This window comes from Rhea pennata, chromosome 24 (assembly GCF_028389875.1).
Source record: "Rhea pennata isolate bPtePen1 chromosome 24, bPtePen1.pri, whole genome shotgun sequence".
Taxonomy (NCBI): domain Eukaryota; kingdom Metazoa; phylum Chordata; class Aves; order Rheiformes; family Rheidae; genus Rhea; species Rhea pennata.
The window spans coordinates 6165754-6406037 of record NC_084686.1 but is presented as its reverse complement, the minus strand read 5'-3'; the positions used below and the strand labels follow the sequence as shown (position 1 = coordinate 6406037).

Genomic DNA, 240284 nt, shown 5'->3' with positions numbered 1-240284 from the left:
AGATACAAACAACAGCTACAAACCCTCTCCTCCAAAAAATTGCCACTAGATGTCAGTGCCGCTTTACGTCAAGCTGTGCAAATCAATAAATGGGTCCCTGTGGGTTAGCTCCAGTAGAGCAGGTATTGCTCCAGCAAGAGTGGTGGTGGTGGTGGAGACATTCACGAGTTTCAAACCAAGCACTCTGGATGCCTCTGGGGATCGATTTCCTACTTCTGCTGCAAAAAGTGTCGTCCTGGTGGTTTCCACGAACAAGCTGGTGAGAGCTCGCTGTGCCTGTGGTGTGAGCAGGCCGCCCGGTGTGAATCCTGCCTCCAGGCACTTCCCTCAAGCCATCAGAAGTTGCTGCTGTTCAAGTTGTCCCTTCATTTGCAACCACTGTTAGCAGCAAAATTCATGAGCGAAATCCCTCCTTACCTGGCACCGGAGGAGCCAGGCTCTGCTTGTCCCTGGTGGTGTAAACCCAAAGGAAGTAATATATAATCCCTCTGCTTCAGTGGGGCAGAATCACAGAAGCATAGAGCAGAAGTTGGCACAGCATATATGAGTGTTTCTTTTTGTGGTTGAAATAAGCAATTTGACTAGTTTTCATTTTAAAATATACCTAGCAGGCTGCAACAGATCTCTCTCAGAAAAGCAGCTGGGCTTTACATCGGGGCATTGGGCTTGTGGCCTGCCAGATTATCTCCTAAGACGTTCGGTGAAAATGTCTTAGCTGCAAAGGTTGGAAACATAGATTCAGGTAAATGTTTGCAGCTTGGTGTTGCATTTAACTTGCTGCAAGTTTGCACGAGAAAAAATGCTCTGGGCTTAATCTGGAGTGAGGTTCAGGGCTGCCTTAGCAAATGGGTGAGCGAATCGAGTAGTGAGATGTGTCGTCCTCATATAAACTCCTAACTGCGTTATTGAAAACCCAGCTGTGTGAACTCAGCCACGAGAGGGCTCCCGTGACTTGTAAGAGCTGATCGGTCAGCATTTAAGAGCTCAAAACCTGCCATACAGTGTGAAAAGCTGCTTTCCCTTCCCCTTAGTGGGGTATCTGACACCCCCTTTGCAGTAACCCTTCCCCGGGGACCATGCACGGATGGTGCGAGAAGGGTTGTTAGGTTCAGTGGCTGTGAGAGCTGCACCAAGGAGAACCATAATTTCTACCCGGCATCTCAGTATGCAAAGGCCAAAGTTAAATATTCAGATGACAACTATAAGGCCTGCCAAGCTGGGTCTCCATCTATCAGCTGGTAGCAGCTCCTGAAGCTCACGGTGCTCTAGGCACATGGGGCGAAATGGGCCACGGCTGTAATGCAGCAGATATCTGGGAAAGGATAATCAGCCTCAGATTTCAAAACCAACCTACAGCACCTACATTTGTATTCTCTGTTTTCATTGTGTTTTTATGTTTTGTGAACAGTTGCATTTTTATTTCTTGTGCACAGTTGCACTGATTTCCAGAAAAAAAATAGAACGTGTCACCAGAGGGCAGCCTTGCTACAGCGTGCTTCTGAGCCGTCTGCTGCATGCAAGTGTGGCCCGTGTGCTATACGGGAAAGAGGTTTATGGCTTCCCTAAACCGAGGGCCAGATCATATCTGCAGCACTCCAGCCTCATGCCGGGCCTGGCACTCCTTGCCGAGCTGACACCCCGCATCCTGGCTTGCAAAGTGCCCAGAGATCAAGGCATCCACAGGAAGAGTCCTGGTCCTTCCCCTGGTCTTGCAAAGCTGCTTTTGACAGGTGTCTATCTGACCTGAGGTTAAACCCCCCAAATCTCACAGCCTTCTGGAGCACCATAGTCCTTATGGGTGATGGGTGAAGGAGTCCAGCAGCTACAGTGACCTCCAAGCCTGCCTCAGTGCTGCTCTTGCTACAAACCAGCCCATCACGGCTGGCCGTGAGAGTGGGAGTAGGGCAGTGATGGACAAGAGAGTGGAATAACCGATGTGCAGCAGAGAGAAAAGGTGGTGAAGGTCCCAGAGGAGACCTTGTTTTCATTCCTGACTCCGTGCAGCAGTCACAGCTGCTCAAAATTGCATTTCTGTTCCCCAGCTTTAAAATGGAGAAACATATCCGATCTTCTCCCATGCTTTAACCAGACGAAAGAAGCCTAGCTTTCATGCTAAATAAATGTGGCAAGTTATAATGAAAAGACTCTTCTCCAGAAAAAAAAAGCCAGTGAATCCCTTCTCCTCCCTATTCCACTCCTGCATGGTTTATGAGCTGATGAAAATGAACGAACTTCATAATCGTTTGCCTGAATGATGAGCATCCTCAGCAGCTGGATTGTGCATCACCATCACCCCAGCCTTATTCCAGATGTGCAAAATTTAGACAGCCCTTCCGGCTTACCCAGATCTGTAGCTTGGCAATTTTACGAGCCTAGTGTGTTTATGTATGTATAGTGTGAACATCACTCTGCATGTCTATCTGCAAGAGGCAGCCTTGCATATGGCCAGTTAATTGAGAATTTATCCCATGTCAGGCAGGTGTAAACCATATCAGGCCACATAGTCCTGGGGCATGAATCCTCAGGCCAGGCTGTGGAGTCTGTCAGGTGTGTGTATGAATGATGATAAACATGAGATACTGGTTTTGGGGGGCCACGTGGGAACGGCTTTGAGGAACTATGTCTAAGGAGCAAGAAAACTCCGGACGGAGAAAGCCGAGTCCATTAGCAATAAGGCTTCGGTTTGCCCAGGAGTGGATTCCAGCTCTGCTGGTATTGTTAGGAGTTCAAAAGTGAAATACAGTTAGAAAACCTCTGAACTGTACCATCTTCTACCATCTCCTCTAAATTTCCCCTTGCTATTTTATAGCAGCCTGGAAAATCTTGCTTCTTCCACGGTCAGTGAAAGCATCTATCTCCCTTTGAACAGGAGCGAGCCTTGAGTCCCAGGCGGTGGGAATCCCGAGGGGAAGCTGGGATGCTTATCTGATAAATGAACTATCAGCAACCCCTGCACCTGCAATACTGGCTGGAAATCAGGCAGAAACAAGCTTGCTGATTTTTTTACCATACCTCAGTATTTCTGCATCCAGCCCCTGTCAGATGCCAGAGGTGACATGTATGTGCCTGGTCTGCGTGAGAAGTTGGTAGGAATGAGTCTCCCTGCTCCAGGAATATGGCACAAGGAGACAGGGAAAAAGTGATCCTGCTCCAGCACCAGGCTCTGCATGGGGCAGAGCAGGTATTTACTGATCCTGTGGCAAACCACGAATCACAAGCATGTGCCCCGGTGTGTCTGCTGGGCCAAGGTGGGAGTGGGTTTGTCTTTGTGTTAAAGGCTCCACGCGTATGTGCTGTAAAGGACTCTCTCCTCCAAAGAACCATGGAAGAAAACAGGAGATTGAGGGTGAAGGAGACGAGAGGTAGGAAAAACTCACCGCTGGCATCAGAAGAAATGGGGGCAGCACATGGAGTGCTTCAGTGCGGCTGAGAGGCTGTGCATGGCAGTCGTAAAGGGGATGAATGTGCCTTCCTAAAAGGTTACGCTTGTGAGAGAAAATGGAATGGAGGACCCAGTTCTGATCACCCATCCACTCTTATTTAAATAGTGACATTCTGCCAGCTCCTGCCCAGCTCACAGTTTTGTGGAGGGGAAAGAGACTGGTGCCAGGCCTGCAAAGTTCACGCGTACCTCCCCATTTCGGTCTGTGTGCGCTGAACTGCTCTCCAAACCCATCTCTATATCTACCTGTGGTCTTGCCCCCACCAGCAAAGCTTGTGGTGAGCAATGCTAGTGTGCTTGAAGAGGTTTAAAGCATTGATTCTCTCCTCTGCCATCACAGGTGTTGCGCTGCCATCATCCCTGTTTTGTAGAAGAACTGAAAGGGCTGCATGGGAAACCCACGCAAACCATCCTGCCCCTCCTGAGTCATCATTATCTGGGCCAGAATAAATCTAGTTAAATTCAGTATCCCCTGCAATGGGGATGGAGCTGGGTTTTGGTTACAAAGATCTCCACGTGCTCAGGTTTCTCGAGTATCTCTCCCTCAATGACCCTATCTAGACACAGCCAGATTTTCTCCAAGTCTTTCTTTCCTGGAAAGCCGCCTAACAACTCGCTTTGACTCATCTTCAGTCCCTGGAGAGGATCCTCCTTCCTGCTCATGTGGTGGGGAGTTGGGAGAGCACAGCCTGAACTTTTGGGTGAGAGCCCAGGCCTCAGATCTGCCAACCTTTCAACTGAAGACAAGTGAACTGCTAGCAAAGCCAGCTTTTCCCTGGCTAAAACCTCTCCACTCTATCTTTGTCTTGGAGCTCTCTGATGGTCTATTTTAAACCATTTCTTTTGTGAACTGGAACATTCAGGAGATACGTGAGGTTTTAGCTCTTCTTTTTGTTTCAAACTTTGCAAACTTGGCTTTGGGAAGATGATGAAAAACAACAACAACAGCAACAAACTTGTTATTGCTTCCTTAAGGCACTTGAGAGGAAGTGAGAGGAAGGTGGAGAAGGAGGCAACCCTGGCTCCAGACCGCAAACCAGCTCCCACTGACATTTCCAGACTAGGGTGGGCTATGGATTAGGCCTGGCTGAGATGGGATTTGCATTTAAGTGGGTTCTAGGGAAAACCCAGAGTCAGAGCCGGATGTCAGTTAAACGATGCCGTGTATCAGTAGCTCTTCTTGAGGCAGTGTGGGGTCAAAAGGCATCTTCTGCTTTTGTTCCTTAATTACCAGGAGCTCTCCCTTAGGCCAGCTATTTCCATTAAATCCAGACAAGCTACAAGAGATGAAAAGCAACCAGATAATGCCTGGAAAGTCACATGGAGTGGAATCAAACTGTTATCTTGTGCCAATTGCTTCACAGAAGGCCATGGTGTACTTGCAACTGTGAGGAGGTCCTGTGCTATGGATGGAAAGAAGGGACCTGCCCATGCTCCCTCAGCCTTGGCCCTGTCCTTTCTGGGCTGATTTCTGTAATCTAGCCTTATGGGTTGGGAGGAGACATAACAGAGATATTTCCCATCCAACCACTGTGGGTTAGAGAGGAGTGTGCCCTGCAGGGGCACCTTGAGCACGCTCTGCTACCCAGCAGCACTGCACAAGGGTTTTATCTGGGTTGCTTCTAGGGTGAGAGAGAATTACATTATGTCCTTCAACTAGAAAAAAATAAGACTCAATAATGCCTCCCGTCTTGTCTCGAGTGCTCTGAGATGTGCCAGTAGCCCCTGGAGCTGTGTGTGAAGGACGAGCACTGAGATCTAGAGGCAATATATGCTCTGTATGCTCCATACACTCAACAGCTTTCCAGCTCACTGCAGGCAGGAGACAGAAGGAGGCAGCAAGCACTTTGGCTTGCAAAGCAAGCTCTTGCTTTGGGTAGGTGGCTCTCCCACATCAGAGAAGGAGTGAGGACAGGAGAGGCTGTGAGAGAGCAAAGAACTGATCTGCTTTGCTCAACTTCAACCCCAAAGAGGCAGTTGCACAGTAAACCTCATGGGATAGAGCAAGCCCAGCGTCTCGTGGGACGGAGCTGGTCTCAGCGCAGGCAGATCTGAAACACGCGGCTTGTCTGCATGTCTTTCCCCATCAGGATGCAATCAGATGTTCTCCAAGCTGGAGATAAAGGGCTGCCAGTTTGGTCTGACTCACTCTCTGTGGCTGGAGAAGATCTATCAGGCAGAGGGTGCAGCAATGATCAACTATGGCAGTGCAGCAATGTTTAAGCCTGGCTTGATGACTGCTGGGCCACGGTACCTGGAGAGAAGGTGCATCTAGGAATGGTTTTTGTTCTCTTTCCCATCTGTGGGAAAGATACTCCCCCCCCCCATGAGATCCCTGCAGGTTATGGTGTGTGCCAGGTTGTGGGGCCATGCTGTGACTTTCCCCTGTGCTGCACACCAGGCGCTGCCTGGCCCCCAGCAAGCAGTCGTGAAACCACTGCTGCCTGTGTGTCACGTGTCACAGCAAAGACATTTTGTTGTCTTTAAACACACGGCTGCAAAGAACAAACAGAGCAGAGGCAGAGAGAAGAGGAAGCAAAACAGCCTCCTTGTCTCCACACAGGAACAACCCCCCCCCAAAAAAAAAAAAAAAAAAAGAAAAAGAAAAAGAAAGCTTTGCTCCGCATGGGATCAAGGTGCTTAGGCAGAGCTTTCTGCCTGCAGGATCACCAGCACGTTGGTCTTTGGCTGGAAAAGTGGATTTGGGAGCTAGCCAGGGCCATGCAATGAGAAGGCAGAGCAGAGGGACAAGGCCAAGCTGATGAAAAGGCTGTGTGTGGACTACTGTCTCCTACGATCCCTTCCTCCGGGCCCTGAGTGCTGGGCAAGCCACTGGCATCCAGGGCTAAAGGAAGGCAATGCAGCGAGAAGGGCTCAGCCTGGCTCCTTCCACTGCGTCCATCGTCCACCTGAGGTGCCCCGGAGGGCAGCATGCACCCCTGGGTCCTCAGGGCTTTGGGAGCTGGATTGCTGGGCCAAGGACTGGTCCCTTCTGGTAGCTGGAGCTGCTCAAGCCCACATCTAGTCCCTTGTGAATCCGTTCGTTGCTGCTGCCCTTTTTACCTTTGTAATCTTATCAGTGGGACTCACAGGGCCCCGGAGACATTGCATTTTGGCCAGCAGACAACCCACCCTGACTCACTGAGCCCAACGAAGTCAAGTGGTTTTGGGGTCACAAGTTCAGCTTCAAGGCACAGCATCAAGCAGCCTGGTGGCAAGCCACTGAGCACTGGCACTGACACAGGCCAGGCTGCAGGCTGTGGGCTCGGTGCCTTAAGCAGCACTTTTGGTTTATGTTCCATATATGCACAAACTCATATGCTGCACTTGCAGTCTTTGTCAAGGCCTGAAATTGCATCAGAATCAGCATGTCTACAAGAAGGCCTTAATTTACCATTAAACCAAGACAGGCTGTTGGAAAGGAGAGCAAGCGGCAGCTCCTTGGGCAGGGAGCACCCCTTCGTAGTGCCCTGCACTGTCTGCCTGCGGAGCCGCTGCCACGTGCACCGTGAATCTCCCAAGGGCTAGCCTGTTCCTCCTGCACAACTGCTTGGGATGTCTGTGTGCTTATCACAGGCAATAAATCTATTCCTTAGTCACAGACAGTTGCTGAGGCCTCTTCGTTTTTCTCCTTTTAGCTGTCCTGCCCATGATGCAGTCTTCTACCTCCCATCAACTCTTCCTGGCCCCAAATACTGCCCTGACGATCACAGTGTGTTTGGTGGGCACAGGACTGGAGGGGACGACCCCCTCTGCCCATGCACTCCTCAGCATGTCCTAGGGTCCCAGGGGTGAGGACAAGATGGGTCTCTGCACTGGGCATATAGAGCGCTTCCTTTGGTGGCTGTGGGGGTGTGGGAGGCTGAGCCATCCCTGAGGAGTGGAAGTCTCCCCTTTGCTCTCTGGTTAGAGCATCTGGACGGGCCTGGGGAAGGGTAGCGAGGGATGTGATACAGCCAGAAGTTGGTCCCCTGGGGAGAGGAGAGCAGGGAGGCACAAAACCCAGGGCAGGGCAGGGTTTCGCCCAGCTGGCAGGCAGATCTGAAGGCACGTCTCTGCCAGGTCGTGGGACACGGTCCAGACCTTGGTGCTAGGCTCACCTGGGCTGTGTAGATCAGACTAGCATCTTCCTGGACAAGTGCAAGAGCACAATCTTCAGACAGCACATAGCATGCAGGCTCCCACCCTGCTGAACAGGACCCTGCCCGAATACCAGCACAGAGCAGAGGACCCTTTCTTCCCCCGTGCCACTGCACACCCCTGCCTCAGCCAGAGCCACATGCACCACCAGCAGCTTTGTGGGAAAGACCGGATTCACCAGGCAGCCTCGCCCTTGCCCCTGAGTTTAGAGCAGGATCAAGCAGGGGGACACCAGGGCGAGGAGCTCGGGACACTGGAGTATCCCCGGGGGGCTGCAGGGTCGTGCTCCTGGGGCACCGGGGGGAAGCTGAGGAACCCCAGCTCTGCTGCCAGGCAGAGGTTTTTAGGAGGGCAGAAGGTTTTTCTTTTCGGGGGAGCCCTCCGAGGTGCTGCCCTGCTGCATCCCCCGCGGGGTGGCCCCGCAGCGCCGGGCGGAGCGGACAGCACCGCGGGGCCGGCCCCGCTCCCGCAGCTCCCGGCCCCGCTCCCGCAGCTCCCGACGTTGCTGCCGGCCCCGCTCCCGGCGCTCCCGGCCCCGCTCCCGCAGCTCCCGCAGCTCCGGCGCTGCTCCGGCCCCGCCGCCGGCGCTGCCGCGGCCGCGCTCCGGGAGCTCCCGGCGCTCCCGGCCCCCCGCACCGGAGTGGCTGCGGCGGGGCCAAGCCGCGCCCCGCTCCCCCCCGGCCCCGCGGTATATAAACCCGATGCGCCCCACAAGGCAGGTAGCGGCGGGGCAGGCGGCTCGCACCGCGCTCGCACCGCTCCTTTTCGGCCTCTCGCTTAGTTTCTGGCAGGGAGGGAGCGCGGGCCGGGGCGGGCGGTGGAGGGGGCGAGCCTTTTCCTTCTGCTTTCTCCCCATGCCCGCGCCCGCCTGCCCGTCGGTCTGAGCCTGCCGGGGCCATGCCGCCGCCGCTGCTGCTGCTGCCGCTGCTGCTGCTGCCGCCGCCGCCGCCGCTGCTGCTGCTGCTGCTGCTGCCGGGCACGGCGCGGAGCCTGCCCTCGCCGGGGTCCCCCGCGGAGACGGCGGTGGTGACCCCGCGGCGCCTGGACCCCGACATCAACGGGCGGCCGTACTTCAGGGGCGGCCCCGACGAGCCGCGCCGCGGCCCGGCGGTGGTTTTCCAGCTCTCGGCTTTCGGCGAGGATTTCTACCTGCACCTCGCCCCGGACGCGCACTTCATCGCGCCCGCCTTCGCCGCGCACTACCTGGGCGCCGCGCCCGCCGCCGCCCGCCTGCGCCGCCCCGGCCTCCGCCGCTGCTTCTACTCCGGCGCCGTCAACGGCGACCGCGACTCCTTCGCCGCCCTCAGCCTCTGCGGGGGGCTCCGCGGCGCTTTCGGCTACCGCGGCGCCGAGTACGTTATCAGCCCGCTGGCGAGCGGCGGCCCCGACGGCGCCCACCGCCTGCAACGCCGCCGCGCCGGAGCCGCCGCGTCGCGCTGCGCCGTGGGCTCCGGCCTCAACCCCGGCATCCTCCAGGCGCTGGACAAGTACCGGGCCCGCGAGCCGTCGGAGGAGGCCAGGCCCCCCGGGAAGGGCGGGCGGGCCAAGCGCTTTGTCTCTGTCCCCCGCTACGTGGAGACCTTGGTGGTGGCCGACGAGTCCATGGTGAAGTTCCACGGCGACGACCTCCAGCACTACCTGCTCACCCTCATGGCCACGGCTGCCCGGCTCTACAAGCACCCCAGCATCCGCAACCCCATCAACATTGTTGTTGTCAAGTTCCTCATCATCGGGCAAGATGACAAAGGGCCCAAAGTCACCAGCAACGCTGCCCTCACCCTGCGCAACTTCTGCGCCTGGCAGAAGAAGTGGAACAAAGTCAGCGACAAGCACCCTGAGTACTGGGACACTGCCATCCTCTTCACCAAGCAGGTGGGTGCAGACCCTGGGGTGGGGGGATGAGCCAGCAGAGCTGCTCCAAGAGCCCAACATTACACTGTACCTCCTGGCCATCCCTGCTCCTGCTGGCTGCAGCCCCTCACATCCCACCTCCAATGCATGTTGTGGCTGGAGGAGATTCCACTATGTGCATCTCTGCTGGCCTGATCCCAATTTGCCAAGGAATAGCAAGCCCTCCACCCATGCTGTCCGGGTCAGACTTCCTCAAGGGCTTGGATGCAGGTTGCAGGAGGGAGTGAAGGTGTGGACCAAGCTGCTGAGCTAGCCTGGTGCTGTTCTCTGGGCATGCTTTGACCAGCAGTCCAGTGAAAGCCCTGGTGGAGGGGCTTAGTGAGGCCAGGAGGTGGGCAAAGCCAGGTTGTCACCATACTCAGAAATTAGCCCATCCTTCCCCAAGGAGCAGGGAGACACCCCCCACCCTGCTGGCTGCAGCCTTGGCAGCCAGCACCCAGCAGCTCTGGCACAAAGCAGCAGCCACCCAGAAATGTGGGGTATGAGCCCAGAAGAGGAGGAGTGGGGCCAGCTGAGCATGGCCCCACTTCCCCCTTGCCTAGGACAAGCTCGCCCAGCACAGCTTGCTATGTCACCTGCCAAGAGAGCCTCTCCCCACTTCCTCTGACTGAGGTGCGGGGTCCTCCTGGGGAGCTGGAGCTCTCCAATCCGCACTGATGGCTTAGCATGGACCAAAGTCAGTGCTGGAGGAAAAGCGCTAGAGGTTGGGGAGGCATATCCAGCCCTCGCAGTCCTGGGGAACAGTGTCCCCCACTGCTAGGAGCAGGCTGCATCCATGCGGGGGTGCAGACATCAGCGCCAAGTGGGAAAATGAGGCTTTCCTGAGCCGCTCAGTCTCTTCGAGATGGTGCTGATCAGAGGTGGCTGGGCTGGTGGAGATATTACTCATTTCCACGGGTTTCCTCTTAGGGATATACATGGCCCTGGGGAGCAATTTCTGCTCAGCACTCACCCAGGCTCCTCATGGATGGATGAGAAATCCATAGAGAACTTGTGTTTCCCCATTCCCTATTTCTTGCTAGAAATACTGTACCTGGCAGGTTCAGTACCGGAAGCCTGTGTCAGCCAGCAGGCATCACTTGGGGTCTTTGCATTTGCTTTTGCCTTTTTTTGCTCCTGGCTAGTGCTTTTGCAAGGGCTCTGGAGCCTTCTCCAGCTTACATCTGGCACAGTGTGATTACTACCACAGGATGAGGATAATTGGGAAATGCCAAAGCACAGCAGCTTGGATTGTGTTTTTGCTATTCCCCTTAATATCTACTTGGGTCAGATGAAGTATTTTTCCTCTTCAGATCAGGAGGGTTTTCTCTGGGAAAGGAGAACTGGTTCTGTCTCAGTACTGACATCTACGTGGTGCTGAGCTGGGATATTTCAGCCTTGGATCCCCAAATTGCTAATGGGAGGGAAGGAAGAGCCCAGTTTGAAGGGGACAGGTCACGCTTCATCATGGAAATCGGTGATGGGAGCAGAGAAGAAAGTACAGCAGGTTTTGCCAGCAATGACAACTTGCATCCTCTCTTTCCACTGTCACTGCCCAGATATCCTTCCTTGTGGACTAGGGACAGGTCAGGAACTCCCCTTTTGAAAGCAGTGAGGTCATTCCCAAAACTTCTTTCCAAGCCAAGTGCTCACAGGAGGGAAAGATCGATTCCAGCTCTGTTCAACCATCGCTAGCATGTGGTCCCGGAGCAGTAATGATGCTGTGTAAGACGTGTGAGAGCTCAGTCCTGCCGTTCTCTCTGTCCCACTGCAAGCAGGGGCTGTGTCCTCTGGCTGGGTATAAATCTTGCAGGAGCACAGGCAGGGATTCAATTCTGGCCTGCTGGAGCAGGTCCGATCTGGGTTGGGTGTTTGCAAAAAAGAGGAAGTCTGACACTGCCGCTGGGATGAGCCAGCTACATCTCTGGTGGAAACCTGGTGAGGTCACTGGAGTTACACGTGGGACAAATCTGTTCCCAGGGATGTGAAAGCTGCTCTATCCTGAAGTGCAAATCACGGCTAGGCTACATTTTTTGCACATTGCTAAACCGTCCATTCCTGAAATCCCAAGGCAAGCTCAGTGCAGAGGCATACACTCAAGGAGACATCTGCCTTTCTTGAATGCATCCATCTGTGGTCTCCTGATACCCCAGAGTTTATCTCCCTGCCAAAGAGCTGTTACATAAGCCTCAACTTTAATTTCACTTCAAGTCCAATTGATAGGCAGTTTCCAGTTGTGTCAACAGCTTGCTGATGAATGGGGCTGTCCTCTCGCTCTGGCACTGGGTGCTCCTGCTCCTGGTGATGTCAGTTTTGCTGGACTGTGGATTTCTCTTCAGGGAGCTCAGTCTTGCTAAGCTGGTCAGTATGGATCTGTCAGCAACCATGGACAAGGGACCTTCACCTTCCTACCTTAGCTGGCTCTTGTTGGAGGAGCACAGAGCCCTTTGCCTCTTGTGCAGCACCTGCGCAGCGTGGAAATAGCTTCCCAGACTGAGGCTAACGTCTTGGCTGTGCTTCCCACCCGTCCTGAACCTGATGCTCCGTTGCTTTGTCTGGCTCGTTGTCTGCTAGCTATGAACACAAAGGTTTGCTGAATGCCTTTGGGCTGCTGTAAGACTGAAGGAACATTGCACCAAGGAGCATATTGCTCTGGCCTCCGATGCTGCAGACATCAGGAGGGAGTTTGGAAACCCACACTCTGTAATTCAAGGCTGGGGAACTTAGATTTTGGGGGCTGCTTTGGACACGTGGCTGCTAGTGGAAAGTCTCAACAGGTGTGAGAGTGTTTGTGGAGAAGAGATGACCTGTCCTCTGACTATGCAAACTAATGTAAGGTTCCCCACAGCTGACAGAAACGTCTGCAAGGCAATGAAGAAAAACATTTGGAAAATGCCCAAAAATGAAGCTAAGCCTGGCAGGAAAAATCTCCTGCTTGCAGGAGAAATCTCCAATGCAGGAAATCTCCAATACTACTAGGGAAAGAGCAGAGTGTCATAGGGATGACGGAGCCTGTTGGCAAAGGGAACACCTCTGCTGTTGCCTTGCGAGTTGTGTCTCTGTGTTTTATTCTGGTTTAATTTTTGGCCATCTCCTTGCAGAGGATGGGTTAGCTGTTAGTGCCTGGATACCTGAGTTCCCAGCCCTGCTCATTCATGGAGTCGGCTTCTCTGCTCCCTTCGCTTCTCTGTGCTTCAGAGGTCCTGTCTGAGAAATGGCTGGAGTCCAAACACTGGACGTTCATGAATGATGATAGACTCTTCGTGGTCTCTCTTGAAGCAGCACTCTCCTGGGCTTCACACTGTGCTTTGCATCCAGGCCCTAGGCTTGAGCATCCCTGGTCCTGAGTGCTGGGGAGTTTGGAGAAGGGCTCAAAGCCTTTATTCCCTTTATTGTGCCGGCAGCCGTGGACATCTGCGATGGTGAACAGAGCACAGAGAGTGCTGGCCCCTTGCAGATCAGTGCCTGCCTTTGCCCACCTCAGTCCTCTTGCATTTCTCTCTCCTTCCCTCTACAGCTCCAGTCCCTCTCCTCGCTCCTGGGCATCGTTCCTCGGTGAGCTCCTGCCTAGCCTCTCCTCTGGTTTCTCTGGCTCCTCTCTGCAGCGCCTCGCGTAGTTGCCTTGCTCTGCTGACCTCCCTGAGCAGCCTGGACCGCCGGCAAGGCTGAAAGAGCCATTCTGGGGGGGTCAGGACCCCCTTGTTAGAGCAGAGACTGCTGCCTGGCCGCTCAAAGCGGGCTGCCCCTCGGAGGCTGCGGTTGGGATTTGAAGCCAGTCCCGGGGGTCAGCGAGGGCCCGTTAGGAGCTGCTTGTTAATCCATCCCTGCAGTCAGCAGACAAGGTTCAGAGCAAGAAGTGGGTCAGTGTGTCAGTGCAGGTGTTAGGCTGCGAGCCAAGAGCTCGCGGCGCCAGCTAGGAAACAGGAACTCTTAAAAGAGCAATGAGCAGGGAGAAGCGAGCGGCCTGCCTCTTGCCTCCATCCCAGCGGTGCTCTTCCCCCCCCAGCCCGTCACCCCAGCCTCTGCAGCGGCAAGGGGGGCTCAGGTGGATGCCCCCTGAGAGCAGGACCAGGGCACGAGGGGTATGGGCTTAGCCTCCGCTTAGCTCAGGGTTGCTGTGTGCTGCTAGCAAAGGCTCTTGCTGGTGTTTTGGAGCAGGGCCCTCATCGCTTGGAGGGTCCTGCCCCACCTGGCGATGGCAGCGCGGGCAGGGATGTGGGGCTGCAGTGCGCTTGCTCCCAGGCAGCACAGCTGGGCTCCCAAACGTGGCCCAGCCCACGTTTCCTCGGGGCTCGCTCTTGGCCCCTTGTGCTTTAACATTGGAGGTCCTGCCACCCGCCTTGTGCGGCGGGTCGGGCTGTCGCACACCGTGATGGGGTTCAAGAGCGAGGACGCAGTGGCGTGGAAGGGCAGGCCCTGCTTTTAAGGGAAACCCGTTGCACAAAGGAGAATTGAATCCAGTTACGTGCAGGGTTTCCCAGCAGGGCAGTCACCACCGCAAGTGGATGTGGTGTCTTGGCTCATGGCACCATCTAATCCAGGCTTTTTGAAACCTCTCCAGAGCTTGCTGCATGGTTGGCCCTCCTCAGAGGGCAGAGGGTTCAAACGTTGCTTTCCCAAGCAACCAGCTCCTTGCAGGTGTGCACAGAGATGGGCAAGCTCTCTGGGGCTTGATGGCTTAGCCCAGGGCTGCCTGGAGCTGGGGAGAGAAACGCCAGCCCCCAACCCAAAGCACAAGGCTTGGAGAGCAAGGGAATCGCGCTGGGGCAGCCTGCGAGGCCATGGGGTCTAGAGAGCAGCCAGGGCTGGTCCCAGCCCAGAGCCGGGCATTTCTTTGCTCTGCCTCTCCATAGAATAAAGTCTCAGCTTTGTCTCCTGACTCTGTAGCCACAGGTCTCCTGCTAAAGCCATCTCAGCCCTGGCCAGGGCTCTCCGAGATTGTCGGGATTGTTATTTACTGATAGCTGAACCTGACTGCTTGGGAATGTCTTCAGCCTGGAAACCTCTTTGGAAATGTTGGCAGAGCCACTCATGTGAGGTTTCTAGCAACCCAGGCGCTTTGGCTGGACCAGACTTGAGCATGAATCACTCTTATTTATAGTAGGGGAGCACCCCGGCGAGTCCCTTACGTTTCTTTTCATGTGGAAAGCCACAGCAGCCCCCTGCCCCATGGATGGCCCCCCGTGCAACTCGCGGTCTGGTTGGAAGTGGTGGTGAGGGACAGGGACCAACGCTCTTGCCAACACAGAAGACCAGTGGGAAAATTGCAGGAAGCTCTTCATCTCGCCACACTCGCATGGGGCCTGGGGGAGGTCTGCAAGGGAGCTGATTGCAAAGGGAGAAGCAAGTGCAGCACTGCTTGCTTAGAAGAAAAGCACGCAGGAGGCCGAGGGCAGGCTTTGAACGAGCCCTGCGCAGGGAGGGCTGCCAGCAGAGCTGGCGTGCTGTCCTCAGGAGAGTGGAGCAGAGGAAAGGGGGCATCTGAGGACAAGGCTACTGCTCCTAGGCCACCACAGCAGCGTATCTTCAAGCAGTGATTTTCCTCTGCCCTTATCCTTTGCACTAGCACCTCTGGGTCTGGAGAGAAGAGCTTACGCACACATACATATATGCCAGAAAGCCCCTGCTTTGATAGGCTCCCGGTCAAGAGGGACGGGACAGGCAAGAGAGGAGAGAAAGAAAAGACCAGCTCTATCCTAAGGATAAGAAACGGTGTCAGGCTACAGAGAGCTGCCGAAAACCATGCAGAGAGCTGGTGCTAACCTAGGAACTGATCCCAGATGTCCAAAGACTGTTAATCCTTGGGAGTTTTAGAGACTTTCCTTTTCCTTCTTAAAGTGCTGGGAAACCTCCCATGGGTTCTGGTGGGGTTGCTCTACTGGACAGGGTATACGAGTGTCCTCTGGTCTTGGCTGATGTAGCTCTGTACAGAAGCATCTCTCCTGACCTGTGACGGAGACCTTCTCTGTGACTTGGGCATTGGTCCTATTCCTGTTTTCATGGTAGTTGTTTAGTCCCAGAGGAACAGGGGGGAAAGACAGGACCAGAAACCTGCCCAGGTTCGTGCCTCCAGGCAGGCAGCAAGAGGGGAAGAAGCTCGGATGAAGAGCAATTAGTTACCCCCAGAACAAAGTCTCCTGTGAGGTGTCAACAGGGCACCTAAGGAGGGTCATGCGCACACAATTTCCACATTGGCTTTCCACAGAAACCTGAGGGTCTTTCAGCTGCACTTCATCAAGCCAGAAGATGTCCTTGGGGCAGGCTGGTTTGGCTTTAGATAGACCACCGTATCGCTGTCCCCAGAGCTGGGAATAAACCTGCTCCTGCTCACTTGCTCAGTCATTCCTGTGGTCTCTTCATCTCAGCAGCTTCACTGTACATGGGTGCCAGGCTCAAACGTGTGTCCCGAGCAAAGAGCCTACCTGCAGCTCTGTAGTCACCCCAGTGCCATGTTCCCAACCTCTCTTGCCCTCTCTGCTCTGGGTCTTGCAGTCCCAAGGTCTTCAGCCTCCCTGGATGTATACCAAAACCCTTCATGCCCGGTCAAGACTCTTCTGGTCCTTGCTCTTCATACACAGCACGTCTACCTCTCATGCTGGGTTTGCCTTGGAGGTAACCGTCTCAGAGGCTTGTGACCGTGACTGTTCTTGCTTTGGTTTTGGAAGTGAACCACTGCAAACCTCGAGCTCTGCTTCAGATAGTCTACATTTTCCTTGGGCAGAATTCCAGCACTCTGGGGCTTCTCCCAGGGGTTTTGGCAGCCTGCGGTCATCTGATACTTCCTGCTGCCTCTGAAGCTCAGATGGTGCAGGAGGGGAGGCAGAAGTCTTCTGATGTCTTCTCCAAGCCCTAGAAAAGTTGGACTCTGCTGAGTTTGGAATAAAAGGCTAGGCTAGTGCCTAGTTAACTCAGCTGGGCTTGCAAAGCGTGTTGGAGACACAGAAGCCTTTCCCTTGACCTTGGTAACCTGTGGACCTGGTCCAGGGGCTTCTTATTCCGAGGAAGGAGTTGCGATATGGATCAGCTGTGAGCCACGGCCAGATGTCTTTCCATTGCATTTGGAGAGCTCTAGGTCCGGCCCTTGAGTTTGCTGAAGACCGGGGCCAGGCTGACTCCTCCGTGCTCAAACCGGGCTCCACCCTGGCCAGAGGAGCCTTCAGGGGGAAGTTACTGTCACGGAGGCTGCTGAAGGATGCTATATATAAAAAGCAGCCCCAGTGCCAGGGTTAAAGGCAACCATGCCATTTCAGCCGGGGCCGGGCTAGGGTGAGGTTTCCTGCCAACGCAGCCTGGCAGCGGGGCCGTGCGCTCCCCATCCCTCTGCCTCCTCCAGCTTTTTTTTCTTTCTTCCCTCCCCCTCCCCCCCCCCCCCGAGGTCAGTCTCCATCCTGGCTCTGGCAGGCTGATGTCCCAGGGGAACGGGGCCAAGAGATGACGGAGGCTGGGACATCTGGCCTTGACGCTAAGTTCTTGCCTCTCTGCCTTGCAGGACCTGTGCGGTGCCACCACGTGTGACACGCTGGGCATGGCCGACGTGGGCACCATGTGTGACCCCAAGCGCAGCTGCTCCGTCATCGAGGACGACGGGCTGCCATCTGCCTTCACCACGGCTCATGAGCTGGGTAAGGCACTGGGGGAGGCTGGGGCTCCCTTGGACCCTGTCGCTGTCCCTAGTTCCTACAGGCAGCCCTGCATTGGCTGGGCACCTCTGGGCTCAAAGCACAAAAAGGGGAAACTGAGGCACGGGTTCATTAACATGACATAGCCACGATGTATCACATCAGAGCAAGCCAGCCTCATCCTAGCTCCCTCTTTGGAGGAAAACTGCATCTTGGTCTGCAAGATGAATCCCTGAAAGAGACTCCCCCATTCCATGCCTCAGTCTCCCCTTTGCAAACCAAGGGGACCTGCCCTGCTCACCCTGCTGCCAGGTCCACATTGCTCATGCTGTTGCCCTCCCCTAGGCCACGTCTTCAACATGCCCCACGACAATGTGAAGGCCTGCGAGGAGGTCTTTGGCCAGCTGAAGACCAACCACATGATGTCGCCCACCCTCATCCAGATTGACCGTGCCAACCCCTGGTCATCCTGCAGTGCTGCCATCATCACCGACTTCCTCGACAGTGGCCATGGTGAGGCCATGGTGACACTTAGCAAGGAATATGCAGAAGTCCTGCAAGCCCCACACAGGTGCCACTGGAGCAGAGGGGGAGATGAAGGAGATGCGGGGGAGTGTTTCCCAGCAAGGAAGAAGGTGGTGAGAGAGGCTGGAGAGCCTCTGCTGGGGGACAGCCTGTCCCACTTTTGCCTTCGTCCCCCTCCTTTCTTGGCCCCATGGCTCAGAGTGCAGGGCAGGGAGAGCAAGATCTGCTCCCAAATGTGGCAAAATGCTGGGGCTGTTGGTGGAGGACAGCTGTTATGATCATGGGCTGTAGGGCAACTTTTCTTCCCTCTCTCCAAACGAAACTTGAAGGAAATAGTGAGTTTGGAAGAGTTTCATCTTCAGCCAGGCTTGCTTGGTGCTGGGGTGTCACTAGCAGCGACGTCTACTCCGTGACTGCCAGCCTGGTTTTACCTAGCACGACCGAGAGAAGGAGTCATTTGGGGATCTCTTTTTTCTTGTTTTTGCACAAATTCTGTATCCATAACATGCAGGCTGGCTGGGATGTAGGAGTAGATCCTGGTGGCAGGGTAAGAGGGCAGAGCGCTGGGCTGGCTTGTCCCGAATCTCCGTCAACCCGTGGGTACGGGCACCCAAGGGGAGGTGAGCTCCTGTTTCCCCACGGCGACCGTCTCCCTCGTGCACGGCCCCCTTCCTTAGCTCTCCCTCTTCCCGCAGGAGACTGCTTGCTGGACCAGCCCACCAAGCCCATCTCGCTGCCTGAAGACCTGCCGGGAGCCAGCTACAGCCTGAACCAGCAGTGCGAGCTGGCCTTCGGCGCCGGCTCCAAGCCCTGCCCCTACATGCAGTACTGCGCCAAGCTCTGGTGCACGGGCAAGGCCCGGGGCCAGATCGTCTGCCAGACCCGCCACTTCCCCTGGGCGGACGGCACCAGCTGCGGCGAGGGGAGGTTCTGCCTGAAGGGCACCTGCGTTGAGAGGCATAACATCAGTAAGTACAGGGTGAGTACCCGCGTGCCGCGCGCTGGGGAAGACAGCGCTGCTGGGAAGCCTGGAACCACCCCCCCTGCATCGCCTTGAGCTCGTGGTGGCTTTTGCCCGGACGCCAGCTGAGCAGTGCCTGGCCTCCTCCTATTAGTGACCTCCAAGTCACGTCCCCAAGGGGGGGAAACGGCAAGCTCTGTGCAAAAGCAAATAGAGGGGGAAGAAACAAATGGAAAAATGTCTCTAGTGGGACAGAGCCGAGGGAGATGCTGCTTCTCACTGTGCCGTCTCCCGCCAGGTGGACGGCAGCTGGGGGAAGTGGGCGCCCTACGGCCAATGCTCGCGGACTTGTGGTGGTGGGGTCCAGCTGGCCAAGCGGGAGTGCAACGACCCGGTGCCTGCCAGCGGAGGGAAGTACTGTGAGGGTGTCCGTGTCAAGTACCGCTCCTGCAACCTGGACCCCTGTTCTGCTGCAGGTAAGGGGTGGGATCAGCTATCTAAAGCCACTGAGTTGAGAGAGGATTGTCAAAACCTGGCTTGTTGTGTGGGTTGGTGGTAGGCAGATGCCCCCCCCTGAGCTGAGCAGTGGCGAGCTCATCATAGCAGCAGGGAATTCTCTGCTCTACTCACTTGGGAGCAGAAGCACTGCTCACATCTCCAGAGTGAGCAGCTGAATTTCACCCCCCACCCCACAGCAGACCTGAGCTTGCAGCAAGTCAAAAAATGCAACGGCCTCTTTGGGTGGGCTAGGAGGAAAGCCATTCTCAAAATGTCAAATTCTTTGACTGTTTCAGAGTGCTCTGGTAGAAACATGCCCCAAAATATCCCCCAAAATGTCAAAGGTGACCCTGCCACTTGCACTACACTACCGTTGCGCTCTGCATCCATGGGTAGTCACACTGCACAGCGAGGCATAAAAAGCCCCAGACTTACTGACCTCACTGTGCTGAGACTGCACACACTGACTCTTGCAGAGGGGATAGCATTGCTGCTGCAGTGTGTGCTACCTTGTAATAACCCAATATATCCATGCTGGAGAACCAGGCTGTCCCCTGGTGCCGTTGTGCGTGGCAGCATGCACTAGCTCAAAGCATCTGCCCTGGTCCTGATCCTTCGTGTGCCTCATTTCTTCCAGTGCCAGGGAAGAGCTTCCGAGAAGAGCAATGTGAGGCTTTCAACGGCTACAGCCACAGCACCAACCGCCTCACCGCATCCATCTCCTGGGTCCCCAAGTACTCCGGAGTCTCACCTCGAGACAAATGCAAGCTCATCTGCCGGGCCAACGGCACGGGCTACTTCTACGTGCTGGCACCCAAGGTTTGTGAGAGTGGAAGACCATGACCATAGCCAGGGTCAGCGTCAGAGCCATAAGAGAACTCCAGTGTACCGATGTGTGGTGGGCTGTTGGTATTTTGGTTTTTCTGTCTGGGAAGCTGTGAGTGTTGCACCTGGAAAATGCTGGCCGTTGCTTGGGTTTTTGGAGTGGGAAGCACACAGGAGGATTGGGGAGGATCCGTCAAGCATATCCTGGGCTGGTATAAATCAACGTGTTTGTATTGGCTTATTTACTAGAGGGATGGATTTGCTCTTACTCTGGGTTGTTAAGCAGTGTCTAGGATATGCCCCCTGATGAGAAGCTGGAAGAAAGGATGATAATTAGGCAGCGCACTAGAGGAAGTGACGCTCGCGTGCCAGCCTGGGCAGGCAGCCAGACGCAGGACTGAGTGGACTAGCATTAGCTGTCTTTCCAAGGCAGCTAGTTTCTCAAGGCCAGTTCCCTAGGTTCCCTCTACACATAAGATAATATAGGTGTAGCAGATAAGGGATTTAGTACCGTACAGACCTTTTCAGAGGCCCCAAAAGGCCTGACTGCAAGGCAGAGCACGAGGAAATGTGCTACAGAGCCTGCTAATGCCCCCTCAAGACCAGTGTGCTGGAAGTGGGAAGACTCAGCTTGAGCTATGGATGGTCAAGTGCTGGGGCACCAGTGAGGTGAGCACAGGGGAATGTGATGCCTTGGTTTGCTCCCTCTCACCCTCTCATCCTGGGGTACATCATGCAGGTTGTGGATGGCACCCCTTGTTCCCCAGACTCCACCTCAGTGTGCGTCCAGGGCAAATGCATCAAAGCGGGGTGCGACGGGAAGCTGGGCTCCAAGAAGAAATTTGACAAATGCAGCGTGTGTGGAGGAGACAACAAGAGCTGCAAGAAGGTCTCAGGCTTATTCACCAAACCCATGTAAGTGTGAGGCAACCTCCTGGGCTTTGCTGTTTCCTAGCTCTGCCTTTTGGGATGGACACAAGGAAGGTTGTGGAGCTGGCAATAAGGCTAAGCCCATCCTGAGCAAATTATCCAGGCTCCAGTTTCAGTCACTGTGTAGAGGCCTGAGCTAGCTCCAGAGGAGCAGCAGGATACATTTAATGTGCTAATGGGGTTGTACTGCTTCTGCTGCGTGAATTATCTCAGATACGTTTATATTACTGAGCCAGAAGAGTTGAAGCCTCTTCTCCTATCTAGGTGATCTCAGTTGTCACTTTAGTCTAGATGAAACTCATCATAGAGAAGAGATTTAAATTGATCTTCTGGCACCTCTAACTGGAAAAAAGACAGCTTTAGGATGGGAAAAATCTCAGGGCTGTAGCTACATAGCTTCAGGCTGAGACGAAGTTGTAGGGTAAGAGCTGGGGTATCAGTTGTGCAAGGAAGTGCTTTGCAAAACAGCATAGGCTGGCACGGGGTTGCAATGGGCAGAAGTGTGGGGGGAGAAGTGCAGCATGTGCCTCCGCTGCAGGCAACAAGCTCTGCTCCACAAGCACTAGTGGTCCAGGCTTGCAAGACCCATTCCCAGTGGGATGGGGCATCCCACCAGCTCCCTGCCTGACAGCTTGCCCGCTCTTCTCTTCCAGGCATGGCTATAACTTTGTGGTGGTCATCCCAGCGGGAGCCTCCAACATCGACATCAGGCAGCGAGGCTACAAGGGGCTCATCAGCGATGATAACTACCTGGCGCTGAAGAACGGGCAAGGCAAGTACCTGCTCAATGGGCACTTCATTGTCTCAGCCGTGGAGAGGGACCTGATGGTGAAAGGCAGCGTGCTGCGGTACAGTGGCACCGGCACTGCTGTCGAGAGTCTCCAGGCCTTTAAGCCCATCCAAGAGCCCCTGACTTTGGAGGTGCTGTCTGTGGGGAAGATGACTCCTCCTCGGGTGCGTTACTCTTTCTACCTGCCCAAGGAAAGCAAGGAGGACAAGTCCTCGTACAAGAAAGAGGGGAAGAGCTCTCCGGACCTCAACAACAGCGTCCTGAGCCTGTCCAACCGCTTGGATGTGGGCAGGCCGAATTACAAGCGTCCCTCCTACAAGTGGGCAGCGGGAGGCTGGGAGGCTTGCTCCGTCACCTGTGGCAACGGGCTGCAGAAGCGTGCAGTGGCCTGCCGTGACTCCTATGGCCAGCTGGCCTCCGAGTGTGATGTGGCCCAGCGGCCCGCCGACGTCAGGATATGCGGAGACCCCTGCCCCACGTGGGAAGCGGGTCCCTGGGCTCCCTGCTCCAAGACATGTGGCCGGGGCTTCAAGAGGCGCATGCTGAAATGCATGACCCCAGCTGGGCAGCTCCTGCCCCGGGATAGTTGCAATTTTAGGAGGAAGCCTCAGGAGCTGGACTTCTGCACCTTGCGGCCGTGTTGAGCGGGCTGGGAGCATTGCCGAAGAAGGCATGGTGTCTCTCTGGCTGGAGATGCATGGCTGAAGGTGGAACAGAAGCCAGGGGTTGGGAGAGGGGGAGATGTCCGAGGACGAGGGGTCTGTTACATAGCACATATCAACTGGACAAAGGACCTGTGCATGGGAAGAGCATGCGCCCGCTCTTCCCAGTGCGCCCAGGCGAGAGGGCCTCGGTGCGGTTTTTATAGACCAGGTTGCTCGGAGACAGAGCAGGAATAAACATCTACCTCGAAGCTGCTGAACTACGCGGAAACCTGCCGCCGACCAGGCGACGCTGAGAGTCGGGGGGACAGAGGGAAACGTGGGCCAGAGCGGTCTCTGGAGATCGCTGCCTGGGATCGATCCAAGGACACGCAGAGGATGTCCCTGTATTGCACAGATCGCTGGTCTTCCCAGGGCTAAGGCTACCGCCCTCCTCCCCCTTCCCTGACCTCCCCGAACACTCGCACTAAACGGGACCAAAAGGAATTACCAATGCAATGATGGCAAACTATACTGTCAAACCAGCCGTGCAGCGAGGCGCTGGGGCTCGCGGGAACTGACGCCTTCAGGGCTCGCTGGCAGCGACTTCGCAGCCTGGACACACCGTCGCTGCTATCCAGAGAGCCTCAGCTGCACCTCGGTACCGGGCTGCAGGGTGGTGGCTTTATTTTTGTTTTCTCCTCATGTTTATCATCTGAACCATGTAGATTTTATGGTGCTTAACTCTGTATTTTTGACCTCCTCCCTCTTCCTGGATGTAAACCTTGTGCAGTGGGGACAGTGTTATTCCCAGTGGGCCCTCTCATAAGGCCAGGGTTCTCCTACGGTGCTTTGGGAAGAGGGTGTAGGGAGGCTGGGGGCTGGCAATGTGTCTTGGCTAACTGGGCAAGCAGTTCGCAGATGGATGCTCATTTACACCTTGGTCCAGGGCAGGGTGTAAACTGCATACCTAAGGCCCTTTGGGGCTTAAGGAAATCGTTATGGAAGTGCGACTTGGGCTTTAATTCCAGATGGCAACAAGCAACTGTACTGTAGTATCACAGCATGGTGCTCCAGCATATTGGACCAGAAATAGCCTGACAAGTTGCTGCTATTTGACTTTGCTCTGGAAGTGGTGCTTGCTGCCCAAAAGGACCAAGAGGCTGTGCCCAGACACCCTACTGCCCTTTTCCCTCCAAACTTTGGGTCAGGGTTTTGGGTTTTTGTCCCCCACCCCTGCATTAAACCCCTAGAGATATTCTGAGCTGAAATCTAACAGAGGTGGGTGCAAATTCTCCCACTACTTCCCTGCCCTGAGCTGTGGCAACTTTCATGGCATTGTTTTTGAATGGCGAGAGCGGAAGAGGAATTGAGGTCCTTGGCCTCTTCTGAGGGAGGAAACAGGACCAGAAGTGTTTAGGTGCACGGGGAAAGGGGGACAGGGCGAACCTGTTGCTGCTGCAGAGCATCTGTGACCAGCCATTCCCTCTCAGGTTCCCATCCAGGTGCTTTTAGGTGAGGGTTTATTATGGACTTCTATCAGTTACGTAGCATCATGCCTGTTCTGCTCAGAGGCTGTATCTTACCTCATGCAACATCCTCCTCACAGTGACTCCTTAATGGTTCTTTTTTCCCCAGTCTCTGGCTCAGATCGTATCATCAGGGATCCTTTCACTCTTCGGTCTTCCAGTGCATAAAGGTGAAGGTCACTGGAAACTCCTTGTGCCCTTTAACCAGCCCCAAAGGTCTCTCAATTGGCATGTTGCCTGGGCATCACAGCCCAGCGGTGGCTACACTGGACTACGTAGCACCACATCAAGTTCATCCTCTTTCCCTCCTTCAGCATCCCTGTTATTGCTTGGCGGGGGGGCGCATGTATGGGGGAAAGGGTCCTGGCAGGGTCTGGAGCAGCTTTCCAATGCAAATAGCAACAACAAACAACATTCCTAGTTTTAAGATAATAACAGAGTAACTATCAGGCTGGCTCAGTCTAAAGGTTTATCAAGCACCCTATCCTGTCTCTGGCAGCGGTCAGCAGTGAGTACGGTGGGAAAGATTTCAGGAAACCGGACAGCTGAAGCACAACCCTTTTCTTGATAGACCTTTCCACTAGCTTAGTGAATTCCTTATGATAATGTCTGTGGACCTATCCTCCATGAATTTATGCAATGCCTTGTTGAGCACAGTAATGCTTTCAGTCTCCACAACGCTTGATATGGCCAGGAGCAGATGTTGTGGTTGCTTTGCACAGCAGGGGACTGAATTTTGTGTTCTAGGAAACCCCTTCCAGGTCTACATTCCCATGAATGTATCATCCATTTTCTGCCGAGCCTACAGGGCTTTCGTTTGGGAACAGAGTTCTGAGGAGCTGCCCGTTTTGTGTCTTTCCACCAAACAGATGGTTTCCAAGCCACTGAGAAACTGTCATCCTCGTTCAAGGGGGAAAGGACGGGTTGGGAGGGATTTCTGGTGTGTGGTTCTTTTGCAAAGTGTAGCGCAGAAGGACGGAAATGCCGATCGTACTGGCTGCTTTGTGTATACCATGTATACTAAACATCGATCTCTGCTGTTTGTGCATCAATAGCAAACCTGAAATAAAATTGTATTTAAAGTTCCACCTGGTTGCCCGTGCCATATGTGCTTGTGCCTATGCGGTCGGGTTGGTGGCCTCAGAGCACGGCCCACCGTTTCTCAGAGACTGTGTTCGGAGCACCTTTGAAGCCTTAGCTCATTAACTGATCAAGGAAAAAAAAAAACCTGTGCAGGCCTAAGAGCTTTATTCTGAATAAGACAACCATTTGCCTCACTTCTGCTCTAAGATTTGTTACTGGCAAAGATGGTGCGATGGAGATAGTTTATGCACGCCCGAGGGCTTGCCTGCACCTGCGGGTTAACGGCACCGACGCTGCCGCACGAGGCTTGCTTGCTTCCACGTGGGAGCCGGTCGCCGTTCTGTCGGAGCAGCAGCCACCCCTGCTCGTAGAGAGTTAAACGGATTAATGTACGCTGGAACGGTGCTCTCACGTCCTGGAACAACCGTGTCCGCACATACCATCGCTCGGGACGCTCCGCGGCTGAGCCGCTCTGCCGGAGCCATTCATTCCATATGCGGACAAGCCCTAAGTTAACGGCGCTTTACACATCACCTTCAGATGGTCCAGGAAAAGTGACTTGAGATTTACAGTGGTTTTAGCGTGAGCCGATCTGGCGCGTTTGCCATGTTGCTAGGTGCTGCGAAAACAGTATGTGTTCATCGCGCTGCTTGCAGGAAGATTCCCAGCACACCCTTCATGAGTCAGAGCCCGCTCCTGCAGCCGCTTCGGGGCCAACTGTGAGATAAGGCCCTTCCTTTTAATGGGACGTGTCGGTCCGGAGGTGCCTGATGTCACCGCCTCCCGTTCGCAACGGGGACGGGCCGCCCGCTCTTTTCTTTCCACCCGCAAACGCGATTTTCTCGATCATTATGCTGTAATGAGTTGGCAAATTTAAGGCCGGCCGGAGCGTTTGGAGGGAGCCGAGCCTGTTTTGCATAAGGCAGAGCACGTTTCTCGTTACCATAACGGAACGAGCAGAACAGACCCCACCGCCTTCCCCCTCGCCAGCTCCTGCAGGAGAATGATTGATCGCTTGGTCCTATCCCCCCCAAGAAAGTCGAGTTTCAGCACAAATACATGGCGTGCTGCAACGCTCCAGCTGCACACAGCTTTATTAAGAACAGACAGCGAGGTCTGCACCCGGTGCGAGCAAGTGTAGCTTTCTGGGCAGTGAGGAACTGGTGTTCACAGGAGCTGGAGGTCCATCAAGGGCTGTTTTCACAGGCTACGTGCCTCGTGCTCTCCGAGAAACACCCAGGGAAAAGCGGAGACGCTTATTTGCAGAGCTGGAGGAGCTGAGGGCTCCTCACCACGCTCCTTCGATCACTATGATAGCACCGGCAAAAAATGCGCGCCCGCGTAATCGCTCGGGCGGCGTGCGGCCGGCGAAGCCCTGCGAGGGCGGCTCCCGGCCCCGCCAGCGCTGCAGCCCGGCGGGATTGCCCGCTGCGTCGGGGGACGCCGCGGAGCACGTGCCCCGCGTGCTTCTGCCCCGCGGTCCGTCGGGCACCCTTGAAAGCCAGAGCGTGAGACACAAGCTCGGGTAAAATAAATCATGCTCCGAGCGCAAGAGTGGGACCCCAGCAAAAGGGAACCGACGCCGGGGAGCGATGATGCGCCCAGGCAGGGGACGGAGCAGCTTTTCCCAGCAGAACCCCGTGCTCACCCAGGTCCCCAAAAGCCGCGGGCTGGGAGTAGCCGTGATGCCCTCGGGGATGGCGGTGACAACGGCCCTCGCACGGCCGCCGCAGCCCTGGCGCCCACGTGCCGGCCCTGGTGTGGAGTCTCTGATGTCTGCTAAAGGGCTGTGCTGGCTACCTTTCCCTTCAGGGGCCATGAATACATCCTCATCTTCCTCATCCAGCTCCGCTAACGGTGAGGGAAATACGTAATGCTGAAACCTTGGCCTCGCTGCCAAGTTTGGTCAAAACTGGCCAGAGATTCAAAGGTTACCGGTAGGGAGGAGAAGCAGACGGGCTGACAGATTGACAGGCCTAAGACTCATTTCCGTAGGGAAGGAGGCTAAAAATTGCGCTGGGTGCGGCTGCAGCCTCCGCGGTGGCCGCGGCCGTCCTGGTGGCGCGTGCAGGCTCCGGCTCCGGCGAGCAAAGCCGCCCCACGCCGCGGCCGGCCGGGGAAGGGATCCCCGGGGAGCCGCGGGCAGCCGTACCAGCGGCGTCGGGAGCGGGTCGCAGGAGCGCAGCGGGGGCCCGCTCCGCCAGGGATACTCAGCGCCTGCTGCCGTTTCTGTGGCTCCGGACATTGTTCTCCGCTTCCTCCTCGCTGGCCGGAGGGATTCCCACCTTCCTCTCTAGCAAGGTTGTTAATCTCTCTGGATGAAAAATGTGTTCAAATAGATATATAAAAAAAAAAAAAAAAAAAAAAAAAGCCCACTGCATTGTGCCTTGCCAAGGTTGGGGCAACCTTGCAGCTTCGTTTCGCCAGGAAGCAGCTGCGTGGCCCAGCCTAATGCTTCCTTGCTGGCTCTGCATTGAATAAACTCTGCCCGGCACGGCTGAGAGCGCAGCGGCTGCTTGCTCTCTAAGGCAGCCGGTTGCCCAGAGCCCACTCGGCTCCGGGAAGACGCCCAGCAGGAATCGCTTGCTGCATTTGCAGCGCTAGAAGGGGACCTTCCTTCCCGAGAGCCTAGGAAGGCTGGCAGCGGCGAGCGGCAAGCGAGCGCCTCGGCCCCGCACGGCCCCGGGTCTGTGTTGCTGGGTTGCTTTCCAGCAGGGCAGCCCAGGAACTCCCTTCCAGTTCTCACCGTCTGGGCAAAGCCGGGAGTCGTTTCCACTGCAGATGCCGTACTTGCACCTCGGCGGCATTCGGCACGGCCGCCAGCGGAGGGAGAGCAGCCCTCTCCCCGGGGTACGGCCCAGGCTGGGCAGCCCACGCCGGCAGGCGTCGAGCACGGGCTTGCCGGGCCAGCTTTGGACACGGAGAGTATTTCTGAAACGTTCGTCTGTTAGTGTTTTATTTTCTGTTCTCCGGCTTTGGCACATGGAGAATATTGTGGGATTTGAGTGGAAAAACAAAGGATGACAGACAAACCGAAACCCAACAAGCCCATTCGGTGAGGACGGTGACGTCTGAAGACGCACCCGAGCCTTTAGCTGTGCGAGTGCCTTGCAGCTCCCCCGGTTATTTTAGGCTCCCATCCACTCTCTTCGCACCGCACGTTTGCCCTGGTCTTAACTGCTTCCTTTGGCATCTGCGTTTGGCCGCTCCTGGGGAAAGCCGGATCAGCCGGCCGGCCGAGCTGACCCAGCACAGCCGTTCCGCTGCTCTCGGGAGCGCAAATGGCACGGAAATGGAAGCAACCTCCGCGGCGCGGCAGCTCGAGGCACCGCTGCTGTGCGTGGCTGACACACGGAGACCTTCAGCCTCTTGGGCTCTTACAGTAACACATATAACAAGCGCTAAACTCTCTAAATGATTTAATACACAGAGGGATTTGCTGAGAATCAGGGTCCTCTGGTGCTTACCAGCCAAACCACTGAGTGTTTTGCTCCAAATATATCCCTGGTGTATCCCTAGCTGAGTCCAAGGATCGAAGATGGCTTGGTCAGTGCATACTAAATGCCGTTTTGAAATTAAAATCTGATCCCGCATCTGGGACTGCCTGGAATTCTGCTTGTTTTAATTTGTTCTAAGCTGAAACTCGAGAAGCTTGAAAAAAAAGAGGTTACCTGAAGTGTAACGTCAGGGAGGAAAAAACCCTCCCCGGCAAGGTCGGGAATCGCGCCCCGTGTTACTTTTTGGTCAAGGGTTTCTCGTTCTGCCCAAGACGTGGCTGCAGCTCAGCTCTCCGAGGTTGGGATCCTGCTTTTTTATTATTATTATTATTACTATTATTATTATTATTATTTTTGCCAGGAGACAAAAGCAAAACCAGACGTAGGCTGAACAAATGGACCTAATTGGTAACACATGTCATGCAGAACACGGCTCCCGGGGGGAAACGAACTGCGAAGGGCAAGGCAGAGCTCTGGCCCTGCCTGGCGTCCCGAAAGCAAGCACGGACGCTCACGCGAGGTCGGCGCCGTCAGACGGAGCGGGGGGACGTGGAGCAGGGCCGCGGAGGGCAGGCAAAACCGCCGGCCGGGGCTCTGCCTGGTTCCCCGGGGCGCGTGGGGTCCCCACCACGCCGCGCCGTGTCACTAGGTGGCTCCAGAGCCGTGCTCAGCTCCGGAGGCGCCGGGGGCTCGTCCGACGCCGGCGGGCGTCGGGGCACCCGGCGTCGCCCGCTAGCGCGGGAAATGGCTGCAAACCCCCGGGAAGAGGCAGCTCGTGCCCGGCGGGGAAGGAAGGGCCGCCCCGAGCTCGGGCTCCGGCCAAGGGTGCCGGGGGGGACGGAGGCGATTTCAGCACCGGCCCCTCGCGCCCTTCGGGTGCTCGCCTCTCTGCGCCAGGCTGGGCTTCCCCAGCGGCCCCGGTGCTCGGGACCTGCCCGCTGGGCTGTGAAATCCCTGTTCTCCAAGGCGAAAAGGCCTCTCGCCCATCAAGGCAGCTCTGGGTGAGCCTGAGTCCTGCGTTTGCAGGAAACTCGGCGCTCGGGAGCCCACCGACACGGGCAGTGGGTCCGCTGCGGAGTAACGCGGCCGAAACCTCCTCGGGGATCCACCATCCGCCCCAGCCAGCGAACTGACACGTTCCTACAAGCTGCCTTTTCCTTGCTCTTTTCTCTCTCTCTCTCTCTCTCTTTTTTTTTTTTTATAAGACCAGTGCCAAAACTGTCCGGCCAACTCCAATCTGGCAAGCAGGGCTCCACAGCTTTACGGCAAGCGGCCCCTCATCCCCCCCCGGCTCACTGCTCCTCCAGAGCAGCTCGAGCTCTCCGGCTCACACTGTTGCTCCTACAAAGGCCAAGAAGCGATGGCAGAAGCAGAGGGACCGTGCTCCTGGGCCGAGGACCGCGTCAGCATCTCCGGTGAAGGTGAGGGAAGGAGCCGAGCGAACCCGGCAGCTGTTAAAGATTATAACCCTCCATTAGGTAAAGCCCTTGGAAGCTGCAGCCATGGGGGGAACGGCGAGAGCTTTCCAGTGGACTCCTGGGGTAGGTGCTGCTTTTGGATTTAGCATAATTAATATCAAGTCCAGCCAAGCGAGTCTGGGAGGCTGATGGTCTCCCAAATGGTTATTTAATGTGGCTTGATTATTTATTTTTTCAAACTTTTTTTTTTCTCCTTGTAAATGAATTTAGTGCTGGTGAAAGGTGTTGGACTGACAGCTCTGGAAATATAAGCCCTCAAGGAAAACTGTTTTGGAGTCCTGTAGGTAACAACAATATATGTAATCCATGCATAAAGGCAATTATTAGGAGCACCGAAGCCCCAGTAACAGTAACAACTGCTTTTTGCTCTAAACTAAAAAAAAAAAAAAAAAAAAAAAAAAAAAAAAAAGATACTGCTTAGAGACTGCAGGGTTTTGACCGAGCATTTTGCACCCTTTCAGGTGGCTGTGAGCATCAAGTCCAGGGTGCACCGTTTAGAAACAGGTGTGCTTGTCTGTAAATGGGAGTTTAAGGCAGGTCATGTTCCCCTTCTGGTTGTGCCTTTGGACATGAGCAATATTGCCTGGGCTTCTCCTTCGGCGAGGAACGGTAGCATCTCTTTCCTGCAAAGGAGAGGGATGAGAATAAATTGCATTGGGATTACAAAGGGATAATAAAGTAATCGAGGTGGCAGCGCACCCCTAACCCGCCCGGAGCAAAGCGGCCCTGCACGCCAGACTGAGCAGAAGCAGCGTCGTAGCAGAAGGTGCAAAAGTCAACGCTAGCCTGGGCGGCACTGGCTGGACACGAAGCTCTGATCTTCAGCACAGCTGTTTAATCCCAAATTTCACCCACCGATACATTCCGTCCCTTTGCCACTGCACCACTTAGCGATATGTTTTGGTGCTTAATTGCTATTAATTTTTAAATGCCGCACATTTTTTCCTCGTCCTTAAGCATGTTCTTAATTTCGAGCAGGCACTTCAGCACCTCCTAGTTCAGTACAGCCTTTAAGCAAAGCAACTTAACGCACATGCTTGAAGTTTGCATTGAGTCTGAATCAAAGCCTTTGTGGTGTACAGAGCTCGGGGAATGTACTAAATATATCCCTCCCCACGTCACCAAGTAGACCCCTTTTCTTGTTAATATACTGCTTCAGTCTTTTAGTCAACTATGTATCATTTGCAATATTTTCAAAGTGCAACATGCAGGATCTGAATAGCAGAAACACATGTTAACAAAATTATAGTCACTACAGGGACCACATCATCATGACAGAGATAATTAAGCCTCTCTATGTTCTTGATGACATATGTTGTCCAGAGACAGCCCCATATGCTTTATATACACAGGCATGAGAGGTACGGGAAGGACATCTGGACCAAGGATGGAGGGAAAGGTGGAGCGCGATGATGAGAAAAGGGCAGACAGAAAGGAGTCTACTTAAGCTACCCCCATGGCCTTGTCTGTCAGAGCATTTGGGCATCTTGTGGCATCCTGGGGAGTTTGGGAAGCGCTGAAATCCCCATGCTATATGTTAACTGAGTTTAGAGAAACTAAAGGCCGTATCTTCTTCCCTCCTTAGCTAACTTAAGGGGAAACAAGAGCTGGGTCTTGCTCAGGGTCACGCAGGATGGCTATGGCAAGGGATGGACCTGATCACAGTTTTCCCAAGTTTCCCATTAGCCCCCTGGCTCCAGCATTTCCTTACCTCGAGGTGAGGTTATGTCAGGCAGAAAAACAAACATGAAGGAAAATGGGCACTGAAAGACAGAGAGAACCTGGGCTGTGTTTTCTATCACAAAGGCAGGAAAAGGGGAGTGCAGGGAGGGAAAAGGAAACACGGCGAAAGAGTGAAAACAAGGGAAACCTCGAGAGGGAGACGCACTCGTGGACTCCCGCTGCCTAGCGCTGCTAATGTAAAGCAGCTGTTATCCCACCTGAATCCCAATTTTTGGCTTCTCCGCGTCTCCAGGGCATCACAGAGCAGCCAGAGACCCTCCGTGGTTGTGATCTGCTGTGTTACACGGTCCCCAGGGGCGCAGGCAAAACACGCCTGCATGAGAGCTTGTCAAAAAGTGACAGGGGAGGCATGGAAAAACACTTTTATGTTGCTTGCAACATAGCTTTCTTTTTTCTAGTTGTCTGAAACTGCTTGAAATGTGTGTCTTTTTGAAAAGGGAATCTTGGGCTCTTTCCCTTTGACCTTACTTTTGTGCTTGTGAGGAGGAAAAAGGGAAGAGGTAAGAGAAGGGATGAATTCTCATCTTGGCTCTTAACACTACTGCTAGCTCCTCAAGAGCAAGGATCTGAAATCTTGATGAAGACGTGAAGAACAAAATCTTAAGGTGTTTTTGTCTAAAGCCCTTATATATATATATAAGACAACCTCCAATATAAATAATACTGCATCGTTCCATGCATCCTTCCTCCCTCCTATTTCCAGTGCCAAGACAATTATAAAGGCTTTATGGATTTTTTAAGTGTCTCCTGCGTATTCCTCATTTTATCGGGCTCAATGGATATTGCTTCACTGGTTTCACTCGCTTTTTTGCTACTGATGGCCTTGCAGGTAGCAGGTCTAGCTGTCCCTATAGCATGGCAGGAGAGGTTTGCTTTGCTGCTCGGGGCGGAGATCGGCACCGGGATGCCGACCCCAAATCCCCCGGCAGCAGGGCTTGCCGAGCGAGACGGGGTAACACCATGCCAGAGCCAGCTACTTCTCACTAGGCAGACCACTGTATTGCCAGCCCAAAATACTTAAAACCATAAGCCAAGTGCCAAAAACGATGAGGTTGGCCTTAAAAATAACAAGCTTTCTTTACAAATGGTGTATGTGGGCTTCTTTTTATTTTCCTCTTGGGCTCAGAGCACCAGGTTGCATCCTGGTCATGTTTTCAGGCATTTTTGGAAGCTGGGGCAAGAAAACCTTTTCTGTGGCAAGAGCTGAGCCGCCCTCCTAGTCGCAGATCTCCAGCTCTGGAGCATGAGGTGACAGAGAAAAAAAAAATGCAAGGCTTAGAAGAAACGGTGCAAGTTGGTGCTGCTGAGCGGGGGAGAAGGAGCTGAGAAAGAAGGGCTTCTCTGCGTAACGGTGAGATTGCAGGGGAAAGGCAGGTTTTCCCAGCCGGCAAGGCAGCTGCCAGTCCTGCTGGCCCGGAGCTACGAGCTGCCTCTTGCTGCACAGCCGGGCAGGAGCAGAACTGCTTCCCTGAGAGCTTCTCCAAGCCCAGGGCCATTTGAGGGTTTTGGGGCGGACCTGGCATGGAGACCGAGCATTACCTGAGTCCATGCGTCAGCCTGAAGGGGCAGGGGACACCCGCGCGGCAGCAAAGGCCCCTGCCGCTAGCAGGGCGGGCTGGTGCTTCAAGTGGAGCCGGGCATCTGGGGCTCCTGGGGGCTTTGGGGATGGGGCATTTACGCCGACGTTTTCAAAGCCAAAAGGCAAAGGGGATTTGGAAGTAATTGGTGATCTGGGGCTTTCGAAGTTCACCCCAGCGCGCTTCGGGAAACCTCGGCTCTGGGACACAGCGAACCTCAGTGATCCGCATCAGGCATCTGGGAAAGGAAAAGCATAGGAGGATGTTTGCTAGCCTGGCCTTTTTTTTTTCACTTGGAGCTTTCCATGGGGAGACGGCAGAGGAAAAGCTGCTGGAAGATGGCAGTGTGCAGCCGAAGTGGCTTTCCACGGCGGGGGTCTCGGCAGGAGAGCTGCGGGCTGCTGCCGCTGGCGGTTCCTATTTGGATCCCCCAAAAGCAATATCTGCTCTGATTAGCGCACGTCGCGTGCGTGTGCTGGGGGTGAGTCAGGGGCTTTGTTTCCTTTTAGCAAAAAAAAAAAAAAAAAAAAAGAAGAAAAAAGAAAGAAAAAGGCACAAAATTAGCTCTGCTGCAAAGCCAACGAGTTGTCGCAGGACGAAGGGAATTCAGGAGTTTTGTTCGGCACACGCAAAGGCAACGTGAGAGGGCTCTGGGGCCCCCGGCGCACGCATCCTGCCACGCGCTCCCGCCGCCGGCTTGAAGACGCAGCTCCGGCAAGGGTTAACTATTCCAGCAGCCTTTCCACATTTCTTCTTTTTAATACTGTCTCTGAAGAAACAAACAGAGGCGAATCCCACCCTTTCCCCAGAGACACTTTCTCGGCTTGTTCCAGAGAACATCCAAATAATAATTATTTGTACTTTTTTTTTTTCAGTGCCTCATTTCAGCAGCCTTGGGGACCGAGTAAACCAAACGACAAAACGAACATGGAAAGCAATAAACCCAAATAAATAAATAACTGATAAACCTGGAGCGGAAAGGAGATAAAAACCCGACAACATTCCCCTTGCGGCGGAGAACGTAGAGGCTGAAAACGCTGATAAACCAAACAACACGACGGGGGAGGCAGACGGGTCTGGGGGGCTTCGCTGACGGGTGCCAGGCTGCGCTGCTGGCTGGGGGGGACGCAAGCACACCAGCTGTCCGGGAAAGGCCTGAAATCCTGCCCATTTGGGACAGCAAGCTGAACCCCTCTGGGATAAATCTTTAAGAGGGTGACGATGAGACATTTTGGGGCCTGGGACACAGCTCTTCCCCTCTGTTCCCCCTACCCTGCTGCTTCCGTCCTGCCGGTTCCTCTGGGCCTAACCCCAACCCTAACCCTAACCCCAGTCCCAACCTTAACCCTAACTCTAAACCTATCCCCAACCCCAGCGTAACCCTAACTCTAACCTTAACCCTAATCCTAACCCTAATCCTAATCCTAACCCTAACACAAGCTCTTGGCTCCTTTCAGAGTCCGTGGAGCGTGAAGGAGCTCTGAGGCCACCATCCATCCGTCCCCTTGGAAGCAAGTAACTTAGGAAGATCTTTTCAAAAAGTGTTTAAGTTCCCACTCTGGAGGGAGCTGAGGGGTGGCAAGCCTGGGAGGCTATGTCTCCATCTGCTCGCTTTGAGATTAAACTACTCCTTTGAGCCTGGACCCCCCCCCCCTTTTTTTTAAATTCTGTTTGTGTGCAGCATGCAGTCTGAGCAGGATTTGGGGCCATGCTTTGGCGGCCCTGGCTGCTTTTGCAATGGAAGTGCTGGGAGAAATGGGGGAGCTTCTTTAAAGTGGCCATGGCTTCTTTTCCATTGGAAAAAACGTTCGCTCGACTTGCAGCAACGTTATCACAGGCCGTGCAGCCAGGGGGCAAATGCCCTCAGTGCACATATCTGTATGATGGAGAGAAACTACCTTGCCTTGCAAAACAGCCTTGCTCTGGGGGCCTATTCAGTGATTTACCAGCCCTCATAAAGGACATAGCTTCCTACATGCTGCTATTTCGATTCCTCCACGCTTTTATGCCAGGCATCTTTTTGTCTCTTCTGGATGGCTCTTTTATTTCTGTGTATGCTGCTCTTTGAAAGCGGTTCGCCTACACGTATGCCTTTTCTTCTCTTGCGTGTGGCGTAGCGTGGTGCCAGATGACCTCTGAGGCTAGAGGCAATGGACAGCTCTTGCTCAAATCCAGGCTGCGGAGGCGGCAACCAGGACAAAATTCAACCAGATTCCCGCACGGGAGCCTTCAGTGCCCCGGCCGGAGGACTAACAGGAGGCAGCAGCAGGCCTGATGCCAAACCCGGCTGAGCGGTTTTAGGGCTCTGGTTTGGACAGCGAGCCAAGAGCTAGCAAGAGATATGCAAGGCATTTTGCACTATAGAAATGAGCACTCTTGAGTCTCGGTACAAGCCAAGCATGCGAGGGGAAGAAATCATCCTGCTTTGCTGGATCAGCATCTAGCCAAGAGTGACTGTAAACGGCAGGGAGCACAAGCACCTCTTGTGTTCGCTGCTTTAGTCCTCCAGCCTGCTGCTCTGCCTCTTTTCCCCTGACCGACTGCAATTTCTGTGGGTGCCTTAAAAAGAAAAAAGAAGAAAAAGAAGATCCCAGAGCACAAAAAAGTTAGGAAAAATAACATGGCACACAAGAGAACAAGTTGCATAGGTGGCTGCACCCCAAGATGCACAACTCAAAATCTCTGGCAGTCCGACTTTTGTAATATCCTTATATTGTATCTTCTCTACTTTCTCTGGCCTGGTTGCACACCCCTGTTGTTTCACCCTCCCTGAGATAGGCACAGACACAAGCTGGACCAGTGCCTTTTGTACGGGCAGTCACACGCCCTGGAAATCACAGTCACGAAGCGGACTGTGGGACAGTGTCTGGTCGGGGAGGAGGCCGGGGGCTCCCGGCCACCTGCGGCGCGTGAGGGGAGGTGAAACAACATGACATGTCATTTTTGTATCCTGTGAGCCAGTGCTCTGCCTCTCTAAATAGAAATATTTGGGGTTTGATCAAAATATTGTGAAAAACAAGGCAAAGAATGTAGCAGAATGAGGAGATGAAGAGACTCCGTGTTGTCACAGGTGGGCAGCTCCTCCTTTCTCCATTTTGCAGTAATGCAAATGTAGAATTATATTCCCCGTTATACTGTGCATTATATTTTGCTAGCTAGATGAATGCTGATGGCTGCTCACAGCCCCAGTCCGTTCACCTGCTGATGCCAGCTCGCACGGTCGGGGCAGGAGCGGCTGCCTGGCGATAGCTGAGCTCACATCTGAGTGCACAGAGTATTTCCAGAGCAGCTGCACATGTTACTGGAGAGAGATCCCATATTTTTCTTTCCTGAGGAAGTGGATTTGTGGGCCTTTCCCACTAATCTCTCATCTGTGAGCTTCTCAAAGCTGATAATGAAGAGCTTTCCGCCGCTTTGCGAACTGTTGCTTTTCTAGATTAAGCAATGCTCCTCGAGGAATCCGGCAACCATAACAAAACAATTTGCTAAGATAACATTATTTCAGGATGGCAGCTCCTTCCCTACGTGGGCTCCGGCTCGCAGGCAGCATGTGCACGGCTCTTTGAGGGTCCGGACCTGCAAACCCTGCTGAGCTGCCGGAAGGCGCCTGGCAAAGGGATGCACATCCCTACAGACGACGTGGATGCCTCAACCAGTGCTTGTCCCTTGGATGTCTTAATGCAAGGGATCTTGCATTAAGATCCCTTAATTAACCCAGCCAGGGCAGTTAGAGGAGGCGGCCTCTGATTTTAGCACTGCAGGAGGAAAGGCAGAGGGACGGGAGCTCCCCAGGAGGAAGGAGAATAGGACCCTCAAAGTAGGGATAAATTCCTCTGTGTTTTTTGCTTTGTTAAGAAATAAAAATATCCCAAACAGCCTGAGAACAAGGCTGTTCGGCAGATGGTATTTTGGCCCCTTTGGGAAGCTTTCTAGCTTCCAGAGCTGGGAATCCAACATGGGAATCTGATCCCAGGAGACTCCGCAAAGCTCACGAACCAGGGGGCTTGGGTAGCTTGGGAAATTCAGCCGGAGTCATGCCTTGCCCTGAACTTTGGATGCGTGCCCAGCTCCGGTCTCCTGCGCAGACCAGGCCTGCAGCTCTAGATCTCCCTCGGGTGACTCCTGCAAGGGACAGGAGGATGCTCAGCAAGCCCTGAGACCCGCTGCCTCGGCCAGACGGAGAAAGCTGCTTTCTGCCCGGGCCCTTAGTCCCTTAGTTCTTCCAAGGGCTGTTGCATTCAAACGAATGCTGTATCTGCACTCATCAAAGCCTTTCCCAACTTCCTTCCCTGGTGCTGGCAGCTTTCTCCAGCCACTGCTGGATGTCTCTTGGCTGGTGATGTCTTGCACTGGTCAGCCCGGATACAGGAGGGAGGCACCAAGGCTTCGTCGGGTTACATGCCACCCCTCCCACTAATCGCTAGCAAGCTGGGTTCAGCCCTGAGACCTCACATCCCCCGGACTGCATTTCTTGCTTCACTACTCAGTTGTCTGGATAATCTTTGTGGGCAAGTTATTTATCTTCTTTGTGGTCCGTTGTGTAATTTGTATAAAAACATTGCCCTAGCCTCCAACAAAGAACAGAGAAATGCTGCAGCTGCTCAGGCTTCCCCGAATGTCAATATTTTGACTAGGAAAGAAAAAGAAGTGAAAAAAGAAGGATGAACTTTTCCACGAATTTGGGAAAAATTCGTTGAAGACTCCAGTTATGTTGTGTGATCAAAGCAGGGCTTACACAGTGGAGAAACGTTACTTTGTTCAAGATAACTGTCTGAGCAGGCAAGGCACCCGGTAAAGCACCCCGGGCAGCGTGGCGTTGCCTGCGCCGAAGCCAAAGTCACCGCTCGGCTTGGCTCTCGAGTCCCGGGCGGGCTGGGCACCGAAGCAGCCAGCGTTTTGCCGAGCCTGCTTAGACCTCGGTTCAAGTTGCAGGAGCAATTCCTTTGCCTTGTTTTTGATGCTCTGCTCTGCTCGCACTTGAGCCTGGGCTCACGCGGGCGCCGAGACTGCAGTCCTGCAGGCCCGGGAGGTCCCGGAGGTCCCGGAGGCTCGGGGCTTCCTCCGGCATGGAAACACCTCCATCAAGGAGCCACGGTGGGCTGAAGCACAGGAGATCTCAGCCGTTCCCAGGTCCTCTTCCACCCCATGGCCCTTTACGGGTCTCAAACCCAGATTTTGATACTTTCAGTCCCTGGCATGCAGATGTCGGTTTTGGACACTGCTCAGGTTGAAATCCTGCTTCGACGGGGCCCTCCATTTCCAGCTGCTGGTTGCTGAGCCAGCGAGGCCCGGGGCCTCCGCTCAGCCGAGGTTTTTAACCAGGCCGGCCCGCAGCTCCGTCCGCCCGTCCAGCCGGATCGTGCCGTGGCGAGCGAGCGGCACGGGCTGCCTCCCCCTTGATGCACAGCGCCGGTTTTCACTCTCAAGTGCTTAATAGCTTGTGTTTACGAGAGCTAAAAATATTTACTCGGGGAGGAAGGGCCAGGGAGAGGGGACAGAAGGTCTGTTCGCTTTGTTATCGCTCGAACATTTTATAGGTCCCATCCTGGAAAGAGGCTTATATAAAAATAACATGGTATTAAAGATTTTTAAGAAAAACCACCCTGCCAAAACCCCCACGAGGCCAACGCGAAGGCCGCGCTGCTCAGAGCGCAGGCAGCTGGGAAGAGCAAAGTCTCTCCGGGACCCCGGGGGCGGCGCTGGACGACGGAGAGCCCGAGAGGAGCCGGGCCCCCGGAGCCTGGGCCGTTTGCCCGGGGCCGCGGCCGCCCAAGCCGGACGGGCAGCCCGCACGTGTTGGCCGGGCGGCTCCTGCTCCGGGCTTTCATGTTAGAAATACGAGGTGCGACTTCCCTCCCTGCCGGGGGCCCGCGCCAGCGCGAGGCTGGGGTTATCGGCGGGCGCGGGCGGGGGAACGCGCCTTCGCCGAATCAAAGCGTTTTCTTCTCATCGACACCCTCCCCAAAGGCGGTTCGGGGGCAGGACGGCCGAGACGGACGCTTTGGCCCGCTGGATCCTGCAACCCTGGGGTCACCCCGGAGCGTCTGCTTCTCTGGTACCAGCGCAGGGGACGCAAAGCAAATCCCACCACGGGCCAACGGCAGCGTCCTTGGACAGACCCTGCCTGCAGAGCGGGGACCTGCCAGCCGTGCTCCGCGTTTGCATCAGGGCAGCGGGTGGACTAGCAAAGCCTCGCAAGACCTAATCCAGTAGCCAAGCCTACGGAGTACACGTTGCATTTCCCCCCCCAAAAAAACACAAATCTGATCCGAATTTTGTCACTTTGCCCTTGTTTCTGCCATGAGCTGAACCCAAACCCTGGAGCGAACCAGCCCCGGAGGTAGAAGAGCTTTGAAACCTGGGCTGGTATTCAAGCTTGACGTTTATAGCTCACACCCAGCTCTTAAAAGTCTCTTGCAGAATTGCTATTGCTGGTGGTGAAAAAGGACGCAAGAGCCCAGCTCTGCTGCCAGCTCTCGGGCTGAACCTGCCCGCGTGGGAGGTTAGCAAATAACCTCTCCACTTGTAAACGCAGCGAGTTTTCATCTGGGGCAAGCGATACACATGGATGCCATTTTTATCGCCAGCTTTTTGGAGTCAAACCACAGGCAGGACCAGAAGGAGAAAGCACTGCTGAAGTCCGCTCCCCCTACCCCCCGCCGCGAAATCAAATCTCAGCTGGGGGAAAGCGTATCTCAGCGAGCTACACCTTGTCTCTGCAAAGTGGGTTTGATCATGGAAACGCCAGTGTGAGCCTTCGCTAGCTGTCCGGGCTGTGGCAGCCCCGGCGCCGAGCACTGGCACGCAGTAAATGTCAGTATTCATGCACGGAGAACACTAGCTGTTGTTGTTGCGTGCTCGCACACAAGTAGACGTAGAGGAGGGGGAGCCTGGTGTGCGCAGCCAAGGGGCTGAAACCCACCTCGGGGCCTGAAAAGCCAGGGACAGCTCTGCTTGTGTTGCTTTTTAATGGAGTATCCTCAAGATTTGGGGCAAAACTGGCAGCTCTGGTCAGCACAAAAAGAGGATGAGAAGATCGAGGTCCTTGCAAGGGGACCTGGGCCAGCAGCCCCAGACTGTTGGCCAGGCAGACCTGGGAGCAGGACTGTGGAACAGCAGCACACAGGAGGTGGGAAATGTGAGCCCAGGACAGCGGCTGTGACCACAGGTTCACGCTGTGTCCCAGGGAAGTCCTCCATTGCCCTTTGGGTCTCACCAGCATCCCTGTCCTCCCATTTTCCTGTCCGCAGCCTCCTGCCTCAAAACACATCCCAGCCCTGGTGGTGCAAACACGGTGACGCCCTCGCTGTTATTTATGAGTCTCATGCTGCTCCATTGCAGGGTAGCTGGTGACAGCATTTGTTGAATCTTTGGCCATTTTGCCAAGTTCTTCTGCTCTGCGAGGTGGCGAGGTGCCAGGGTGCAGTGTGACAGTTTGGAGCTGAAGAGCCGGACATAGTGAGCGAGCGCAGGTACGAGCGGGGATGTGATTTGCTAGAAGTCCCAGGTCCCAGAGGAGCCAGGGCTGTGGTCTTCTCTGAGTCGGACCCAGAGCACAATGAAATCGATGGAAAACCTCCCATGAACTCCAGCAGGGCTGGAATTGGGACTAGGAGGAATCTGCCAGGAGGACATCTCCACGGACATCTCAACATGAAGCTGACCTCCTCCCTGCTAATTAGCCACTGCTCTGATCCTGTATGCTGTGAGGGACAAACTAGCCCAAATGTTCTTGGGGGCTATCTGCATCCAGGAGGAAATTCTCTATGAAAAATCAAAGTTTTCTCCGAGACTCTGAGTAAAATACTGCTTTTTTGCTTATCTTACAGTGCATCCATGCTCTACAGACAAAATCTCCCTGCATGCCCAGCACAGATAATTTTTTTGTCTCAGCCCCACCAAATGGCCCTGAAACACCGCCATAAACAATGAGTCAGCTAATCCAAACCAAACGGCTATAAAACACAGGAGGTCAACCCAGTGCAAGACCGTGATCTTGAAAAGCAAAACGCCTCTCAAACAAAAGCAGGAATAATCCCCGTGCCCATCAGGCCCCAGCAGAGAAGCATCTCCCATTTGCGCAGTGGTGGAGCTGGGGCCACGAGAGAGTGCCCGATCTCATGGGGGACATGGTGCCAGGACAGCAGAGCTGGTGGCACAAGGTGCCTGGTCCCCAGGGAGGCTTTGGTTCCTCCCAGCACCTCCACCATGAGGCCCCTCCTGGCTGCCCCGCTTGGTGGATGCTTCCCATTTTGCAATCTCCTCGTCCAGGTCTCCCCTCTCTTCTCACCCCCACCTTCCTGCTTGAGGTGCCACAAGCTTTTGCACCTGCAAGTAGGTCCGGGAGACCAGGGGACCTGTGTGCCATCAGTGAGAGCTTGGCGCTGTGGGACTTTGGTGCTGGTGGTGAAACATGCTGAGGGACATTGGCGGCTTTGAGACCTTGAATCAGAGCAAATTTCAAGACCTAGCTCTATTTTCTAATCCAGGAGAGTTGGTAGATGAGCTTTCCGCGGACAGAGGGCATTGATATTTCCACCCCCATTTCGCTGGGCTCCCCTTCTTTTCTTTTCCCTCTTCCTCACCTTTCTCTCTTCCAAGGGCCTGGCTTGGATATTCTTGCACAGAGAAAAAAATACATCCAGCCAGCTGCCAGCTCTGCCTTTGGACTATTGCTCCAGTTTCATGTTTGACTGTAATCCCACAATTTATACAGCTGAGCCCGGGGCCAAACCTAACGTCTCAAGAATCTGCCAGAAACCTCAGCTTTTCCTAAGCCCTATAAAGAGCTTCCTGCCTCCATCCCTGCACCTGCTCGCCGCGGCCGCGCCGAGCGCCGCGGGCCGGCCGCGAGAGCGGGGGACGCCGCTGAGCCCGCGGGGAGACGGGAAGCCCCGAGGGGGCTGCGCCGAGCAGGGGGCGCCCCCACGCCGCCCGGCCCCCGCAGCGCGCGCGGCCGGGGGCTGCTTGGCAGCTGCCGCTCTGCACACTTCATTTGCACCGAAACTGGCTGCTTCTCGCGCCCGCTGGGACATGAGCTAATTACACGAAACGCGGCTTTTCCCCGGGGACAATGTCGTTTTTCCTGGCAGGCTGGGCACCAGTCCTGGCCAAAAACGCATTCCTGCCTCGAGCTGTTTGCACAGTTTTTTTATCTCGTGGTTCCTTGCCAGGCTGGAGCGTCTTTTGAGGGCTGGGCGCTCGCATGCCCAGTCCCCGGGCGCTGTGCCCCTTCCCGCATGCCCCTCATGCAGAGCCCAAATGCTCTGCCACAGCGTTGTCCCACTGCTGGGAGACCTTCTCCACCACTTTGAGTCACCCTGCCATCAAACTCATTTCCATGTGGAGGAGAAAAGGGTCTTTTTGCCTTTGCACAAACCTCTGTCTGCCCACTAACTTCAGGGATCTCTGATTTTCAGTTCAGGTTATGTTGGTGTCCTCTTAAAAGCCATGGACAGCCACCACTGGAGGTGGTAGGGCAGCTCCAAGGGACACCCGAGATGGGTTACAGGGCATGCGACCAGGGTCTGTGCAGAGATTTAAGCCCAGGGCAGGCCTTGCAGGTGGGGGATCTGAACCAAGCATGTGAACTTGTGATATTTTTCAGTCTGGATGCTGCTGTCTTCCTTCAAAGTCATGAAAAACAAACCATTCGATTGCTTGTTGCAAGTTGCTACGTATCACCCCGAGCCCCCATAGTACATGCGAGGATCTCAGCCAGAGCTCCCACCATCCTGTCCCTAGACCAAACCACCTCCCAGCCAGAGGTGGCAATCACCTCCCAGAGGGGAAAAGCCTTTTCTCCATGGTATCTGTAAGAGGCTAGTGGAAGGCCTAAAACCCAAGAATTTGCTATTGCTGGTCCCTTCCTGCAACCTCCGAGGGTTGTGAAACCCCAGCTCGAGGCCAGAGCAGTGAAGAAATCGAATGTCATGGGCGGCTACCACATGATTTTGGGGCAATCTTGGCACACGTGGGCAAGCAGCGGGGTTGCAGGAGTCACGGGGCTGCAAGTCACGGGGCTCAAGGCAAGGAGGGAGCAGGCGAGCGGAGCGGGGCGGGGGAAGCAGCGCTGCTGTCCCAAGCAGAGCCAAGAGCCAGGAAAGTACCCAAATCTACAAACCGCTCGGGGCAGCTGAGAGATGCAAACGGTCAGCACAGCAGAGAATGTGCCGGAGTTCACAGGATGACTGCAAAAAATGCCAAAACGCCCCCATTTTCTCAGCCCGAGCAAAGTCTGTTCCACCGTCAGCATCCTCTCTGGGAGCAAAAAGACACTCCAGCGCTGCAGCAAAGTAAAACCTTCCCTCTGGGATAAGACGAATTCTGGCAAAGTGTGGGTTACTGCAGTGAAAATGCACATAGAAGAGAAGAAACCCACTTCCAGCCTCTGAGACCATTTTGTCCGAAAAGCCACTGTGTTTAATACTTTTCCATTCGTGCATGAGAAAAACCAAAGCAATTGCTACAGCGGTTTAGCAATGGAAGTGGAATATCCAAGTGAGATAAAGCAAATGATATGATTAGACATTTTTTCTTCCTGGGGCAGCGAGATACGCCTTTGAAATCAAACCGCACTGTCTTTTTTCATGTTATTTTTCCCCCACTATGTTTTCTGAACAAACAAAACCCCGAGGATGCAAACAAGCTGCAGAAGCAGAGTCTGCGGCGCTGGTATCCCACCACAATAAAATGGTGCTTTTCTTATTAATGCTGTGATGTGCTTGAAATAACGTAAGCCCGGCACAGTAGACTCTGCCCATGCTTGTTGTATTTACAACAGCACTTCTGGGGCAACCAACGCTATTTAATTCTCTTCCCGAGCATCATGAAGAAGCCATCACAACACAGCAATTGAGATTTCTGCTCAGAAAGTTGCTCTTGAGGACGAGAACAACTTCTAATCCCTTTATGATGGACCAGCCCAGCGAAGTGCCGATCCTCGCTATGTCCTGTGGATGCCACCGCAAGAAGGAGGCTGTGGCCGCGCACGCCGTCCTTGCCTGGCCTCTCCGCGCGTTGCCCTCGCTCTGGCTGGAAGGGCTGAAAGGCGCCGGGCAGGAGAAGCCTTTTGCTGGGGACGGGCTGCTTTTTATTGCGTTTATAAAACCCAGGAACGATGCTGCAAATTATTGAGCACCATCTGCTGGCACCTTATTTATTAACTCGCTGTTTACTCCTACGTGGCCATAGCTGCGGCTTTTTCTAGTCACCTGAGCGTGGTTTTATTGAACTGCCGAGTAACCCCTGCCCGTCGGGGTGCCGCTGAGCTGGCTCCCCACGGGCGTTATGCAGGGGGGGTAAAGCCTCGCTCCGGAGAAGACACGGGCAAACTCCCACAGCCTTCGCGAGGTGAGCGTGTCCCCCGTAAGCGTAATGCTCATGGTGGGACTTCAAAGCCTCTTTTCATAAATCGGCTGTGTCCCTTTCAAACGCAAGATTGAAAACAGGGCTTAAAACAGGAGACCTTGCGAGTCGTGGTGGGCAGGATGCAGGACTCGGGTTGGAAAGGACATAAAGCCTTTTCCTCCTGTATCAATCACCTCCACGTTTTTCGCTTGCTCCAAGGCCTAGAACAGTGATTTCGGACTCAAGTTTGCTGCTCGGTAATTCGTCCTGGCAGCTGGCTCCATCAATCTCCGGCAGAGACGTGTAACTCAAGCCTCTGACAAGTGCTGATTTACAGCCTCAGCTAGTAAATCAGCATAAAATCATCAGAATCCTTGCTAACGTTTTTCCAACTGGAGCGCTCTCCCACGCCGGGGGAAAGGCCCCGGGACGCAGCGAGACAGCCCCAGCGCTCGTTGCTGGAGACAAACCGCAGCTCGGTCTCACCCAGTGCTCAGTGCCCCGTGTCCTAGGTCCTGCCGGCGATGCTCTTGCTGCCCTGGTGTCTCTGAAACGGAGCTCTGTGGCACAAATCCCTGCGGTAGCGTTAAGAAATGTTAAGAAATGAACGCAGAAGAGGTTTTTTTTTGCTGTACATGCCTTAAATCCGCATTATATTGCTCTAGCAGCACGGACGGGGCTTGCATGGAGCCACAGTGGCAATGAATCCTTTCATTACAGCATTTAAGCAACGTGTCTACATTAGGGGCAGTCACCTGGGCTCCCTCCAAGGCCAGTAGCGTGTCCTCCAGAGGATGTGTAGCTCCACCTGAGAGCCCACCTGCTCCCTCCTACTGCAGGGGAAGCTGTGGATAACGATGCCCTTTAGTTGAATTAACTAAGTGTGTAACATTATATAGGGTGATGCTGGACCAGTAAATGAGCCAGGGTCTCTGTTTCCCAGCGTGTGTTTCTCTCCCATGCACCATTCTGCTGGCGATACGGGAATGTTAAATTTTCACTACTTCAAAGCCCCTCTTCCCATCTGAGCTGTGTGATTCAAGCCAAAGTGCAGCCCCAATCCATCACCCAAAAAAGGATATTTGTATATTTTTGTAAAATGACAGACTGGAGAGACACGGAGCTGAAAACCAGACACTTTCCCAAGAAACTGAAAGGGCAAAGGATTTAGTAACGTAAGAACCCAGAAAGATCCTGTGAAGAAAACATCATCACTGCTACCATGCTTTCTGCAGGGCCATCGTGCTGGAGATCTCAGCTATTCCCTGTCAGCGTCATAGCCTGTGCTTCACAGACCAAGGAGAAGACAAGGGAGAGGAAATGACCAGACCAAGGTTGTATAGTAATTCAGTGGTGGAAAGCAGAAGCCAAGCATCCTATCTGAAATCTTCTCTGCTTGGCAAATACCTCTAAGCATGAGAAGCTTCTTTATCTTTGAGCTATAAATCTGTGTCAGGTGCCTGATTTTCTTTGCAGGAAAGGCAGCACGGAGTATCCACTGGGGAGGAACTCGCAGGGCCTGCAGATATCCCAACTGTGTTAACCCTAAGTAAGTTCAAAGAAACTGGACAAGTCAACATCCTCCATCATTTAGAGCTAACCCTTTTCCAAACAAATACCCATCAGTGAGGCTAGATGTCTGATAAACCAGTTTGTCTCCATAAACTGTCTATCTAGTGCATGGTCTCACCGGTTCCTCCACTGTAGAAAGTGAGAGGCAAATGACACCAAGGCTGAAACCTGGCCTGAGGCCCTACCAAGCTATGAAAGCATTTAGTGATTTCGTTCTTGGCTTGGATCTCTCTCTCTCTCTCTCTTTTTTTTTTATTGTTTGGATTTGGTCACAGGCAGGAAAGGCTGATCTCACTTATGCCTGAAAATTCCCCAGGAGACCCAGAGCCAGGATGGATCTGACGTCATGCTCGGCCTGTGCTGGTGGGATGAAAATCTCCCCTGTAGAGCCTGAATGGGTGGCCAGTTCATGCTGTCCTCGAGCACCTAGCGAGCACAGGCCAAAGTCCTCAGCACTGTGTATTGAAAGCTAGCCAAGGCAGTCTAAAATCATGCAGTGCGTTTCTGCAGTGGTTTTCATAGGAGGGTCTCAAACAGATTGGCTGTGCCGCAACATCCCATGACCACCCCCTGCCATTTCCAGGAGAGATAGGGAAGGTGAGGCCCTCACCCTCAACTTGTTCCTCATGAGTCAGACCCTGGGAGGACAGATGAGTCTCATCCAGGGCCATACCACAGCCCCATCTGCATGGCGCATGTTTGCGCTTCCACCACTGATTCAGCAAAGCTCCTAGCAGCAGGATAGGGTCCAGCTGGGAGAAAAAGGACCTGGGAATAGCTAAGCAGTTTCTCCACCACCCCCAAGGCACACGCAGTCCCTGAACATGCAGATTCCAGTGCAAGAGGAAAGGCTCTTCACATCCAAAGTCCTCGGGGCTGCTGAGCATCCTGGCCTGGTGTGGACAGCAGTGAACAAGAGCTTAACTACACAAAGAGGGAAGCCGGAGCCTGCCCACGCCACATCAGTTCCCGCACTTGCTCCTGGTTTCTCCCTCTCCCTCCGTGGCACCCCCTTGGGCAGCAGCATTCCTGCATTATCGCCTTTCCGCTGCCCCTTTCCCGGCACGCCGGGGCCCGGTCGCTGAGCAGTGCACGTGCCTAGCCCTGAAGCATCTGCCTTGCTGCACAGGCTCGCACGAGCAGGGAATCTAGCTGTTGTTCCCAAAAGCCAACGCAAAGAATCCTATTTCACTTTATGCACTGTTATTAGCCACGTGTACAATGGGGTTGACCACTGGTATGTGTGGCAATGCCAGAAGTAAATGAAATTCCCCTCTGGGGAGAAGGGTCAATTGCTTTTGGCTGCAAAATTTGTGAAATTTTCATTATTTTTTCCAAAATACCTCCTTGGAAAATGCCTATGGATTTTGACTTGAAGAAAAATAAGCCCACGCTTTTGATTGTGCAAGGAAAAAAATCATTTATATTTTTGAAAGCTGGGTAATTTTAGCCAAACACGGGGAACGGAATTTGAACGGGATCCATCATCATTCGAAGAGTTTAAGAGCGCTCACAAGAGTCTGCTGACAAGCGAGCATTAGCCTGTTGACACCTTTCAAAGGCAACGAGCTGAGCTCGCCGCTGCAATGCAAATAAGCGAGAGGAAGACCACGGCCGCCGGCGCGGGCAGGCCCTTGTGGCGAGAGGTGCTCTACGAGCCCAGAGCCCGGGGACGGTTCCTGCGCCAACCTGCGCCCGCACTGCGGCTGTGCTGCTGCCTTCCTTGCCCGTGAGCTTGCCGGCTGCCGAGGTGCAGTTACGGGTGCAAAAGGCAGCGAAAAGGGAGCAAAAGTTTGAAGAGAGGGATGGAAAAGGCAAAAGAGAGCAGGAAAGATAAAAGGACAGAAAAGAGAGCAAGATTGCTTTAAATGGTTTAATTTCCTTCTTTGAGTGGGAGCTGCTTTAATAATATGCACAAGGAGTGAATAATACTAAAAAATATTCCCAGAGAATGAATAATATGCAATAATATTCACACAGCATTTATTTGACTAATTTCCCCCGGTGTTTTTGGATGAAGATCTAACAGCCCTGGATCTTAAAGGGAAGATCTCCATTTGACTTCCTTGGATCTGGATCAGGCCCCAAACACCTAACTAACCCTCATACAAGTAGTATCACCAAGAGGTCAACCAATATACCTCCAATAAATGGTTGGGTCACTTTTCCCTGCTGATCTGCAAATAAATTATCTGCCAATAAATGGAACCAGAAGTGGCTTGGCCAGATGTTACAGCAGGCCCCCAGGGAGTCATGGTGCAGAAAGGGTAAAACGTGAAAAAAAAAGCCAATAAAAATAAAATATTAACGTCTGAACTTGATTTGCTGCTTGGTGCCTTATTTGTGTGCAGGATACCTGTTGTGGGGGCTGCTTCTCACCTCCCTCCCCAGCTGCAGCAGCTGTGCCCGAGTTATGGAGTGAGGTGCAATGCCCCAGCCGGGAGAACGTGCCAAAAGCAGGATATGGGAAAAGACTGTGTTCAAACACAGATGGATTAAATCTTTATTCCTTTTAAAATTGCATTTTAATGTGCTGGCTACTCTCGGCTGATAGAAATGGAAGACGCAGGCAGCACGTGCTGGACTTGAGAGCAATAGGTTGGAGTGAGGGTCCCCAGGTTATCTTGCTAACCCAGCCCAGACTGACTCGGTGGCCCTCATCCTCATCCTCATCCTCGCCCCCAGCCATTTCCCAGCTGCCTCTGCCAGCTACAGGGCTGCGCCAGTGGCACCGAGCCCTTCTGCCCTGTGTCTCCTCTCCACGCTGAGCTCGGTGCAACGGGGGTCACCGAAGCAGCGATCCTCCCAGGCTGTCGGGTGCCTCCTGGGGCTTGTCCCAGAGGAGCTGGGACTCCCATCTGCTTTCCAATTCCTGAGCTCACTACGAATTAATCGTGAATTAACGGGCTAGATTACTTGACAGCACGACCAGTCCTTGGGGCTAAATCCCTGCAGTTTTCCCAGCGGATCCCAGCTGGCACCTGCCTCAGATTTCTCCCAACACGGGCACGTGCGGCTGCAGCAGCAGCGCTCTCACGGACTACCACGCGTAGGAGAACGCACTGAGACCCTCCGCACCCTGCCCGCGGTGGCGCTTTGCAGCCCCAGACACACAACGCGCCAGCCTGGCACGAGGTGCCAGGCTGCAAATCCAAAGCAAGCTGTGGACGCGTTTCGGATGAGCCACGCAGCCTCACACAACTGGACGTTTTGGGTGGGAAGAGCTCGCAGTCCACCCACAATCCAATACCTGCTGGCTTTTTTTTGGCTGGCAGCTTGACCAAGAAGAGGTGCGAGAGGGGGATGCTTGGGTACCGTGATGGGCATTTACGCGTGGGTGGGAGAGCGAGCGGAGGGCTGCAAAGGCAGGGCCGGCATACCAGTCCGGCAAGGTGAGTAAGGCTCTTTCCTCCGTGCAGCTGGCCTGTGGACTCACCCATAAATCTCAGCATGTGTCTTGGAGGGTGATGGGTCCAAGTTCTCCGCAACCCAGTGGAGAATAAGTACTGGAGATTTACAGATAAAGCAGAAGGACCTTTTATTTTGTTTTGTTTTTCCAGCTGGAAAGAGAAAGAGAAGAGAACGTTCCCGCAGAGGAAAAAACGTATTTACTTTTTTTTTTTTTTTTCTTTTTTATTGTGGTTGAGCTGAACTGTAACAAGTCACTTCAGCTCTCTCGAATGCAGGATTTTCTCACTTTCCGGTAAACTGCAGTTACCATGGAGAGGTCTGAGACAAGCCAAATGCAAAACATTGGAACCTACACCCAAACTCACCGCAGCCATATCAAACAGTTAATTAGAAAGACCGTCCATGTGTTTCCCATTCCCTGGAATGGTTTGAATCAATTGCCCCGTGATTTATCACCTGTTTTCTGTGTGAACGGTTCAGCTCTGCTCTCGTGCATGTGTTGGAAAGGGGATTTGTGCTGTGCAGTGAAGGAGGGGAGATATTAAGGACTTTAAAAAAACCCAGTCATCAAATAACCAGTTCTGCCCCTTTCCCCAGTATAAATCTCCCACTGGAATGATACGCTTCGGATCTTGATGGGATTTCTAGCCCTTGGCAACAGAGAAAAAGGAGAGACAGCTTTTGCCTTGCTTTGATTTCGGAGAGTGGGAGATCATAGCGTGTCTGGCCGTTCCTGGGGCTGTGTTAGACCGTGCCCAGATGGAAATTCAGCCCGGCACATTTCTCCGGGGCTGGTTCCTTTCTCACTGTCCATGGTGGTGGGTTGGTGGGAAGGAGGTGGTGCAGAGAGGAGAGGAGAGAGGGCAAAGAAGAAGAAATCAGAGCTGTCCATGGGATCTCGTCCCAGTGCGTGAGGTTTTCCACCCGCTGAGCGGCAACGCCTCAACCCGTGGGGATGGAGGGGACAGGAGGGGCAATAACTTGGTGACTTGGCTCATAGGCAGGAAGTCACGCAGAGGTGGCCCAGAGCCGCTAAGCGGAGCCCTCCGGTTTGGAGAGGCGGCTCGCGTCCCGCCTGCCCACGGCAAGCCCGCCGCTGCACCTCCTGAGCCCCAAGCGGCACCCAGACAGAGAGCCTGCGGGTCCTGCCTGCGCCGGTGCGAGCTGGGGCGTCAGCCCTGCCGCTCCCCCCTTGCAAGGCAGGGAGAAAAACACACCTCGGTCTCGGTTAGCTTGCAGGTGCTTCCGGACGGGGTTGCTTCCTCCGGTAGGTACAGCCCTCTGACGGCAGCTCCTAGCATCCAGATGCAGCAGGGATGCCTTGGAGGAGATCCCTCTGCGTCGGTGTTCCTGCTCTTCCCAAAGCAAGCCGACCGGGCTTTCTCGCTGCCATCTCCACCGCATCCTAAGCCGCCAAGCAGCAGCTTTGGGGTCGGTTAACCAGCCGCTGTGGTCCCCTCCCGAGGCGGTGGGCAAGGCTGAATCCGCTGGTCGCGCTCTTTGGGATCGCCGAGGTGAAGGCGGCATTATCAGAGTCAGCCATCCCTATGCATCCGAGCTCCGGCTAAGTCCTCCGGCCGGGCTGTGTAGGGCTGATTGGAAATCCTGCACATTTATCTAACCCACCCCCCAAAGCAGCTGTTGGCCTGAAAGGTGGCTGCTCCTCTAGCAATTCACATTCCACCTTTCCTGCCAAGACCGGGAGAGAGAGGGAATAAAAGTTGCTTTCCTATCATTAAGGGATGATTGAAAAACCTTGCAGCTCTCAGAGCCAAACATGAGCAATATCAGCCCTTTAGGACAGGATCCTCAAATCCCACAAGGGCAGCTAGGTGGTGAAGAGCCAGGGACTTGCTACCTTAAACCAGCTTCCAGATCTGAAAAGCTTTGTCTTGGGACTTGGAGGTTAAACTCACAGGTAAGATGATTAGAAATGGAGTTTTGTGTAGGACCTCATGGTGGAGAAGAAGATAGACCAAATATTTAAGAGGAAACTGAGGCACAGAGAGAGCAAAGAGCTGGCCCAAGGGGTCAGACAAGTGACAAGAAGCAGAACAGCAATGTGGCCAGATTGCCATTTACCCAGACTCTCTGTTCCCATAAGGAATATATGGGAACTGGTTTAGCTTGTGCCCAGAATTTACCTCTTCACTGCTCTGATTGCAACCAGTCTGCCCTGATCCTGACCGTGCAAATGAAGCAAAATCCACGTCTGGCACTCGGGGGCATTTACCCCATCTCTGCAGACCCGGCAGAGGTCCAGGGATGGTCTCCTTCTTGCAAGGTCGCTCCTCCAGCTCCTTGTCAAATGCCTTTCTCGCGCAGGGGGTTTGCAATACGGCATTGCCTGCCCTCCCTCGCTGTGAGCTTAGTACCTACACACCCTGGTACTGAGCAGGGGAAAGAAAGACAGAAAAACGGAGCCTGAGGCCAGTTGCCAGAGTGCCCCACTTTTGCGGTCGCGTTGCTAATGAAAAGCGTGGCCAGGGAAAGCAGCACAGGTCGGGGTTGTAAAGGCGAGCTGGTGGGGAGGCTGCTGGGGAAGTTGCACCAGATTAGATGAAACAGGAGTGCTGGGAACTCCAAACCCTGTGGCTCCGGAGCAGCAGTTACGGTTTTGCTGATGGTCCTAGCTGTTAAATTCTGCTGCCAGCTCCCACCGCAGTTCCTCCAAAAAGGTCAGCTCCGTGCCTCAGTTTCCCCCTCACTGCAAGGGGAATGACTGGTGGCCGGGCCAGGCTGCCGTGAGAAGGTGCGAAGCAGCGGAGGGGCAGCTTGGGACCGTTGCCGGAAAACTGCTGTTCCTATTGCCTAGGCTGGGAGCGGGGGTCCTACGATCCGCCAGGAAGGAAACCGGCCTCAAACGGCAGGAAAAAGAGAGGTTTCCCACCTTGCTCGGGAAAAAACGAAAGCGCTGCATGTGTGCTGCTGTGCTCAGCCCCTGCGACTGCTGCGACCCCTTCGTGTTACCCTGGCCCGCGAGGTCAGCAGGCAGGTTTCGGGTACAGTCCTGCCGCATTTCGCGAGTACCGGTCGAGCAGGAGGTGCTTCTTCGTGACCCCCCCTTCCTGGCTTGGCTGGAGCTGCTCCCTGGGAAGCTCCTGTGCTGGATTTCATCTCAGCTCTGCCGCAGCGACCTTGTGAAACCACAGAAACCGCAAACACCTCATTCCGGCGCGTCGGGACGCTGCCCGCAGCCTCGCGCTGTCAGCAGGGAGGTGCGCTGGGGGCCGAGGGTGGGACAGCGCAGCCCCGCTCCCGGCTTCGGCCCCTCGCGGTGCAAAGGGGAGAGATTCCCCAGCGGAGCTGAGCAGAGAGCAGGCCGTTTTGCCGAGGGAAGGAGGGGAAGGTTTCTGCCGGAGGCGGCGAGCGAAGGCCCTGAAACGTCCCAGCAAGAGGAAGGAAAATGGCAGGGAGATTTGCAAGGCGAGAGGGAACAAGGCGGGCGAAGAGGAGCGACCTCTGCCAAGTGCTCCGAAGAGAAGCACCTTGGCGAAGAGGAGCATGGCTACACCCATGCGAATGACGGATCCAAGACAGTTCAGCTGCGATCCAGCAAAAATAGGCGGCTTTTTGTCAGCGCAGATGCGCCATTCCCCGACAGCTCCTCTTCAAACACTGCTTGCTGATGTACTAAAAAACTCCTGTCCTTTATTTTCCAATCGGGCCAAAGCCAGATGCAAGCCACCGCTCTGTCACGTCCATTTTGCAAATGTTGACATGACTCGTTTGAGCATTTTGGGGACTCCTTCCCCCATCGGGGTTGGGGGGGGGATGACACCTTGCATCAGATCGCATTAACTTCCCCCGGCATTGCCCGTTTAGGGGAGCAGGCCTGCGAGGACTTTGCCAACGTCGTGGAAATCAAAGAGACGAGGGAGAGGGGAGGGAGGAAGAGAAACCGGAGCCCCTGAAACGAGAAGCCTCCGCACGTCCCCGGGGCTTGGAGGGGCTTGCATCAGGGAGACTCACACGCTTGCAGCCTGCGAGAAGTAATGAGGACGCAGGAGCAGCGCCAGGGCTGGGTTTGCAGGCATGTGCGTACTTTATACAAGCTGCTTAAAAACACTAACAGCTAAAACTGCTTGAGTCGCAGGTCCCGGCGGTGCCAGCGTGAGATGCGAAGGCTCGGTGCCGGCAGGGAGTGACGGTGCGGGGTGCTGCTAGCCAAACCGCGATGCTGTGAGATCCTGGACTCGAGCCCCGTGGTCTCAGACCGTGAAATAGCTTCAATTAAGGGTAATCATCCAGGTAAACGTCCCTACTCCAGGTGATCTGGCCCTCGACAAATGGTATGAGGCAAGTTCCTGCGCAGAGCCTAGGTTACGCTGCCTTTTCATTTATCAGGGAGACGCTGTGGTTTTTGCATTTTATTATATTTAATGGGGTATTATTTTTTTTCTTGCTGGCTGTTTGCTTGAGAAATTTCTCCCAGGGGAGCGTCTTTTGATCACTTGGTTGCCAGACAGAATGACATCAGACAGACGCTCAGAGGAATGATAAAAAGGCAGAGCCTTATTTCTTAATAACAGTCTCTGGCAAAACACCGAGCAAAATTAAATGCACTGTAGAGCACCAGGCGCTGATGCTGCATGGGGTACAGGGCAGGGAGAGAGAAAGGGGCTGCTGTCCCCCCAAATCTGCATCACCCACCCACATTAGCCCTGGATACTGCCAGGGCCTCCTATTTATTACTCTTGAAAAGCAAAAGAGAAGGGGCAGCCCAAGATGCTAAGTCAAGGAGGTGCTAATGACCTTCATGGTCTTAATTATCCTGTGTCATTTTGCAGGGAACTTGGGCAATTCTCTTCCGTTTGGACTGAGCCCAGGTTTGCTAGGTACGGCCACTGGCCACACCGTACTCCAGCGCTGTTGCTGTTTTGCCAACACTGAAGCCCTGAAACTGCACCCAATATTTAAGGAGATCTGAGCCCTCATTTGCAAGGGGGAAATCTCATGCCTTGGGCATCTTGCAGTCTAACCCTTCACCCACCGTCCTGATTTGCAACTCCGTTGTCAGTCCAGTGGGACAATGAGCAAAAAGCTAAATCTCAGAAACTGGCTTTGGCACGGGCTTTCTCCAAAGGGGTCGGCCCCTTCTGGTTCATCATTTCCTAGCAGCTGGGTTCTGGGGGAATGGCATATAATAATGGAAATCACATTTTTTCCTTTCTTTCTTTCTTTCTTTCTTTTCTTTCTTTCTTTTTTCTTTTCTTTCTTTCTTTTTTCTTTTCTTTTCTTTTTTTTTCTTTTTTAACACAGAATGAGTAAATCCTTCGTGGTAAAAAGAGAGAGCAAAATGAGGTTTAGCCCCTTGCCCTCACTATGAGCGTTGCACCTTTCCTTCCCCAAACCACAGCTACTTTGGTTGTCCTGTCCTTAGCAAGGCAAAAGGTTTGCTTGTGTTTCCAGATAGATTCATGCCCTTAGAGTGACTATGTACTGAAATACAACACTTGTGGCATTGTTTTACCTGTTTGGTTTGCATCAGGCTTTTGCTAGAGTCAATCCCCCAAGGTGTGCCTCCAGGAGGAGGGGGGCTCCGCCTGGGATCGGGTGTTTTGCAGCTTCTGAGCCCAGAATTTCATTGCGTTTCTGCCAACTGCTCCTGCCCTCTTCCTCATACCAGCAACTAATGGCAAGAGTTTAACGAGACGGTGATACACTCCCTTTTGGAGATGGGCAGAAGACCAGGAAATACAAAATATGCGATCAAAAGTTCACAGTCGCCTCAATACTCAATTACAGGCATTGCAGAAACCCTAAGGTTCCCAATTACAGCCTCTACAAAATTTGAAACTAAACTAAAAAGCCTTCTAATGCTATAGTTGCATCTGGCTTTCAGTTTCTTCACACTGCCTGCTCTTTTTAAGTTGCTCATAAATGTTTTGGATAAAATTCCTTTTGGGCTAAAGTTTTCCATGTTTGGACATTCCTCAAAAGCGCATTTAGAAAGAAAAAAAGAAAAAAGTAGAAAGATCGAGAAAAGGGGTCCAGTGCTTCATACATTTTGTCATGCAAAAATCTCGTCCTCCCCACCCCATTTGCTCCAAAACTTTCTGCCCCTGGATCTGGCCAGCCAGACTGCATCCCGTAAGCAACCAAGGGCTGTATACATCTATCCCCAGCACACGTAAGCTGGAATAACATGATAGAAGGTGCAGGCAGATGTGGCGTTGCCAGGCTGGGCAAGAAGGGGCGAGACTATACTGATCTGGGGATAGCATGAGCTAGGATGCCACCACTCAGGCCAACATACAGTAAGGTGCAGTTTGGCACGCGCTGAGCCCTGCTGCACAGGGGTCACCCCGCTTTTAAATAAGCGAAGCCTCCTTTCCAAGCGCTGATCTTGTAAAACAGAAACGTGTATGCATTCCCTGATTAATCCCCTACTTCTTGACAAAATGCAAAAGACGGCATGTGAAAATGCACTGTGGCCTACATGTGCACGGTGCTTTTGCGCTCCTGCAGTTGCAAGCAGTGGCCGAGATGGTTTCAGGTGAGCCCAGTGCTACGCGAGCCTTGTCCGACAGCCTGATCGTAGCAGAGAGCTTTTCCTCTCGCTGTTTGCTGTGCTCTGACAAGCAGGCAGGCATGAGGGACTCCTGAAGAGCAACCACTAAATAAGGTTGTAAAAGAATTATTTCCCTCATCCTCTGTTTTTTTGGTTTTTTTTAATGTACTACATAATTTAGGAGCAGTAAGGAAAAACAATGCAGCAAGCAGGAAGATCAAAGCCAGGGCAGCCTGGGGTGGGAGCGCTGCCTTCACCCAGGAGCTGTGAACTTTTGCAGGAACAGGGGGCCTGTTGTGAGGACAACAAAAGAGACCCTTCTGCATTCGGGAGCTCTGCCCGGCATCTCGGTCACCACGGATGGAGACTAGACGGTGGTGCCAAGCGCTGAAAGGGTGGCCATGGGGCCTGGAGCCTGGCCAGCTAGAGCGCTTGCAGACAAGAGATGCAGTGTGGTCGTTCCCGGGTCGCGGAGGAAGGGGACGCGTGCATCAATTCAGACGATACAGAGTGGGTTTTGTAGCAAGCTGTAATTCCCACTCGCAGGCGTGTTGCGTTTCCTCTGGGCTGGATGGAGGAATTCCCTCTACTCATCGCTGCAGAACATGGATCCCCGGGGTTGATGTGTAACATGTTAACACAGAATCTGGGCAAGTCAGTCCACCAAAACCCAGTCATTACAGATTTATTATACTGAATTTCTCTTCCAGTTTCTTCCAGGGTGGCTAAGAGATTGAAGGCCAGTAATATGAACCAGGATTTCTCCGTTCTCAACTTCTCATCTGCCTCAGACACCAACCATGGCGAGTTTGGGAAGTGGCTATGCCAAATTTAGATGGCTTTGCCAAATTTAGATGGCTTTGCCTCGTCTGCAGACGGATTAAAGAAGCTTAAAAATTTCATGTGCCACCAGATCAAGCTTTTGAGACAGAGCAGGGAAATGCTCCTTCAAGGCTGCTCTCAGTGTAGGGGTCCCGTATCTTTGCCCACAACTGTCCCTGCAGTTAAACCTAGGTTCCTAACACAGCACCTGTCTTCCAAGTCCCCTTCCAAGCTCTTAAACTCCAAGGCAAATGCAGCCCTACCACTTCCAGAGTGTAGATGCCACCCACAAGTATGCAGTGACAGCTTGACCTCGCAGGGTTAATAAAAGCAGGTCAGAGCAAAAGGAATTAAGGAAAAGAATCCCGCAGACCCTAGCGCCAGTGCCCAGGATAGCATCCTCTTCTATTAAAATAACCGGCGGGCTCCAGCTGAGGAGGACACGGTCTGCTGGGCTCCAAGTGGCAGCCCGCAGGCGAAACAGAGGATCCTTGGAGGAGCTGGCGGGGCCGCGGGAGTCCCTGGCAGCAGTGCTGCGGAGTGGGAAGGGCGGCGCGAGGGAGGGACGGCAAGGGCCCGTTCCAGGAAACGGCCGGCTGAGGTTATTACACGCAGTTCCTTGCAATTTCCAGTGAAAAGGGGGCCTGGGAAAACTGGGGCGAGGGTGAGAGAATGTTTTTCCGGGAAGAGGGGAGGCAGGTGGCCCATAAGCTGTGTGCCCCGCTGCCGGCATGGACCACCCCGCTTTTCTCCCCCTGCTCCCGGTGTGCCCCAAGGGTGGCAGGTTTCCACCCGCCTTTAGGTATGATTTGCAAAGCAAACCTGGGGGGCAAACCTTGACGAGCGCTGCCTCGGAGGGGCCTGGGGAGCCCTGCAAGACCCGCAGCCCTCCCCGCCTCCGCCAGCCTGGCGCTCCCCGCCGAGCTTGGGACAGGCGGCTCCGGAGGGCCACCATCCCGGGGGTGGCTGGAGGGAAAGCTTGCCATCTCACCCGAGCCCGATATAATCTACAAAACAGCCTCTCAGCGGGCCTTGACATGCTGCTTCCCCGATTTGGGGTTTACACCCCGCGTGATCGGAGCCACTTGCCTAAAAACCATCTGTCCGAAGTAACAGAGCTGGAGATAGAAAGGTGATGAGTCAGTAGCAGAGGGAGCCCTACGAAAGCCACCTTATACCGTCCGACCCCCGACACTGAGCCCTATGGGTCCGGAAAGAGCAGAGCAAGCAGATATCTAATCCGAAAAAATGCAATTCCTGGATCCAACATTGCCCAGAAACATTGCCCAAGAGTTAGGCTATTAATAACAACAGCAATAACACTTAACACGTGGACTGCCTTTTGCTGTCCAACTGCCTTTCTCAGATTAACCACCTAATTTACTGATAAGGGAAGGAAGCGGGGAACAGCTTTTCCAGTTACTGCTATGATGAAAGACGAAGGACGCAGGATGCATGTACCCAAACTTAAAGTTGGCCTTTTTCCTCTTGCCAAAATAAGCAAATAAACAAATATCTAAAAGCTCAGCATGGCTTTTTCTGTAGAAGGGATGGGGACGATGCTGATTTTACAGCCCATCTGCAAGATAACGTCGCTGGCAGCCGAGCGCCTTCTGGGACCTCGAGCGGAGGACCAGGCGCTCCGCGTACGCGGCTGCCCTCGTGGCCTGAGATGAAGCCGGAAGGTTTGATACCCGCTTAGATCAGGAATCTGCCATGCTCTTCCCCCTGGAGGTTACTGTGGCACAGCAAAAAAAAGTACAACCAAAGTTCGAGGAAAAGGAGAGGCAGCATTGCACAACGCTGCTGAAAAGTTCCCTTTCATGGAGAACCCTTGGAGAGCTCTGAGGATGGGGTGAGGAGGAGCCATTTCTTACCTTTCTTCTGCCATCCTGCCACATTTAAGCAAGGCCCTGCAAAAGGATTCACAGCGCTGGCGCGGACAGCGCATCATGGCTACACCACGCACAACGGACACGCGCCGTTGCTCCTCCGGACATCCTCCAGCTAACCCCCTGGATTAAAGCACGGCGCTGTCGTGAAGCCGCCCGAGCCCCCCAAGCCTACGTCGCGCAGCAGAGGTTGGCCCGTGTGAGAGCTTGGCGGTGATGAACCGGGCAAGGCGAAGCGTGGGGTGCCAAGCGCTGGCGTCGGGGTTCCCCACGCTTTACATCCCTTGCTGGGGGCTGCTTCTGACCCTGCAGAATCGGGCCCGGATTTGAGCAAGTCTGAGCAAAGCTGCTGACAGGGAAGCCTGGGCCAGCCGCAGGCGCAGCGTGGCAGCGGGGTCAGCGGCCTCGGCGAGGCTCTCCACCCCTGGCAGCACGGGCAAGGAGGAAGTTAACACATCCAGAAGAGCCAAAATTAAGAAATCCACTTCTCTCCCCGCTGGCCCGCAGTCACAGACACGAGCCTCTGACATGCATGACCCCTCACTTGCGCCTGCAGCTCTGCCACGACCAGATGAAAGCCGGTAGATAGCCCAGGACGTTTCAGCCCCAGCTTTGATGTGCAACCAACACCTGGCTCCTCTCTGTTATTGCTTCTCCCCTGCGCCAAATGGTTATAATAGCTGCTTCCCCTCTGCCCCCATGATTCAAGGGTCCCCGCGCAGATGAATTCATCACTCAGATAACTATCCGCAGCCACAAGGCAGGGAAGGCCAAGGTAAACACGCACGCATCCATCAGCAGATACGTGATGAAGCTCTCCCCCTCTTCAAGCCGTTCGCCCTGGGAGTTCAACTGCAAAGCGACGGCTCTAGCGAGACGGGGCAGGAAAGGAGCCAGCGCTCGCCCAGCGCATCCGGCTGTCAGCCTTGCGAGTCCGCACCCAGCCACGGAGCACGCTGCCAGCTTCCCTCCGCCGTCGCTCACCGCGGAGCCGCACCTCCAAGGTGGTCCGGCCGCCTGCTCCTTCCACGTAAAAACTGCCGAGGGGAGGGTGTTCATGCCGCGGGTACCAGGAGCTTTTTGCAATGAAACAGCCAGGCCGGGACAGACGCCCTCAGCTCCCAGCCACTGGCCGAGAGACAGGCCGGCTGCCCCGGAGCTGCCCGGAGAGTCCTTGCTCCGGAGAGCTCAGCGAGCTGCCGTGCAGTCACACGGAGAGGCCGTCCTCCAGGCCCGTGTCGGCTGCGCACCGCTCCCTCGAGGAACAGGCCCCGCGGCCGAGGCTCGGAGGACACTGCTGGCTGTTCTGCTGAGGGGTCAAGTTAGATGTTCAATCACGCTGTCATCACTGATCTTTTAAAACTTCAGACAAGCAAAACCGGTGTCCTTTTCATCTCAAACAGCTTCCAAAATGCAAAAAGGGAAACGGAAAGTGCCACAAATGCCCAAGGGGCGAGCGAAGCCCTGAGTACATCTTCACCCTGCCTTCACATCTTGCCTTCCCACGGAGGCCTGGCTGCTCTCCAGACCCCAGCTGGGCGAGCAGCAAAAGTTTCCAGCGTGACAAAGTGGCCAACCCACCGGCCTCCCGAGCAGACGGGCACCAGGCAAGACGCCTCGCCTGCCCCCTTCGCAAACCAGTGGGAATTTGTCCCCACTGGGCCAAATGAGATAAAAGACGTGCCGTCTCCATCCGACCCGGAGGCACTGAGGGGCTTTGAAACATCAGGGCTTCTCCGAGAGATGCTGGGACTGAAGAGAGAGGGGTTTTTTTTGGCCAGACTAGGAAGATGAGTCAGGCTGTGGGGTAAAAGCCATCCCAAAGGCAGGCGTGGGTGGACTGCGCCGAGCTGCCCGGTACCCAGCGTTAGCAGGGCGAGTGCAGGTAACACAACCCCTGCGCACGTGTCTCGGTTCCCAGCCGTGCCTGTGATCTGGATGCCGAGGGAAGACTGGTTTTCCTGGCAGCACGCATCAAGACCACTTTTAATCTTGATAAATTCATTCTTTCCATAAGCTGTTAGCACCTGAGGCTTGCTTCGAGGAGGACTCCTCCACCTCCCCCTTCATACCAGTAAAACTGGCTAGGTGCAAACCCCCCAGGGAGCGGCTCTATCTCAAGCTGGGTTGGTCCTTGTCCAGATAAGGACAACCTGTGCTGCATGTTTCATTGGCCCCTGCAGTGTTACTGCTACAGGAATGTGACTTTAAGACCTCTGTCTCTACTGGATGCGATGGGATTTGGCCTGGGCTCCGAGGCTGCAGAGGGTTGAGCAGAGGGATGCACCCCCGTAGCAGCACTGTCTCGGGAGCAGTTGGCCAAAGTCAACAGTGATGCCAGGAGAGGAATTCAGTCACAGACTGGGAGGACAAGGGAGCAGAACGTGATGGACCAGAAAATGTAACATGTTTGACTGGAGCTGTCACGGAAGAGTAATTTATTTCCTAACAGGGTGGTGGCAAAGAAGAGGAAGAGAAAAAGCAGCAAGAGGGTGTAGCAGATGTAATTTCTCTGCAGGCTTTGTTCCACCCTTCAGTCTAGTGTTAGGTGCATTTGAGTCTCTCTGGACTGAGGATGTTGCCAGAGTTGAAACTTGGTGTGAGGTCAGGATCAAATCTTTAAAAAAAAGCTAAAAAATCACTTGTACAGTGTAAAGAAATAGGTGCATACTTCAACATTTTCCTGCCACTGGTGTCCAGATTTTGCACGTAACTTAGAGATCTGCCCTGTGATACCATTGAGTTGGCTCCAATAATCAACCTAATTTATATCTGGTGGGAGACCTGACTCCTCCTTCCCACCAACTATGCGAGATACAAGTGCTCTGTCTGTAAATGCTGATACAAGGGAAACATGCGGCTTGCAGCGAGGGCTGTGTGCTGTTCCCATTGGCATGTGATATATCATGATTAACAGTCTCTCCTTTGTGATATTACTGGCCCCAACCCGTGATCTTGGGAAGAATTCAAAGTCCAGCTTATCAGCAAAAAAATAAGCTAGTTAAACTTAAAACAGCAAGACTCAGCTCAGGCTAGAGGATGATTTATTAAGAAACATAGACTTTGGAGACAGAGAGAGGGAAAGGAAGCCACAAACCCCACATACAGCCTGTAAAAGTTCCAGTTTATAATCTAATGAGAGTGACTGTACTGCTCTGGCTGGGAAATCATCTGGGATTCATCACAAGGTAGAGACAAGCAGCTGCGCGGGGTTCACGTGCAGGACCGCTGCTTGGGCGTGCAGGATGCAGGGGCTGAGCTCGTCGCTCTCGGTCGCCCCAGGCCCTCGCCTGGCATCCCCAGCACCCCGGGGAGCACCCCGCACAACCTCTGCAGCGGGCTCCCACGCGGGCACAGCCCCGCTCCGGCGGCAGCTCACCGGCATCCCAGCCACAGGGGCTTGTGGCTGGAATCGCTGCTCCGCACCATGGCAAATTCCTTTATCTTTCTTTTTCTTCTTCAGGTTAAGAACCAGAATTTTAAATCTCTCAGCTTCCTTGGAGCAAAATTCCCCAAATTTCAGTTGCAAACAGCTGAAATGTCCCATCTGGGCAGTATCCAGTTGTTTCCTTTTAACAAGACAGAAATGCTACTGTTTGGTATCTACAATTTGCATCTCTTAGATCATGAATATGTATTTGATCATAAAATCAATACACCAACCTAAAGGAAGGCAAAAGCAAATGACTGGAAAGAACACACTCACCGGCTTTTTATGAGAGCAAAATGAAGTATTTGAAGTAAAGTGAAAAGGAGATATCAGAAACAAGGTGTCATTTCTGCAAAACCTTTCGATATGGAAGAAACTCATTTTTTCCACGAGGAAACCATCGCATCCAGAACCTTTGGCTCGCACTTGCAGAAAGCACTAGAGGAGTTATTAATGACCGCTAAGACGCGAGGACCGAAGCATCCAAGCCAACACCTCCCTTGCAGCAAAAGGCTTACATTCATTCACACACACACACACACACACACACACAAAAAGGCCAATCTGACACCATCAGCTGGGTGTCATCATGCACAAGACAAGGGAGCACAGCTAGCTTTCCTAGCTTCAGATACACGATGCTCATTAAGGCCTTATTTTAATACAGTGCTTGGAAAGAGGGAAAAACCTGAACTTCCCTCAAGGGCATCTTGGCTTTCAGAGGGAAACAGCCAGGTGATCCATCCTCCCCGAGCCAGAAACTAATGGACACCAGGGGAAACCTTCCCTCCCCTTCCCGCCAGCCGCCTGGCACCTGTGTGTGGCTGCTGCCCAAGGGGTGTTGTGCTGTGAAAGGGGTCATATGGGCATGTGAATGTGCTCGGTAGGGCTGTTACAGGCAGGGCTTTAATTCCTACCGGGGCCAAAGCCTGGGAGAACAGCTGGACACAGCTGCTGGCATTTAACGTGGAACATCTGTGTCCTCCGCAGCGTTAATGCTCTGCCTTGTGAGGACCGCCGCTGCGGGATGGAGAGAGGCGGGTGGCAGCGGCTCCCACCCAGCAACCTGCCGCGGGCTGCTCTCGAGGAGCGGCAGCCCTTTGCAAGGAGTCGCACTTTCTGCTCGGGGTCCTGGGGCTGCTTTCATCATTTTTGGCAGAGAAGCGTGGTTACCTGTGAGCCTGCTATCTTCCCAAAGCCAGGAGAGCAGAGGATGCTCTCACAGAGATACCGCAGGGCTAACTGGAGACATCCTCCTTTTGGGACAGACCACAGCACAAGGCCCTGGCTACCACCAAAGTCGGCGTTCAAGAGGGAAGGGCAGCTTGGGGCGGGAGGTCGTCCCGGGGAAGCAGATGTCTTCTTACTGCCAAATCTGTGGCCTTTTGAGTTGCAAACGTTGGCAGATACCCGGTTTGTTTTTGAGTTGCAAACGTTGGCAGATACACAGTCTGTTATCGGCTTCCCAGGAGAGCAGCGACAGCCCAGACCCTCCGCTTCCTCCTGTTTGATCTGGAGCTGGCACCGGGAAGGCCAGACGGGGCGGGCAGATAACGCCCGGCGCTGCGCTCCAGAGCCATCCCCGCGCCAGGGCTGCCGTCCCCGGCCGGGAGCAGAGACGGTTTTGGGACGTTTGGACCAGAGGAGGAACCCCTCTTTCCCCAGGCGTTGAAGGCGCGGGACAGCGCAGGGCCGGGGACGCTGCTCCTGGTGCCTTTGGGGGCAGCGAGTGCATCACGGCTGTCCCGGTCCTCACTTTCCCCGTCCCTGCGACGGGCACGTGGCAAACCCCGCCAGCCTGAGCTTCGGCTCAGAAGGGGGAAGCGTTTGGAGACATCGACAACTGGGGCAGGGTGCGCTTCGTGGGCAAGCAGGGCGAAACCTGGGGGAAGCCCTTTCTATGCCTGCGCTCGGCACCCTCCTTGCGGGGACCCCACACGACTCCCCTTCCTACAGCGAGGGCACAGGGCTCCCCGCAGCCTGCACCGCGCCGACGAGGGGAGGGAAAGGTTTGCTTTCTCTAACGCTCTGGTCATTCCCCTCCATCCCCCCCGGAGCCCGCTGCCCTCGTACGAGCCCGTGTTTGCGCATTCTTGTTTTATTGGGGGGGGGGGAGCCAGCAAGAGCCAACAAATATCAACTGAGCAAGCAGGAAAGCTAATGAGCTGCTCTCAGGCCTTGCTGCCCGTAAAAATACCGGAGCTGCAAAGCGCAAGGGCCCTGGCGCAGGGGTTGCCCCCGCGGGCTGCCGTGCTGAGCAAGCGCCCTGCTCGCCCCACGCCGTGAGCTCCAGGCCCCGCACAGGGACGGTTTCCATGCCAGCTCGACTCTACGGAGTCCCCTTTTCGGCTGTGGTCTGCACTGCGTGGGGTTTTCCAGCTGCTCGTGCTGCTTTAAGGAGGCAGAGATGTGCCGGGATGGCACAGGCAGGCGGGGGGCAGTTCCTGCCCGCGTTTGCCCAGCCCGGCGCTTTCTCAGCACAGTCGCTGCCAGCTGGGCGTGCTGCAGCCAAGGGGGTGGCCTCCACCCATGGCGAGGCTGACGGTTCAGGTATCCCACCAGAGAGTCCCAGTTAGCAAAACAAACGCAGAGCAACCACCAGCTCAGGACAGCATGGGAAAGAAGGCACAACAGGCAGCGGCAGTGTGGGCTGCCAGGTCAGGTATTGGCTTGGAAGTCAGGAAACCGGGGTCAGTTCCCAGCCCTGTCGTGGCACAGCTGCCTGACTGGAGTCATGCCCATCCTCTGCCTGATTTGTCATCTGAGGACGTCGATCTTTTGCTGGGAGGACACTCTGTGCTAGCAGGCGTGTGCAGAGTCCCAAGCAAGCTGGCGTTTTGAAGTATTGCTCGTGGCAACAGCTGTAAAGGGAACGGACTGACAGCTAGCTGCACTTCCCATTCCCCCAGGATCGGCAACGTGCAGGACGCTCGCTGGAGGAGGCAGGTTCCTGCAGCCTCCGGAGCTTTCATCCCCGCAGCCACGACGGAGCTGGGCGCTGAAGGTCCCCCCGCGACCCGCTCCGGCCCGCGGTCCCCTCGGCAGCCACTGCCACGCAGCACGGATGCGGCTGGCGATGGCGGGACGTGGTAAGCGCCAGATCTGTGTGAGATCTTTGCTTCCTTCAAGCCGTAGCCAAACTCCCGGAGCGCAGAGGGGTCAAAGTGTTCTGCTCCTTCTTCTTCTGCTGGTGCCGCTCCAGTGATTTCAACAGAGCAATTCCTGCTTTACACAACCCCGGCCAGGCTTCGTGCACGTGCCGATTTAAGCCCAGAGCGTTGGGCCACTCTCTCCAGGACCTGCCCCATGGTTCGCTGGCAGCTGCAGGGACTGAGCTGGGAGGTTGAGATGTTTTCCCCAACAGCTCTGCTGTCAGCCTGAATTCCTCCCCCCCCCCCGCCCCGGCTCCAGAAACTCATCCCAAAAGCCAAACGCTTTTACCTAAACACAGTGCAATTCTGCCGCACAAACACCTGCAGGGCTGCGTTTCTGTGCTGGGGCGAAACAGAGCGCGAGTTCAGAAGCCCAGGAAGCCGTTACGAAATGAGTCTCTGGTCGGTGCTGAGCCCTGCTGAGCCCACAGCCCTGCCGGCATCCGCTGGTGCTGCCATCCGAGGCTTCCCGCTCGGAGAAACCGGCGGTTCGCAGCCCGGTCAGGCCCTGCAGTTCATATAACTTCACTGCAGTTCATACAACTTCACTCGACGTGAAGTAGATCCACTTCCTTCTTCCAGGAGGAAGAGCTAAACGAGGCAGCCCCCGTGCAGGAACGCAGCCCGGGCGCCGCGGAGAGCAGGAGCTGGTGCCTCCCGAGGAACTCCAGGGGAAGGTACCGCAGGTGCCACCCGCGGCCGACAGGCCGGTGAAGGCCTCCTGCCCCAGCATGCCTGAACTGACCGCCGAAGGCGAGGAGCTTGGCCGGGGGACACTATTCCTGCAAGTTTTTCATTTTCCTGGCTCCCTTCCCCTATAGACACAACTCTTCTTTCCTGTTTTGCTCAGTAAAGCCGGGACACACATCTGGTTCAACTTGAGGAGTAAGAGGAAAAAGATCTGGCCAGAGGAGAGTGCAAGACCTAAATCTTCAGAAGTGACTCATGACCTTTCGTTCCTCTGGCTTTCCACCCCCAGCCTGCAGTGACCTGGCATGAAGAGGGCTGCATTTCGATGCTCTGGGCATCCACCCTTGACAGCTAAAGCCCTTCCGAGGTGTTCGCATCCAAGTGGAGCTGTCCAAAATGACCAGGACACCTTCAGACAGGCTTGGGTTTCATTCAGAAGCCTTGTCTAACTTCTGGAAATACTCTTGCATCACTTAAATCCAGCTAGCAGTCTAGTGTAGACTAATAAATAAACAGCCAAAGTTAAGTAAACCTGCTAAATGGGAACTGAACAAAAGTAAACTGAAGAACAGATCCCTTTTTGTCGCCTTCTGCTTTAAAACCGGTTAGAGTACGTTTGCAAATGCTTTTTGCAAGAGCCAGAGGAGCTTTCTTGGGGCCTTTGCTACAAGGGAGCAGGGAAGAGCCTTTCACCCGCTGTCGCCAGGCTCTTTAGCTCGAGTGGCTTGCGTAAGAAATCATTTCCCTCCTGTAGAAATGTTCAAACACCAGGCTGACGGTCCTGGACCACATCCTGGTCTGCGGACGTCAACTCCCGCCCTTGGGAAGAGCACGATTCACAAGAAATTAGCACTCCAATTAGAAGCAGAAACCTAGTGCATCTGAATTCCCGCGACAGCGAGCCCCGGCATCGCGGGAGAGCGAGGGGGCCGCCGGGGCTCGCCTCCCGCGTGGATCTGACATCAGTTCCTTTCGGGCTTACTGACCCGGTCCCAGCGCTGGCCTGCGTTTTAATTGCCTCGTAATTCCTGCAGCACTTAGAGTTTTTATAAGCCTCCTGCTTTCCCCAAGGTCAGCCGTGAGTGCCCCCAGCTCCCTCGTTTGCTTAATCACCAAATAGTTAGTGAGCAGTAAAACAGGAACGTGGATGCCATTTCCAGGCACCGAAGCGTGCGGGGCACTGCAGTTTAAAGAGGGCAAAAGGGGAAAAAGTCTTCACAAATGGAGTATCGCTTTCTTGCCACACAGCCCCCTCCAGCTCTCGGCGTCAGGAGGCACCCAGAAGGGTAGAGAAGACATCAGCAAAGGGCAGGTGTCCATCGTGCCTGCAGCACCCTGCTCTGAGACTCCTGCTCCGGGGAGGCTTTGGAACAGCTTTGTCAGACGCTTTGGAAACGTCTTACGGGAGACGGTAGCAAGAAGAGGCAGGTTTGAACCTCCGCAGCCAAGCAGGAGATGCTGGCCGGGTGGGTTGCCTGTGGGCGGGAGCAAGCAGGTGGCGTTTGGCTTGCGGCGATCAGGAGCAGACCAAAGCTCTGCAAGACTCTCCCAGGAAGGGTGTACGGGCTGGTTCGAGCTGCAGCCAGGCTCTGCTTTCTGGCCAAGGTTTCCCCTTAAAACAGGCGCCACGCAGCAAACCCGAGCGCAGCTTGCCGACGGCGACAGTCCTGCCTCGAGACTCGTCCATGCTTCAGACGCAAAGACACAACCGCCCGTGCTCGGTTACCTGGCTGAGACAGAGAGATGTTTTTCTCCTCTCCAAGCAAGTGTCCGATCTCCTGGGGACCGGAGCCAGCCCCTGCTTTGGGCAGAGGAATGCCTCTGCAGCAGACGCCCAGCAGGCAGCAGCCCCAGAAGACGTCCCAAAGGCAGGACACGAGCTGATTTTCAGCAGCACACGGAGAAGGGCCAGAAGCGACAGTGTTTCGGGAAAGGAATGAGTTGGGGGTTACCCAGACCCAGCTCAGGGGGATATAAGACACTGTCAATCATCTGCAGTGCAGCAGACAAACCATGACTGCGCAGAGAGTTAATGATGACACTGATCAATCTGATTAGCACTAAACCTGCCTGCACAAAGTTAGTCCAGCAAACTGCTGTGACTTAGTGTGAACTGGCAAAGTGTTTGTGCGCTGAGCATTTTCACTCTGCTACCGTGAGCTCTGAAGGCAGGTTGGACCTTCCATCCGGTCCTGCTTTGAGCTTCCCCTCTCCCAGCATTTGGCCAAGTGCAACCAAGTCTGCAGAAACCACCACTGCACCTGAGGCAAGTAGCAGTCCCTAGGAAAGGGCAATGCCCGCAGCTGCTAGCAGTGTCCCAACTCCATCACCTGAATGGGAACTGGGGAAGGAGCCGGAGGAAGGACGAGCTGGACAACATCTTTTGCAGATGTCTACTAAAGAGAGACAGGCTGTTCTGACCTGCCAGTCAAACCAGATACCCAGACAGGGATAACGGCTGGCCACATGAATCCTCCGCTGGGGCATTATAGCTGCTGGCAACAGCTGATTATGTTTATTCAGATGATAGCAATTTTCATTTGCTTTTGCTCTTGACAGGCCCAACCTGGAGGCTTCCTGAGCCCTCCCGCCAACAATAACACAGAGGAGGGCAGGTAAGCATATCTATTTCCATCTGAGCTGTCAGCTGGTCTTGGGGTTGGCTGGGTTCATTGGACCGTTGACTCAATTCCAGGCTGCAGTTTGAGGCTGGGATTAGGATCGGAACAGAAACCCTTCCCCATTCTCTAAATATGTGAAAGTGAAGAGGGAAATGGTCTTCTCCTGAAGTGACCAAGGCCCCTCCTGGATGGTGGTGGCAGTTGAGGGCTGCAGCATCTCCTAGATGTGGGCTCTGAGATTCTTGAGCTTGGATGGGAAATACTCCTCTTCCCCTGGCAATTTCAGGGGACTCAGTCACTCAAGAAAATACTGAGTAAATCAAAAACAACTCAGGGATTTCCAGCTTGGCTGGATTATTTCTTGTTCCCTAAGATCTTCACAAGGAGCTCAGTATCTCTGCCAATTGCCTTTCGCGGTACATGGATGCCCACATGGGTGGTGATGCTCTGTGGTATTTGCGGGCTTGAACTTTGGCTTATCTCCGCTCAAAACTGCAGAGAAAAACAACTTCATAAAGGGACTCTGCCCTGTGTCCTCTGGCCTCAGGGCTGACATGGCCATGTGGTGACACATCAGGGCTTTACTCTTTTGGCAGGGATTTAGCTCAAGTGAGAACTGAATAAAATTGTCAAAGTTTAATACGTACAGGAGGAAGTGAGCTTTCCTAGCTGTCGCTGAACAGATATACTAGCTTGTTTTGTTTGCATTCGTATTTCTCCAGGAAAATATCTTTAAGAAGGAAAGCGGAGAAGGAAGCCTGTCCTCAGACTTGAAAAGGGAACATGAAATCATACAGCCTCCAACCCACTACTGCAATGTCCCCTCCTAAAGCTCTACCATAGGGTGCTCTCCACCCCTCTGCTGTGGCACCTAGAACGCTCCAGCAAGCAGTCTCCCTTTGGAAGCAAGTTAAAGCTGAGAATACATTTCAGCATTTCGCTGGATCACGGCGTAAATGCCTACACGACGGATCGTCCTGACCCCAGAGCCGGGTCAGGCTCGGCCGCGGAGACCGACAGCGGGGGCTCGGCCAGGGCCCCACCGTTGCCCTGGGTTTGTGTGTCGGGGGAAGAGATAATGAGGCGGTTGCAAATGCACAAACATGCAAAGGCAGGGGGTAGTTTGGAGGCCTGGACCTATTCAGAGGGGCTAGGTCAGCCCTTCCCGTGAGAAAGTCAGACTGGAGCTTCGGATGAGTCCGGCAAAGCTCAGAAACACCTCTTCTTCCCCAGGCAAGCCCTCTGGGACCACTGGCAGGGGACACGGCCTTTCCCGACTCTTGCTTTCCCCAGGCACCAGGCAGAACAGAAAAAGCACAGGAGACAAGGACTGAAACAAAAAAGTCCCACACCGACCCTCCCGCTGCCCAGGGCCAGGAGGGAGACGGCAGCGCTCCTGTGCTGTGACTCGACATGAGCTTCCAGGAGGGACCTCGAACTGGGAGCGTGGGCAGCAACCCTGGCCATCGGAAATAGAGCTCTGGAAAAGAAATGATCCGATTTTTTGATTTTTTTTTTCCTTGGGAACTTAAGCTAATGCTAAAAGCAGGAGCAGCTCCTGCGGTCTCTGTGGTCCATCTGTCTGATGCTAGGAAGGTCATCCCTGCCTTGGCAGCCACACGTTGATCCGATGCACAGGATCTGCGCGAGTGCTCTGTGCTCTTGGTGTAACACCGTGTCGCTCTCCTACAACCCGACCACACTTAGGGAGCCCTACTGCAGCGCGGCTAAATTCATTGGGAGCTTAATAACGTCTTTTGCTTTGATTCCATGTGTGGGGGCTAAATAATGCCATTAGCCTCTTAGCCATAAAAAAAAAAAAAAAAAAAAAAAAAAAAAAAAACACGTTTCTAGCTCTCAGGCTTAGCGAAAAGCTCACAGAGATCCAAGAACGAATCAAAACCCAGAAGAAACAGGAGCAACAAAAGTGATTTTAAAGAGAAAGCGTTTCATGATTTTCAGCCGGTCCCTGATGCTAAGGAGGCGAATCGTGATTTGTGAATGCCTAGAGATGGACAGAGTATTCTTCATCCGTAAAGGGAGCGAATAAATAAAACTTTGTATGAGGCCTACAGAGATAACTTAACGCGAGCGCTAGACAATGTTTTTCCAGCTGAACGGAGTTTTGCCAGACAGCGTTTTGCAGGCATGTTTCAGTTTGATGAAACCAGCTATTCCAGATTACGAAAGCAGCGCGCTGCAGGAAGGCTAGCACCTTCCACTACGCCTTTACTCCTTCCACAGATCCCCTCTTATTTTGCTCCTGCAGAAAAGGAGAGCCAGGACGGAGGAGGGCGGGCTGGGGGATGTCACGAGCGGGGGGTGCCCGAGGGCCTGGCCGACGCGTGGCCTCCTGCCCGCAGCAGCCTTGCTAGACACCAGCTCCCCTTCCCCACCTGCCAAACACAGCACCGCTTGGCGAAAGGGGCGAAACACCAGCACGTGCCATCTCCCCGCTGTGCCCTCCCAACCGTGCTCCCCTCCCTTCCTAACCCTGGGCTCCCGGGAGGACTTGGACATGTTCTTCCCATGTCTCCGTGAGAAGGCCCCAGTGCAGAGCTCAACGAAAGGAGAACGTGTCCAAGTGTTCTCCCGGCAATAGCGCTTGGTCAGGAGGCCCCAGGACAGGGATGTGAACATATAGGGCACTAAAGAGCATCTGGTACAGTGAAAGAATAGCTGAGGTAGCACTACAATACCACGGGGGCCGGGTTTCCCGGACGGCGCTGGATTTGGCCCTCGCTATCTTGTTCTGGGTTTGTGGCCAGACTGCTCCTGTAGAAATGTGTCAACGACCCAGAGTTAGGAAAAGCGCTGGAGCCTCCACACCCACCCCATCCGCCACCCTATACCTGCCGGCGCTCGAGCTCAGAGCTTGGGACCTTTCTGCAAACAAGGAGGCCACCCCTCCGGCTGCTGACCTCCATCACCGAGCGCGGACTGCCCCCGTCCCCCCCCCTGAAGAGGAGTTCCTTGGGGATCCTCCAAGCCATCGGGTCCCACCAAATGTCACAGCCCAGACATGACCTAGAAGGTGCGGCAGGCTGGTGGCGGGTCACAGCCGAGGGCCAGCAGCCCCACGTTATGAGACCCCTCGCTGTTCTCTGCAAAGAATAGCCCTGTTGTCCCTGGCCCGGCCGCAACCCAGACATCTCCCTCGTGGGCAGGAGGGCCGGGGAGCAGGGCGGCTTCGTGGCAGGGACGCAAGCGCTGCCTCGGACACCCAGAAACCAAGGAACCGTCAGACAGGGTCAGGCAGGGCTGCCTCGGCCCCCGGCCCCCGAAGCAGTCGTGGCGGGACGCCAGAAAGGCAAGGAGCTGCTCCCGGCTCGCCCGAGGGCTTTTGTCCCCACCAAACGTCTGATCGTTCACGTTCGACGGACACATCGTACGAGCCCGCAAGCAGCGCGGCGCGCTGCGGGGACGGTGCCGCGGGGACCCGGGGCTTAGCCGGGGAGCGGAGCAGTCTCCCATCCTCGGCTTTTCCTCACCTCGGGGAACGTGCCCAGTTTCGCTGCCGGCCGGGAGCGACTCGCCGGGGGCAGCGTGGCAGCCGCCTTGCGCTGCCCACAAGAGCTGGGCAGGTATCGGGCAGGCATTCGCTTCAAGCTGTGACAAGGGTTTATTTTTCCAGCCAAAATAATTTAATTTAGTGGAAATTCTTTCCCTTCTCAACCTTCTTTCCCCCATAACCAGCCAGTCTTTGGGAATGGCTGGTCATCTGGATGGGAACCAAGCTTGATGGAACATCAGGTTTGAAGGCATTTGAAAAGCTAGCCTAGGTTATGTCATTTATTTTCCAACTGAGTGCAGCTGGGGGGTGCTTCTTTTATTCTCTCCATCAAAAACGTAAGGCCTAAAATAGTGCTGCTAGAGGAATTTCCTATTTCTGATGTCAGGGCAGATACCTAGGCGGGGGGGTAGTGTGCTGCGTTATGAGCTAGTGTGCCCATGTTTTGTGCGCTCCTGCAACGCTGCTGGTTTGCAAATGGAAATACTGGTTTCACTGTAGCCCAACAAACACACTGGAGTGAGACAGAGAGGCTTCATTTCTACAGAGTTCGCCCAGCTACAGAGGCTGTGAGCAGGGACATAGCTTTGGACTGCCCAGAGCTTTGCATCTATCAACGTGCGTATGTGTACAACGCAGGCATGTATCAACAACACAGAGCTGTCTGCAAAGCGTCTGGCAGCCTCTGCACACGTACACCTCTCTGATGTGACCCGCAGATAGGCGGACAAGCCCGTTAGAAGTCTTTTTCTGTCCTCAGCCCACAGCAGGATGCAGTTCTTGCATCAGTACTTTAAGCCAGAAGAAGTAAATAACAGAAAAGCATCTCCAAGCTTTCCACGAACAAAGATCTGACCCAGAAAGAGCTGAAAGTGAAGTCTTAATAGAAACAAAATGTTGCCTTTCCCAGGTGTTTTAGGATTTGTTTCTTTGTCCCCACTGCCCCATCTCCTTGTGCTGGCCTGTTCAGTGGAAACATTGGAGAGACACCAGGGAAGAGGCCTGGAAAGAGAAATAAAAGAGAGAAGGAAGAACAGTCTGACCGCACGGAGGAGTCCGGACGTTACCACAACCCGAGTGAATCACGGCTCTCACGGCCTGGACCGACGGTACGGGCGAAGGCGAGACAGGGAATAAATGGACGGACCGATGCTAAAACTCAAGCCGGCCGCAGGCCCAGGGCGCGAGCAGAAGCCACTCACCTGCGGTGGCCTCACCCGGCCGCGACCGTCCTCCCGGCGATGGTCCTTGTACAGCAAGTGCAAGCACCAGCTGGGATCTCGTGCGACGTGGAAGGGTTGGACATCAGAGGTGGGTCAGGAGTAGTCCACTGGCAGTTTTAGTAATGTCTCCAGAGCTGTAGAAGTTAATGAATCTGTAAGGAAAAAAAAATAGATTTTTTTATATCAACTCTGCCAACTATACGTGATGTTTAATAGGACAGTTATCATACGTTAAATACTGGCGTGATTAAAAACATATTTATTGAGGATTAACAGCTCCATAATAGCTGCACGTCTGCTCTGAGGCTGTTAAATCTCCAGGAGTATGTTTCTAATCACCTATACAGTAACTATCTTAATAAATCTGAATTGAAGGCATATTTGGGAGAGCGTGGATTCCAGGCTACATGCACCTGGTGGGTTTGTGTGGAAGGGAACGGGGCAAAAACGCAGGACCAAGAGGGAGGAGACGGACAAGCCCTGCTCGAAGCAAAAACACCTGATGCCTGGGGAAACCCGGGTCTCGGGCCGCCCCGGCGCGGGAGGCTGCGAGGGCGCCGGCCGCGGGCTCCCGTCCCGCGCCACGCACGGGCGCCCTGGGCCGACGGGGACCCTGCTGCTAGCAAAACGCTGCGGCGAAGCAAAGGTATTTAGCGAGAATAAACGCCGAGGCAGAGCCTGAAATGTTTATTTTCCAGCTCCAGGCCATCCATCCAGGGACACCGCTCCGTTCCAGCGAGCCTCCCTCTGTTTATAGCAGATGAGTAATGAAGCCCAGATTGTCTTTCCCCGACGGATGTTGCAGTCACCCAGGGTAAGCACGAATTCGGGCCCGATCCCCCCCCGCCCCGTCCCACCTCCGTTCGCAGCCGCCGCGCCATCCCGATTGGCCTGGGGAACGGCTTTTCTTCCCCTTCCACGCAATCAAACCCAAGGTTTATTATTGCTTGTTTCCACGGGGTTTCCCTGTTCCCCTCCCCAGCCAGCCCGCTTTCGCCTGGGACCTCCGGCAAGGCGGGAGCGGGACCCGCGCCGCAGCTAGCTCGGAGGCGGCCGAGGGCCGGACGCCGCGACGAGCGAGCCGACGGGGAGGCCCGGCCGAAGACGAGGCGGGCTGAGCCTGCGCACGCCTGCTCCTCCGCGGTCTCCGCGCTTCGGCAGAGGCGACGGCAACCCGGTAACGCGGAGGCGGCGGCGCAGCCGAGCTCCCTCGCGCCGGGAAAGCTACGCGCGGCTTTCCCCCACGGAGGGAAGGGGGTTTGCGACGGAGCCCAGCTCTTCCCCCTCCGAGAAGCTACCGTAAAACGCTGCAGACTGCTCAGTGCTTTGAACGGGCTCGCACGGCGCGGCGGAGGCAGGGACAGCGCAGCCGCGCGAGCCCGTCGCTGCCGAGCGGCCGGGGGCCCTCCCTCGGCTCTCGCCGCTGCCGGGAGCCCCGCACGCGGCCGGGCGCCTCCTCGAACCGCTGTGCCCGCGGCCGTCCCCGCTCCCCGGCGCGGCCCCGCCGCAGCGAGCGCCCGCTGCGCCCAGTCGGCCTCATCACCGCAGCGCCGCCGGGGCACCGCGCTGCGTGAGCGCCGGCAAGCCCGAAGGAAGCGCAGAACAAAAATAAAGGAGCCCGAACGATAACGCTAACAGCAAAGACGCGTCTCTGCGATGGCAGAACGGGGCTGGATTGAAACCATCTTGCACGCGGCATCAAAACAGTGCTGTCAGATCCCCCCCAAGAACGGCTCGAGGCAGCAGCAGTTGACACGTTTCCCCAGCACTTGAAGCTCAAATTGAAAACCTGCCATTAACATTAAAAAGGAAAAAATAACTTTTCAAAACTCCATACGTTTATATTTTTTTTCGGCCTTTCCTTCTTTCTGATTCATCCTTCTGATATTTTGCTTGGACTCCAACCCTGCTGCATTCGTCCTTCTTCTTAGCACATTTTTGGGCTGCTTCCACCATTGTTCTTGGTAGCTTTTTTTTTTTTTTTTAAGGACAAAAAGAAAAAAGACATGTATTTAGATATACAACCTGGTCTCGTTAAAAATCCCACCACTGGAAGAGAGAAAAGCGTGTGCAAAAGTGAGCCCGGCCAGCGGGGCGGGTGGCACGCGCCGCGGGGCCGTGCGGGGTAAGTCGTGCTGTGGGCTGCGAGCCGGGCGTGCGCCCGGCGCGCTCCGTCTGTGCGCACGCGCGTGTGCAAGCCTGCGGGTGCCCGGCTCGGGGCGCCAGGGCTACCGCTGTGCCAGCATCGGGGGTGGCATCCGAGGGCTCCGTCTTCCGCGCAGCGACGTCTCCCAGAAGCTTCACCTGTACAAACAGCGTGCGTTTTCCGCCTCGATCCCCGTTTCCTCCCCATAGCCCCCGGCGGGGCTGATAACCGTGCTCCAGCGTGGGACCAGCACCCCGATCTTCCCCGAGCAGCGCGGCAGCAGCCCCAAGCACAACCCGAGGTCGGCGGGCGGTAAGCGTTTCCTTAAACCTTGCAACGTACCCAAACGCGCTTGCAGCTAGGGCTAGGGGCTGCATCAGCCGCAGTCGCCCCACGCTGAGCCCCGTCCCGCTCGGTGCCCCTCCGCCGGGCCTGGACCCACGTGCAGACCAGGCCCTGGCTGCAGGGGGGCTCGGGCCAGCCGGGGGGGTGACGGGGGACACAACAGTCGGTACGTTTTGCCAGGGGCGCGCGGCGGGTTTGAAGAGCCTGGTTTTAATAACGTGCGAGCGCTCAGCCCGCACCCAAACGTCTAATTTTGAAAAGGCAGGTTGGAGTCCAAGAAGCAGTCGCAGGCCTTCCGTAAACGCACTTTAATAATCGCCACCAAGAATTTTAATACCGAGCGAGCCGCCTGCCAGGAAGCGCGTGTAGCTGTCAGCTGCGGAGAGCGAGCGCCTCGCGCTGCTGCTCAGCACCAGGAGCCCCGCGGCCGCTCCGTCCCCGCCGCCTCCCCTCCTCTGCCGCGGGCGCTGCTGCCGGCTCCCCGCGTGCAGCCGGCTACGGAAGGGCCAGATACTTAGATTATGGGAATAACGGGGCGGCTCTGCTAGCTCTGGGTATAGTTGGAAAAGCTTTTCCTTCGTAATAAAGATTAACAGGATTAGGAAAAAAAAAATCCTCCGATGCATCAGGTTTTGGTTGCTGCCACAGGCAAAATACCCGATTTGATCTACCCCAAACCCTCCGGCCTAACCACGGTGGGAATTGCCTTTTACAGCCTTTTTCCCAACAGCTGAGAACGCTCCTGCCGGGGCGCTGCCCGTGCTGCTCCAAGCCCCGGCAGCCAGCGAACGTGCCCCCGGGCGGCCGTCGCTCCGTGTCCCCCCGCCGCCGCTCGTCCCCGGCGGAGGAAAACCCAATGGTCAGAGCCTGCGGCGGGAAGCGCACCACCTTCTTTCCCGCCCGGAAAAAAGCCCCAAGCTTTTATTTCTTGTTGGGAAGACCTCTGAACACCGTTTCCTGGCGCACCAGCCAATTATTCTATTTATAAGTCAGGTCCCAACGGATTGACGAGGGAAGAAAGGGGAAAAACCTCCGATCTCGTGAAATGAAATGACGAGATTACAAATAAACGCACCAGCTGGCCTCTCCGGACCTGACTTAGAGCGGGCCAGGAGCGCCAGCTTTCCGACAGGAACCGCACCAGCACCGCTGCTGCTTTGGCCATCCCTTGTGAAGTCCCTTCCTTATTTATTTACTTGGGATCAGAAAAGCTGGTGGAAGCCGCCCGGCAGAAATACCAGGGCTTTGCCAAGAAGGGCTTTGAAGTTTCAGCACAAGTTGCCTTTTTACAGGCGCCCGAGGGGAGAGAAGAGGTAGAGAGAAGGTCATTTGTTCTTTAGGAAACCCCCCCAAAACACTCCTGAGAGCTGAAGGGGCCTTTTCACCCCGCGGCAGCTCGCAGGGGGCCGGTGGGAGGGAAACGCCGGCTGCGCGATTAAGTCGCGTAGGTGCACGGACACGCGAGACGTCAGGGCCGGGGCAGTCCCGAAGGTCAGGACACTTAGGTTCAGCGCGGCTGGGTGGAAAAGCGGCAATTTAGTAATACTGCGCGCAAAGCTAAGGGGGACGGCCACAACTGCATCGAGCCCCCGTCGGAAAAAGCGCTTCTTTCCCCACGAGCCGAGCTTTTGGGAAACCTGGGACCTGCCTGCAGCGGGCTGTTTTATAGAAATCTCCATCTTTGCCACGTGCCGCCCTGGGCGGCAGCTTGCAACGAGGAGCTGCCCTTGCGAACGCTTTGCCGTCGGACCGTTTGCTAATAAAAGAGCAGAAGCGGGAGAGCGCCCTAAAACCTGGCCCTGGAGCACCGCGGGAGCCCGCTCCGCACGCCACGGGACCGAGGACGGGCTCCAGGCACCCGCGTAGCTCGCGGCAGGCTCAGATCACGGCGCTGCACAGCCGCAGAGCCGCCGCCGCCGCTCTCCCGGGGCTCGGCTTTCCACCAGCCCGCCGAGCAAGATGTTGTACCTTGTTTGTGTTTCTATGGTATTACCCTGCCTGCTGGCTCCCATCCTGCAACCGCCCCTCCCCACAGCTAGCTCTCGGCAGGGTTAATTTCTAACATGAAAAACGGCCTCCCAAGAGCAACTGCGGTTGATTTAAAATAATAAAAATTGAAATCTCAGATTTGATGACTAATCCCAGGAGACCAGCTTAAATTAGCGCTAACCAATCGGCCGCAAAAGACCAGAGGAAAATTCCTGCCGGACTTCTCTCCTCGGTCCACTCCCTGGCTTCATTTTCCATCCCCAGCTCCTTCCAGGCTGCAAACATATACAGTGTTGCCGTGGCAACCCTGAGACGAGATATACGTATACGAAAAAGTGAAACGCTCTCCTTCCTCGGTCATCGTTGGGAAGGCAGAAAACATAAACCTTTTCTGTTCTTAAGGCAATGCCAGCCTGCACCCAGGCACAGCCCCACCTGCCCGAAGCACGCGGGCTCCGGCTCCCACGGGCACCTGCCCGCCGCAGCCCGAAGGAGGATGCGCAGGGCGTTCCCACGCTCCGCACTGCCCTCTTGCATGCACGCAGGTGCTGAGAAATTGGGAGATTTGGGCAAAATTGCAATGTGGTGCACACACAGAGGTGCGCTGCTTATTCCTGCGTCTCCCAGGAGCTGCCGCGCGTTTGCGAATCCCCGATTTAGAAATAAGCCGGCTTTTGCGCTCTGGCCTGGACCAGACACTGCGCAGCCGAGCTAACGCACGGACACCATCCAATGGTGTCTCGTCTACACTACACTCGGTCTCCGAAAAGTTCCTGCGTCTCTGGGCTTACCCAGAGATGAAAACCATGCAGAAATTAAGTACACTGGGACTTCAAAGCCGAGCATCTATTCTAGAGCCTGACGTGTCCTCAGCTATCCCATCCTTACACCACCGTTAAGTCCTACGCTTGCAGGGTCTGTGCACTGCAATCCTTCCCCGTCGTGGGAACGCTCCGCAGCCCGGCAGGGACGGCAGGGCAGCTGGCTGGGGCGCGGGGACCGGGGTGGGCAGCTCCTGCAGCGATCACCACGAGTCCTACCCTTCTCTAAAACCCCTCTTAAGCAGGCTTTGGAGGAGCGGCCGCATTCCCAGCGATTCCCTCCTACCCTTAGCTTTGCTCAGAATGAATCCCAGTCCTGCACGTTACGTCTGCGTTATCAGCAGTTTTCCTCTCCCAGCGCCCGACCCGTAAGCAATAAAAACGCCGGGTCTCGTGAGCGCCGGGGGATGTCTTGGCCGCAAACAGACACGATGAAAAGATCAGTTCCCCCCACTCCACCTCGGCACCAGGCTGGACTTCCCTGCAAGCTCTGCTGCGCGCCGTGGCTATCGGCGCGCTCCCTGCTCAGACGTTTCCCATCTGGAGTCAATCGCTTAATCGGTCCTCTGCACCGTGGCAAGCGCCTGATTGATTAAAGCACGAACAACTTAGTACAAATAACAGTCGCTCGAAGTGGGGCTCCAAAACAGGGGAATTCCCTGGGCGAAGAGGGCCGTTTGTCTGGGTCACGGACGCGACTGGTTTTCTTCCAGCCATTTACGGCATCCTCCCCGGAGCCACCCAACCCGCGCTGCGCCCAGGCAGCGCTGCTTCTCTTCGCCCGGCCGTGCACCCTCAGCTGGCACAGCTCAGGGATATCGGCGCGTTTCGGGGAAATCTGGGCAGGCACTGCTGGTTATCCGGTGACGTCCCAGCAGCGAAGTAACGCGCAAAGGGGCTTTAGGTCCAGGGCAGACGCTGCCCTGATGGAGCAGCGAGAAGGACCAAGCTGCCTTAACACGAGTGAGCATGAACTGAGCTGCAGGCTCTTGCGGAGCAATTCCTTTAGCTTGGCCACCAAGTCTTTTACCTGAGATGCCATAAAAAGCTTAACGTGAAATTCTAGCTTCCTTAAAATCAGCGCAAGTTTTGCCACAGGCCTCTGTAGAGGCAAGAACTTGCCCCTCGGTTCCAGGTCCACAACCACCTTTTTCAATCAAGGTCCACTTCTGAGATTTGCTCCTACCAAGCAACGGACGTCCTTGCGAGGAAAACCCGCTCCGCTGCGTCAGGGCCGTAACCAGAGTCACTCTCGGGCTCCTCCATCTACCTGCCCTCCGCTGCTACATAACCGAGTCCCACAGCACAAGCACAGTTTGCAGAGCGGGGAAGGCAATATCACCACCCGCTGCTGCGACGTCCCGGGAAACTTCCTTCAGGGACGGCTTTGACGCGCAAAACTGGGAGAGCCGAGGACACAGCGTCATCGCTCGCAAAGACAAGGCGATGCATGTTTTGCCAAAGCGTGAAAAATATTTATATCCCAATACAAAGTGCCTGTCCTTCTCATTTTAATTTGCAATTCCCTGCACGCTTGGGAACCCGAACTGTATTTGCGGAAATGGTTGCTAAGGTAAGCTGATTTCTGCCGTTAAAATGTGCCAGTTCTGGGGCGCAGAGAAGATGAAGTGAAAAGAAGGGTGGGGAAGAGATGATTTGATCTGCTCTTTAAGCAGTAACAGCTTCAAGAAAAGCCCCAGAAACTGTAATCTCCAGGGTGGAGCAGGATTAAGATCATAAATAACTCCCAGGAAAGAAAAACGATGCCCTCTTTCACGTGCTGGTAGCGTGTTATCTTTAAGGCCAACGATGGTTAAAAGAAAAGATAAAATAACCGTCTCCAAACATCACCACCTTCCATCCAGAACATCTACACGGATTTTTTTTTTTTTTTTTTTTAAACTGGGTTTTCAGCCCTCGCTGTTGCTACGGCTGCAACGCAGCCACCTTTGGGCTGGAACGCAGCAGCGGCGCGGGCCCTCGCTAAGGGGACGGGACATTTATACCGCCGAAACGAAGAGCCAGAGGCGCAAGGGCTGCAGCCACCAAACTTGCTGGAAGGGACGCAGAGTCCTGCGTCTCAGGGCACGGGGCAGGCTGCGGCTAGCCCGGGCCTGGCCCGGCCCCGGGCTCCAGGCGCCGCGCATCATCGTCCGCGGGCGGAAAGGGGATGCCGCAGCAGGCGCGTGCTGGATCCGGTCCGGCACCACTAGCCCCCGTTTGCCACGTTTCTGACAACTCAGAGTCCTGGATGCCACCGCAGGATCAGTAACGCGACATCCCGTTCCACCCCTGAGCAAGCCTCTTCCCGTGAAAGATTAACTGATAAAGGCTCGAGATCAAAACCATAAATCCCACCCCAAAGCGAGGGCTTCGCTTCCCCGATGGGGACGGTGCCAGACCCCGAGGGCGGCGCTGGGTGCTCCGCTAACGCAGGAGCTGTCTCCTTGCTCTTGCTGGTAATGCTGACGATGGGCAGCGGTCCCGAACGCTTTACATCTACAGATCGATCCCTGGGAGTCGGGAACCGGTACCCAAGCTAAAAAGCAGGTGGAATTTTAGGTAGTTGGGATGTAATTCCTCAAACTGGAATTTGGGCAGGAGTCCAAAACTAACACCCCTCACCCCCTCTCCACTTCCACTCCGGCAAATAGTGCCAAGGGCTCTTTAACGACCGTGAGTGGTCTAGGCCTGGGTTAATGTCTTATCCATAAGTTATTCAGTATTTCCTTTTAAAGACAAAATAGTTGAAATACCTCTCTTTTTCTCTTCAAATTGCAGTCGTGGCGGCTAAAAATGCAGCCTCTGCACTATTTCCATATGTGGCACCGACACGGAGAAGTGTCCGTTTCATGGGAGTCCCACCTCTTGAATTTTTATGGGAACTCCAGCGTTATCAAGTTTATAGCAGCGCTAATACCCACAGAGATAAAAGCAGCCTCCTTGTTATCATCAGAGCTCAGCACGGCTGGGAAAAGAGACTCCCTGGAGACTGCTGGTCATGTCTCCGACATCTCAGCGTAGCCAGGCAGGTTTGGGTTTTTTTTTTAAGGTTTTGTTTTGTTTTGTTTTAATGCAGCCACATCTCCCTGCCCTACCAGGGAGGTGACATGCGGAGCGCTGACTTCCAGCTATAGCTCCCCAGGGAACCCAAGCCTGAGAACTGGTCTCGAGGCAGCTGCGGTAATTGGGATTTTGTGCTGAAACCGTGTCCCACGCAAACGCACCGGGCATTCGTGCGAAACGAGACGCCAGCAAAGCAAACCCCGTCCCAAGCACGTCCCCCCACCTCAGCAAGAGGCAGAGCAAGGAGCGGTGCTATTCCTGAGTGCAGAGTAAGGCGAGAGCGGGGGGCTCAACCAGTACACGCAGAAAAGCGTTAGGGGTGAAAACTAATTTGTCAGCTTGAAACGGTATTGCAGACCAAAGAACGCTCCCAGCTAGACCTTTGCAACATCCAGGAAAGGTCAAAGTGCTCTAAGAGAATTAGTAAGGTTGGACCTAACCTACTATCTAGGTTCCAAACATCTTGGAAAACTGCGAAAGTCGAAGGGCAGGTCTGGACCCTACCCTGACTCCAGCCTGCTCGGGAAATTATGTCTTATTCCTGTGGCAAAGTTTGATTAACATTTTTTTCCCCTTAAGTTCTTTAGACCTCTGTTGAGGGGGAAAAAAAAAAAAAAAAACCCACAGAAACACACACATGCACAGAAAAGCCAAAAACATTTGTTTTTTGGCACCAGAGCTTCTCTTGGGAGGCTAATTCCCACATAACGGATCTCATTGCTGGGAGATAGCTTTAGATACGGCAAATGCAGCAGGCAGACTGAGCACTGGAATGTCCTTCGTGGTACGGAGCAGACAGGGTTTGGCGGTGGCGACTGTAAAGGGAATCCTTCGCTGAGACTCGAGGATGCAGACTAACATCAGGGTTTTCTGGCTCCCAGCGCCTAACATTTTCCTAAGTGCCAAAGGAGCCCTTAATCCTAAGGGGATTTGAGGCTTAGTTGCTTAAGCAATTTAGAAACGTGTCCTGGGAATGATTCTCGCATCATGTCAGTGCGAGGGCATGCGTTTGAGCTGGCTTCGATTTAGTGAAGAGGGACACCACCGACCATCTCTTTCCTGCTCCTGCAAGAATTATTTCACGTGGATCCTCATAGGGAATAGGTCTCCAGACAGATGTTGCCAGCAGGGAAACAAAATGACACGGTTTGATGCCTCAGTTGCACTCAATACTATAAAATTTATATATATCCATACAAGCACACGCACCTCTCTTTGTCTCTCTACATATGTACATAAACAGGAAAAGGAAGGAGATATCATATTCCTGGAAAAAGTGCTCAGTAAACCCATTTCCCCTTCAAGCAACTGGCAAAAACATCAAGTATAAGGATTAGGCGAACGATAACGAGTAAGGCTTTGCAGAAATTCCTGACAGGGGATTTTTTCCATGGGGAGATCCCCCTTCTGTGGGGGCTGCAGAGGGAGATGCTGGCGGCATTCCCACGAGGAGGCCCTGGAAGAAGCAGGCCCCGCAGCGCATCGCACCTCTTCCAACGCCTTCCTCGAAAAGCTATCCCGCTATTTCCTTCGGGAGAACATGCACTGCGATCCCGCTTTTCTACCGCGCTTCCCGGAGGAGGACTCCAGGGAGCCGAGCGCCTCCGGGCGCTGCGTTTGGCACGGCCTCGCTGCCGCCCCGCTGGAGTGCGGCCGCGCGCTTACCGCCTCCCTCTTGCCGTTGTGCATGCTGAACGCAGCTCTAAAGCAAATAAGTAGAGGGGAAGAAAGCGAGAGAGGGGGGAGAAAACCCAATCCGGGCTCTAAAAGCCGAGCTTTGTGTGTTGGGTTACGCCCAGTGTTGGCCGTAAACGCCACCAGTCACTGCTTCAGGTGCACTCGGAGCGACTCGGAAAATAAAGGTGTGTACTGTGCTCTGAGCCTCTGCTCCGGGTATTTACGAGCACAGGATCCCCCAACAAACGCGGGGGGACCCACTAACAGGCCAAGGGCAAAGGAAAAAAAAAAACTGCCCGTGAGCGCCGTGTTTTCACACGCTGCCCGTCGGTTTCTTGCCTGCTCGGACACCGCACGCGTTCCCGATCGGCACCAAACACACGAGCACGGCACGCAGCACACGCAGACGGGTCTCCGCCAGCCCCCCGGCCTCCCATTTCCCCTGCGGCGTTTTACAGGTGAAGGCTGCGTTTTTGCAAACCGGCAAGACCTCCCGCAGCTGCTTGCAGGCACCTCCCCGGCCACGAGGCAGCGCGGTCCGGGACTCCGCAGCGCTGCTCCGCTCCTCCCATCCCGTCCCGCTCCGGTCTCGCCACGCTGGTGCCGGGCGGGCGAAAAGGCTCCCGGCGGCACGATGCAACTCTCACGAGAGCGGGGATCGGCGAGCTGTCACGCACGCTGATGGTGAGCACTGGGGTAGCCGATGCGGGAGAGCTCCAGGCTACCACTCACGTCCCGCGAAGCTCAGGCCTGGGGAGGAGCACCAACGTGTGTCCTGCTCCAGGGATGCTGGGGAGAGCGGCTAGCAAAATCCACATCCTCTCTTCCCCAATTATTGCTACTGATAACTCAACCCCCCGGAACGACGTGTACGGAAGGCGATTTTTCAAAAGGAACCTAAGAGAAATAACACTCGAGTCCCACGCAGAAAATTAACCAACAGGAGGCCTTTCGTTTCGGCCAGCAAACGCTCAGGCCCTGCAACAGGGATTTGGACGAACGAGAATCGGGAGCCCAATCTGCCGAGACCTTCGCACCAGAAACTCCCACCGGGATGCAGTTTACCTGCCGTATTTTTGCATTTCTCAACAGGAACAGCAGCAAAAGGCCTGGCTTACGGCTCTTTGATATGTTTACAAGCTCGCCTAAATGCCAATCTGCATTTGGATTGACGATCTGGGTCACTGCTGAGTCTGTCAAGAAATACATTTTGTTTCTGTGAAAAGTGTCAGCGAAAGAAAAAAGTCTTTTGATATTTTGCTTTAAAGGTTTTCACGTTTCCTTTGAAAAGAATCTGCCAGAAGCCTGCCACAGGAGAAGTATCCAGCTTGGACGTTTCTAAAAGAAAACTTTTATTTCAAAAAATATATTTTTTTTCTCCCTAGGATCGCCCTCATCTCGTCTTCCCCTCCCTCTGCTTCAATGGCAAATTGTTTCCATCCCCAGATTAGCATACGCTCAGCCCAGATTAATTCCCTCATTTCTGCCAGGGAATCTGCCATTTCTGCAGATTTAGTTTCAGTGCAGAAGCCAGTGGACCTAGACCGAGAAGATCGCACAGTTCTCTCGTTCAAGGCGCTTGGCTACTCTCACCCCGCGCCGAGCACCGATCCGTGCCAACGCACAGCCCTACCACGCTGCCTCCCTACTTTTAGGCCCTTTTGTAACCATCGTGGAAACGAGGCACGCAGCAGGCCGAGCTTCTCCGTGTCCAGTAAAGAGACTGCGTAATTATTAACTGGTGGTGGTAGACCCATAAACAGCGTCAGGCTCCTAACTGGGACAATTATGGATGTTATTATGGACGATCTGGAGTGTTATGTGTGGGGCTAGGTGGGATGTTTATTTTATGTGATCCAGGTGGGGGATAGCTAAATTTGGGCTAAAATAAAGTGGTTGCTAAAGTCAGAAGGTTGGCTGAAATCACCGGGTTCAAACCTTCACCCTACCTGACCCTGGCCAAGAATGCAAACAAGGCTTGCTCCTCGCTGGAGGACACCCTGCCCAGGAGCTGTTCCACACAGGAGCTCCCTCCAGCTGGTTTTCCGGAGCATTTCCACTATGTGCAAACAATTAAATAGCGCTTTGGCCTCTGTTGCCCTGTGGAGCCCATGGACAAGCCCTGGCGGCCTCTGTTGCCCTATGGAGCCCATGGACAAGCCCTGGCTTTACTACTACAGTGCCTTCAGGGGCTAAAAATCCAAAGAGCAGGCCTGGAGAGATGTAATAACTGCTCTGGTTCATTGAGTCAGTCAAGGTTTGGGCTTAGACCACTTTACTTCTAGGCCACAACTTGTCAGACACCTTCCTGACCCAGGGCCACCAACCCTGCACGCTCAGCCGTGACCGCTGAGGTTTCTGCAATCACCAGGGCCCAACCACTAAATACATCATGTAACTGTCTGCACCGTGACAAATGAAAGCAAAACAACAGGCACAGAGGAGAGCAGCTCTTTAAGGGTCTCTTCATTTTGTTTTCCACCCTGCAACATGCAGCCACACACCTCCTGCTCTTTCTTCGTTGCACTTCAGCGAATCCCTGCCTTGCTCCACAGCCCCTTTCTCCTACCTATCAGTCACAGTCCTACCCTGTGTTAGCAAGAGATTTCCCACATGCGTGGGCACTTCTGGACCCAGAGCTGTCAAATACAAGAAACTGTACCAAGATCTTTACAGGAACAGGAGTCAGAAGTATTTGGGGAATTGATCTGAGACATGCTGGGGCTTCCCTATTCGACACTCCACATGATCCCATACACCACCCATCAGGAGCACTAAGCAACGTGGCCGACATCCATCACATGCTTGTCCTCTCCTCTCCCCAACTGGAGCAGAAAGGCAGCGGAGTATCTAGTTGTGGAATATGTTAATAATTATAATTATGACCATAAACATCATTAGGCCTCAGCATATCTTTGTCATTGTAGATCAAAGTGGAATCTGGCCCATTTCTAGGCCATTTTAGCAGCACAACTGGAAAGGAGAGGAAGCAATGGGTGAGACCAGGCAAGAGGGTCCCAGCCCTGCTCCTCAGTGGCATGACTTCTCTGCCCCGCTGCTTTGCCAGGGGAAAGCAGAAGCTCTTGCCTGCAAAGGGCTTTGGACTCCCCAGATGAATGGCACTATTGAAAGGCCTTTTACTAAACATATCTATGGCTCCAAATCCCTACACAAATGATTTTTTTTGGATGCTTTGAGCCACTGGTAAGAGTTTCCCCTGTTTTCACCTTCCCAGTAGCTCCCAGCAACAGTAGCAGAATGCTGTCCTCCTGCCAGGCTAGCCAGAAAAACAGGAAAGGCCACAAAAACGTCCTGAGAAAGGTTTCACACAGGGCATTCCTGCTCACAGCCACCCTCCAGCAGCATGCCCAGGGTTTGCTGTGCGCCCAGGGCATGCTGCAGGCAAACATCTCAAATTTGGAGAATTAAAAAACAGGGGAAGTAAGGGTGGAGGGAGTCCAGACTTGGCATCTCAGGTACAGCTGTGTGACATTTCTGCCTGAAACATTTCTGGAGAAAGACAGAGATCTGCCAGTATCAGAACGCGCTGTGAGTTCACGCTGGCTTTGTAAGTTGTTTGTTCTAAAGGAAAGGGGGGGCAGCTAGCATGAAATAAAACTATTCCAATCTTGACTTTTCAGATGAACCAGGGATAGGTTCGTTTCCCTGCATACCTACATTTTTTTGACTCAAAGGGGACTGGCATTTCCAAATTTTCATCTTTGGAATTTATTTAAAGAAAATCAAAACAGAAATGGAAAAAAAAATAATCCCTACAGTCTGAAGCAAGTTTTGATTTGATAAGAAACACTTCAGATTTTTTACTAGCTGAGGAAAACGAACAGAACGATTTGGATTGAACCACAAACACTTCTCTGGTTATTAAGCTTTTAGGAATTGCCAGCAAACCACAGAAATCATTATTCACACAGGTCAAGCTTTGTATATCTGACCCGGGAAACCTCGCAGAACGCAGAACTTAAGACCTCCTGAAAATTACGTCAATCCAAGATTTTCAGACAGGGTCCTCACAGTCACCAGGCACTTTTTAAAAGTGTTAACCTCAACCTGAAGAGCTGCAGATGCCGTGCGTGGTTCCCTTATAACCGCAAATCTGTACAGTGGAGCCCAAGGCTGGCTCCAAGACTCACTCACGGTGGTCCTGGGCACCTGTGTGCTGATGGGAAAGTTTGGGTGGCCCTTGCTGCAAAGGGCACCCACCGAAGAACTGGCATCCCCACAACCTACCAGGATTAAAGCGGGCTTGGGGGGCCTGGACACTGATGCAGCCGCTGTGGCATTGAGGGAGCCCACCTGAGATGACGAGCTGGCAGTTCAGAGCTCAAATACCAGAGCAGGCTGCCAAAAAAGCTCCAGAACAAGCCAAAAAAGCCAGCTGGCTCCAGGTTGGAAGCTCCATCAGGTTCCTTATTTGTCCCCAAAATATCTGAGGAACATCAAGCTCTGTGAAGCTCAGTTGTCTAACTTAAAGGCAGTGCCTTTAATTTTTTTTAATACGTCCCGATTAACAAACCCCCCAAACATTACTGCCCTCAGAGTGGGTTTGCCCAATAAGAAAAGAAACTACAGCATTCAGGTGAGAGCAAGCTGGCTTCCCCTGCAGAAACAGGAGAGCAAGCACAGAGCTCATACCCGTAATTTGAGCGGAGCTCAGTTCTGAGCATACAGTAGATGTGTGGCCTCGGTGGCCAAAAGGGGCTGGTGGGGGATGGACGCTTTTTTGACTTGCCATTTGGGTCATAAGTCACCAATCTTGTGGAGAGTTTTCAGAAAGACCAACCAAAAACCTGCTTTGGGTCAGCTGATACTGTTTCCAGTTTAAAACAGTCTTCCAGTTCATTTTGTTATATTTTTTTTAACTTAGTAGTTTATTCTTCTAGTTTAGTAGAACATTTTATTCTTTTCGTTTATCAATTTTTAAAAAAACATTCCTATACAGAAAGAAGGGTCAAAAGGGTTTATTTTGAAAAATGCCAAAGCAAAACATTTGTACATTCAAGAAATGACTCCTTTCTGGCCAAAAGGTAGTTGCCAAATTAGACCGGTATTTGTGAGTCATTTCTCTGCCACATTTTTTAGTGAATTTACTATTTGTCAAAATGAAGTTAACGTGACTCTAATGAGAACAAATATACATTCAGTTCACGTAAACATAATGGGCAAAAAAGAAGGTATTAAAGAGGGGCCTCACTTGCCGTTTACTTTGCTCTTTCCAGCATCGATCCCTGCACAAACTGGCTGCTGAACACATCGGCGCAGAGATAAAGTACATCAGAAACCCAGAGCCCTCCCTTGCTATACGTATTTCTATAGCGAGGCGTCAAGAGATGCAAGCTAGTCCCACGGAGCAAAGCTATTCCCGTAACTTATTTCAGCAGACATGCTTTTAGGTTTACTTAAACTTCAAAGCAGGCTATGGCAAATGCAGTTTTTCAAGGACAAAACCATTGGCAACGTGCTAGCGCTGGGATCTCTCTTTCAAAGGCGAGACAGTCTAGCTGTTAGCAGAATCTTAATATATATTTTTCTTCCCTTCCAGCATCACCACTTCAAATGGCCGTACTACTTTAGAGAGACTTGCTCCTCACTCAGATTTTCAAGAAACTGGTTGAAATAAAACCTTCCAACCTAAATTAGAAGAAATGGTGCATGCGAGCTGCCAAGTGCTAAATCACAGGCCCTGCAACCAGAGTGAAAAAGGGGGTTTTCTGAAGCCTTTGCTTCCAGTTGGGGGGAGGAGGGGAAACGGTGAAAACAACAACGAGAGGTCCACCCACCACCATGAAAAGCACAGCATCTCCAGCTTTCAGACTTAATAAACTGCACGTCTGCATGCTTGCCATCTCCAGATAACTTGTGGCAGCTGCAAGGAACAAGCCCAGCACTCACTCCAGCCATCGAGCCCCTCTCACCGCTGCCGCCGCAAAGGGGCTTGAGACCAGAGGAACAAGAGGAGCAGCAGCAAATCCCTCCTTAAGATAAAGAGGAGATGGCATCTCCTCTCTTTAGTACTCAGCTGCCCTGCTCGGTAGCTGGTTTTGAGTCCCTAATTTCTACTTGGACCAGTCCATCCCTTCCCTTTCACCAGGTCCAGACCTTGCAAGAGGACCTGGAGCTGCAGGCTCGTGCTCCAGGTTACAAAACACTCCTTTTTGGTAATGACATTCCCTTACCGTGTTTGACTCGGGGGCAACTCAACCACCCCAAAGTTGCACGAGATGCGTGTGGCAAAGCCTCCAGCTCGCCAGGCAGGTTTGGCCCTGGGGGGTTTTGCATCCATCAGTCTGAGCATTCAGGCAGATCAATGCTGAGGCAATTTAGGTTCTCACTGACCACAGAGGCAACGTGAGACACAAAAAGAAACATCGCAACTCAGACAGTTGAAATTCCTTTTAAGTCCTCGTGTCTAAAGTTTCCCTGTTGGCTGGGTTAAGTCCTTCAGAGGTACCCAGCCTATAGGAAATATTAGGATTATGGGATTTAGCCTGGCTGAACTGGGGCCAAAGTGACTTGCCAAGGTACCTGAGCAGGATACAGCTCCGCTATCACAGTCAAGTGCCTGCGTCACAAGTCCAATCCTCCCCTGTACTTAGTAATTTCTTTATGCAGTGTCATCTGTCCCTCCCACTGACCGCAAGCTACCCACTGAGCTGGAAGGACAAGCCTCTCCCTTTCTGGGTGCGTGCTCGCAGAGCGCGTGCCTTCGACGAGTAAGGGGGAAGAGGCATCTTCCCTTCTGTTTCTTCCACGGGCTTTCCTCTCTCCACCGGCTGCAGGCTGAAGTATTCCTGCAAAACTCCATGCTAGATTTGCCTAAAAAATGTCCATTAAGTTATTTTCTCTAGCAGAAGATGGTCTTTTCACCACCATAAAACTGTTCGCAGAAAGCATTCGATTTCCTCAAAAGCGTTTGACCTGTTTTATTGGAAAATGAAAAGACTAAAACCTGAGAACTGAGGAACCTCATTTTGAGCAGAACATCATTAAGGTTTGGTCATTAAAATCTGACTTTTGTTCCCATGACAGTCTGCATTTCCCCTTTTTTTCTGACTGGCTTGAATTTTATAGCATCCATAAGCACATCACAAATTGATGTGTTTCCCTGTACAGCCAGCACGTGGACCTAAATTCTGCATTCAGGCATCCACATCAGCCCAGATCCATGTTGCGCAGCCTCCCTGGACAAAGGCTGAGGTTTTCAACTGGCTTGATATAGAATAAAAATGCAGTACTTGAGTAAGGTTGAACTTACAAGGCTATTAGAGAACACTACAAGGATAGAGTTTCGTGACCAAGGTACAACCGGCCCTGTAAGGACGCTTCTCTGGTTCTGCTCTTTGCAGGAGAGATCTCCTTTCCTGATAATAAACGGAGGGACCACGTGCAGTCCAACGCCGGTGCGTGGCCACAAGCATCAGCCTACAGTGCAGACTTCCACCTCAAAAGAGGCAGCTCTTCCTAGATTTCTTTGAAGCTTTCTCTTGGGTCTACTCCATGTCTCATATCTGCAGGTCAGACAGAAAACAGAGTAGCCTCTTGGAAAGAAGGAGATGACTGCCGCAAGCACAGAGATGCTGTGGACACCAACAGATCCCGTGCTACTCTCTAGCTCCCTGGCTTTCAGATTAACTCATCTAACCTTGCACTGCCTAACATCAAACACATGGTCTTTCTCCAAATCCTTCCTCGTACTCTGTTGTTACAAAACAGGAGACTATCTTCACTAAGACTGATTAAAAAAAAGAAAAACACACACTTGCAGAGTTAATAGAATACAAAGCTTTAGATTCAGCTGTTCTCTGAAAATAAATTTCCATCTCCCCCAAACTCCCTGAAGCTCTGCAGCTAACTAGCATTTTGGTCCCTCCTGAATAATTCATGTAGTTTCCCAGAGTTGTTGTTTTACTTCTTTTCATGAAGGCAGCCTATGAATACACCTGTTTGTTCCTGATTTTGTTAATGAATAATCCTGAATTAGCCATGAAACGCTAAATGGCACCATGATCTCATCAGGCATTAACCACGCATGAGACAAGCTTAGCAACCAGGCAAAACATAGCAGCCCAAGCTGGAGAACACTTCAAAGATGGAGTTTCTGAATATTTAGCAAGGAAACAAAAATATCTTTCTTAGTGATAAGGACATCAGCACTAGGAGAGATGAAAGAGGCTCGGATCAAATGGCAGCTCTGTGCGTAGCACTAGGGGATTTCACTCCCACCCTGACAAGTTTCATCCTACTCGGCTAAATCTCATTTTTCTCTTCCACTCTTTTTTCCTTCTCTTCCCTGCTGTTTGTGTCTTCTTCCCCATCCCAGGGCTGTCCACTGCAGTGAAGACGTTCACAGGACGAGACTAACATTTTCAGGTAGTGCTTTTCCAATGGTGTCACATGCAGAACAGTCCAACCTCAGGGAATTTTTACTGAATATATAGTCAACAAGCAGAAACTTCTAAGCACTGATCTGGGTACTGAGAAAAAATATAAACAATTTAGCACTTCAGTAAACAACACTAACGCATAAACAATTTATACCTGACATCAAGGGGATAGAAGAACTTTTGACCAACTGAAGCCCAGAACCAAAACTAAAAATAACGCAATACAAACCAATTCTGCTTTTCAGGCTAAAAACTAATTTCTGCTGTTGGAATCAGGAAAAGAGAAAGGTTTGACAGCTCCAGCTTTTTCTTGGAGAAGTGAAAATTTTCTCGGAAAAGAGGGGCAACGTTTCCTGACCGACTGCGCCTGCCCCACAGCGCCCAGGCTTAGCGCTGGGATCGGGAGCATCTTGAACAGACCCATGCAGGCAGCACACGGGGTGACACTCACCCCCTCCGTGGTCCCCCAGCCTTTCCTCACCGGGGGCTGTTCAAGCCAGCAGCGCCTCTGCAGAGCATCCCAGCCCCATGCTGCTGTACCTAGGACCCCGACGGGTGCACAGCCACCCTCGCTAGCCCCGCTACTGCTGCTTCTGACTGTCCCGTTCCCGTGTTCAGGAATGCAAGGGCCAAATCTGGTCTGTGTGGGAGGTGGCAGCACCCAATATCTTTGTATTAGCTGAAAGGGCAGTTGAGATGGAGGAGGAAGGCTGGAGCATGGACCTCCAGGCGCAGGACCATCGTATTTCACTGCTAGAGATCCCATGAGCTACCTAATCCACCCTGCAGCCTTGAGAGGGGGGTAAGTGTTTGCAGATGGGCAAACTGAGACACATGGAGATTTAGGCCCACGGCCACGGAGTGAGTCAGTACCAAAGCCAGGATTAGGATTTAGGAGTTGCTGGCGCCCACGGCGGGGCTGAGCGCATCAGACCACCCTGCCTCCTGCTGCTGCTGCGGCAGGCTCGGGTTTCTGCTCCCAAGGCCCTGGCCGCCTCCCTACCAGGTGGCGATGCTCTCTGGCCCACGAAGGCCACCCTTCACTACAGGCACGGATGCAAAATCTGAACAAAAGGAGGGTGGTTTCAGAAGGGCTGAAGGCTCCTAGCCCCAGCTGACTTCATTCAGAGCAAGATATAAGTGAGATGCTCTTAAAATCACCTTTGCACTGACACTCCACGGCTGGGATCAAGATCACCCTTCCCAGCACTGTGCACGCACATGGCTTGCAAGCAGTTTTTAACAGCATCAAAGAAACAGCACTGGGGAAACTGAGGCACTGAGCAAGTCAGAGGCTTGCCCAGGGCGAGAAACAAAGCCTGTGGCAGGACCAGGCATTTCAGCCACAATAACCCAAGCCTTAATTTAATCGCAAAACCATTTCTCCTCTCTGCCCCAGGAGCCTGGTGTGCTTCATTCTCGTTCTGAACAAAGCAAGCATGAGCTGTAAAATAAGGATGGTTTACAGTTATCTAATCATCAGCTTTTCAGTCCCTAGACACACTGGAGCCAAAGGTTTGAGCCCTACCAGGATTCAACACAACGTTATTTTGCTTTAGCAGGTTCCCTTTTGATGAACCTCAGTTCTGCTCTGCACCAGGGGTGCGTTTTATAAGAGTGAATAGACAGGTAAGTAATTGCAGCCTGGCTCCAAATTGTTTCTCTTCCTGCACTGTTTTGAGGCTCCGAGGTCTATAATCTTCATCTTCTGCCCAACAGATGTTCTTATACTCCAGGTCCACATTCTGCAAAGTACTTGAGCATGTCTACACGTGCTTTGCTAAAACGGGGCTGCAGCAGGGAAGAGGCTCCTAATTTCTTATTTATAGAGGTCCTCAATATAGCTCTCAATTAACTACCAGTTAGCTGCCCTCTACCAGTGAACCCTTATCCATGACCTGCCCTTTATGCGTTGTGTGTTTGTGTGTTCCTGTTTACAACTTTACTAACAAAACCCAAGCGAGTTTAGCACATTTAAAGAAAAAGTAATTTTTTCCCTTGACAGCATGGCACTACTGGCACAGGTATACAGGCACGCACACACGTGCGCACACACACACACTCGCAAAGCAGTCACCCTCCCTTTGCATTACTTCTGTGTCCTAGATACACACATGCACACACGTACATATATACAATATATAAAACACACTTATACCTTGTCCTATAAATACTTCAGTCCCTACACACATGCACAAGACTTCCTTCACAGCTCCGGTCTGTGCGCTTTTAGTTCCAAGCAACATGATCCAGAAGCTCCGAGAGCAGCTGGGTTTCAGGCCAGCAATCCCATCTGTTCTGGCCATGATCACACAAGCAAGAGCTGCCCAGATCCAAAGGAGCGAAACGGAGACGTATTAACTTCCAATCTGTAACGCTTCCGATAAACACCAGCCGGGGACGCACCCCAACAGTCCTACTCGCCAAGCTAAAGGTTGCCTCGTGCGTCACCACGGGCTTGTCCCCGCTCCCCTGTACTTGAACGGGAACTGAGGCTTCTCAGGTAGGAAAAGGGCAATTACGGAACAACCTCGTCAATGGAGCAAAGCAGAGATTTTTGTATCTGTACAAATCTAAGGTTGGTTTACGTCTCTAGAGTCACAAGGGTTTTATTCTCTCTCAAATTCCTCCTGGGCTTAAGTTTGGGTTTCTTTATGATGTGGACAAACAGCTAACTATATAAAAGCAGCTCTTCTCTTCAATTATATTAAGCTTTGAAGAGATCTACAGGTCTACCACTCAGTGCAAGAGGTACTGCCTCTTGGCAATTGTTTTATATGGCCATTCATGCTTGCATTAGTATATAAATCACAACTTTACAACTACAGGCAGTATTTAAAGATTCAACTGGTGATGCATCCAATCTCTAAACTACTGGTTGTTCATACGGCCAAGCAGTCCGTGGCTCGTTTATGGATTATAAAGGATTCCTGCTAAGTAGCAGGCTTCCTAATTCGCAGAGCCTGACTTCAGCCTAATGCCATTGCTTCTCCCTCTCAGTCTCATCATCCTCCTGCCTTGTTCTCTGAAATCTTTCCTAGTGGGTTCCAGGCAAGTCAGACCAAAATTTTACTTACTCATCAGCAAAGTTCGGTTCTCTATCCTAGCTCAGGATTTTACACCGTGGAAGTTTGGGAGCATTCAGACAGCGAGTTTTATTTTTTCTACCATCTGTCTGAATAAACACGCCCTCCCATTTTATTTGTCTCATATTTGATCAGGTTAAATCTCCAGAAACGGAGAAAGCTGCCCAAGACGCACACTGAATGGTACGTTGCCTACATACCATTACGTGGTCAGGGAGAAGCACTGTTCAGAAAAACTGACTGCCACCAAATGCCATTTTCAGAGAAACTGCTGTGAACAAATCCCAGGGCAGTGGGAACCTGCCCAGGGTGGAATTAGAAAGTGGCTATAAATCCCTGCCTTTCTATTACCTTCTCTCTCTCTTCGGTACGCGGATAACTCTTTACTGCATTCATTCAGCACCCCTCACAAAGGGCGCTGATACTTTAGAGTCTCACTAAAAACCGCAATGGACCCGGAATAAAGGCAGAAGGGGGGAAAAAAAAGCAAACAAACCCATCACGATGTTCTCTTCTACAAATTATTTGTTATCTCCTTGCCTTCCTAGATGAAGGCATGGCTCAGAAAAGCAGTAGTGAGATCAGAGGCTAATGCCACGTCTACTTAGCAGTGCTGTTATGCTTGCTATTTCAGGAGGCCTTGCCATTCCATGCTTTGCTTTTCTACCGGAGCCAAATATTTATGGTGTTTGAAGTAAATAGCTTGTAAAAAGCGGAGGTGGTAAATTTGTTTTGCTTGCTGAAAAAGCTTTGAAGCAAAATGCCTTTGGCATGCAGTGTATGCAGAAGTCCACAAGCCCAGGGCAGAGGTATGCTGTGTTAGTGATTACAGCAAGAAACACTCGTGTCTTCGCTGATGCTGAAGGGGCATATTTACAAACATGCACACCCAACACATCTTAGACTACTGCAGCATAATTTATCCCAGTTTCAGTCAGGGGAACTCATGCAGACGACTTCTACCTCACTATAACAGTATAAATATGCTGAACAGCCACTCCAAAAGAGCAATGCAAACGGTTTCAGCCAAAAGTTATGATATTTTGTTTTCACAGGCCGAAAAAAAAAGCCTCCAAAAATACAGTTGATTTTTTTTCCACTAAATACTGAAGTGTTCAGCAGAAATATCTCACATTTTCCAGCCCATTCAGAGCAAAAGCTGATGCTAAGATGTACACAAGCCATTTCATCGTGAGAAGAATATTCAGGGAGCCAGTTCCAGAGCAAAATCTTTATTGCTGGACCGTATTCATCCCTGGCAAAGAATCAATGAATTCGGGGTGGATTCTGGCTCATATTGTCCAGCATAGGATAGAAACATCACAAGGCACACATACAGCTATTTCATAGCCCACTTTGAATCTCACAGCATTTCTCCGATTCCGAAGCGTTCTCTGAGCTAGTACCAAAGCAGCAAAATCAGGATCAGACCCCTGGCGATATACATTTGCATAAAACACACATTACACTGACTCAGCTCAAAATGTTTCCTAAGAATTACATCCTAAAGTGCAATCTGTGCTTCGGACATTGGAGAGATGGAGTCATCCACACTCCAAGTGTGGAAGAAGGGAGAACCAGGAGTGATGTTAATTCTCAAAAGTAAATTTGAAAACAGTTGGAGAGCCAATGTAGCAACAAGACAGGGGTAGGTCATTCCAGAAGGTAGGAGAGGCTGGGAGGAGAGCAGTAGGAGTGCCGGCTGGGAGATGCAGCTGGGACGAGAAGATTGCAAGGCCCTGGGAGAGGACCAAGGGAGTCCAAAAGACCCAGGTCAGAGAGGACACAAGGAGATTTAGGGGAATAGAGTTGATGCAACTCCTATGCCTCAGGCCTGGAGGAAGGTCTGATTCATACCGAGGTTGAGTCACTTCTCAGGTCAACCTAAGGTCCTCAAAATCAAGTTGGAGAGAGGCATGGTGGCAGACAGGGTAAACGAGAGGCCGACCAGCAGCAAGCCATCAATGTCCCTTTCCTGACTATCAGTGTTGGCATGCCTCCCTTTTCTCCGTTGCCTGCCTGTAAGTAGAGAAAAGCCCACAGAGGCAGATGACTGATGGGATAATCCCTAGAAAGGCTCTGTTCTCACCACGAGAACAGCTGCAGTCCAGGGACACCACGTACAACCCAGATACAGGAGCAGTCTGAACTAACCTACATGAAACCATCTCCAAAGTCAGCTCTGACAACAGCTAAACACTGCCCAGCAAAGTCAGGTGAAACCCATTGCGTTTACAGATGAGCAAACACCTAAAAAGTGCTGGAACTGATTGTTATGGCTTGAAAGCCACTTAGCACAAGAAATCCATCTCAGGAAGACATCGCAAAAATGGAAATTAACCCGTTTAAGAAGGCAAACTGCAGAGCTCAGCAGTAACCAGGCGGCCGGGGGGTGCAGCAGTGGTTAAACAGCGGTGGGAAGGACTACAGGAATAGCTTTCCAATGGCTTGGGATTTTGTTGTAAGTTGTCCTGAGACCAGACCTGTCTGTCCAGAAAAACCCTTACACTTAATGTACTTCGGATATTTGTGCCCAGGTGTTATTGTTATTTTACCATGGTTTTATCATCATTTAATAAAGAGTGGGATTCCTTTTTGGCACCCTTCGCTCCTGCCTGCTTGCCTCAGTCCCAAAGCAACACGCGGTCCCTGGCCTGCTTTCCACACCCGGCGCTCGCTGAGAGAGAGGACCGCCTCGGGGTAGCGGAGAGCAGAACCAGAGCCCCAGCCCGCAGGGACACACGCAGTTTCAGGCACACCAGCCGCCCCAGGCGCTTCAGCGGACAGGATAAGCAGAAAAAAAAAAAAAAATCCTCTAAGAGCTACGGCCTTCATGGGAGCGTTCCAGGAGCTGCAGCCCGGACGGCGAGCCCGGGCAGCACGGAAAAGGCCGGCTGCGGGAGCGCACGGGCCCACCCACGGAGAGGCGATCGCGAGGCCAGGGCCCGACTTCACGGCGCGTTACCGGCAGGGAGAGCAGAGGAAACCTCTCCCCTTCGGAAGCTGCGGGAGCAGCAGAGGGAAACGGGGCTACGAGCGCTTCTCTTGATGGGCAGGAGTAGACTAAAGCATCCTTGCCCCCTGCTCCAAGACATATCGCCTTGGGACGAACGAGCCCTAGACAAAAAAAAAACCAGCAACCTCGGCCAGTTTTCTTTCTCATCCTGCGCCAACTACAGTTACTATAAAATAGCAGCAGTATTTCCATTGCATCCCTCCACCAAAGCAAGCTCGAGTACCCCAGTCTGAAATAAACTCTCTACAGACAAACGTGAACAGATCACGGAGCAGGAACTGGCCTTCAGGGAATGCATCCTTTTCCTGCAGTGCCTTAAAAATACTGGCTTGAAAGTCGTCCCCCCCCCCCCCAAAAAAAAAGCTGAATTCCAGTATATTCCATTACATGATATAGCTTCAGATTAAGGTTCCCAAGTATGCATTTAATTTAAGCTTAATAAAGCTGTTATTGTCCAGTCATTAATGGCTGCTTATTAAAAACATATTTATTGCATATGGTGCTTAGAGATCTCACAGAGAGAGCCTGAGGCAACAATCTCTACCTCCACCCCGTAGCAGTTAATGAGAGATACATGTGTACGGGGCTGTTAATTTGCAGCAAATATGTTTCTAATAAGCACTTGTTTCTCAGCTGAAGCAGGGTGCATGCATACCTGCGCATACGGGCGCACGCGTGCAACGAGACGTAAATGAAATGCAGACTTCGAAACTTTGCTTCAGCAGCACGAGCAGTTGCTTTGCAATAGGACGCAAACACACTACAGCGTTAAACCTACCAAAAGTCAGCTTTTGCCCTGCATTCGCTACCAGGGTAGCAGAAATCAGTACTGTAATGCCAGTTATTCAAATATGAAGGTTTTTGCACATAACTCAGAAAAGTATGTGGAGAGGGAACTGGAACCAGTCTGCAGGGAACAGCATCTTCTGTTGGCACCTCCGCGTAGCTGAAACACCGTGCAAGGTGCCTTGAATCACCAAAGGGATTCGGTCCTCAACATCAGTGTGTTTTTACGGGTATTTTGCGCGCAAGAGCTTGCTGAACGCCTTGGGAACCTGCCCCCCAGGCGACCCGCTGGCTCAGCACGAGGAGGACGTCCGCCCGTCTTCAGGACCATCACCTCGCTTAGCGTCAGCCCTGTCGAACCACCACACCTCCGACAGCCGAGAGGGTGACCGCCGTCGGCAACGCTCGGCCCGTCCCCCCAGAGCCACGCAGCCCGCTCGGTCCAGATGCGTTTGCTCCGCTTAACGGGGCTGTTCGCGGCTTTCACTGCTAGGGGAGGTTAAAAGAATTTGAGATCTGATTTTCGGAGCGCTCAGATGTGCCCCCCTCTCTTTTCTTCTTTCTGTTTTCCTTCGAAGCGGCTTAGGCAAAGGCTGGGGGTAAGGGGGGAGCAAGCAGGGGAAACACTGCCAGAAAAGCTCCTAACAGCCCTCTCTGGAGCCTGGGTTTACACACTCAGCTGTCCCTTGTAAACTAAGCCCTGCGTGAGATTTTTCCCAAACCTTTCAGTCCCCCCTGCTTGCCCCCACCCCTCGTGCTTTACTCATGCTGCAAGAATGCAGGAAAAAAAAATACTTTGGTACAAGAATGCCCTTCTGTGCTGCAGGAGAGACAGGGCAAGAGGAAAGTAAAACCACCCAGGCCTGCCAAAAGGCAGCGAGGGAGCATCAATGCCATCTCCGCAGTCCTTTCCCCAGAGGGCTCCGGCGTGCTTTCCTGGAACAGGATCGCTCCCTCCTCTAGACGCAGATCACCCGGACCAGAGCCCGGCCACCGCCAAGAGCCTACTGCTCGCCCCCACGGCGCCGCCACGCTCGAGCACCCCACGCGACGGTGCAGGGGGTTCCTACTCGGATCCTTTTTCTAGAGCACGTGCGCTAGGCTGGGGGTTCAAATACTGCCCGCATCTGCGAGGTCAAGATGTACAGAAGAGCAGCCCGCGGTGGGCGCTCCGGGTCCTGAGACACGGCAGGGAGCAGAAGGAAGTCCTGCGCCGGCTGCAGGGGTGCGGGATGCCTCGGTGGGGTCAGCTGGGTGGGATCCCACTTTTGGCTGACAGCTCGACTTGCCCCCAGTTCCCGTGAGAGCTCCCACGCCTGCCCGGGGTGCTGGGTGCATGCAGGGAGGTGGGAAGACAGCCATCAGCCCCAAAGATCCTGGCCTGAACTCTTTGAAAAAAATCCCATTTGAAACACTGAGTGCTTTCTGTCTCGGACCAGGATAAAAAGGAAGGATTTGCTCTGTTGCTGTGCCAACACTCCACTGCGGCCACAAGTCTCCAGGGAGAACGCTTTGGGATGGCCTCGCTGTGCCTAAAAGAGGGTCTCCAAACGCGCGGCCCTGCTGCCCAGATGTGCCTTCTCCGTACGCCAGGAAGAAATTTCAGCCCAACTTGACCCACGCAGCGAGCCGAGGTCACCTCGCTGCCTTGCCAACCCTCAGCCACCTTCGGTGCGATGCAGCATAAGGGGACGAGGGACGCTGCGCCCGCGGCGGCACGCGCCTGCTCCCGCTGCAGCGGCGCCGTGCCGGCAGGCTGGTGCCGCTCAGCATCGCTCAGAGCGCGTCTCGCAATGCCCACAGCCCCGACGAGCTCCGGACGCAGACCTGGGGCACCGCCGCCGCAGGAGCGGGCACGAGCCGCAGCGCTGGGCTCTCCCTGCCCGCCCGGCCGCTCGCTGACAGCTGGGTGATGTACGAGCACCGGCACCGCGGCTACGCTGCCTCTGCTGAACGGCCTGGGCCCCAGCCCAGGAGTTTCACTCCTTGAGTTAATGGAAATATTATACACATGGAGCTGGCCCCTGCCCAAAGACACTCCTGCCTTGCAGCGGGAGCCGCTCCTCGTGGCGCTCCGCTCTGCAGACGAACGCATTGGAGGGGACCAAGGTGAGGAGCCGCCGTGGGCCAAGAGAGCGGGTCAACGGGCAGCGGGACAGGGACCTGCGGGCAGCCACCCCGCAGTGGCGGCAGGAAGCCCCGCAGGCTGCTTGCAAACCCATCTCTCCTTGAGCCCCTCTCTCCAAGCCTTTCCACTATACCTGTTCCCAGGTGACCCCACACCAAGGTGCCCTCCTAAAGCAAAAAAAAAAAAAGCCCCCAACATCTCTCCAGCTCACGCTTCAGGCAAGGCAACAGGACAGAATTAGAGACGGAAGAGCTCAGAGAGGGATTTCTGCCTTTGGAGCATCCTTGGCAGCTCCACCATGCCCGTGGCTGTTTTTAACCACATGCAACGCCGTGGCTCGCCGACCTTCCATCTCCGCTTCTGAGTCCAAATGCGAGGAGGGTCTTGTTTTTATTAAAATGTTTTACATCTTTTATAATCTCTCTGCCAGCTGGATGGCTGTGCTTTCCAGGCAATTATATGCCTCATCTAAACATCATCTAAAATGAAAGGACTTCTTTTAATTAGGGTATTTAAATAGCACATTTGATGGAAAAAGCAAAGCAAACTTAACAGGACATATAGCGAGCATGCTCATTCGCATGCACACAGAACACTATTGGAAACCCTCAAAAATTAACAGCAAGACTTCTGTTGGCTTCAGAGGCTGCAGACCAGATGTCAGCGGGAAAACGAAGGGAGATGATACAGGGAGCAGTTACTGGGAGCTGCCACCTGAAGAGCGCAGGCACTGCTGCCTCACAGAAGGCTGCTAAAGGGTTTTGGATTTTTCTTTTTTTTCTTCAGTTCAGCCACAATTCTGTGTTTTTTCCCCCTACAGAAATAGTACCTCTGCAAGTTTCACTGAACTGCTTTTTCCTCCTACTTTTCTCCTACTTTCCTTTGAGTGGAAAACAAATTGGAAAAATACTTTAAAAAGGGAAAATTCCTTCCCTTCAGCAAAACCAAACCTAAAAATGCATCTGCTGAGAAAACACAAAATCTAGTATTTGCTACCGAAACACAAGCAGTAGTTTAATTTGGCTCATTTGACTCCTCACTCCCAAATCTGAAAAGTCAGACCAAAACTATAAAAAAAATTATCTGTATTTATTCCAAAAGCGACACAGAAAACGCTCCCTATTTCGTTTCCCTCTGAAAACGATGCTCTGCAGGCACGCGAGGCAGAACATACAAGACCAGGGAACCCGTTGACAGGAAGATGCAACCTCAGGCGTCCTGCTGACCAGCCCAGCGTTAAAAACCGCTTTGCGTAGACAAGCTGCGTTTAACCTTCTCAGACGGTCTGACAAACTCCGCTGGAGTACGGCTAGCGGAAACGATTTCTCCTTCTGCCTATGCAAACACAATCAGCACTGAGAGCGAGGAGCCAGTTTTTGTACGCCGTGCTCAATGCTATCGCACTGAAGTAGAGGATAGCACTGCAATGGAGAGCAGAGAAAAACGGGCAGCTGTCATTCATGGCAACTGGAGAAACAGACGGGAAAGATGCATTTCTCATACTTGAAAATGAAATTACTGCAGAAACTTCCAATTTCATGAGCTATTTGATGTTTTGAAGTACCTTCTTCCCCCTTCCCTCCCCGAAAGACATCACTTCGCCGGTTCTGAACTAAGCTTTCCTCTTTTTCCCCAGATCCAATACAAAGTTAACGCAGCTGGTAACAAGAGCAGGCAGGAGGCCTAGTCCCAGCTCGAGACCCTTTCTGCGGGGCAGGCAAGGGCAGTCCCTCCACACTGCCCCTCTCCCCCAGCCCTGTCCCCCCCCCCGGCGTGGAGCAGCCCTTCCGGGCCAGGAGGGTGGCCAAGGCATGTCCGCTAGGGAGTCACCGGCAATGGAAAGACTTGGGCTGCTAAACCCCGCTCCTGGCCCTGGCTCTTCCAAGTGACACCAGCAGTCTGGCTCTTGTCCCTCGCTCTCCCTTTCATCTATCCCTCTATAGCCCCAGGCGCTTTCCCCCACAGGTGTCTTGCCGTGTGGTATGCACAACCACTCCGCTTTTCTCCCCGGACAAAAACCGTCTACGGGGCCAAAGGAAGAAAAACCAAAGGCGTCCCTTGAAGCTGGTCTTAAATCCTGACACTTTTGGGGTGTGAAAAGCCTTGAGGGCAAAGAACCAAGCGAGGAAAAGCCAGGACTCCTGCCCACTCCGCACTGCCTCTATGAAGGCATTCAGGCCAGGATGCTTACTGGTATATACCTCTGAGCATACATAACTTCCATAACACTCTACCATTCAGACCTGGAGACAACCATTCTCTACTTCTAACTGTTCTGGCCTTAACTTCCAGGCATCGGCTCTTCCTAGTCCGTCTGTCAAAGCTCAGCATAATCTTTAAGGCCTGGGCCCTTACACGCAGCAGAGGTTTAAGCAAGGGAGAGGGTTTCCAGCAGATGCAAGAGACTTGAAGCTACAGTTTGCCAACCCAGCAGAATTGCGGGGAACCGGCCCACGGCTCAGACTCCGCTGTGCGGCGCGGGCACTTCAGAAGCTCTGCAGAGAGGAGAACAGCTTCGGAAAGGAAGTCTCAGAACTATCCCCGAGCTTGGCCTGGTTTATGGTTGTGCATCGAGCTGGGTAAGTAAAGATCTCGGGGAAAAGCTTGGTTTAGCTCAAGCCAAAATAAACTTTTCCCAAAAATGAGCAAGAGAAATCAAAAACCAGATCCACAAATAGTCTAAGTCCCTTCCCTGCTGTTTCCAAAACTGCACTACATTTGGTGAATTAACTTTTTGGACCTCCTACAATGAAACAGCCACTGCAAAACACCAAGAGAGGAACCGAGAGATCATTCAAATAAACACTCTCCTTGTGTATACTTGAATCTTTCATCACACACTAAGCTTCTATATAGGACTTGTATTTGTATTTGTAAACTTCAAGATAAAGGTACTCCCAAAGTTTACTTCTTTCTAACATCACACATTCAAACAACCAGAAAGCACAAAGTAGTACAGACCTGGTCACCTTTTCCCCATATTTCTCTTACTTCAGTGTCCTCCTACCCCAAAGGAACAACAAAAAAGTAAACCAAAGAAATAGAGCACTATGCTGTTGGCACGACACTGGTCTGGCTGTTGACCACAGGAAATTCTGGGATTCAACCTACAAACCCAGCCATAACACTCCAGGAATTATTGTGGGACTAGAAACGGCAAGAGATTAATCATGTTTAATGATACTTTACTTTCCCAGAAAAATTAATTTGCATCTACACGAACCATTTGATTTCAAAATGGGTGAAGAAAACTGGCAACAACCAACACGCCACAAAAATGGGACTACTGTGTCCAGTGTAAACTTATAGACATTAGATATGAGGGAGCTTTTCCTCACTTCCCAACGGTGCAAGGGCCTCTCGGGGACAGAAATCAACTTGCTTTGAGATATGTGAACACAGGAAGGATGCAAACACCTGAATTTTGACTCTTTCAGAAAATGCCTCCTTCTCCAGAGCTACCTCTCCAAGGCGAAGCATGGCCATCCATGCCATTTCTGGCCTCGGAAGCAAAACGCAGGATGAGCCCTCAAACGCTCCTGCAACACTAAAATGCTCATTCCTGTCATACCCATCACAGTTGAACGGGAGATTTCTGCTGCACCAGCTCATTGACTGCTCACCCAGGCTCCTACCAGATAGTCTAAGGGTGAAAGCGGGGCACCGGCAATGGATGGCCTCCCTAACTGAAGGGGAGCGCTCAGTCTCCTCCGGTGATCAACTTCTCTGTTTAGAAATGGAATAGGCAAAAGAAACATGGAAAAAACACACATTCCTTCAAAAAAAATCCTCAAAGAGTTTCCCTATGAATTATATGCAAAGAAAATCATTTGTGTGGGCTCATTTTATCAAAACCATCCCACTTCCTATGTCAATAAAGGGCCATTACTGCTTACATGATATTTCTGGCTTGTAACTTGATGTCTTGCCCATATTTCTTTGCACTGGAGTCAAAAATGTCTCGTCTGTGAAACACGGGTCAAATAATCTGTATTTTACAGTTGTTGGCAGCACAGAGTATGTTTCTCTCCCTTCGCAGTTGCTTTCTTTAACCCAAGGCAGAGATGCTGATTGCTTTCTCTCGTCTTTCGAGTGAGCTGAGCCCCCCGGTAAGCACCCTGACGTTACCCACCGCATCCCGGCCTCGAGCCCCCTCGGCTGCAGCGGGAGCTGCGTGCGACGATACCCACACGCGCCTCTGGCATCAGTTTTCTGGCCGCCACAGCTGTGCAATGCCTTCAGATATTGCTGCAGATGCTGCAAGCTAGCTCTGCAAGAGCTGAGCTTTACTGGCTTGCATCTCAGCAACAAGCCAGGCTTTGTCAGGTTTTTATTAATTGCACTAACTACTCCACACCGATGTTTTTCTTTTAGCAGCTTCTTAGTCTCCAGCAGCTTCAGGAGCTGATGATACTCTGCCTCTCTCCCAGGCTATTTGATAGTATGATATATCCGACTCTCCTCGGTGCCTTTCTATTCTTTGCCTGCCGACTGCGGTCCCTCCCTTTCCCTTTGTAATTCTTTACCTCTGTGCATCGGCAGCGCAGAGGCCTCCGACTTTAAACCAAAGCCAAAATTGTCCTTGTCCAGCTGGGTCTTCCATTAGTTTTATTATAGTTTCATGTCTGTCTTGCTCCCGTGGATGAGGCAGATACTTCGCTGTGGAGCGGCAGTCAGGCTCCGCGCGCCTTCCCTTAAGGAGCACTACAAACAGGACCAGGTTATAAATTTCTCCAGATTGTTTTCCATCTGAAGAAAAAGAGCAGAGTAGCTGGGATCCCAGCTTCTGTGCCTCTGTTTAGACCTTAAGGGAGAAATAAGGGCCCTTGTGTTTATTTCACAGCTCCCCAGGGGCTCTTACAGTGCTACATTAAGTGAAAACAGAGATGAGCTGAATAAACTATGTTCAGTGTTTCTTTGGGAAAGTGCCTCCAAACTCTCATAGAAGTCAACATCCTTGTAGTGACATCTGATTCCCAGGAAGGTGAGGTTATTCCTAATGAAACTCTCCAGGGAAGCAAGAAAAGGGAGGTGCAATTTTTGCAAACCTAACTGAAAAGACAGAGATGGCTTTTGGCTGGGCTGCCCTAATAAATAAGGACTAATTTTTGAGAGTATAACTCATGCTGGTGGGAGATAAGAAAGGAATGCAAGTTCCCTCAGAGACCAGTCTAGAAGAGAGTTATCCTCAGAGATCAGAGCAGAAATCATCCAGTCAACAGCAAAGGCCAGTCACCAACAATAAATCCAACCCAGGAAGACCAGACCTCAAATCGGTGGAGCAAGGAACAGTCCCACCCGACAGTCCGCAGGAAAAACAGGAGGCATGCCAAACTTGTCCCAAAGCAAAAGCTTTGTCTTTGCAGCACAAACTCCATTTAAATTGCAAGTCATTTATCTCAGTTTTGAAGAGACGGCAATACACTGGGCCTGAAAGGCAGCAGACTGCTAGTCTGTCCGGTGCTAGTTTCAGCAGCACTTCTACTTGGGGAATCGTCAGGGCAAGGAAAAGCAGGCCCAGGTAGCTTGAAGCTGGAGGGGCTCTCAGAGAAGTACCCTCAGAGTAGGATTTCCAGAAAGCACGAGCAACACTTGCAGATTTGTTTCAGCAAAAAACTGTTGAGGAAGCCAAACAGCAGAAGTTGGCTGCAGGAGGAGAAAACAACATCTCTCAGAGAGCTCCAGAGCCTGAAGCTTCTCTGGCACCACGGGAAGAAAATTGAGCCTCCTCGTTGACCTTGCTCTTGCCCAATTTCTGCTCCACCAGCTCCTGGTTTCACTGTGTCAAGTAAAAGAGGCTCAGCGAGCATCACAAGAAACTACAGCACTGCTTAGGAGACCCTCCTAGCAGAGCCTTTCCCCAGAAAGCTACATCTTGCTTTGCTCTCTGCTTTACTGTTCTACTTGCTTAAACTTCTGCACTGACTTGAATAATCACTGCCTATCTTGGACTTGAGCCATCAGTAACCTATCTCTTCACCTACAGGTTGTCTATAACTCACTGCCCACCTACAATCCCCATCCCTGACCACTTGCAGCCATTCAAAATACCTAGAGAATGCGAACTGGATCCTCCTTTTCCCAAGCTAATCACAGTGCTCTGGCTGCCCAAAGCCTCTTCTCTTACTTTCAGTGGAGAGGGTTTTTTCAACAGTACCTCTCTGAAATGATACTACAGTTTTGGCACGTATGGTTAACTCATCCCACTCTATTCACTGATAACAAGGTGATTCCCCAATACCCAACAAAATTGTGTCCCAGAGTTATATTCTCATATCCAATATTGATTCTGCAACACAGAAACCTAAATTTTTAGGTGAATGTACAAAGAATCTCAAACCAAACTGTATGATCTGAATAGCTTACAATTTGGGAAATTCTTAGCATCTGGCCTGACCTTCAGATCCCAAATTTGGGTTTTGAGCGAATTTAAATCTTCTAATCCTAGGTACAAAGTCAAAAGCCTGCCAAATTCCAAACCACATCCAATTTACAAGCGTAACAGAAAAGCCATTTAGAGGATGGTTCACACGCTCTGTTCTTTTCCAGCGAACCCCTATCCGGGGTCTCCAGCCACTGCATACACATCTCCCTCTCATCATCTGTCGCGACTTTTTTTGGCAGCCAAGTCTTTGCTGCCAGGGGAGAAGTCAGCTGACAAAACTCCTAACTCAGCCTGGTCTCTTCCTGCCTTTTAAAGACACTCACTCATTTTCACTCTTTTGCTGCTCTGTGCCTCATAATTTCGTTGCAGACAGGTGACATCACAGCCATGAATTATGAAATACTCTTCCCTGCTGGCCAGACAGGAGATGAAAACAAAGAACCACATATTATGCAGATCAAAATAAACGACACTCAACCGGACTACACAGAGCAGCAACGCTATGGAAGGCTGCTGGTACCACCATAAATCATATCAGCTAAGAGAGAGCCTCCTCACTCGCTTGATGCGTCTAGCCTCCAAACACGCTGTCGCGGTATGCGATTGTGGAGAACAGCTGGCTCTCATCTCGGCCCAGCACCATCTTTGCTGTCAAGCACAGCCTGGCCTACGGGCAGCTGTAGCAAAGCAGTAGCTTGGCAGAACTGGAGGGGCCACTGGCCCGTCTTGTGTTTGGAGCCCCTTTCTTTCTCACTGCACGTGAAAGCTGTTTCTCTTCCGCCGGCATTGTGACCGTCACCGTGTCACTTAGCTGTTGCACATGTTATGCTTCTAGGATCCTGCCCAACCTTACTAGTAAGGGCTCATGGATGCAGGGATGCGAAGGAACAGTCATTTGAATCTTTCTGAATCTTATTAGCTTAATGGTTTCAAACTCCTGTGTGGGGTTATTTTCAGATCTTAATTCCCCTGGAGTCTATGCTGTCATCTAACATTGCCCGACTGCCCCTCTCAGATTGACACTTTCAATTGAGTAATATTAAGTATTTCCATACAAACAGGCCAAGGCATTTACCTCCTTTATGCAATGTCAGGGACAGCAGGATGCACAAGGAGAGCGTTAATGCAGCACGAGAGCTCGTCTCAAGTAACAGAGCACTCCCGTTCTAGCAGGATCTTTCCTCTGATGAGATTAGGACCAAGTTGCAGAGAGTCTAAAGGGGGCTGAGAGTCATTGAGTCCTGATTTGAAATCGGACACCTGTCTATCCAGGAAGACAGCAGAAAGACGGCGCTGCTCCACAGAGGATTCGAGTAGTTTTCTGTACGGGAAGAGAAGGGTTGGATGCAGAGTTTTCCTCATGCTCCTATAACCAATCTTAGTGTTGACAGCTCAACTACCAAAACTCACATCAAAGACACGCTCTCAGGAAGACAGCATCTTTGTATCAGTAGCGATACAAAAAAATAGCCTCTCCCCAAAATAAAACGGCTTTTCAACAGAACAGAATATATTAAGGAACAATCCATTTAGAGAGCAAATGTCTACTTTAAAATTTCACTGGGGGTGAGGAGGAGAGAAGAAAACAAGAAAAGCAGTAATATATTTCACTGATGTTTTCTGCTGGAGGAGAAGGGTGGGGGCAAAAATGTCAATCAGCCCTGTAGTCTGGCTAGCAAAGCTCACAGCAGCAAACCGAGACTCGTGTACACAACCACTCTGGGAAAGGGACACCACAGACCTTTGAGAAGGGGGAGCTGAAATCCAGCTCTTCCCACAGCTGGAGGAGGTCCACATGCCAACAACTCTCCCTTTGGGAGGGAAGAACTATCAGCTCAACATCAGACCATGAACCTGGAGAGCTCACTGCACCTGCTACATATTTATAGATCATTGTAGTGGGAAAAAGTCAAGGCAATAGGACTGCGGAGAAAATAGAGTGGGAAAATGAGACCTCAGCTATGCAGCGCTGCATTTTTCTAAGAGCATATTGAACAAAATCTTCTATATTAAACCAAAACCACATTGTTGAAATCCTAAGGGGCTAATCCAGTTTCCTATCTAATCCTGTATCTCCCTAGTGCATCTTCTAACAGGCTCTCATAGAAAGAGATGTGCTTTAAGTAAATAAGAAGACATTATAAAACATTTATAGCAATCCTTTAGCAAATGAGTCTTAAAAATGATAAAGGAAAGCTTCCATGGAAGCAAGAGGTTTGGGATTTTGTCAAAGCTTTTTACATATAAGAAAATATGATGACGTAAGACTTACCCAGTGCATTCTCAAATTGGCAGAGACAGGAAAATTACCACACTGGGCACTATGAAATTGGGAGGCATATACTGATGAAAACCACAGCACCTACAGACACATGAGAAGACTAACTCACTCAATTTCAGCTTCTCCATTTACTGGTGACTCTACCCTCTGCTTGAACCTCTGCTGAAGATGCAGTAATTGCTATCGGTGCAGTGACATAGTTGCAGGAACAGCTCAACGGTCCACACCCTTAAGAGAGCTTGATTTCAGAGCAACGGGCTCTTCTGGGGACCTCAGTTCCTGGCAGTGACTCTCTGTGGCCACATCTTGGAAGCCATCAGTCAGCATGCCTTGAATGATGGGGGAGGGGGGGGAAACAACCCACATAAAAACATCCGTGCATCTCAACTGTGTGAGCCATGTTCTCCTCTAGAAGCATTACTAGCCCTTTGCCAGCCTCTCACTACTCATGCACTAAGGGAGGACAAACTTCTTGGGATACACATGGCTTTCTTAGGATACCTTGGGCTCAAACAACTATTTTCCTGGTTTCAAAATCACCTTGCTAATTCCAGTGGGACCGTGCCAACACAACTGAGGATAAAATTCAGTCTGTTACCTGGATCCCAATGCCTCCAAAGTCAGTTTTTCCAAAGCCCTTTTTCCCCATTCACCACCCTACCATAAAAAAAGGCAAACACCCAACGTTAAAAACCTGCTGGGAACACACTGGGATTTGTAGCAGCAAACACGAGCCAATGTGACAGAGACATCACCAGAGAGCTATGCACAGAGTTCTATTTTTAAACCTCTGCCTTGGCTACCTATTAACTCCTTTCTCTCCTAGGATGACGCGCAGAGATTCCTCTACGTTTGCAGAATGCAGCAGGCCCGATTCCTGCCTTTTAACCTTTACGATTTGTTTTCATCTCCAAGAGGGAGAACTGCACCCCCTGGACTACATTTCAAGGCCCGGCTGTGTTAGTTTTGGACAGGTCTTGAGCTGCTTCATGCTTCGCACTGGCATAGACTTGTTATACCAGCTGCTTAACAACAACACACCTGTATGCAAGCTGGGTCTGGGGGCACAAAGTAACCAAGCAGTGGTCTTAATTATTGCAGGGTGACACAGCGATGCCGGCATGACCTCATGGTTTACTTTAGCCGGATGATCTGATGTGATGAAGAGCACATGTTTTCTCAGCTGTCCACAGCCCCTCCAGGAGGCTGGACTGATCTGTGGTCTAAACCTCTGGTCCCAAGACAGACACCTGCACGCAGGAATCAGAGCCACGCTCACATCCTTAATGAAGCTGCGTCTCTTCCGTGTTGGTCTATAATCAATTTTCCTCTTAGAGAGGTTTCCTGAAAGTGGTTTTGGGTTTGGTTTGGCTTTCAAAACTGATGAAAAGATTATAATTCTCTCTCTTTTTGAAACCCATGCCTTACTACGGCTGCTTAAGACAAGCCAGGAGGCTACAAACCCAACGACATCCGCATAAAGACTGGGAAAACATCTCTGCGGCAAGCCAAAGGCTTGTGGGGGAAAATATGAGACACATTTACGTAATAATTATAACTCACACTTGCACAGAACCTTTCAGCAGGGGATTAAAAAGCACTTTGCGAACATTATCGACCACAGCTCTTCTACGAGGTAGGTATGATTTCCTCTTTCTCTACAGGAGGAGCCAAGGCAGAGAGGTGTTTTTCCAGTCCAGGTTTTCAAAAGTCACCCTGCACGTTTGGAGGCCTTGGTGCTTGGATGCTAAAAAATGAAGTCATAGGAGGCCCGACTTCCCTGCTGGCTTAAGCGCCTGTATTTCACAGAGGTGACAGCTCACACTGCAATGATCACTATCCTCCAAAACCAGTTGGGGTAGAAGGAGGAAAAAAAAATAATAAAAAACGAAAAAGCCACTAAGAGCTCGCAAACCAAACCGTGGTGGCCACTTCTTAAAATAAGGATGTGTAAGAAACATCAGAATTAGAACTAGAACCCAGGATTTATAACTAGCAAAGCTTGGGTATGTATGTCATTTCAGCACTATTAGTATGCTAGCCAGTAGAAACTTAGTATCCACAGCTTTTCAGTCTTCATGCTCCAGGGAATAACAGGATCTGTGTGGAGATTAGAAGATTTTTGGCCTTTTCTCCAAACCTATCTACAGAAACAGAAGATACAACTGTGCTGCCCACTTCCACCACTCTAGGGTATTGTTTCCTCCCTCTTCCCTTGCAAAGGGGTTTGTCTTGTGCCAGTTCAGAGCGAGCCACTCAAGGACATCAGCAAGGACATCAGGGTGACAAAGGTTGATGCCAAACCTAGGAGCTGCAGAGAAAACATGAATAGAGGGAAAAGGAATCACAGCCATGTTACCAGGCCGTCACCTGGAGTCACACTCAAATCACAGCAGGGGTTTTTGGAAGGGTCCAATTTAGGCCCTAGAAAAGGCATGTTAATTTACAGAGCGTTCATGGAAATCTCAAAGCAACGTAGAAAAGGTGACAGATCCTTTAAACACATCGTTGGCAGTAGAGGAGGGGAAAGGGTGACCCAGAGCTTGCTATAGGGGTGAATTTACTAGCTATAATCCTAACAAAAATGTACAGACCTCAGTTATGCTACCCACTTCGTAAAACGACCACAAAACACATATTGCATCAGCAAGATGGTCAAAGGCACCCTGGGACTCATGCTCTGAGCTCTTTAAGGAGGGTTTTTTAAACTTACCGAACACTTCATTATTGTGAGATATGTGCATAAGTCCTAGAACATTAAATAACTTATACGCATAAGTACTTTGCCTATATAAATAGTTCATGTGGAACCAGAAGTATCCCATTCAAACACCTAAGCATCCGTAACCTAATGGCCACCACTTGCCATCGAAGCGTCAGCACCTCAGTTCCAAAAGCTGCGGTGAAACGAAGATATAAGCTCCCAATGCACACGGCTGCAAACATTGCTCTAGGTCACAACAGTCCTAGAGTTCCTCCCAGTCTCAGCACAAGTACTCTTCAGGTATGTAGAATAGCCTTAAAAGATGGCTGGATTCAGAAAAGCAACTGTATAAAAGTGACACCTCATTACCACAGCCATCTGCCCCACGTTTCTGGTGAGTCATACGCACTCCACTTACAGAGCAGAAACACAAACACATGTTCTTACTCCTGCGAGCAGCATCATGCCAGCGCAACTCGGGAGAAGCCCGTGAAGGTCTCTGCCGCCTCGCGCTGTCATCGCAAAGCCGTCGGCTCCGCGGTCCGCATGGTAACAGAGCAACAGCCTCCCGCCTTACACAACACCCTTTGCTCAAACAAATGCCTGTATTTCTTTTACAGGTGGAGAAAGGGAGGCACAGAGGTCCGAGAGGATTTCCTGAAGACCGAGAACAGACTGATGAAAGAGCTTTGGGCAATACTCAACTGCTGGTGCCTGCAGCAATAGCTGTTACAAAATTTAAGATACCCTTGCTATGACAATCCTCATATTCAGCTCTGATTAATTAGCTCTCATTAGCTATTATTGCCATTTAATAAGTGGGGAAACTGAGGCACGAGCCCATGACCAACAAAGACTTCCACAGTGATTTATGGCAAGTGAGTTCTAATGCAAACCAAAGTGTTGGCTGCTGTTTAAATACAGAACTAAACCTAAACATAGTTGCTTCTGCTTAAGCTGAAGAGGCATCCTTTCTAACTCATCTGAATTAGAAAGGCAGAGAGTCTCATAATCCAAACTAACGTGCTTTCTGGCACCAAGATGTAACTGAACACACTCTTAAGACTCTTCCTCAAGGAAGGGAATTTAGGATTAACAGTATCAGACACCAAATTCTGCTCCCTGCTCCTACCCCTGGAATCTCAGGGGCTGCACACACACACAAAAATAAATAAAATAATAATAATAAAAATACTAGGACAGAGAATAACACAGCCCAGAGGTTTTTTTTTTTAAATCAGAATATCTTAGTATCTTTTCCAAGCTTAATCTACACTCTGGACAGACCAAGGATAGCAGATTTGGCAGCACATTCATTGCCTTTGGGGAAGCTGGAAAGTCTGCAAGGGAAATGGACACACAGATTATGAATAGATGAATCCAGGCTGTTTCAAACACTCAAAACCATGAGAGCTGGACAGAGACCTGGGGATATTTAAGCACTGCAGGTTGGGGCTGCTTTGCAAAGTGCCTCTGCAATTGCTTGCTGACAGCATTCACACCAGTGTTACAATCAAGGAGAAGAGATAGCCACTGCTTGGGCATAATTAATACAAGACCATCCATCACTATAAAGCATCACTCTTAGGTCAGTTCACCTACAGTGTCTGGAATACCAGCATCTCAGGAAAAAAAAAAAAGAAAAGAAAGAGAGAGAAAAATAGTCTTTGTTTCAACAAAACACTCCAAAACCCTCACTAAACACGCCCCTTCTCAGTGGGCAATAAGTAAATGCTCAAACACTCTGCGGAAACAGGCTCTAAGTCATCTTTGCTAGAGTAACATCACTGTGTTATTTTTCAGCTCCGGTTCAGTTATTAGTTGTCTGACAGTAATCACGGCTCACCCCACGGTCCCCTCAAGCAGCTAAAAACTGGATGAATGTCCCAGGGTAGCTCTTGCCTTCCCATTGCATCACTCCAGGCCAAAGGAGAGCCAAAACAAGGCAGTTCCTCCAGCTGAATAGGACTGAAGTTCAAATTCACAAGGTTCTTGTGACCTTCACTTTGCCATGTGTTTCTCATTTTAACCCTTCCTAATTTGGTGCCCCCCTCCTTCTGCCACAGAGTGGTCATATAATCCCAGAGCTTTGAATCTATCCAGAGCCCATCCGAGATCATGCTTTGGCATCTACACAGTCAGTTGCAGCCAAAAATGGCACGCAGGGCACAAGCTCTGATTAGGAAAAGCTGTTTCACAATGAAATGCAATTACAGGACAAATGTTCGATTCTGCTAGGAATAATTTATTTGGGGATTTTTCAAAACCAAACCAAACTAGAAAAATGTGTGATTTTTATTGCTGGTGAAAGGCACTGGATTTGCACTCGCAAAGGAAGCGTGCTATTGTGAAATGTGCTGAGGACAACCAATTTTCCTATCTGATGACATTTTTCAGGATCCAGAATTTCTTAGCATCTACATCACAGGAACCGGAACTCAGAATTTGCTTATTCCTCTTCAAATGATTTTACATTGAGCTTTAATATCAAAACTAAAAATCAACTGCTGACTGAAAACTGGAATATCTGACTTGACAACGGTCAGGATGGGTTGACTGTGTTCATACTTTTCCCGTGACATTGACTAGAAAATCTCTCGTTTCTACAGGAAGCTTGGGGGACTTCTCACAAGTATTTAGCCAGGAGCTTTCTGAAGGAGGCTGGAAACCACCCTAGTAAACTAGCCTCAGGGGAAGATCTTAATTTGATATCTGCATATAAACACTGTTTAGGGGGTACCAACCCTCAGCTTACATTGTCTTCTCACCTCCAAGAGTGTAATTGCTTGTGGAACTGTCCTATAAGCCGTTAAGTCAAAATGCTCTGGATTTAACCACCTCACTAGTAAAAGGGCATCAGCTCATGTGAATCATTTAGGTGAACTGGAAAAGAAGGAGCAAGCACTTCTGCATCGATAGTGGCAGGGAAAAGCGATGACTGAACCCGCCTCCCCTTTAGCTAAAGCGTATCTGCCTTTCAGCCTAAGAGTCTGCAACACCAGCTTCAGCTAAAAGCACAAATACACACAACTGTGTCTTAACTTGCTTTCCCGTTAGGAATGTAAAAGAGCACATAAGTAAAAAGGAATTCTCTTCTACGGGAAAGAAAACAGATATGCCCTTTTGGGCTTTCAAAAGTTCTCCAAGTCAGGAAAGTATCCCTGCTGCAGGGTCTCTGCAGTCTACTCTTCAACGTTCACTGTGTTTGTCAACACATGGGCGTACACCAAGTGTCAGGGATCTACGGTTTCAAAGCAAAACACAAAAAGCTGGGGTTGGTTTACACCATCAGACAACGTTCGCGCCATCATTTATCTTGGCCAGCAAAGAACTTGCGCTTTTGATTAATTTTGTTTCGGGAAGTGGCAGAGAAATCCAGGCCGTAGCACTGCGACAGGACACGCGAATGGAAACTGTCATCACTGAGCACGCAAACACTGCTAGGAAGTCTTCTTCAGCGAATTCCCCAGAACTGCTGAACCCTTTTCCAGCATGCAGCCAGCTGCACCAAAGCCCTAGCTTCACCCAGCAAAAGTTGCGTTACAAATAACACTGCTGGAAAACAGGTTTAGGTGGTGCCAGGATGCAATTGTTCCAAAGAGCTCAAACCACAAAATAACTTCCCCAGTCATGTACAAAAACAATCATTTTGGAAGAGCCTCTAGTGAGTACATACACTCATTTACACTCTGCTGTTACTGTTAGACATGTTATTCTCCATTGGTGATGAAATCCATATGTCTGCTTTTCCCTTCGTTCTTTCTACATTACTATCTGATGCTTTGATTTATTTCCTGGCTTTCCGGATTGATTATTCAGAGCCATATAGGAGGGAAAACATGATACTAGAGACAGAGTCATAAGCACAAACAAAGGGCAAAAGAGACTAGAGCGCCAAGTATCACACATCTGTAGTGTCTCTCGACGGGGTGTGTGTAGGGGGAAACGTATAGCTGTTCTTCGAAATGAACCAGACAAGGATTTATTGCCAAAGCTATGGTAAACTAAACTTATTGGGCAAGGGTTAAGAAACTAAGGACCCAATCTTATAAACACTAAAGCACATACTTAACTTGATTTCAACATCAAAGACAACTCACGTGAGCAAAGTTACTGAGCATGTGTTTGCAGGGCACGAGGGGTTAGCATTACAGTCATAAAAGCTTGAAAAGGTTGGGAAAAAGAGAGCAAATAAGCAAGGATTAAAAATAACCCAAATAGAGAAAGCTGGCAAGGAAATCTTGGCAGCTAAAATAATAGTAAAAAGCTCACATAAATTAAAACATTGTTAACATTATATATGCAAGGAGTCCTCAATTCTTTTGTTTGCCAGACTGAGTGATACGGTCTTACTGTTGGGACCTCTGTTCCTCATTGCCCCTTTCTCATCCTGTGTCTAATACTGGAACTTTGTATACGATAGCGCAGCTTTATTTGCTTAAGTACTCCTACCCAAACCAACGAGACAGCCTGCAAAGTCAAATGCCTGCAGGACCAGCACGGAGGGTTAAGTCTCCTTGCTAGGGCCTTGCCTTTGTGTACGTGTCATCTCTGCTCTAAGAGCGAGCGCCTGATGCCAGCAATGCAGACGGAGCAATAGATCCCTCAGAGCTAAAACACCGCTAAATAGCCAAGCCAAGCTGTTCACCAGCGCTATTACTTTTGCTTCACACACACATTGGTGGGGCACCCGTAAGTTCCCATCGTAGGCGCAGGCCGTATGACGGACCCCGTTCCCCAGAAACGTCACTCCCAGCACACGCTAACTGCGCCACGGAGCAAACCGAGCGTTACTGCAGGTACCACCACGCAGCCAGCACCGGCAGCCTAAGCGCGGGCTTCTCTGCTCCGAGGGGCAAAGTCTCTCCTTAATACCCCAGGAACACAATGACTGCAGAAAACTTTAGTGTTTTAAAGACACTTTCCAGTGGTGGACTCCTCCCTTCATCCAGATGGTTCTCTGCACCAGAGAGAAAAACACTCACCCATTAGCGCTGTTGTCCAACTTCTGCCAACTCAGAGCCAGCGTAACACTTGGAAATGTCAAGCTAGAGCTGGAAAGAGTTAGAGGCAGCACGGAAGTGAGGAAAAACCCACTTACCCACAACTCGCAAGTTTCCTGTGGGAAAAAAAAAAATCAAAAAGTTTTTTGTGGAAGGCTGTCAAAAAATGGGAATTTTCCCATAACTTACTTGCTTTGGGGGAAAATGTTGGAATTCCAGCCAGGTCTATTCCAAATCTCTTTGGTTTCCAGTATTAGGCTGGGAATACAATAAAAATAAGCTTCTTCTGTAAGAGTGCTGGCATTCTAGCTCCTAATATAGCTGATTTTAGGACCAGCAAAAACGGTGATTAGTAGCTGTAGAAAACTGTCAATTAGAGAGAAAGCAGCACAGATGAAAAATGTCAGTAGGAGCTTTGCAATCTGGTTTAGCTCCCATACTCTTCTCCAAGCTACTTCCTCTACTATAATTCTCAGTAGGGTGAGGAGACAAATTAGTCTTGCTCAGATGAGAAGGGTTTTGTAGGTGCCTGCCTCTGCAGTTAACCACACACTTGAAGCCTGGTCTACCAAACTTGGCAGCAGACTCTGGCTTGACCACTCTGCTTCCTCAGCTACCTACTCCTCAGCAGCTCTGCCTTCGTTCAGCTGTAAACACTGACCCCAAATTCCCCCGCCACGCTACTTTCAAAAGGGGACTCTGACACCCGAGTCCTCTCTTACAGGAAGCAGTAGGAGCTGATCGCTGCATTCTGGGTGGCAGCGGCAAGTGGTCTCCTTAAATCATCCCCCTCCATTTCCCCTTTCAGATCTGATGCAGGGTACAAAAGATCCCAACAACACTGCTGCGGGCTGGGAGAGGTCCGCAGCTGACCCCTTTGCACAGACTTGTGCTATACCCAGTGGACACTGCCTGTTCTGCAATGGGAGTTGCAGCTTCCAGGCCCTGCTCCTCCACCAGTCCACTCCTATTAAGGCAGGAAGTCACATTTTTCTGGGATTTTAAGTATTTAAGGCAGTTACCAAGGGATGAGGTGTTTGCGGTGCAGGCATTAAGAGATCATCCTCCTGACTCTTCCCACTGAAAATAAGCAGGACACTACCAGACCAGGCTGCCTCATTAAGAGCTGTAACATTTCAGTTACAGTGACAGATATAAGAAAAGGTTGTTGACAAGTTTTCACTAGTTCTACAATTTAAGGAACGAAACATCTCATGTCTGCTGGGATTTTTTTCCCCCCATAGACTAAGCTGGCTGGAGGTTCCTCCTCCCTTTATTTATGCAGTAGTAAAAGCAAGCAAGGTGCAGGTGGAGGAAAACAAAGCGGTCTACAAGATATAATTAGTGGATTTGTTGCTCAGTAGTCAACATCTTGGGTTTTTTTTGTTGCCTGTACAGTTCAAATGACAACTCCAAAGCACTATGCTTCAGTGAAACCTAGTGCATATTTTTAGAGCAATTGATCTCAGACAGTTACTATCTAGGGAGTAGATCAGCACAAATGACACAAGGAATGTGGCACATTTTTATCCTCAACTTCTTCCAGCAACCATTAATTTCCTTCCTCTACCCTTGGACTGTCTGGATTTTCAGTATTTGGTACCATATCCCATACTCCAAATTGGCAGGCATATTAAAGAAGTCTGTAGCTCACATCTTCGTGAAGCATTGCAAAGGGATCATGTCACAGCTAACCCTCCCTCACCTATCAGTTATTATTACAAGAAAACTAAATTGCCTTTGAACGAGGAAAGTCATTTTTTTTCAATCTTAAGATGGTCTCCACTTACAATCTACAGCGTAACATTAAACCTCTTTCTCCAGTAACGCTAGCCCCGCTGGGCGTCTGATCTCACTAGTCGACCGCGGCAGCCGAGCGCTGGAGAAGCGTCCCACCAGAGCCGCGGAAGCGTCTGCAGACAGAAATACAGGATCCAGACTTCGGCTCCACAGGGCAGGGAGGCTACCTTGCACTGTGATAAGACACAGCAGAAGGAAGAAAGTGCCTTAGGGATTTTCAAGAGTCAGAGAAAACTCACAGCTGGATGAGAGAGCAAACCAGGCTCAGTGGTTAGAGCTGAAAAGCTCTTGCAAGCAAATCCATCTCTTCCCCTTGGAGATGCTATCTGGGCCAATAAATGGTAACTCAAGAGGGGCTGTGGTTACTAGATAACAGCCCTCTACTGTCACCAGGAGTTAGACCCTGCCCTCACCAATCGCTTCCCCAGAAGATTAACCCCTCTCCTTTTCTGGGCACTGCCTATCTTCTGCAGAAGGACTTGCTTGCCACCGCCCTGCAGTTAGCTTGGGGCAATACAGCTTGCTCTCTGCACCGGCAGTCTGCCCGCTCTCTGTGCCTTCGCCAGTCACAGCCACTTACAGGCATCCTGAATGCAACCCTGCAGCATCATTTGGCTTCTCTAACCACTACAAGTGCCAGGAAAGTTTACCAAAATACAGCAAGGCGAGACCATGACTGAATGCAAGGTAGGGGTAAATGGAGGGAAGCTATTTGTCCCCATGTTGCAGCACAGGTAAGTAACAGGGACCAGAGATCCCAACTTCTAGTCCCGTGACCCATCCAGTCTGGGAATATCAGTAATCTTGCCTTCCCCATGGCTTCTCAACGCAAATAAAAGCAATAGTGCTTCAGGGCTGCACTCTCTTCCCATAGATTAGCTGCCTCTGCACATTCCCAAGCAAAGCATTACACTATGCGAAAAGAAGGCACAAGCCCTGCAAAGCCTGTCCCTCTGGCTAAGACAGGAAATATCTCCCATCATCTCAGCTAATCCTCCACCAATACAATGAGAAACGATGTCCAACAGCCGCCAAAAGATTATTAAGTGAAGAACAAAAACACTGCACCGCCCATTGCAGTGGAGCCAAAGGTAATAAAAGGGAATTAAATGCTGCGGCCAATGCATTGGGGGGGGGGGAGCGTGCAAAGAGAAGCAGCAAGACTTCAGCAAAGCCCTAGCATTGAAGTACAGGTGGTTCAAGGACATAACAGCTTAACCCCAGCTCCCCAGAAGCCACGTGATCCATTTCTCTGCGCCAATGGAGTCTTTTGCTGGAAAACAGGCTTACATTTCTGACAACACAACAGAGATGCAGGAGAAGAGCAAGAGGACTAAACTGAGGCCAGTGCACTGATGTAGAAAATGGGAGCAGCACTTAGCAGGCAAAGCAACCTGACACAAGCCAGGTAACCAGAAAGGTCCCACCGGCAATTCAGTCAGGTACCGTATTTCAGAGCACGATGCTAGCTTGATGCTGTATTATCTCCATGCCCAACAGGATCTCCCTTTAGGCTCAGCCATAGAGGAAGAAGGCAAAGGGCACGGCTCTTGTCTGCGGTACCTCCCCTGAAACCTGCCTCCTGCAAACACATCCTCTAGCAAGGGACAACATTGCTGTCCGGATCTCTCCAGCGGGTCCTACCACAGACAGACCATTTCTTTAATCAGTCTTTAATCTTGACCAACAGATTAGCTTTAACTACAAACGATCCAAACAGAAGAGCAGTTTGCAAATATTTTTGTAACTACATGCTGCGAGCTGGTGCTGCTTACATAATTCAGTGCAAAGAGATAAAGAGCTCTTGGTTGCCCGGGATAGTAATATACAGCTCAGCACTAACGTGCCAGCTACTTTTAGCAGCACGCCATTTGGGTGCTCGGGAGAAGAATCTTGCAACAGCTCCCTCCTCTCTTCTCCCCAGTGCTAAGGGAGATCTGTTAAATTAAACAAGGCATTTGGACTGACAGCACTGAGAGAAACTTGGCGTTCACTTTAATATCAGCCTCCAAAAAGCATTTCCCAGGTTGAATAGCTTGTTTTTAAAGGCAGTTTTTCTTCAGATTTCTTTTTGTTTTCAAGCAAGTGCATTTAAGGCAAATAGATTTAACTCTTGCAGAAAATCAAGGGTACGTCCCCTTTCCTTTGCTCCCTCCTGGCCCCAAAATTCCATTTCTAGTGATTCTCCAGTGTATTCCCCATCCTCACGGCATGCTGCTACCGTGGGAAATCCTACTTTGGAGAAATTATCAGGAAAATATTAACTTCACCAAGGTTTCCTTCCTTTCCTAAGCAGGAAAAAGTCAGTTTTTGAAACAATATTTTGTGCTTGAAATCAGTCTTGCAGTTAAAAGGTGTTTGGAAGTTTCATGTTTTACCTGCATAGAGAGCATCAACATTTGCACAGCCTACCTTCACCGTTCACATCTCGGATGTGACCGTTTAGCATACCAAAATTTTGCTGGCATCCTAGATAGCAAATAGACTGGAAAGCCTAGCATGCCCCAGTTTTAAGTCCTGCATACCCTACCTGTTACTTGACCACGAGGGCAAAGGTGTTCCTCACTGTTTGGGAGGCTCATTAGCTGCCAGCAGCAAATGATGCCAAGGGGGCTCTTCGGCCTTGATCATCTGCCTACCTCTAAGCAACTGGCAATACCCAAACCCCAGCTTTCAGATGAGCTGACCGCAAGCAGACACTCCCACGTACCTTTTACTTCATTAGCTCTTTCTGTAAACATACCAATTTACATTTATCCTCCCTTAGTCGGTAGTTCCACCCCCATTGCAAAACAGTTCTTTAATTCTGATGAGAATTGCACTTAGCAGAGGTCTGCAGTGATAGAGCAACCCTGCTTGCCAGTCATCAACAGCTGAAGCCAGATTTAATCCCTTGTATAGACAGAGGCCTGGGAAGCAAACGTAATTGGTTTTAATTTGTTGTTTGCTTGCATTTTCAATAATGAACACAGATCTTGGCACCCTGCAAAGCAAACTCTTTCCTTGGTTAGCTTTTCATTTGCTCCCCTCATTTCCATGCAGTGATATTAACTGATCCCCTACCACCACACTTCAGATAAACATTTCTTTTGGGTGCTTTAGAGCACACAGTCATTTCCTGCTTTCCTCCCCTGCCTCAGACCACCACTGGGCATTAATATCCTTCCAAAACATTTGGAAACTGCTACGGATAAGCTTGATCTCAGATTTAGGGCCAGAAAATGGTGGAAAAGCATAGTTAATGGAGTTAGCATAAGCCACACTTCAGCCCTTAAAGTAGCGCTTAAGTCCCTGCTGATTCCCTAGGCACTGCCAGTTTTCACCCATCCAGATTGGTGGGTAAACAGGCATACTGCAGTAAATTTTGCAGTCAGATGCTTGTAGAAGCACTTGGGAAGATCCAGGGACTAACTGTCTTCAAGCACAACAAATGCCTGGGTCTCGTTTTTGCAAGGCCGAGTTCCCTTTGAGTCTCATTCGAGTTGCACGTAACTGAAAACCGGGCCGCTTCACTGCAGTTCCGCAGAACACAGGAGTACGTGCTCAAGTCTTTGAGCAGGCCCCCTGGATGGCACCACAACTACGCTCACCATCATCATCATAAAAAAAAAAACATCCCTTCCAGAGAATTTACAATCTTGAGACAGACAAAAGACCAGAGAAAAATATTATCATTATCAGTAGTTTCTATGACTCAGGCCTGCCCAGAAGTCACAGACTATAGCAGTGCTGGGAACGAACTCCACATCTTAATTTCCACCCCCATCCTTTCAGAGCGCCCTTCTTCAGTATCCCTCTTCCCCTTCAGCATCCACCTTCCTCTTTAGGGGACCATCTAGTTCTGGAGACTAAAGCTGCCTTTTACAAGGAAGAGCCCTGCTGCTACTCAAGTTATTATGAAATCCTCCAAAGTTTCATAAATACCTGAAACAAACTCGACATCCAAACCCGGTTTACAACTCCCCACTCGAATCTATTAACTTCCGCACATGGGATCCTGCAAATTCTCCTGTAACACATGGTTCAAATCCCATGGGAATCCTAAAACGATTACACTGAAACTGAGACACCTAACGCCTTCCAGGAAGTCTTAAAGATGTTTTCCTTAGACATACTCCGCAAATCCTTTGCAACATAAAGTGACCTAATCCACAACGTTTGGGTATTATATTCCTACTGTGGATCTATTGCCAAATTCTCTCTATGCGAGTAATACCAACTAGGTGGCAGAGAAAACGCACATTCTAGCTTTCTACCTACCAGTGGTTTGAGATCTGCCACAGGTACCTATCTTGCAGAGCAAAGGAAGTAGGTTAAATCACACCTCCATCATACAGTAGAGACCATCCACTCTCCAACAAGTTACAGAGGAAACTGGTGCATGCTAGTCCTGGTGTTTTGGGTGATATTGAGTAACTTCATTGCTAGAGCTTGTCCAAGTTAAAATCCCGTATGACTGTATCTTCATTTAAAAGCTGTTCTTACTGTTTAATAGAGTAATTTTCTCCTGGTGGTCTTAAACTGAGGGCAGTTTCCAGCAGAGGTTGCTCCCTATTAAACTGTTAGTTGCTCCAGGGCTTAAAGCAGTGAAATCAGGTTTGCTATATGTGGGTGGCTTTTGTTCAAAAGCCTGATGACTAGACGCTAAAGTAGAAGCTTTACCAGTCAAAAGCTCCCCAAAGGGGGTCAGTGGAGAGAGGTACATTGCCACTAGCCACCACACACCTTCAGTCCTTTCCGTCACTCCCTGAAGCGGCTTCCAAGTCTACAGGTAACCTAAGATGAACATGCTTCTGACTTCTGTACCTAGCAGAAAAAAGTAGGTATACACATACATATAGCATAACCAAGACATTCTTCCCCCCCCCTCCACCTCACCATCCCAGCCTAAGCTCACAGCTCTTATGAGTGACAGTTAATAGCATACAAATGATGAGTTTGAAGAAGGATTGCAGCTATGTTTATAAATCCCAGCACAACGCTCTGCTTTTTTTAAAATAGAAGACCACAAACAACTTATGGTCAGGCCCAGGTCAATTCCAAATCCTTGTGCGCAGAGCTGTTAGCTGGCCAGTTATTCTTCATTCTCTCGTTACGCACCTGGTGATTTATAAAACAAAAGCCTTGTCCACAGCACGTTATTTCAAAGGTTGTTCCCCACCCAGGAGGGTGGGTGTTTCTCCCTACTTCAGTCAATTCAAATACTGATCTTGTCCTCCAGCACGCTCACGGTACCTCCTTGACTGGCAGCCTTGACACACGTATTCCCCATTCCATCATCCAGAACCTCAGGAATTATGAAACACTTCAGATTTGAGTGTTTTTTTTCAGGCCTGGCAAAATCTCACTTAATAAAGATTTCTGTTTTGGCAGCAGACTATTAACAACTGTTGCATGTCTGGTTTTCTCCTGCTTACATCTACCTTTTAACAGGAGCCTCTAGACCGTGCTTCCCAAGGTAAAGGTCCACAACATAATGCCAACAACCATAGAGATACACAAACTGCCCTCCCCTCAAACCCTGTATCTGATATCCCAATCAGGAAAGGCAATTAATCTGTTCAGAATCAGGCATGAGTAATAGCTATTATTCCTTGACATTTACTTGTTTTCTTCCAGGTCACAACAAGTAGTTATACAAGCAAATATCAAGCAAACAACTGCATAATTCAAACATGCCATTTTAGAAGGATTTCTGGAGTCATCACAAGCAAACCACAGGTCACAGGGGTACAGTTCCTTTGTAGTACACTGTTGTGTGTTTATTTGCAAGAGGGTCATATACTGAGTATATCTGAATTGCACTCTGTTTATGTCTGGCTTCCAAAATATCTCCAATTCTGGATCTGATAAAGGGACTGAAACTCAGGGCACTGAACATTCAGTTAATTTGGAATTTCAAAAGCTAACATAGGAGCATGCATGGAAGTTGAGGTCCCTTTACTCTTCCCAGACCCAAGCAGTTCAACTGTCCTACTGTGAAGTTCAATCTCTGGGTAGATCTGTGCTAAGATTAAAGCGATTTGCATTCGAGCTATTTTTAAATCTATTGCCTGAAGCAGAAGAAACATTACAGCAATGTGGGATCCACCTGCACTTCCTGCCTGAGCAATTACCCAAGGTTGAGCTCTAACTACTAGGATATGAACAAGATCCCACTCTGCCATGAGGTCAGCAGATACAGTGACCACCTAGGCAGGCTCCGCTCTCATTTATCAACTGTCATCTGGGAGGACTTGGCTGGAGAGGCAGCACTAGAACAGCTATAAACTGAACTCTCGCATCTTCATCTGAATTTTCTCTTCTAGTATATTTGGTTTTGCTGCTTTCCCTTTAGTCAAATGAGCTCCTACAGAACCAACGGAGGCATACGAATACACAGCGGCACATCTGGGTGGAAAGCCTGATAAAACACACACTACTAAAGAAGCCGCCACCATGACTTATCTGAACAATTACGCAGCTCTCATTCTGCACTCAGCTGCTTTTCACCTACCAAGACAGGCAGAAGGGTTCCCACGCTGAACACAATACTCAATTTAAAGTGCATCAGAAATAACTGAGCTAAATCAAAGCATAAGAACTAGCAGCAGAAGTGATCCAGCAGATGTTTCTCTAAGCGAGCTTTCCAAAGCAATGTTTGTCTTTAAGCCACCCTCTACAGTGCACACCCAGCAGTAACCCTGCTCACCAGCTCAAACAGTTTGCTACTACCAAACACTGCCACACTAATATCTCCACCCTCCATTTCATACAGGATTTACTAAGTTTCCTGTGACTGGACAGCCATGAACACCCATCAGTACCATTTTGCCCACTCACTTCCACACCCTGCCCGTGCCAATGGTTTTCTGCATTCTGCCTCTCCAAGTGTTCCAAGAGTTGTAGTGCCTCTCCAAGCAGTACATTTCAGTAACAGCTAGGTCAAGCTTATACTCAGATGTGCAATGCCAGTTCTCCCATGTGTTAGCCAAGCTCTTCACATTCATGTGGTAGCAATTAAAGGTTGTCTTCTCTTCTGCCTTAGTGGCATCCCAGTCGGTCTTTTTTTGGATGCAGTGCACATCATGCATCTCCTACTCCTCTGATAGGCCTCCTGCCACATAATACCATCACCAGATCATTGCCTTGTTATGAACTAACAGCCCTTTCTCCTGGGGCCATTCACATGGCCAGTACCCTAGCCTAACACACTGCAAGGAGATTTCCCAAGTCTGGTGAGGAAAATACCCTCCATCCCCTTACTTGGCAGTATTTGTAACTGAAAAGGAAAAAAAAAAAAAAAAAAAAAAGGTTTTCTTCCCCTCTGCCTTTTATTTGCAGGGGAGAGATTTAACAGTATTATACACAGCTGCAGGAAATTCTGCCTCTGTTATGGTACAGATGTGGCATCACATCTGGACTTGCTCTACATGATATTTTGTCCTTCCTGCTCAGCTGCATAGACCAGAACAACTAAGATGAACAGAAAAGTACACATGAGCCATGCTGCAGTTGCAGATCTGCAGGATGAATTCGCTAAGCGGCACTGCCACTGCAGTAAAACCTCCTGGCCCCCAGACCTACGCTGGGCCGTGTACACCGCCTCACTGCATGATAAGGATCTATCAGCCCAGAAACAGAGCAACTTCTGCATCTTTCTCTTTAGGATTGGCACATCAATTGATTCAAAGGGACAAAATCCCCTAGGAGTATGGGCTCATTGCAATACACACAGCTGCAATAAGCCAAGCAGAGAACAGGTATGTCCACAGCTACAAGGTGTTATAACAATAGTAAAAACAGCCACTCTGTATTTGGAAGAAAGCCACGAGGATTATTTGTATCGTGTGATGATGAAATAGTTTCTAATCCAACAGTAACTAAAAAAGATGTTAAACCACAGCTAGTAAATGAGGTATTTTGAAATCAGCAGTCCCAGAGAACTTGCATTGAAGATTTGAAAAGCCTGGCCAAGGAGCGCTCTGGATCATTAATGTTGGTTTTTAATAAGTCTTTGGAACACTGATGGCTGGAAGAAAGCTAATGCTGTGCCAGAGTTTTAAGAGGATAGAAACAGGATGACCCACATAATTATCCACCTGTGACCCTGACTCCCATCCCAGGTGAAATAATGGAACAGCTGTAAAAGAACTTCATTAATAAAGCATTAAAGGAGGGTAACAACACATGCCAACAGCTTGGGTTTATAGGAGGCAGATTTGTCAAACCAAGTTGAGTTTTTTCTTTTTTTTTTCTTTCCTTTTTCTTTCTTTCTTTAAGAGTTGAATGTGTTTCTTAAACTTGCAAGCTGATGTTAAAAAAAAAGGACAAAGTTTTTACAGTTTAAAGCCAACCAAAGCCTTACAAAAATCTCAACCTTCCTATCCCTGTGGAAAGTCCACCAAAACAGTTACAAAAACCCTGATGCAAGCCAGGAAATTCTGGGGTAAGATGGGCAAGAGATCGTTGAGTCACCACAAGCTGTGGAAAGCCACAATAGAATGAGCAAAGGAAAAGGAGCAGCCATCATTGGAATTTCCCTAGTGCTAAGTGCAGAACATTCATTCTCACTCACTGCTCTGGATTTCCTTGGCTCAACACTTCCACAACCGAGAAGCATGTTTGCCTCTAATTAGTTTCTTCTTCAGTGCAACACCTTCATGCCATTGACAAAGGCTTCATTTAGTTAAAAACCTAACTCAGGCAAACTTAAGTGCAAGCAAGAACACCAACAGCGCTTCCAGGTACACACCAAAGATGTGCCTCCGACGCTCGGAAGTGCCAATGAGAGCCAGAACAAAACCCTATTCTATACTGATGGTAAGAGACCGGTAAGTGCATTACATGTTGCGATGTCTTTGGGCCCTCACCCAAGAGTAAGAAAAGAAATGAGGAGGAGAGTGAGTTGAAGCAACCGAAGTGTTGCTGCCCACACGATCTTCCAGTATGAAGCAATGGGTAACCAACAGCCAAGCTGCCTAATGCATTTCATCTCCAGCTGCATCTCTGCCCTGCCTGAGGCTTAAGAGCAGCCCTCCTCCCTTGCCCCTTCCTGGGAGGTCAGCTATGGTGCAACCTTTACTTAAAGGCCAGTTCTGAAATACTAAAGCCAAAAGTTTTTAGCCACAACCCTGTCATCTTCTTCTCGTTTTATGCCTGTGTTGGGGAGTTCCAGGTGGAACAGTGGCAGGTGGCAGTCATTCTTCACTACAAAAATCATTAGCACACAGCTAGACACCTCAGATATCACCCCCCACTCTGCCAAACAGCTGGCCTGCCCTGGGCATCCCTGGGATGGACAGGCAGAGGGGCTGTGAAGAATTTCAAAATCCCCTTGACAGTCATTGCTGAGCCTATATGACTTCATCTCTGTTACTGTTATGTTTTTGAGAGTCAAGAATAACATCAACTTTCCATATCTTGTGGTTTTTGGAGGGTGTGAATAAATTCTCTCGCTGTGACTTATTTAGGTATCAGTAAACCCGGCCCTGCACTGGTGAAGCCACTGAGCAATAGAGAAGGCCCACGGTAGAGATGTGGCAGACTGATTCAGTTAAGGCATCGTGAGGTCCCAAATGTCAAGCCAGAACAGTCAAAAAGAACTGCAGAGCACTCTCACGTTCATTAGACATCTACTGTCTAAAACTCAGAACTTTTTAAACATGAACTTATTTTCCTTTCCTAAGTTCGGTTTCATACCTCATACACCTGAATGAGTAAAAAAACACCAAAAATCAAGCCAAGACAGACTTGGGCCCTTTCAGACCACCAAGAATCTAGGAATCTCCAAAAACCCTTAGATAAAAACAGCTTGTTGGCATATGAATAAGAAAAGCTAGGTCACAGTGAACTCCACACTGTCTCCTTTCCAAAGGAAAACCCAACAGGGTTTTTAAATACAAGCATCATTTGGTCAAACAGTCACTGGAAGGAGAGTACACCTTGGAAGGACTTACAACTAGGCCCTCAGAGCCTTATTCTGCTGATGTTGCTCAGGTTGCCTGCTTGAACTACAAAGCAGCTTAGAGCTAGTAGTACGCGTTAGGCCATGCTAACCAAAGGACGAGGAAACAAAGCTGGCTTTGGTCTGAGGGTGCATTCAGCTCTTCCTCAGGTCTGGCACTCTAACCGCACGTATTTTCACTAATGCAGATCTCTGAATTCTCAGGGCTGGCAAACACAAGGAGAGCACGACGAAGGAAGACTCCTAGAGCTTGAATGCTTCCGAAAGACAAACCCGCACCCACAGTGGTGAGGGCTTCTTCCTCCCTCACCTGAGTTTCTTCCTTCCTCTTTTCAAAACCTTCGTGAGGGTCTTCAGTGTGCTCCGCAGCTGAGCCCACAAAAACACACGATAAGCCTCCATTTTACTCCAGTTGATTTGGAGCACAGCTCAAAAGGAATAAGCCTCTTACAGGAACAAGTGCATGAAGAACAGGAGAAGGAGAGGGACCTCATTTAAGATTATACAAGGGGAAATTGCAAAAAAATTACCTAAACCTTTAGAAACATTTATATTTTGATTTCATGTAATATTACTTCCTGGTTTCCAGCACATATTCCCTGGGCGTCCCCTATCAAATATCAGGCAGTATTAAATCACTGATCCCTGATCCCCGTAGCTCTCAGAAAAACATCTGTACTAATTTGTTGGTTTTCCTTAACACGAGGGCCAGATGAACTCCTCCAGGGCTCAGCCAAGTGAGATCGCTGACAGATGCGGAATGGAAGCGCAAAGATTTTTCCTTTATTAAAAATAAGGTTCCATACTGCAAGCCCCCAGTTTGTAGTTTGCCAGAGCGATGAAATGACGCGCGGCAACCTTGATCCAACACTGTTGTGGATACAAAAAAACAGCGTTCTTACCTAATGCTACTCTACTAGCAAGCGATTTCTGACAGCCCAGCCAAATTGGCACGGGCTGACTAGGTGCGGGGTCTGGTGACTGGATACAGAGCTTTTTTGCTAGGGGTCTCCTAAGTAATCCAGATGCATACAAAGCTCACAGCTCTGTGAGAACTGAAAGTTTGGCACTCACCTCACCACTCGCAAGGCTCTGACTCAGTTTCTAACAGATTCAGTTGAAGGAGTTCAACAGGAAGCTGCCTGCTTCACAGGGGCGGCAGATCCTAATGTAAGCCACCCCTCCTTGCTGTTCACAATACGCCACATTGACCCAAATCATCAGCAAGGGCTGCTTAGAGAGGAAGCTACAAGGCCCCATAGGAACGGGCTAGCACCATCTTCTAGAGCAATTCCTTGTGCCCTCAAAACTTTCTTGACTTGTTGCATGTGTTCAGGAAGAACACATGCTAAAGGTAAACCAGGTAGTTTGCAGAAGCGCGTCAGAAGACTTCTCTTGCAGAGAAGTCAAGAATTAAAAGGGGCAATCTTTAGTTCGCTCCTGTCACCTTAGTTCTGCCTCTCTACATTCAAATCATGCAAGACAAGACAAGGATTTTTTTCCAAGTGTGAGCTCATAAACAAATAATATTGTACTCTAAGTAGAATCAAGTTTGCGTACTTAAATATAGGTGATAACATGAAAAAAAAGTCTTGAAACAAAACACCTTCAGCTTAGCTCCCACTGAAACCAAAGCCTCTAAGATAATAAATGCTGCTTTTGGAGCACCGAGCATGCCACATCAAGACAGACCACTGGTATGCTCTTTGAGCGCGGCCAGTCTTTCATGCTTCAGCATTTGCTACACAGGCAACCACAAAACACATCCAACAGAGATCCTTACTCGCGTTTCCCCCCACCACTGCCAAGCAACCTCGCTCTAAGTCCAAGGAGTGCCTTGTAACTTATCTTAGGTACTGCCAGAGCAGAGGCCTAGGAAACTTGTCAACAAAGGCTGTGAAGTTTGGGCTGCAGTGGACAACTGACTGGCATCCTCAGTTGCAGGGCAATTAGAGGCTCTAGATCCCTGGGATGTTTTTGCCCCCACCACCACACATGCTGCAAAGAGAAAGCTGGACCAGCGACTACCAGCAGTTTTCTGTTGTTCTAGATAGTCTCTCATTGAGAAAACAATGCATCTATTCAGTAAGCGTCAGGGGTTTATTTCATTTCATATCAAGCTCAATGAGAATACACAGCTTTCTTTTAAGAGCTGCATGAGGTTCTACCACCTGGGAGAGAGGGCAGGAACAAGAGCCTTGGCAGACTTTCACCTAATTTATCTACATGGAGAAACACATGGAATAAAGTAGTTCAAACACTTCCCCCTGGACCCTCATCCTGGAACAGGATTGTGCAGTTAGAGTGTTTCACTGGAATTTCCCTGTAAAGGCACAAAGGGGATGCACTGTGAGGCTTTTCTCAGGCCAATTAGCACATTACAAATTCTGCTTTAATACCCTAGGAAAGGGGGACGTTCTCTCTTCATCTGGTGGGTTTTGTGGTATGGATGCTCCCCCACACACACCCTGTGCAGGAACTTGTACCCTTCATACAGGACGCTGAGGGGGTAGCAGAGCCTGCCCTTGTATCAATATGTTCCTTTTAATTTAGCTGCTACATGGCTGCCAAGGAAGGACCTACTCGCATGTTTAACTCCAGACATGTGGAACTCCCTAAGAAATTCCCCACAGAACTAGTCAACACGACATTACCTCTGCACAGGAATGAATCATATCCATTTGCCAGCGCTGGTAGTTCATGTGGGCATTCCCCCTTCGGGGAATTCTCCGCAGTAACGATACAGAAACAGCACGGAGAAACAAAACCCGCATCTCTCCATCAGAAGCTCGAGGATGCATCCCAGCCAGGGGTATTGGTCAACCCATTGACAGGCTGTATCTGTTTTCAGTAAACTTTTATAGCCTGTCAATGTGCTGAATCCTAAGCAATAAAATCTGTGTAATAAAAAAAAAAAAAAAAGTCTTGCACTCCCAGTGTCCTTTTCTTTTTAATTTGAGGACAGCTGGGATGGACTGAGTCAGGGCCAAGTTCATAAGATGTTTTTGAAAAAAAAATCAGTTTTAATTACAATGGGAATTTTCAGAGCCTCCTTCTGGAGAGAGCAGCCATCTTCAAAAGTGACAGCATTTCCAGAGCTGGCTTACCTCCCAGGATTTGAACAGGCAAGGAAAGCAAAGTTCAGAGAGTAGACTGGTTTCAGGTTTGGCCTGAAGAATCATAAATTGGACTTTAAAGTTCCAGGGAAACTATAGGATGGTTTGAGTTACCAGGTTATGTGCTCCAACTCTAGCTTACTGACCAGAAGAGATGATTGCAGAACATCACCTTCAGTGGCTGTCTTGACGCATAATCCTGGTACAGATGAGAAACTTGAACACCGTTAGTTGGCACTTTTGTGGATTTAACCCTGCCTGACTTCTCCACAGACTTTTGTAGGAAGCCAGGGTATGAAACAGAGTTTACATTTCTGCACTGCTGCCAGACACTTGCATCTCAGTTTGGGAAAGGGCCATATTAAGGGCCATATTTAGCCAGCTTAAATGCCATTCAAGTCCCAGCATCTAGTCAAATGGAGAGAGAGAGAGAGAGATAGACAGACACTCAAGAACAATTAAGAGATCTCAGCAAAGCACTAACAGGAGACAACGGGACCACAGACACTGCTCTTGGGCAGCTAGCAGCCTTCAGTCTCTCAATTCCCTACCTTTAGGAGAACAATGTTATCTCCATCTTAACAAGCACATTCAGAGTACAGATATGCTGCCCATGGTAGCAGGCTCTATAGCTCTCAGTATAGACAGCCTAATCCCCAGGCCAACTGAAGGCCATTTACCAAAGCTTTTACCCAACTGATGGCTGGTCCTGATGCCTGGTTATCAGGCAGAGTTTCCACTGCTTGAAGTAGGGCTTCGATAAAAGCTTTTCTCTCTGGGCTGCAGAAGTAAGAGTAAGCAGGAGACATTTTCCCTGCTAACACTGTTTGGACTGTCAGTCACCCCTAGCTTTGGTGCTAGTCATACACAGGCCCAAGATAAAGTTGTAAATACCAAGCCCCAGCGTGCGGCTAAGGGAGGAGGATTCCTGCGCATACGGTGCAAACAGCTGTAGCTGGAGACAGCTGCTCTCCACCAGCACACATTGACTGATGGAGTCTCTCACTGAGATGTCAGCTTTTGCTAGTCTTTTCAAAAAGATAAGTCACTAATGACTGTTGTTTAAATGATTCTTGGCAGGAAGAAAAACACAGAGGTCCTTTATGAAGAGTTGCTCTTTATCTGTCAGAACAGCAGTGCCAGTTCATTTTTTTGTTTTCATGCTATATGTTGTCTCTGGGGTAGGCTGGGGAATGAACAGCTTTCCAAGTTTTCCCTGCTAGATCTTAATGTCCAAGACATGGACTGCCTGCTTGAGTCATATGATCATAACTCCTAATATCTCCTCTTCAATTTTTAAGTGCTTTCATTACTGATGAAGAGTGGGGAACCGACTGCCAACTGTCTGAACAGCCACAGGAAAGGAAAAGCTGCTCTGCCCTTACAGAGAGGGACCAGCTCAGACTGGCAACGTGACCTGGCCATCCATCCCTGGTAAGGAGTGATTTACACTGATGAGCAGCCTCCGGTCAGACCGGTTTCGCGCAGGATCCCAGATAGCTCTACTAACAATCAAGCTGGCCAGAAAGCAATTTAAGAGTACTCAACGTGCACTCTCTAGGTGGCAACACAAAAATACAAAGAGCAAAGCCTACGAGCCACACCCTGGGCACCCGGGGGCAGGGAGCTCATGGCAAACTTGCACGACTTCCAAAGTGACTCCCTTTCCGCTTTCCCCTCTGCCTCATTGGTATGTCTTGTATCCCTGCAGATTCCAGCCTCCGCTGTGCGGAAACTAGCCCTACGCACAGCAGGAAAGCCCAGCCTGAAGCTTTCCCAAAGGAAAAAATATACAGAAGACTGCATTAGCCAGATCCCCTTTTAAGGGGCAGGAGTCGTTCCTATGAGGCCAGCTCTCAGCCAAAGGGTGCCGTGCCACCAGAGCAGGGACAACAGGCTCTGGCTCAGGCCAGGCCTTTCCCACACGACCTCAAAAAGGTCGTTCCTTTCCTCCTCGGCACAGACACTGAAAGCCAGACAGCTTTACCAGTTGGTGAGAATTCACAAGTGCCTGAAAAGCATGTCGAGAGACTCCGATGACAGGTACTATGCAAGTGCAAGCTCTATTATATCATTCTACCGTCCTCTTTGCCAAAGATCTGCCTTTACAGAAAAGATCCAGACACCAAATAGGTTATTAAGTGAGCATGCCTGACAGTAGTTCAGCTACATAGAGATGTTAAATAGTAATAATAATGAAACAATATTCAGCATTTGACGATGCTGTACCTCCTCAAAGCACTTCACCAAAACGTTAACTGATTATACCCAAAATAAATTGCTCACAGCTGTTACTGAGATCCATGAGGTGTTCAAAAGGAACAGATAGAACATCATCCATCCTGGATCATACCATAGTGTAATCAAGAGCTCAAAGGAAATAACTTGCAGGGAGTTCAGTTTTTTTAGTGCTCTTCCACTGTATACCGCAAAGCACGCTTTACTGTTAGGAGTAGCGGCATGGAGGCCCAGAGCTACTTCCACTAGACTGCAGGAGAAAGTTGTGACAGTGCCAAAGCCTTATTCAAAGCTCAGTGTCATACTATTAAAATTCCTATTCTTTATCTTAGAAGCAACAGCTGCATGCCAGACAGCTTAAGGCATCTGTGGTGTTTATAGCAGCAACCAGGACACCACAGATTTGGCCCTGTTGTAAACACTGCACTCATCTGTCTTAATTTAAATGGGCAACTCACTACTGCAATTCTGCAGCACGTAGAATTAAGACCACTTCCCCCAGTCCATTCACAGTCACTGCATTTACACAATCACCATGTGCTTTTCCTCTGCCAGTCTTGCCAACTCCCAAAACAAGCAACAGGGAAAAACAGTTTCAGGTGCATAACACAAAACCTTTTTATTATAGCAACTGCTTGGTAGCACACATATGCTCAACAGAGCACCACGGCACTGCATCTATATAAACCCAGGAGAAAAGTATTATTTCCACATACGACTGTTGGCCTGCTTGCCAACACTGGAGCTAGTTCCTGGCCTGCTCCTTGCCAGAGCACAGCATTTGCCTAGGCAGCTGCCTGGAAAGACATGAGTAGGGACCTGGCACCTGCAATAATTACTAAAGTATAAAGGGTCGTTTGTTCACAGGGCTGCAGGCTGCTCATTCACAACACGTGGCTGAACTCTGCCATGGCCCACTGTTCGCCACTGACCCACTGTGCGGTTTTCCATCTAGCTGTCCCAGAGGAGAGAGCTCAGAAGAAAAACCCCCAAGAAGCACAAAAACTACTACTAATTTAGCGTCCTTTCACCACAGCATTAGTCTTGGTCTTTTTATTCTACTCTCCACCAAAAGCAAAGCAGCCTGTTCAGAGCAATACAAACACCTTGCTCTCTCATAACTAGACGGCAGTGGTGCAGCGTATCGGGCCAGATGTGCTAGGGAAAGAGTAGCAAGTGCCCCAGGTTGAGAGTGGAGGACACAGGGAGCATCATCCCAGAAGAAACCTACAGCAACCAGCACGCACCAGCACTGAGGGGTCCGGGAGAACTTCAGAGTCTGGGGCCAGGCTAGGAAGAGACATAGCAGCACAGTGTCTCACAAAAAGCACAGGCAAGGCTGCAGGACAGGAGCCAGGCACTCTGGGCAGCACCACACAGGCCCACCTAGAGTTCTTCTGGTGCAGACAGCAAGGACAGAGGTGGAGCAAATAGCTTCTGTGTCCACCCAGGATTGCAGAGCACTGCAAGGAGCTCAAGTCAGGAGCGGGAGGAGTCAAAGCTTGCTAGCAAAGAACAGCTATGTAGAAGACACACTGACAAGGCCCACACCTAGAAGAATAGCAACCTCTCATTTCCTTGAGTATTAAAACCCACAGTACTCAAAGGCTCAGAAGAGTTTTTGTTTCAGCCTTTTCTACCATTTGTACACAGTGTACTGGAGGTCATCCTGCAACACACCAACATCTCCGAAGATTCCCACAGTGACTACGCTTAAAATGAAGCTTCCAGTACCCTTCAGGAAAGCAAGATGGCTTTAAAGCTGACATGCACCAGTAATGGAGACAACAACCTATTTAAAAGCAGAAGAGTTTGGCCAGGGACCACAGCCTAAAGTGCAAAGAGTACTGTAGCATTTCTCTGGTATGCCCCCAGGTCATAACGCTTTGCCTCAAAAGTGGCAGTCTGGCAGTTTCCATAGGGCAGTAGGTTTTGTTTTGCAAATCCTGCATTATTGCAGAAGAATCATGTCCTCGCACTGTGCCTGCATGAAAGATTTTAAGCACATCTTTGCAACGCTCACCCTGTACAGCACGTCACCTTGGGATGCACGCTGAAGGACACTGGCATGGAACAATTGTACAGCATCATATGCTCCGATATCACCACACAGCATACCAACTCAAGAACACTTCAGATGCTGAAGGCATTAGGCATGGCCCGATGTCAACAGACAACGCTACGCTGGGCACAGAGAGGGAAGTGGCAAGAAGTGCTGCAGAGCTAAGTGAAAAGAAACATTTTCAGATGCAGCTTTATTGTTTAGCACCCAGACTCTAACTGGTAAGGCAGACGGTCAGCAGGTTACATTGCTGCTCAGAACTGAAGCCTGTGTGAAAATACAGCTAAAAAAGCACTGTGTGCGGGGCTTCAGAGTAGAAAGAGCTCAGACCTGTCTCAAGTCAGCCCTGAAATACACTGACAGGACTGCACAAGGGCTGCAACAGAAGAGTTGCCAGGTCAGGTGTGAGCCATGCCCATAGTTAAGCACTGCAGAAATAAGGCACAGGTTGCATCTGAAGTGCTCTTCATGGCCTTCCCTCACTCCCCAAGGGCTGCAGTAGGGAAGGAGGCTCTATGTACCCACATGCTCAAGGGACAAGACATGGGGAAGGGGAAAGCGCACACACAACACCTGCTTGCTCATTGCCTGAATCTAGTCAACACCATCAGCCTCTCACTTAAAAAAAAAAAAAAAAAAAAAAAAAACAAATACAGCTTCTCCCATCCAAGCCTCTCTCCTTCCCCTTCTGAGCTCATTCATGGCTCAGACTCCGGGACAGCTGCCTGCTTGCCAAGTCCCCCCAGCTCACTCCTCACCAAAGCACAGAGCAACATGATCAGGATGATAGCTGGGCCAGCTGTTAGAAATCACTGCAGAGCTGAAAACAAGTAAAGCAAAAGCTAAGAAAAAAAAAAAAAAACAGCAGAAAGCCCCCTTGCTCCTTTTCCTCTGCCTGGCCATTGCGCTCTCCTGGTTACGACCATCGTTAAATCACCAAGTAAGCCCTGGCCAAAGTGACAGATCGTTAAGAATATTTAAAAAATACAACGGGTGGGGACAACCGAGCCAAGGGACCAGGGACTAGGCAGTGGATTTTTTCACACCTAGACGGTTGTTTTGAATGCAGCCCAGGTCGATAGAAGTGACCTCAATCCTGTCGGGGACTGATGCCAAACTCCAGGGTGAAGTTTCCCCTTCCAAGCATCAGCAGAGCCCTGCCAATGTTCATGGCATTGCACAAAAGGTGAGTTGTCTGCCTACGAGGGTCCACAAGATCCACAGAACTCATTTGAAAACATCATTTCATTTAAATTAGAGTGTATGAAAGCAAGTAACAGAGTCCACACCCCTGTGAAAGCATGTGATTTTCTACAGGATGACTTGCACAGTGGGCTACCAAATGTCTTTGCCTGACACTAAACATCATTTAAGAGACATTGAGAAGCTGGAGAACAGAACAGGGTGTCTGCTCATGGACTAGGCAGAGATCAGAAAGTGTGCAGAACTATCCCATGCATCTTCCTGCAGCTTGTTCCCCCCCACACCTCTCTCCCAAACCAAGGGGGCAGCCAACCAAAAACACTGGAGCAGCAACACTCAGCCAGTGTCAAACTTCATTTTCACAGCATATCACCTCACTCCACTGCCTTAAAGGCAGGTCCTGCCACCCCTCTATTTTCAGCAGAATGCCCCAGGCAAGATAGGGTCTTGCAGCTGACTTCAATTTGAAGCTATCACAGGAGCTAACATGATTGTTCCACCTGCCTTCTGCTTCCTGCTGGCAGGGGCCATTTCAGTGGCAGCACCAGGCCACACTCTTCTTCAGCATCCTACTGCCTGCAGGAGACTCAAATCAAGGAGGAAGAGTTTGGGGAATTTCCCTCAAGACTTTTGGTGCCTCTTTGCCTCTGGTGGTGAGACAGGGGTCCAGGAGAATATGCCGCTCAGTCTGCACCACCACCTGCAGCCCTAGAGTTGCCCAGACATATCCAGAGCACCAGGACTCTTAGACTTGTCTCCAGGCCACCTTTGAGCTGGACAAGCTCCAGAAAAGGAGCTATCAGCTCCACTTAGCTTTGCTGCAGGCACCTCCAACAAGGCAAATCCAGAGGTTACACTCCCCATTGCACAGCTGGAAACAAGGTTGCAAAAAAAGAAACACAGCAGACAGTTCCAGGATGTGCCTGTACTGCCCTTACTCTTCTCTTCAGAACACTGCTATTCCTATCCCATGTGTCCCTCCAAAAATGCCCTCCCAGCTCCAAGTTAAGCATTCAGCTTTCACAACAGAGGAACTTCATCCCTGCCATTTAGAGGACTCTTGGTTCTTCAAAGATAACATTCATTGTACACATACTTCAGCAACCCCATGGGTTCCTGCATGCTCTTAGTAGAATAAGAAACAACTGATTAGTTATGAGAAAGTCTTGTCCAGATGAATTGCTCCCTTCCCTTCTTCCATCTGCCAGAGAGCTGGTCTCTTCCTTTGGAGAGGCAGGTCTATCTACCACAGGAGGCTTAGGTTAGAGAACACAAAGGGCTATCATTTTTGGTGAGAACAGGAGTCTCTCCAAATACTCTACTGTCACCTTCATCAAGACTAACCCTTCAGACTTGTCCTCAAAGGCCCGCTGGTGTCATCTGAGTCCCAGTTCCCCTCTACCTCTTACTCCCTCGCAAACCACAGGCTCAGCCCCACAGTTTGCAGATGCATAATGCAGGCACATTTCTCCCTAAACAGGCCTCCTGGGTAACTGTTTTCTTTCTCTTCCATTCCCTTATCCTCTCAGGCTTTGCTGTATGCACAGACGACAGGACAGATGTAGAGGCTGCTGCAGCCCAGGACGCCCTGTGGGACAGTAATTGGAGGATGAGGTAAGGCAGAAGGAAGCGGGTGCTCCAGACTGCAGGGGAAGGACAGCTGTGGCTGTTCCGATGATTTGGAGTAAGCTAATTGATAAATACCAGAGCTGGATCTGAAAGAAATCTGGGCATTCACAGCCAGAAAAGCCTAAATGCTTTGGAAGAAGCCCTGGCCTTCATTGCGCAATTGCTAGGCAAGATACTCACTGTACTCAGATGGTGAGAGGCCAAGAGAGGACAAGGGAACATGCCCCTTCAGTCAGTATCATTCAGTCCAAAACGCAGCTCAGCAGAGGCCTTCAGCCTCCCGTCTACCAAAAATCACAGCCCCCCAAAGCCAACACTGCAAATTATTCTGTGCAATTATCACTGGAGAACTCAGTTTAAGAAGCAAGACTTCAGCTTCCCTCAAGACTTAGAAAAGTCAAAGGTATATAACATCCTGGAGAACCAACCTACACAACTCTCACAGTGCTTAAGTTTTAAATCTCACCATTTAAAATCTCGGAGTAGGCTCAGTTACAATGAGGACTGAGCACTCCTTCCACAACAAGGCTTAAAAACACAACCAAATGCTAGGTAAGCTGAGAACTGTGAGCCCATTAGTTGGAAGCTTCACAGCATTAGAGGACCCAGCCTTCTGGCTATCTAGACTCTTGGCATTGATTAACATCACACATTAAAACAGCATTACCATGGTTACACTGCTTCAATCACAGCCTTATGAGGAAGAACTCAAAAACGTCAATGAATTCACTTAATCATCAGACACATCAGATCTGTTCCTACTACCCCATGGGTTCACCAACTCCCACTCCATCACACAAGCATACAAACAGCAACCCAGGTCCAGCCAGAACCTTCTCCTTCACCCCAAGCAGTTACTTTGTAGCTCAGGATGATCTAACCATTACAGAAAAAAACTGGGTAACAGGAAGAAGGAAAGTTTTAAATCAACCTAGAAAAAAAAGTCAGGGCATAACACGCTCACATCCTCCTTGCTACTCCTCAAATTTCTCTGCCCCCACAAGCCTCTTACCACAAAGAAGACACCAAACATCCTAAGAGAGCTGCTAGAGCTGCTTCTTTCATCCACACCTTCAAAATCTGAGGCCTCAGCCTCAGCTGAGCCTAGTTATATCAATTCCATCTCCCCCACAGCCCTGAGAGGACTGGCTGGTTGGAGTCACAAGGTTGACCTCCTTCTCTTCCCCATACAGGGGAGTTCACTTGGTTAACCCTCTCCCTCCTTTGTGTTTCCAAAATAGACACAGATGTCCCAGGGAATTGTCTTTCAGATGAACCTTGAAGTCACTGCAGCTGACTGATACTGGAAGGAGGCAGGAAGCCCTGTATGTCGACTCTTTGTTTTAAGCGCTTCATAAAGCTTAGAGAAAGCACCGGGAACTATTGCGTAAGAAATCGTACCCGACTCCCAGCCATACGCCTGGAAACGCAAACCAGGACGTACACATAACCCATACGCACAACACACCCACAATAGGTCCACGGATACACACGCTAAGAACGTCAGTTCTCGTATGCACTGACACGTTCACAAAATTACGCATTTATTCCAGACAAAGAGTCAGTGACGTGCACTTCCAGCCACAGCAGCAGGATGTAAAGAAAGCCCGCATGCATACACACATGCATACATACGCACACAAACACAAAATACACGTGCACACTATTGTGTGCAAGTTATCTATCTTCCTTTTGTACTTGGCTTGGCTGAACAGCCTGCTCTCTGAGGGCTTGGCACAGTAGATATCCAGGCTAAGATAAACACCAGACAGCTGCTGGGAGCCAGAGATATTTTGGTGATTAACAGCTGTGTGGGGCTATACAATGGAGACCCCCCCCCACCTCGACCCTTCATGCCCGTGATCCCTCCAGAACAGGCTGTTTCAGTTCAGATTTCTGTTTGTCAGGCAGAGGCTGGAAGTGATCGGAAGAGACTGCAGAAGTCACAAGTGGGAAACCTGGCTAGAGAAGCCACTGCCCAAAAGCCTGTCCCTTCCCTCTTGTTCCCCCACTGCAGAAATGACATGGCTTATCTCAAGGTTTCTCGAGTCCATGAAGAAATAGGACATATCAAAAAGCTTACAGTAAAGCCTGTTCTTATGGTATTTATGGTTTACTTCAGAAAAGGGTCTCACAAGTGTGTGGATTTGAGGTCTGTTTTCGAACAAACCTCAGGCCTTTTGGAAACGTGCTTATCTCCACTTAGGACAGACATGTAGCAAATGACAGTATTCCTCGAAGAGGGGAGGTTGGGAAAAGGAGACAAAGGTATTGGGACAAGAATGGTACTGCTACTTGAGGAAGACAAAAGAAGGATTATCACCCCATTGTACTGCCAGGGAACAGGGATGCATAGTGGTTACAGCTGATGATTTCCAAAGAGCACAAAGAAATTCCCAGTCCAGTGCTCTGACTGGAAGAACAGTTTCTTTCTCAGCTCCAAAGGAGAACAGCAGCTGCGGTGGGACTGCTGAATGGAAGCCCGGCCCAAGCAGCAGCAGCCTAGGACCGCAGAGCCAAAGACATTCTGAAAGAGGAAAGGGGGGAAAAGTAGGAAGTTGCTCACAACGCTACTATAAAAATAAAGTCTAGGGATTAGTTAATAATATGTGGTCTGAGAAAACAAACACATCTCCTAATAAAGGCCCTAGTTCAAATAAACTGGTAGTGCTGTTGTCATCAACCCCCACCATCTGCATGTCTCTTTTCCACTGGGTCTAGCGTGAATTTTAAAGGGACCACTGAGGAGAAGAACAGTCCACAAGCACCATCCTTCGTGGCACTTCAGAAGACAGACGTGGCTAAAAGACACTGTGACTTGAACTCATCCCTGTCTAACATTTGTATTGAAAATAAACGTATATAGCTGAACATCCTATAGCTCTTACATAGGAAACTTAAGTTAAAGGCGCTGAATTACAACGATGGCCTCTCGCCTTCAAAACAACGAAGCCCACAGACCCGGAAGAACCAGCAAGTGTAGGTGTGCACAAAGATGGCCAGTTGTGCCCAAGGTGATCACGGGGCCATGCCATGTGGCACTCTCCTCCTCCTTCTTTTCCTCTCTGCTCCAAGCTCCCTCCCTGCAGTGCAGGAGGTAAAGTCCCGGACCTGAGAAGCAAGGTCTAGTACGAAAGCTCCAGCCCCAGAACTTAGCAGGCGAGTGGAGACCTCCCTGGCTTTGCTCAGGTCGCGCTTGTCATGCCTGATTGCAGCTCATCGAGGCCCAAAGTCTAATAATGAAAAAGCTAAGGCTGGGAGTTCTCTCTGACAGCTTAATTGATGATCATAATTAGGGACTGGCCTATACAGCTTTTCATTAGTGCACCACACAGCACAAGACTTATTATGACTGCTGTGGAGAGACTGTGCTTTATGTCCAGGAGAAAGGCATTGAGGTCCCCAAAGGCCACAGGAACACTTGGTGCAGATAGGGAGCTCTCTGCGCTCTTATGAATTCTTCACGGCCGTAAGAGACGTGCACCAGAGACTCTGTCATTGGTACAGTGGTATCCGAGCTCTCGGAGGTAGATGTACAGTGTGTGTAAATGGATATATCCACCCGTGAAGCCATATTCTGTTGTGCATTCAGGTATGCAATGGCAGGCAAGGCTAAATGTTGTTCTTAGGCAAACCGACATGTACTTTTCCATGAGCTTTTTCAGTGCAACTGAGTTTTCATTTACATGGAATTTGGATTCTGGATACATGCAAGCAGATTTTCCCTTCATTACACATTGCATATTTACCCTTTTTTGGACCTTGATGGCCACAGAGAGTCTCTAAGTCTCTTGTCTTTTTCTTTCCACATAATCTATAGATCCTAGAGCAGCCTGACCACCACCTTCCTTATTCCACAGGTCACTGCTTTCAGCTATGATTCACTTTCCAGCCTTCTCTGAGTACTGCCTAAGATGCCCTGCTGCAATTGTAGTGATGCTGGGTAGGTGGCACATCTACATCACTTCTTCTGTTTCGCTTCCTGAAAAGTTAAGAGTATTTTTTAAAAAAGTTTCTTACAGAGGAAAAGACTAACCATTTTAAGAAACGTGCTCATTCTCTAGCTAACGGGTAGAGCAGAGTCCTCTGGGATCCCAGCCTGATATTTTTGCTCTTTAGTCTATCCTGTTTTCACCTCTCTGCTTTCTTCCTCCCATCTCTCTCAACAGAACCTGCTTCTCCTACACCACAAACAGGGTTTTGTTTGTTGGTTTGTTTGATTCTGCAGCCTGGAGTTTTCATAATCCATGGGTCACTGCTCTTCTCATAAGACAGTATCTGCTCTTCTTATAGCTGTTTTGTAGAAGAATTTGTGATTGGAAATGGCAGAGTGAAGGAAAGGGAAGTAAAGCGGTTACTGTGCCAGAATCGCCCCGGCACTCCTCCCATTTCTGTTTTCTCTTACATTCTAAAGCTGGAATACATCAGAACAAAGTTTCCTGAAATGAGCAGCATACCGATAAACTGATGAAAGCGGAGTAGAATTGGCAATCTCGTCCTTTGCATTGGTGTAAAAAGGTGTAATCCCATGTCAGCAACAGAGCTATCCTGAATTAAAAGCGGTGGGGAAGGAGAATAGACTCAGAGTGTTTATTAGCAGTCATAACCTTAATCAAATAACACTCAAGGACATGTAAAGAAATCTGTTCCACTGAAGCCTCCCAAGCCAAATAAAGGAGTAAATGGGACTTCTATCAAAAATCTCTTTAAAAAGTCACGCCTGTTGGGTTCTCAAAAATATCCCCATTTACTGGGGAACAGCCAAAGCTCCAGAGGAGCTGCCCTAGATCAAGCTATTGGCCCATCGTGCCAAGTACTCAGTCTCCTGCTGTAACCAATTCCAAATGTTCCGGAGAGAGGCAATGTACCTGGCCGCTGGGGCAATGGTGTGTCCCTGTGTGGAGGGAAGAGGACCAGAGATGTCGACTTACCCATTCCATTCTGCGCAGCAGGGGCCTCATTCACTCCCTCTCCTCCATCTATGGGAGTGCTTTAGTCAACGTTTACATATTATGTAGAACTACCCAGGGGAAAAAAGAAAAGAAAAGAAAAGAAACAGACTCTGTGTAATAGAGGTGCATGTAAATAATCACTAGCCTAATCCCCTTTGACAATGAAAGATATCCAACCAGAAAATGTTCAAGTCTGTAACTCAACCTGTAATTTAAGCACAAGGAAGTAGTGTCAAAAGGGGACTTGGGTTCCCATAAAAGCCTCTCCACTTCCAGACCCTGGGCCTCCTCGCCAAAAAAACAGAGCAAACTTCCAGACATAACATCTGAGAAGTGCAGGCTTCACAAAGGAACTCGCTAACCTCTGCCAGAGAGACAACCACCAGGAAAATAGTTGGAGCGAAAGAAGCCTTCAAACCCAGGTGAAATACCTGCTCCAGAAGGGAGGCAAGCTTTCCATCAGAGACCTAGGAGGCTGTGAAATATTCCCATGTGGGGACTGGCAAAAGCCCTCTCAGGGGAATCATTTAAATCCAAAACGGACAAAGCCCTGGAGAAGATCCCTGGCTGCAGTCTGTCCTCCACCTCTCTTGTGCAACTCCTCTGAATCTGATGTGTGACAAAATAATTTAGCTCAATGTACAAAGAGGAGCTCCTGGGCATAGAAAGGTAGATTAAATAACCTAATTGTGGTTTTAAGTCTCTTGCTCCATTGCTTTCATCCCACTAAGGACACACAGTGTGTGAGGTCCAGCTTTGAGCCATGAAGTGCTCATGCTGCTCCCAGCAGCTTCATTCACAGGTATGGAGAGTGGCAAAGGCAGGTGGATGCTCTTGCATTCACCGGGACACCAAGGCAGGAAAGCAGCACGCACGGGCTGGGAAACAGAGGGCATCTCCAGGGGGCTCGCTACTCATCTGTGCGTGAAGATGCCTGAGGTTAGGACCTCATTTGCAGTCAGTGATTATACAAAGAAGAGAAGCAGTAAGAGCCAAATTTTGTGGGGCTGCTTTTAGGAGTAGAGAGCCACATCATAACTAGCTTCTGGTGTGTCACATAGGAACGGAAGCTCTAGGACAGCACCATCTTCTCCCATGTTAGCAGCTGGTCTGTATGGGATATCTCCTCTCTCCACAAACCTTGCTTTCCCTTTCACACTTCCACAAGCCCACATGGACTGCTAGAGCATTACGCTGCCAGAAACCCAGATCCTATTCCTCCAGCCATGAAGCAGCAAGGCACCTGCCAAGGGTGGTCAGAGTCCACTCTAGCAACAGTGTCCCACAGTGTGTCAGAAAGAGCTGTCACATAGGCAAGAGACTGCCCTAATATTGCTCTCAAGGAAGCAAACTTGAAAAGGGAGAGCTGTCTCCATAGCACGCACAAGTATTTTTCCCAGGTCTTGTTAAGACACAGGACTTGGGACTAGCTAGGGATATGTGACCACTGCAATCCAACAACCAGGTCTGCCTGTGAGAAGGTAACTCCCTCTTCTCAGTTTCTCCCCTTGTCTCAAACTCCATGCTTAGCCTAGGAGATCTATGAAAGGCAGGATGACCCAAGCTTCAGCTTGCACTTCCATTGCCTCCATCAGCCTTGCAGGTCCTGCCTGTGCTGCCTCCAACCTGCAACGATTGCAAGCTGCACCCTCTGCCTGTACAGAAAGCAGTAACACCCGGATGAAGAGCAATGGGAAATATCACGGGGAAAATGTGAGAAAATGGGCAGCAGGCTAAGCAGGCAAACCTGGTACAGTTCCGAATTGCAAGACTTCACGCTTTCCCCTCTTACCATGAGTGGTGCTGGCTGCATTTTGTCGTTCTTTACCCAGAAACTCTAGACACAAGACTCCACTGGTATTAAATTGCTGCTGTGTGTGACAGTATACTTCCCCTCATTCACTGGGGAGTTTCTCTTTGCTGGTTGGGAATTTTCCGATGAGATGGTTTCTCATCGGAAAATGCCGATACACTGAAACCAAAGCTTTTTGTGGGAATGTACCAGTTTCAGGGAATCTTTCATGGGAAAAATGTGTTCAAATCTGAAGCTTTCCACCTGAGGGGCACGAAGAAGAGCTGTACGCACCCTACCTCCCCATCACTTGGCAGTGCTGACATCCACCTGGGATGGGGACACCCCCACCCTCTTCTCCCCACCCCGAGGAGCTGTCTCATCCTGAGGTTAACGTCTCTCCAGAGCATGGAATCCTTCGAGCTCTCCTACAGGACCTATTTCACTTCTAATAACTGATTTAGCCTTCAGAGACGCACACCCTTCAGCCCTGTGGCCAGGACATTATCTGAGGGCACGGCAGAAGGGCAGGTCTGGATGTGCAGCCAGGTTCCCAGGCATGTGTCTATTCCAGTTCACTTGTCTACTAGCTTTTTCCAAGGAAAACCTCACAGAGCCCTGGATTCACCCCGATGCAGGGCTGGAAATGGGCTAAAATCCAGGAGAAAAAAACGATTACCTGGGAACTGAGGCTTCCTCTGAGCTCTAGCTCACCGGGTAGTGCTGTGGCCGGAGGGGATGCAGGGCACCCAGGACAGAGACAGTGTCCTCGTTCGCCTGTTCCTGCAAGACTGATCCTTGCTGCTGTGAAGCTTGGTGATGGCTGGGCCAACAGCACCATCTTGTGCCTCAGCCTGGCCCGGGGAAAAACCGAGGGACAGCCCTGAAGCTCCCTCTTGTGGCTTCTGCTGCAAGCCAGGAAAACCAGCCAGGAAGGAGCAATGAGGACAGGCATTTCCAGGAGCATCTCCTTCCCCAGCCCCGGTGTCCCACACGACAGTCTGCAGCCCAGTCTGAAACAGCTTGGCCAGCGAGAAGACCTGTCTATGTAACTCCCTTGGCTTTTCCAGCTAGGCCTGTGCTGCAAGGTTGAGAGTAAGTGTGAGCACAAATCGGACCTCGCAGCTCGCCTGCTTCCCGGCCAGACAGGTCCAACACATCCCTGCCGCACTTTGTCAGAGCTGCTCTGGAGCACAGCGGGATGTCCAGTACCCACCAACCTCCAGTTCTCTCCACAACAGCCAAGGTCCATGCAAGAGTCTCATGCAGCCACGGGTCTTTCCTTTGGGCAGGCAAGTCTGGATTTGACTGTGAGCTCAGACCTGCCCGTCGCAGAGCACACAGACACACCCTGGCCTCTTATTTCAGGAACTACCAGGTTTCAGTGCATTTGTTTCCTGAGGAACACCTGCAGGTCTGTGGCCCTTTCAAGAGCTGTTCATAGCTGAGGGAGATGGCTCCAGCCATGACCTGCTCCTGCCGTGCTGGGGCCTGTAAGCAGTAAGGTTGCTTAGCAGTTTAAGGTTATTTCAGGAGCACGCTCACTGCAAACACCGTTGCAGCGCTGGCAGCGGCTGCAAGGCTTTCGGTGCCTGCCAGGCTTTCAGCGCCCGCTGTTTTGGAGCTGGGACTCCACGCAGCTCTGTCCAGGCACTGCTGGAGCCCTCTGCTTCACAGGGAAGGTGGGCTCCCACGTGCAGGGGACCAGCTTGGGACTGCCCGTCCTCCACCTCTCACGGCCTGTGTGACCCAGAAGAAGTCTGGATGCCTCTTTCAGGACAGAGCAGGATCAACCTAGATGTCTCAAACGTCTGCTTATAGTCATTGAAGAGAAATAGGCACTTTCAGGACATAACACATTTCACAATAAAGGAGATAAATTCTTCAGATGAATTATGCCTCAAAAGGGGTTGTTTTCTCTTAACTGACTCTAGGCAGAGCTGGGCAGGTTTGCTCCTATGAAAATGTCTTTATTCTTTCCCAAGTGATTTATTCCTCTATTATAATCGGTTCCTAACTTCACATCAAAATGGAGCCAGGTTCTTCTGAAGTTTTTCCTTAGAAAAATCCAGAGAGCTGATGGATTGCCAAACCTCTTAGTGCCGTGTCATCTGCCAGTACTTGTGCCACACTCCAGGGTAAATACAACTGCCGCCAAGCAGAAAGGAAGACGAACTTTTCTTAAGGACACCACCACCTACAGAACAAGTGTAAGGAGCTTTCAAAAGGGTATTAGTAGCTTTCAGCTCTAGTTTTAGTTCCGTCCTTGCCACCCAAGAAAGGTAATGATGCTAGTCCTGTTCTCTCACGCTAATCTTCTACGTGGCTCCTCCAGGGAATCTGATCCGAGTTCCTCCCTCTCCCCACAACGTAATTTTTCTGTCTAGCCATAATAGCATAGTGCAGTTTTCAGCCTCGTTCCCCTCCCTCCTTCCATGCAACCTCTTTTTTAGTCATTCCTAGCCACTGCGCCACACAACCTTCCTCAGTCCTTCTGCATCCTCCCTCTCTCACAAGCATGGGGCCCTCACCCACGCTGCTCTCCAGCTCCACAGAACTATTTCGCTAAGGCGGTCAGCCAGGATCTCACCACACTAAACTAGTGCGAGCTTAGCATTGCTAGTTAAGTCTGCCCTCACCACGCACGTTGAACTTTCCAGGGAATATCGCGCCTGACGGCGTGCCAGCCTTGTTGTTCGCTATCGATGAGATAATGTCTCTTAAATCTGGATGCGTGACATAGAGGCATTCAACCCCATTTTGCCTGTGGCTGCATTCCAACTTCAGGACAGAAATGACCAGGAGAAATATGAGAGGTTAGTGACATTCTTGGCTTGGAAATCATGAGCCTGTCGTGGAAAGGAATGCGATCAAAAAGAGACATCGCTGGTGTTTATTTTAAAATCCTTGATGTGTGATGCACTTTAATACACACTGTTCTAATGCAGCTTTCGGGCTTCAGGTGAACCTTGCTGAAGGGGGTGGAGGAGGTTATTTTTGTTGGCGGAGCACATCGGGCCAAGAAGTGCCCATAAAAAGGATCACAGGGCATAATGCCTATTTATAGCATGGACACTATTTTCCTCAAAATGGGAGAGCCAAGAGATGGACAGGTCCTACATCCTGCTTTCCACGCAGGTGGTGGCAGGAATAGTGCCAAATGCCAGTTCAAGTGCCTGCATCAAGGCATAGGAGGATTTTCTGATGGTCCATGGGGGCTGCTTTGGAGATGCATTTGAATCTAGGATAGGCTCCTGAAGTGCGTGAGGATATGCTATTTTAAAAATGATAGCCAAAAGCCAGCTTATTATAATTCACCTACAAGGATAAAAGCAAAAGCTCAATACAGTTTGCTGGACCAAACGGAGTTCAGAGCAGGCTCAATTCAGTAAGGGCATGTTACCTTTTGATACAGTGATGACGTACAGTGCTGGAAAAAGGCTCTTTTACTGGTGAACAGCACGATGAGAAACCTCAGGCCGTTTAGTCCTCATCTTTTATTACAAAAGAAACAATATGAAGCAATCTCGTGTCCGAATTATTCAATTGTCCCAACAGCCCTTTTCCTAGAGAAGCAACTTCCTCTATCAAGGCCACATCCAGAGGTGCAAAGCAAGCAATACAGGTGAGAAGTAACACGCACTGTCAATGTTGCTCTTTGTAACAGGAACATGCTAGAAAGGAGGGAGGAATACAAGAATCTGTACCGATTTAATCAGAAAAAACGTTGACAAGACCCCTACAGCCTCAGGAGCACGCTCCTGTTGCACAAAGGCGTTCAAGTGGCCCAAATCATACCTATGGTACGTAGCATGAGAGCATCTATTGAGAAGAGGAAATTCGAGCGCTAACGCTTTAAAAGGCCTTGGTTTCCCCTGCAGCTGTAAACATGAGGGAACCAGAGAGTAAGCTGCAGACAGGCCATATGATAACCTTTACAGGCTACTAGTGCTATAAATTATTAGACCAAGGATGGAGCCCAGGCATTAGCTGAAGCCAGGATGAAAGCCCTGCCAGGTTAGGTGCATCGGGCACAGGGCTTCCCACAAAGCATCCGTGCCGGCTGGACACGGAAGGGATGAGCCTGCCCTTAAGCTCAGCTCACGTGGCTCCATTTCGCAGTCTTAGCTGGCTCTGCAAGAGCTCCCGAGGCACCTCTGCTTCTCCCACCCAGCCCTCTGGGGCCAACCCTTGCAGAGCCACAAGGAGGCACAAGGAAAGGGCGAGCGCTGCCAGCTGTCCCCGGCAAACCTGGTGCCAGCATTGTGCGTGTCAACAACTCGCAGCAACCAAGTAAAGCTATTAAATATCAAGTACTTCCCACGAAGCTGACACTTCTAATCCCCGTGCTGCCTTCCCTTTTCACACACCGGTGGCTGAGGCCTTTCCCCACTGCGAGGGGCTTTTTCCCATTTCTCTGGCCTTATTGCTCCCTCCCACTTGCAGCTTAGAATTAAAAGACATAATAAAGGGCCCTTGAACCAGAGGGGGAGCGTCTGGTTGGGGGGGGGAAAGAAAAAGCAGGTCCCTTCTTTGAGCCCAGGATTCGTCTGCCTCTCCCCACGGAGATGAAGAGGCCCTTTCACCCCAGCAACCAGAAGGTTGAAGCTGGATATGTGCTTACGAGATAGGCCGTGGCTGGGAGCTGCCAGCCTGGGGCCTGCTCGCGGTGACGTTGCTACCTCAGATTAGACAGTACGGCGCACAACGCATTAGAGCCCCGGCCGAAGCGGTTGCTGGGGAGATGCCTCTTCAGAGGGTTGCAAGCTTGAGAGAAAGCTGCTGTAGCTATGAAACCAGGCCCCGGTGCGGCTTCAGCGCCTTTCTGCAGATTAAGGTTAATAAGCGCCTCCCCAGCCCGCCGTGCCCACCGCACTCTCGCAGCGGAGACCAGACCTGCCGGAGGTGGGAGCCCAGCGCGTCTAACATCCCCGCTGCGAGCTCGCTCCGCGCCGGCTTTTGTTCTCCGCGTCTGCCGAGTGATTTTCATTACAAATATCCTCTTATAATGCGTGCGTGGGGGGGACGAGGGGATGAGGAGGAGGGGGGGGAGCAGGCCCACACAAAGAGAAAGAAAAGGCCGCTCGCTGGAGAAGCAGTAATTACATGGCTCGGACTTCCCTCGCGGAGGAGCCAAGGGGGATTCATACGGATTCGACATGGCAGCGGTTCACATGCTCGGCCCCTCCGGGGGCAAGCTCCTCTTTCGATTTCATTAGGAGCCAGCTGGGCTACCAGGGGAACTTTTGCCCCGAGGCAACAAGTTCCCAAAAGGGAACAGCTACACTTGTTTTGTTATTACTGAGAAAGCAATTTTGCTACTTTCAACCCTTCATTTTATTTAACCCTCCCAGAAGCCTCCGCGTCCACTTCGGTTCCCAAAGGAATACAGTGACTTGTCAGCACAGTACTCCTGCAGATACCAAGTAGGGGAAGCCTCGCACAGGGTCACCCACCTATTTCAGCAAAAGCTGAAGGTGCTGCATCAACCCTGCGAGCCCCTGACCGTCTTCCAACCCTGCGCATGACTTGCGAAGGCCACGCTCTCAGTTTGGTCATAAAGATAAGCAAATTCTCCACTCATCCTTTTACAAGGCAGGAAAGAGATACAAACAAGATCTAGATAGAGCGCTGTAGGACTCAAAGTTGACCTCGCGTCGTATTGCATATTTTCTTCCATTCAAGCCAACTGAACAGGTTAGCATAGCCCATGCTTTGCAGTCTTGTATACGTGAAGTATTACAACATCTGTGCAACTCTGGCTATTAACCCCATTTTACGAGTGGGCAGGTGGGTGGTGAAAACCATGGCTTGGAACAACTCGGCCAGGAGGTCAGAGAGAAGAGGAAACCAAACCGTGCTTCCTCTATTCTTTATACGCCTTGTAAGAATGGACTGCTCTGTCATTAATGTATCCTTGCACATGGTACACAACCTGAAAGGGGGCTTGTCTGGAGCAATTTTACACTATTACTTTGGGGAACGTACCCTAGGGCCAGTTTTTCACCTTTCTTGCTGCTTAGCCAGCAACCGTGAGATATATAAAAGACATCTCTGATCCAGTAGCCAGAAAACTTGGTAAAAAAGGTTTCAGCCAATAGTGCGTGCACACTTGAACTACCGTCATCAGTTTTACCTTTAAGATATGCAGAAGACAAGGACCAAGAACGTGATCTGCTCCGTAACCTCGGAGGCAGGGTACCAGCACTTGCTAACAAAGGACAAAAAAACTCCTGTCAGCAACTCATCTGCATTTACTGGAAGCCATCCCTCCCCCTGAAAGCTCACATTCGATCCAGCTACTTATGTATTTTTAGGTGCTCAGATCCATTAGTCTCAGAACAAATGAGAAATTAGGAGCTAAAGCACAGTTCAAGTACCAGGTCACTCGCTCTATCACTAAAAGCAAGCCCAAGGTTTACAGCTTGGCTCCTTTTAAAGACAGGACCGTTCGCAAAACTCAGACCCAAGTTCCACATTCAGTTTTCTAACACAGTGAATTTACTTTGGTTCTGTCTCTTTATTCCTATCATCTTTTCTTTCTCTCCTTATTTACTTCTTAATTTCCATGCGTCTTAATTTCCTGCACCCTGAGACCTGCTGAGACTGGCCTTTGCCTACATGCGATTGCACACTATAGTCCTTCCCTCTTCAGGGAAAGGTCAGAAACAGAGGTTTAGTGTGCCAAGAAGAAAGGCAGCAGCAGACAGACAGAGAGCACTCATAAAGATCTGGCTGTGAGCTTCTCTGAGAAAATGTCAGGTTGGGGAGGCTATAATAGCTTTAATCTGCAATACAAGGGGATTAAAAGACTCGTTCTCACAGGACAAAAAAGAAAGGAGCAGAGCGGAAGGAGCAGAACAAGGGGAAAAACGAAGGCTGCAAGGGGAGGAAAGGAGAAAGTTAAAGAGCTCAACTATAAAGAGCATCGGCATTTAAAGAGCTCCATCTTCTAGTGTAATGAATGCGAAGTGGCCTGCACAGAAAAGGGGCTTTAGCCAATAGCTTTGCTTTTGCTTTTTCACACTAAGCACACGCACTTCAGCCTTCTTCAATCATGGCAACTTGTTATGTTTGGCTTTGTTGATTTTCAGAGGCAAAGGAGTAGGAGGGGGAAACAGAAGGTTAATGAGGCTCTGCCAGATGCGACACTGGAGAAGCAGTAGGCATTATTTTTAAACAGTGGTTTATGGTCTTTGATCCTCACCCCTACTGTCCCTCCTCCAGAATGTCCCTCAACCGTGCCTCGGTCCCCCAACCACCACCCTTGTCCTTGAGGGCCATGGAGGAGCAAAGAGGCCTGGGAACAGGAAGGAAGTATGCTGAGTTGTGGGATGCTCTCCTCAAGTAGTGCTTGAGCAACCTTTTCAGCTGCTCAGCGAGGCCACGAGATGAACAGAACATAATTGAAAGGGTAAGGAAGGAAGGCATCTTTAAATACTTTTCAAAGAAAAAAGAAAAAACCCAATACATCAATTGTGAAAGATGTAAAGGCCAACGAGCCTCCAACATGGACAAGCAAACTGCATTCTAAAAAGGAAGGCGGATACTCAAAGCCGACTTTTAGTATTGCTCATGTATTACAAGACACAGGGTTCCTGGAGGCTAGATGATAACCACTACTGCCCCATTAAGGCCTGATCCTTAGAGGTTTGCATGCATTTACGTTTGGACACTGTCAGTATTCTCCTCGAAGGCATGAGGTTTCTTCCCCCTGCCTACTTGTAAGCACACGCTTTACTCTTCAACATCTTTGAAGAAATGGTAACACAGGGAAAGTAAAAGCACAAGCCAGGAAACTTGAGATTCCTCCCATTAACAAATTCACCAGCACTCTGAGAAAGAAGTAGAGGGTTTCTAGCCAGTCCACTATATGTTGAAATGCAGTGCAGCACTTGCTATAATTTTTTGTTACTCCTTTTTGAAGCTCAACTAGCTTACAAGTCAGGAGGGATGCTCCAGAAGAACATCAGGCACAGTCAAATGCCTAAGGCAGGTTCTCTTGACTATTTTAGCAGCTTGGTATAGCATTAGGAGGCTGGCTAGGCCTCTGCACAAGGTATGCTCAGAGGGGAAAAAGACTGTAACACAATAAGCAAGTTTCAGACAGGAATTAGAGTACTGCATATCTAGTGGAGATAAGGGGCTGGAGTAGCATTAAGGTAGGAAGAATACAGCTACCTGAACTGGAATGTGGCCAGGATAATGGCATTAATTTATCTGAAGGAAGCCAGAAGTGCCAAAACCTAGATTTTACATTTAAGTCCAAAAACCAGCAAGTCACAGCATCCTGATTCTATTCTTCCACAGCTTTGTTGGAAAAAAAAAAGGTTTCCCGAAGAGTTTTCGGCCCTACCGCCTGGGGCCATAATAAGAGAGCTCGCCGTCAGCCTCACGCAGGAAGCCGGAGGCTCTGCTAAGAGACACACATCAGAGACAACGCCTGCCCACACGGCACAGGCTAAACCCCGTCCCACTCCCCCAGCTCGCCTGCAGGACTAAAGCTACGCTCAGTCACAACTACAGTCACAAGCAAGTTCTCTCGAGTGTACTCTAGTCCAATCTGGTATTAATTATCCACTGTTCTGCAGAGATAAATGCTTAATCCTCCAGCTGTTGACACTGGAAAGGGACCAATCTACTCCGGGGTGGATGTTACAGAGGAGAACTTGTCTTCAGCTATGATCCCTGCATCATGTGCTATACAAATGTTCACTGGCTTGTATGTAATAGATTTCATAGGGCATTCAGGATCTTTCTGTGGCAAAGCTAATCTAGAATAATACATGACCCAAGCATTCATTGTATCATTTCTCCTCCTCCATTTTTTCCCCTCAACATAGTATTTCAACTTTCATATGGTATTTTTTTCTTTTTGAGACATATTCTCCTGTTTCCTTATAGCTTACCAGCTTTCCTGCTGCAGGATTGACATCAAGGTGAACCTCCTACACAGCAGAGCTCAATGAACATGGAGACAGGTCTGCGTGACCATGCGTATCTGTATATTTTTTTTACTTTTTCTTCCAGAAGTGCTCCAAATGGCTTTTCTGGTTCCACACTCACTAGAAGTCCTGAATCAAGAAGTTAGCTCATCAGGAGGAGAGAAAAAGTGCTGATGACACCAGAGACAGGAGAACTGACCCTCTCTCCAACCAAGCTGCAGCCCAGGTGCTGGAGCTGCCCACCTTAACAGCTAACCCTGCCTTGGCTGCAGTTGCTGCCTCTCCCACTATTGCCACTCATTTGCTAGGGCAAACCACTGTCCCAGATCCACTGCCACCAGCCCTGCATCTTGGGACATCGTTAACACTCGGGGAGATGACAACCCCCTCTAAGCTATTTCTGTCCTAGGCAGGCTGTGACCACCACTAACCAGTGTCAGGTTTTCTAGCTGAACGGTAGTACAAAATTTGGCCACTCCACAGTACTGAAAGTTCCAAATTCCACCATAAACATCAATTTTCCCCTAAGCACTACCAATAAAGGAGCTAATCTCCTGCTTCCCACCCCAACCCAGGCTTTCCCCTGCTTGTCCTCTGCTTGCTCTTTTCTTTTTATGAGCTGTTTGACAAGCAGTTTCTTGGCAAGGGTCAATTTTAAACCCAAACACAAAATTATGTGTGATCTAGGGTACTATCATACACAGTCAGAGAAGTTACAAGTATCTTGGAGCATCTGTTTGTTTCCCTACTGACAACAGAACAAGTTCTCCAGACAGCACTACTCCACACAAATTTGAATGGCAGGACCCACAAATACCTAACAGATCTGAATACACGAAAGATGACAGTCAAGCACAAGGTTACATTCTTTTTCCTGAAAACTGAAAAAAAACAAGCTCTGGCTCAGCACAGCAACCATTACTTAGCTTACAATGGTGTCCTGAAGCTGTGTAACACTGCTCACCGCTGCACACCCACATAAGCAGACCCTGCTCATAGGGAGCTTAGACTCTAATTAGCCAATCCCAAGGAAGACTGAGGCAGAGAGAAGTGAAATGCTTTCCTCCAAGACAAACAGTCATCTGGTGATGGGCTGGAGGCAGACTGTGCATCTCCCAAAGGAGATACACCCAGGACCACGCTGGTCTCTGCTTCAATTCATTCCACGCCTTCAAAGCAACTCAGAGACTCACCCTTTCTAAAGGGCAGGAGGCCCACCTGAACCATGAACCATGTGCTGCTCAGCATTTAATACAGTGCCAGAGATCTGCAAGGCTTTTTGTTGACATATTATATCTGGCTCCTCTCACCAGCTTCCCTTTAGCAAGGGGCACCTCAAGCCTTCTAAAAAAATTCCTGCGGAAAAAGGAGCTTGCTGAGAGTGTAAGGCACTAACAAAGAGTTAGTCTTTTTGTGGGCTTTGTTTGTTTTACCAAAGCAATGCTTTCAGTCACAGTCCAGAGGAAATAAACTTTCAGCCCACCTGAATGCAGGAGTTTGCCTTTGCCGCTGTCGCTTCAATTTAATCTGAAAATTCTGGCAGAGCAAAGAACTGATGTTAAGAAAAAAATTTAGTGGGGTTTTATACTCTGTAACAACAAGGTACAGAGAGAGGCTACTTGTTCCTATGCTGTTCCTGGGCAGCTTGTTCTCAGCTGTAGGAATGGCCTAAGATCTACGAAAAAAAGAGAATGGGAGCTTGAAGTCTAGCCAGTAAGAGCATGAGAAAGGGCTCCAGGAATCCTGGTTTCTGTTTTCCTTGCTCTAAGAAAAGAAAGGGGGTTCTGGAGATTAAAACAGAGATGTCTCAAATCCAAACTGCTGGGGTCTGCTCCTGACTCTGTCACTGACTTGTGGTACATGCACTTTGTGTATGCACTTCATATCTCTGCTGCACTTCCTCCAATGTAAACAGAGAAGAGATGCTACTACTTTGCCACATGAGCAACTACTGGAAGTTAATTCAAGCCTGCAAAACGCATGCTTCAAGGCCCATGCATGAAAGGTGCAGGAGAACGCACACACAAAGAGGTTGTCTAGTACAACTGCAAATCATTGTCACAGCATTCCAGCTAAGTGCCGGCTCTCAAGCTATGCTCCTCGGAGCCCGCCAGCGGAAATCATAAATTATTTCCATCAAGAGGAATGAGCATCGAGTCTTTGGTATAATGTCAGAGGTCAGGGTTAAAGGCAGGGATATTAGAGCCTTCCTGGAGAATGAGAAGTGGAAGCTCATCCTTCCAACGTCATACCCAGTGTCTGTAAGACCTGGGTTAGACCTCTGACTTCGTGCAGAGTGGGCCACACAGTCTGTCTCTGAATGACTGTTTTCAAAGAGCTTTTTAATAATATTCCTAATCAGTGATAAACTACAATCTCTGGCCTTCAAAACCATAAAGTCAACGAGGAAGCAATTGCAAGCAAGCACACCAAGAACATCTGGGAAGCGATCAACCACAATACAGGGCTTTGCTGTGCAGTGCCCAGCTGATTGCTCCTTTTCCTCCTTGGTCTCCCACTCCTGTCAGGACAAGTGACAAATTTAAGTTGCAGGAAAAAGAAAGAAAACAGGAGGCTAGTATTCTAAGAGAGGGTAGAGTAGAGGCTCTACGTTGATGTTGCACTTTCGGACATATGGGAGCCCTGCCTTACAGCCTAGTCCTTGGCCATCTGAGATTAACCCATATAAAACATTCTCTAGTACTTTGCCTGATCTGCTCTTAAGCTATTCAACACACATGCTCTCCCCTTTTCCAAGCAGGAGGCAAGTCTACTCTCTCAGAAGAGCCATTGCTGAGAAGTTGCTCTGGTAAAGACTGCTTTGCTTCATTTCACTGGATTCTGCCAGGTCTTGGGATGTCCTTGTAGCTCCCTAAAAATATACTTGCTGGCAGTAATCTAACCCTTCCCACTATTTACGACACATCATACACAAACAACAGAAGCACGAAGAAGCACACACATGTGTTCATTATTAAGCAGCTGCCTCTGGAAAGAGCAGAGCCTGTGCTCTCAACAGCACACATACTGAGGTACACAGCCTTCTCTCCCAACACACTGCTGAGTATCCAGTTCCAGCTCAACAGAACAGCAAGCTGTATGAACTGCACCATTTTGTACTGTAGCATCAAAACTAGCTGTGATACTGCACGCTTCTCTTGCTGGGTCTTCTGAAGTGCCTTCACCTGTAGCGAATGCCAGGAAGCGGTGAACAGTAAAGTCCAGTACCAGTCAGTTTGACGATCCGTACCGTGGAAGTAATACAAACAGATCTGTTGGCGCATATTCTCCTTGTCCATCTGCTCTGCCACGTATTTGACAGCTAGGCAATGTAAGCTTGCAAAACCACTGAAATCTTGGGTATTCTTACACATCATACAGACATGCCATTCTGCACTAGATGGCGTGACCATACAAGCTTTCTAGAGCACTCTGTACACAACCGTTATAGCAGCAGGCATAGCAAACGAAAGCATGGCGAGATAGCAATCAACAGCAGAACTAAGGTGGCGCTTTCAAATCAAGTGTGGTGGTCCTACCCACAGTCTGCCCATGAGATACTCCTCATGGGCTCAGAGGTGTTCACATCTCTCCAAGAGCTTGTTGTAACAAGTGCTTTTGCATGGGAGCCAATTTTCACTTGCCATGTATCACATATGGGCCAGCTTATTTTCTGCCATGCCTTCCAGGAGAGGGCTTCTGAGACTAAAACATGGCTCAGTAGGCAAAACACAGGACAATTAAGTCCAGTTAAGCTGCTATTTCTCTTTAAGCCTGAGGACAGTCCTGTTTTCCAGACCAGTTTACCCTGTATGCCTCCCTCTGTTCAGGCACCAAAAAATACCAGAACAATACCACATTTGAGCAGTAACTGTGGAAGTAAACTCATTCATGTCCCTGAGACAGGATAGCAGCTTTGACTCCTGCATCCCTTTAGACTTGCCAGGTAGCTGGGCAGGAGGATGGATTCCCAACTCTGACTTTAGGCTACTATTACATCATCTTGCTCCATTTTTTCCTCACTTTCCTTCTGGTAAAACACAGGGAACAAGACAGGCACATGGCAGGCTGCTTAGAGGAAGCAAGGACAGCATTTGGTTCTCTCTTCACCTGTCCTGGAGAAACCTTCCATGAAGACATTGCCATATCATTTCTCTGTATGTTAGTGCCAGATGGAGCTTGAGGGCACAGCAGCAAAGCTTACGTGCCATCAACTTTTATCTGTTCGGGATATTCTAGACACACAGGACATGGAAACAACATCCAAAGGAAGTTTGTGGTCAGCCTGCAGGTCCCTTCTCAGACTCTCCAGCTCAGCAGAAGTCAGGCATCTTCCATCCAGGCTCTCCATCACATCAGCAATGGAACAGGCACTATATGGCAGGAAAACATCTCCAGCCACTGACACTGGCTTTAATCTATCACACAGGCAAAACAGAGAAGCCTGGAAAAAGCCTCATTTAGCACAGGTTGGAGAAATTCTTTACAAGAAGCTCCCAGACAGGTTCAGCAAATGCTGAAAAGAGATCAATCATCCTATGCCCACGGCTTCTCCTCTCCATCGCTATTGGCTGCATCGGCCCTGGTTAATGTGCTGACATGCTTGCTTTCTCCAGGCTGCTAGAGGCAGAGGGCGCAATAGCTGTTGTCTCAAGCTCATCGCTGGAGTCCTTCAGGACCAAGAACTCCAGCAGAATGTCCAAGAGGCAGAAAACCAGGTGCCTGAAATGGAGAGAAGAGAAAGCTTAGGTGGGTCAGGGTGCAGCAAAGCTGGGAGATCAGCTCTGGAAACACAGACGCCAAAACTTAGGCAAGGAAGAGGTATCCTGACTGCCATCAGGGGATGGCCAAACAAAAGATCCCATGCCCTAGAAGAATCATTTCACAGTATAGTTCAGGTTTTTCCCCCCTGCAAAACCAGCAGGTGTTTGAAGCTGCTGAGCAGCATGGCAGGTATAAATGCATCTCCTGGAGTGAGGTGGCACAGGTATCTCTCTAGCTGATCAAAAAACCTACTGCTTTCAAAAAATAACAACCATCTACACATCTCTACACATATCTAAGGCGCTCTGAAAAAAAAGAATGAATCAAATCAGGATTTGGTTTTCTTTCCTCCTGTGGTATCTACAGCCTCAGCAGTCCAAATAACGTAGTTAACATGACTGGGTCAAGAGTATCTAGACCACCTGATGTCTTGAACACGCATGTTGATAAGCAGCACCTCAGATACCCTAGAAAAATTAGCCAGATATATTTTGTGCCAAGATCCTGGTAGTGTGAATCTGTCACAGCATAGCCTGAGCATAGCTTACAGACCTCATTGCAAAGGCTTTACCTGTAGTCAGACATACCTGTTTATGACAGGCTGACCAAGTGACTCCAGTACCAGGTTCCAGCTCAGGCGACATTTACTAGTTCCCAAGATTTCTTGGATTACTTCTGTTAACAGAGACAAACTTTTAGAAACAGTACATTTCCACTGCAGTAAAGAAGGGTCAACCTTCTCTCAGCAGAGGCACACTAGACGCTTATGACAGTACTCTTGAGTCCAAGGTACCTCATGCCCCACATTGCCACATGAGAGAACAGTCAGGTAGAAAACTGAACATAAGAGTTGCAGCCTGGAAGGGCATACGCAAGTAGCACTTTTTCCTCCCAAAGGCATAGTAAGGGCCCCTTATGCTACAGCAAAGAATTAAAGTTCCAACTACACTCATATGAATTAGGCAGCAGCTGCTTTAATTCAAAGGTCCCCCATGTCAAACTTCAGCAGAGGGAAACCCAATGCAGCTAGGCTAGCTATTTCAGTCAATGGAAAAGCCACCCTCTCATTTTTACAGCAAGTGGCCAAAGGCTTGCTTTCTAACTCTTCTCAGTAATGGTACCTTTTGCAGCAGATGAAAACACAGCATGGCATTGGCCTTCCTGAGCCCTGCCTTGTTAAGAGTATGGCTCACCAGAAACAGCACCACTAGCTGAACTGTCAGCACTAAACCACAGAACATGTAGCAGCCTGTATCTTGGAACCACCTAAATATCCATCCTTTCAACAAAGGAAAGTGCAGGGTCCTGCACCTAGGGAGAAATAACACTATGCCCGGTACAGGTTGGGAGTTAACTTGGAAAGCAGCTCTGCAGAGAAAGATCTGGGAGTCCTGGTGGACCACAAGTTAACAAGGTGACCCTGCTTGAGCAGGTGGGTCCAATTAGATGATCTCCAGAGGTCCCTTCTAACCTCAACTATTCTGTGACTCTGAACCTCAACCAATCTGTCATTCTGTGAACCTCCCTCAGAGCTATGCTGCTCCCCGAGTGCTTATGCAAACAGTCTGAAGAACTGGCGAACTCTGTGGCTTTTGCTAAAGGAAGCGTCATATAGATGATTCAGATCCCCAAAGTCACAAATATTTTCCAGTGTCTTGGCACAAGCAGGTTCCATCACCATTTGTAACCCAATTTCCAGAGATGACAACACTTTGGAGGGTTCCCCAGCTTCTGTCTTGCTCCCTTCTCAAGAACAGCTGACAAGTCTCTAGGACACACTTACCTGGTAAGAGTCCCATCAAACCCTGCAAGGCTTGCTCTGCTGCTGCTTTCTTCTGCTCCTGTGTCCTGACTGGTTTAGGCACTGCTGGCAGAACTCCTCCAGGCCAGATGGATTCCTGCAGCAACTGGAGGTATTGAACCCAACGCTGGGTACAGGTCAGGTTGACCACCTGGACTTCTAACCATCTGTGGGCACAGAGAGACAGAAAGGTCAGACAAAGCCAGAGTTGCTACTAGCTCAGGAGCTATCCTATCATCAAAAACTCTAGAGGAGAATCAGCTTGCTAGGTAGGTTAATATGGAATTTTCAAGCATGTACATCAAACATTTTCACAAGTATTACTCAAACTTCCCTGTGTATCAGGAATAGGTAAAATTCCCCCATCTTGCAGACAAACACATACAAAATTACAGAGGAAAAGCAAGAGCCATGAAAAGCCTCATCTCCCTGCTACCTGCTGGTAATCAAAGGAGTAACTGGCCCCCAGATGCAACCTACCTAAAGGATATGACTAGCCTTAATTTCTTAAGTGACATAGTCCTAATGGTCTCATACAGTCAGACAAGAGCTGAGGCACAGCTAGGAGACGCAGAGCTCCTTGCTCCAAACCTGGTGCTTTAACTCTACAACGGCCGCCCATGATTGACTGCAAGGACATGAATCAACATAGCCTGCCAACCAGTGCTCTCCTTGCTCCAAACCTGGTGCTTTAACTCTACAATGGCCCCCATGATTGACTGCAAGGACATGAATCAACATAGCCTGCTAGCCAGTGCTCTCCTGATGGGGCTCCTCTGCTGCAGGAAGGGAAGTCAACCATGCTTCGCTTGGAGACAAGGCAAAAAAAAAAAAAAAAAAAAAAAAAAAGGAGAGAAAGAAAGAAAGAAAAAGAAAAGAAAAAAACAATCACACTCCCAGGATGGCAAGGCATGAATATCCTGCTGCTTTGCACTCCTCTCAGCTCCTTGCTTCCCTGCTGTCCAGCTCTGCTCTGTCTACCAGTGGCAGGCAATGAAATCATCACAGCTCCCATCCAAAGCCCTGTTCTGCACATCTATTAAAAGGAAAGTTATGTACCTGCCAATAAAACTGCTTGCTGGCCCTCCTGCTGGGCCAAGACTGTGCCCTTTATACGGTAACAACCTGCAAATCCCGACATCGCAGCCACAGGAATGCCACTCCACATAAGGGCTTGGAGACGTTTGCAGTCCACGTGGGGAAGATTTGTCACCACCACCCAAGTTGGCCAGGGAAGGTTTCTAAATCAATCATGCAGACCCTCTTTCCAAGATGTTAAATCACTTCCCCGTATAATAGCAAAAGCCATAGCTGTCAGTCAAAACTCACCACCACCTAAAAGCCTGCTCCCAGAACGACAAGAAGGTCAACGGCCAAATATCTGATGCCACCGAGCTGAATAGGAGGGCATCCATTGACTTCAGTAGGACCAGGACTTGACCGCACATTGACAGAGCCAGGCCACCCTGCTGCTGGGGAACAGATAGCCTCACAGGACCTCAGTTCCGTGCGAGGCTCCACAGCAAAGAGAGGAGCCTTGGCCTGGGTTGGGCTAAGGGAGAAAGCTTACAGTTTCGCCAATATTTCAAGAGCCCCTGAGGAGAAGAGTCCACGAGCAGGGCCAAGAGACCCGTTCCACTTGGCAGCTGGCGTTCGTGCTTGCAATTCCGTCACCACTACGCCCCGGCAGCTCACAGTACATCCAAGAGCATGGGCCCTGCCAAGGCAAACTTTATTTAACCTGCGCTCTGCCAGACTGTCTGCATTCTTCTCAGGCTAGGCATTCGGGCCAGGGTCTTCTTTCCCCCACGCAACTGGGGCATCACAAGCAGAGCATCAGGAATAGAAACACCTAAGGTAACCCGGGGGGAAAAAAACCATCAAGTTGCCATCATCAGGGGATAGGGCTGCAATACACCTCTCCCTTTGTTAGCCCAAAACAAGATGCCTAACTGCAAGCTTTTAGGCACTTTCTAAAAAGCATGTCCAGGACAGACTAGCTGCAAAAGCAAAGACGGTTCAAAAACATGAACCCAGCCTTGGTGCATTGCAGCAGTAAGGCCTGTAAAATCTCTGAGGTCAAGGTGTCACTGCAGCACTGATAAATGTTCCTGGTACTCACATGCAATATTAGAAACAATGCTGGAGATGGAGAGATGTGGTCTTCACACTCAGCCTCACCAGGGACTGCAAGTACACACGTTGGGTAGGAAACCGTGCCGGAAAGCAAAAGCATAATTTCTGCCAATATTAAAGCGCAAAAGTGTCTCAATGTTGTCTCGTCTCAGAAAAAGCCACATTTGAAATACAACTGTTTAGATGAGTTTTTATCTCTAGCTATGAGCAGAGATCTTAGAAAATCTTGCAGAGATCTTGAAAAACCTTGCTAGTAGATCGTGTTAAACCCTCCAGCCATCCCCAACCAACTTATCAAGGTGTTAAATTGTGGCTCCTCTAGGGACAAGAACTTTCATTAAAATGCTTTCAAATACAATCTGTTTGCTAATTGAGAAAGTGTCTGGCAGGCAACAGAAGCTCAGAGACTTGGGACAGAGCTGCAAACAATACAAGACTGCACCTAGGGATATCGTGTTGAATACTGACTTACACATTAATCTCACCAAGAGTCATTTACCATCCTTCAAAAGGTTGCAAAAAGCAAAGAACAAACTTGTTTTTTCTTGTAAGGCTCCTAAAATGGTAAAATTCTAAACAAATAGTGCTAAGAGTGAGAGTTGAACTTAAAGACTACACACATTTCCAGACAGCTCAAAAGAGGACTGAGAAGTGATGGATTTTGGAAGGCCCAATACAAACAACTTGCCCATTTTTATCTCAGTTATTTTCATAAAATCCCCAAAACCAGGCAACAAGGCCTAAAAGTAACACCTATAAAATTTATCACATGTCCAGACACGCAAGTGCTCACAGGTCTTCATTCCGGCAATTGCACAACACAGTTGAGGGATTTGTTTAGTCAGTTCGGGACTCTTCAGCTTCCTGTCTTCCAGTCTGGGGAAGAAACTACAGGACCCAAGAACAAACCAACCTGTTGTGCTCCCCCTGCACCAATGCAGGCTACAGCTCTGTGCAAGCTCCTGAGAAGAAGCTGACTTACCTATAGGCAAGATGCTCAGAGCACAGAATATTCACACTCTATGTATTTTACGGGTAACGCTAACTCCACTGCCAGGAAGGAAGGAAGGAAGAACTCAAAACCACAGGACACACAAGAAGACACTACACAGTAAACAGACAAGAAGAAAGGAAGACCAAAGCTGGGTGACAGAAGGAAGGACAACTAAGGTACTGGGCTCAAGGTTCCCCTTTTGCCCATGTGCATCAATGTGTTTACAATGTGCGGACCTCTCCTAATATCCTAATCTTCCCTGGGAAGAGAGGAAGAGTCAGATGGCTCCACCTAGCTCAGCATCCTCCCCGGAAACGTGGCTGTTTCTCTCAGAAGATCTGAGAGAAAACATCAACACACAGCGACCCGTTCACGCAGAATTTTCTTCCTTACTCCCATCGGCTAGCACTCCCACAGCGCTCTGAACCTGCTCCTACTTAAACCACTGTGAATATCTGTTTTCAGGGATGCACACTACATTTGTGTGAGAAAGAAGTGCACACACAAACAACAGGGCAAAGAGCAAAAAAATTCCTTAGTTCTGACAACTGTAGCTGCAGTTTAAGGAGGGTCTTTTTTTAAAAAGAACAAAAATCTTACCCAATTCAAACCCAGATTTCTATGGCAAAATGGCCTTGTATAAGCAGAGCTGCTGCACTAAGTCTGCACCAGTGCTGGATCACAACAGACAGTTCACATCTCTTGTGCAGGAACTTCAAATATGCATGGGTCCAAAGCTGACCTTCACCAGCACCTGATTCACAGATCACTTTTTGTAGTATTAAAGGACCAAGCACTTCAGATACATATACACATCCAACACACACACCTCCTGACTCCCAGGTAGAAACGAATCCTTTAAGAAACACAAATAGACACAGCTTTTTTCGGATGGCTGATAAGTTGTTATTTCTGCTCTGGTATTTCATGAAGAAACAGCCTTAATAAGAAAGGAAGAAAAACAAACCTATCATTGAACCATCTCCTTACACATCAGCAGAGACCGGAAATAGATAGAAACTGACCTCCTGGACTCAGACATTCAGATGCTGCGATAATGCCCCACGCAGAAGGGCAGACTGCAGAGGCTACGAGGCCCTGGCCGCTCGTCTGGAGGTACATAACTTGCCCATGCCGTAAGGGTCCTCTGTTTGAAACAGCTGCCGATAGAGGAATGAAACGGCTGCTAAAAAGAGCCGATTTAATGCTGTGGCTTAAGCTGGAACTCCAAGGTCAGCTGAAGGGGCCCCAGAAGATGAGAACAGCAGCAGTGTCCTGGCAATGAGAAACAAGGCACAGGTGGTACATACCTTGGCCCTCTTCTGCCACCTAAAACAACGTGGGCTGCTAATATGGTAAAAGCAGACTAAGGGTCAATAGCAGGAAAAAAATGTGTGCAGACCCAAGTTTACCTGGCTCCTGCAAGCTGGAGACTTAAGTGGACAAGCAGGTTTACTTGCAGATGCAAAGAGCGGGAACGGACAGACAGATGTGACAGCATTCATTTGTAAAGAGCTACTAGAAGCTGGCAAACCTCTGCTCTTCTTGTCTGTGAAGGTTAGGATGAGAACTGCCTAGTTCATTTGAAAAGAATGATGGTTTGGTTAGATAGAAAAATTTCTAATGCTGATCGCGATCAAGAACCAAAACAACTGTGCTTTTAAGGATTCAGGTAAGCACAAACTGGAGGCTACCTTAGAAAGAAGAAAAATATTGGAAAATCTTTACTAATTCACTTCAGCTGCCTAAATACATACATACAATACATAATTAAATTACATAAATACATACAACTATACATCATCTGTGCATAGAAGTAGCAAGCCAACCTCAACACCTAAGGCTTTCTTCTCACAGCGACTTCACCCTCTCTTTCCCTGAACAGGGTTAACACAGCACTGCTAACTGGAAAGTCAAAGACAGCTTGCGAGACCAAGGTAGTGAAAAGTTTAATAAAATGTCAACACCTGGAAATGCAAAACTCATTTAAGTATGCACTTCTTACGAACTCAAGAGTGGTATTGAAATCAGTAGACGGTCCTTCCCTTCCTAGTAATTGCCTCCCAAATTGCACCTCAAAATGCAGAAATACCAATACTCAAGGGCTTAGAGCAACATTTCAGCGCTTTGACTGTTAAACATTTCTAAGCAAAAGCTATAAAGCAAAGAACCAGCTGCAGCAGGCAGTTAGAAGAACGGAAAAATACAACTGGAGGTCTTCGACCCTCAGGCTCGGCCTTCAGCACCTGCTACTAGAGCGCGCATTCACCTTCTCTGCAGAGGGCCAGCAGAAACGCATGCAGCTCCGTGCTGGCATGCTTGGCTCAAACACCTTTAGAGCAAATCCGCACTTGTCCAGGCCATTGGTAAGCTCTTTGTGGAGAAAGGAAATGGGAAAAAAAAAGAAAAGGGAAAAAAGCTCTCCATAAATCAAGGAATATGAAGAAGCATCCTTTTAAACTCCTGGCCAGAGATACACACACAAAAAGTAAACTATCCTCTTGCCTTACTGGAAACGTTCCTTTCCCACTGCCCTATAAAAAGTTTACAATTGTATATGCCACGAACAAGGCGTTCTGTACCCCTGCCTGAGTACACAGCAGTGAAGTGTTTGACCAGCGCGGCAGCAGCCCCGTGGCTCGAGGCTGAGCGCCTTCCCCTCGAACAGAGTGTCTCGCCAGCTTCATGCCTCCCGAAGGCAGCACACCGGGCTCCACCAAGGGCAGTTACACCACAAGAAGCGCGAAACCGACTGAGCAGCAGGGTGCTCACTTAAGTAGCGTTTGCATCTGCCAGGCCTTTTCCCCCAACTTCGTGGGCTTGCCTGTGCCAGCATCGCCTAAGGACGAGGGGCGATGCTCAGCTCAGGGGGCATCGCTCCAAGCTGCTGCTGCACATGCTGCTCTCTCCAAAACACACCTGACAAACAGAAATCTCATAAATATACAGCGCTCTAGTTCTAACATCTTTTTCCCTACAGTGAATTGCTCAAACTACTCTGCTTTGTTTTTACATTGAGTTAAATCCCCCTGGAATACCATGGGGCACAGAGAAGGGGGAGAAAGTTGCATGTTAAAAAAAAAGAAAAAGTCATTCCCCCAAATCCTTGATTTTTAACAAAGCATCTCAGCTTTCGATAACATCTTCATCAAGTATTTATTGAGCCAATTAAGCTCTCAGCGGTGCCCCAGGGAGAGGCCACGCTGTCTCAGCCAGGTCCTGCTCAGAGCAGATTGCTTCATTAGCCCACTTCAGTATCAAAATACATAAAAACACCATTAACCCTTCACAAACCTGAAGAAACTAAAACCAACAAAGAAACATTATTTCCTCTCAACCCTTTTCCCCTTTGTCTCCTCTATTTGGAATAAAAAGTTACTTTTCTTTTTAATCTGGGAGAGAAGTTGGCGCACATCTGATCACTGAAATAGAGTCAAAAGAAAGAGAGGCAGGTTAAAATAATGTTGCAATCGTTATTGAAGCACAGAGTGCTCGCTTCATTGTAGTGGCTGCTTTTGAAAGAACGCTGCTTCTAGAAGAGGAAAAAAATTGTTTGGGACAGAGATTCAGAGTGGGATCCAAAATTTCCAGGTGCTTGGAGACAACTGAATCAAGGCCCATATCCAAGCTGATTTTTATTTACTTTACACACACAGAGTCCCGAAGACCACTTCTGCTGACATACCACAGGCCCACAATTTCTGCTGCTCCTAACAGATGCAACAAAAACAACCAAACCTGGAGAAAAGGAGGAAGATGCCCTAAGGTTGGTTTCACTATATAGAATCTCTCTTCCTGGCTCGCAGGCTGGTGCACGCACTTGCACCACCGCAGGAGAGGCTGGACCTCGCTGCCACACACTCGGGCTTGCCAGCACGCTCCTTCATGCGTGGGGCAGTCTTTACCAAGCATGCCTGAATCAGCTCCCCGGGGGAGAAGCCAGCCCAGCAAGTAGATTTAGCTGCTTTAACTGCACTGACACTGCAGCTTTGGCAGCTTCCTTCTGCCAGCAAAACTTGGAGGTGCTGCCTGAAGTTCAGAGCAGTACAACCTGCCAGCTACAAAGCCGAAGTAAAGTGGGAACCAGAGCGCTGGGAACAGCTTTAGCTTGAACCTTCCCGGCTCCTCTTGGCTCCTGAAGAGCACAAGCTGCACTAGCTGGCACTCAGCTTTAATGTCTTTTTCAGAGATAACGGGAAAGAAGAGCCTCTGGACTTATCTCTGTAGCAAACACCTGCCCAAGCACAGCCACGTCCTTCCTAAGGACACAACCCTACTGCTGTTAGCAAGTACAGGGCAACACGAGCCTGGTATACGTACACAGCACAGCTTTGCACCAATCCTCAGTGCGATACAGCACCAAGATGAGGCCTAACCTACCATCTCTGCAGCTGGACACAGCTCCCACCTGCTCTGGGAGGGCAGAGTTGCTTGCCACAAGCAGCATGTTCCCAGAGCTCCCACAGTTGCAGGAGCAGGCAGGTTTACTTGTGGACGTTTAAGAGTCTCAGGCAACATTACACGCCAGTGGCGCTTTAAAGTCAAGAGGGCCAAGGAGGCTGCCAAGGGTCCTTGTTTTTGCCAGCTCCTTTGGCACAGAGATCAAGAAGGACCGAGAGAAAAAACAGAGCAAAATTCAAACAAGCAACTCCCTGAAGCTATGAGCTCCTTGACTCACACCAGAGTTGCACAAGTGCCCATGACACCTGGCCTGACATCACACTCCAGCATGCAGTCCCCAGGCCAAGGGGGAAGCACAAAGGTGAGAGCAGCCCAGGGTAGCACCCAGGGTCAACAGTCCCAGGATCCATCTCAGATGACAATTCCAGCTCTGTCCCATGCCTCTGGCAGTGCCCTGCTGAAGAAGGGACAAGAGGCAGAAAGCTGCTGCTTCTTCACACACAGGTGTTCTGGACTGCTGTAGGGACTCCAGGCTCACCTATAAAGCACCCCTTGCCACCCTGTCACACCAACTTGCAACTCAGAACCTTGCCAAACAAAGGAGATGGACACCAGCTCACGAGAGGAGCACCATTACCATGGGGCTACTGCTCTCTGGCACTGTGCTCAGCCTGTCCCCATGCCATCTCCTCCTATCCCCTGCTGCTATGATGTAAATGATGGCCCAAGCATGTTCTAATTCACTGGGGATAGAGGTGGCAGCAAGCCAAGCAAGCCCACAGCAGGAGGGCTAATTAAACCAGCTGCATCGCTGAACCATACCCCCCCCCCCCTCAAAGCACACAATGAAGCAAAAGCAGGGGCAGGGGGAGGACAAATCCTGATGGGAAGAGGAGCCAGGAAAGGAAGGAAAGGAGGCAGTAGCACTGCAATGGTTGCAGAGATGGGAGGTCCCACTGCTGACAATGCAACCACAGGGAGCAACCTCTGTTATGACCAGCTCTGAGGCTGCTCCAGGGCCAGGGAAGGCAGCAGGGACTCTCCGACTCTCCCCACAAGGAGCCAGGCAGTGCGATAGGGGCAGGGAGACACATCCTGCTCTCCCCGACCTCGTGTCTCTTGTTGGAGGTGCGCTGAAAGAGGAAGCCAACACTGGAGAGTAACAAATTCTGAAACCCACCACTCCAGAAGCTCCAGCTCCTGGCAGAAGTTGCGGCATTTGGATTGAGCAAGGAAGGCTTTAAGCATGCAGATCTCCGACCCACGTTCACAATTCCCTAAGCTGCAACACCCAACCCACCTTCACAGGGGCCTTCTTAACCATAAACCGCCAGCAAGAGCCAGCAGCTCCCCCTCGTGCCTACAATGCTCCTTTAGCAAGCACAGACCGCGCTGGGCATGCAAAGCGGACTGCAGGGCTGCTGGGCGCGCAGGGCGGTAAGCCCCCAGCTGCGTTATGTCCCACTCCACTCCCAGGAGTTATTAATTTCTAAACCTCCAGTTTCTAGACCAAGACCTGGCAAAAATATTTATCCAAAGCCTAATAAATTCATAGCTAGTTCCAATCTAACATTGCGCGTCCCTGAGGAATGAGACAAGAGCCGAAGTCTGGAGGAGCATGAGAGTGACCTGAGGTGAACAGTGAGCCAAGAAAAGCTGAGCTCCTGGGTAAGGCAGGGATGCTTTGCATTTATTTTAGCTCCTGCTCCATGTCCCCTACGAACCTTGGCAGAACACAACACCAAAGCTGCCTGCACAGACCCACACGCTCTCCTTACACACACACATGCACTTCTGAGCCCCAGCATGGACACCGCACTCTGTCCCACTTAGGTTACCAGGCACAGACAGCCAGGATGTGACAAGACATCGTCTCTTGGCATGAGGTGCCTTGCATTAAAGTGTCTTTCTCTTGCAGCACACGGAAGGGCTGGTGAAGTGGCCTGCTCAAGGAGCTACACTGCACTAAGCTAGCACTAGAGCCCAAGGAAAGCATTCAGATCTAGATCAGCCTCTAAAAATCCTCCCAGGTCCAGCCCCAGGATCCTGGGATTCAAGTTTGGGCTCCCCTCCAGAGTCTTGCACTTGGAAGCAGATGTGGTTCAGGATGAAGCTAAGGCTCTTCCAGCCCAGAAGAAAGTCTAACACAGAAAAAGAACAAAATATCACATGCCAGGCGGCTAAAGCTAGTAGTATATGGCCAGTGCTAGCCCTCTGTCATGCCCAGAGGCTGGACAGACCAGCTGGAGGGCAGGCAGTGAGCATGAGGACAGATCCCCTGAGGGGCTGCAGGGGCATGAGAGAAAGAAGCCAGAGGAGCAGGTGCTGCAGGGCCTTCAGGCACAGCTGTCCCTGCAGCAGCTTTGCTGCGTTACCATGGCCAAGCCCCACAAGCTGCCTCACCTCCATTTACAACTTGCCAAAGGCAGCTGCTTGCTCCAGGGACTCTGGTGACTGGAGCAACTTGGCATCTCGCATACCTTGCTCTTCAGACAGCTCCAGAAAGTGGCTCCGGGCTCCCCAGGGAGCTCCCCAGCATCACCTCACTCTGCATCTGTCAGACAGACTGGAAAAAATCAAAGTAGAAGGCTAGCTCCTCCACCACCAACCACCATGGCAAGGCGAGCTGGTACCTCGTGGCCGTGTCCCCAGCTCCATGGCTGCCCTGGGCTCGTTGTGGCAGTCACAGACCCCTGACCTAGTGACCAGCATGCCACTGGGGACAGATTGAGGGCAGGGCACAGGGTCACAGCCACGGCGTGGTTCAAGTGCTTGCCTCATATTTTTATCATCACATTGACTCACAGGCTCTAAAAAGCACTTGAATTCCCTGAATGCTTTCAGCTCTTTCGCCAAACACCCCCAGAGCCCAGAATAGCCCCATCTACTCCCCATCACAAACAGGCTCCCACTGCAGCGCTCCCCCTTCCTTGCTGGGGGGGGGGGGCTCTTCTTTCCCAGTGTGAGGGAGCAAAGACAGTCAGATAGCGGAGGGGTGTGGAGCTGGACTGGGACAGCAGGGTTTGTTTGTTTACAGGCACAGACCCAGCGTGCGGAGAGGCTGCTGGAATTTTTTTCCTGGCCCCAGGGTCGTCCCCACTTCCAGCGAGCCTCCCAGCCCCTCCACCTCCCCTCCCCTCGCTTCTCCTTTCAGCTCCAAAAAAGGATCACTCCCTGTTACATAATGGGATGAGCGCTGCGTGGACGCAGACATGCACGCGTCCTCCCTTTTACTTAACAATACCTTTTTCGGTCATACAGCCTTCCTCTCCCCGGCCTCCCCGCTGCCATCAAGCTGACAGCCGTGGAGACGGATAACGCCTGGCCCCAGCTCTAACTCTTTCAGCTACATAAAAAAGAGGAGAGAGGAGTGTGGTGGGATACTTCCTGCAAGGAACAGCAAATGGAGCAGGCTGGGGAGGTCTCACTGATCAGCAACAGCAAGGTAACATCGATCACTTGATGTCTCCACAGGGGAAGCAGCAGGGCATGCTGTGGCCACCGGAAGCCCAACGGAGAAAGTCCCCCAGGGAAAGGGAATTGGCTCTCTGGAAAAGTCCCATCTTGTTCTCCACATCATTCCATTTTGCTGCTCTCGAATGAGGCACGAACGAGGGCAGATGCGTCCATACGCTGTTCGCCATATGTCTTCTGCAAAGAAGCAATTTTCTGTGCTCGCTGCAGCAACAGAAATGCCCAGAGAAGCAGCAGCAAAAAGGCTATAGTGACAGCAGCATGCCTCACCAAAGAAGCTGGAAGAGGAGTTTCCAGCAGCAACCCCCTTCCTGACACCCAAAACACTGCTAGAACACCTCCTTTCCCACCAGCCACCACATGACCTAGACACTAGCAGGAATAGAGAAGGAATGACTCCTGCCTGCACTTTGCAACTGGTCACAGTTGGAAACAGGATGCGAGTCCACTACTGCTCCTGTGCTTGTCAGCCTCTTCTCACAGGCAGGAGCAACAGTGCCCCAAATAGCTCATGTTCCCAAAACAGCTTCTGGTATTTTCTCCACCTGCACCAAGCTCCCAGACGCAGTACCAGCCAGAATGCCAGGGCTGTGCCACGTCTGGCCTAGCAGCGATCAAATTGCAAATACTTAAATGGAAAAGAAATGCCACCAAATCACGGCTGTATCCCTGGACAGGCAGCTGGCAGCAGGTCTGAGCCAGTGACCTCTGTATCTGCTCAGGCCTTTTACTTGGACAGTAAAACACCCACCTGGGTCAGCTACAGATGCAAGAAGTCTCAGTCACCCTTCTGCATGGCTCAGGTACCACAGGAAGGGACAGAGCACCACTGCAAGCAGGCACAGAGCCCCCCATTCTTAATTCACCTCAACTACAAACAGAGATATCTACATCCTGGTTCTGAAAGTCCATCTTGGGCACCTTAAGTGAGCTTTACTCTCGTACCAGATCACACTTTTCTTTACATAAGCAGAAAAAACAAACATCTGCTGACCCCCAGCCCTCTGTACAGGTTTCCTGGACCACTAATACAGCCTGTCACCCTCAATCACCTCCATCTCCACCCTAACACTGTTCCCAGAGAGGAGATAAAACAGTCCCAAACATGGCCTCCTGGGTTGGGGTGGAGATTACAGCAGCAGAATCGGGGAAGGAAAGTAAGTGTTCAGTGCAGTAGTTCATGAGCAACACTGCCTTCCTGGCAGTGGGTTACCTGACATTGTGCCACTCCTTTCCCTGCTTCTAACTGCGCATCTGTCCCAGAACACGACCAAGTCACTGCCAAAACATGGATTTTTAACATGGACACATACAGCCCTAGGGAGACAGGGCTAACTGAAAGGAGCCATTTGTACCCTGTGAGCAATCATGACCACAACACCGCAAAGTCCCGGGACCTCCCAAAGCAAACTCCAGCCAAAAGGTTTGCTTGCAACACGTTCAGGTTGATCCGGACCCTTTGATGCAGAGCAGCTAGAGACAGATTCATCCTCATGCTGCTCCAGCTTCCAGAGATCCTCCACCTTACGCAGCCAAACAAGCGCTGTGTATATGACAGCTTCTCTAGTGGAAAATACCAAAGCCACGTGTTGGTGCTGCAGCCTCCCTGGGTGACCAGGACTCAGCTTATTAGCAGATGATGACGTGCATGCTCAAGGCCTCATACCTCTATGCTTACACATAGGGATTAGGCTCCAGTTCATTCCCCGAGATATAAGAGCCCATTTTGGAGAAATGGGAGCAACATCCACCTCCTCCCACCCAAAGAAACAGACTTTAGAGTAACTGCCAACAGCCCCCGAGCTCAAAGCTGCTGAGGGCAGATGAAATTACCACCTCAGTTACAAGGCTGCCCTGCACACTTGGACCCCAGGCTTGGGGAATGTCTGCTACAGAAGGAAGGGGCAGGAGCAGGACATACACTGCTCTGAGGCTCCCCCTAGCCTCAGCCCGTCCAGAAGAGTTTTCCATTTACTCTACAGGACCATATCCTCAGTTAGTGATAGTCACTGACCTATATGAGAAGACAGGAATGCTCTCTGCTTCCGTGTCTTCGACTGCTGCCTTACCACATAGGGGCATAGGCCTCAGAAAAGCTTGGCAAATACACATCACCTCAAAAGGAAGTCCTACCCTAACATACCTAAGAGTCACCGCCCAATGTACAGGCACTACCAGCGCACTGCAGACCAGAAAAGGGATACGTTTGTGAGCAAAGGCCCTGGGAGATAGCACTCCAGCTGGTTACTTGACAAGTTGCTGTTCCTGTGCCTGCTTACTCCCCTTTTGTAGAAGGAATAAGCTAAGTCCCTATGCAGGGAGCAATCAAGAGCACAGAGGAGCCCTGTTCGGCAGAATGTGGCATCTGCCCTGTCCCTACCACTCTGCAAAACCAACAGAAAACCATTTGTGACTCCCTTGGAGAGCCAAGGAGCTGCTCACATTTGTTCTTTTACTGAGATAAGCAGCCTCCCATTCCCACAGCTGATTCCTACCTTTCCCTTGTTATTAAAGGGTGGGAAGCTGCCCACTCAATTTACATTGCTGCTCACAAGGAAAGCAGTCTCCACTGCAAGTCTCCAAGATGTTCACACTAGATATGTGACATACTCAAAAAAAATCTTGTTTGATTTGACCAACGGGATTTATGTGCTTTCAGTCAAGAGCTCCATTTCATACCGTAACTCCGTTTCAAGTGGTGTGCTGACCACATCTAGCCTTACTTTCCTTAAAGCTATTCCCATAAAAAAGGGGTACAGGTCATCTTGAAAGGTCATCTTGAAGCTATCAAACAGCAAATTTCAACAGTGTCCCACTCAGCCAGTACTAGAGGTCATCTCCCAAGACAAGGTATAGGGGCATGGCACTATGGTTGCCCCTGGTACTGAAGGAAATGCCAGAGCCCTGAGGTTGGTTGCTGAGGCCTTACCTTTCAATGAGGGTCCCAAAAAGCAGGTCAAAGACCTTCTGCATGTTCTCTGTGCATAGCCAGCTCCAGTGATCCATCAGAAGCAAACGCAGCAAGTCCATGGCCAGGTCAGCCAAAGCTGTCTCAGAGTCTGCCAGGAGGAGGAAGAGGGTCAGATGAGGACACCAGCTCAGTGCCTGGGCAGATCTGGTGGAAAGCATCACCACAAACTCGCTTTTTTTTTTTCCCCCAGTGGCCTGAGTGGTGCTCTTCTCCCTGACCTAATGCCCCATGCTGCATGCAAATGCCCTGCTACAGCACAGCCACTGCGGACAGCAGGGCATCCCGCTCCCCCAGACAGCTCACTCCCATTTCTACTTTAATCTAAGCAGCCCTACCAAAAGGCACACTAGCCCAGACCATGGCTGCTCCAAGCACAGCTTTCCTTGGATGCTGCGCAGCTGCACCCCAGCTCTGGGCACAACAGGTGCCAGGAGAAGACTTAAACAGTGCTCAGCTCAACAGCTGCCTGACTTAGCTTACTGCCTCTGGTCTGCTGAGACGCACATCAGCTTTCAGCTCTTTGATGAAAAGTTTGGAAGCCTCCACTTCCCTAAACTTGGGTTAACAGGAGCGAGTGACAACACTTTAAAACTAGGGACTTTCTAACCCCAGTTCATGCAGGAGGATGGCAGTACACCCAGAACAGGTGGAAAGGCAAGCACCTTTCCCTTCTTCAAAATCAAGTTTTCCAGGAGCTAGGCTCTGGTTGGTGTCTGCAGGCTGCCATCGTGTGGCAGACCCAGGTCTCAACAGACAGATAAACCACATCTCAATAAAGCAGACGCGTCGGCTAAGACAAACTCACATACATGCCCGCATACCCCTGGTGATGCAGACCTGGGACAGCAAAACAACTCTCTGATCCTCAGGCATGTTCTTGCTAGGGAGCGGCTTACGCGCTGCTTGGCCCCAAAGCATACGAGGTATGCAAAACTGGCCGATCAACGTACAACACAGCAGTGGAAGACAGTGCCTTGTAGCATGCATCCAAGTCCCCTTCCTCAGAGAGCGGCTGGCCAGCCTCCCCAAGAGGTCACCCAGTAAGCAGATACAGGATACCGGTTGCCTTTAGCAAGCTGTTTCCCAGACATTCACTCCCCTTATCCCGCCAGAGCAGTCCGCCCTGTCTCAGATCTGAGGCTCATAGACCTGCAGGCATTTGACATCATTTACATCAAATTTCCATGCGAGCCCAGCTAACTCAGCCTGCATCTCTTGTACTTTGTACAGAGCACTGACCACAGATCCTAGCCCCGTTTCCCAGCAGCCTAAAACAACCATGAAAACATCTTTGAAAGTTATACGCAAAGCTGGTAGCATGGGCTAAATTTCAAAATACCAGACTCATCCTGTCACAAGCCCATGCTTTCAGTCCGTTTGCCAAACCGAACCATTAGAATTAAATTTTTGGAAAGCTCCAGCTGATACAGTTCAGCTGTTCCTAAGAACAAAATTTAAACAACATGTTTTTGCTCATGTTCAAAATAATGTTGAACTGCTCTGAGAGGCTGTAGCACCTCTGTGCTTCAGAGAGGGGACCTACAATCAGTAAGGGAACACCAGTCCTTCAACTGGGACTACAGATTCGCTATTCCCAGCAGTTTCATACGAGCTTTTTAACTCAGAAAGATACTTTTACAGCGTATACACGCATTAAGGTTGACTTGAGATTGCCTAGAAAATGCAATTTGGCCATTCTTGAGTTTCCACAGGCTTAATTTTACATTAGCGTTTTAGGGAACTTGTCCTTAAGAAATGTATTTTTGCAAGAACTATACCGGGTACACTGAAGTGTAGACCTACAGCAACTCAGCTGAGCTGCGTGCTCAAGACCCAAGTGCTTCCAATAGCAATACAGTCCAGAGCAGTCTCTCGACAGGATATGAGATATTCCATTCGCTTTCTTGTTAACAAAGATGCAACAGGCAGGAGACCAGGTCCCCACGCTGAAGACCGTGCAAGTGGAGCACGCAGATCTTGGCAGCGAGCAGCTGCAGAGCTCACCAGCACCCGTGTCCAGATGCATCTCCTGCTGTGATGGGCCTGGCATATCTGTTTCCTGGTGCATGCAGAACTCCTTGGCTTCTTTGCCTCCCTCGCCTTCACAGGCAACGCTGGGCACTGCCTCCAGCAGCTTCTCCTGCTTCTGAATGAAGGACTCCATACCAGCCAATGACAGGGTGCCAGAGACCTGCAGAAGCAACAGCAGTGTTTTAGTGTCAAGGGCTAAACAGTCACAGCTGAACAGACCTGTGAGGTCCCCACTATCCAGACGGCGATCCTGCTACCACCACCCTCCCTGGTTTGCATCTCACTCTACCCAACAGCACAGCTAGGACTGCTCACAGTCTGCCTTCAAAGAGCTGGCACCACAACAAACACTAGGGCCACAATCCTTGTGCACCTGCATTACTCCAAGCCAGCACGGGAATAGGACAATGGTCAGAATTCCAGAAGGATCTGAACTTACCGTGCTGCCCTCTCTCAGAGAGTACAGGATCCTGTCATGTGCTTCACCCGCATTCAGCACAGGAGTGATTTTACTGGATGGGAACCTCAGCCTGGACCTGAAGAGGAGAGAGACAGCACAGTTTTCTCTATAAGCTCCAAGTGATGAGCTCCCCAGTCTCAGCTAAGATTGGCTGAGAGTGACAGAGTGTCGCTGAGAGTGACAGAGCACTGAAACAGGTTGCTCAGAGAGGTTGTAGAGTCTCCTTCCCTGGAGATACTCAAAACCCATTTGGATGCAACCTAGCCTAACATGCTCTAGTGACCCTGCTTGAGCAGGGGGGTTGGACTCAGTCATCTCCAGAGGTCCCTTCCAAACTCAACCCATTCTATGATTCTCTGAAGAGTGGTTTAGGGTTGGTCTTTTTAAAAAAGCATCTGCCCGCAGGATGACAGAGCTGGCTACAAAACACTGCAACGAAAACTTAAGCTCGCTTGCCTCAACTACGTTCTCGAACACTGCCTTTCAAGGCCTTCCATTATCCACCATACATGCGCGCCTTCTTCTACAGATATGTTAGGTATAGGCCTATATGCAGATCTAGGCATATCTGTTCAGCAAGGTGTGACCATGTGAGCATAAACAGGAAAACGTTCACAAAAGGCTCCAAGATGAAGCACACAGCAAAATTGTGAAATCCAGTTCTCAGTACATGTACACACACAGAGAAAGGGCGTTTTAAATTTTGGGACAAATAGACAAGTTGTAAAAACGTCTGTTTATCACTAAGGAATGTCCTTTTCAGCCAAGTCTCTTAAAAATCTGTACTTTTTTGGTTTGTCTTTCCTTCCCCCCCCCCCCCCCCCCCGCTTTGTCCAAAGCAGCTTCTTTAGCAAAACATTGCTTTTCTGGTAAAAGCCACACTTATGCAGAAACTTTTCCTTTTTCTGTAAAGGAACAATCATTGATGAGCCCAATAGGGCTTGTCACTGTGAGCAACACCAAACTGAGGGGGATCTTACCAATGTCTGTAAGTACCTGAAGGGAGAGTGTCAAGGGCATGGGAACAAACTCTTTTCAGTTGTCCCATGCGACAGGACAAGAGGAAACGGGCAAAAACTGAACCACAGGAAGTTCCGCCTGAATACGGGGAGGAATTTCTTCCCTGTGAGAGTGCCAGAGCACTGGAACAGGTTGACCAGAGAGGCTGTGGAGCCTCCTTCTCTGGAGATATTCAAAGCCCGTCTGGATGCAACCCTGCCTAACATGCTCTAGGTGACCCTGCTTGAGCCAGGGGGTTGGACTAGACGATCTCCAGAGGTCCCTTTCAACCTTACTGACTTTATGATTTGATGAAACATCAAACATCTGCAGAGCAACTTATGTGCAATGACCTTAACCACTATTCCTAAATAAGTATTCAAATGTCTGCTGGCAAAAGTGACAGGCTACTATGCAAAGCACATGAGAAAAGCAGAAGTAAACCCTCAGGTAGACGACACAAGTAAAATTAACTGGAGCACTACATGTTCTTTTCTGAGCATTTTGAAATCTGCCCTGAAGTGCTATGCACAGAATAATTGTTCTCCACAGCAGCCCAATGCCATCCAACTTACAGCTACGTTTTGCAGTGACTCACCACACATACAGGTCGTACACATGTTTTAAGGCTAGAAAGCAATTCTCCAGGAGCAACAGCATGTTTGCTGGCAAATGCCACCACCTCACAGCTGCCTCAGAAAGAAACGCACAAGCAAAACAACCTTCAGTACTGCTTGCTGTAAAAAAAAAACAGAGCGCTCCTGGAAAATCTCGTATCTAAATAGGAGTACCCTTCCTCAGCTTTTGAAAGAGAAAGCAATACAGCTGAAGTATGACAGCAATGTGTTACTCACCACATCTAAAGCACCAGGTCAATACTTCCATGTTAGAGTCAGTTTATTTATAGAGTGCACATTCTGCATAAAGCATGAGGCAAGCTGTGGAACAGCCCTTACTTGTTAGCCTTCTTCCCATCTGTCTGAGACTTTCCATCCACTTCTGACTCGCTGAGATCCTCCGTGGGGCTCTGGGGCTCGGACCTGGGGAACGCAGTCTTCAGGGTATCCACAATAGCATTGACAACTATCTGCAAAAAAAAACAGCAGTGTCAATTATTGGGGAAGTCTGAGTACAAATTAATAGTTACCAGACCTGCACTCTCCCACTTTGCATTCCTATTTTCCAGCAAAAACCTCAAGCTCTGTGGGACAGGTTCTGACTCTCACTAGCTTTTTGCCTTTCTAGCCCAGCAATACAGTATTTAGGTACCTATAACTAATTCCCCGCTTGCCTACCTTGTCTATCCTGGAGACAACAAAAGGCTTCTTGACAAATGCGATCCTGGCATCAGTGTTCAGGGCGAGGAACTCCTGCACCTCCTCGCTGTTTGCGATCTCAGGGACGGCACACAATTGCTGCAAGGAAAGACATAGCTTTAGGTCTTTTCTGAGGCAACTTCTCAGTTTGCTTATATAAAGCACAAATGAAAGACTTGATGTGTTCCACTGTGGGTACAGAGCTGTCCCATGTGACTGCTTGCCACCTCTCAGAAAGCTATAGCTATCAGCTCATGACCTTGCTGCATATATATATACGCACACACACATATATATATATAAAAACTACTTCTATGCTATCTCTGTTGCCTGCCACAGATTTCTGATCCTCAACAATATGCTACAATCTCCAAAAGTTCTGTCTACCCAGGAGCTCTCATGCAGGCCCACAGGCCATGAAATGGCATCTGCTGTAGCATGTCTTCACACTGCCCCTCCTCTCTTACACAAAACAGGGCTGTTATATACCCACATGGAACAAATAAAGACAGTGTGGGGGGGAAGCAGGTATTTTGTATTTGCATTTTCTCCAGTAATAGTAAAAAAAAAAAAAATAAAATAAAAAACTAAAAAAATCAGTCCAGCAGCTGTTAAAAATTTTTGAAAGATTAGAGTTTAATAAAAACAACAGCAGTCAGCACAAGAGCCCAGCTCTAAGTCCTCAGTTCTAACTGATCAGCATTGATCTGACCACTCCACCTAAGGAAAGGAGCTCGAAGACTCAAGTCAGCCGCCAGAGGAGGTGGCGGCTGCCACACAGGTAAATCAACAGGTATCTCACCTTCAAAAAAGACTCTAGGAGACTTTTTCTGGCTTCCACCTTATCGCTGTCCATATTTCCAAATGGGAGATCCGGGAACAGTTTCTTTGGGCCTTTGATATCTTCAAATGAAATATACCCATAATCAAACTTGAAAAAAAACACACCAGCACAGACTCCACAGCATTCAGACAAATAGCCCCAAAGTTTTCACTAAAACTATCTTCCATCCCAAAAAGCAGATCTATCAAAAAAAAAATCTTCGGATTTAGATACAAAATCCAATGACTTACACAGGAGTATTAGAAGAATCATCGGTTTCCTTTTTTAAGAAAACACTTATGTTCCACACTTCTTATTCTACTCGTACGCAAACTAAACAATTGCGAATAAAAGTGTTCTGGTTTTTTGTTCACTGGTAAAGCTACAAAACTGCAAAAGCAAACTTTGCAATCTGAATGGGAGCCAGGATAAGTTTTGAAGCACTAAAATTTTGCTGCTCATGAGAAATTCTTCCTCTAGCCATCTCAGTCCAAAACAGCAGCGACACGAACACCAGCACAAACAGCCCAGCATCCAGGCCTGCAGAGGCAGGGCAGGATACTTCAAGAACAGGAAATCCTTAATCCCGTTCCTCCTTCCCATGAAGGGCAAAGCTTTCTTTTAGCTCACTGTATCCAGGTCCCTCTACATCCAGAGGACTCATACTTCTGTATGAGGATACCTATTAAAGCAAGCAACAGAAACAGGCACAGGCTGCATTAAGGAGAGAAAGGAGTTCTTTTGCAGAAAAGCTATTCAAACACTAACTTTTCAGGAACTTGCGGAGCTCTGCTTTCTCCTCCAGTCTGGTCTGGAGGTTCAGGAACTCCCGGTAACGGCGGTTCACGGTGTGGTAGGCCATTTGCTGAAGGCTGCCAGCACCCTCACCCTCCAGTGCCGTCTCATACTGAGGAGAAAGAGATGAGTTATTAGTCCTTACATACTCCAAAACGATCCTGACACGCTGTGGTTCACATCAGCCCCACAATCCCCAGACCCCACAGCAGTCCCATCCAGCAAACTCAGGGCATCTCTCAGATTGATCCTTTCCTAAGGACGGGGGACTGCACAGCACAGGAGTCCTTCACAGAGGAAGGGATGCAGCCAACCCCACACAGCCCTCAGTCAAGAGGGAACCACTATCCTGTACCTGAAATCCCATGGTGGAAACCATCTCAAACAAGGTTTCCCCACTGCCAGCCACCAAAAAAAAAAAAAAAAGCCAAGCCATACACACAGCACAGAGAAATCCTCATTTCTAAGCACCAACCCATGCTCCCTAGCCCACAACTGCCCGACAAGGCGGGGAGGATTTACCTTGATGGTGTAGAGGGTGTAGGGGTGGAAGCCGGTCCCACTGTGCTCTCTGGCAGTGATGGTACCAGTTATCCGCAGGTTCTGGATGACCACCGGCCCCTCGGGGCTGCTGAGGGGCTCAAAGCTGAAGGTGTTGACAGAAGCTGTGGGGGAAGAGGGGAGCAGGGGGTCCAGGGGGCTCTGTGCTGGCATCTCCGAGGCCCCCAGCTCCTTCCCCAGGCAGGAGGGCCTCTGCGAGAAGATCTTCCTGGGGACAGCGGGGCGGGCAGCGAGGAAGGCCGAGCCCTCGTCCTCCTTCCCCGCCGCTAGGTCAACACGAATGTTAGGGCAGAGGCCCCGCGTGGTAGCGGAGGAGGGAGGCAGGCTGGGGGCCGTGCCCTCGTCCGGGTTCCCATCCTCCGAGCTGCCTGGCGCCTCCAGCACCGTGAGGGCGTCCTGCGGCAGGTCGGCGAGGACCTCCTCCGCCGACGCGGGCGCTGGTGGCTCCGCGTCCACATCCAGCTCGGCGGCGGGGGATGGCGGCGCCGAGTCCTCGCAAGGGAAGAGGGAGCCCAGCACAGGGGGCCGTGCGGCCATGCCACCGCCCTTCCTCCCGTCCGCGCTTGCCAGGTCCTTGCCCTCCTCTTCCTCCTTCTTCTTCTGTGGAGTGCCGTGCTCGCAGGCGTCCCCCGCCCGGCCCCGGGGGAGCTCAGGGACCCACGGGGAGGGAGGCGGCCCGTCGGGGACACCCTGCCCAAAAGATGAGGAATCGCGCTGCGGGGCAGGCGGCTCCCCGGCCCGGCGTTGCTTCCCGGCTTTGCCGCCCGCCTTGGAGAAAGCCGCCACCAGCAGCAGGTTGATCCAGTCGGGGTCAGACATCTTCCGGAGGGCGGGCAGGAGGACGTTGCAGGTGACCAGCTCCACCACCACGAAGCGGCCCGTCCGTGTCTCCAGGTGGGGCCGGGGCACCAGGGCCCGCAGCAGCCGCTCGGTGGCCGCCCGGGCGTAGCCCACCTCGGCCGCAGGGCTGCGGAGGGCCGGGTGCGGGCCCGCCAGCCGCTCGTACTCCCGCCACAGCTGGGGGCCGCCCTCGGTGGCGCCCCGCAGCACCTGCCGGGCCCCCAGGTAGCTCTGCAGGTGGTGGCCACAGAGCAGGAGCAGGCGGCGGGCCAGGGCCCGGCGGTCCACCCGCTCCATCCGCCGCTTGAGCTCGGCCGCCAGGCCCGCCATGGCCTTCTCCACCTCGGCCTCGAAGGCCCGGCCGCCGCTGACGGCGCGGTACCAGGAGGAGACGAAGTCGCGGACGACCTTGCGGATGGTGGCAGCGATCTCCCGCTCCAGCTGCCGCTCGGCCTCGGCGCAGCGGGGCGGGGGCTGCAGGGCCACGAAGCGCTCCAGGCGCAGCCGGCGCCCGCCGCCGGCCAGCGCGCGGGGCCCCAGCCAGCCGCCCAGTGCCGCCAGCGCCCCGCACAGCAGCCCCAGCACCCAGAGGTCGAGCAGCAGGTGCAGCGCCGCCAGCCAGCCCAGCACGGCCCCCAGCGCCAGCAGCCCCCGCGGGCCGCCCCGCCGCCCGCTCGCCGCCCCGGGCATCGGCGGGCAGAACCGCGCCGCCGCCACACGGGCCGCGCCGCCGCGCACCACGGCGCCCCCTAGCGCGCGCCGGCCGCGCCCCACCCCCGAGCGCCCACCACGGCGCCCCCGAGCGAACGCCCGCCGCGCACCACGGCGCCCCCGAGCGGGCGCCGGCCGCGCACCGCCCCCGAGCGCACCACCGCGCACCCCACTATACCGCGCTGCCACCGCGCACCCCACTACACCGCGCAGCCACCGCGCACCGCCCCCGAGCGCGCCACCGCGCACCCCACTACACCGCGCCCCACGCCCGAGAGCCCCACTACACCGCGCTGCCACCGCGCACCACGCCCGAGTGCCCCACCGCGCACCCCGCTACACCGTGCCGCCGCTGCCCACCACAGCGTGTCCTGGCGAGCACCCACCGCGCACCCCGCTATGCCGCGCACCACGGCGCGTCCCGGCAGGGACCGGTCGCGCCACGCCACGCCCCGAGCGCCCACGCGGACCCCGCCACCGCCAACACTACGGCGCGTCGCAGCGGGCACCGGCCGCACGACACCCCCCAGCCCCCGCCCGGCCGCTGCCGCCGCCGTCCCGGCGCCGCTGCCGCTTCCTGCGCTGCTTCCTGCTCCGCCCCCGCGGAGGAGAGCGGCCCAGAGCTGCCGCTAATTTGTCTGCGCTCCGCTACCGCCGCCTGCTGCCAGCGCCGGCGATGAACGGCAAACGACGTGCACCTGCCGGCGGGGGCCGCCCGAACGTGCTGGCGCTTGCTTCCCCCCCCCCCCCAAAAAAAAAAAGAGAAAAATCTAACCCACCACAACTTGTACCTGAGTTACTGAGTCACATTGGTTTTCTTTGCATGCATACAAAACAAACAAAACCTTTGCATACATATGCTGAATGTATTTGCACCGCTGCCAAAAGAAGTTTGTACCTTGCACTAAGTGCTCCTGTAGATGCGCGTAGATGCACCCTTGCCTTTGGTATGCCTGCACACTTGCCAAAAAGAGTTTGCACCCCTATGCTGTGTCTGCATGACCACATGGAAAAAAAGTTTGCGGCCCTTCACTGAGTTCTTTTGTGCACATTTACGTGAAAAGGGTTTTGCAGCCTCACACCGATTGTTTCTGCATGCGTGCTCAATAGGCTTTACACCTTTACAGTGCGTTGGCATGTAAACAGAAAGACCTTGCATGCTCTGAGTATTTCTGCACACATCTAAAAAATATTTGTACCCCTGCACTAAGTGCTTTTTCATAAAAATAAAAAGCACAAAGAAAAGTTTGCAGCCCTACAACCTGATGCCTTCTCTGCGCACACACAAAACATTTCACAGCAAGTGCTTTTATATATAGGCAAAACAAAAGCTATCGCCTGAGTGTGTTTGTACGTGGGGAGATGATGAACCTCATTGCACCTGGGTCTGCAGGCCTAAAAGAGTTTCCACCTGAGCATGATTACTTGTGGGAGGGATGTTAATGAGCTGCACTGCACCTGGACCTGAGGACCTAAAAGGGCGGGGGGGGGGAATAAGCCAGGTTGGATAGTGGCAGCAACAGCAGCAGTAGTGGTGGTAGGAGCAGTGTGCAGGTAGGTCCTGGTCTGTAGTGAGGGTTGGGGGGGGGGGTAGTGTTGGTTCACCCCAAGCACAGCCCTGGGTGGTCGGTGCCCTGGCACTGTGTGAGGGCAAGAGCGTTGTTGCTGCAGGGGTGTGTTCTGCTTGTTGTTTTCTTTATTCCACTCTGGTTTTGGATGTTGCTGTAAATGTAGCGCTCTGAATGCTATGTACTAGGGAAATACAAGTGAGTGAGGATGGAGGCTTGAGTTATGTTGAGCAAGTGAAATGCTGGCTGGTGACTGTGCTCCGCCAATGTGTGCTGTGAAATGTGTGTAGGCAACAGTGTTTGAGCTCTTGGGGGAAGCTGAGGCCCGCTCCTCTGAAGAGCAGAGCCTGGTTTCTCCTGCTCCTGCATGAGACCCCTAAGAGCCCCAGTGAGGCCGGTGCTGGAGCAGCCTCATGCTCCCATGTAGGAGCTGGTTTCTAAACCCCTGCCTCAGTTTTCCTTCCCTGCAGCGGGGAAGTGCTGTGGCTGTGTTTTCCCTTGTAGAAGGTAGAAGCTGTGGCACTTGCCACAGAGACAGGGATTGATAAGAAGTTAAGGACCGTTTGTTCCTCTTCTTCTTGCTATTCCAGCTGGAAACATCACAGGCTCAGAGCAGAGCACTGAGCCAGGATGGCTGTGAGCTGGGGGGATCTGCAGGCTGGAGTTAGCAATGTCTCTGATCCTGATTGCCTCCTCCTGGGGCAGGAGTCCTATCACTGCTGTTAGTTTCTGCTGATGGCTCTTTGGCCCTGGAAAGCCTTGGTGCTGGCAGGGAAGCTGGGATGCATCAGGGCCTGAGTTTGGCCCTGCTTGTGCCTCGTGGAACCGAGGGCATGTGTGGAGCTGTTGGAGGGTGAGGGATGAGCAACGGTGCCAGCAGCATTGGAAACAACATGTTTACAGGGACACCGCTGTAATTAGTGTAATGATAACGGATGGAGAGGCGAGGCAGAGGGAGCTGCGGTGCTGGCGCTATCCATCTTGCAGAGAGGCTCTGACGGCATCCGCAGCCGGCAGCGCGGATTAGCGTGTCACCGGAGAGGCGAGATTGACTGTCTCAGCCTCCAGTCCTCTGGACCCATTTCTTTCCCTCCTGACTTGAAGACAGCTTATGGAGAAGGGGGGTTCCCGCAAGCACTTCCATTGGCTGTGCGGCCGTTCCTCGGGTTAAGATATAGGAGATGAAGGATGGTGGGCTGTTGAAGTGGATGCTGGGAGAGCTGGAAGCATATTTTAATGTTGGCACCCGAAGTGACAAACAGACCTATTCCCATGTGATGACCTGCCTTTTTATGATGAGGGGGAGTAGCAGTAACTGGCTCTACAGCAGCGAATGGGTGGTGGGAATAAAAGAAGCTCCTTGACTTAGTGCTGTAGGGAGAGCGAAGAACAGCAAGTGGGAATCTGGGCTAAGATGCATTGACTTGGCAAGAGATAAAAAAGCAGCACGCCATGTCCCTGAGCTTCCTGCGTTGTGAGTCGGGTCAGGGGAATTTCTGGGCTGCTTCAATATTTACGCCCCTCGTATTTAAACAGTGCTTTGTTTAACAGGCTGCTCTGGGGAAGTGCGAGACCTCTGCTAAGGTTCTGGAAGATGCTTTATGAAAGTTACAGCTGCCTGGAAGTTTTAATGTGGGTGGATGTAAATGATGCAGAAAAAATTAACTGGCTCGAATACGCTGTCTCCTAGAGCTCCTCCCGGGGCAGTAAAACTCAGTATATGTCACTCCTCTGTCTCCAGCAGCAGCTTCGAAGCTACTGTTCTGCTGTTAGGGAGGAAGCATAGCTGAGAAGCCTTGTTGCTGGCTGGGATGGGTTAAAGACAGGTGAATTTGCTTCTCTGACACTGATTTCCTATGTGGCAAATAAGATATAATTCCCCTTCTTGCAATTCAGGCACAAATGAGGTGAGGGTGCAGCAAGGCACAGTCAAAGCAAGCAGCTTCATCCCCGAACTGACTTCCACTGCCTGTCCCTCCACCCCCCCCACAAAGGCAGGAACGACTTGCTCAAATGGATGTGGTTGGTGGGTCAGATAAATGCTGTTCTTGGTCATCTGTGAAATGGGGCTGTTGCCTACATTCCTGTGATCCTTGCAGGATAAGTATCTTAATGCAGCATAGCAGTGCTTTGGCAATAGGGTCTGTATAAATAAGTGCAAAGAGATGGACTTGTTAATTAAAGCAGGAAGTAGGTGGTACAGTAAAGCGGAATAGCTCTCTGGCCCCTAATCCTCCCCTAGACTTAGAAGAGGGCAATGTGGAGCTGTTGGGATGGTTCTCCTGGCTAAAGCTCTGAGGTGAGCTACCAAGCATCCTTGGCACACTCCCTGCTCCTGACTAAAGGACCCATGAAGTCCTTGAGGTCCCTATCCTGATTATTGGTGTTCTGCAAGCTGTTGTTGAGTGCTTTTTTTTCTTCCTCTGCCTGCATATTGGAGAAGACTAGCCCCTAACATTGCATCTTACAAGTTGTTTTCCTTCTGCTTCTTCTCTGCCTCCTTATGCAGCTGAGTGATTAATATGGAGACAGTCTGTACAGTGTCTGGAACAAGAAGACCATGGTGGGACCCCTTGTTGCCATAGTAATGCTGTAATTTGGCACTCCTTTGTTCTGATGTCTTGTATGTGAGCCTTTAAACCAACAAGTGCGTTGCTGCTTTTTGGTGAATGCTCTGTTGCCTTTGAGTTTGACTTTGCGCTCACTGTCCTGTGATGTTGGTTTGAAAGGGCTCTTGGGCACAGGAAGCAATTCCTCATACGAATATCTTGAAGCAGGGCTCCTTTCTTTCTCCCCCTCCTTGCTGGGGGTGATAGTGCTGTTCTACCTGGCTTCTTCAGTAGCGCAGCGCTCTGCCTGCCAGAGATGCAAGGCTTGTGCCTATGAAAGATGTGGTCTTATGCTGTGATGTTCCGTGCTGGTTAATGCTTTTGAGTACCAGTCCTGAATGTACAGCACAGGTCAGAGATGTCCTTGTGCATCTCCTATCTTCTGGGAGGGTTTGTTCTCATACATTAATTTGCTGGGGAGATGCATCAGGGCAAGAGGGAAAGCCCCCAAATGAAGAGCTCTTCATGTAGAATGCTTTGAGGTGCTGAGAAGCCAGGCTCATCTAAGCTGGGCTTCCCTTGTGGACCTGCCAGCAGTATATTTTTTTTGTTTGTATTTTGTTTTGTTTTTTGAGCTGCAAGTCTTGAAAAATCTGATGGATGAAGTAGGAGGTGGGTGGGTACAGTGCTGTCCATCAGTGGGGTCTAGGTGGACAGGCTCCTCCTGCAGTGTGCTCCCCCTGTGCTACCGGGGGTGACGGAGGCCTCTCTAACCCATGAGTGGTGCTTTCTCCCACAACTCCCACCCAAACCCTCCCATCCTGGCTGGGCTGTGCTGGGAGGAACATCCCAGCTGAATTCTATGCTCTGCTTGACTAACATACTCCTAGCACATAAATCTAAAAGTAGATTTGGGGGAGAACTTTCCTGCCTCCAGTAAAACTTGTCTTTAAATTATTTAACAAGCTGCTTAAGCAACTCGGCCATTTTGCGTGGAATTTGTCAAGGCTCCATCAGCTATATACTGTGCAATGTGACAGCCATCCTTTTATTATGAACAGTGTATTAATCTTGGAATAGTGCTATTTGTTTTCCTCTCTGGCTTTTATGGTGCTTAAAAGCATGTATCTTCTCCTGAAAATCAATAACTAAAGCTATGAATAATAAAAAACACTGCAGTGAATGGCTCATAGAGATCCTATGGATGTAAGTTGTGGCAGTAATGACTCTGTTTGCTATCCATTAAGTATGTGAACTCAGAAGAATTATGCAGATTATAATAGCTGTATCAACATAAGTATGTTTTGCTGATAGACTTTCCTGATTGGATCCATGGGATATAAGCCTGCTAATCCCCTGTGCGGAGGACCTTGATTATATTAGAGTACTCTGCAGATAGAAAGTTAAGAAACAATTAAAAAATGCTGGCTGTTGTGTGAGATTTCTCAAAAGTGCTCCAGTTGCTGCTGTGTTTGTGCTTCTCTTGAAGTAGACGTGCATTTTCTGTGTCTTCAGTAGAAGCAAAAGGAGCCTGACTTCAGGCTCCTGTGGGAATCCAAACCTTGATGGTTTATGTGCAGTAAACAAAATTTACCCCCTGGGCTGAGTCTTAAGTGTCGCAGTACCTTTGCACTGTAGCTCTATGGAAGTTAAATGCATGCTTATAGACCCTGTTTTTATTCCCTTCTCTCCCGCACCCTTCCAGTGATTTGTTGGCTGAAGTGAATGATGAAGCTGTCATTTAAGAAAAAAAAGCTCCTGTCATTGCAAAAAAATCTCTTGCTGTGCACCTGACACTATTCATTGTCATCCAATTTTGCCTGTAAAATATAGGATGTAAGATATGCTTATTAATATCACCTGGCTAATAGTGTGTTACCTAAGTAGATGACAGTGTGCTTCATGAAGTTCAAGTGTTTTTCTTAGTGCTTCAGCCTTCTCACAGCTGGGGAGACTGAGGCACAGTAATGTGATGGATCATGCTTGCACAGTTCACCTTTCTAAGTTGTGCTGCTCCCCTGAGGCTAGATGATTGAAACCAAACAAAAAATTCCTATGGTGTATGGGATGCACAGCCACAGGCAGCATCTCTGAGTTCTCCTCCATGGGCCTGTTAAGTGTTCTTGATCATGTTTTATTTTGAGCTGTGATGCTGTGATGCTGTGGGGTATCTGGTTACAAGCTTCTGGTGCCTGGCAAACTTGGCGGATTCCTCTTTCTTTTTGCAACAGCTTTGGAAAGATTCTGCTAGTTGCTGAAATGAGTGGTGAGGAGATGAGAGCAGAAAAAGATCCTTCCAGTCAGCATAGGTGCATAGGGCATTTGAAACATGCTTGCTTTTCTGGCAAAAGATAAAAGCTCCTTTTCACCAGAAAGTCTTTCAGCATCTCCTCTCCATGCTGAGTGATGGCCTATGAGGCTGAGAGAGGTGTCTTGGTGTCTCCTGGTATATCCCAGCTCTGCAAAGCTTGGTGTTGCTTCTGGGCCTTGTTTGCCCTGTGAACTAGCAGGTCTTAGCCAGCATCGGTTGCAGAGCTCTGCCAGCCCTTGGGGAAGGTCAGGCCTGAGATAGATGGCTTCAGCTCCTCTGCTTGGATGAGTCCTGCAGACAGCAGAAATAACTGACACGTGATTTTTATTTTTCTCCATGCATCTGTCTCCCAGCTAGCAGTTAGCTTGACCTTTCCCTAAAATATGACCAGAAAAGCAAAAGAGCTTGAGGGTGCTACAGGAGCCAACTAATGCGACAAACTGGTCCGACTTGCAACTGAGATGTGAATGAATGTACTTAATTTTGGTGCCCAGACCGTGGGGAGCCATGCTGAAGGGTGCTGTTGATCTTTGTTCTGAGAGACAGCAGCCCCTGTAATAAAACGAGCTGCAGGACTGGCCTTGACTTCCCCATACAGAGAAGCTGCAAGGGCAAGCGACTGTCATGGAGTGGTTTGGGTCAGCATGAGGAATTTATCCTCCTTGCTGGGTGTGTGCTGTGGTTGCGGGAGGTTTGCTTTCCAGAGCAATGGAGCTGTTGAGTCGAGCTCTTCCTGTGCCCTCTCCTCGGTGAGTGCGGAGCTGGAGGCAGAAGCTCCTTCTCCCCTTCAACTTTGTGCTGTCCCGCCTGGGAAGCTGTTGCCTTTTGCTGCAGCAGTTCTCTGCCCTGGCTAGCATCTCATTAGCAAATAAATTTGTTATTTTCAGGATAATGCTGTGAGTTAATGTGATGTGTGCATCACGAAACCCCAAATGTGCGGCATGCAGAATTGGGCAAGTTGCAGCGATGAACATCGTGCAAAAATTCAAGGCACTAATTGAAGGTGGTTTCAACAGAATATTCAATTAATGTTTTTTGTGCTGCAGACAGTCTGCAAAAGGTGCCGTTTCCTCCTGAGGATCTGTGTTTCTGTGCAACAAACAGATGAAATTGAACCGTTTTACGGCCTTCTAATTGAAAGTCGATGCACCAATTTTAATAAAATTTTCGTGGTGAGGGGGAACTAGATGCCTGAAGGGCTGGTAATGGGATGAATAAGCTCCCTCCCCTTTCTGTGGCTTGCATCCAGTGTGGGTTAGAAGTGACTGGACACAAGTGCCCAAGATGCCTCCAGTGGGATCTCTGGAGTTAGCTGGTGTCCTTGGGGTCTCTGCTCATGGGCAGAGATCCATTTTGCTTGTGTCTGCTCCAGCTTCCCCATGCTCAGAGGAATGAGCATCCCTGGCAGAAGTGCTTGTCCATCCTCTGTGGAGTGAAGCAGAGGGCTGTTGGCTGAGGAGAGTTTGGCTCCCCGACCACACGCATGCATCCATTTTGTGGGTAGAAAGCTGCCTTCTTTCCATTTTCAGTCTCTCATCCTCTCCCTTGGCACCACTGTGTGATCCATGCAACTCCCAAAAATCTGGGTGTTGCTGGCAGAGGCATCAAAGCTGTTAGCTGAGGCCTTTGGTGGCATTGCATCTGAGCCCTAATTTACATTCTTGCATCCGAGGATGATTTGGCTGTTTTAAAGAGTTATTTATGATGAGTTCCTATGCCTGTTTTGCCATGGTGATGGTGTTGTGATAATGGGAATTTACAGTCCTGTCTGACAAGAAACCATAAACCAACCGACTGGATATTCTTTTGTATTCCTACAGGCCTAATTTGTAACATAAAGCATTTAATAATTGTTATTAATGAACCTGCTGTGGTTGGTATATAGACCCAGCTGGAAATCACATCTGCTATCAGATTTGCAGCAAACTCCTGCAAGCCAGAGCGCTGCTGGGAGCTGATGTGGCCGCAGGGAAGTGACCTCAGTCCTTCCCCTGGCAGGGCAGTTCTGAGACTGATCTGGGCAAATGTGATAGGGATGCGTCCAACCCTGAGCCCCAGGTAGCCTCTGCCACCTGCTGCTATGTAGAAGGCAAAATGATGTGGAGAGGCTTGATCTACCCTTCCAGACAATAAAATATGTGACTTGCCCACCTGGGTGATGTTGATTTTGCAAAACAAACGGCAAAGAGTGTCTGGTTTTGCAGCTCAGGGAGGGATACCTAAGAATTCATCTTAAAATCCAAATGGGGAGTGGATGAAGTAGAAGCATTTAAATAAAAATTCAGAAAAGGAGCTGCTGGTTTCTTAGGGCCTGAGTCTCCAGGAAAATAAGTGTGAAGTGCTAAACCATTACAAGAGACCTCGAATTTTTTTTTGTTGTTTGGTTTTTTTTGTGTGTGTGTATGTGCTAGTCTCTTGCTTGTGCTGGAAGAATAGTGACTACAACTAGTCACAACGAGTCCACAGCTAGTGACTTCTGACTGATTCCAGTTTTGGGTATCCAGCTTGAGCTGAAAAGCTAATGGATGCTTCCAAATTCTCCCACATCTTCCCATGGGGTTGTCAGGGACCTTGAGAGAGACGTTTAATGTTTGGGAGCTGTGGTTCCTGGCTGAAGTAACTGTCTGATGTTCTTCTGGGTTGCAGCCAAAATAGTGCAGAGGCAGGGCAAGCTTTGGACATACCTTTCATTAAACCCTGCAAGCTCAGCTTGCGGTAGTTGCTCCTGTTTGTTTGGTTTTGGGGGCGTTCGCTGCTGAGGATTAGCAGGGTCTGGGCTGGATGGAGGCCTTGGCATCCCTGGAATACAAATGACAAATTATAATACTCCTTTTGAAGGTGCACACACGCTTCCAAGCTATGATGTCAGTAATTAGAGGGCTTCAGAGGGTTTAATCATCTGAGCATCTCCTAGCTAAACCCTCGGCTTCTGATTCCCCGCGTCGTGCTTTGTCCACGGTTGTTGAAATGAGGAAACGCTTTGAAGTATCATGAGCAGATCTTTACAAGAATAATATTTTGCATAATTGGTTTCTGACAAGGCCTAAGATACTATTTAGAGTTACATGGCTGAGTGTTAATTTATGCTTGTACTTCTAAGCATAACTTTGTTATACGAACGTGTTATTTACGATGCAGGCTTAGATCTATTGTGTGTTGGTGATAGCGCTGTGATAATGGAGATATATAGCTAGTTGTGGCAAGAAGCTATAAAAGAAATGGGTAGATGTTGCGCTGCAGTTATGGACTTAATTTTTTAATGTGAGCTATGGTAGTGATTGAAGTGATGTGCTCTGATAGTCAATAGGAAGCAGCATGCTAAAGATGGTCTATTTTTGAAGGAACAGCTCTGTTCTGGAAGATGCTTTTTGGTTCATGCTGAGTGTGATAACTTTCTCCAGAATTTTAAGTGACTTGATCAGAATATGCATATCGGCTTGTTGTTTCTTCGCTTCTATTAAATATAACTCAAGTTTTAACTAAAACTTAAGTCTAGTAAAATATTAATCCTATACACTTAATATGATAAAACTTAGCCTGGAGGAGATAAAGAAAACTGTATTTTGATGTCACTTCTATCCTGACTATTTCAGGGGGTTTTGCTTAGTGCAAAAGGCGATTGTATCGTGACCCAAGGCACGAATCAAAGGGTTTTTTTGCCCTTCTGCTGGAGAAGTGCTCTCCTTGGCCGAGCTTCAGTAGCTGTTTTAAAGGGTGAGGCTCCTGTCCAAGCGCCGTTTAGAGGGCAGCAGGGCCCTGGAAATGCCCTGATTTACAGGGCAGCAGTACTTAAACTACAGTGTGAGGAGGCAAATGGGAACTTGCACAGGATTTTCTGTCTTCTAGATTCTGTTTTGTTTGTGTTTTGTGGGAGTGAAACAGCAAGTTTCAAAACATTAAGGAAAAACATTACAAATGGAAACAAGTCTTGTTTTTGCATTAGTCTTGCTTGTATTTTGCTTGACAAAGCATAAGAGAAAACAATGAGGTAAAAGTTATTCCAAAACAAAGAATGAAAACACTGAATTTTGAGAACTGTCACAGTGGGATGATTCAAAGCTGTTGGATGTTATTTTGCCTTTTGTGAAATGAAATTTCTGCAGAAAAAGGCTTGACTCTGCAGAGTGTTTGAATTCAGACAAATTTAATTTCTCTAATGGAAACTGGTTCCATCCAAGCCTTTTCCAGCCAAATTTGCAACTTACCCTTTCTGGGACAGGCTTATTCCTTCACTCAACGTGCTTCTGTGTAATCGAGACAGCCCCAAAGCTCTGAGAAAGGAATCAAAACAGCCTTGGGTACTTCAAAGTCTGGAAGTCACTCTAGTCCATCATGTTAGAAGTCCTGTGGCAACTAATCCAGCATGTGATGTGACCCCATTCCAGGTGTCTCCTGCCTCTTTCAAAGCCCTTGAAAAGAGCCCTGAGAGAGTGAACTCAACTTCTGGTTAAATCACTGTCCTGTGATAGTTTCCCTGTGAAAATGCAGGGGACTGGGAAATACGAAAGTACAATCCAGATGAGTTGAGAAATAAGGGGAAACAGGAGGAAAGCGGGAAGTGTGTACAGGTGGGCAAGAGGGTATTGAAATGGAAAGGGTAAAGGCTTTACTGGAAATGGTAAATGCCAATATGAACTAGCACACTGAACATAAAACTAGCAGTTCATCGACAGCCTGGTGATCCTGCCTCTCTCGCTTGATCCCTTGTGCTTTTGGAGCAGAGCCGCGTGTGAGAGCAGTGGTGGGACCTGGGCTGGTCTGTCAAATGGGGGGGAGATGCAGATCATCATCTACCTGCAGGATGAGTGGTGTGAATGGCTCAATGCTGAGCTCTGATGTTGGGCATCTTCCCTTAGCGGTCTGCCTTGTGGAGAGGTGGTGGGGCTGGAGCTGTTGGCTCCTGTGGAGTTTTGTTCTCCCTGATAATTTGTTTTGCAAAGAGCTCTCAAGTGTTGGTTGTGGTGCCGGCTTGTCAGGCTGCTGCTCCCCAGGGAATAATCCTTGGGCTGTGATGCCCTGTGCAGCACGGCTGTAGCACAACCTGCCAAATACTGTCTTGGGCTCAGCTATGGCGCGATGATTGATGCCTTTGAGCCAAGCAGCGAATGCTGCTGCACGCTCCTGACGGGAGCGTGGAGGTGGCAGCCTTGGTCCTCGTTTTGCTGTTGGTCCTGCTGTTTGAGCATGGCTAAAATGCAATGGGCTCAGATTCCTGGCTGGCTCATCAGCTTTGTGGGACAAACGGGAATTCAATGAAACTGCTCGTTCTTGGCTTCTTGCAAGCTTTCCTGCATATTCATAGTTTCTAGAGAGCTACTCATGGGAGTAAAATTACCTCCGTGCTTCAGTGGGTTGAGGATTAGAGTAATGCCCATTAGAAAGGGAAGAAACCTATTGTTAGTCTTCAAATCTCATCCCTAAGCGATGCGGAGTATGTGTGTGTTAATGGTCTCTCTGAAGGCTGTTCACAATGATTCTTCACTTTTTACCTCACATTTAAAAATTTCTTTCAATGGCTATCACTTAAAATCTTCTTAGCAATTATGGTTGCTGGAAAAAAAAAACCTTAAAGCAAATCCCCAAGGTCAAAGCAGTCTCATCTTTATATGGATTGCAATAAATTACTTCAAGTCTATTCATAGGATGGGGAAGACCTTTTTATGTAGAAAGGATCATTATAGAGTTGCCAGGTCGTTAATTACTTTGGGTTCTGCTGCTTGCTATGTGAGTCGTTTTCATGAAGCTGCTAAGATCATGGCGAGAGATAATGCAGTAAAAAGTGCATTAAAATGCTCCAAATGTCCTTTGCTCGTATTTGTACATCAGTCGGAACTAAAGATGATTCAAAAGGGGCACTGCCAATTTAAATCAATAAATTTTTACTGTGTGGCTGTGGCCTGTATAGATATTTAGGGTCAAGGCAGGGTGCACGTAGCATATCTGTTGTCGATGCTCACCAGTATTAAAGTTTAATAGACTTAGCAGTCCCATTACGGCAGTCTGCTGTGTTGGTGCAAACCCAGAGTCTCACACTCAAAGTCAGTGAAGTGCCGCAGGTGCGAGATCAGGATCTGGCCCTTTGTGCCTTATTTACCACTCAAACCACCTGCCTTGGGAGATAAAGCAGCTGCTATCTGTCAAGCTTTAAATGTGACATTCAGCCAGTTATGTGCCTGGTCCCCTCATTGCTTTAGATGCTTGTTGATTTTATTTTTTATTTATTTTTTTCCCCCCTTAAATGTCAAAAGAGTTTTTAAACTTGATTTGAATTCTCCTGCTGAGCTTTGGCAGCAGCACGGCTGCCTCTCCAGGCTCTCCTGCAAAGTCTCTCTGCTGCGCAGAGAAGCGCATGTGTTGGCATGCAGTTGTCTATTAAATTGCTGCCTGGGGGGAATTAGTCCTCTGCTTTATTTCCTGGGGGGATTTTTGTTGTGATTTACCTCCCATTCCTCTTTCACTGCATTGGTGTGGGCCTGGAGATGAGCTGCTTTCACCCCATTTTCCTTTTATCCCATGATGGCTGGATGCTCTGAAGCTGCTGGTGCTAACGGTGCAGAACAAGCTGGCTTTCTTTTCAGCCTTGTTTCAGCTCCGGTTTGGGATAATAAATGTTTTTCAAGGCAAGACTCTTCCCCCTTTCCCTTCAGTGCTCTCCTCAAACTAAATCAGAGTAATTTGACAGAGGGATACTGCCTTCCCTGTGCATCTGCAGCGTGCTCCTTTCTTGCTCCCTGCCCTTGGTGGGGTTGGCATCAGGAGGGATGGGAGGCTTCATCTTCAAAGCTGGCTTTCCACAGCAGTCCTTGGTGGTTTGTCCAGGGGTTCGCAGGCCAAGGAAAGCTCTTTGAAGCTCCCTACTCCACCTCTGCCTGCTCTGTTGAGGGTGTGGGTCTCTTGGGGATGCTCTGTAGCGAGGCAGGCTGTCAGAAGGAGGTTAAGTGGTTTAATTCTCTTCCCTGGAGCTGGCTGGTATGGGAATGGAATAGAGGCTTGCTCAAGCAGATCTGAAATGCATTTTCTCCCTGGGGCCTGCAAGGCAAATCCATCTTGAATTTGCATCCCAGGGAATAGGTTGACTCCAAGCAAGTCCAGATATTATCACTTCCTGCCCCCTGCTACCTTTGAGCAATGCCAGATCCAGCTGGGAAGGTGATGCATCCCAAGCTGCTTCCTCCTGGAAGTCTCCAAGCGCAGGTGCTTGCAGACCTCCCATGCTGTGGGTCTGTGAAGCTAGAGGAAATCTTGCCTTTGCCTGCGGGGGAACAGCCTCATCAGTGTGCCTGTCCAGCAGCCTCAGGTCTCAGCGCTGCTGAAGCCCTCAAAGCATGCTAAGCACTAAGGAGCTGATCTCTAGCTGGTCCAAGCCTGTGGTGCTTCATGATTTTAATGCTTCGCATCAGCTAGAGATTGTCCCAGTGCCAGGCAATGGTGTTTCTTCTAGGACCATGGAAACACGTATGCAGAGCATGAGTAGAAGGGGGAGAGATGTAGGATCTGCTGTGAGGCAAAAGGGAAGCTGTTAAGCTGAATGTAGGGGAGGAAAGGTAATGTACCTGCCTTGGGGAGAGCCAAAGGATGCTGGAAACAAATGGCTTGTGTCTGAGTTCTTGTAGCTGTGTGTGCATGGAGCCAAAGGCTGTTGCTGTTGGCGCACAGTTCCCTGAGTTTTCCAGGCCTCTGAAATAGGAGAACGGTCTGTGGCTGGAACAGAGATCTGTTCGTGGTAGGATATAGACGGGTTTGCTGCAGCCTAGCAGGGCCTGACTGGAGCTCTCCTCTTTGCACATGGAAGGGGCTGCAGCACGCTGGTGCTGCAGGACAAATACAAATGCACTGCGTCTAATTGCAAGTGGAAAGCCTTCGCTATCGAAACTTCAGCTCTTCACAGTCTAATTACAACTTGCCTGGTGCATTGGTTACGATGAGCAATGAAGATATAATCACGGCTGTTATTTGTCCTTCTCGGCTCCAGCTGCTAAAACAATTCCTTCCTCGTAGCCCTGCCAATTTCATGGCTCTAATGTGTCCCCACCACTCCCAGCCTGCTTCCGAATCCTCGGAATTAGGAGCTGTGCCCCAGAATCGCCATGAAAGCAGCCCATTTCCTGCGTGAAGCCCGTGAAATTGGGAAGATAATATTTTCAGAGCTGCTGGTACCCTGATTGCATGTTTGTTTGAAATGACAGTTTATGTTGTCTGTCTCTTTCATTAGGGAGGTTCAGTGATCGCGATGTTATTAACTAACAACAGCACTCACTGCATATAAACATGATTCCGCAGAGACGCTCCAAGGAGCACTTGAAGGCAGAGGGGAGGGAGAACGAGAAGGAAGAAAGATGCTATGTTTCTTGCTTTCCCCCCTCCTCCCTCCAGTGGAGGGAAGACTTGGAAGAGATTTTTAACTAGATTAGAAGCTCAGAAGAGTTTCGTTTTGTACTGAAATCCCCTGACAGCAAACGACGAAGCATAGCGCTGGCTCTCCGGTGTAAAATGTCTAGCGATTGCTGTAGCACTAGGCTCTGTCAGAGCTCAAGGACTTCCACCAGATGAGCAGGTTGCTTTCTATGTACAGACTGGGGTTTTACGAAGTGGAATCTGAAATGCAAAACCTTACATCTCCAAATGCCTGGTGCTGGCTCAAGCCAGGTGTTCATACCCTGAATGAGAGAGGTGAAGGTCTTTGTGTTGGTCTCCCAACAAGTCGCTTTCCACCTGAATCCTTCTGTGAAGGAGGATGAGCTGCACCTAGTGCAACGCAGCGCACCTTGCTGCCACTGTGTTGCACCTTCTAATTTCTCTAATGTCTTCTGAAGCAGGTCCTGCCTCCCCTGACATCCCCTCACTGCTCCATTAGTGCTCTGTGTTGAATTCCAGGTCATTAGCTTGTTGGCACTCACAACCACTCTGTACCAGGTCATTAATATACTATGACTACACTCTAGGCAGTCCCTGACTCGAAATCTCATCCTTAGCTCTGAAATCCCCTGTGACAGGGCTGCTTTGCTTGGAGCCTGATAGAAAAGCCATCACCAAGAGCCTGCCCCCCCTCTTAATGCAATTTGGGAGATGAGACTCATGAGAGACTGACAAACTGTTGCCCTTTTCCTGGGCATAGATTTGCCTTCTGCACTCTGAGAATGGCTTGACGGTTGGATCTCATCCATCACCTCTGAGCGAGCGTACCTGCATCCAGCTCCCAGTCCATGGACTTCATGTGCAGGAACTTGGGTGGCTCTAGCAGAGTGAGAAGGAAAATAAGGTGTTCAGCTATGGCAGTTTGCCCCTTGTAATACCTATAAGAGGCAGCCCTGGTGGTGGCAGGGTGCCAGGAGCTGTTGCTGCTGGCACGGCCGGTTGTGATACCCCATGCAGAGCTGTAACAGTGCATGGCCAAAGGCTTCTGCTTCCTTCAAGCCTAGTAGGCTGATTCAGAAAGCAGTGCAGGTGTTGTAGTAGGCTGGAAGCTGCAGCCCTCAGTGAGCAGACAAATTCTTCATATCCCAAGGAAGTATAAAACAACTTGGAAAAAAGAAAAAATTCTCGATCTGGTGGTAAGCCCTGCCCAGGCTAGCAGACACCCAGGATGCTCACACTCTCTAGAGTGCTGCCACTGCAGGGCAGGGCTGGGGCTTGTTGCAGGGACTTTTGCCCTTGTACCTTCTCTGTGTGATGGAAGAATAAGGTGAATTGGTTTGACTTGTGCATCAGCACCTAACTTCCATCACAGTTGTGCTGCTGATACTTTTTCTTTTTTTTTTTTTTTTAAAAAAATCCCTGTGCTGCCTCTTATTAAATATCAATGACTGTAAAACAGACTCGAGGGGAGTATCTATCCAGAGGTATGGAGCTGGCAAAGTTGCTCATAGCTGAGACTGTTATAAAATCCTGTTTCCAGCGAGTTAATGTTCTGCCAAGTGATAATTGTTCAGGCTAAAAATTTCCATGCTGTAGGTCTGCCTCAGGCTATATGAAATTGGAAAGAAGGGATTTTGTGTGTGTGTGTCTGTTCAACAAAAATAACTTTCAACTGAGCTGAAGAGATCCAGTGTCTCCATGAGATGGAGGCAGAGACTTGAAGTTTGGCAGGGGGCTGTGTGGCAGCTGAGATTCAGTGGTGGGTAGGAGCAGAGAGGGAAGATGGGTCTAGTGAGAGGTAACTGTCTATTTTCATTACTACCAGCTTCATAAACAGGAGAATCTGCTGTGGCTCTAATAGCTGCTGTCTTTTTCATCCCCATATGGGCTGGTTGGTTAATGTGGCTCTCCTGGCTAGAGAGACAAAATGTTCATGAGAGATTGTTAGAAGAGCTTGATTAAAGGTATAGCAATTTCGGAAATAGCAGAAGGCTTCTCATTCAGCCTTAATTTGGCTATTTGCATGGGTATGTTCACTGAGATTGTTTTGAATGATGTAATTGATGTTATTTCCTCTATGGGAGTGCTTTATCTGTTCTGAGGAAGTGCTAGCTCTGGTGCAAATATCTCTCCCTGACTTTTGATTTGCCCCTATCCTGTCTCCAGCAGCAGCCAAGAATAGCTGTCTGCAGCAAAAAGACCAGGGAGGTGAGAGAAGACCTTGGATCCTGGTTTCCAGCAGCTTGTGGGTTAGGGACTTCCTGAGCTAGACATGAGGTTCAGATCCTTGTGCTGGAAAAAGCCAGCAATCCTTTTGTCTATGAATTTGATTTAACTTTTTTGACCTTGTGCATACCTCTGGCTTTCATAGCACACTGCTGCACTGTTTGACAAGCTCATTTGGGGTGGTGGGGTATCAAAAAAAACTTGTTTGGTTTTGCCCTGAAGCTTTTAACCTGAAAAAAGCAGTATCTTAAGTTCAGATGTGCCTGTACACACCCCTCCGTCCCCTCCCAGTGCTGGTGGAGACTAGCAGAGTGCTATGTCCTTCCCTTGTCCCCCAGAAAACTGGGACACTGGGCAGTGGTGGTGCCTGTGGGCCCCTGTCCCCAGAAGCGAGGCGGTGGGCTGTGCTGCTGCAGTGGAGGAATGCAGTGCGAAGGCCCCTCTGCATGTGCCAGCTGATTAGAAAGCAGAAGAATGGCAAGAGAAAATGAAAATGGGAAGGAGGTTGACAGCCCATGGAGAGGTATTTCAGCTGCAACACAAAACATTTGGTGGTAATTATAGAATAACCTTCATTTAAATGCAAATAAGCCTGTAATTAAGATAAGGGCTCTGTCATTTGCCAGTGTTCCTGCTTCCCTCCCTTGCCAGCCACGGGTTCTGAGATGTTCCCCACCTTATTGTGGAGCTGCCTGTTTGTCTGAGGACCCCTACCGCAAGGGGTGATGAGATTGGCAGTAGAGGACAGGACTTGTGCTGTGCTTTCTGCCCATCCCAGTCCAACAGAGGAGTCACCATGGGGGAATGCAAATCTGTTTTGCACCCTACTGCCAACAGCTTCAGCTGGTGTCCTCACTTCAGGCACTTCTCAGCTCTCCGGGGCTTGAAAGCTGGATTTGGGCTGTGCCCAGGTATTTCTGAGAAGCAGAATGCTTCAGCCATATCCTTGGAAGAATTTAGGAGAAGAGCTTAGATTCAAGTGTAAAAAAGGCAGGGCACTGCACTGTGCCTATTGCTAAGGTGAGCTACAAGCAGCATTGCGTAGTGTACTTCCAGCTTTGCTTGTAGTAAGACTTTCAACCTGGTCTTCAAAGAGAGAGGAAGATGTGTTGCCTTCAGCTTAACCAAGGCAGTAAGAACCTGATTAAGGAAAACTAGCCAGTAGGTTGAATGAGTTGGGGTGAAAGGGGAGGAAATGCACATTCACTTGAGCACAGGATGACTAGAAAGAGTGCAATAATGTGGTCTTGGTGTGTGGTGAAGATGGAGAGCTTGGAAGGAGTGTCTTGCCTTGGCATGAACGGTAGGGCTGGGAGTATATTCTGCCTGGGAGGCCGGAGGCAAGATGCTTCTGCGTGTTGTAATATTGCTGAAACCATGTTGCTGGCATTTCACAAGGCAGATGAGGCAAGTTGAGTGCTAACACTGGTGTTATCTCCTCATCCATCCTGAAATGGAGCATCTCTGCGGTCCCGGCTCCTGGAAAAACTTTTTGGCATTCCATTCCGGAAATGTCAGTGTCACGGACACTGGAAAGCTGCAGCGGATTACTTGAATGCTGAGAAAATCAGTGTGAGGGGAGGTAGCTTACTGCAGGATCTCGCTGGGAGCACTCATGTTGCTTGTGTCGGAAGTGCCTGGGCTTGCCATCAGGTCCTCCTGCTATGCTGCTTGTCCCCTGCTGCTGGCATGGGGAAGGAAACAGCATCATAGCGATGCTCTGGAAACAGCCGTTGCTGGAAAGGTTAGCCTGCAACCTTTGCTTAAACTGTCTCAATCTGTATGAAATGTTATCTCTCTGCCTGACTAAAGATATGTGAGCCGAGGGAGCGGAGATGCTCCCAGATTGTATTTATCTAGCCCTTTGAAAGGGCGTTTGAGGAATTAACTCTGCAGCTTAGGAGAACTTTAATGTTTCGATAAGTGGCTGGTGCTGCATCTCCGCCGGCCTCGACTTGACACCCGCAATGGAGCGTCTCCGTAGCAGCCGCAGCCTGGTTAAGAGGAAGCAAACTCCATGTGTGCTGCGCAGATGCTGCCAGGCTCTCCCCAGAGTTGGCCAAAGCTTTTCCAGGGAAAAGGGTGCTGCTTTGGCACAGTTACCTGTATCATGAGGCTACCCGTTGCCCTGCTGACTGGGTTGCTTTGGCAGTGAAGGTTAGGCCTTGAAAGGAACTAGGAAGTGACCTCAGGTACCTCAAATAAACCTCAACCAACTGTTGCTATGCCCAGTGTCCAAGGCTTCTCATGCTGCCAAAGCCCAGCTATTCACTACAGCCAAGCGCTGTCTTTTTGCTCCTGTGTCCGGTGCCTTTTGGGGAAGATGAAAGTGCTGCAGAGGACCAAGCCCAAGGTGAGGTGGGAAGACCTGTCATTTCTCTTCCAAGCCTTGAGATGCACTCTTCCTTTCCTAGTGTATCAGAGGTGAGCTGTGCAGCTGCCTGCACCTCTGGCACCTTGCCGGCTTCTTCCTTTCTACCCTCAAGGGCTCTTCCCCTCGCTGTCTTGGTGGGAGTAGGTGCTGCTGCCTAGATCTGTAGCCTTGCAGCCAGGAGCAGGCTATACTCTGCCTGAATCAGCTTCCCCGAGCCCATCTGCATTGCAGATTCCCATTGAAATGATGCCTGATTTATTCATGTATTCCCTTTCTCTTCCTTCCTTCCTTCTCTGGAGGCTTCTGCACGTGTCAGGAGATGGGGAAAAGTGCCAGGCAATGTGAAGCCCCGCTGCTGTCGAAATGGGGAGCAGCTGGGATATACTGCAGTGTAAACGCTTTTCTACTGACTTCTCCAGCATGGGTGTCCATAGGGAAGGGTGTCCTTATCCTGCTGGGCTGAGCTCAAAAGTCCAAGTGCCTTTTCAATAATGCCAGTGAGAATTGCTCCTGAGATGGGACCTCGTTCTGCATGGCTTGTTCAGTCCTTGAGTGATCTCTGCGAGGAGAGAGGGTGGGGGAGCGTAAAGGCCCGGAAGAACAGAAAGATGAATCGGCAGGACCTAAGGCTTCTCAGGAAATGGGCTAAAGAAGGAAAAAAGGGAAGAGTAATTTACTAGTGAAAATATTCCTGAATAGACAAAGAATATGTCAATATAACTCTGCTTTTAATATTTACTACTGGCCTGTGAATAGTTTGTTTAAATGTACAGCTAGATGGTGACCTGTGAAGTGATGCTGAGGGCTTTAGGGGAAGCAGAGAATACCTGGATTTGGGATAAACACCTTGTATGTTAAATGGGACAAATAAGCACTGGGGGAGTCCATGGAAAAAGAGCCCTGTGTGCTCTTCCCTCTGCCCACGAGATGGCAGCCGGTCCCCACGCAGGTGCCTGCACCTGAGCATCCATCCGCCAGTCAGGTGGGAGTTCAGTTCAGAGCAGAAGCCTTCTGCGAAAGCAGCCAGGCCTCTTGGTGCTCTGCTGGACCTAGCTCAGGCTCTGCATTTTATTACAATGGATTGGCAGAAATGGAGGAAAAGAGTCGTATCTAAACTTGGCATCTGGTGCTCTTTTCTCAAATCACGCACTGCTCTTGTGCCCCTGTATAATGCAAGGGAAGGGTAGGAGTGACCCTGGTTTTTGTGCCACCTCAAACATAGGCTGAGGGGAGAATGCAAGTCATTAGTATATCAGGACTAGGTTCCCACTGCAAACCAGCATCCCTGCTTCTGCTGCTCTTTGGTTGTAGGACTAATCTTTTGAATGCTGGTTGTGCATGGCTGCAGCTTGTGCGTTTCCATTGCAGGTGGCTTTTTCTCAGTATTAAGTGTTGCTGCATGCCTAGCTGCTGCGGCTGGGACCCTCTGCTCCCAATTCTGCCTCTCCCTCATAGCTTGTTATATATCTTGCTTAGGCTTCTGCTCCTGAAAGGTATGAGAAGCCTAAGAAGTTCAGCATGGTGTTTTGATGGCCTGTTGAGGGAGTGGGATTACTTCTAGAAACTAGACTTGTTGCTTGGAAAGGCCAAGCATATGTGCAAGCTGACAGGGGGCTCCTTAGGTGAGATGCCTACAGCTGAGACCCTCCCAGAGACAAGAAGGACCATCTGTCTTCAGCTTGTGTTCCGTAAAGTGGAGCTAATGCTCTTTCCCCCATGCTGACTGGCAGACATATATGCTAATGGGCACTGAGCAAGGACCCTTGGACAGAGTGTTAAGGGAAGGGAGCACGGTGCCCCTGGGGATGCATTGCCAGCAGTGCCATGGTGTTTTTACCACCATTAGCCATCTAATTGCACTCCCCAGCAGAGTGGAGGTCTGTGCTGGATTCCTGATGCTTTATTGATTACTGTCACTTGCAACACTCCATTTTCTCTATTTCCTACAAATCCAAGTGGCTGAGAGACTTTTTTTCCCCTCTTTTCCCTCCTCCCTGCCCCTCTGAAATCACTTTGAAGGTTTGCTTGTAATTTCCTGTGCATTAAATTTGCATTGAAGTTGAAAACACAGCATTGAAACGAACCACCCACACAACCACCAGGGACCAAAGGGATGCAGGCAGGCTCTGCTCTGTGGGGCGGTCCAGAGCTGCCTCACCTGGAAGGTGTGCACTCACTGCTCAGTGGGGATGATTTCCCCCCCCCCCCCCCAGGTGGGGGCATGGCAAAACAGTGGCACAAGTTTGGCCTGGACCTGCTGTCTCAGTGCCAGATGTGGGCAGATGTAGCTGGGGCATAGGATGGAGTTGGGGTGGATGTCAGTCTGTTTTGCAGCTGGTGGGGCACAGGCTGATGCTTCCATGGAGCATGGGGGGCAAGACCCATCCGTGCCTCCTTCACCCAAATAGCAGGCTGCTGTCCCCCCTGCTGCTGCAGCACGGCAGAGGGCAGCAAGATCCTATGAAGCCAGCTGGTCCCAGCGCCCTTGCCTTGCACCACCCCATTGCTACAATAGTTCATGTGCTACAAACAGGCCCAATTACAGTATTGATCTCCTACATGCTGGGAGCTGATGGTAGGTCCCTCCCCAGCTGGCTCGGTAAACAGGCCTCTCCATCAGCAGGCAGTTCATGAATGTCACCAAGCAACTTCCTCATAATCTGGCCTCCACCACAGTGGGTGGTACTCCGTAAGAAAAAGCTGAACAGTCTTGTAACTAGTAGGGAGACTGTGTCTCCTTTTCCCCAGCCTCCATGTGTTTTCTGTGGTCCTAGAGCTGGACTTGCCTGGGAAAAAAGCCTGAATCAGGGCACTGAGAACTCAGGAACAGCAGGTATGGGGTGAGGTCCTGTTTATGCTACAGGTTGGCATCTTGTCTGAGATAGCTGCCCCTTCTGGTGCTTCCAACTTTGCATGGGTGACTTGAATGCTGTATGTTGCAATGCTAATGAAAGCAAGTGCAGCCTGCTGGAGAAATGCTTTCTTAAGAGGTTGGAGAGCTGTTTCCTGCCCTGGTGTAGGGAACCCGACTTGAACTGGCAGCAGGAAACATGCCTAGCAGCTCCTGTAATGCAGTTGGCATGCACTGCTGGAGGGGAGGAGAAGGGGGCAGAGCCCAAGCCCACTGGAGACCTGGGTGCAGGAAAGGTCTTTCCACCTTTGGATTGGGGGATCTGGCTTTTGCCTTGCATCCTGTACCCAAACAGTTAAATGACTTGCTCTGCCCAGAATGGAATACTTCATCATTGTGAAAGGTGTATTTGCTTTCCTTTTTGTGAGGAATGGGGGAAACCTTTTAAATCAGCTTTGTTTGGTCTGTGCCAGCCACTTCTTTAGCAGTTGAACCCTAAAAAAAAAAAAAATCTGAGTTGCAAAACCCTGGCTGTGAGATGGGTATTTCAGGATGGGGGAGTTGAATTTCCTTTTCAGAGTGCTTGAAGTTTGGAGGAGTGCATGACGAGAGGACTGTGCAGTGTAATGATGGGTTGTGGGTGGATGAGGCCTGAGTATTTTCTTGCAGGTGTGCAGTAAGGAAGCCCTGGGGAAAGCTTGCATAAATTTCTCAGGAAGGATGCCTGGTGCCAGGGGTTAACGTGCAGGCTGATTGCTGGGTCCTCTGCCCAGTGCTGTGGCCAACTTGCCTGTCAGCTGGTGCAGAGTAGAAGGGGCAAGATATGTATGAGACAAGATCCCATTTTACTAATATGGTAGCCGCATGTTGCTGATAAGGGCAAAAAATATCAAAAGGCAGTGTTACAGCTTGCTTGGGCAGATAGCTCTGCAGGCAAACTACCTCCCTCCTCTGTCGCCCTGCCTATGCTGAATGAGTGAAGGGTTCGGAGACGCTTCCCGAGCTCCAGTGGAGCTGATCACATAACATTGGCTATGAATCATATCCAATAAAAACAGGTTCATTATCAAATGAAGTACAGAGCATTGTTTTCCTTAACTCTAATTAGAAATACTGTCAGAGAGCAAGGTACCCTCCTCTCCTTGGGGTTAGATGCATGAGGAATGAAGATGTGTGGGCCATGTTCCCACCACTTCTTGGCAATACGAGATGACTCGGTACCTGCTGGTGGAAGCAATCTAATAACATTACTGTGATTTTTTTTTTTTTTTTGTGCAATTCAATTTAGTCTTGTGTCCCTGAGCTGTTTTAATATGTATTATCTGAGTGTTTGTGCACAAGGTGATAAGGACAAAAACAGAAAAGGAATAGGAAGGGCCTTGTTTTCAGCTTCCGGGTGTGTTCCCGTATCCACTGAATTAAGTGTTCCCCCTGCCTTGATGTGAGCCAGGCTTTCCAGTCTGGTGCATCCATAGCATCCTCTTCTGGAGGGGGTTGATCTTAACTTGACTTGTGGTAGGTGTCTGACTTAAATTATTACTGAGTCAGTGCAGTAGGACTCTTGTAGAAGGTATGAGATGAAGGGGTGATACTGTATAATTGTGGCTCCTTGTTAATGAAGTTAGGCTCTAGGTCCGTTGGGGTGGGAAGGTGTTAGCAGTGTTACTTAAAAGGTACCACCAGTGTTACTAGTGGTACCAGCCACAGGATGTAGGAGGCTCTTTGCTCTGGCTTTGCAGGCTCCTTGAGTAATGGTGACAAGAACAAATTAAGAGGACAGCTTTTTTGAGGGGTGGATTTATTAGGAAGGCTAGCAAGCAAGAAGGATTTAACCTGTTTGTATTCTTCCAGTGTTGCAGTTTGCAGCCAAATCATGAGTTGGATGCTGAGAAAAATCTTTAGTTACTATAACAACCAACAAACTATAATTAGTCAAAGAGTTGAGGAAGAAGGGCCCAAAGAACAAATGGGAAAGGAGATGCTCTTCAAGGGGTGTTGATAAAGATCAGAAGGTCTGATCACAAACATCTTATGGGAGAACTAATCTCTCCAGAAGCCATTCCATGTCTAGGTCCTCCGTGGAGGAGTTTGAAGGCATATAAATGCTGGATTTTCTGGTGTCTCCTCTTCTAGAGGAGACAGGAATTAGAAACAACCCATGCATCAAGGCTCTTGCTTTTGAAACTTGACTGAGTTGCAGAAGGCTTTCTTGATCTGGAGTAAGGTAGGGATAGGACATGAGGAGAAAAGCCTAGCTGGTGTTAGAGATTGTGAGGAACCAGGGTGAGCTGTGGAAAGGACTTGCTGAGCTTGGCATGCAGGTGAAAACTGATGACTTGACACAGCTGGGTAGCCAAAACATGCATTCCCTCACTGTGAGATGGACCAAACTCACCTTAGCACAAAAAGCAAAGATTTGCTCAGACTATGTCAAGCAGTTGGTTTAGTGCATTCTAAAATGGCTTAAGTAAATTCCCTTTACGATGGAGGCAGGAGAGGAGCCTGCTCTCAGCCAGGGGAGATGACTTACATGGGAACTGCAGCTGTGCAAGCAGACTGCACTGCGCACTGGGGAAGAGCCTCCCACGGTCTTGGACAGGGCTGACTTTCCAAGTGGAAAGTGTTTGTGATTCCTTTCTACTGGCCCATTCCCGCAACTTCCCTTTGGCTTGCTCAGGAACAGTGGAATTTGGGGCTCCTTGCTGCAAGCTGCTTGATTTCTAGTGCGTCCGGGAAGGTGGCCTTGGAGCACGGCAGGGCAGACGGGCTCCCCGGGCTCTGCCTTTCCCCACCACGCCTCTCCTGGAGGGCTGCACGCTGCTGGCGATCGTGCTCAGGACTGCATTAACGATTGCTGCTCTTCAGTTTTTGCTTGTCCGGGAATCAGCTGTTACCAAAGCTACAGGAAGAGGAGGTGGAAGCTGCTCTTGTACTGAAGGAAAACGAACCTGTGGCAATTTAGGTCAGGATTAACAGAAAAGTCCTTTCACAGGCTCTGGGACAGAACTCCCTGGTTGTTACTTTTTTTTTTCCTTCTTTCTCCTCTGCTACTTATTTGCAGCATAAATAGCTACTGTGTCCCACTTCTATTACCTGTGAAAGGAGTGCTAGCAGTAAAACCCCGTATACTGTGGTTTGTTTAGCTCAAGAAAGACCCTGAGCAGTGCTTCCCAAGCTCTCTGCCCTTTTATCTTGTGCGTGTTTCCTGAGGAGGCTGTTTGCTCGTGCTCGCAGGGGGAAGAGCAAGGGGAGATGCTGAGAGGCAGGCAGCATCCACGTGGAAAAAGTCATGCTAGCTTGAGAAAATACCATGGAACACCTCACAGACAATATAGAACAAAAAAATATTATAATATGTCTGGAATACAATAGAAGCAAAATCAGCTGGCAGCAAACATCCATGCACTTGACTGCCAAGAGAAAAGGACCTTACAGAAGATGAGACATGAAAGGAATTCCTGCACAAAAACGAAAAGTCGAAACACAATAGTATATATTTCAGGCATATGAAAAGGAAGTGCGACAGTAATACTAAGGAGACAAGATACTCTAACAGAACTGGGAGCCAGGGAGGGAGGAAACTCAATCAACAGTGACACAGGCTGCAAGGAGAAGGCAGCTCTTTGAATGGATGGTGTCTTTTTTTTTAAGGGGGGGGAGAAGCAATCCCATTTATTTATTTTCCCTGGGAATTAATCTCTTTCCATTTTTCTTGGCTTGTTCAGGAACAAGGGAGCACATGAATAATGCATTGTCAAGACCAAAAAGATAGAAGGGGCCGTATGCGTGGGAACTCGGCATCGATAAAAATATTACACCATGGAAGGATTACAGTGGTGGCTCTTGGCAGTAGCAAGATATGCGTAGGTGAAACGGGAGCCGACGAGGAGTGGGTATGCTGCTGGGGGGCTCCGGAGAAGTTGTGTAGCCCAATGGGGAGACCTGTGCCTGCTTGTGCACCTGCTGAAGGGCCTGATTTATTTTCTTAATTAAACATTCAGATGCAGTTGAAGGGCTCAGGTGTGGGTTTTTTCTGCCCATGAAGGATACAAGAGCTCAAAGGCAGAGACCAGGGCTTTCTAGTGTTTGATGGCTCTATACGAGAGGCTAAATTCTTTTTTAATGGGTTGTTCTCACCACCAGAGAGCTTGCCTTTCCTCGCACAGCCCTGGCAAGGCCCTGCTGACTACAGTTCAAACATATGCATTATTTTTAATGATGTCCTGTAACAAGAAGCCTCCTGCAGTTGTCCTGTTTAGATCTGGAGCCTCTGAAGGAGAGCTCAGAAAGTCCGGGTTGGAACGCCGAAGCACCTTGGGAAGAACCAAACGCTGTGCCGAACATTTCCACCTTACGGCACTTGTGCCGCCAGTTGTGCAGCCAGGACAACACAGCCCTCATACCACAGCCAAAGGCTGAAGGGTGGCACGTTGATTTACCCGGGCTTTTTCTGAAGCATCAAATGTGGGAGCCCAAGAAAGAACTGTGCGATCTCTGGTATCGCTGTGCAGATGGTGCTCACCTCGGAGCAGGCGTGTGGCTGCAGCAAGCAGAAAATCTTGTAGATTGAGCTTCAGAGAAAATACCTGGTTGAGGGTAGCCCTTGATTTTTTTGTGTGTGTGTTCTGTTTGCAGAGAGGGAGCCTTGGGTGGTGGGAACCCAGGCAGTGGCTGCTGCAGTTGAATTCACCCTGCAGGGCAGGTGTGAGGGGGTAGGTCAGGGTGCTGGTTTCCAGGGCCAAAACTCGCAGGATCTGGGGGAGCTGGGCTTGTGCTGTGGTGGGGGGTGTAATCTCATGTGGCTTGTGCTGAAGATAAGTCTGCAGAGTCGTGGGAGGTGGGTGCAGGGAAGTGCAGCTAGTGCTGACATCCAGCCTGGAGAGAAGGGAGATGCCTCTGCCTGCTGCTGCTGTGGAGGGAGCCGGCCGGCGAGGCTCGGAGAGGACAGGACCTCGTTGTCTGGGGCTGCCATAAAAACACTCATTAGACAATGTTGATTTTCATTAATGTTGATTCACCAAAAGCTTAATCAATCTTCTGTGACCAACGACCCTGTTCCCAAGGGACAACAGAGCTGTTTAACAAATTCCCCTTACAGATTGGAGGTAGAGCTTGCAGATGTGACAGTCTGGGGTACCCTGGCAGGAGAGATGATGCGGGTTAGTGCAATGTGCCCAGGAATGGTGGTGTGAAAGTGTCTCTCTGCAATTTGCATCTGTGCTAAAACAGGTTTTCACTGCGGCTCAGCCCTTCTCGTGTCCCCGCTGCGAGTTCCTGCCCTTGGCATGCAGAGGGAGATGCAGCAAGGAGGAGGGTTGCTTGGGAGTGAGGGTTTGCAGCCTCCCTTCTGGTAAGGGAGGTGATGGGACTTGGTTGAGATGGATGCACTATCCTGTGGCTCAGGAATAGCCCGGTGTTCCCTCCGGCTCTGCAGTGCTGAACCTGTGTTTGCTGGAGATTCCCCAGCCTGTTACTCGTTGCTGCAGACCCACTGACTCATTTTATACCATCAGCTGGGTAATGACTTTCCTTCTCCCTGCCAGGCTGGATGTGAATGGCTGGGCTGGAGGTGAAAGGCCCCCGTTCCCATTACCAATCCCATTTCCTGGACTTTTACTGGGTAGGAAGGAACTGCCAGAGCGGAACAGCCTGATGGGCCGTTTGAGCCCGGTGTCTCCTCTCTGACAGCAACTAGTGCTTGGTGTGTAATTAGAAGCCTTTGTAGTGTTTGACTTGTAATTTAATATTGTGCTGTTGTATGTGTATCTCATTCAAGAAAGAATAGACCCGGACACTTGCAAAGATGGAAGCAAGCCCCGTGTGCGTGCGTGTTGTCTGCGGCGCTGGGGCTGATCCCCGTTGCCTTGCATCTGTGCTGCGTGTCACTTGGTGCGTGCAGCAGCCCGGGGGCAGTGACTCCATGCCCTGTGTGTGTGTTTTGTGTAAGCTGCTGTGTGTTAGCAGGGTACTTGGGCATGGGGGAAGCACCAGGGGAGAGCTGAGTTTGCAGGGAGTGGTGTAGTGGCTGCTGATGTGAGAGCTGGCATGTGATTGATTCGGTTCTACTGCAAACATTTGGATTAAAAGAAGAGCCTTAAAGGGTCCTTCAGAGCTGGCTTTGGCAGGAGAGATGATCTTGGGTGATTGCCCCTGCCTGCCTCGGAGCAGGCTTGCTCGAGCCTCTTTCTGCTGACATTGCTGCCTGACTTTGCACAGGAGCAGAGGAGGAGGATGCACAGCCCTCTCCATCAGCTCTGCCATTTCTAATGAAAGAATAGAGTGGGAAGCACTAACGAGTTAAGCTGTGCTGAAAGGATTTGCCAGAGGATGTCTACCTCTTCCCCTGGTGTTAGGGGAAGGTTTTGCTCTGTTCTACCAGCAGTGATAACCGCACAGATGATAACAATCTCATGTTCCCTGTGTTCATTTTCCTTCCTGTCTGGGGTAGCAGTTGGTGCCAAGTGGGGTGCTGCTCCGTACGCGCAAGCTCTGGTGGGCACCTTCCTCCTGGCTGCCCTTTGTTTGGCTGAGGGGCTGTTGGCCGCTCTCACTGGGGAACTGTCTGTCTCGGCAGCCAAAAACGCAGCCGAGGCACAGGGCCGTGCCTGTGCCAAGTGAATCCAGGTTAGACTGAAGTTTGGGGGAGAGAACTGCGTTGGAGAGCATCAAACTGAAAACCTTGCAGGTCTTGTGCTGCTTTGGTTTCCATCAGAAGCACAGAGAAAACCTCTGAAAATTGATCTTTGGGGCACAAGCGGGACTGCAAAGATGCCGAAAACCTTTGGCTGGTCACTTGGCAAGGGTAAAGCTCCCTTTGGTGTGGCTCATGCAGCAGAGTGGAGGCTTGGCTCAGCACCAGGGCTGCCAAGTCTTCTGGTAGTGCTGTATCCAGCATCCCTCTCCACTGGGGGGCTATACTTAAGACTGATTAATTTGCCCACCTGAGCAGTATTTGCTCTAATTGACTACATCTACAAGGAAACAAACCTGTGCCAATCAATAGAGAAATAATTTTGCAAGTTGTGACCATAAATCATTCAGGTTTGGTGTGCGCACTCAGGTTTGTTAATGATTAAAACAAATGGAATCAATTTTCTTTATTAAAACACAATTGTTTCATCTGTTATTACTTTAGGCAGACAGAGCGAGGAGGGGGACAACGGTTGCTCATTGCCTCGCTTGCTGCAGGCTTATTGCACCAGGAGGTGACGGCCTGGTGTGTCCTTGCTGGCGTGCATCGTGCAGGCGGGTGCGCTGTGCCTCTCTGCTGCAAGCAGGGCCCGTGCCAGGCTGTGCATCTGCGCGGTCCCTGGGTAGGCAGCAGGAGAGAAGGGGGCTGTGTGCCCAGCCAGCTGGGTGTCAGGGGGTATTAATTAGCAGCATTACTGTGGTATTTCCCTCTGCAAGGAGGAGATAAAAGAATTAGGTCCCGGTGCCCGTGTCAATGCTTTGTGCTGCTGCTGTTGTCGCCAATCGCCTGTGTCGCAGCTGGAGGTAGGAATGGGCTTTGGCGCTCAGCCCTGGGCATGGGAGCCAAGCGGGCTGTCCCAGCTCATCCTGGCCCACAGCTTCGGGAGCCCTGTGCTTCAGGTGGCTCGTCAAACTGTTTGCTCTCTCTTCTTGGTCTCTAAATGTTTTGTTGCAGTGGGAGCTGGAACTGGCCAGGGTAATCAATGTCTTTCTCTGTACCAGGGTCTGTGTGCCTCAGTTTCCCACTGTCAAATGGTGGTGACCTTCCCCCTGTGATGGGCGTCCAGTACAACCCTGGTAAAGCTAGAGTTCTGACTGGCAACGGGGCAGCCAAACTGCTGCCCTAGGTGTCTGATAGGTGGAAATCCGTTCACTGTTCCATCAACAACAGGAGAAAATGAGGGCTACTTTGCCTCCTGACTTACAGCCCCTTGGGCAAGGAGCAGAGCTGCTCGGGGTCATTTGCCTTGCATGATGTGTGATAGCCACTCTGAGAGCTGTGGTGGTGCCCGAAGCGTCTGTTTAGGGAGTCCCATCTTTATTGATTCTTGAATAGTACAAATGAACAAATAACAGTTCAACAATAAAAACGAGAGGATAAATCATCTTGTACTTGGCAGGCTCAGCAGAATGGAGCTGAGTGAAATGCAGCGCAGGCGCGCGCCAGGAGAAGGTCAAGTTTTTAAATCTAAACTGGAGCTAAGTAAAATATTGGCTAACTAACTGGATTCCCAAGCTCATAAAATGTTGATAGTGCTGGATGTCGCCTGGAATATATCTCCTCATCTTTTAGACAGGGAGCTGGTGCTTTCCTTGATCTCCCCTCTCTGGGGAAAGTCTCTTCTGGCAGAGGCAGGGAGCGGGCAAACGGAGGCTGTCAAGTGGCTTGTTTTCCTCTGTGCTGGCAGGGCAGAGCTGGAAGGGTCGCTAGGGTTAAAAGCAGCCACGAAAGCTAAGCTACAAGCGGTACTTCAAGTTGCTGTGCTTTGATTCCTTAAACTAAGCCCTGGGCTGGGATCGTGCTGGAGGATGCTCGGGAAGCACAGACCTGCCTACGAGGCTGGGAGAGGAGCTCGGGGACCGGACCTCTGCCTTGCTCCCTGAGCATGTCCCTGCCTGTGCAGTAGTAAGGAGATGGGATGTGGGCACAGGTCTCCTTAGCCGAGCTGTGGTGTCCTCCTGAGGCGTGGGAGTGGAAGACAGTGCCCTGAGTGGGACTCCGTCGGGTTTCTCTCTGGCCTGGACTCACTCTGAAGCTTTGGATGCTGTTGCAGCCTGGATCTTCCTGCTAAGTCTCTAATGACATGATAAACCCAAGGGTTCCACATGGTGAAGAAATCAACTCATCCCTGGTGATGCTTGTTGCTCTCTCTTTGCTGTGGCAGGGTCACTGACTCTGTGACACCCAAGGGACCCACCACCGCATGTCTAGCTTCTGAAACGGTGCAAATCACAGAGCCTGCAGATCTGTGGTCTAGGGGCTTAACCAAGCTGTTCCTGTAACATAGAAAGTAACAGTGCCTACCACAGAGGAATGTGGAGAAGACAAGTCAGTAAATGTTCATGCACAACTTTGAAACAGGAAGACTTCTGAAGCTGAGGTTTGGTTTTTTGCTTTTCTTTGTTCTTTGTTCCTTTCAATGCTTCACGAGGAGCGTGGCTTAGTGCTGTGCCAGTACCAAGGTCTGATGGCCTCTTGCTCCCCAGGGAGAATGATGTTCTCCCTCAACGGCTTCACTTCAAGGCAGCATGTTCTATTGGTATTCTTTGTATGGCATTTCTCTTGTACATGGTGCATTTTTTATTCAAATAATGGTATTGATCGTTGAAGATGTAATGGAGAAAATAAATGAAAACAAATAAACACCAAAAGATTTGTACTAAACTTTTTCAAGGTCTGGTTCTGAAAGTCAAGGAACTATGTCTTCTGTAGAAGCAGAGATTACTGATATAGCTGGTGTCTCTCCTTTAATAGCACACAGTTGTAAACTGCATACAGCAACAGAAGGGGTATAAATAAGCTAATGGTTGGGACAGCCACTTGCAGTTATAACTGTGCACGGTCTACCACAGTTACTGAGACAGCCTTGCAAATACACCTAGCAAACAGTATTGCACTAGCTGAGCTAATGGGAGAGATGATGGACTGTTCTGTAGTCTTGCAAGGGTACTTTGCATGGTCTGCTTGGATTGATTTGGCCAGACTTTGAACTTTTAAGAGTCTGAAAGATTTAGATCTGTCTTTTGGGTCATGGTCTGTCTTTTGTCATTCATTTACTTGTAGCCTGACATACCAGAGTCCTGCTCTTGCAGGTGTCAGGAATACAGTCATTAGTTTGGAACATCAGAAGCCTCATACCCATCTCTCATACTGTTTGATCACTTCAATGTAGGATAGTAGGACAGGTTTAAAAATTACTAGCTCTCCTCCCTAGAACAGGCACTTCACTGATATTTGTTGCTTCTTCTGGAGCCTTGTGGCAAGGTGAAAAATCTCATCTTCTGTTGGAAGTATTTCCAGGCCTTTGGTTGATGTGAATGCAAAAGGCATTACCTGAAAACAGATCAGAGGCAAAGACTGGAACTTGGTGAACTGAAAAGGATAGCTCCCTTTCTCCTCGCTGCTTTCAGACTATGCTTTCTCTGTGTGATTAAAAGCCCACCTAAGGAATAGCCAGAGTGAAGACTCCATCCGAAAGCCCCAGCTTTTTTTTTTTTCTTTTTTTCCCCAGCTAACAAGTGTTCAGGGATGTGTATTTCAAACCCTGTGCAGAAAGGTTGCCTGGCCGTTGCTAGCAAGCCCAGCAGCGGTGGGAGTGGTACCGCTGGTGAGGAACAAGCACCCCAGAGTTGCACTGGGTCCTGCCTAAAACGCAGTGGTTGCTGGCCCGTGGGGTGTGCGGTGGTGCTGGGAGCTGCTGTCCTCTATCAGAGGTGACCTTCAGGTGGAGGTGTGCGTGGCGAATGGTGGAGAGTCCTGGGGGAGCTGGTTCATTGTGGCCAACAAGATAAAGAACTGCCAATTCAAGAGAGGGAGAAAGAAATTCATGATAAATCTGCCTTTCACGAGCTGTGGAAGAGATGGATAAACTCTCCCTCTGCTCCTTACGGAGGGATTTTTCTCTCCCCAGCGTGCTGGCGGAGGTGTGGGGAGAGCGGTGTCACCTATGCTGTCCTCATGCAGCGCTGGTGGATGCGCACGCCTGGCAGGATGATGGCTCGGCCGTCCTCCTTGCGGGCTGCTTTCCTGCCAAAGTGGCGAAGCGACCGTGCCAAGCCCCCTCGCTCGGCTCGCGATGGTTCGTTTTGAGGCTGTCGTGCTCTGGTCTCCCTCCTCTGCTGAGGCAGGTGGAGGTCCTTCCCCTCTCGCTGCATGCCTTGGGGTTCCTCTAACTGACAGCTTTTGCTAGACGGGGGCTGGGAAGAAATGCATCCGAGGGGCTTCGGGAAGCGCGTTAGCGGAGCAATTGGAGGCAGGGGGCTGCGCGAGGAGGGCTGGGATGCTGGGGCGCGAGGTGCTCGCGGAGCAGCGTGCGGAGGTGCCCGGCACAGCGGAGCGCTGTTGCCGCGGGTCAGGGGCACGGCGCGGTAGCAGAGCAGTGGGAGATGTAGGGCAAGGCACGAGGTGCATCTGCAAAACAATTTAGTGTCTGTGCCAGCGGCTGGAATAACGAGGGCGGCTGCGGGTCAGCTCGGTGGATCTGAGCGATACCTGGAACAGCACTATTAAGGATGTCCTGCAAAGCGTGACTTGAGCGGTGCCACTCACCCAAGCTGGGCGAGCACGCGAGCTCTTTGCTCTCCCTTGGCCTTGCCCGGCGGCTCCGAAGAGGTCAGCCTCCTATTTTCGGTGGGCTCATTCTTCTAGCTCTTTTCAATGTCTGATTAATAAACCATGAAGTTTGCCCAAGACTCCCTCCGTCCCCACCCAAATACAAACATTCCCCATCACCGCCACCTTGCAACTAGCAAAGCTGCTCCCTCTGACAATCAATTACCCTCCGGAGATGAAATTATTGTTTAATGGCTTTTGGAACAGGCTCCTGCTCTGACATTCATCACAATCAATAATGCATCAGCAGGGACAAAAGAAATTACCTGCCTGCTGCTAAGTGAACAAGTCCATTTGTATTCAGCGCAGCCCCTTTGTGCCCACTGAGCCTGCAGCCGCAGGTGGATCGCACCGCCAGTGCCGGCTGCCTCTCCAGTGGACTCTGCTGGCAGCTTGAGCAAAGTTTCCTAAAACTTCATGTTCTGGTGGAACTGGCAGGGTCCAGAGAAGGATGAGGGCCTGGTAGTCAGGAGAGGAGTTTTTTTCCCACTCAGGCCTAGGGATTTGTGCAGTGCCTTGGGGCACAGAGAAGTGCAGGATCTATGGTGTGTTGGGACCGGGGCAGTCCTGGGACTCAGACAGCAGCAGATCTAGGTGTATCAAGCAGGCAAAAGTGATGCTAGTGTGAGGGATGTGTTTGGGAAAGACCAAGGTGTCTTAGCAGGGCTGTGTGTGATGCCCATGACTGGGAGATAGGTTTGCATGAGGATGGAGGAGCTGCTGGGTGGAGGATGTGGTTTTGGAGGGACTTTTTGTTGGATAAGACTGGATGTAGACTGTATCTCACTGAGAATACAGCAGTGTGTAGGGGCGGTGCTCGCCAGCAGTGTGTGATGGAAAGCCTTGCTACTGGGCTAACGAGAGAATCCACCATGTGGAAGCCAAAGGTGTCTAGTGAGCTGGGTGAGGGGTGGGTGGCAGGGCTGAAGGAGCTAGGGACAGAGCAGATAGAGCTGCTGTGGGACCAGCAGGGACTGCTGGGTGAGCTGCGGAGGCTGCAGGTAGCCCCAAGCATGGTAGCTGCCCTACAGCTTCAGGCAGCTCCAGCTGGGAGGAGTTGAGTGTGTATGGGGGCCTTGGAGCCCAGGCTGTGACTCCCTGGCTCCTGGGAAAATCTGTCTGTGGTAACTATAGGCTTACTAGAAATGTTAACCCCCAGAGATGGAGTGATTCTGCTCAAGCCCAGATCCCACACCCTTCTCTGGATGGGAACTGAGCCCCTGTGTTCCTCCTCAGCTGCAGCACAGATCTCAAGGTGGCTGTGGAGGAAGCTAATTTGTCAAAACTGTTTGTTACTGTGATGAAGAGATAAGGGTTCCAGGCTGGCAAGTCTCTCTGAGGGATTTAGGAAAAGTGTTGATGCTGTCAGTTTTTCCAATGCAACATTTGGTTCAGGAGAGCAAAGAGCTATGGCACATGAGGGAGGCACCATTGCAAACCTTGTGCTTCTAAGCAGTGCCGTAAGCCTGGTCTGGGTTACTTTGCAGGCATCCTCTCCCTGCTGAGATCAGAGTTCTCACCATGGTCATAGTTTGGTCCTTATCTCCTCAGTTTTAGTTTCCAGGTGCCAGGGCTCCAGTGTACACCTGAGCAAGAGCAATCAGAATTGGCTGCTGGTCTGTGCCTCTGAGTATCTTGTGATTAGGGAATGTTTTTCTTTAAGCGGCCATCCCAATTAGTGATTAAGTGGTGAGCCTCAGCAGCTTGAACAGTGCTTGCATTAGAGCCACTTGATTGCTGTTGTTTGTTTTACCATCTCAGCTGCTTCTTTAATGTGCCCTAAATATAACTACAGGAGGTTGGAACAAGACAGTGATAGATAAAGCGAGACCAGGTGTGCCTGGCAGGCTGTGCCGAGAAGCGTACGAGGGTCCCAGTTGCTGCAAGGGTTTTGAGCAAGGTGGGTGCTTGCAGTTGGACTCTGCTGAAGAAACCTCTCTTCTTTGCCTTTATTGCTTGAAAAGAGACGTGCCTTCCACAGGGAGCACCTTTCCACAGCATCTCTGAGTTTGGCAGCCTTTAGAGCCTCCCTTGATGAAAGCGGGCCCTCACGGGAAGAGAGAGTATGACCAAAAGCATTTCTTAATTTCCCCAGTTTGGTGCTTGTGTTGGTTTATGGTGGGGCTTCTTACTAATTTTGGCCAACAGACGCCTTTTCTTGTGTCAGAGGGGTAAGCTTTGAGAGCATCTCTTGTGGTCTAGAGTAGCCTTAGGAAGCCCCTTTGTAAGGATGGAGATTGGAGTTTGGAAGAAGCCCGAGGGCTCCGCTTCCCTGTTCAGCTTGAAATACGTGCAGCGAGAGCGGTATCATGGTTTTCAGGAGCACTACTTGCTTTGTTGGTGATGGTTAATCAAGTGCCAACACTTCCTAAAGATCAGCTCTTGCTTTATGGGCAACACTAAGAGCATCTTGAGCAAGCAGTGAGCAAATGCTGAGGTTAGGGAAGAGGAGAGGAGGCGAGGAGACAGGCAAATGGGATTCGCACAGCCACCGTGTTTAGCTGTAATCTAACATGACTTTCCCCTCTGTTGGCGAAGGGGCGCACGTGATGTTAACATTCATTATCGTGTCATATTCGATTGACTGCCAGAACGTATTGTGCTTTCTCCCGTAACGCGCTGAATACCGACAAAACCCATTCGCTTGCTCTGCAAAGGTCGGCGCCGTTGCATCGCGGCAGCGTAACGGGGAGGTGCAAGGCTGTGGCTACCAACGCGACGCGCGTCGGGGAGGGGGGAGCGGGGCTTGCCGCTCGCCGGGGGCTGCTTCGGGACGCCGGTGCGCGGAACGGCCCGTTTGCAAAGAAAGCGTCGGCAGACAAGCGGGGTGCAGCGGCAACGCTCGCCGCGGGCGTGCGTGGAGTGTGTGCGCGGGCTAGTCGGGCGTTAAGCGCGCTGCGGGTGCGACAAGCGTGGAACAGTGCAGGGGGGGGAACTGCTGTCTGGCTCCTGTGGCTCAGTAATCGGTGGATTCCTATTATTTAACCAGTATCCCTGAGTGTTTTACACGGATATATGCACATGCTTCCATACAGGCGTCCAACGATTTCTTCTGACACTTGCCAGACTCGAGAATAAAAGCGTAATGCTTTTCCCACCAGTTGTTCCTTGAACCTGTAGCACCCGCAGCCTTGGTCTGGTCTCCAGGTGATCCATCCAAATGGTAGGCAAGGTGACCAAAAACTCCAAAATCCGCTCTGGTGCGTCCCTCTGGTAGTAAAATAATCTTTCCCTCTTTTCCCCTGAGGTGATGTTTCTGCGACTTTATAAACTTTGCCTGCTCTATCGATTGACTTGGTGATTAAGCTGTGGTGTCCACACTACTGTATTTGCGGTGTTCAGCCATCATTTTTCCACAAGATCATAAAAGGATTTTTAACTGTCATCTGTATACTGCATATTTGCTCCTAATAATCAATATTGATTTTCTTGTGATATCATATATCTACATGCCATGCCTTATTTGTTGTACGATTAGAATCTTGATGAGCTTATAATAAAAAGCACATTTTCCCTGTGTGTGTGCACACATGCACAAGGATCTTGTTAAGATAATTATCTTGCTTTGCTGGCAGAAAACTTCAGTCAAGCCCTGCAGCTGCAAAAAAAAAAAAAAAAAAAAAAAAAAAAAAAAAAAAAAAAATCCAGCACTAACCCTTTCTCTCTTGCTTTTAAGGTTGACTCTCATTAATACTGGGAGAGAGAAATACCCTGGCCCTGGGGAGGTGCCTGCAGCTGGGAAAAGCAGTCTGGAGAGCTGGTAGCCCTCCCACCCTCTCGTGACTGTCTCTCTGCTTCTTGCCACCTTGCATTTGTCTTGTGTGTGTGATGTGGTGAGATGTTGGCTGCTAGACCTGGGTCTGTAAAGGCTTTGTAAAAGGTCTCCTCTGCAAGAAGAAACTTGTTTGCACATTTAGCATCACTGACACTGAAGCCTGCTGGAAGTTAGTGCCCCTGGGTGAGTGTTTTGCAATGGGGGGGACCTCAGTGTGTTGCACCAAATGGGGGTAAAAGCTGAGCTGCTGCTGTGGAAAAAAAAAACCCAAAAACTCTATTTTGGTGGAGTCTGTGCTGTCATTTTGTTTGCACAGTTTGGGGTCTTCATATGACAGCTGGAAGACTTTGGCAGTTTTCCACGGTGTTTTGGAGGAGATGTGTGCGTCGTGCGACACCTGCTGACTCGGCCAACCCGGTGCTTTCCACTGCTCCGTTCAAAAACATTAAACTGGGTCTCCCGGTCACATTTAATCTGTTGGTGCCTTGGGGCCAGGCAAGAATCAAACTCTCTTCTGCTAAGCAATAAACGCAAGACAGTTACACCATCCTAAATATGTGACTAACATGTTTTGCACAGCGTTATCTGCCTAAGTAATAAATTGTATTCTTGTGTTGTTTTTACTTCAGGGACCTTAAAGCTTATTACTGTTTTTGGCCAGAGTATCCTGCTGGTAGGATTTGAGTAGAGACAAGCTTAAGTTTCCTAAGTAGGAAAGGAGAAGCCTGTAGTGGTAATAAGGTTTTGTATAAGGGCGCACAGCAGAGATAACACAAAAACAAAAGCTGATAGAATGGACCTGAAAATGTCCTTAAGAAAACGCAAGGTTTTTACCCAAACTGTTGGAAGAAGTCGATTTTCCTATTTTTGACAGAGAAGTGCCAGATAAGATGTTTCAAATCGGCTTATTGAATTACCGAAATGCCAACGTTTCGAAGCAGAATGCTTTGCTTTGAAGTGAAATGCTGAGATTTTTCATTCTGACATTTCCCAATTGATGTTTTTGGTAACTCTGTGCACACCTGGTAAAAGTGAGACAAGGAGGAAAAAATAAAACCAATGAAGTAAGAAAATAACTGAATTGCTGAATGGTGAAAAATGCCATTCTCCAGATAATTCTTACTAAAACAAAGCTGTTGAGTTTGTGTCACCTCTCCTTGACTACTTACAGTCCTGGCCCAAAGTACCCAACAGCCTGGGCTTTTTGTTTGCTTGCTTGCTTTTGGGGTTGTTTTACTGGCTTTATGCTTTTTGATGAGGTGTTTTTTTTTTTTGTATGTTTTTCACTGGGTGTGGCAAAGCTGCTATTGAGTTTTGCAACTCTGAACCCTTTGATTAGGTCAGGATTGGGCCAGAGCTGCATCGCCAGGACTCTGTACTCAAACGACGTCACGCCTTGAAAAGGATCAAAACCTTGAGCGCAGCCCTTGATCTTGGTCTTAGAGCTCTTTTGTTGTTGGAGATGGTGGACATGAGGTGGCAGAAGGCAGCTTTGAAGGGTGTTACGGAGGCTGCGATCTCCCTGGGATGTTCTTGGTGCTAGGCAGGGCCAAGCCCACGAGAGCAGGGTGCAGTGATTGCAGCTGGCATTGCTGATACCCCAACACCTGTAACCAAATTTAGACTTAATGTTGGAGGGGCTGGCAATAGGAAGGTTTTTCTCTTCCTCTTCCACTTGAAATTGCATGTTTATTAAAATTACCTCCCAAGGGAAAAATTGCTTCTACTTTGAGATAGGTTTCTTTTTTTCTTCTTCAGTTGCATAAAAATACTGTCTCCTCTTGAGTTGGCTGTGAGGGGGATTTCTGGGAGGGAATTTGATAAATATTCTCCATTCCGTACAATTCAATTTGGAGTTAAGCAGGATAATAAAGTGGTTGCTGTTCTGGCCAGAAAGAGCTGACGCAGGCGAGATGGGGTTGAATTGCTTTGGTTCGTCGTGGGCTTTTCCGCTTCCCTGCCCTTGGTGTGGGACAGGGGAAGCGGAGCACGAAACGCCCGTCGCCTTAGAGCCGGGGGCACGGCAGAGGGAGGGGGATGGGGTACGTGGGGGGAAGCGTTTTGGAGTCACCTCCGATTGCTCCAGGTAGTGCATTTTTCTGTGTTTCCACATCCACCTGAGCAGAAGGTATATGCAACACGCTCACATGGCACATGCAATTTGTACTTGATTTTTTTTTCCTTTGGTGGGAGCATGTCCATGCTCGAGCCTTGCCCAGCTCGGGGTGGGGGGTATCTAAACCTCTCCTGGCAGCGCACAGGATTTCTTTGCAGCCTCTCCCAGCTGAGCGTGTGTATGCTGAACCGTTTCTGCGCTTAGTGCTTGTTTCTCACTGTCATCTCCTGCAGTTTGCGTCTCGCCTCGCCCAGCAGCGTGCGGGTGCTGTTCCCACGGGCGATTTGTCCCCTGCTTTTTCAGCAGTGGGGATGCCAGCGTGTGTTTTCTGAAGCAACCTGAAGAGGGGGGTGTATGTGCAGAGAAGGCTGGAGGGTGGTAATGCGCACCAAAAAGCGCCTGGAAAAAAGGAAGAATAAATGAATCTTAAGGAGAGAGGAAAAATTAAACATCAAAAGAAACAAAAAGACAGCGAAAGACAAAGTGAAGTTTTGCTTCTCTTCCCGCACATCCCGTTTGGATTCCCCCCTCTGCTGGGGAGGGGGGGTATAAAGCCGCGGCGGCACGAAGCTGAGCGAAGGATGCTTCGTATGGAAATAACGCGTCCTGAGAGTCCCCGAGCGCGGCGCACATGAAAGCCCTGCCCCTGGCGCTGCTGGTTCTGCAGCCTCTGTGGTCTCCCGTGTCTGCGCGCAGCATCAGTACCGGAGGAGGGAGGAACCTCGATAGCATTTGCTGAGCTGGTCGAGCCAGGCGAGTCCCTGAAACGAGCCCCGGTGCCGTCCGAGGGGGTTTCCGCCGGCGGCCTCGTGCGGGCGGCGGGGAGGGACCAGGCACCCCTGGCGTTGTGCTGAGGGTGGCTCTGGGTGATGCTCTGGCTTAGCTGCGTGTGCTCGATAAAGCTGCTAGTTCGATACCTCTTAGTGCTGAGCCTCGGTGTATCAGGAGCCTCAGGAGTTTCCAGCAATTGGGGCATAAACATAACCGAGCGCTTACTCCTGGCACCGAGGAAAATCTCCGATGCTTCCCTCGGTAGAGGCTAAGGGTGGGAGATGCTTTCTCCTCTCGCCTTCTGTTGTCATGTGGTTGCAGCTGCCCGTGTGCCCTGGCCTATGTCTAGGACCTTTCCTCTTCCAGCGAGGAGGTGCCAGCGGGGTGGGAGAGGCTTGGAGGAGCTGTGATCTCAGCCCTGTGGTGCTGATGGGGGCATTGCAGGGAGAAGAGAGGCTCTCTCGTGTGTCCCACTTCCACATTCCTCCTTGCACCTCTCTGCATGTCCCCAAGGCTGCAGGTGGTCGCTGCTGCCATCTCTTCCCTTGCCCCTGGGCTCACAGTTATTTCTGCACCCAAATCCCCTGGCCGAAGGGCCAGCTGGCCCCTCACCAAGCCAGCCTGTCTCTTGGCTTTCTGATCTGCACACAGTATGTTTTCTCCTGCTTCCAACTTCTTGTTGTTCTCTGGAGCTCCGAGTCCATTTGCAAATGCCTAGCAAGACGCTCGGCTCCACATGACAAATATTTCAGGCAAGTGTTGCTCTCGGATCGTGTGCATTTGCAAAGGAGCAATTTATCAGAGCGATTTTTATCCTCATTAAGGCAAATTAGGCCCACAAAGCTGGCAACAGAGGGGGAGAAAAAAATAAAATTGGTGTTCATGAAATATTTATTAAAAACAGCCATTGTAATAAATATTTGAAACCTGGTTATTAACATTAAATCATATCAATGTCAAGCGCGTGTTACACATGGTCTCTTCTGCTAATTGGGTGCAGGGGTCGGGAGACCCGTCTTGTCGCAAGTCAGTCGGAGTCGGCTCCCGCGCGCTGCAGCGGGCTGAGACCGTGCTGGCGCCTGCCGAAAAAGCGCCGCTCTGCGCTCAGAGGGCGAGGGCAGAGCCTTAAATAGATAACAGAAGTAATTTGCCGAAGAAGAGGGAGTTTGGAAGGTTTGCGTCGGGGAAGGGCGCTGACCTGAGCGCGGGGGGCTGTCGCAGGGGCGCCGTGGCCCGGGTCGCTGTCCCCCTGGGCTGCTTGCTCTAGCCTGGGGCTGCGGGGAGGTGTTTGCACGGGGGTGAGCTCCTCATGCCCCCTCTGGTCTCCTGCTGGCAGCGGCTCAGTGCTAATGGCCAGGCACTTTTTTTTTTTTTCCCCTGCCAATACAGCACAAGCCCCAGGATTTGCCAGTGGGGCAAGATAATTCTCCCAAGGAGGCATAAAACAAGGGCTTGCACTGTAAACCAGCATCTCTGTGCAAAGCAAAACAAGAAAATAAATCTCCAAACTGGGATAACACAGGCAGTAAAATCAATATTGATTATTAGAAGAGGGGTCAGGAGGCAGTAACTAACTCTGAGCCAAAGGTAAGTTTATTCTGAGAAGCCGCTGTTTAAGTGACAAGTGGGCCGCTTGGGTGGGACGAGGGATTTTCCTTCTGGGGACGTGCCATGTGCTGTTGAAGTCTCTTTAAGAAAGCAAACATACATTTGTCAATTAGTAAGAGAAAGCAGCCTTTTGTGGTTCCATTGACCTTTTGCTTGGATCATCCTTTATATTTATTAGCAAACCTAAAGGCAATAAAAGCTCTAAATGGCAGCAAAGCACTTGCTTAAGCCAAATCCCAATCCCCCTGTTCCCCCCCCCCCCCAGCACCAGCAGACCCCGGATCATTTGTTTGCACAGCTCGTGCTGCAGTTTCCCGGGAGAGCAATGATGGGCAGAGGGCGATTAGCTTCCTGACTTGCATCCTTCAGATACCTGCCGGCAGCCTCTGGGGCCAGGCTGCCCTCGGAGAGCCGGCTCCTCTTGCCAGCTGCCTGCAGAGGGGCAGCGAGCTTCTGGAGGCACCGCCGGGGTTTCCCTGGGGAAAAGCAGCTCCTGGGAGAGGATGCATTTGCGGGATGCCCTGCAGCCCTCCTGCTCGTGCTTGCATCCAGGGCAGGCAGGCTTGTTCCTTGGCTGGTGCCTGCTCCCGCGGCCGACAGTGGAGGAAGCGGTGCGGTTGTTCTTCCTCCTGCAGCCGCCAGCAGGCTGCAAATAGCTGCTCAGCCCGGCCTTATATCCTGCGGCCACATGCCTGGAGCTGGGTTTCGCACGCTCTTTGATCTGGGAAGTCATCCCAGATTCTGGGCCTTGTCCCATGGGTGGAGGCTGCGTGGTTGCTTGCTCTTGGTAGTTAGGAGGAGTATTTTGCCTGTTCTTGCACAGCCATGCTGCTTGCCTGCACGTGCATGTGATGGCAGCTCGTGAGGGCTGAGCTTGCCCGGGGGAACATTGCTTTCCGAAGGCTGGTGGCAGGCTGGGTGCCCACAGCCCAGCCTGGAGCTGCTGGTGGTTGATGGCACACAAGGGACCTCTTTGCAGTCTTCTGCTGGGCACCTTCACGCTAGAGCTTTTTGCAATAGCTGCTAGAGATCGAGCTGCTTGTACAGATGCAAACACTGTGCCTCAAACAGCTAGGGTGAGGCATGGGGTCCTTGGCTCCCCCCTCCTCCCCTCCCCAAAAAACATGCCACTGCCTTAGTGCGTGGCCTTGGGCAAGCAGCCTCTCCCCATGCCTCCATGTCCCTGCCCAGTCCCCTTTACAAAAGACACGTAGAAACGCCGTCCGCCAGCCCTCCAACTGGAGCAGCAGTGGGTATGTCTTTTTTTCTTTCTTTGAAGCAAGCAAATAAATAAATGGTAATTTAGTCGTGGACCCAACCCAGCCGCCCATAAAAGCTGATGTAAACCAGATTTACAGCACTGTGCCGAGATGCTTTTATGTGAAACAGAGCTTCAGAGGGGAAGCTATCTATCAAGCGAGGAGCCCGCGTGAGGGAGATTTAAAAGGCGCCTTCCTTTTGTTCCCAAAGAGGTTGGGCTCCTGGGTGCGATGGTGGGGGAGGAGGAAGGAGGAAATCAAAAGGTGCTAGCAGTGGTGGCATTGCACACCTATTTTGGTAATGTGCTTTAAACATTTAAGAAGGTGAATTCTCTTATTTCATCTGTTTTTCTCCATCGCTGTAAATTTATCAGTCAGGGCTGACTGTTGAAAGCTGCCAGGGATCTGATGAGAAACAAGAGGAGCCTGTAATGTCCCAGGTTGCAAATCTGCTCTAATACGGTGTTATCAATCGGAGTTTGCTTTGCTTTTTAAACTTATCGTGGGGGTAAGTGTCGTCTAGCAGCTGCGGGCACCTTGTGTTTCTCCCTCTCCGAGCGCCCTGCGTGCAGCTGTCCACTGAAGTCTAGCCGGTGCCTGAGAGCTGCTTTTTTGCTCTGTAGAAACTGTGGCCGCTCCTGGCGGGAGACATTTAAGGAAGCAGGGAGGGAGGCTGGAGACACCAGCTCTGGCCCTGTAAAACACGGGTGAGGCCGTGGCCTTTCTTGTGCAGCAGGACGTCCTGCCGGCGCATGGATGCCCAAACCAGTAATGCTGTTTGGTGGCATGTCAGGGCAACTGGTTGTTGTCCCCTGTCCTGCTCAGCTTGTTAAGGCCACCACCAAGGCAGCCTGACCAGTGCAACCATAGCAAACCACCGTACCTGTCCACAGCCACTGCGCGGGCTCTGCTGCAAACCTTCCTGCAACAGCTGCCGTGGGCTACCAAGCTCTTGGCAAAGATTCAGCACTTGCCAGCAGATGAGAGTTTTCAGGATTTTGATGTTTATTCTTTGCTTCCCTCCTCCACTTACAAAGTGGCTGCGGGAGGGAGCGTGTGCATTTGTCTCTCTTGAGCCGAGCTGGTTTCCAAGCTCTGGACTGATGCTCTGTCCTGTATGAAGCATGTGCCTTGCTGGCGACCCTGATTTTACTTTGATATATTGTTGGCACTAACAGAGCGACCCCTAAGCCCGGTTCTCCTGCTCTTTGCATCTCTGGTGCACGCCAGCTCTGGCAAATGAGGGCAGCTGCCGTTTCCCTTATAGCGGAGCAGCCAGCAAGTGCCTGCAGTCCTAACGTGTGGCAAAGCCCAGGTAGCGATTCCTGCCAGGGCAGACTGGCATGCAAGCCGTTGCTTGGGGCTGCGGCTCCTGCAGATCCTCTCAGCCACCCCACCACCTCCCTGTTAATGCTGGGCCTTCTGCAGAGTGCATCTGATATTTCCACCTGGTGTCTTTCAGGACCACTGGTGCTCTTGCAAAGGTGCCGCTGTCTCTCTTCCTGGAGGCAGAGGCTTTGCTGTCACTGTCTGGCTGCCTGCTCCGGTGGCACGGACCAGCCCAGAACCAGGGACATAGGTTGCGGAGCTGACCTTGAGGGATACATGCAATGGGAGGGCATCGTGGTGAAGTTCCCGTGCTAACCTTGGCTCTCGGGCACCTGATGGGTTGCGCAGTGTCCGCCTCTGGGCTTGGCACAGGGGATGAGAGGAGAGGGCACTCACCACAGTGCACTGTTGTTTGGGAAAGCCTCATTCACTTACATTCTTCTCCCCTGGAAGCAAGCTGAGGAAGCGAGGCAGTTGTCCTGCCAGATTCTCGGCCTGAGGTTGGAGCCGTGCTAGTCCGAGTGCTGCAAGGGGTTGCTTCCCCTCCCGAAGCAGCTGTCCTCCCTCTCCGCTCACGTAAGGTGATTTGTAATGTCATTTGCACTTGCTGTGGGATTTTTCTCCACTGGAAGAATACAGACCAGTGATTCCAGTCTGCTGGTGCTCTGCCGTAGAGAAATCATTAGCTTTAATCTTTGCGAGGAAAGAGAAGGTGAGAGAACAGAGCAAAGCATGGGGAAACAGAAAGAAAGGGTGGCCAAGAGGGGAGTGGATGGTCAACGTATAGAGGCATCAGATGGGAGAGACTTGACATGGGGAATAGGAGGAAGGATTTAAGGCAGGGACCTGAAAGCGTTTGAGGGACCGAGGTGTGGGAGCAGAAGCAAGGGCAGATCCTGGGAGCGGGCTGTGCTGTGATCCGAGCTGCGTCTGTAGGGGACGCTCAGCGGGGCGGGTATGTCAGCCTACCCTGTCCCGTCCATTGCGGACGGGAGATGTGAAACGGGGCCGAGAGCTTGCGTGCAGGAAGGCGATGCCTAAAGGATGTGACCTAGGGTTTGGTCCTGACTCCTTCAGCTCCCTATCCCCAATGTTTCTCCTGTGCTGTGGCTCATCTCATCGGTAGGGTGGTGATCACGAGTGCTGCTGAGGCTCCTTGCCTGGGCAGAGTCCCGTGGTCTGTGCTTTACTGGGCTAATTCCCAGCAAAACCAGGATCCAAACTCAGCAGTCACAGGAGTCGCTGCCACCGACCTGCTTGTGACTCGGACAAACCTATTATAAAGCTGTCAGCAGGCTGTAATTCTCTAAAAAGCCTGGGCTTGAACACAGGGTGTTTATCTGTCATCACCCAGCAGAGCTGGGGATTTGGGAGAAGAGGAAGGACCCTGGGAGGCTAAAAATTGGCATGGAGACATGATTGCTGTTGCTGCTGGGGTTTTGCACCTCTTCAGGTAGCGATATGCTGGCAAACCTTGCTTTGATGTCATCTCAGCCCTCAGGATGGACCCACCTGAGCACCAGGCAGGCCTTCTCCTTGGCTCTGGTGATAACTTTTCTCCATTAAAGCAAAAGCAAAGCGGTGCCTTTAACGAGAGGGCGTCATGCGTGTGCTTCTCTTCCTCAGGAAAGGATGAGAGACTAAACATTTGTTGCCTGTCATGTTACATGCAGGCATGACTGGAAGGTGCTCAGGTGCTTCAGTGATAAGCACATTACAGGAGACTTGATTAAGAGGAAGGTGCAAGATTGGCTGGGGAAAGAGTTCTCCCTAGAAAGCTGTATTAAGGCAATTAAGAGTTTCTGAAAAGCCTAAATGCATTGCCTTTTATTTTTCTTAGTTTTGAAAAGACTAAGCGGGGCAGGTGATTTAATTTTTTTTCCTGTGCTGGCTAACAGAGACGGAAATGCAATGTTTTGGGGTGATCAGAAGCTCTTCTCTCCTGCCCTCGATCTACCCTCGTTCGCTGTTTAGACAGAGGTCAGATGTGGTGAACCTGTCGTCGGACTAGAGCAGTTGTCCGCTTTGGGGTGTCTCTGCCCTGGGATTAGTGTCTTTGGGTGGGAAAGCAATTCTCCGTTCAGCACGGAGGCTCGGACCCAGGCCACGTCTGGAACAAGCGCTGACTGCATGTTTAAAGGATATGACTCCAGCTATTAGAATAAGTCTCCTGTATTGCATTGTCTGATGAAGACATCAATTTAAACCCCCTTATAAGTGGCAATTGCCTAATAAAATGCAGTAAGGACCTTCCAACTTGGCAGTAAAATTAGCATTCGTGGATTTTAATTAATAGGCCAAGCCTGAATGGCTATTCTCGGTCCTAAGCAAGAGGAAGGGCTGCGTGCTCGTGCATGCAGACGGGATGAGCTCAGGAGGAGGAAGTCGATTAGCACTGCAGGGGCTCGTGCCTGGGAGACGGATCAGGGCTGGAGGTTTCGAGCGGCCGGTGGTGAGCTTTCCGTCTTTACTGGGTGCTCTTTCCAGCCCTTTGAAGAGCTGCGTGACTCTGCCATCAGCGCTCCTGGCCCCTGAGGACATTGCAAGAGTCGCTTGGTGTTGACCTGGCACGCTGCCGCGCTCGGCGCCGGGGAGCCGGGCGATACCCGCTTCGCCGTGCAGCGGCAGCGCGGGGCGCCCGCGGACGGCATGCGATCGCGTGAAAACGGACCGCTACCAAGTCAACCTGTCAGAAAACCCTGCACAAATTTGCAATGGCAGAGGGAGTTCGTAGCTAGCCACTGCTTTGCGATGTGCAGCCGTGTTTTTCTGATGTGGTGCGAGAAGGCCTAGAGCTAGGCTGGCGTGACTGTCAAACCCTGGTCCTCCCCAGGCTTTTTCTTAGCTCCCTGTCCGGTCTCCCTCCGTTGGCGTGCGGCTAGCTGCCGAGCTGCCTGGCACTGGCAGGAGCAAGTGTCGGGGAGGTTGCATTGGTGGAGGGAAGGACCCCCGGTGCGCTCGGCAGCAAGGCAGCTCCGTTGGACGGGAGAATCGCTCCGGCAAGACTCTGGGATGGAAGAGAGCATGCAGTCCACCTGCGATGCGTGTGTTGGAAAAGGGAAAACAAAATGCTGTATTTTGCAAAGCCAATTTCTGTTTGGGCGAGGAGGAGAAGGGAGTGGGGGGGGGAAGGCAAGGAGTAGCTCAGAATGGCGCTTCTAGAGCTAATTGTATTGACAAAATAATGAAAGTATTTGTATGCACTTGTTCTTTCTGTATGTAAACTATAACAAATAGAAATCCACAGGATTGGGGTTTTTTTTGCATCACTATTCTCAGGCAGTTTGTAGTTGGGAAATGATAGAAATTCATAGTGCTGGCAGACCAGCAAGAGACTTGATCCTCCACCTTATTCTTGCACTCACTGTTCAGGAATTAGCATGGAGATGGAGGGATGGGGTTTAGTCCCGACTGCATGACTGGCGCTTGTTGTAGCCCTGCACAAGTTGCATATATTAAGGAGTGAGCCCCGGGTCGATATATTGCCTCAGAGGTGGAGTCCTCCTGGGGCGTGCAGCAGATTTTGGATTGTGCTGCATCTCTCCAAACAGGGGAGCGATTGCTAACAGAGCTGAACGATGCAATGCTGTGCTGCAAACACACGGCTCCTGTACCTGCAGCAGCTGCGCAGCTTCGCTGCTTCAGCTGAGCGTGTGACATTTTGGGGGAAAAATCTGGTCCTTTAGCTGTTTCCTAGCATGGTGTGGGAATTCCTTTGCCTCTGCTTTCCCCCATTTATTGGGCAGTTCATCAACTGCTGATGCGTGATGGTGATAGAGCAGGGCTGTGCTATGTGAAGAATAATTGCTAAATGCGTGTACTAATTCCAGATCTGTTTCTCAGATGGCTGATGCTTGGGCTGTTTGGAGCTGTGGGTGTATCCTGCATCTGTTGGTGGTTGGTTCGGGGCTGCGTGTTGCTTGCAGCATATTACTGGCACTGGAGATGGAGCTTATGGGGCAGAGCCCAGTGTTTTCTGCTAGCTGTGGAGTTGAGGCTTTTGCAGGAGGGTTTTTTTGGAATGAAGTAGTAATAGGTTCTAGGAAAGCCTTGTGGCAGCTTGGACAAGATGGTCCTTGGGAATGTCTTTGCTTTGTGGGGCTGGAGAAGAGGCAAATGAACCGGGCACTGCTGCGGGCTGGCTCTGCAAGCCTTTGACTCCCTTGTCACCTGCCAGCGCTGTGCAGGAAGGGTCCTGTTTCTGAACGGCCCTTTTGGCACCTCCAGGTGCTCTCCCAGCCTGGCCGGTCTGGGGCAGTGCTAGCAGAAGAGAGATCGATAGCTCTGGAGACAGTAAAGGGAAGCCATGAGCCCTTTGCAAAGTGTTGCTGATGTGGAAATACAGGATCAAATGAGTAGCAATTCGTATGTCACCGCATGACAGAACAAAACCCTCTACCAAGGAATTAAAGCCATAAATATCCTAAGGGGCCCCTTCCTGCTAACATGCTCCTGACATCTGGAGTGGCAGCCCACTGGAACCTATCTGCTGTCAAAGAGCTGTTGCAATTAAGTCGTGAATGCAGAGGGGAGAAGGGGGAAAACAATTTTTTAAATGACTTGGCAGGTGATGGAAAACCAAAATATCCTTTTCCATTAATGCAAGCAAATTTACCTTAAAAGGACTGGGTTAGAGACTAAGTAAGTTAATTGCTGCAGTCATTCAGTCAGTTTTTGTTCTCCTTGGGGTTAGCACGAGAGCGATGGAGGGTCTCTGGTTGGGTTCCCACCTCATTCTCCGCTGCTGCAGGATTTAACACTTTGTAAGGTCTCTGTGCACCACATCGTAGGCCTGACGGACATGCAGCCACGGCTGGTGCGGCGGAGGAAGCTTTCAGCAAGGCAGCACCAGTGGTTATGCCAGTCTGGTGGGAGCTCTTGGGGAGTTCTTGGGTGCATGCCCAGCGAGCTGCTTCACACCTGGCTACCAGCAAAGGCTGGAGAGACTAAGGTGGCCTGTTGCATCTGGATGTGGTTGCCCAGGACTAGAGGGAAAGAGGCATGAAGGTGGTGGCTTGCACTCAGAAAGCTGGAGGAGCGTGTCCTTGTGGCTCAGGCTCCTGAGTGCCTGGCAGGTGCTAACGGCCGAGGTGCAGAGCCCCTCTCTGCGCAGCATAGCTGTTATTCTTGCCCCAGGGGAAAATTGGGGCTTGGAAATAGGAAGGGGCTCCTGGAAGTGAAGGTGGCAGAGGAAAGCCTTTAGCGTCTGCTCCTGCAGTGTTTTCCTCCTCAAAGTTGGCTTTGTTTTCCCCACCTGCCAACCTGCAAAGTGCTATGCAGTCCCCTGCAGATGGTCTCCCTGCTGCCATCCCTCCTGTATTTCGGGGTTTTATGCGCCTTGCTTGGGTGTAGCACAGTGTACGTACCAAAATTTACCACCGTGCAGTGTCCCTTGAACGCGTGCCCGTCCAAACGGAGCGTGCTCCCGCAGACGAGGCTGCCCACCCGTCCGTCCTGGCCATCGGCGAGCGCTGCGGCAACGGTGCCTGCAAACCCTCATTTGAATTCTGCGCGGCTGCTCGGTGCCATCCTGTTCGCTCTCCTTTTGGTGCTCCTAGCAGAGGTGGTGCTGCTTTCGAAGCAATTTGCATTTCGGGAGTTTATAGGAGGTGTCACAAAGCAGATATACTGGCAAGCTGCGTCTCGCAGAGAATTTATTTTGTCGAGGTTTTGCTCCCTCCTTTCCAATCTGGCTGGCTTGATTTCGATTAAAGCATCTAGGCTGCTCTGCTAGATTACGAGACACCAAACCAAACAGCAGGTTTTTGCTTGATTCTTTTCTCCTGTTCTTGCCCTGTCATTTGGCTCATCTCCAAAGGTACAGCCGTTGTGAGACTAGCGCATACATGTGTTCACTGGAAATTTTTCTCGCTGACCATCTGAACTCAGGAAGCAGAATTGATCCCATATGCCTCAGATGACCAATCTGAGCTCAGAAATAACGAACCGCAGCTAACCAGAGGCGGAAAACGTCACAAGCGCTTTGGTGACTTTGCATGGTTCTTTTCATCATATTTAAGATAAACCCGTAAATGGGCACCGTTTTCAGAAGGAAAGTGCCCAGCACTGTCTGAAGATTGGTCCTCTTGAGGTACTAAAGAGAAGGTTTGAAAATTGCCAATTGTTTCTGGCTGCAGTTCTCTGAACACTGAATTATTTTACTAGCAGCCTTGTCTTGAATTGTTTTGTAATTCTGCCTCCTAATTTGCAGAAATGGGGCAAAAAGACTTAACATGTGGTGGATAGTAGGAGCTGCAGTAGTCTTCGTGTTCCACCCATTTTGCTGCAAAAGTGCTATTTTGCTGCTCTCTTCTCTTCTGATTGAGCACTGGGGGGCTGTTCTCGCATGCCTGAGCGAGCAATGCCCATTTGGCTCTGGGCTGGCTAAGGTGACATCTCCTCTGCTCCCCCAGCCACGAGCAGGCAGTGGCACTGGAAGAGACCCAAGGAGCCTCCCAGGGCAGAGATGAAGGCAGTGAAAAGTGAGTTGTTTCTGGAGATGGGCGCTTGGTGTCCAGAGGAATGTCATTCAGTGCAAGAAATCTTTTGCCAGGGGCTTTATAGCTTTCTTGCAGCCAAGATAAGCACAAGCCCAGTCTAGGAAAAATAGTAGGGCTGCGGCATTGGTTGGTCTTGCTGTCTTGCTGGGGTTCAGTCCTTCTCCCAAAGGTGGAGAAGTCCATATTTTCTCCTTAAGGGAGCTTCTAGGAGTGGTCTTGCTCCTCACTAGCCTTCAGACAGTGGCAGTTGTGGCAAGGACGAATGTCCTTCAACCGTAGGGACCAGGCACCTCCATTCCCTTTAAAGATGGGGAAATTTTAGCCTTGAAGTTTGTCAGCAGGTTTATATCAGGAAATTGAGTAGAGCAGTTCCAAGTTTTGAGTCCTGCCCCTGCCATGTGTACACATGGCATGAAGGGGCGAGCGAATAGCGGGATGGGGAGAAGAATAGCCAAGTGCTTTCATGCCAGCTCTAATGAGTAATGCTATTACAGGCTTGCTCCAGCACTTTCAAGGGTAATGCCTCCATTACACACCATCCAAGCTGTTCCTCGCCGCATGCACCTGACTGCGCTCTCCACAGGGCCAATTGCTAAGCGCAAAACGCCTCCCAAATTCAGACAGGACTTTGCTGCCCCTTCAAAACTCACCTTGCAAAGCCCTGCACTTGAGCATTAGCTGTGTTGTCTGGGCTACACGGCCATACTGCTATATTATTCTGGGAAAATAATGTTTAGTTTCTCAGCTGGCGTGAACGGCCTCGGAGTCTGTTCAGTCATTTCAGCCAGCTTGCGGTGCCTGGGAGTTTAACTCTCCAATTTGGCCTGCAACAGCGCTGGGCAAATTGCTCACAGCGACTAGTTTATTCACCCCCAAATGCAGTTTTGTGCTGACCAAAGCAATCTACTTAGCACGTATTTTCAGCCAGAAAAAAAAAAAATTAAAAGGGAGGCAAATTGTTTCCAAATGGTATGTGTTTTCTATAAAGCTAGCTACACATTTTTTTCAAAGGATGGTGAAGGAAAAAAGGGCCTCTGAAAACAGTATATTTCATCTAGTTCAACAGTTTCCATCATGTTTACAGCAGTAGAAACATGCATACATGTTTTTAATTGACCTGATGCATTGATTGCTGGTTCCTTCTGGTTTTCTCGCCAGGCCAAGCAGCCTGTATGTCTTGCCCGCAGTGAGGGGCCAGTGCTGAACCAGGAACTATCTTGCATTGCAAATACCACCCAAGAACCCTTAAGGCTGATTTGTCAGATCACCTAGAGGTGCCTGGGACCCAGCTGCTGTTCTTTGGGGGTTAAAAGCTGGTGTACGCTGTGATGTCTGCTCCGAGTGAGCAACCAGAAATGGGATGCTCTGAGCTAACGGCGACACTGGCATGACATAGGGTCCCTAGGCAGCATCTTTCTTACAATAGGAAGAACAACTAGTTTTTAGGAAACAACTCAACTCTTTCTCTGAACTGCCCTTAGCCCCAGAGCAGAGGCTTGGGGTCCATCCCTGCTCTACCTGTTTCCCAGGTGTTTTTTGGGCAACCACCAACTTAGATATATTTTTTTTTCCCCAAGATCACTGCAACACTGGTGTTGAATGCTCCACTTCCCCGAGCACCAGCTTTGGAGGACTGTGGTCACCGATGTGACGCTGAAGGGCATACCTGTGTCCCTCAAACCTTTACGGCTTGTATCACACAACCGTTGTGCCTTGCAGGCAACTGGGAACTGGCAGCTTCCTAACAAGAAAGACATAGAAATGTAGAAAGTCAGGACTGAGGTGTCTTGGCAGAGTTGTCCAGACATGTTTTTTGCACAGAGCCTGACTATTTATAGATAGCACTGTGAGTCCCTTGCTATGTCTTGCTAAGTAGGCCTGATGATTCCTCTGAGAACAGCATTTCAGCTGCATGCCAGAGCTGTCCACTTGCTGCTGCCTGGGGTGCCTGCTCACCAAATGTGATCTCCTTCCCACCTCTGAGCACCCGACTGAGATGCCTGTGCCCTGAAAGGGGTGGCGGGAAGGTCACACGGCCACCTGAAGCACCTGTGGCTGCCGTAGCTGTCCCATCCCCTGACAGTCCTGGCCTTCACCGTGTCAAGCTGTGGCTGCATCGGTTCCCGGGGGTTTGTGGGTGTCCTGCAGCAAATGGGCTCTTCTGGAAAGGACAGCTACACAGGCGGAGGCAGTCTGTTTGCTGAAACACTGTGACAACAGTCCAGGTTTGGGGTGGGGAACAAAACAAAACAAAGAGCACCGGGGATGGTTTTGTCTTATTTAATGCTGACATCCTGAGGTCAAATTGCTCATCTCCAAGGAAAGCCCAGCAACATTAGTCAAGCACAGAAATCTCTAGCTTTGTAGTTTTGCTGCATGATTTATAGGCCACCAGGGTGAAAAGTTTTTTTTTTTTTGTTTTTTTTTTTTTTTCCCCTCTTGAAATACTGGGGAATATTTCAATCTTGTAAAAGGCTTCCTTGTTGTGCTCCCTTGCTCGTTTTACATTCAGTTCTGTAACGTGAAAACACCGAAGTTCGGCTCTCCTGGTAGTGGTTTGCAGGATTAGGTATCCTACTGTGTCAGGCTGTTAGCTGTTGCTACCCGTACGACGGTTAGGTGTTGTGTAGACCCCGTGTCTCAGTATGCTACCTGGTTTCTGGAGATCACCAACGGCTGCCGGTGCTCAGGACGTGGGTTGGGGCAGGATGGCTGAAATCCGGGTCTTTGCTAGGAGTGGCTTGCGTGGAGTCTGCTGGTGCTGAGGAGATGACTTTTCCACCTCTCCGTGGTGTTAGGAGAGTGTCAAGTTTCTCTTGCTCTTGCTGTGACCATAAAACAGGTGTTTAAAGGACTAGATAGTCATTGCTGGTCTTGATTTGCCCTTGTGTTGCAAGTCGGAGACTGAATGGCACCGAGTGAACTAGTATTCAGGTCAAAACTGAGCTCCTTTTTAGTAGAGATTTCAAAATGATGATGGCTTTGTTTCATTTTACATTTGCAACTATAATGTATTCATCCCCTGCACTTCCACCCACTCCTCACACTGTCAGCCCCAGACTTTTTACTCATATGGCTATCAGTGTCATTTCTGAAACATGTCTTTCCTTGAAAATCCAGCTTTTCATCAATTAAACATTTTTGACAGCTTTTCTGAAACAAATCCTCTTTCCAAAAAAAAAAAAAAAAAAAAAAAAAAAAAAACCACAAAATTTTAGTTTCCACTGAAGTTTATCTTTAAAGATTGTTTTATCTTAAAACCACGGGGCGGTCCTGGCTCAGACTGCAGGGTTTGGGGCAGGGGGCTTGTGCAGAGTTGCATTGCTTTTCTGGCAAGCTGCTGACCAAGTTTCACAACCTCCAAACCTGCTCCCTGGTGTGTTTCTTTTTCTTTTTTCTTTTCTTTTTTTTTTTTTTTTCCCTCCTCTCTCTTTCTCTCTCACAGTGGCTTGGAATCACAGCCAGGCAAAACGTGACCGTGTCGGCTGTGTGTCATTTATAATGATGGGCCCGTGCTCGTGCAGGGTGAACCCTCTGCAAAGCAGATTTCAGAAAAACGCTTTGTGCCTGAGCCTTTGTCCCCTGTCTGGGCTCTAATCAGCTGTTGAGTTGTTTTTCTTGGAAGCGGAAGAGCAGGTAAATCTCTTGCTTACTTAATCATTTTTATCCTCTTTGCTGCCTGACTTGAGTCCTTCAATGTGACAAAACTATTTATGATCTGAAATCAATCTCTCTTTACAATACATTCCCTTCGATTTTTTTTTTCCCTCCGCTCGCTTTTACTTGCAACCTGCTCTGTTTGGGGGGGAAAGGAGGAGAGCATAACAACCCAAACAAAACGGCTTTAAAGTCGTAAATACAGCAATTGCATCCTTTTGGTAAAAGCAGAAAAACTAAAGATTTGCAAATCAAACCTCCAGCTCTGACTTTGCCCAGACCTAGCCTTTTGCTTCAGAATAGCACCCATATTTTGTCTCTTCCATAAATACAGTTTAAGACTTAGAGCCTCCTCTCCTTTCTCGTCCAGTAAAAATACTTGTAGTGTTTCTTATACCTTTCTTCTTTCATTTGAATCTATTTTCTTGCCTGTTGGCACTTTGAAGGCACCAGATGAACAGAAGGTCCCATCTCAGAGTGGGTTTTGCAGGCATACGCATGCCTAAACGATGAGGTTTGAAGTGGCAGGGCCCACGGGCTTCACAATGACTTGCAAACTTGTATAATTAAGGTGGATATTTAGTCTGAAAAGCACAGTGCATGCAAGTATGCTAAGCATGTTGATTTAAGTGGCAACTATTGAGTTTAAAGTAAGTGTTCAAATGTGGCCGAGCCCTTTGTATGACAAAGTCTTAGCCCAATTCCTCCTAGGCAAGCACTGAGAAAATGAGGCACAGAAAGATGATGTGTCTTGCTCAAGGTGATGTGAAAAGGTGTGCCAGGCCTGGGAACTAAGCTCGATATTGCTGGAACATGCAGCCCTGGCTCTTAATCATGTGGCCATCCTTCCTCTGCAATGACCATTTGTGTCTAGGAGTTCTCTCTCCCTGTTTTATGGTACTGCTATAGCTGTGTTGTAGGGCTCAGAGAGGGGTATTTTAATATAATTTTTATCTTATAAGTTGGCCATAATGAGTGCTGTTAGTTTTGTCCCCCTTATTTCTTTGCATTGGCGTTGGGAATGGATCAAGCAGCTGGGGAGAGGATTGCTTTCCGTCTTGGTATCATGGGTGTTTCCAGCTTGAAATGGTCTCCTGCCATCTTCTCCCTCCAGATGTATTGGCATGTCAGCTCGAGGTCCGTGTCTATGCTGGACACAAACCAGAATATCAAATCCTGGCAGCCTTAACCTTTGAGGAACTTCATTTTCTTACTAACAGCTGGTGCAGAATTGTAATTGCGATCATTATCGGTGTTTACGTTCCTCTCTGTTTTCTAGCATCCTTCCCCATTAAATGCCCTTTGCAAAGCTGATGGCGCGGGAGGGAAGGGCTAATGCTTGCTGCCATTCCCTACAACATGGTAATCTGCGTTCCCTGGCACAAGCTGGGGAGCCGCTGCCGGACCCCACAGAGGGGTGCGAGCGGCTTTGGGGAGGCCGCGTGCAGCCGGGCTACGTGTGGCCAAACGGGGACGGCAGGCACTGGCCAAGTCCTGAAGGAGCTTGATGCTGCTGGCCAGCAAGCCACACTTGTGCTTTTTATTCAAATGAGGATGTTTTCATTAGAAAAAAAGGCAAATGACTAGTTTGCAAATTACCTTGAGGTTTTCCCACAAACTCTCTTCAAGCTACAGTTTCTCTTTTTGGAAGACCAAACGTAGGGAGTTTCGGTGGAAAGTTTTCACAGCGCCCCAGGGCCGTACCGAACCCTTGGTTTGCTGTAAAGGATCTCAGTTGGGTATTTCTACTACAGAGGTGTGTGCTGCCTTCCTGAGCCTGTCA

General features: G+C 50.6%; 2 protein-coding genes and 2 long non-coding RNA genes across 5 annotated transcripts; 1 reads left to right on the top strand and 3 right to left on the bottom strand.

The window, feature by feature from the left end:
• Window positions 1-8318: 8318 nt before the first annotated feature.
• Window positions 8319-24878, top strand: ADAMTS15 (ADAM metallopeptidase with thrombospondin type 1 motif 15). The gene is made up of 8 exons (XM_062594457.1): window positions 8319-9454; window positions 16962-17094; window positions 17437-17604; window positions 18312-18595; window positions 18876-19053; window positions 19713-19894; window positions 20640-20815; window positions 21484-24878. Exons 1-8 carry the CDS (start codon window positions 8480-8482, stop codon window positions 22262-22264), a joined length of 2877 nt encoding a protein of 958 aa, XP_062450441.1. The 5' UTR covers window positions 8319-8479; the 3' UTR covers window positions 22265-24878.
• A 5368-nt stretch (window positions 24879-30246) lies between these two features.
• On the bottom strand, window positions 30247-140251 carry LOC134150491 (uncharacterized). Of its 2 annotated transcripts, none has more exons than XR_009960661.1 (3): window positions 140197-140251; window positions 73335-73507; window positions 30247-30471 (listed from the first exon to the last, which is right to left on the bottom strand). It is a non-coding gene; the product is annotated as an uncharacterized LOC134150491 (long non-coding RNA). The 2 variants fall into 2 exon arrangements; XR_009960662.1 differs by lacking the exon at window positions 140197-140251 and adding an exon at window positions 81413-81502.
• A 2852-nt stretch (window positions 140252-143103) lies between these two features.
• Window positions 143104-146692, bottom strand: LOC134150652 (uncharacterized). The gene is made up of 3 exons (XR_009960702.1): window positions 146608-146692; window positions 144116-144204; window positions 143104-143166 (listed from the first exon to the last, which is right to left on the bottom strand). It is a non-coding gene; the product is annotated as an uncharacterized LOC134150652 (long non-coding RNA).
• Window positions 146693-153489: 6797 nt separating this feature from the next.
• SNX19 (sorting nexin 19) lies at window positions 153490-183881 on the bottom strand (the record flags this gene model as incomplete). The annotated part of the gene is made up of 11 exons (XM_062594419.1): window positions 153490-159595; window positions 160225-160312; window positions 161421-161605; window positions 175373-175502; window positions 177419-177605; window positions 177885-177981; window positions 179861-179991; window positions 180200-180319; window positions 181023-181123; window positions 181812-181950; window positions 182361-183881. Coding segments are annotated over 11 exons (2835 nt in total), but the record flags the coding sequence as incomplete, so codon positions are not given.
• Between the last annotated feature and the right edge of the window lie 56403 nt (window positions 183882-240284).

What these genes read in the sequence shown, in the direction of transcription:
- ADAMTS15 (XM_062594457.1), top strand. Translation starts at nt 8,480, where the DNA reads ATGCCGCCGCCGCTGCTGCTGCTGCCGCTGCTGCTGCTGCCGCCGCCG. An exon ending in CTTCCTCGACAGTGGCCATG is followed by an intron (nt 17,605 to 18,311) that starts GTGAGGCCATGG and finishes CTCTTCCCGCAG; the next exon opens with GAGACTGCTTGCTGGACCAG. An exon ending in TCTACGTGCTGGCACCCAAG is followed by an intron (nt 19,895 to 20,639) that starts GTTTGTGAGAGT and finishes TACATCATGCAG; the next exon opens with GTTGTGGATGGCACCCCTTG.